The sequence below is a fragment of the Saccopteryx bilineata genome, chromosome 6 (genome assembly GCF_036850765.1).
Source record: "Saccopteryx bilineata isolate mSacBil1 chromosome 6, mSacBil1_pri_phased_curated, whole genome shotgun sequence".
Taxonomy (NCBI): Eukaryota; Metazoa; Chordata; class Mammalia; order Chiroptera; family Emballonuridae; genus Saccopteryx; species Saccopteryx bilineata.
The window spans coordinates 170,218,175-170,506,532 of NC_089495.1; the positions used below are offsets into that span (position 1 = coordinate 170,218,175).

General features: G+C 41.2%; 4 protein-coding genes and 1 non-coding gene across 8 annotated transcripts; 2 read left to right on the forward strand and 3 right to left on the reverse strand.

Annotated features, from left to right (window-relative positions):
• Window positions 1-608: 608 nt before the first annotated feature.
• On the reverse strand, window positions 609-57,173 carry SEC23B (SEC23 homolog B, COPII coat complex component). Of its 2 annotated transcripts, none has more exons than XM_066234666.1 (20): window positions 56,801-57,173; window positions 54,301-54,524; window positions 51,306-51,363; window positions 48,302-48,388; window positions 46,867-47,103; window positions 46,269-46,354; window positions 45,301-45,445; window positions 44,741-44,899; window positions 44,286-44,401; window positions 36,445-36,568; window positions 35,142-35,222; window positions 30,737-30,826; window positions 30,270-30,376; window positions 27,762-27,915; window positions 17,167-17,244; window positions 14,369-14,530; window positions 13,272-13,358; window positions 11,129-11,284; window positions 10,707-10,772; window positions 609-1,074 (listed from the first exon to the last, which is right to left on the reverse strand). In XM_066234666.1, the coding sequence occupies exons 2-20, from the start codon at window positions 54,519-54,521 to the stop codon at window positions 985-987; spliced, it is 2,304 nt and encodes a 767-aa protein (XP_066090763.1). In that variant the 5' UTR covers window positions 54,522-54,524; window positions 56,801-57,173; the 3' UTR covers window positions 609-984. The 2 variants fall into 2 exon arrangements, with proteins under 2 accessions (XP_066090763.1, XP_066090762.1); XM_066234665.1 differs by having other exon boundaries at window positions 867-1,074; window positions 54,301-54,535.
• LOC136309630 (U1 spliceosomal RNA) lies at window positions 56,002-56,166 on the reverse strand. The gene has a single exon (XR_010726323.1). It is a non-coding gene; the product is annotated as a U1 spliceosomal RNA (small nuclear RNA).
• A 3,932-nt stretch (window positions 57,174-61,105) lies between the features above and the next one.
• On the forward strand, window positions 61,106-69,434 carry RBBP9 (RB binding protein 9, serine hydrolase). The gene is made up of 5 exons (XM_066238058.1): window positions 61,106-61,281; window positions 62,455-62,497; window positions 63,435-63,540; window positions 67,164-67,249; window positions 67,976-69,434. The coding sequence occupies exons 1-5, from the start codon at window positions 61,183-61,185 to the stop codon at window positions 68,209-68,211; spliced, it is 570 nt and encodes a 189-aa protein (XP_066094155.1). The 5' UTR covers window positions 61,106-61,182; the 3' UTR covers window positions 68,212-69,434.
• A 2,159-nt stretch (window positions 69,435-71,593) lies between these two features.
• POLR3F (RNA polymerase III subunit F) lies at window positions 71,594-88,770 on the reverse strand. 2 transcript variants are annotated; one of them, XM_066238055.1, is made up of 10 exons: window positions 88,608-88,770; window positions 87,594-87,711; window positions 83,068-83,135; window positions 82,705-82,725; window positions 82,509-82,576; window positions 79,673-79,785; window positions 74,893-75,036; window positions 74,584-74,691; window positions 73,541-73,732; window positions 71,594-72,394 (listed from the first exon to the last, which is right to left on the reverse strand). In XM_066238055.1, the coding sequence occupies exons 1-10, from the start codon at window positions 88,667-88,669 to the stop codon at window positions 72,317-72,319; spliced, it is 972 nt and encodes a 323-aa protein (XP_066094152.1). In that variant the 5' UTR covers window positions 88,670-88,770; the 3' UTR covers window positions 71,594-72,316. The 2 variants fall into 2 exon arrangements, with proteins under 2 accessions (XP_066094152.1, XP_066094154.1); XM_066238057.1 differs by lacking the exon at window positions 82,705-82,725.
• A 272-nt stretch (window positions 88,771-89,042) lies between these two features.
• Window positions 89,043-168,688, forward strand: DZANK1 (double zinc ribbon and ankyrin repeat domains 1). 2 transcript variants are annotated; one of them, XM_066236088.1, is made up of 21 exons: window positions 89,043-89,187; window positions 90,805-90,925; window positions 97,502-97,655; window positions 108,261-108,375; window positions 110,246-110,342; window positions 112,947-113,065; window positions 118,140-118,225; window positions 128,308-128,425; window positions 131,125-131,238; window positions 131,642-131,734; window positions 137,517-137,639; window positions 138,846-139,010; window positions 140,058-140,265; window positions 148,061-148,164; window positions 150,721-150,795; window positions 152,833-152,929; window positions 153,337-153,437; window positions 156,072-156,152; window positions 157,059-157,186; window positions 167,419-167,493; window positions 167,941-168,688. In XM_066236088.1, the coding sequence occupies exons 2-21, from the start codon at window positions 90,817-90,819 to the stop codon at window positions 168,062-168,064; spliced, it is 2,286 nt and encodes a 761-aa protein (XP_066092185.1). In that variant the 5' UTR covers window positions 89,043-89,187; window positions 90,805-90,816; the 3' UTR covers window positions 168,065-168,688. The 2 variants fall into 2 exon arrangements, with proteins under 2 accessions (XP_066092185.1, XP_066092186.1); XM_066236089.1 differs by lacking the exon at window positions 137,517-137,639.
• The last annotated feature ends 119,670 nt before the right edge of the window (window positions 168,689-288,358 follow it).

Below are 288,358 nucleotides of genomic sequence, written 5' to 3' on the forward strand. Positions count from 1 at the left end.
AAAAAATTTAATCACGGGCTGCATAAACTCATTATGTGGGCCGCATCTGGCCCGCGAGCTGTATGTTGGCCATGCCTGACTTAGGGGGTGGAGGAAACTTATTTTTTATAAGCTCTTTAGGGTAAGTTGTTTTTTAATTAATTGATATAAAAGAGTGAAAGGGAGGGGGGGAATAGCGATTTGTTGTTCCACTTAATGGTTGATTCTTATATGTGCCCTGACTGGGAATCAAACCCACAATCTTAGCATATCTGGACAATGCTCTAACAGCCTAAGCTACTTGGCCAGGGCTTGTTTTTAATTATTAACGTGCATATAATACACTTTGATTAAAAAACAGTACCTGTTAAAAGTTCTTTCCTTGTGCACAAGATAAATGTGTAGTCTGTGTTAGAGCCACTCTTGGTGTCCACCCAGGCTGGACTGTTCACATGGAATGCTATACATGACTGAGAGTGCCACTCTAGACCACTGCACCTCAACGGAATTTGCGTATTTCAAACTTTTCTTTGACCTATTAACATTTTAGACAGTAAATGAACAATAAGTTCAGTAAATATCTCTTGGGAGAGTTGCTTAAAACACACACACACAGAAACACAGTGACCTCAGGAAATCAAATCTGTATTACCATTATTTTAGCCAGTGCTTTCTTCATTCAAATTTATTTTCTGACCATTACCATTTTCATCTAAACAGGGTGTAAAAATACATTAACTCTGATTTTATATAGACTGCAAAGTTAGGATACAAAAAGCATATAAACATTTATAAGTACCAAAACATTTATGACTTTGTAATTTTATGAGAAAAGGGGCACAGATAAGAAAAAGAAATAAATTATAAACAGTTATTACATACAACACTTCCTTTGATTATTTATTTAATCCATGAGAAAAGTGAATGGAATGTTAATTAAGCCTTTATAAATATTATGAACACAATTGACAGTGTTTTCTTTAATTTCCAGCACACATGCCCACTTTAAGAGGCACTGGAGACAGCCAGCTTCTTCAAATGATCCATGAAGACCTGCAAGCTAACGTCGTCAGTTAGGATGGGTGCTCCCGTTTCCTGAAATTTAATAATAAAGGTTTATTGGCAGGTATCATAAAAATAGTTTAGAATTTATGAGTTATTAAGGACTCAGAACATTCGCAAGTATTGTCCCTCTGCTATATGTTCTCTGCCAACCCCATCCCTTGCCTAGCTAACTAATTCTTTCAACTGAAGCATCAATTCCTCACAAAATCCCTCCTTGACCCATTGAGCTCAAGCCACCCCTGCCACTACAGTCCTGAACTGTCTGGTCCTGAACTCTTCTGTGCCTCCCCTCTCCACAGTTCTGACCCAGAGTCTGGCTCCCCACCTGGCGTAAGCTCCTGAGGCCCACACATCTCGAGGCCTCTCATCTTCCCCACCACTATGCCACAGCACCTAGCCCAATGCTCTTAAATGCTCTCCTTACTACAGAAGCTTGACAATGGTATGTTCACAAAGGACTGAATCAGTATTTCCACTGAACAGTTGGCTCAGTGGTAGAGCATCAGCCCAGCATGTGGATGTCCCAGGTTCGATTCCCAGGCAGGACAAACAGAAGAAGTGACCATCTGCTTCTCTATCCCCCTTCTCTATCTATCTATCTATCTATCTATCTATCTATCTATCTATCTATCATCTATCTTTCACTCCTGCAGCCATGGCTCGACTGGATTAAGTGCATCAGCCCCAAGCACTGAAGATGACTCTGTGGAGCCTCTGTCTCAGGTGCTAAAAATATCTCGGTTATGAGCATGGCCCCAGATGGGCAGAGCATGGACCCCAAATGGGGATTGCAGGGTGGATCCCAGTTGGGGCATATGTGGGAGTTTGTCTATCTTGCTTCCTCTCACTTGGAAAAGAAGAAAAAGAAATTTAAAAGAAAATACTTATGTTTATTTAATACTAAGGGAAAAAACTGAATAGAACTCTTGATTTTTAAAAAAGGAAGGAATGAAGGAGGGAGGGAGGGAGTGAGGGAAAGGAAAGGAAGGGAGGGAAGGTAGGGAAAGAAGGAAAGAGGGGAAAAAATAAAGAAAAGATATACAAGACACACACATTTTGTATCATCTAACAAGAAGCCAAAAACAGTTAACTCTAGAGAGTTACACTATAGGTAATTTTAATTTTCTCTTTTAATCTTTTTTTTTTTTTTTTTTACAGAGACAGAGAGAAAGTCAGAGAGAAGGATAGACAGGGACAGACAGACAGGAACAGAGAGATGAGAAGCATCAATCATTAGTTTTTCGTTGCACATTGTGACACTTTAGTTGTTCATTGATTGCCTTCTCATACGTGCCTTGACTGCGGGCCTTCAGCAGACCGAGTGACCCCTTGCTCGAGCTAGCAACCTCAAACCAGATGAGTCCTCGCTCAAGCTGGCGACCTCGGGGTCTCGAACCTGGGTCCTCTGCATCCCAGTCTGATGCTCTATCCACTGTGCCACCACCCGGTTAGGCTTAATCTTTTTTACATATGCAAATTTCATAATAAAATTTTACTGCTATTATAATTAGAAAAATATAAACATGATTAAAATTTTATAAAAGACTTCTAGTAGGAAGGAGAAGTAGATGTACTTTTCCCTATTCCTTCCACTGGGTGCAACTAAAAACCCATAATATTTTACATTAAATAAGCATAAGACTCTGAAAGAAAGAGAAGAGAGCAGACAAAATAGGGACCCTGGGATCCAAGGACAACACCGTGTTGAATGCCCTGGATTTTCTTTCTACCTCCTATGTCCCAGACTTGGGGCTGCAGAAGCTGGCAAGTGGTCACTAACCACAGATAAAAACAACAACAAAAGACCATTTCTCTAGCCAAAGGACTAGGGCAGCCTAGCAAGACAGAAAAATGTTAGATAACCAATGTACTAAAGCCAAAGATGCCAGATAAAACTGTGGCCCCAAACCATCCATACCAGCAAAGCCTGAGTAGGCAGCTTAGAATTACACTCACACATGACAGTAACAAGGTACCCTAACAACCCCACCGGGGCACTGGGAATTTTATCCCCAATAGACAGTCTTCTTGTCCCCATGGTTATCAGCAGAGATCATGGACTTCTACCCCCAAATGGCAATAATAAGTTGTCTGTTACCCACCCACTGGGGTAGTGTCAGAAAAGGTTTAGTGGAGAGTCAGCATTTTCACCTCGCCCAACAGTAATAAGGCCATCTCCAAAGCAGGAGTGGTGAAAATGAGGTGGGAGTTGGGGAGATGAAGTATCAATAGAGGCGAATGGAAAACCTGGACTTCTATCTCTACCTGGAAGTAAGGAAATTTCCCCCCTAGCCCTGCCCCTTCCCTGGCAGAGTGGTATGACAAAAAGCCAGCTAAACCATCAGGTTTAAACAGATCCAAAATCTTTTAACAAATATGAAAATGTCCATGTTTCAATCAAAAATACTTTGTCATATCAAGAGCCAAGATCTCAAAGTAAAAATGAAGAGAGTCAAGAAGAGTTATTAACACCACCCTGGCCAATTGGCTCATCAGCAGTAGATGGGCCGTAGGAAGTCCCGGGCTCAATTCCTAGCCAGGGCACACAGGAGAAGCACTCATCTGCTTCTCCACCCTTCCCCTTCTCCTTTCTCTCTATTTCTCTCTTTCCCTTCTGCAGCCAAGGCTCCACTGGAGCAAAGTTGGCCCAGGCGCTGAGGATGGCTCTGTGGCCTCTGCTAGAATGGCTCCAATTGCAGCAGAGAAATACCCCAGAGGGCTGAGCATTGCCCCTGGTGGGCATGCCAGGTGGATCCCAGTTGGGTACATAAGGGAGTCTGTCTGCCTTCCCACTGCTTCTCACTTTGGAAAAATACAAAAAAGTAATAATAAAATAAATAAATTTTAAAAAGAGTTAACACCATGTTGACAAAAATGTTATAATTAATCTGACAAAGACTTTAAAGCAGGGGTCAGGAACCTATGGCTCGTGAGCCAGATGTGGTTCTTTTGATGGCTGCATCTGGCTCACAGACAAATCCTTAATAAAAAAATAATAATAACGTTAAAAATATAAAACATTTTCATGTATTACAATCCATTCATTTCCTAATGCTCATGTTCATGGTTGCGGGTGGCTGGAACCAATCACAGCTGTCATCAGGGACAACACCAAATTTTTATTGGATAACGCGTAACATACACAGGTCGTTGTATGGCTCTCACGGAATTACATTTTAAAATATGTGGCGTTCATAGCTCTCTCAGTCAAAAACGTTCCCGACCCCTGCTTTAAAGCAACCATGAAAAAAATGCTTCAATGAGCAACAATGAACACAATTGAGAACAAATCAATAAACAAAGCCTCAACAAAGAAATGCAAAGTCTCAGGAAAGAAGCGAAAGACATAAAAAAGAACAAATGGAAATTTTAGAAAAAAAGACAGCAACAAATAAAAAGCTCAGTGCATAAACTCAACAGCAGAAAGGGAACAGAGAAAAAAAAATCAGTAAATTGGAGATTAAAAAAAAAACACCTAACATTTGAGTCCAAGAAAGAAAGGAAAAACTGGGCAGGCTGAAAAAGTATTCAAAGAAATCATGGCTGAAAACTATCCAATTTTTCCAGGAGACATAAAAGAAGAAACTAAGAAAATTCCAAGTAGGATAAATTCAAATACATCCACACCAAAACACAGAGTACTTTAACTTTTGAAAACTAAAACCAAAGAAAAATTATTAAAAGCAGCCAGAGCCTGACCTGTGGTGGTACAACGGGTAAAGCGTCGACCTGGAAAGCTGAGGTTGCCAGTTCAAAACCCCAGGCTTGCCTAGTCAAGGCACATATGGGAGTTGATGCTTTCTGCTCCTCCCCCTTTCTCTCTCTGTCTCTCTCTTTGTCTCCTCTCTCTAAGATGAATAAATAAAATCTAAAAAAAAAAAAAAAAATAGCCAGGGAAAAATGACATCTTATCTACAGGGGAAAAACAGTGAGAACAACAGTGAATTTCTCATCAGAAACCACAGAGGCCAGAGAGGGGCAAAATATTTTTTAACTACCTAACAAAAAGGAATATCACTAGAATCCTATATCCAAAGAAAACCATGAATGAAAGGGAAATCAAGACTCTCAAATGAAGGGAAACTAAGATTTTATCACCAGTAGACCTACTCTAAAAGAATGGCTAAAGAAACTCTCTGCATAGAAAGAAGATGATAAAGGAAGGAACCTTGGAGTATCAAGAAGGATAAAGAACACAGTAAGTGGCCCTGGCCAAATGGCTCTCGGGTGGTTGGAGCATTGTCCCGACACACTAGGGTTGTGGGTTTGGTTCCTGGTCAGGGCACATGCAAGAATGGATTAAGGAGTGCATAAATAAGAACAATGGGTCGATGTGTCTCTCTCTCCCTCGCCCCCTTCCTGTCTCTCTAAAATCAGTCAATAAATAAAATTAAAACTATCTAAGATGGTAAATTAAAAAAAAACAGTAAGCAAAAATATGGATATTTATATAATTGTGTTAAATATTTCATCCACATACATCAGTGACAGATTTTATTCAAACATCAAACATAAATCTAAAGAGAAGATGGAAATCCTATTATATATACATCAATTATAAGAGTTTAGCAGAATAGATTCCAAACAAAATTACCAGAGATAGAGGAAGACATTATATAATAAATGATATAAGGTCAACCCACCAAAAAGACATAGTAATCCTATGTGTGTGAAACAAACAACAAAACTACAAAATATGTGGACAAAAACTGAGAGAACTCAAAAGAGAAACAGACAAATTCACAATCAGAATTGGAAACTTCAACACTCTCAACAACTGACAGAACTAAACAAGAGCTCAACAACACTACCAACTAACAGAATCTAACATTTACAGAACAATATCCAACAACAGCAAGACACACATTCAAGGAACCATGGAACATATGTCAGGACAGTACATACCCTTGGCCATAAAACAAACCTCAATAAACTTACAGGAATTAAAACCATGTAAAGTATTCTCCAATTCACAATGGAAATAGAAATCAGTAACAGATGGCCCTAGATGGTTGGCACAGTGGATAAAACATCGGCCTGGCATATGGCTGTCCCAGGTTCAATTCCCGGTCAAGGCACACAAGAAAAGTGACCATCTGCTTCTCTCCTCCTGCCTCTTCCCCTTCTCTTCCACTTATCCTACTACAGCCAATGGCTTGACTGGTATGAGTGTCTTTCCAGGCTCTGAGGATAGCTCAGTAGGTCCCAGTAAATCAGCCTGAGGTGCTAAAAATAGCTCAGTTGATTTGAGCATTGGTCCCAGATGGGGGATGCTGGATTGATCCCAGTCACATGTGGTAGTCTGTCTCACTATCTCTCCCTCTTCTAACTTAAAAGAAAAAAAAAGGAAAAAGAAATCAGTAACAAAGAAAATCTCCAAATACTTGGAAACTAAACAACAATTCTAAATAATCCAATTCAAAGAACTCTGAAGAGAATTTTAAAAAAATTAAAATGAATAAAAATAAAAATATAACATATTAAAACTGGAACACAGCCAAAGCAGTACTGAAAAAGTATTAAGATAACACACACACCAAATGTATACACTGGAAAGAAAGTCTCAAATCAATAATCTAAGCTCTTACTTCAGGAACTTAGAAAATGAGTAAAATAAACCTAAAGCAAGCAGAAGGAAGAAAATAAAGATTAGAGCAGAAATCAATGACATTAAAAATAGACAATGAGGCGCTGGCCAGTTGGCTTAGCAGTAGAATATCGGCCCAGTGTGTGGAAATCCAGGGTTTGATTCCCAATCAGGGCACACAAGAGAAGCAAGCATCTGTTTCTCCACATATGCCCTTCCTCTCTCTCTTCCCCTCCCACAGCCCAAACAGTTTGAGCAAGTTGGCCCCAGGCACTGAGAATGGCTTCATGGCCTCGCCTCAGGTGTTAAAAATAGCTCAGTTGCTAAGCAACGGAGCAGTAGCCCCAGATGGGCAGAGCATCACCCAGTAGCGGGCTTGCTGGGTGGATCCTGGTTGGGGTGCATGTAGGAATCTGTCTCTACCTCTCACTTAATTATATATATATATATATATATATATATTTTTTTTTTAAAGACAATAAAACAAGAAAAGGAAATAAAAGATAATTCAAATTGGAAAGGAATAAACTCTCCCCACTTGTAGATGACATGACATAGAAAGTCCTAGAGAATCTACCAAAAAACTCAACAAATAAGTAATCAGTGACTCAGTTAAGGTCAGAGGATACAAAATAAACAAAATAAACATGCAAATATCAATTGTGTAACCAAGGATTGAACCAGCAACCTCTGTGCTTTGGGACAATGTTCTAAACCAGTGGTCCCCAACCCCCGGGCCGCGGACCAGTACCGGTCCTTGGGCCATTTGGTACTGGTCTGCAGAGAAAGAATAAATAATTTACATTATTTCCATTTTATTTATATTTAAGTCTGAACGATGTTTTATTTTTAAAAAATGACCAGATTCCCTCTGTTACATCAGTCTAAGACTCATTCTTGACACTTGTCTCAGTCACATGATACACTTATCCATCCCACCCTAAAGGCTGGGCTGTGAAAATATTTTCTTACATTAAACCAGTCCGTGGCCCTAAAAAGGTTGGGGACTACTGCTCTAAACCACGGAGCAATCAATCCAGTCTCGGCAAGATTTTTTAAATATATAGACAAGTATATTCTAAAATTCATATGTAAAAGCAATAAAACTAGAATAGCTAAGATAAATTTGAAAAAAAAACAGTGGGACTATTAGTCTACATGATTTTAAGACAGTTCCAGTCATCAAGACTGTGTGGTGTTAGTAGAGGGAGAGAAACAGATCAATAAAAGGAAGCAGAAAACCTAGAATAGACTCACACAAATATGTCCAACTAATCTTTTTTTTTTTTTAATGAGAAAGAGAGAGATGAGAAGCATCAACTTGTAGTTGTGGAACTTTAATTGTTCATTGATTGCTTTTTTTTTTTTTTCCAGTGAGAGGAGGGGAGGCAGAGAGAAAGATTCCTGAATGCGCCTCAACAGGGATCCACTTGGCCAGTCCATTAGGAGGCGATGCTCTGCCCATCTGGGGTGTTGCTCTGTTGCTCAGCAACTTAGCTCTTCTTAGCGCTTGAGGTAGAGGGCATGGAGCCATCCTGAGTGCCTGGACCAACGCACTCCAATTGAGCCATGGCCGCAGCAAGGAGAGAGAGAGGAAGGGAGAGGGAGAGAAAGGGAGAGGAAGGGAGGGGGGGGGAGAGAGAGAGAGAGAGAGAGAGAAGCGAGAGAGGGAGGGGTGAAGAAGCAGATGGCGCTTCTGAGTGCCCTGACTGAGAATCAAACCTGGAACATCCACATGCCAGGCCGACGCTCTACCACTGAGCCCACTGATTGCTTCTCATACGTGCCTTGACTAGCGAGTTCCAGCTGAGCCAGTGACCCCTTGCTAAAGCCAAAGACCTTGGGCTCAAGCCAGCGACCATATTATGTCAATGAAACCACACTCAAGCCAAGGACCTCAGGTTTCAAACCTGAGACCTCAGGGTCCTGGCTCAATGCTCTATCCACTGTTACACCACCAATCAGGCCCAACTAATCTTTGACAAAGATACAAAAGCAATGTAGTGGAAGGAAGGTAGCTTCTTTCAACAAATAGTACCGGAGGAATTAGACATTCATTTGCAAAAAATAGTTATACCTCATATTTTACATAAAAATTAGTTCATGGACAAAAATATAAACATAAAATCAGGAAAACAAACACAGGAGATCTTTAGGATCCAGGGTCGGGCAAAGACTGCTCAGATTTGACACCAAAAGCACAATCCATAACAGGAAAAACTGATAAAGTGACTTCATAAAAATTAAAAACTGTGCTCTGCAGCCTGACCAGGCGGTGGCGCAGTAAATAGTGTCGGACTGGGAGGTGGAGGACCCAGGTTCGAGGTGGCCAGCTTAAGCACGGGCTCATCGGGTTTGAGCAAAGCTCACCAGCTTGAGTCCAAGGTCGCTGGCTCAAGCAAGGGGTCACTCGGTATGCTGTAGCCCCAGGTCAAGGCACATATGAGAAATCAATCAATGAACAACTAAGGAACCGCAATGAAGAATTGATGTTTTTCATCTCTCTCCCTTCCTGTGTGTCTGTCCCTATCTGTCCCTCTCTCTGACTCTGTCTCTGCCACAAAAAAACAAACAAACAAACAAAAAAAAACTGTGCTCTGCAAAAGACCCCGTGAAGAGGATGTACAGACAAGCTACAAATGAGAGAAGATACACATGACCACATAACCAACAAAGGCTATTACCTTGAATTTATCAAGAACACAAAACTCAACCGTAAAGAAAGCCAATAATCCAATTAGAACATGGGCAAAAGACTGAGAATTCATCGAAGAAGATACACGGATGGAAAAGTAGAACATGAAAAGATATTCAACATCAGAAAGCTACTGGGAAAATGTAAATTAAAACCACAGTGTTATACCACTACACACCTATCAGAAAAGCTACAACAAGAACAACAACAAGACTAAATGCTGGCAAGGGTGGAGAGAAATGGATCACTCAAACACTGATAGAGGGGATGGAGGACAGTCATTCTGGAAAACAGTATGGCAGTTTCTTAGACTAATTATGTAACTACCAACCAAGCAAATGTATTCTTGGGCATTTATTTCAGAGAAATGAATACTTACATTTAAAAGAAACCTTTTTCATGCTTTAATTTACATACAGGAATAGTTAAAGCAGCTCTATCCTAATAGTCAGAAACTGAGCAACCCAGATGTCCTTCAGTGGGTGAATGATTAAACTATGGTACATCTATACTAAGGAATACCACTCAGCAAATAAAAAGAAGCAAATATTGACATACAAAGCCAGGACGACTGGCTAGATAATTATGCTGAGGAAAAAAAAGACAATCCCAAAGGTTATGTAACATGTGACTTCATACAGAGAACATTCTTAATGACAAAATTAAGGAAATGCAGAACAGATTAACAGTTGCCAGGCATTAAGAAAGGGGTGGCGGCAAGAGGAAAGCAAGTGTGACTAGCGAAGGGCAACATGAAAGATTCTCGTGCTGATGAAAATGTGCATCTGCACTGTATCAATGTCAGCGTCCCGACTATACTGCATTCCAGTTTTACAAGATCTTACCATTAGGGGAAACTGGGGAAAGGTAGAGGGCAATCTCTGTATTATTTCTTACAACGGCATATAAATTTACAATTACCTCAGAAAAGTTTAATTTTAAAAATGTTATAAGGAAACAGAATGAAAGAAAAGACGCATTTGGGAGAGACATAAAGGGTTAGAATAATTAGATAAAGAAGGAATTGGAGGCTGAAAAATAGAGGACACAGAACCAATGGTGAGCAGCTATAGAAGTCTTTGCCCTGCCCCCGCCGGAGAGAGAAAGGAGAGGAGGAGGAGGACTTGGGCGATGTTGTGTTCAGAGCCATACAGAGGCCACACTATGGAGTTCTGTCTTCCAGCCTGAACCTGTCAGATCATACTGTGTTACAGAAAGGGACCCACTCTGGGTAACCACCCTCAAACCCAAGCTACTTTCAAGGTATTTCCCAGGCAAATACCCAAGTTATTCTGTCTCTCTGCCCAAAAGAATACAATTTCTAACTAGTTTTTTAAAAAGTAGCCTGCCCTCCTCCCCAAATACCTGACAATTTCTTACCTGTCCCCAAGCATACAGATTATTGTGTGTCTGAGATGGGTTCACTTTGGACAAAAGAAATCGAGCCTTAAAAAAAATTCAAGATTAAAAGTGGCATTAATATTAATGTAGTAGAAAAAAAAGTTTAATATTTATTTTGTTAAATTAGAATTTTTTTACAGCACAGGAACCTATTTATTTAGTCTAAGACCAATAGCCCTCAATTTATTCGAATTCCAGAAGCATAAAATATATTTTATTTTGAGAATCATTTACTTCTACATTAACATATTCTGACCACTCATTTAAAAAGTCATATTTGAGTTGATCGGTATGTCAATTTATGTCACCACATAAAATATTAACCATACTGTTTGGATTTAGAGTCATAAAATATACCATCCAAACAACTAAATACTAACGCTAGACTGGACCTCACCCACCTGACTGCCTCCGTGCTCTGTGTTAATGTAGCGCGGCATCGGGAAGCGCGCTTGCAGAATTTCCTGAGCATCATCCAGCGGTGCCTGCAGAAGGTGCTTGAAGTTTTCATACTCGGGCATGTCCTGGTACCCAGCTTTACGCCACTGGGCTATGGTCTACAACAAAACAAAACAAAACTACTGTGGAAACACTGGAACAATGGCCTCTTTGACACTTCCCATTCTAACTCTACCCCTGCCCCAAACATACAAATGTGTTTCCAGTGAAGTCTTATGTCAAGAATGACAAGTTTCAGAGGGGATCCAGGTGGAGGGGCTAGAGAGTAAAGAGGTGCAGCCAGGACCCCAACTACACAGCTCTCCCAGAAGTCTCAGAGTCGTCAGTCCCAGCTCCTCTTCCCTTTCTGACTGTGAGCACCACCAGCCAAAGTGCCAGGGAGTCACTGTGCCAAGGAAGTATGGGCTCCTTCCTTTCTACCGCCATCACTCAGTCTAGCCTCTCATTTCCTAAACCAGAGAGGCAAAGGGGTTTGCAGACTGCCCCATAAAATCCATCCCCCCTCTTTTAAGTCAACACATGTGTACACCCTCTTCCAGCACAGAGTAACCACAGATCTGGTGGCACAGACCGCATCCCCATTTCCTGCTCCCCTGGGCTCTGAGTGGGGTATTCTTGGTGGGTATGACTTCTAATGTACAGGCACTATTCTTGGTGGGTACATTCTCTGAGTGTACACACACACACTTATATATAGTATATAAAAGCTATACAAATCAAAGCATGGGGCTTAGGCAATGAGTAGAAGGCAATATAGTAAGTGAGGAAAGTAAATACTGTCTCCCCAACTAGGCTAAACACTTTGTGTCTCATTCCTTCTTCCATTTCCATCTAGGAATTATTTTGAACTGATTAATGTATCTTTATAAATAAGCTGAAGTGCTTTCTGATGTGAACTGTTCATCGGACACCAGAAAAGCTGCTCTTCAGATGTTCCCTTCTGTAGGCTCCTCTCCCTTTACTTCCCAGCACCATTTTCTAGGTCTTAACTTTCTGACTGACTGGTAGCATGGAGGAAATTACCATACGCTCACTAGGGTCCCGGAGTTCATGAGAACACCAACTACCAGCAGACTTGGGGCTTCTGGAGGGTGAGAACGATGTCACTGTCTTTGTCAACAGAACCAATCACTTACACACAGAAGGCCCTCAATAAATGCATGAATGAATAGAACCAGAGGCTGTGGGCAGAGATGTATATAAGGAATGAGCTGAAGGCAAAGAAAGCTATGTTATGATTATCGTTCTTAAATGAGCAAGTGGGAACAGCAGCTGGTCACAAATAGCCATTGGGCTAGGCCATCTGTGGGCAAGTGGCTGGCTGACTGGGTGTTAATATGCTAACAAAAAAAAGTTTAAAGTTAAAAGATGCCCAATAGTATTAGAAAATGAATTATTTTAACAGAATTCTGAAACACAATTTTTATCTTTTCAGGACATCTGAAATCACTTTTTTCTTTTTTGAAATGACTTCTAATGTACAGGCACTATGAAGTCAAGTCAACCACCAAAGCGACTTACTGAAGGTAAAGAATGTGCAATAGAAGAAAAAGAATACTTCACTGTAATGCTCGGTTTAAAAATTCCCTTTCTCAAAAAAATTAAAAAAAAAAGAACTGCCTTTCTTAGGGAATGAAACTCTGAGGGAAGAATGCACTCTGCTGGGGAAGCCATCTACAGACAGCCAGAGATCCGTGGACCCAGTGTCAGTTCATCGTGCCACGTTATTTCAAAGAAAAACTTTAGTCCCGAATGTATAGATGTTGACTACTAACTCTAATGTAACTCTGAAAAATTTACTGAGGAAAAGGAACTGGTCTTGCTGACAACTCAGAAAGCAATAATAAATTAGGGTAAGGGTGAAGGACCATCTGATTGCTACTGACAGCAAATATTAAAATTACTAATGAACAAATACCCCAGGGATCTGAGTAAAGATTTTTTCACTAGAATAAAAGCTACTGCATTCATTATAATAAACTATGGGTTTTCTCAGCCCAAATTCTTGTTTAAAACACATAAAGACCTAAATTAAAAAGAAAGTAAAAACAATAGTAAGAAAAAAAATTAGTAATATCATCTTACCTCACCAAGATAAATGACAATTTGGAAGAAAGTATCCATCAGCAAAATTCTGTCAGCGAGGATGCTGCTGCTGTCCAACAGTACTGGCTGAAGAAAAAGGGAGAGAGATGAGGCAGGTCTTTCCCCGTTCCCCACACGGCCAGAACAGCAACAAGGCCCTCTCCAAGCGGGGCCAGGTGCGGTTGCTCCAACTCCCCATGCCATTGCCCTTTTCTTTCTGCTTCCTGACTCAGCAGTTTTAGGCTTCAACTTTGTAGAAGAAACTGGCTCAAATAATCCCTCACCAGTTGGGAAGGGAGATTAATGGTATCTTTTGCTCTAGGAACCAAACGCTATCCCACACATTCTCAGTCTTGTGCTAAAAATGTTATTTTATCTATCTAGACACATTCTATCAAATCTACTATCATTATAAATTACAAAAGGGAATGGCTATGTGAAAAAGCACAGCTTTTAATACAAGTTGGGAAAGTTGACTACAAAATATATTTATGATTTTTATTTCAATAATAAAAGTAATATACTCATTAAAGAAAATCTGAACCCAAGGACAACAAATATTAATAGTTTGGATTATTTCCATATAGTTTTTAATTCTTGCAGACTTTTTAGAAATCTTAGTTTAGAAAGGGTTCTATTTTAATTTTTTTCATGTAATATTTGCCAACATAAGGATAGATCTATTTTATTGATATATAAACTATTACTATTTCTTAGATTTCTTATTTTCCTACTATTGAGCATTTGGATTTTCTAATTTTCTATTTACTATTTCTTTGAACAAAGCCTTTTCTGTATATGGGAGTATTTTCTTCAGATATAGGACATGGACCTACTGGGTCAAAGTATCTGAACACACTGAAAAAAGTACAAACATATTTTTAAGTTTTTCATTTGTAATCCTGCCTTCCACAGATTTTAGGTTTGCATGACTGTAACCTTTTCCTATGCATATTTTAAAGACCCAGAAATAATGTTAAAATACTATAAAAACTCAGTTTTCTTTTCTTACAGTTTTGCACTTAAGAGTAAATTTCCTAGAAAAAACAATAGATTAGGTGATTCCAACTCCGAGAAGCATTTGCATGAACCCTCACCTCCGGTGGCCCGTGGAACGAGTAGGAGTAGAGAATGGGCTGGATCATGATGAGGGACTGGGTCAGATCCTGTCGGGCAAAGTGGTGTCTGTAATACGACGACTCATCAGGACTGTTGTTAAACACTTGCAGAAATGGAGATCTTCTAAGATGGAACATGAACTGCATTCACAAAGGAAAAAAGATACACACAGCTGTAACCTTCTTAGATACCCAGAAAGTAGACTTGCCTTAAGTCTCTGAAACTGAAGAAAACGGATTTTAAGAAAATGGCCTCTGGGTTCATAAAATAAAATGGTAGTACAGGAGCTGGAAGGTGGGGAATAGAAAGCTGTTGGTGAATGGGTAAGCATTTTAGTTTTGCAAGATAAAAAGTTCTGGAGATCTGTAACACTACTGAACAGTATACCTAAAAACAGTTAAAATGATAAATTTTGTGGGTTTTTTACAACTAGAAATTTTTAAAAATTATTTTTAAAGTGTAAGGGGAGCCTTTCTGGTATGTCAAAGATTTCCAATAAACACAAAGCCGCGTTAATTCCTGGAGTCACTGGACTGGTTTGCAGAGACAGAATGCTCCCTGTGGGCTCCCAGTCCAGTGGGGAAGGCACATTGGGCAGCACGGTCTGAGCGCCCACACAGGAAAGTACTGCTACTTGCAGTGGGGTAGGGGGCAGCAGGAGACTTCCCAAAGCCACTGGAGTCTGAAAGACATTCATGAGGCCAGAGGGCCGGGGAGAGGGACTCCAGGCACAGTAACAGCAGATGGGAGGTTAGAGCTCAGACACAGGCTGGAGTGAGGGGTATAAAGGACAGGGACAGGATGACACTGGAGAGAGACGCTCTTTACCCTGAGAATTAGAAGTTGCAGGGCTGACTTCTAACTCACTCTAAAGAGTTAGCAGAACATAGAACTGAGTTGCCTCAAGAAGTACAAAGCTTCCCGAGACTACACACATTGAAGCTTAGGTTCCTAAATAATAATCACAGCTGACATTTAAGGCATAAAGCACTTGACAAGAATTATTCAAGCCTTCCAGTAAGCCCATGAGGTAGGTTCCTACCATCCCTAGTTTACACATCAGGAAACCGAAGGTGGGCAACTTGCCCAAGGCCACTGCTACTGAATGGCCGAGCCAGACTCGAAACCAGGCTGTTGGCCCCAGTGACTGGGCTCTTGACTGCTACCCCAGATGCCCAAAAGAGGGAATCTTGAGCCAGCTCACTCAGTGGTTTCAAACTGTGCTCCTGAGTTTTAGTGAAACCCAGGGCCCTGAGAGAGATGTGGAGAGTACTGTGGTGGAACCTGTGGGGAGCGGGGGTGCCTGGGCATAACCAGAGAACACCCAATGTGTGCCTGCCTTTTGTTCTGGCTTCTAAGAGGGTCCTCTGGAAGAAAGGTTTCAATAGCTGTAAAGACTGCAAATCAATTCTCCAGACAAATCTTCCTTTTAAAGCAGAAACCACATTCACAGGGGTCTAGGATCTCATCCAAGATCAGCAGGGTGAAGCTAGCAATGGAACTTGGCCTTGATTCTGGCTCTTCCCACAATTCCACGCAGCCTCACTGCTCGGCACAGGCCGGAGAAGAGGCGCATACCAGCACCACAGAGCCGCCCTGGGCAGGGGTTGAGGGCAGCAACCTCCGAGGCCCCCTTTAACCTCAAGAGCGAGAGCTATAGAAGTTCATGACTGAAATCGGTGTCCACTGTCCAAAGCACGTATTTGAAAGGATAATATCCATCTGGATATCTAAGTCCTCACAAGTTTATTTAAAAATGAAAGTTTGCTTCTTTTTATTTATTCCTCAGAAAGGTGTGTCTCAGGAAGAGGAAATAAAGCTGAGTCTGTTTCCAGCACTGGAGATGGCCCGAGAGAGCCTGGCCTGCAGCCCTGTACCGCTGTGGAGCCATGACTCACATCCCTCGGTGCTAGACACTAGACCGGCCTCAGCTCATGGCAACTCACAGGCACTCGTTGAGCTAAGCTCTAGTTCCCCATTCACAGATGGGGACGCAGGTTCAGAAAAGGTACATACCCAGAGCCCTGCCCAAACCCAACAGCACTTCATGCTCCCTCCACTGGCTCTCCTTTCCCCTGCCCAACGGCTCCCCGGTGCTTAGTTCCTGCATCCAGCAGTGATTTACACAAGCTGCTCATTGCTGTGATTCCTGGTTACGATGCAGCATAGTGACCACAGACATATCACTCAACACCTGTCATATTAACGTGATATCTATTATATTCATCTTCCTACGAGCTTCAGTCTTGTTTATTTGCAACTGAGGTAGCTCACTGTACACCTAGAATTCCTACAAGGCAGAGACTTTGTTGGGGCCTTACAGCAGCGATCCTGTTTTGCCTTTTCATGAGAGCTTACACAGTTGTCGTCTCCTCTCTGCAGGTCACCTGTCTTCTGCAGGGCTCAGGCACAGTCTCGCACAAAGACACAGTATTTGTCTGGAAGTGAATAACCTGCATCACCTATAGCCTCAATCTCAAAACATACCAAGTTTCTCACCTGACCTGTGGTGGCTCAGTGGATAGGGTGTGGACCTGGAATGCTGAGGTTGCTGGTTCGAAGGCCAGGGCTTGCCCAGTCAAAGTACATACCAAGGCACATACGAGTCGATGCATCCTGTTCCCTAACCCCTCTCTCTCTCTCTCTGAAATCAATAATTAAATCTTAAAAAAAAAAAACAACTTTCTCCATTTTGCCCCAAGAGCAGCAAGGGATAAGCGGTACTTCCATCATAATTTATCCGTCTATCGGTATTTTAGAAACATGTATTACTTACCTGAGGATACAGAGAGAAGGAATCTGATAACCTGAAAGAAGTGGGATCTTCCTTATTATACTGTCCAAACTTCTGACACTGTTGAAAGAAAACAGCAAAATAGGGGTGTGGGGACCACTAAGTTATTGTCACCTGGAAATATCCCTGGAGTAAGAGAGCTACGTTTCAGTCTCAACTCTGCTAATGACCCTGAGTCCCAGACCAGCCGTTCTCAGCCATAGGCGGGTGGCTACACCACACAGCACTGCTGAAATGCAAATTCTGGTTTGGCAGACCAGGGGAGGCCTGGAGATCTTGCATTCTAAGCTGCACCAAGGCCATGCTGGCTGAAAACCACTGACTAGTGAGGGGCTAGATGAGTCCTCAGGTGCCTCTTCCATTTAAAAAATGCTCTAGGACCATGAAATACTACCAGTTATAAATCAGCCTTGCCGGTCCATCACTGTACAACTTAATTTTCTTCCTCCTTTTAAAGGCAAATTTCTGAACAAGGTTTTCTCTTCCTGTCTTTATCTCTTATTTATGTCAAACACTTCCTCTGGCCATTAGAGAATGAGACTGCCCACCATTTAAAGGAAACCCACCTCTCACATTCACCCTTGTGGTTCTGACCTTCCTGAACTCCCAAACACCTCAAGCCAAGCAATTCTCCAAACTTCTGGAAACTCTCCATCAGCATTTGAAATAGCACTTTCCTATTTTCCAACAACTCTACAACCAACCATTCTCTGCCTTCAACTGCCCCTCATTGTCCTACTCCTACTTGCGGGCTCCTTAGAGGTGAGTCCTAGGGCCTGGCTCCCATCCTCATTGCTTCGGGTACAAAGGAACACTAGAACCAGAATAATGTCATCCAAACCCTCCTCCATGTCCACTGCTGGCCTCCACTTAACTGCAGAATAGCTTTCCCTGGACATACTTTTGCAATTGCACATGCAGCCTATCAAAAATAAATTAACTTAAGAAAAAAAGATTCACCTTCCTCCCCAAAAGCTGCTCTCCTTTCCCATTTCTACCTCGTGGTCATTCTCTCCATCACCCACACTCAGAACTTGAACCAATGCTGATTTCTTTGGTGTTTTATTTCACATACAGTCTCACCAAGTTTTATCAGTTATTTTTTAGCATTCACCCTGATTCCAAACCTCCCACTTCACTTCCTCTGCTGCCCCCCGGGTCTCAGCGTCCTTCAGCCTGCAAACCCTTCCATCGGTCTCCCTAACAGCAGCCTTTTCTTTCTTTCCTTGGTGACAGAGACAGTGAGAGTCAGAGAGGGACAGACAGGGAGAGAGATGAGAAACATCAATTCTTTGTTGCGGTTCCTTAGTTGTTTAACAGCAGCCTTTTCAATTCCCAAAATTAGCTTACATGGCAACGGTGAGAATCATGCTGCTGTCACCCCTGCTTTGGACTCACATCTAAGGCACCTTTTCCTCTGACACTCAGGCAGTGACTTAAAGTTTACAATGAATACATTTCATAATTAAGCTAGCTGCACTTTCACTGCCTCCCTCCCCACTGCACAGACTGGCCTCTGTGACAAAGCCAATGTCCCCAGCATAAGCTGAAAAGCACAGCTGCCTCCCCGAGCCTTGGGCCCTCCATGTGGCAAGCCTTGCCTTCTCCTCTCCCACTAGCCTACTCATTTTTAAAAGACTTAATTCAACCCTGATTGTGTCGTGGCACAGTGGACAGAGTGTTGACCTAGGATGCTGAAGACCCAGGTTCAAAACCTGAGGTTGCTGCTTGAGCACAAGCTCACCCGCCTTGAGTGCGGGATCGTAGACATAACCCCATGGTCACTGGCTTGAGCACAAAGTCACTGGCTTGAACAAGGGGCCACTGGCAAGGCTGGAGCCCCCCAGTTAAGGCACATATAAGAAAGCAATCAGTGAACAACTAAGGTGCTGCAACAAAGAACTGATGCTTCCTACCTCTCTCTTTCTGTCTATCCCAGTCTGTCCTCTCTCTCTCACTAAAAAATAATTAAATTTAAAAAAACCAAAAGATTTAATTCAAGGTTCACATTCTACATGAAGCCAACCACTTGGACCCTCTGCTCAACTTTCATATTGCGTTTGAAATGTTGATATTCCGTGGAGGAAAATATGGTTCTATAAAACAAGGGCAGAGAGGGAAAATGGTGAAGGAGTAGGCGGAGATGTTACAACTCCCACCTCCCAGAACCAAAGTGGATGACAACTTAGGAACAATCATCTTGAAAAACCAACTGTGGAGTAAAGTAAGAGGAATCTATAACCAAGCATCGCTGAAGAAACCACACTGAGCTGGTAGGAAAAGCGGAGATGTCAGGAAAGGGATCCTGACTCCCAGGAGTAAGCAGAGGCCCAGAGAGTTTCTCATGGTGGAGGAAGGGGGAGTTCCCGGAAAGTTGTGGACCCCCAGCCCTAGAACCAGAGCCCCAGCCTGGAGCCCCAGAGACTAGAGAGGCATAAGGGCAGTATTTAGCTGAAGAAGAGCCAGGTTACTGTTTGCGAGAGAGACAGAACTCTCAGACCCAGCCTCCATCTTAAAGGGACAGCACAGAAAATCTCGTTCATAGCCACTTACCCGGGGCTCCAGGAGTGAGGAGCGTCGAGAGAACTGGAGTTACAAGAGGACAATGTAGTCTCAGGGGCACAGGAAGAGACTGTGGGGGATAGCCACCCTGACCCCTGTACTGGGTTACTCCCCAAACCTAAAGTGCCCATTCTTCCTGGGAGAACCAAGGCAGCAAAGGGAAGCAATTACTCCACCCACCAGAGGTTCTCCTGCTCCAGTAAGTGCAGAGAGACACTTAAAAGCAGGGGACAAATCAGGGACACCGATTTGAGTGCTGAGGTCTGGGCTACACGTCCCCCCCCCCCCAACCTGCTGAGTACCCTCTGAGGGGTGGGAGGGCCTGATTGCAGCCACTGTATTTTGCCCATACTGTGGTGGAGTGCAGAACCCAGCAAGGCAGCCTGCACAACAGCAGTAGTGTGTGTGGGGGGGTGAACCTGGAGGGGCCTGCAGTGTGCCTGAGAAGGCAGAACCCTGAGGGGTGAGGAGTGCCCTGCGTGGAGCCTGAGGGGGGGGCGGAAGCAGGAGGAGCCCAGAGAGCTGTCCAGTGTGCCTGCAGCGGGCAAGGCCTGGAGAGTCAACCCATTCACCCATGAAGGGCGGAGCCCAGCAGCCTGCACTGCAAAGAGGGGAGGTGTCTCACACAGCTGCGGGGTCGGAGCAAGAGAAGCTGCCTGTGCCCACCTGCAGGGGGCGGAGCCAAGTGAGGCAAGGAGTTCCCCGCCCCTGGAGCAGACCGAGCTGCAGCCTTCAAGCTCGTGCTGGTGCCCCAGTGCCTGAGGAGGCGTAGGTAGAAGAGAGCCAGCTGAGATCTCATTTCAGAAACAGGTCACACATACTAGCCAAGAGTAGAAAAAAGACAGCCTGGGAGTGCAGCTGATATTTACAATGGCTTCAGAACCCAGCACCAGGCAGCCACAAATTCTGGATCACCTGTAGTTCCAAGAAGGTTCCTAACTGACAGTCAAAAGCAGTGATCCCCACTGGTCTGCACCAGGTTCTGGCCAGGGAGGTCCAGCGCTGTTACATCCAGCAGCCAGATATAGAGAGCATAAGCTCAGGATCTAACAACCACAGTTAGAGTGGTATCTAGTCTATACAGAGACAAAACGGGAAGACAGAAAAGTGCAATTCAAATGAATCAACGAGAAATCACCACAAAAAGAATGGAATGAAATGGAAATAAACAAGATACCGAATGCAGAGTTTAGAATGATTCTTAGGAAACTCAAGGATCGTAGAGCAACAACAGATGGACAAAGTGAGCACCTAAACAAAGGACATTTAAGTTATAAAAAAGAATCAGAAATGACAAACACAATATCAGAAATGAAGACTACACTAGAAGGAATTAAAAGCAGGTTGGATGAAGCAGAGGATCGAATCAGAGATTTAGAGGACAAGATAAGCAAAAAGCACAAAAGCAGAACAGCAAAAAGAAAAGAGCATCAAAAAGTCTGAGGAAAGGCCTTGGCTGATTGGCTCAGTGGTAGAGTGTCGGCCTGGCGTGCAGAAGTCCCGGGTTCGATTCCTGGCCAGGGCATACAGGAGAAGCACCCATCTGCTTCTCCACCCCTCCCCCTCTCCTTCCTCTCTGTCTCTCTCTTCCCCTCCCGCAGCCAAGGCTCCATTGGAGCAAAGATGGCCCGGGTGCTGGGGATGGCTCCTTGGCCTCTGCCCCAGGTGCTAGAGTGCCTCTGGTCGTGGCAGAGCGACGCCCCGGAGGGACAGAGCATCGCCCCCTGGTGGGCAGATCATCGCCCCTGGTGGGCGTGCCGAGTGGATCCCGGTCGGGCACATGCGGGAGTCTGTCTGACTGTCTCTCCCCGTTTCCAGCTTCAGAAAAAATACAAAAAAAAAAAAAAAAAAGTCTGAGGAAACTCTAAGAGAGCTCTGTGACAACATAAAGAGAAATAACATCTGCATAATAGGGGTTCCTGAAGGAGAAGAGAAAGAACAAAGGATAGAGAATCTGATTGAAGAAATCATAGCTGAAAACTTCCCTAAATTGATGAAGGAAAAAGTCACACAAGTTCAAAAGCAGAGAGAATCCCATTAAAGTGGAACCCAAAGAGACCTACACCAAGACATATAATAATTAAAATGCCAAAGCTGAGAGATAAAGAATACTAAATGCTGCAAGAGAAAAGCAGTCAATCACCTACAAAGGGGCACCCATAAGGATAACATCTGATTTCTCAACAGAAATACTTGAGGTCAAAAGGGAATGGGAATGGCAAGAAATATTCAAAGTAATGCAGAACAAGAACCTACAACCAAGACTTTTTTATCCAGCAAGGCTATTGTTTAAAATTGAAGGAGAAATAAAAGGTTTCCCAAACAAAAATAACTCAAGGAATTCATTACAACCAAACCACTGCTGCAAGAAATGTTAAGAGGACTGCTGTAAACAGAACAAAGGGGGATAAATCTAGTAAAAGAGAAATGTAGATTTAAAGAATAAAATGGCAATAAACAACTACATATCAATAATAACTTTAAATGTAAATGGATTAAATGTTCCAATCAAAAGATTTAGGGTAGCTGTGTGGATAAGAAAACAGGACCTGTACATATGCTGTCTATAAGAGACCCACCTCAAAACAAAAGATACACATAGACTGAAAGTAATGGGATGAAAAAAAATATTTCATGCAAATGAAAATGAAAAAAGATCTGGGGTAGCAATACTTATAGTATCTGACAAAATACACTTTAAAACAAAGGCTATATAGTAACAGATAAAGAAGGTAACTACATAATGATTAAAGGAGCAATTCAACAGAAAGATATAACCACTATAAATACCTATGTGTCTAATATAGGAGCACCTAAATTTATAAAGCATATTTTTATGGACATAAAGCATGAGATCAACAGCAATACTATAATAGTAGGGGATTTTAATACCCCACTAACAGCACTGGATAGATCCTCAAGAAAGAAAATTAACAAAGAAACAGCAGACTTAAAGGACACACTAGATCAACTCGAGTTAATAGATACCTTCAGAACCTTTCACCCTAAAGCAGCAGAATATATACTCTTTTCAAGTGCTCATGGTACATTCTCTGGATAGACATGCTAGGACACAAAACAAGTCTCAATAAATTTAAGAAGACTGAAATCATATCCAGCATCTTCTCAAATCGCAAAGGCATTAAACTAGGAATCAATTACAATAGAAAAACTAAAAAACACTCCAACACTTGGAAACTAAGTAGCATGTTATTAAATAACAAATGGGGTAACAATGAGATCAAGGAAGAAATAAAGAATTTCCTTGAAACAAAGAAAAATGAACATAAAACAACTCGAAATTTATGGCACACAGCAAAAGCAGTCCTGAGAGGGAAATTCGTAGCATTATAGGCATACCTTAAGAAGCTAGAAAAAGCTCAAATAAACAAGTTAAGCCTGCATGTAAAAGAACTAGAAAAAGAACAGCAACTAAAGCCCAGAGGAAGTAGAAGGAAGGAAATAATAAAAATCAGAATGGAAATAAATGACAGAGGCTAAAAAAATACAGAGGATCAATAAAAGCAAGAGCTGGTTCTTTGAAAAGGTAAACAAGACTGATGAATCTTTAAGTAGACTCACCAAGAAAAAAAGAGAGGACTCTAATAAATAAAATTAGAGATGAGAGTGGAGAAGTAACAACTGACACAGCAGAAATACAAATGATTTTAAGAAAATACGCCCTGGCTAGTTGGCTCAGTGGTAGAGCGTCGGCCTGGCGTGCAGGAGTCCAGGATTCGATTCCCGGCCAGGGCACACAGGAGAAGTGCCCATCTACTTCTCCACCCCTCCCTCTCTCCTTCCTCTTTGTCTCTCTCTTCCCCTCCCGCAGCCGACGCTCCATTGGAGCAAAGTTGGCCCAGGTGCTGAGGATGGCGCTGTGGCCTCTGCCTCAGGCGCTAGAGTGGCTCTGGTAGCAACAGAACGATGCCCCGGATGGGCAGAGCATCGCCTCCTGGTGGGCGTGCCGGGTGGATCCTGGTCGGGCGCACGCTGGAGTCTGTCTGACTGCCTCCCCGCTTCTGGCTTCGGAAAAATACACACACACGCACACACATAAAAAAGAAAATACTATGAAGATCTTTACGCCAAAAAATTAGACAACCTAGGTGAAATGGCCAAATTCCCTGAAACATACAATCTTTCAAAAATCAATCTGGAAGAATCAGAAAACCTAAACAGACCGATTACAACAAATGAGATCAAAACAGTTATCAAAAAACTCCCAACAAACAAAAGCCCTGGGCCAGATGGCTTTACAGGCAAATTCTATCAAATATTCAAAGAAGAACTAACTCCTATCCTTCTCAAGCTATTTCAAAAAATTCAAGAAGAGGGAAAATTTCCAAGCTCCTTTTATGAGGCAAGCATAATTCTGATTCCAAAACCAGGCAAAGACAATACAAAGAAAGAAAACTACAGGCCAATACTCCTGATGAATTTAGATGCTAAAATTCTCAACAAAATATTAGCAAACCGTCCAGCAATACATGAAAAAAATCATACATCAAGATCAAGTGGAATTTATTCTGGGGAGGCAAGGCTGGTACAATATTCACAAATCAGTCAATGTGATTCATTACATAAACAAAAGGAGAAAAATCACATGATAATATCAATAGATGCAGAAAAAGCATTTGATAAAATCCAGTACCCATTTATGATCAAAACTCTCAGCAAAGTGGAAATACAAGGATTATACCTCAACACGATAAAGGCCATCTATGACAAACCCACAGCCAACATCATACTCAATGGGCAAAAATTAAAAGCAATCTCCTTAAGATCAGGAACAAGGCAGGGGTGCCCCCTTTCACCACTTTTATTCAACATCGTTCTGGAAGTCCTAGCCACAACAATCGTACAAGAAGAAGAAATAAAAGGCATCCAAACTGGAAAAGAAGAAGTAAAACTATCATTATATGCTGATGATATGATACTGTACATAGAAAACCCTAAAGTTGCAGTCAGAGAACAACTAAACCTGATAAATGAATTCAGCAAGGTGGCAGATTATAAAATTAATATTCAGAAATCAGAAGCAATTTTATATACCAACAATGGACTGTCTGAAAGAGAAATTAAGAAAAAAATCCCCTTCACTATTACAACAAAAATATAAAGTACCTAGGAGTAAATTTAACCAAGGAGTTTAAAGACTTGTACTTGGAAAATTATAAAACATTGATAAAAGAAATCAAGGAAGATACAAACAAGTGGAAGCATATACCCTGTTCATGGATAGAAAGAACAAACATCATTAAAATGTCTATATTAACCAAAGCAATTTATAAATTCAATGCAATTCCTATTAAAATACCAACGACATACTTCAAATATATAAAACAAATATTCCAAAAAATTATATGGAACCAAAAAAGAACATGAATAGCCTCAGCAATCTTGAATAAGAATAAAGTGGGTGGTATCACACTTCCTGATATCAAGTTATACTACAAGGCCATTCATTGTATTCAAAACAGCTTGGTACTGGCTTAAGAACAGGCATATAGATCAATGTAACAGAACAGAGAGCCCAGAAATAAGCCCACACCTTTATGAACAATTGATATTTGACAAAGGAGGTAAGAGGATATAATGGGGTAAAGAGAGTCTCTTTAACAAATGGTGTTGGAAAAATTGGACAGCTACCTGCAAAAAAATGAATCTAGACCACCAACTTACACCATTCACAAAAATAAACTAAAAAATGAATAAAAGACTTAAATGTAAGTCATGAAACCATAAGCATCTTAGAAGAAAACATAGGCAGTAAGCTCTCCGACATCTCTCGCAGCAATGTATTTGCTGATTTATCTCCATAAGGAAGTGAAATAAAGAACAGGATAAACAAATCAGACTATATCAAAGTAAAAAGCTTTTGCACAGCTAAAGAGAATATGAACAAAATAAAAAGACAAACCACACAATGGGAGAACATATTCAACAATATGTCTAATAAGGGGTTAATAACCAAAATTTATAAAGAACTTGTAAAACTCAACACCAGGAAGATAAACAATCCAATCAAAAAATGGGCAAAAGAAATGAATAGATACTTCTCCAAAGAGGACATACAGATGGCCAATAGGCAGATGAAAAAATGTTCAACATCACTAATCATTAGAGAAATGCAAATTAAAACCAAAATGAGATCACCTCACACCAGTCAGAATGGTGCTCATTACCAAAACAACACAGAATAAGTGTTGGAAAGAATGTGGAGAAAAGGGAACCCTCCTGTACTGCTGGTGGGAATGCAAACTGGTGCAGCCACTGTGGAAAACAGTATGGAGATTCCTCAAAAAATTAAAAACAAAACTGCCTTTACCCAGCCATCCCACTTTTAGGAATATATCCTAAGAACACCATATCACTGATTCAAAAGAAGAAATGCACCCCCATGTTTATGGCAGCATTGTTTACAATAGCCAAGATCTGGAAACAGCCCAAGTGTCCATCAGAGGACAAGTGCATTAAAAAGCAATGGTACATATTATATACACAATGGAATACTATGGGGCCATGAAAAAGAAGAAAATCTTACATTTTGCAACAACATGGATGGACTTGGAAACTATTATGTTAAGTGAAATAAGCCAGGCAGGCAGAGAAAGAAAAATATCATATGACCTCACTCATTTGAGGAATCCAGTGAACAACGTGAACTGAGGAACGGAATAGAGACAGAGGCGGGATCAAAGGGACCAGAGGGAAAGCGGGCAGAGAAAAAGGGGATGAGAGGATGGGATCAGAGAAGGGAAAGAGATTGGTGAAATTATATATACATAACACAGTGTAATAGAAAGCAGAAAAGCAAATCCTGGAGGGAAGGGGGAAGGGCATTGGAGGAGAGGGACAAGGCGGATGCTGAGGGAACATGAAGGTGGGGAGGGATGTATTTGATGGGACACTTGAATCTATATAAACACAATAATTTAAATCAATAAAAAAACTCTCCTACTGGGAAAACATGTAACCTACAATCTCAATAAAGCTTGTGGAGTTTAAATAAATAAATAAATAAAAATAAAAAAACAGCAAGGTCAAACAGATCCAAACAAATTTAAATATATTTCTTTACTGGGCTTTCGGTGCTTTTGATAATAAGTACCTGTAGTGAATTTCCAAGAAAATGAAACTATGAGGTATGACAATTATTGATTTATTATCGTGGGCTCCAAATTCACCCTTTTGCCTGTTGTGAAATGGATCTGGGCTCTTTAAAAACTGTTCCTTTGCTAGCTGGCATCAAGGTGACCTTTGTCAGTAGAGGGTCTCTGCTCAGCAGGAGTGGTATGGCTTCCTCAGCGCCTGGCTCTGCGGCCATGGCAACCAGCAGCTAATCCACACCACAGTGCCTCTGATGAGACCCTTTCCTGTGAAGTTTCCCTCAGCACTTCAGAGGGTGGATCTGCACCTAATTCGAGAGGGCGGATTTCTAGTAAGCTCCTCTTGGCACAACACCATGGCAACCTCTCTGCCATGAGATTCAGTGGACCGTGGTCATGTCATCCCACCTAGGTCTGGCCCACCCTCGGGAGAAAAGGGCTCTTCCTCGGGTTCTCTGTCTCAGCATAGGAGCAGTGGCTGCACCTTTTACCTGCTATCCCTACATTCCTTAGTATCCTCTTTACATCTTATTAGCTCATCCTCATTATTCTAATCCCCTGCTGTCACAGTAATTCTACACACCTTTCCCCATTGAAATTACTCTCCTGATTAGACCCAGAATGACACATGAGGCATCTCCCTACACTCACTGGGTCACAGACTCTATTTCAAAAAAAAATAGATCTGGAAAGAAAATACAGGACACAACATTCACAATGACTTATCTAAATCAACTCTCAAATATACAGATTTGCATCATTCTCTAAATATTCTGCATGTGTTGTTCCTTCCCAACTGCTACATAAGCCGAGGAAAAATGCCTATTTTACACTTTTTATCATGCTCCAAATGTCCTAGATCAGAGACCAAGACAGAACCCAGCACCACTATTTCAAACTCACCAGTCGAATGAGTTGTCGATCCAGCCACCTGAGCACATCGGGCCCCTCCTCTGACTCCGCTCGGAACACTGCCAGCCGTGCCATCAGGACTGCTGCGGCTTCCTGGTCAAATGCTGCTTCTATGTGCTTGAGCTGACTCTGCACATCTGCCCAACTGACAATTCCAGAATTAGCACCAGGCTTACATGCTGAAGACCAGAGAGCCAGCTCTTTACTGAGAAAAAGAAACGTAAGTCCTATTCCTTCACAGAGAGAAAACAACTTTGAACTGCACTGCCTTTAAGGAATCACAGGAGTTTCACACACATTTTCATTTACCCTCATGTGATTTCTGAAGGCTCTAAGTGCAAAAGAAAATGATAGAGAACTTTCCGATATTCCACAAGATATCATGAAAGTAGATACCCAAAAGGTACTTAAGTCTTCATTCAGCCAGTGCTCCTTCCAAGTCAATCTTAAAAAAATCTAAATGTTTACAAATTTACAAAACGTCTTCTCTGACATCATGGGAAAGAGAAGTAGCACACATACAAAAGTTTTCCTGCCTGATCTGTGGTGACACAGTGAAAAGCAACTACTACAAGTAGACGCTTTCCACTTTTCTCCACTCTTTCTCACTCTCTCTCTCTCCCCTATCTCCAAAAAAGAAAAAAGAAAGGAAGAAACATTACGGCCCTGGCACATTGGCTCAGCGGCAGAGCGTTTGCCTGGCATGTGGAAGTCCCACATTCAATTCCTGGTCAGGGCACACAGAGGAAGGGACCATCTGCTTCTCCATCCCTTCCCCCATCTCCTTTCTCACTCTCTCTCTCTCTCTCTCTCTTCCCGTCCTGCAGACATGCTCAAATGGTTTGAGCAAGTTGGGCCCGGGCACTGAGGATGGCTCCATGGCCTCATCTCAGGAGCTGAAATAGTTTGGTTGCCGAGTTATGCAGCAGCAGCCCCAGATGGGCAGAGCATCACCCTGTAGGGGGCTTGCTGGGTGGATCCCAGTCCAGGTGCATGTGGAAGTCTGCCTCTCTGCCTCCCCGCCTCTCACTTAACAAAAAAATAAATAAATAAAATTTAAAAATTCCACATGAATAAAAACACTATGAACAAAGCTAAAAGACAGAAGATAGACCAGGAACAGGTATGAGCAACAAATACATGAAGAGTCCTTGCCAATCAACAAATAAGGAAAAGAAACAGGTGGGCAAAGGCTATCACAAGAAGAAATACATATGACCAATTGGCATGGAAAGTGCTCAATCCATTGGTAAGTGGGAAAATATATATGAAAGTGACATATAGCTCTACATTTGCATGTTACAGATTAATATTATTAATAAGGAGATAGGGTACTCTCCTTACACTACTAAGAAAAATACAAACTAGCTTCTTAGAAAAGTTGTTTTGCACGATCCAAAAATTCTCCTTTGAAGTGAAGAAATACTCATGTACACAAAGATCTAAAGTGAATGCAGCACTGCTAGCAAGAAGGTAAGACCTGAGATGGCCTTTAGCAAAGGACAGGTACATCCCATCCAAACCACGTTAACAGCCACTAAAGTGAACGAGACAGAGGCTTATTCTGTAATTGGTATAAAAGATATCTTTGACACACTCCTGAGGAAAGCATAAGGAGACACACGTGCACAGAATGGACACACGGTATATAACTCTAGAGAAATGGGACTGTGACATTAAATGCCAGCACAGTAATAGCACTTTAGGTTCTGGGGAGGGTGGGAGAAGAGACCTCTTCTTCTTTTTTCTTTTTTTTTTTAAATAACTATGCTTGTAAATAAACCACGTTAAGCCTAAATTTACTTTGTTGCAGTTGTTTTAGGGTTTTCTTTTCTTTTTTTTACAGGGAGAGAGAGAGAGAGAGAGAGAGAGAGAGAGAGAGGGAGAGAGAGACAGGGACAGACAGACAGGAGAGAGATGAGAAGCATCAATCAGCAGTCCCTCGCTGCGACACCTTAGTTGTTCATTGATTGCTCTCCCACACGTGCCTTGACCGTGGGGCTACAGCAGACCAAGTAACCCCTTGCTCACCAGCAAGCTTGGTGAGCTTTGCTCAAACCAGTTGAGCCTGCGCTCAAGCTGGCGACCTCGGGGTCTCAAACCTGGGTCCTCTCATCCCAATCCAACGCTCTATCCATTGCGCCACCGCCTGATCAGGCAGAAGAGACCTATTCTTTATATACCTTTGTGCTGCTTGAATCTTTTATAAGGAGAATGTATTTAAGGTTACTTATATAATAAATAAAATAATAAAAATTAACTTTGAATGAACTGATTCCTACTGAAAGATGATTCCTTTAGGCAAGTGCTGTCAGCCTAACTGGGTTAGCCCACAATGCCCCTCCTCCTTCCCCTCCTCCTCCTCCAATTGAATGAGCCAGTGAAAACTGGTGAGAAACAGTTAATGAATTACAGAGATAAACTAATAATGTTAAACTGCCTCTTCATTGGGCAAAACATCAGTCGGCAGAGCAACAGAAAGGAAACCGGGCTGCTCACTTTCTGGCAATGGTGGTCACACGAATGCGCCTCTGCGTGCTGGAGTGTTGATACTGCGTGACAAACTGGACGGCACCTCGGCTTCCCTGGGGGATGGGGGCGTTGTGCTGCAGGGCGAGAGGCCAGACACAGTAGACACAGTGTTACTGCTACAGGCTTGGCTCAGACAGGCAGAGCCCACTGTGCTCTTCCTGAAATGACTGATATTAAGACCACACAATTCACTGTATATAAAACTTTTCCCTTGGGGGGAAAAAAAGAACCATATTGAAATAAATACTGATATCACGTTAATGATATGCAAGCTGAAGGGTCTGGAGATGAAACACACTGATGACTGCAATCTACACTGAAATGCATCAAAAATAAACAAAGCAAATACAGTAATTGCTAATTATGAAAAATAAGTTGTGATTGTGGAGAAAGAAACCAGAGGCCACCAGTCTTGTAAAAATCAGAGAACACACCTGATTGACTACTTCAAAGTAGATGCCAAGTGTAGATGTGGGATCCAGGCCACAGATTTTCCACTGACTCGTGCCAGCAACACCAAGCTCCTAGAGGTGAGAAGAGGAATAAAAACAAAAAGCTACTCCTGTTGTCAAATGCTGATGAAAAGCAGATGCTGAGATGTATAGGACACTTAGAATATCTCATTCCAAATGAAAATTTAACTGAAAAAAGTACAATTATGGATTAGAATATGGTTTACCACTTACATTTACAGTACTTTAAACTTTTTATACCAGCACTCTGATCAATTTCCATTTCACCACCAAGATATATCTGTCTATTTACATGTACAAACACTCATACATACACATGTGGTACATAACACTAAAGTCAAATGAAAGAATCCAATCAGAGTTGGGAAGAATCGTAGAAAAGAAAAATGAGTTGCTTAGCTTGCAAGTTTTATGTACATCACTACTAGATGAAAGAGTTACAGAATGCTAGCTATTAAATATCAATTTTTAGTCTAAATCCTTTGTGAAAAAGCAACATATAAATTCTTGGTAAGAGAACTGAGGCTACCCTGGCCGGCTGGCTCAGTGGTAGAGTGTCACGTTGGCCCAGCATATGGAAATCCCAAGTTCGATTCCTGGTCTGGGCACACAGGAAAAGCAACCACCTGCTTCTCTATCCCCTCCCCCCCTTTCTCTCTCTCTCTCACGTCCCCTCCAGCAGCCATGGCTTGAATGGTTCAAGCAAAGTTGGCCCCAGGCACTGAGGAAGGCTCCATGGTCTTGCTTCAGTCACTAAAATAGCTCCGTTGCTGAACAATGGAGCAACGGCCCTAGATGGGCAGAGCATTGCCCTGTATGGGGCTTGCCTGAGTGGATCCTGGTCGGTTGGGGCAAATGCAGGAATCTGTCTCTGCCTCCTCGCTTCTCATTTTATAAAAATAAAAAAAAAATAAAAAAAAGAAAGAGAGAACTGCAGCTTTTAGCCCTGGTCTGGTAGCTAAGTTGGTTATAGCGCTGTCCCCATATACCAAGGTTGAGAGTTTGATCACCGGTCAGGGCCCATATAAGAATCAACCAATGAATGCATATATAAGTGAAACAAATAAATTGATATTTCTCTCTCTCTTTCTAAAGTCAACAAATAAAAATTTTAAAATAAGTAAAATAAAACGAGGCCACTTTTTATGGACCAGCTGAATGGCTCCCAGTGATAAATATGAGGTTCACTAAAATGTAAAAGCAGGCCTGTTTTAAGCATGCCATTTAGAAGAAAAGGCTGCAGGGTTCAAAAACACCTAGAATCAACTACCGAGATCACTAGACTCTGAAACATACATTCTATCATTCTAGAGATAGTATTACATGTTTTAACATACCTCATCAAAACGAGAAATACCATTTTATAAAGTAATGTGATTATGCACTGAGATTCATAATATTACTTTCTTTCCTTGCAACAAAAATTTAATAGGCATTTCTCTCAGCTGTGTTTCTGAAAAGCCATCAAGCCAGGATACAGAAATTTCTGGGGTGCTGGTATTTGGAGTTGCTGGTTCAAGGGCAAATTCAGGAGATTTGGGAACAGTGGAGCAAGTGTGTAAGGGGTGATGGAAACTGAAGCACCTAGGGCGTCACATTCTGAGCCCCCAGAGAGAGGGCCATTTTCTGGGTACCTTCCTGTTGAGGAAGTTAAACTGAAAAGAGGTAATGTTCTGTCCACAGAGCTGAGGGTGGAGTTCACGGAGATTAGAACACAGCTAAAAGGTTGTCAGAGGGAATGTGTCAAGTGAGGTTAGGGGTCCTGGATGGGGGAGCCCCAGGGTGCTCAGCTTCATGCTGAGGTCCCCCCAGCTCAACTGGATTCTAATGCACTGTCCCTCTGAAACCCTCCCTGCACACCCCTCGGGGCCCTGCCCACCCTGCATAGGTACCTCTTCCTCCTGTGTGTTGGGCTATCATTTCCTCCACCCAACCCCATATCTCTTCCAGAGGTCTCATAGGATCCACCAGCACTGTTGAAGTTTTTCATCTCTTTCCTGTAATTCCTAGAGGTCTAGGATGCAGCTGAAGGCTGTGAATAGGATCATCCACCATCTTGATCCAATCTTGACACTGCTTGCTACTTTCTAAAAGTTCCTCAAGTACTCTGGTCCCTCGATGGCATGCTCTCTCAATTTCCAACCTGCTGCCCTGCAGGATACTTTAAACATATCTTTGCTGTTATTTCAGTAGAATCTTGAGTGTCCTCAAGTAGGAACTTGAGTTCATCACCTCTCCTGAAAGATTTCTAGAGTGAACCTGGGCTGCAGCAGAGGGCAGGTGGAGCGGACTAGTCATGTGAGCAGAGATTGAGGGTTGTGGCTCTGGGGAGAGAGCAGAGAAGCCACCAGGACCCCTGTGCTGAGTCCCTCTGGCACATACAGACACCATCTTTCTTGGGTGGAGCACTCCTCTCCGTGATATTATTTCCAGGTTATTCTGAATCCACCGAAACTGTCAACTGTGAGGTGCGCAGAGCTGATATCAGTCTGGTCTCTATAAAGCCCTGTCTGGAGCCTATGTACCTGGCCACAGAACCAGCAATCTCAGAGCGAAGGGTCCAGAGGGGAGAGGGAATAATCGTAAGTGAAATTACACAGCAGCTCTAAGAGAGCTAAGCAAGCCTATGACATGGATGAATTAATGGGTACTGACCTTCCCTTTTAGTGGCCTTTTATAAAAGAAGCAGGTAGCATCTGCTGAAAGAGCCAAGCCAGAAAAAACAGCCAAGAAGTAAAAGAAGCTCGCGTGCCCTCCTTTCCCTGCTGAACCCTTATCCTGAATCTGTCCACACCTACCAACTCAATTTTTAATAAAATTCTTAAAGTTTCAAATGAGGAGATCAAGGAGTTCAGAGTATGCCACCTCAAAATATGCCACTCTCACATAAGCAGTATTTTGAGCTGAAAGCAATTAAAAAAAAAAAGTAGACACAAGAAAAACTCTATGCCCTCCCCTCTCTACCAGGAAGAGCAGAATGATTTTTAATCACCAGAAGTGGCACTAGAGGAATCTACGGAACAACCTTGCTGAAATAACTTTACCTTCCATTCATTTTCCCCATACACTTACTTTTCCACAAGCTGACACCCTAGATGCTCAAAGTCCCTTTGCTCTGTCTTGTCCTTGTTCTATAAACTTATTGTTCTTTTGTTAAGATGCTATGTAGTCCAAGTTCTAACTAGTCCTTTGAGTTCCTCATCAGTGTGTTGTGTGTGATGTGTACACGTGGTGCACACATTAATGAACTGGTTTTCTCTTATTCATCAGTCGTGTCAATCTAATCTGCAGAGCCCCGCCGATGAACCTAAGATAGGTAGAAGAAAAAACATTTTTTCCTCTCCTACAATTCCAAGGCCCAGCATGGCCAAAAACCCTGCAGAACTCCAAACGTACATTTTCTCAATAATACACAAATTCCTTACGTAAGCATTTATCCAGTTTTTACCAGAGGAACTATAAAGACAGAATGGAAATAACCATTTTATAATCTCCAATGAAATACACTGATTCAAGTACAATCAATGGACACTGAAACCACAGGGTGAAACGCTATTGGAAAACAAGATATCCATACCGTGCTACAATCTCTTTCAACCAATTTCTTGCTAATGGCAAAGGGAAAAGGTGCTCCTATAAAGAGAAGACGTGGGACAGCGACTGCTTACCCTGTGCTGAACAGAATGCTTCGTGGCTCGTTGGCACAGCGATCCAAGCATGGGTCATGGGGTCACAGGGACCTAGACTCCAGCTTCTTTATATTAATTCTAACTCTGAGCAAGATATTTAACCTCTCTGAGCCTCAATTTCTTCCTCTTTGGTCAGATGGACAGACAGAGATGAAACCACCTCTCAGAGGTGGTCATCTTTAGCCCTTCTCCCTTACCACACACATACAAACCAGTAACAATGCAAGGTCATCAAGCCTGATTAGAAATTTTTGCCTTTTTTTTTTTTAAAGCAACAACAGAGAGACAGAGAGTGAAAGAGAGACAGACAGGAAGAGAGAGATGAGAAGCATCAACTTATAGTTGCGGCACCTTAGTTGTTCATTGATTGCTTCTCTTACATGCCTTGAGCGGGGGCTCTAGCCACGCCAGTGATCCCTTACTTAAGCCAGCAACCATGGGGTCATGTGTATGATCCCAAGCTCAAGCCGGCAACCCCACACTCAAGCTGGTGAGCCTACACTCAAGCCAGATGAACCTGTACTCAAGCCAGCAACCACAGGACTTTCAACCTGGTTCCTCAGTGTCCCAGGCTGACACTATTCACTGTGTGATCGCCTAGTCAGGCAATTTTAACATTTCTAATGGGTTGATCCCAGGGCACAGGAGGTGAGGGTGATGGAGGAAGTTTTCCTTACATTTTCTGACACACATGGTCCCTTCACATTCAGAGATACACAAGGACCAATGGCTCCTGCAATCTTCAGTTCCCGAGAGGTCTAAAACAGAGTTAAATATGAGTGTAAAGTTAGAAATCACTGAGAACCACACTGCTCTCACAAAGGCAACAATCAGAGCCTACAGGACAAATGCAGCATTATCATTCCACCAAGAGAAAACCCCACATGGATTGCAGTATGCAAATGCTCTTACAAGCTTTTCCAGGGCCACCGTGGTCTCATGAACTTCAGTAAAAGACCTCCCTTAGAAATTGCATTATCTTTGCTCCAAAGTTGATGCAGCATTTCCAACTTCCTCAACTTTGAAATTATTGTACACATAAAAGGTAGCAATTCTACTAACAATATTACATTCTTTCCTAATTCCATGTACACAGTCATAATTATTCACAATTTCTTAATCAGTAAATACACTGTTTTGTATTACTTTAAAAATAATTCATGGCTTCCAACATAATGACAAGGTTAACAAACAGACTCAAGACTTTTTAACTTGAATAACTTGAATTTACTTCATCTTAAAAAAAAAACCCTCACACATTTGAGAATGTTGTCTGAAGTTTAACCAAGATGATTTAACAATCATTTTCAACTCTCAAAGTACTAATTCCAAACGTATGTTCTGACAGCCCCTTTTATTGTTTTCTTAGTGTTTAGAATCAAGTATGCTGGGCTATCAGTTCCTACATGGAAAAACAAAACCCGAACGCAGGGTCGCACTGTTTTAGAGCACTCCGGCTGCACTTCAGGCCTGTGTGTGCAGCCACCCACTCCTACAGCTGGGAGAATGCTCCAGGCCACGTGGCTGCCTGTGCCCAACCCCCCACCCTTTCGAGGCTGCTGGCGCAGAGCAGAACCTACAGCACAGCAGATAATTCTTTGGTTAGAACATAAATAAATACTCAGACCATCTCAAGAATTAAAGGGACAGAATGAACACACTTTTTTGCAAACCTCTTAATTTCCCTGCATCTGGCAGGTCGAGGTTTCCACAAGTCTGAATACTAAATAAGTAAGAACACTATTCTTCCTTTAAAGTTTATACAATTTTGCCTGACCTGTGGTGGCGCAGTGGATAAAGCATCGACCTGGAAATGCTGAGGTCGCCGGTTTGAAACCCTGGGCTTGCCTGGTTAAGGCACATATGGGAGTTGATGCTTCCAGCTCCTCCTCCCTTCTCTCTCTCTCTGTCTCTCTCTCCTCTGTCTCTCTCCTCTCTAAAAATGAGTAAAAAAAAAAAAGTTTATACAATTTTATGTACCTTTACTTCTAAAGTAGCACCAAATGCCATTCGGAAATCTCCATTAAAATCTTTACTAAAAATTCTTTGGAATGTCTGCTTGAAGAGAGATGTATTGAAAGAATCTCCCATCACCATGTAGCCTCTAGAAAAGAAAAAAAGTGATTATTTAGGATGTCTGAAAGCCATTCTGATGCTCCCTCAGTAGTTACAAACAATAATTTAAAAAGAAGGAAAAAAAATAAACCACATCCATAAAAGTGCTAACTAATTTAAGTGGAAACAGCAAGTTCAATTTGTACTTAGGAAAAACACTAATTTTAAAACATTAAAAACAGAACACTTTAAAACAGTTATGTACCTCTGTCACTGCGATAGTTATGAAGATGACACACTCTCCTAGAAATACACCAACACACACACAAAAATAAGTGCATGTAAAAACTGCTGAAATCCAAGGTCTGTAACAGAGCTAACTGTATTGTGCCTGGGAGTAGATAGATGAACAGTATCAACAGATTCCTTTGTACTATTTTTACAATTTGAGAATTTCCAATTATTTAAAAAGAAAAAGTATAAAACAAAACCCCAAATATCCAATCAATAAACTTCCTGCATGACAGGTGGTGGCACAGTGGATAGAGTGTCATGCCAAGGTCCCAGGTTCAAAACCCTGAGTTGTCGGCTTGAGCACAAGGGCACAGGCTTGAGTGTGGAATAACCATGATCCCATGGTCACTAGCTTGAGAAAGGGGTCACTGCCTCAGCCTGAGTCCCCCTCCCCCATCAGATCATGTATGAGAAGCAATCAATGAACAACTAAAGTGATACAACTATGAGTTGATGCTTCTCATCTCTCTTTCTGTGTGTATATGTTTCTCTCTATCTCTGTATCTCTCGCAAAAAAAAAAAAAATCAGCATTTCATGCATTTGGGCAGACGAGCACAGCTTGATGCAACCTATGCATCCAGCCATCATTCATTAATAGGGTCTCAGAATTGGGAAGAACACAAGATTATCTGTCCACTAGTTCAGAATCTAACTCCCCCACTGTCAGTGATTGCCATTTGGCCCCTAATATCCACCCTCCCCACGTTCCTTAGTCACAGGATCCACAGCTCCCTGGATCAAAGACTATTTTCCAGCCTGCCTTGCATGTGGCTGTGGACTGAGCTTTGCCGACTAAAGTGGCCTTTGTGATTTGAAGAAAGGGGGTGTTCATACAGGAAAGGGCCTGTACTTCTTCAATCCTCCCTCCTTCCTGTGGTTGGACATGGCTAGAGCCCAGTAACTGTCCTGAACGGGCCAGCATGGAAGCCTCAGCTCCTGATAATAATGAAATCAATCTACCTGCCCTGCTGCCTACCTCCAGTGAGAGGGAAAACAAATCTGTCTGGGGTTTTCTTTCACACTCACACAAAGCTAATACTGACTCACATCTGCCCTCTACCAAAACACCCACCAGGATCTCATCCAGATTAGACACCTCCAGCCTCGGGCACATAAGCCCTTCAGAAGCAATCCATTCCATGCATAGACAGTGCTGACTGCAAGAAAGGTCTTCCTTTATGCTGAGCAAAATTCCGTTTCCCAACAGCGTCCACCACTGGTTCCAGTTCTACCCTTTGGACATATACAGATCTGATTCCTTCTCCACAGAACAGGCCTGCAAGTGTTGAATATATGCTGCTCGCAAAAAGTAGGGGATATTTCAAAATGCATATGAATAAAATATCCCCCAATTTTTGTGAGCAATGTAGTTCTCACACCCCGTCTGCCTCAGCATCTTTTCTAGCTCCTTCATTCATTCTCCATACAACACAGTCTCAGGTGGTCCCTATCACTCTCACTGCTCCCCTCTGAACTTCTCCAGTTCATCTCCACACCCCTTCTGAACTGCAATGCTCAGAACGGAAGATGATATATTGGAGATACGGTGTGACAAGCACCAAGGAAATCAAGACTATAATCTCTTCTCTGAAGACAATTAGCTCCTATTACACAATCTAGGATCACTTTATCTTTGCTGGAAGTCATCCTAAACTGTTGGGTCGTTTCAGGTGAGTTATCAACTAAAACCTCTAAATTTTAATTTAGGACATGCCACTGCTAACACACTTCCTTGATACTCTATTTGTGCAAAGGGTGATGTGACCTAAACACTAAGTCATTCAGGAATCAAAGACTTCACTCAAACTCTGATGGAAGTGATGGATCCTCTCCACAGAAGAAATACACATACACATAAACTCTGGTGTACAAACTCAGGAATGGTCACTAACACACTAAAGCTTTCAGGTGAAAAACCACCACAAAAACACTTGACTTAAAAAAGGTAGCAACAGAGGAAAGAAGTATGGAACACAAACAAAAACAAATGATAGAAAAACAAAAGAGAAGAATCAAACTAGATACAAAACTAACAGAAAGCAATTTATAAAATGGCAGTAGGGAACCCACAAGTGTCAATAATTACACTAAATGTAAATGGATTAAACTTACCAATAAAAAGACACAGAGTAGCAGAATGGATTAAAAAAGAAAATCCAACTATATGCTGCCTACAAGAAACACATCTAAGCAACAAGGATAAAAACAAATTCAAAGTGAAAGGCTGGAAAACAATACTCCAAGCAAACAACACCCAAAAAAAAGCAGGCGTAGCAATACTCATATCTAATAATGCTGACTACAAGACAGAAAAAGTACTCAGAGACAAAAATGGTCATTTCATAATGATTAAGGGGAAGTTGAATCAAGAAGACATAACAATCCTTAATATATATGCACCAAACCAAGGAGCACCAAAATATATAAGACAGATACTTATTGACCTTAAAACAAAAACTAACAAAAATACAATCATACTTGGAGACCTCAATACACCGCTGACGGCTCTAGATCGGTCATACAAACAGAGAATCAATAAAGATATAGTGGCCTTAAACGAAATACTAGAACACCTGGATATGATAGACATCTACAGGACACTTCATCCCAAAGCGACAGAGTATACATTTTTCTCTAGTGTACATGGAACATTCTCAAGAACTGACCATATGTTGGGCCACAAAGACAATATCAGCAAATTTAGAAAAATTGAAATTGTACCAAGCATATTTTCTGATCATAAAGCCTTGAAACTAGAATTCAACTGCAAAAAAGAGGGGGAAAAACCCACAAAAATGTGGAAACTAAACAACATACTTCTAAAAAATGAATGGGTCAAAGAAGAAATAAGCGCAGAAATCAAAAGATATATACAGACAAATGAAAATGAAAATACGACATATCAGAATCTCTGGGATGCAGCAAAAGCAGTAATAAGAGGAAAGTTCATATCACTTCAGGCCTATATGAACAAACAAGAGAGAGCCCAAGTAAACCACTTAACTTCACACCTTAAGGAACTAGAAAAAGAAGAACAAAGACAACCCAAAACCAGCCGAAGAAAGGAGATAATAAAAATCAGAGCAGAAATAAATGAAATAGAGAACAGAAAAACTATAGAAAAAATCAATAAAACAAGGAGCTGGTTCTTTGAAAAGATCAACAAAATTGACAAACCCTTGGCAAGACTCACCAAGGAAAAAAGACACAGGACTCAAATAAATAAAATCCAAAATGAAAGAGGAGAGATCACCACAGATATCATAGATATACAAAGAATTATTGTAGAATACTATGAAAAATTATATGCCACCAAATACAACAATCTAGAAGAAATGGATAAATTCCTAGAACAATACAACCTTCCTAGTCTGAGTCATGAAGAAGCAGAAAGCCTAAACAGACCAATCAGCAGGGAGGAAATAGAAAAAACTATTAAAAATCTCCCCAAAAATAAAAGTCCAGGCCCAGACGGTTATACTAGTGAATTCTATCAAACATTCAAAGAAGACTTGGTTCCTATTCTACTCAAAGTCTTCCAAAAAATTGAAGAAGAAGCAATACTTCCAAACACATTTTATGAGGCCAACATAACCCTCATACCAAAACCTGGCAAGGATGGCACAAAGAAGGAAAACTACAGACCAATATCTCTAATGAATACAGATGCTAAAATACTAAACAAAATACTGGCAAACCGAATACAACAACATATTAAAAAAATAATACATCATGATCAAGTGGGATTCATCCCAGAATCTCAAGGATGGTTCAACATACGCAAAACGGTTAACGTAATACACCATATCAACAAAACAAAGAACAAAAACCACATGATCTTATCAATAGATGCAGAAAAGGCTTTTGATAAAATACAACACAATTTTATGTTTAAGACTCTCAACAAAATGGGTATAGAAGGAAAATATCTCAACATGATAAAGGCCATATATGATAAACCATCAGCCAACATCCTATTAAACGGCATAAAACTGAGGACTTTCTACCTTAAATCAGGAACAAGACAGGGTTGTCCACTCTCTCCACTCTTATTCAACGTGGTGCTAGAAGTTCTGGCCAGAGCAATCAGACAAGACAAAGAAATAAAAGGCATCCATATCGGAAAAGAAGAAGTAAAGCTATCACTTTTTGCTGATGATATGATCCTATACATCGAAAACCCGAAGGACTCCACAAAAAGATTATTAGAAACAATAAACCAATACAGTAAGGTCGCAGGATACAAAATTAACATACAAAAGTCCATAGCCTTTCTATATGCCAACAATGAAATATTAGAAAACGAACTCAAAAAAATAATCCCCTTCATGATTGCAACAAAAAAAATAAAATACCTAGGAATAAACATAACAAAGAACGTAAAGGACCTATATAATGAAAATTACAAAGCATTGTTAAGGGAAATCGAAAAAGATACAATGAGATGGAAAAATATTCCTTGTTCTTGGATAGGAAGAATAAATATAATCAAAATGGCCATATTACCCAAAGCAATATACAAATTTAATGCAATTCCCATCAAAATCCCTATGAGATTTTTTAAAGAAATGGAACAAAAAATCATCAGATTTATATGGAACTATAAAAAACCCCGAATAGCCAAAACAATCCTAAGGAAAAAGAATGAAGCTGGGGGCATTACAATACCTGACTTTAAACTATATTATAGGGCCACGATAATCAAAACAGCATGGTATTGGCAGAAAAATAGACACTCAGACCAATGGAACAGAATAGAAAGCCCAGAAATAAAACCACATATATATGGTCAAATAATCTTTGATAAAGGGGCCAACAACACACAATGGAGAAAAGAAAGCCTCTTCAACAAATGGTGTTGGGAAAACTGGAAAGCCACATGCAAAAGAATGAAACTCGACTACAGCCTGTCCCCGTGTACTAAAATTAATTCAAAATGGATCAAAGACCTAAATATAAGACCTGAAACAATAAAGTACATAGAAGAAGACATAGGTACTAAACTCATGGACCTGGGTTTTAAAGAACATTTTATGAACTTGACTCCAATGGCAAGAGAAGTGAAGGCAAAGATAAATGAATGGGACTACATCAGAATTAAAAGTTTTTGCTCAGCAAGAGAAACTGATATCAAAATAAACAGACAGCCAACTATATGGGAACTGATATTTTCAAACGACAGCTCAGATAAGGGCCTAATATCCAAAATTTACAAAGAACTCATAAAACTCAACAACAAACAAACAAACAATCCAATAAAAAAATGGGAAGAGGACATGAACAGACACTTCTCCCAGGAAGAGATACAAATGGCCAACAAATATATGAAAAGATGCTCAGCTTCATTAGTTATTAGAGAAATGCAAATCAAAACTACAATGAGATACCACCTCACTCCTGTTAGATTAGCTATTATCAACAAGACGGGTAATAGCAAATGTTGGAGAGGCTGTGGAGAAAAAGGAACCCTCATTCACTGTTGGTGGGACTGTAAAGTAGTACAACCATTATGGAGGAAAGTATGGTGGTTCCTCAAAAAACTGCAAATAGAACTACCTTATGACCCAGCAATCCCTCTACTGGGTATATACCCCAAAACCTCAGAAACATTGATACGTAAAGACACATGTAGCCCCATGTTCATTGCAGCACTGTTCACAGTGGCCAAGACATGGAAACAACCAAAAAGCCCTTCAATAGAAGACTGGATAAAGAAGATGTGGCACATATACACTATGGAATACTACTCAGCCATAAGAAATGATGACATCAGATCATTTACAGCAAAATGGTGGGATCTTGATAACATTATAAGGAGTGAAATAAGTAAATCAGAAAAAAACAAGAACTACATGATTCCATACATTGGTGGAACATAAAAATGAGACTAAGAGACATGGACAAGAGTGTGGTGGTTACCAAGGGTGGGGGGGGGAGGGAGGACATGGGAGGGAGGGAGGGAGAGAGTTAGGGGGCGGGGGAGGGGCACAGAGAACTAGATAGAGGGTGACGGAGGACAATCTGACTTTGGGCGAGGGGTTTGCAACATAATTTGATGACAAAATAACCTAGACATGTTTTCTTTGAATATATGTACCCTGATTTATTAATGTCATCCCATTACCATTAATAAAAATTTATTTAAAAAAAAAAAAAAAAGAAAATAATAAAAAAAAAAAATAAATAAATAAAGCTTTCAGGTGGATGTGCCAAGTCAAGAGCTTCTAGAGGGCACTTCATTACATGTGACTGACACAGCTCATGTCACCTAACAATTCTGCTGCTCGCCAAGACACCTTCAGATGAGCTGGGTTCTATCTCCCTCCCTCCCCGCTTCACTCAGTGAGGACCAGCAGCATCACCTGGGAGCTTGCTGGAAATGCAGAATCACAGGCCCATACACAGCTCTACACCCGTGCCTCTCAAAACTGTTCTGTGCATACAAATCACCTGGGGTCTTATTCAAATGCAGGTTTTGAGTCAGGAGGTCTAGGGTAAGGCTCAAGATGCTGTTTCTAACAAGCTCTCAGGTGGGCTGATGTGGCCTATGCTCAGCCACACTTGAATACTAAGGGTCCATACCAGTGGCTCTCAAATTCTACTCCTCAGTAGAATCAACTGGGGGAACCTTAAAAAATTCTAATGCCATTTTCTTCTATAGCTTGCTTCCCCTACCTCTGTGACTTTCTAAATACACCTCTTATTTAAAAGAAAAAAAAAAGCTGATGCCCAGGAGGCTACCCCCCCCACACACACACACACCCCAAAGCGAGAGAAGATTTTCAAGTTCTCCAGGTGACTCTGACGTGCTAGCGTCAGACCAGTGCTGCACACTGGTGGCTCTCCCATCTTCACATGCACCAGAATTCCCTGGAGAGCTGGTTAAACCGGCTGCTGTGTTGCAGCTCCATAGTTCCTGATTCAGGCCTGGGATAAGGCCCGAGGATAAACACTTCTCATCAGTCTCCAGGAGCCCTGCAGGCTGCTGGGCAGACACCACTGCACTCCGAGAATCATGGCTCTATACTGTGATCTGGGTGTAGGATATGGACGTGGGCTCTAAGTCAGCACGCCTGCAGCACTCTCTGGGCTTAGCGTGGGCTAGGTATTTGTCATGAGGAAAGGCCACTAAGTCAGGAGAAGGTCTCCTACTTGCTCTGATATTCAGACCCAATTTTCCCCCTTCTCACAAGAAAGTGCCTTGCTGAAGGCCACATACTCCATGCCTCTTTCTTTCTGCTCTGGTATCTGCAACGACTCGGAGGAAGAAATAAAGTTATGCTCAAGACCTTCTATTCACCACGGCTCCCTCCACCGAGAGGCCTACACACCTTCCCAGCCCCAGAGGCACTGTGCACAGTTATCTGCACATTCACTCAAGCCAGCCTGCCCTCTCCTAGTGTTCCGTCACACATTTCCCTTCCCTGAAGCAAGCCCTCTCACATTTCCCAGGTGCTTGTTGTCAACATACCCAGTAAGATTTGCACAGCATTTCATCTCCAAGAGTCCGGTCTGATCAAGGGCACAGGCATAAATGTCAATGCAGTGACCGTTTGTCGCAGCGCGGTTTGCAAGCATTTCATAGTGCTGGGAAGACAAGCAACCACCTATATGAAGTAGTGATGTTATTCACCAGGTATACCCTACTAACACCAAAGGGATGTGATCAAATGTAGGAATATGGAGGTAGTTTTTAAACACATCCAAATAGTAAAACTAGAATTTTCAATCTTAAAACACTTTGGCAGCTTTCAGGCTGCCCACTCTAAGTTCTCAAGTCAGGGAGGGAATTTAACAGCAGCCAAGATCTGCTAGGCCACTTCAGCGAGAGCACACGCTGACCACCGGCAGAGGGCTGTCACTCAGAGCAGCCAGGCCCAGCACCACTTACCACATCCCACTGCAGCCTGGTGCCAGGGCACCTACCTTGGTTGCTTTCTTCATGAAACGTGCATTATCTTTCTCAATATCATGCCAGGAACGAATAGGAACTTTTAATTCATCTCCAACCACCATGCCAGGCCCTTGGGTGGGGGGACCTCCAGTAAACAACATCATCCTGGCTCCCGTGTTCGGAAAAGTGCCCTAAAACAGTAAATGGTAGCATTTTAGAAGCAGACAACCATACCCCAAGTTTGTTGCTATCTCCCTAAAACAACACTACAAAGACAAGTTCTCAGCTGCACTGAATGCTGACGCTGTAGAATAACCAGAGGACAATGCAGAGAAGCAGCCTTCTCTCTCCAACCTGCAGGTTCTGTACACTTTATTGTGAGCACTTCCCATTGCCCTGACTGCTCTCACGAACACTGGTCCTTTTAAAACATCAAGGGCTTCTTCAAAGTACATAATAATGTCTGAAGCACTTTCTGATAAATTAACACTCAGTTGACTTAGGTTGCAACTGATTTTCAAAGAAGGTCAATAAATACAACAGCTGAGAGCAAGCATGCGTGGTTGAGGGGTCCCGGGGAGTTCTCAGTTACCTCCAACAAGCCAACAGCAATGGACAAAGCAACACCAGTGGAGCGCAAAGGTCTCTTCCCTTGAGTCACAGGCCACGGGTCCCTCTGCAGCTCCCCAAGGAGGTCAGTGAGGTTCATGTCGATCTTGTGAACAGGCTGCAGAAACCTGAATGATTTTGAACAGACATGTCAATCCTGGTTTAAAAAAAATAACTCAACTTCAGTCCTAAAGTACTATATTTCTTCAAAATAATTATTCAGAGTAGAAAAATGTGCAATTTTTTCTTCCAAGTTATATCTACGTACAAACACAAAACAACTCAAAGCAATTTTATTCAAAGATACATTTTAAAGCCTAATATATAGCAATTTATATAAGTAGCATGGAAAAAATCCATTTAAATAAGAGTAAATCACAAGGTTCATTACGCAGACAGTCTTCATCATCTAAAGTCTGTTTGTATTTCTTTCTCTTGAGCCTCAGGAGTAAGAGAGAAACATGGTTCCTTAGCAGTACCAGGCTGTCTCTCTAGGCAGTGCCTTTTATCGCGTTTGCTGAGTGTTAACCGAGCCCGGCAGCTCCACACACACCAGGGGCCGAGGGAAGGAAGTTCCTGGTTTCTGTTGGAGGACACCCAACACACACCTTTCCAGTTGTCCCAGTTTCACTTACGAAGTAAAAGGACAACAGCCATGTTTAAGAGGAGGGCCATTACTGAACGCAATGGTATCAGAACCTTTGTGCTGACACAACACTAACAGGAAAAGCATTCTGAACAAAGCTGCCACACATGTAAGCAGATATAATTCAGTTATAGGTGATACACAGACACTGATGCATTAACTGCATTACCAAACATTAAATACTGGTTAGGCTTAGTCATTTATTTTTATTTTTCTCTAAAAATAAACATTTTTCTCCCCTCACTCAAGCGGACTGCTCTGTATGCCAAGCACTGCCTGTGCAGCACTTGGTGTGGGCGCCTCACCTGCTCAAAACAAAAGGGTGCTCCTGCGACTGAGCGGGCCGTGCTTGCTGCATGGGCATGGCGGGCTTGGTCAGGCCCAGCATGTCCTGAAAAAGAACCAAATGACTCATTTTCCGGCTCACTGACAGTGAAAGACTAATTAATTTTTAAGAAATACCTTTGCTCGGCCCTGGCCGGTTGGCTCAGCAGCAGAGCGTCGGCCTGGCGAACGGGGGGACCCGGGTTCGATTCCCGGCCAGGGCACATAGGAGAAGCGCCCATTTGCTTCTCCACCCCCCCACCCCCCCCCCCCCACCCCCGTCTCTCTCTTCCCCTCCCGCAGCCAAGGCTCCAATGGAGCAAAGATGGCCCGGGCACTGGGGATGGCTCCTTGGCCTCTGCCCCAGGCCCTAGAGTGGCTCTGGTCGCAACAGAGCAACGCCCCGGAGGAGCAGAGCGTCGCCCCATGGTGGGCGTGCCGGGTGGATCCCAGTCGGGCGCATGCGGGAGTCTGTCTGGCTGTCTCTCCCCGTTTCCAGCTTCAGAGAAATGCAAAAAAAAAAAAAAAAAAAAAAAGAAATACCTTTGCTCTAGCTTGTGTAGAAGTTAAGGCACACACCTGTATTTGCTTTGCAGTTAAATCCTTGGTCCCTCGGAAGACATAGCTTTTGGAGATTCCCTCACAGCTGAGTTCGTGAACCTGCACCATCCTCCCAAATGTGATCAAACCCACCAGAGCATCTGGAGGAAGGAGACTCAGGGACATCTGCAGAGATTCTTTAAGTGCTTGAAGGTCTTCTTCTTCTAGGCACGTGTCGACCACATAGAGGAAGATTAGAGGGGACTGTGGACCTCGCTTTATGTAGAGAAAAACAGCATAATCAATATACCAGTAGACATATCCAGCTCTTTTAAAGGCAAATAAGGTATGTAAATAACAGGTCTTCACTCACATTTACTGTTTGGGCTAAGAACATCTAAACAAACATCATTAAATGACAGGTTCTGTTAAAACAAACTAAAAGAAGCTATTTGAATCTAGCAATTTATCGCACATTTTTGAAAGTCTTCTAAGTGCCAGACCTGTTCCAGGTCAAGAGATACATCATTGAATCAAAGGAACAAAGATCCCAGCCAGCCTCAAGGAGCAAACTTCCTGGAATGGAGAAGGAAGGGGCATTGTACATGCCAGGAGTGGGGGAAGGGGCAGGTTCCAGTATTACGGTAAATGGTAGGTCAGGGAAGCCTCCTTAAAAAAGTAGTATCTGAGTAATTTCCAGGAGGAGAGGAAAAGAGCAACACAGATACAGGGACAGAGTGCCTGAGGAAAAGCGAGAATAAGGCCCCCAGGCGGGAGCATTGCTGGCACACTTGTTCCTGGCATGCGTGAGCCAAGTCAAGGAGGCCCATCTGGCTGAATGAGGACACTCGCAAAACTGAGGGCGGAGTGGTAACACAGAGCTGGCTCACAAAGGGCTTTGGAAACTGTGACTCTGGAAGAAAAAGGAGGCATTTTCACCAGTGGAGGTTTCTGAACACAGAATAATATGTTTTTAGAGTTCCTCTGCTGCTGGGTTAAGAATAAAACCTAAGTGGGCAAGGGTAAAGCTGGGAAAGAGAGTTAAGAGACTGCCCCAGCAATTCAAGTAGGAGGTGGTGGCTGGCCCAGGGTAGGAGCGGTGGGAAGAAAAAGTGCATGGATTTTGGATACATTCTGAATACAGAGCTAGTGGGATTTCCAAACGGATATGATATGGAATGAGAAAGAGAAGTCAAGGTCGAATCTAAGGTTCCTAAGCTGAACAACTAGAAGATGAAGTACCCCAGCTGAAATGGAGAAGGCTGTGAAGGTCAAGGTTTGAATTTATTGAGTGCTTCTTCTATAGCCTTCTCCCACGACCTGACAATGCCACAAAGCACACACGCATCACAACGTAATGTTTAAGATCTTGCTGCCCTCACAGCTTTAACTTCCCACAGAGAGACACAGAAGACAAAGCATTTCAAGAGAATCTAAATACTGAACACTGGTTAACTATGCGACAAATAATTACCTGTATCACATACTCAATGGTAGAAAACTGGGCCATCAATTCAGCAGGCTGATTGACCTCAGATATGCCTGCATATGCTGGAGGAAACTGAAGAGAAAAATACAGAGCCACTTTTTATTAGGGCTGAAAAATTTGTACATTATACCTTTCATTTTTTATTTATAAATACCATTAATTAAAATATATTAATTCTGAAAACACAAAATATGTGTCACTAAAATACAAATATCAGAGTTTAAAATTTATTAACTATGATTTATATTTACATCATGCTGTAACTTTTAATGCAGTTTTAGGTTACACTGTAACTTCTAAATAAAATGCACTATTAAAAACTAGTTCTAGCCCTGGCTGGTTGGCTTAGTGGTAGAGCGTCGGCCTGGTGTGCAGGAGTCCAGGGTTCGATTCCCAGCCAGGGCACACAGGAGAAGCGTCCATCTGCTTCTCCATCCCTCCCTCTCTCCTTCCTTTCTGTCACTCTCTTCCCATCCCGCAGCCAAGGCTCCATTGGAGCAAAGTTGGCCCGGGCGCTGAGGATGGCTCTATGGCCTCTGCCTTAGGCGCTAGAATGGCTCTGGTTGCAACAGAGCAAAGCCCCAGATGGGCAGAGCATCGCCCCCTGGTGGGCATGCCGGGTGGATCCCGGTCAGGGGCATGCGGGAGTATGTCTGACTGCCTCCCTGTTTCCAACTTCACTAGTTCTTAGGGGTAGGGGCACAAAGAAAACCAGATAGAAGGTGACGGAGGACAATCTGACTTTGGGTGATGAGTATGCAACATAATTGAATGACAAGATAACCTGGACATGTTTTCTTTGAATATATGTACCCTGATTTATTGATGTCACCCCATTAAAATTAATAAAAATTTATTTATAAAAAAATACTAGTTCTTAAGCACTATCCTATAAAATAGGGCAGAGAATTTAGCTATCTCACCAACAGTCTTTGTGGAAGACTACAGCTTTTATTTGGGTTTATTATTTCAGCTGTCCTGAAAGTAATACATGTTCACTGCAGAAAATACGCCAAGTACAGGAAAATATATAAGAAAACAGAAAGAAAAAACCCTCACAATCCTATCACTTTGAGGGAGTCACTGTCAACATCTTGGCATTTTTCCTTCCACTGTTTATACTTACACACAGCTGAGGTTGTCCTACGTATACAACTTCGCGACTCGCTTTTTGTGCTTAACATGTCATATGCATTTTGTTTTTAAAATTCCCTGCAAACATTGTAAATTCATAGCTTACAGGTTGAATTTTTCGCCAAATTTTTTACTGTAGTAAAATACATATAAATTTCACCATCGTAATCTTTTTCTCAGTTTATAGTTCAGTGGTCTTAAATACATTCATAATGTGCAACACTCTTCATCCTCCATCTCCAGAAGTCCTTTCATCTGGAAAGACTGAGACTTGGAATCTCTTTAAACAGTAACTCCCCATTCTCCCACCCCTCTGACCCTGGCAACCACAGTTCTACTTCTGACTCTATGAATCTGACTACTCCAAGTACCTCATCAAAGTGGGATCATACAGTATGTCTTCTTGTTGAAACTAGTTTATTTCATTTAGCATAATGTCCTCGTGGTTCATTCAAGTTGTAGCACATATTAGAATTTCCATTTTAAAGCTGAGTATTTCATTATATACATTATACCACATTTTTTTATCCATCCATTCATCTGTCAGTAGATACTTGGGTTGCTTCTACATTTTAGCTATTGTGAATAATGCTGCTATGAATATGGGTGTACAATATCTCTTCAAGACCTTGCGTTTGATTCTTTTGGAAATATATTCAGAAGTGGAAATGCTGGATCATTTGGTAAACACCACCAATAATTAGTGATATTGAGCATCTCTTCATGTGTTTATTGGCCATTTATATCTTCTTTGGAGAAATATCTATTCAAGTTCTTTACTCACTTTTGAATTGGGTTGGTGGTTTTTCATTATTGAGTGTTAGGAGTCCTCTCTATATTCTGTGTATTAATCCCTTAACAGATATTATGATTTGTAAGTATTTTCACCCATCCTGGGGGGGGTCTCCTTTTTACTCTGTGGTAACTGTCTTTTGATACACTAAAATTTTCACAATAAATTATATTAAACACAGACATCAATTTGTATGAGGCAGAAATGTTTTTTAAGATTTGTATATACTTCTGAATCTCTCATAGAGATAAATCATGAAGTTTTCAAGCCTATAATTAGTCATCAATTGTACATTCTTTACATCACTGAACTTGTTGATGTAACTGACAGTGAGACTTAATTATAATTATGATCAAATATATGAATAAGTAAATACACGTTATTAAAATCTTATGATATGCTAGAACACTGTACATTATGTTGGGCACAATTATTTTCTGAAAGTTTTTACTGAGGTACAGTTTATGGACCACAAAATCCACCCTCTTTAAATGTACAATTTAGTGACTTTTAATAAATATGCAGTTGTGCAATGATCAACACAATCCAGTTTTAGACCATTTCATCATGGTCACATTCACTTTCAAGAGAAGTCTCTTTTGTCATTTGTGAGCTCCTTCTAGTTTAGCAGTTTAAAACTTTCTAAGCCAAAAGAAGTTCAACACTGATACTTGGGCCCTAAAAGTTAGAAAGATCAGAAAATGGAAATTCAGTAATATACACTATCCAATTAAAAATAAACTGAAGTCAAATGAAACAGAAACAACATATCGTTTTTCTTAATGGTAATATATTCACTGCTAACACAGAACTTACAACAAAACGGAATTCTATGTCCCATCGACAGCAAATAACTGGGATCCATATAATAAAACTGAGTCACCATTCACTGGAAAAATCACAAACATTTAACATTTAATATCATGCTTAACTAGAGCTATATCACCTTGAGTTCAGCAGAAATTGCTGCCTGCCAAGGCACAAATTCAACCTCACTTAATTTTTTTTCAGAGTAGTGCACAACTAAAACATAAAAAATACTTTTAAAAATAGTTCACATACCTGATTTCTTTGGAAACAGAAATTACAGGCCCAAAGTTTTGCCCGATAATCAACCTGACTGTGAAAAAAATAAATATTACAACTTTAACACTTTCATTTTTAAGGTAGAAAGCATTCAAACATAAACTTCAAGTTTATTAAGACATAGAAGTGTATGGATAAAGGTCTGCAAAACGTTCACTGCAGTCAGAATTCTGGCTGCTAAGTACAATAAAAGCTTCCTTCAAACAGTGGTAATGAGGAATTAGTGAAATCCTTCTTTCTCTTTTCCAACTTCCTAGATAATATTAAAAAATAATTTTCCAGTCCTGGCCTGGTAGCTCAGTTGATTAGTGTCATCCTGATATGCCAAGGTTGTAACAGATGGGTAGAAAGACAAATTTATGTCTCTCTTCTCTCTCTCTCCCTTCCTCTCTAAAATCAATAAAGGGAGGGAAGGAGGGAGGGAGGTAGATAGATCTGTTTCCCAAATACAAGTTAAAGTTTATTTATAAAGTCATAAAGATCCCGACCTCTGGTGACACGGTAGATAAAGCCTCACCCGGGAATGCTGAGGTCACAGGTTCAAAACCCTGGCCTTGCCCCATCAAGGCACATAGGAATCAATTAGGAGTTGATGCTTCCCACTCCCTCCTACCTCTGCGTCTCTCTCCCTCTGCTCTCTTTAAAATTAATAAAATAGAATCTTATAAAAAACAAAACAAAAAGAAAGTCACAGAGATAGAAGAAGTGAGGCAACTGAGCTGCATAGTTTCAGGGAACAACTTACAGAGGCAAAAGAAGGGTCCTTGAGTTAGGAGAAAAAGAGAGGCAAGGAAAACACATCTTGAGGAATAAGGTGGGGAAATGGTGCGGGTGCTGGAGGGAGAGGGAAGAAGGGAGGGAGAGGAAAGGAGGGAGAGAGAGGGAGAGAGAGGGAGAGGGAGAGAGAAAGAGAGAGAGAAGGAGAGAGGGAGAGAGAGGGAAGAAAAGAAGAGTCACCTAGAATTACATGCTTTGTATAAATCAGGGGCCTAAAACTCGCGGCCCGCCAAACAATTTTGTGCGGCCCGCAGACTAATCCATGAAGTTCAAAATATTTTGGATAAAATTAAGTAAGCCTAGGGGCCTACTTGTATTTTTCATTTCTCTAGCATCCTAGCTAGATATTAGCTTAGTTAACAGCAGTTGTGATGCGAACTACAGTTTCTGGTCGTTTTGTGACACTGAGTAAACTGCATGTACGATTGTGCTTGTTGTACTGATTTTTTTTTGTTTTCAACTGCAGTGAGAAAAGTGTTGCGTAACAGTTGCCTTTTGTAGACCTAGTGCGGCCCGCCAAACGGCTGTGATCTTGCTCTGTGGCCCACATGCCGAGTTGAATTTGAGACCCCTGGGATAAATTATGCTATTTTCTATTGCCCTGTTATATCAACATAGTATTTGTAATACTTTTAACATCTTTATTATTCAGATATGTGAAACTACTGAATTTCAATACTAAAAAGTGTATTGCACACAGGAAAAATTTCCCAGACTTGAACCACACTGAACTCACTTGAAGAAAAGTTGAGCAGGCATACCTGAGTTGGTACACTTACTAGAATTGGTTCAAGGTACTTTAGTTGCTTTTCCCCCCTTTCTACATTTAGAAAATTAACAATCAGTGGCTATCATTTTTTTAAAAAAGGGAGCAACATCCTAAACATGGGCACATTAAGTTAAAGCATGGTAATGAAGTAAAAAATGTTCCCTCATGTAAAAATTTCATCTTTTAAAGAGTATCTATGACACTCTTCACCTATTTAAAAATTCTTTCAGTGTCTCTATTTAAGAGAAATATCATAGGTCACTATCTCAGGAGCAAAAAAATTACACTGAACAATAAAATCAGGCCCTAGCTGGTTGGCTCAGCGGCAGAACACCAGCCCAGCATTTTGATGTCCCAGGTTTAATTCCTAGTCAAGGCACATAGGAGAAGTAATCATCTGCTTCTCCACCCTCCCCCCCCCTCTCTCTCCCTCCCACAGCCATGGCTCAACTGGCTCCAGAGCATCTGCCCTAGTCACTGAGGATGGCTCTGTGGAGCTTCTACCTCAGGCGCTAAAAATAGCTCAGTTGTGAGTGTGGCCCCAGAAGGGCAGAGCATCAGCCTCAGACAGGGGTTGCCGGGTGGATCCTGGTTGGGGCACATGCAGGGAGTCTATCTCCCTTCCTCTCTCACTAGGAAAAGAAGAAAAAAAAATCACAATAAAATCATTCAGAGTTAAAACTTTCTTCTATTACAGCACCATTATACCAGGTATGTATGAAAAAACTGCCAAAAGCTTTTGGATTTCTTTTTTTTTTTTCCATTTGGTGAGAGGAGGGGAGGCAGAGACAGACTCCCGCATATGCCTCCACCGGGATCCACCCATCAAGCCTAATAGAGGGGGATGCTCTGCCCATCTGTGGCCTTTGCTCCACTGCAACTGGAGTAATTTTTTAGTGCCTAACGCGGAGGCCACGAAGCCATCCTCAGTGCCCAGGACCAACTCGCTCCAGAGCCATGGCTATAGGAGGGGAAGAGAAGAGAGAGATAGAAGGGAGGGGGGAGGGGTGGAGAAGCAGATGTTGCTTCTCCTGTGTGCCCTGGCTGGGAATTGAACCCAGGATATCCACACGCCAGGTGGATGCTCTACCACTGAGCCAACTGGCCAGGGCCTTGAATTTTTTTTTTTAAATGCTTAAAAGGCACCAATAAAATATACAGCTAACCCAAATACAAACTGAAAATGAGCCAAAAAGTAATTGAGTTTCAAATCCTTTTCCTCTATTTCTACCTAATTTCCATACATTCTAATTTTATCTGAAGTATTATGTCAGAGATTTCTAAAAGCTTTCATCAACTAAGAATCTCACCATCTAATAATCTCATATCTGACAACTTGTCCAAATTAAATTACTTATATGAGAACCACAGAAATGTCATAATTTATTGTATTCATCATTTACTAGGTTTTAAAAGAATTCATACCAAAGTGGATTGAGAATGGCTTTGCAAGTCGGCCTGCTGCAGAGCACAGGTTCATACTGTACAGGGGGCAGGTCTAGACGTTCTTTCAAAGGTGTAAGGAGACAAGCCAGAGGAACAACCATTCTTGTAGCCTCGAGACGGCTGGAAGGCCACACATTCCAACTAAAACGCACACCATCCCGTTCTTCATTCTGCTGAATGAACTCCAGATATGTTGCCATAGTCTAAAAAGAAACTGAAGTTAAAATTTTAATTGTATGTGAAATACAACTAAACTTCAAGATAAAAAAAGGGTCCCCTAACACTTAGTCTAGAATGATTCTTAATACTTATTCTGCAAGAACCTGTAACTGTAAAATGACATCTCCCTTCCCACTTACCCCCAGAGCTGATTATCTTTAGTTTTCTTTGACTGCTGTTCTTTTCTCAACCCTCCTCTGTAAAACTTAAAGAAATAAAAGGGACTTGCAAGACTTGGTCATCTCTAAGCTTCATTTCAACCTCCTATATCATTCCATCATCTCGGCCTAGCTGATTTCAGCTCCTTGCCCAAAGATTGGTCTCAAACCCTGTTTCAGCATCCAGCTACCCTCCTCCCTGATCCCTTTCCTCCACTAAAGTAAACACTCCTAAATTTCACACTCCAAGTGATATTGGTTTTGTTTTTTTTAATTTTTTTTTTTTTACTTTTATTAATTTTTAGAGAGGAGAGAGAATGAGAGAGGGGGGGGAGGGAGGAGCAGGAAGCATCAACTCCCATATGTGTCTTGACCAGGCAAGCCCAGGGTTTTGAACCAGCAACCTCAGCATTCCAGGTTGACGCTTTATTCACTGCGCCACCACAGGTCAGGCCCCAAGTGATATTGTTTTTGTGCCCTTTTCCCTCCTCCCTTTGTCACCTGTGGAGAACAGGACAGGATACTGATGTGTGAATCCAATTCATAATGGGAACAGTCACCAGTTCTGACTGAATTTCTACTTGGGATCCACAAAATTACACAGAAAAGTTTGCAATCATGCTACGTGAGTGCCTCACGATAGTTGCTATGCCTGTGCCTTGAAAGGCTTCATTTTAAGAAAAGTCAAGTCATTCAGACAAACCTTTACATGTCAACTCCATTGAATGTTTTATACATCCTGTTCACACTCTAAAATCTAGGCTAATGCATACCTCAGCTGTTTGGGCTCAAAAGAACAAGCACTTCAAGAAAAAGAGAGGAAAAAAGTGAATGAAAGAATCTATGACATTATTGGCCTCTAGTGCTCATTTCATACAGTGCGGACTGTGCGGACTAACTATTCTCCATTCTATGAAAAGAGCCATACTGTAAATAATTTGAATTAAGGTAATAATATCATATAGCTAGAAAAGCAAATGAATGAATTACTGCACTGGACACAACCCAGCCCACAAAAATTCCAAATGTTTGCTCCATCTGAATCCAAAGCACTGTGTACACAGTAGGCACTTGCACAGCTTCCTGGATGGCACGGGGATGAAAATTCTAACATCACAGTTCTCAGCAAGTACTTAGCAGGCTTCACCAAATGAGTGCTTCCCCTCTCAAGACAGAGCACTAACTGTTAAGGTACTGGCTCCATCCAATGTCCTCAAGCATCTGACATTAACACCTGCTCTCACTTTTCCCACTGTCCCTTCCCCTCTCGCCTCCTTTATTTATTTTTATTTAAAAAATTTCTTTGGGGAGAGCGTGAACGCAGTCCCCCACTACCACAAATTATGCAGTCGAGTTTCCCACATTTGGGGAAATCGCATGGGTCAGCATATCCGGAGTGCAATGGATAAGCCTCGCCCCGGGAAAAACCACCTTCGTGATCATGGTATCTCCCCTGCCAGGTAAGTATCTCTCGCCTTCTATAGCATGCACTCTTTGCCCTGCCTGGCACATAACCCAGCGGGACTTCAAAGGCTCAAATAATCCTCTGAAGCTTACGCGAAATTATGTGCATGAGCGAAACGTGCAGTTTTCTAGGGAGATGGGTCTACTGTTCACTCAAGTCTCAAAGGCGAAGGGTATCTAAAGAGACGAATAGCTAAATGAATGGATAAATGAAAGGACTGGAAAGATCCTATGGGAGTATCCGCTAAAAGTAAACGGAACCACTCTCATCCCACCAAGGCACAGCTTTTCAGGACACAGGAGCCAAGTTTAGCCAAAGGTTAAATACTTAGGGAAAGAATTCTAGCTTCAGCTCCATCACGAAGCATAAGTCATTTCACCTGAAACCCGAGTTCCTCAGTGGAATGAAAGGGTTTGGGTCCTTCCACATCCCGCCATTCTAAGGGGTCCCGAGTCAGAAGCCAGCCGGCCGCTAGGCCTAGCGGGGAAAGGGTCTCGCCCAGAAGACCCCTGGATCACCGACGGCTTCGGTTCCTTTGCCTGCTGGCAAAAGGCGCACGCAGGAGCAAACCATTCGTCGTCTACAGACTCATGCCCCTGCGCTCGGACCTCCAACCCCTCCTCTGTTTCCCACTCACCTGGACGGGGCCGTCCACCTGGCCGCAGCCGCTCACACCTACAGGAGCCCGGCGCAAGCTCCCAAAGGCAAGTCCAGCTCAGCGCTCAATCGATTGGCCAGCGTTCCTGTGCGTCACTCCCCGCGGCCGAGAGGAAGCAAGACGTCAGGGAAGCCTCGCCGCCATCTTGGAAAAAGGCATGAAAGCCGTGCCTAGCGCCGCAAAACCGCAGTTCCTCAGAACATACCTTTCTCTACTTTCACCTATAGACGTTTCCACTTTGCTAAATCCCGGCGCCTGCCAGATGTTTTTTAGGTACAGCTAGCACGCCTCAGGAGTGTCCTCACCTCAGTAGAGCGTTCCTCTCGTTGCCCTAGTTACCGGGAAGCGAGAATGATGACGTAGAACCCCGGAAGAAGGCGCGGCACGCGCGGAGGACATTGAAGCTGGCCGGAAACAGGCGTCAGCGCTAGGAAGGGGCGGGGCGGAGGGAGCGTGAGGCGGTGAGCGTGAACGCTGGCGCGCACGCGTCTTTCTGGGGCCGGTGGCCGCTTAGGAAGTTTTTCTCCCCTTACTTGCTCAGATGTCTTTCGCTTCCTGCAGAGACTCTCACTACTGCATATCTCCTGCTTGTCGCTCCCTGTCCTCGGTTGAGGAGGTGACTAATTGACAACTGTCAAGCACTTTAGAAGACTAAAACTACCTCACAACTTGTAGAGCACAATTTCTACAGCCACAACTATTTTACACCTTTTTTTAAGCGGCAAAAAATGAGGTTAGGTTTATTAACGTGACCCGGAGACATCGTCTGTCTGTAGCATGTAAAAATAAGCAAAACTATATAAACTTAAAATTATGTTTAGAATGTATCGAGGCACCCAATAATTATAATTTAGTTCAATTTATTGTTAGTACAGTTTTAAATTACAGATTATAGAAATTCATGTAAGTCGAAGCACTATGACACAATTACTGTTCATATAAAAAGCTTGTGAGAATAATTAAGGAAATTTATATTTTCCATGTTCCTAAAGCATGTAAGAGTCATCTGACCATTATATTTGTATAAATTTAGGAAATTATTTTTGTTTCCCCCCCCCAAAGTTATTGGGGTAACACTGATTAACAATAACACATCTCTGTACAGTGTACTGTGTGTTCAACACCCCCCCCGTCAAGTCTTTGTCCATCACCATTTATCCCCCTACCATCCCTCATCCCTACCACCAACCCCCACAGTTGTCAGCTTGCTCTCTATGAGTCTGTTTCTATTTTGCTTGTTAGTTTATTTTGTTCATTAGATTTCACATATGAGTGACATCTTATGATATTTGTCTTATTCTGACTGCCTTATTTCACTTAGCGTAATGATCCCAGGTCCATCCATGCTGTTGCAAAAGGTAAGATTTCTTTCTTTTTTATGGCAACTGTAGTATTGCATTGTGTAAATGTACCACAGCTGTTTTATCCACTCTTTCACTGATGGGCACATGGGCTGTTTCCAGATATTAGCTATTGTAAATAGCTCTGCAATGATCAAAGGTGTGCATATATTCTTTTGAATTAGTGTTTCAGGATTCTTAGGCTGTATTCTGAGAAGTGGAATTGCTGGGTCAAAAAGCAGTTCCATTTTTCATTTTTTTAGATAATGCCATACTTTACGGAGTGGCTGCACCAGTCTGCCTTCCCACCAATAGTGCATGAGGGTTATACCCTCACCAGCATTTGTTTGTTGATTTATTAATGATAACCATTCTGACAGGTGAGAAATGATATCTGCTTGTGGTTTTATTTATTTATTTACTTTGTTTGTTCTTTTAGAGAAAGGCAAGGAGAGAGAGACAGAGAGACAGAAACTTTGAGCTGTTCCTGTATGTGTCCTGACCCAGAATTGAACTGGCAGCCTCAGTGCTTCCAGACGATGCTCCAACCAACTGAGCTATCTGGCCAGAGCTTTTTAAATTATATTTTATTATTATTTTCAGAGATACAGAGACAGGAAGGGAGAGAGAGGGGAGGGGGAAGGGATGCATTCATTTGTTGTCCCACTTAGTTGTGCATTCATTGGTTTCTCGTATGTATACCGACAGGGATCAAATCCACAACCTTGTCATTTTGGGATGACGCTCTAACCAACTGAGCTAACCAGTCAAGGCCTCATTCTAGTTTAAATTTGCATTTTCCTGATGATTAGTGACATTGAGCATCTTTTCATATGTCTACTGGCTATCTGGATGTCCTCTTTAGAAAAGTGTCTATTCTGGTCCTTTACCCATTTTTCTTTTTCTTTTTTTTTTCTTTTTTTTTTTTTAGAGCACAGGGGCAAGAGAGGGACAAGGGTGGGGGGACAGAGAGAGGGACAGACAGGAAGGGAGAGATGAAAAACATCAACTCATAGTTGCGACACCTTAGTTGTTCATTAATTGCTTCCTCATATGTGCCTTAACCAGGGGGCTCTAGCTGAGCCAGTGACCCCTTGCTCAAACCAGCGACCTTGGGCTCAAGCCAGCGACCATGGGGTCATGTCTATGATTGCGTGCTCAAGCTAGCAACCTTGCGCTCAAGCTGGATGAGCCTGTGCTCACTTTGGCAACCTCAGAGTTTCAAACCTGGGTTCTCAGCATCCCAGGCTGACATTGTATCCACTGTACCACTGCCTACTCAGGCCTTTTGCCCATTTTTTAATTGGATTGTTTATTTTTTTATGGTGTTGAGTTTTATAAGTTCTTCATAAATTTTGGATATTAATCCCTTATCAGATGTATGAATGAATGTTTTTTCATTTTGTTGATGGTTTCCTTTGCTTTACAAGTTTTTAAAATATGACATAGTCCCACTTGCTTATTTTTTCTTCTGTTTCCCTTGCCTGAGGAGATATATCTGAATAAATATTGCTATGAGAAATGTTCAAGATATTGCTGCCTGTGTTTTCTTCCAAAATTTTTATGGTTTCATGTCTAATATTTAAGTCTTTAATTCATTTTCAGTTTATTCTTGTGTGTGGTGTAATGAGGTGGTTTATTTTCATTTTTTTTATTGCACATATCTGCTCAGTTTTCCCAAAACCAATTATTAAATAGACTATCTTTACTCCATTGTATGATTTTTCCTCCTTTGTAAAATATTAATTGACCATATAAGCATGGTTGACTTCTGGGCTCTCTATTCTGTTCTATTTATCTTTTTTTATGCCAGTACCTTGCTCTTTTGGTTACTGTGACCTTGTAGTATAGTTTGATATCAGGTAGTGTAATTTCTCCAATTTTGTTCTTTCTCAAGATTGCTGTGGCTACTTAGGGTGTTTTGTGGTTCTGTATACATTTTTGGAATATTTGTTCTAGTTTTGTAAAACACACCATTACTATCTTAAATTGAATCTATAGATATCTTTGGGTAATATGGATATTTTAATGATGTTAACTCTTCCTATCCATGAACATGGTATAGGATTTTCCATTTGTTTGTATCTTTTTCAATTTCTTCAGTGTCTTATAATTTAGTAAGTACAGGTCTTTGATATTCTTGGGAAAAGGATGTCTTGCTTTTCTTAAAGACTGTGGTGGTGGGGGTGCAGTGTATTGTTGATCACCTACTTGTACCTGTTAAAAAAATAAACTGCTGAAGAATGTTTCTCAATGTCAGATGCTAATATATATGATGTATCCAATAAGTCCATGGGAAAGAAAGGAATAAGAAGCACTTTACTGTTCATTTCCATTTATAACACAGACTGTGCCCACCTTAATTCAATAAGGTTTGAATATATAATTTACAACCAGTTCCTCTATTTTCTGGACTTCAGTATTATAATAGGTAAACCATTTTACTGGTATCTCAGCTTCCCCAGTCTCTAAATTAGTTTAAGTATAAATGCTATCCATGTATTTTACACAAATGGTGAAACCTTTTAAAGGATAGCATTTAAAGTAAAAAATAAAAATAAACAAACAGGGTTGATATTGACTATTATCCAAAGAACTATTTTGAAATCCAAAGGAAATCTGGTATGGATTCCAGGAGTCCTCAACTAATAAGTAGGCTGTGTTCTGCATGTTTGGAATAAAAGCACACTTTCCTAATGGAAATATCGATAATTCTAGTAAAGAGATGACACATTCTGCGCTTGTCACAGCCTGTCCTAATTGAGGGGGTAGGCAATGCAAGCGCTAGTAAGAAGCAAGGAAAAGGTGATTTACATTCGATTGAAACTCGTAAGGTTTGCTTTTGGTTGCCCTGTGCAGTAAGGCCACAGTGAATGAACGGCTCTCTTGGTGCCCTAGAACTACAATTCCCAGAATGCTGTCGTGCAGGATCCTTGGTCCGACTCGCTCCCTGGGCCGACTCACTCCCAGGCTCTAAGCACAGCATTTGGGCTGCTGGAGTAGTCTGGCATTTCTGCGTTCATGGCTTTTCCCAGCAAGGCAGTAATTGTTCCCGGGAACGGAGGCGGGGATGTGGCCACCCATGGCTGGTATGGCTGGGTGAAGAAGGGGCTAGAGCAGGTAAGAGACACGCCTAGCTGCGCTGGGAAATCGGACTGGAGCTGTAGGGGACGGAAGGGATGGAGGACTGAAGTGTGAACGTATGTCTTCCCACTTCTCACGCCAACCCCTATATTTACTCTCCTTTGCTGCCCAGTCTGAAACTCTAAAACTAGTGGTCGGAATTTTGATAAAACTGCAGACAGGGCCCCCATCCCCTCCCTGTACCTGCTGCTGGTTCAGATTTGGGACTTCCCATATAGTTTTATAGGTATTGTCTTTGTTTCCTGTCTCAGATTTTTAAAAAAAAATTCAACATGTAATCTTAATATATACAAAGGATATATGTAACGTATGTAAATTATGAATCATAATGTAATCAATACCTGCGAATCCATCACCAACCTGAAATCTAGAACATTAGAAATCTTACCAACAGAAGCCATCTGTGTGTTTCTCCACCCTAGTTCCCTGCCATCTTGAATTTTTTTCATTTGCTCCTATTTTAAAAATTAAAGTACTTTTGCAACCTAAGTATGTATCCTTTAAACAACATATTAATTTGGCTTCTTTGTAAGCTTTATAAAAACAGTATTCTGTAGGTTGTCTTGTGCATCTTGATTTTTTTTTTTTAACTTTCTTCCAAAACCAGACAAGATTGCTTCCCGGGTTGCTGTCCTCTAGACTCGCAGTGGTTTTCAACCGTGGGCCTGTGAAAGTGTTAACCACCCCGAAAATCTCACTGCTCTAGAACTCTAGAGGTTTCTAGAATATTTCTGGATTGTGGCAGAAAACCATGGCCAGAGCTACAAACCAAGAGGTCTGGGCTGGGGCTGCCCAAGGGGATAGGATCTCCCAACTTTCTGGACCACATTTTACCTACTCCCTGGTGCACAGTCTGTTTGGCTCCAGGTCAGTCTGTCCAGAACTCATTCACTCATGCCCTTTCTACAGATAAAGGTCTTTCTACATAGAGACCTACAGAGCGGGCTAGATGTAGACTATCGACAGATAAAGTTTATGAGAGGGATTGTATATTCATATGTAATTCTGTAATACTTAACCCACTTGATTTCTTAACATAAGCAAACACTTGTTGAATAAAGATCATATTAGGTGTCTCATTTCTTATTAGCAGAGTACTAGTTATAATTAAGCTGTTTATTATAGTTTTTTCCCCTCCTCATGTCATAGATACCTGGTTTCCAGTGTTTGGCTAAAAACATGCCTGACCCAAGTGAGTATTAAAAGTGTTTTTAAATAACCTCATCTTGTTGATTTTGATCTTGCATTTTTGTGGTAGAGAACAAGAATATCATAGTAGAGCAGCCAAACAGAATATGTACCTAAGAATGAATGATGGCAGTAGTCTGGCGAGGCGGGTATATACCAAAAAATACTATGGAAAAATCCTAGTTGGATCAAGTAAAGCACTTGGACTTGGTAAAATTTAATTTTCTATTTTGCAAGCAGTTTGATTTTCCCTTCTATAAATCAACAAATATTTCCGGGAAAAATTTATGGGCGTTTCACTTGAGACAGAGCTAGGGTAAAACTTTACAGCATCTAGGAGGTCCTAATATTTAAAAATATAACAGTGCTACTTTTATTCTGAGTTTGGTTATGACTTGTCTCAGGAATTTGTTTTGAAAAAGAATGTACAAATTTGAGAGAGAATATTGTCAAGTTGTTTTTTTTTAAGTTGGAAAGTTTAAAGTTTCCAAGTTCTATTTTATTTCCTCAGTATTTTCTTACAAGAAAATGGTGAAAAATAAAAACAGAACTATGGCCTGACCTGTGGTGGCGCAGTGGATAAAGCGTCGACCTGGAAATGCTGAGGTTGCCGGTTCGAAACCCTGGGCTTGCTTGGTCAAGGCACATATGGGAGTTGATGCTTCCAGCTCCTCCCCCCTTCTCTCTCTCTCTGTCGCTCCTCTCTGTCTCTCCCTCTCCTCTCTAAAATGAATAAAAAACAAAAACAGAACTATGAATTTGATTCTTTCAAATAGCAACACACAAATCTTTGGCTCTGTTAAAACAGCCCCAGCTCTCACAGTGTGCTGAAGTTTTAAAAGTTGTGAACTGCTGCGTAGTCATCTATTAGAACGGTGGGTAGCATTAGACTAAGGCTGTCCTTATAAAGTGACAGACTCTTTCTTTACTCTGAACCTTAGTTACAGCTCGAGAGAGTATCTGGCTGCCGTTCATGGAGACGGAGCTGCACTGTGATGAGAAGACCATCATCATAGGCCACAGTTCCGGGGCCATTGCGGCCATGAGGTGCGATCCTCGTTGAATTATCACCCTGTGTCGGCTGCAACGAAGCCTGCTCGGGAAATACCTTGTGTATATCTGGTTTCCACTGTAGAGGAAACAGTGCTGACCTCACAAGTGGTAACATAATCTGTCCTAATTTCTTCCCAGTTTGGTAAGTGGTGTGATAATTTTCTGGGATACAATGATGGTTTAAAACAGAATTGGCTCGCCTGACCTGTGGTGGCGCAGTGGATAAAGCGTCGACCTGGAAATGCTGAGGTCGCCGGTTCAAAACCCTGGGCTTGCCTGGTCAAGGCACATATGGGAGTTGATGCTTCCAGCTCCTCCCCCCTTCTCTCTCTCTGTCTGTCTCTCCTCTCTCTCCCTCTCTGTCTCTCTCCTCTCTAAAAATGAATAAATAAAATAAAATAAAACAGAATTGGCTCCAACCCCAGCAGCTGCCCATCCCTTCAGAAAAACTTGGCTTTCAAGACACCTAGCTCTGATGTCACTTTTACCTTCACTGCCCCCAGCCTGGTTCACAGACCTCATTGCAGTTTTTTAATGCCAAGTATGCACGGACCTTAAGCCCGTGCTTGCTCTTGTTCTACCTGGAACTCTCTGTCCCTAGGTACCCGTGTGCTTTCTCCTCTTTAGGCTTTGCTCAAGTGTCCCCTTTCAATAAGGCCTTCCTTTTTTTTGGCTAGAAACAGACAAATAGGGACAAGTAGGGAGAGTGATGAGAAACATCAACTCATAGTTGCGGCACCTTAGTTGTTCATTGATTGCTTTCTCATATGTGCCTTGACCAGGGAGCTCCAGCTGGGCCAGTAACCCCTTGTCCAGCCAACAAACTTGGGCTTCAAGCCAGAGACCTTTGGGCTCAAGCCAGCAACTATGGGATCATGTCTATGATCCCACACTCAAGCTGGCAACACTGTGCTCTAGCTGGTGAACCTGCGTTCAAGCTGGGGAGCTCAGGGTTTCACTCCGTGTGAAATAGCCTCATCCTTCTGGCTTCAATTCCCTTTATACCTTAATATACCCCTTATTATCTATACCACTTTTCACCACCTGATATCCTGTTTATTTCTTGTATTTCTCCTGCCAATAGAATGTAAGATCCACAAGAGTGGATTTTGTTCATTCTGACACAGAAACCCCAGTGCCTAGAAGAGTGTCTGGGATATGGTAGGTGTTCAGTAAATATTTATCGGTTAAAGGCTGTTACTTCTTCCATCCTTAAACCCTTAACTCTTAGGATTCATGGGCGTATCCCTGATGCTCTCTATAGAACATTACATCTCTCCCTTTAGGTGTATAAGGCCTAGGGGTTAGGGACTTAGCTGGCTGAATAAGCCTGTTAGGGTTGGGTTTCTTCCATATTTGCCAGGTTGGATGACAAAGGATTGTAGCTTTTATTTATTTAGCCTCATCCCAAGCAGTCCTTCAGGAAGTCACATGAATGCATGTCAGAGAATCTTGCCAAATTCTATAAACTTTCAGCCATATTAATCAAAGCTATGATGATAATGCTTTCCAACATGGAGCTACAGAATTATGGTACAGTCAGTGTTTATAAGCTGCCAACGGCTATCTGGAAAATGAAGAAACCCCTTTATGCTGAAATCTGTACCAACTCAAGGCCACCTGACTTATTCTCAGGCCACTGGCTAATAAAGATGTGCCTTTGTTTATTTTTTAATTTTTAACAATTTTCATTGATTTTAGAGAGAGGAAGAAGACACACACACACACACACACACACACACACACTGATGTGTTGTTTCACTTATTTATGCATTCATTAGTTGAGTCTTATATGTGCTCTGACCAGGGATCGAACCCACAACCTTGGCGTATTGGGACGATGCTATCAACTGAGCTACGCAGATAGAGCAAAGACGTGCCTTCTGTCAAAGATCCCTGTAACTTACTGCAGGATTGTCAGCAACCTTCTAGGAATTGACTTCTAAACTTAAGGTAGGCAAAGAGAAATAAATAGATACCAAACAGGGTATTGACAGTCACAGAGGACTCACATCACAGATTGTTAATCACAGGGGGAAACTGTGTCTTTTCACCTTAAGCAAGTAACCAAACAGTCTCAGCAATAACGGGACAGCTGGGCATCTGGTGCCTCTCATGGATGGACTGGGAGGTGCACACATGGCCTGTGTAGTAGTACCCTCGTTTAACTTCAGTCTGATCACGAGGAAACAGATAAATTCAGGTATGAGAATAATGTGCAGGACAGCTGGCCAGAATTCTTCTTTTTTTGGTTGAAAATAATTTTTTATTGCCCAGGATATTTTTTTCTTGTATCTTGTGTATGTTTGTTTGCTTTTTTTCTTGTTTTCTTTCTTAGTCCTAAATTCTTAAAAACTGTGTCATTTTAAACAAAAAATTTAAAAGGGACTATAGAGTCATGAAAACCAAATTCTATGCATTATCTTTGAATCTAGGATTGAAAAGCAGTTTAAAGAGCACTTTTGGTACAACTGGGCAAAAAGAAAACAGTTTAACATTACTGTCTCCATGTTAAATGTATTAGGTGCAATAGTGTAAGGGGTATCCTTGTTCTTAGGGATTCATGCTTAAGTATTTAGAGGTGAAATGTAGCAAAATTAATGAATCTAGGTGGTTGTTATGCTAACTTTTCTGTAGGTTTGAAAAATTTCAAAACAAAAGGTTAGAGGGGAAAGTTTAGGCCCAAGAACAAAATACCAACCCTAAATCTTTCCTGGCACAAAGGCTCCTTGAAACTGTTACCATTCTGTCTTATGTTAGCCTAGTTTTTGCTGAGGGAACTGTCTGCAAATAGTTAACTATTTGCCAGGCACTGTACTAGGTAGGCAACAAAGAGAAGATTCATATGTGCCCGTAAGGAGTTGATAGTTTACATTGGAGGAGACAGATATAAATATGCCACAAACGAGTAATACAGTAACAGGGAGTGTGTGGTGAAAGAGGTACATTTCTGCTCTTGTACAGTATTCCTTAAAATATGGTTGGGTTGGTCAGCCCTGGAAGGTAGCTCAGTTGGTTAGAGTGTCATCTTGATATGCCAAGGTTGTGGGTTCAATCCCCAGTCAGGGCACATATAAGAATCAACCAATGAATACATAAGTAAGTCGTACAACAAATTGTTTTTCTCTCTCTTTCTCTCCCTTCCTCTCTGAAATCCATCAATCAATTTAATAAGAATTTTTAAAAATATATGGTTGGTAGGGGGAGGCATCTTGCCTTAAAACAGATTCCTGGGCCTCAGTCCCAGCCTTCTGAATCATACTCTGGGACTGAGCCTGGAAATCTCCGTGTTAACCTCATAGTGCTGATGCATACTGAAAGTAGATTAATGCACTCATTGAAGAAAATGATTACTTTTTCTGTGTATCTGGAAAGGGCAGAAGAAGAGGTTTGGACTACCTTGAAAAATGAGTAGAAAGTCATCAAGTAGTGAAAATTAAGTGATTAACCACTGGATTTGTAGTTCTGCAGTTTCCTTACTATTTCTCATACTACTTTCAACAGCATTGAGCACATGCTTCCTGTAAGCTAAACCAAATGCATTCGTTGGTGGGTAACTGACATTTTGGTGATCAGATTTAACATTAAGTACTCGCTGACATCATTTCTCTCTGCAGGTATGCAGAAACACATCGAGTATATGCGATTGTATTAGTGTCTGCATACACATCGGACTTGGGGGATGAAAATGAGCGTGCAAGTGGTAAGTGTGAAGGCAGAAACTCTAGAAAAGCCCCTCCCCTAGCCACAAGGCTGCTTGTTTTTGTTTTTTGTTTTGTATTTTTCTGCAGTGAGAAGCAGGGAGGCAGAGAGAAATTCCTCCATACGCCCTATTGGGATCCGCCCAGCATTCCCACTAGGGGGCGTTGCTCTGTTGCAAACAGAGCCATTCTAGTGCCTGAGGCGGAGGCCATGGAGCCATCCTCAGCGCCCGGGCCAACTTTGCTCCAATGGAGCCTTGGCTGCAGGAGGGAAAGAGAGAGACAGAGAGGAAGGAGAGGGGGAAGGGTAGAGAAGCAGATGGATGCTTCTACTGTGTGCCCTGGCAGGGAATTGAACCCAGGACTTATACATGCTGGGCTAATGCTCTACCACTGAGCCAACCGGCCAGGGCCAGGACTGCCTTAGATTATAAAACAGTATTGTCTTTTGGATTAAAAAATAATCTAATAACACATGAAAACTATTTACCACCCATCTTTAATTATAAGTTCGGCACTTTGAGGTTGTAGACTATTTCTAATCTGTAGTCTAGACTTAAACCCTCAAGGCCTGACTTTATTTGTACCTATGGTATCAAGTCCTACAGATCTGAAAACCACTTGGTTCTGATTTTGTCTCTGCTATGGTCTTCACTGGAATTTTAGAATGGCTAGAATGGAAGTTATCCATGGCCACTGATAGGTTATATATATATTTTTCCCCATAGGATACTTCAGCCGCCCCTGGCAGTGGGAGAAGATCAAAGCCAACTGCCCCCACATTGTGCAGTTTGGCTCCACTGATGATCCTTTCCTCCCCTGGAAGGAACAACAAGAAGTGGCCAATAGGCTGGAAGCCAAATTGTACAAATTCACTGACCGTGGCCACTTTCAGAACACGTGTTTTCCCGAACTGATTAATGTGGTCAAGTCTATGCTGAAAGTACCAGCACAGACAGAATGATTTCTATTTAGCATATCAGTATATTAGAGCAGTGATCCGATTATAGGTAAATAATCATTAGAAAATGCCTAAAAAAACAAACACAAGTTTCAGTGCTCAAACTAAGTTAGAAACAGCATTTCCATTTTCCATAGCATCTGCATCTACCCAAATTGCTATGAACTAAAGTAGTATTTTCCCTGTATGATGAGACACAAGGATATCTTATCCACCCAAAGTGAGTAAGACAGAAATGGAAGCCAGGTTTCCTGATTTCGAGTCCAGATTAAAACTAGACTGCATATACGTTATAGGAGTTGTATTCCTCTTTGAAGTACAACTTTTCCATTTTATTGGACAAGGAAAATATGACTAAAGGTCCAGGGTTGGCTTAGAGATTGAAACACCAGCTGCTGTTTGAGCTGGCCCGGATATTGAACCCAGACTGAGGCTTTCACCTGTGACACCCTACCCCCCACCCCTAGTCCTTCAAACCGGTTGAGAGAATTAATCCTAGATGCTATGAGGCAGGGGTGTGCAAGGGTCCGGTAGGGAATATAAGCAGTCAGCCTTATTTGTGTAAGACCACAGTGGTGAGGATATGGGCAATGTGGAGAACCTATGTCTTGGGAGATGGCAAGGTGTTGCCATTTTTCTGTTTTTTGAGGAAAGAACTTTATACAGTGGTTTTTATGTTCAAGGGGTACATATGTTGATATATATCATCTACGTATATGGAATTATGTCCAGTCCATATACATACAAATTAGTTAGCAACCACAGTGTAAATTAAAAACTTAGAAACACTGCAACACACAAACTGCAAGCCATCCATTCATGGTCTCTGCCATAGTATTAACTTAGCCCAGTGCTTTAAATGATTCTCTATAAAGCCTGAGAAATGAGCCCAGTATCAAAGGATGAAATCATTGAAACAATGTGGATTTTGTTAGAAAGTCTTTTTTCTTTTTTTGGAGAGGAAGGGGGGGGGCACAAGCATCAACCTGTTATACCTAGTTGCACCATTGATTGTTTCTCTTATGTGCCCTGACCAGGGCTTGAACCCATGATCTTGGAGGTCCAGCTGGCACCCTCTCCCTCAGGGTCAATCCCAGAACCAGTGACCTGAGAGGAGCCAGCGACCACAGGATCAAACTGGTGACCCTGCCTGTGCTCCAGGACAGTGCTCTATCCATTGTGCCACCAGCCAGGGCCAAGTCTTAATCATTTTATAAAATGACCTTTCCATTACTCAAACTTTTTTCCTGTAGTTCTACCTTTTTACTTCTATGGTCCTTTAGATCTCTTTCAAGCATCATTCCTTGATTTTTCTTCGATCATAATCCCTCAGAAAAAACCTTTATCATTTCCTAGCAATTTTTGTCTATTACAATCCCTAAGAATGGCCTCAAACAATTTCCAGTCCATTGTTAAATAGCAGATTTCAACTGGTGTGCTGCAAGAATTTTTAAAACATGCAATAGCTGACTAGTCAGGGGCACTGACATCTTTTTCCCTCAGATTGTCAAAAAAAAAAAAAAATGCCTAACCAGGCGGCGTAGTGGATAGAGCATCGGACTAAGATGCAGAGGACCCAGATTCAAAACCCCAAGGTCGCTGGCTTGAGTGTGGGCTCACCTGCTTGAGCGTGGGGTTGCTGGCTTGAGTGTAGGATCATAGACATGACCCGTGGACGCTGGCTTGAGCAAGGGGTCAGTCACTCGCTCTGCTGTAGCCTGCCCCTCACCCATCAAGGCACATATGAGAAAGCTGTCAATGAACTAAGGTGCTGCAACAAAGATTTGATGCTTCTCGTCTCTCTCCCTGCCTGCCTGTCCCTGTCTGTCCCTCTGTCACACAAAAAAAACACCAAACCCACAAAATGACCAGTCAATACAATAGCCGTCCACTGTGAATGAATCAGAATCATACCTATTTTGTCAGATTGGCAAAAAATACATTTTTTTGGTGTGCCGCAGAACTTTAGTAATTAGTTTATGTGTGCCGTGAGGTGAAAAAGGTTGAAAATCACTGCTCTAGAAAGTTCTATTGGGCAGCACTGGAGTCTAGGGCATGTATTTTATATTCTTCCCCCACCCACCATCAAATAATGAATAATAGTATAAAGTAAGTGACTCAACTTGAAGTTACTTCTCTTTGACTAGTTTGCTTAGTTCATCACCATAAACCTCATGGCTCTATAAAATTTACTCATCTCCAAACTAAGATTGGAGTAGCTTCATGGAAGATCCCCATATAAACTATCCATTTAAACCATCAAATCATAGATTCTCATGATTCCATGTTTGACTGCATGGATCATTATTAACCATAGCCAAGGCCCTGACAGTCCTAAAGATTAGGACTTCACTCACCATTTTTTTTGGTATTGTCATGAGTCTAGAGCCCCACTGGCTTTTTTTGGTCCAAGTTTTCTGTACAAAAATACATATTTACTTATCATCAGAGGTGCTATATTTTAAAATTATTTTTGCTTTTCTCTTTCAGTTAAATTCAGAGTTTAAAAGCATGCTATGAGAAAAAATTTTGAAGAGATTATTCCAGTGAGGCAAGGGATGGCTATCTAGACATAATGCATGTCTGTATTTAAAAGTGGCCCCGCACTCTAATTCTGCTTCTGCAGATTCAGTTTGCTACTTAAATTTTAAGACTACAGTTCTGTGACAGGCCAGGTTCCGGGAAGGACAGACGTTGTAACTCTCACTAGGGGTAGAAGAGAATCCTGCACCTGCAGGCTTCCAGATTCTATCTTACAGATAATCTAACACTCAAAGTGATCTTTGTTTCCAAGAGCTAGTGTCATCAAATGCTAATTCTGTACAACTGGCCAGAGAATTTATCTCGTTCTTAAAAATTGGCTATTGAGCTGAATTTATTTTACTAATCCCATTTATCTCAAAATAATCCTTCTGGTAGTTGTCAATTTAAGAGTATCTCCAAACTGCTGTTTGAACTCAGGTCTCAGGAGTAGCTGAGCTTGAATTCCTTTTCTTTGGCACCATGCTTTTGGCCTAGACACAGAAACTTCTAAATGGAGTTAAAAGAGAAAATAACAGCTGAAATCTAAAAAGCCCTCCAGCTAACTTCTGTGCAACATTACCTCTGATAAGCCAGTATTTTCTATATGGCTGAGACTGGAATTGAACATGCTATTAGAATTGAGGACAATTATAATGGCTTTATGCTCAGCTTAGACGTGTTACATCATGATTTTTAGAACAGAACAAGGAAAGAACACCAATCTAAAACAGGACAAGAAAAGAATGGTACCCCTCTCCAAAATAAAGTATGAATGGAGGGCAATGGGTTGTTTTTAGTTTTAATTTTAGTTAATAAAAATCTAGGAAAAAATTCTAGTGAATAATACAATTGAGCCACCAAGTGAATTTGTTAAGACTTTAGTAAAAATGATCTAGTGAAATAAATTCTTTGGGGTGAGAATGATAATATTTTTGCACTGAAAACACCCTTGACAACAGTTGTCATTTAGGTTTGAGGTAAATACAGTGGCATAATCCTCTGAAAGAATATTTCTGATGTAAAAAGGAATTAACAGCGTGTGGGAAAGGGATGTTCCAACTCTCTCCTCCATTCAGGCCCCCAAGTTGTGCAGACTACTGTGCTACTCATGCCTTCCCTGTTTTAATTTCTTTTCAATGGAACCATTGAGAAAACAGAAATGGTGATAATGATACAGATATATACAATTTCCAATGGAGACCTTAATAAATAGGTTTAAACAAAACAAGCAGTTTTATGCTCCAGCCATTATTCATTGGTAAGTATGGATTTGTTGCCTTCTTTTTTCTTGACCAAAGGTCTTGCAAGTTGCAGTAGATACTGTCCTCCAGAACATCAGGGTACTTTATTGAAGAATGGATTTCACTGCTAACCCACCTGCTTCATATTCTGTTAGCTACTCTGCCAATATAAACTCAGTCTCAGTCTTCAGAGATTAAAAAATGTATATTTTCATAGCAGCAAGTCTTCATCCATTATTGTGAAGTCTGTTTTCAAAGGAATTGGATGTTCCACCATGAGTTAAATTATTTGCTCCCAAAATAACTTCATTTGCAAAATGTCAGTAAAGTTCATTAGCTGTCTGTTAAAATTCTAGCCACTCTGTCATGTAAATACAGTTAGATGGTGAAATCTCACCACCTTCATGGCAGTCGTCAAAAACCTTTAGAAAAGAAAAAAGTTCATATATAAACCGAAGTTTTTAAATTATTACACTACTAGGTAAAGTCAAATTAAGTATCAACTATAACTCGAATTTCTGTTAACAAAATATCTAAGACCCAAGTATTTATTTAAAGTGCTATTAAAACTAAGTTTCAAACGGAAAGGGAGTAGGACTATAAGAACACACTACAGCAGGACCTGCTCTGTGATAGTTTGCTGATGGGAAACCTTTTACTATAGCATTAAAATGAGCATGTTTGCCTGCCACTGGGGAGAAGGCTATCCACGGGTAACACGGGAATAAAAGAAGGGAGAGCTATACATAAGAATGACTTAATTTTGAGTAACCAAATGTTCCATGTTTAGCTACCTTCCTTCTTGTGAAGGGATGCTGAATAGAATTCCCAATATGCTAGCCTTTTCTCTAGTACTTGAAGCAATCACAAAGAGTGCTTAGATGTATAGAAAGGGGCCAGTATAATGAAATAAAACACCGACTAGCAGAATATAAATGCACTGAGGGCTTGGACAGTGCTTCTAGCACACAGCTGGCACTCATAAATTGGGAATGAATGAAAGAACAGGGCTGGGGCATGCTGCAGGGGGAAGAGCATTACCTCTGAGTTTTAATCCTGCTTATTATTTCCAAGCTAAATGCTCTTAGGTCTTCCTTTTGCCTAAGTTCCCTCCTACTTAAAGGGGAAAAACACCACTAGCTCAAAGGGACATAAGGAGGATTAAATAAAACCACATAAATCTTCAAAAACATATCTGCCCATGGTACGTTCTCAACAAATCTCATTTCCCACCCCACATAGGTTAAATAATTAATGCGTGTCAAAAATTGTCCATTTCAGGGCCAAGAGCAAGTAAACACAAATTTCTTATATAATGCAATGATCTGTTCACTGATGTCTGTCATCCAGGTTACATGGAGGTTTGAGGAGCTCTTGGTTGACCCTGAGTGAGAAAACTGGGGTGTGCTTACTGGTATGTTATGTGGCATTTGCACTGGGTGGCAGGCAAGTATAATGTGAAGTCACTTGAACTCACTGGACTTAAAACTGGGGTGTGCTTACTGGTATGTTATGTGGCATTTGCACTGGGTGGCAGGCAATTATAATGTGAAGTCACTTGAACTCACTGGGCAAAGTCCGCAGGGGGCCCGGACCAAACCTGTGGGCGGGATGATTGGATTGACTGCCCTGTATAGCTTCATGTGTCCGTCTACACTGCCCACTGTGCCTTCTTTTGCAGCGATGATAGTCATCTCCACTTTCCCATCATATATGAGTGTATTCAAGATGGTTTCAATGTCCTCCATGGACAACTCTACCTATAAAGGGGATATATTAAAAATGAAACAAAAAGGACAAGGAGACATGCTTTAGGAGGGCGTTAAAAACAGTAAAGGGTCACAATTCCTCAGCAAAATGGGGAAGTATGCTTGCAATTAGTCAAAAGCACAAGGAGGTTGAAGAATGGTCCAACTTAGCACAAACCACTCAAATGCTAGAAACGGAACTCGTACCTCAAACTGAGCTTGACACTTTGCGGTATTTTGACTTTTGTAAGCAAAATCTAGAAATCTTGTAAAGTAATATATGTTTGGCAAGAACTTGATGGAGATTTATAAAATGCTTGAGCAGAACGATACTTTAGACATCAAACAGTCTTTAGTCAATATTCTTAGAAATCTGGGAAATGAAAATGACTTGTTCACTTGTCTTCTCTGACTATGAAAAGCACCCTGCACAGTTTCCTTAGGTACAGGACCTTATGTGCAGGTCTACAAATAATATACTGATAACATCACTTCTATCTCTTGAGAGAAAATACCAATAGATGACAACTGATGCGATGACTAATATTGAGCACGTATGCTGAAATGTGCCCGAGAAAGTCCAGACCTTGTCAGTGCAGACTGAACTCGGTGATGTGTACTGCCAGGCCCCCACTCTGCTGCCTGCTGCTCCATCTCAAGTCTATACAGTTCAGACGGTGCCTATGCCAACAACCACCTTTGCCTAACTGGCTCAGGAGAGTACTTTTTCAGAGTGGGTTCTGCAGAATGTTCACAGGTTATCACCTGAAAACAGGGTTTGGGTCAAATATACACTGTAAATTATAACCCTACGATAAATAAACTTTTAAAAATAAGATTAAAATTAGAAATTGAGTCCCAACCTTACTGATCCCCAGTTCACAGATATACTTCCACACTTCATGTGATGAAGCAAAGGAACTATTTCTTTGTATCATTGGATTCTGTTTGCTGTCTCGAGCTGTTTCTGCCTAGAAGGGTAGAAACATAAATCTTAGCAGGAATACTAGTGTTTTCTGCACACAATGTATACAAAGTGAAATCAACAGCAGTACACTCTTTGTTTAGTAAAAAGTACAGATTTAATATTTAATTCCTATAAAATAAGACTTATAAAATTAAGCACTTTTTATGAAGAAACTTAAAAAAATGTTTACTCAATTTTGTCTCACCTTGGTTTGCAGAAACTTAAAACACTGTTGATTAAGCACTTCTACAAATTCAGATTCAAAATCCTGATCACTGTACCAGGCTCCACCAGTCACAGACCGGTCAGGCTGCAGATTATAGAGCATATACACCTTCTTTTTCGAGGCCTAGGAGAAACATGCACAGCAGATGTGCTTATAAGATAACAAATAGTCTCTCAAAACTAAAATTAAAAAAAGAAATTATATTTTAGAGTTTTAAATTTACAGAGTTGTGAAAATGGTAGAGAACTCCCATTTACTTGGTGATGTTTTCCCTATTATTAACATCTTATATTAATAGGGTACGTTTGTTACAATTACTGGTCCAGATTTCACATTTCTATCGTCTTTTGTTGCTTTCCTGTGACCGGTCAAAAGTGCACCATGAGTTTATGGACACACTGTATTATGAACTAAAATCTATACTTTATTCCTATTTCCTCAGTTTTTATGTAACGTTCCTTTTCTGGTCCAGGATTCTATCTAACCTATCACATTAGATTTAGTTGTCATGTCACCTGAGGCAAATTTTAGTTGTGATAATTTCTCAGTCTTATTATTGATGAACTTGCCAGTTTTGAGAATTACTGGTCAGATATTCTGCAGGATGCCCTTAATTGGGATTTGTCTGAAGTTTTTCTGATGATTATTAGACCACAGAGGTCAAATGACATTCTTATCACATCCTATCAAGGGTATGTGATGTCACCAAGTGATGAATGTCAATATGACTTATCAGTGTTGATGTTAACCTTAACCACTTGGCTAAAGGTAGTGATTCTCGGTTTTCTTCACTGCAGTAACTTATTTTCCTGCCTGTTCCTTGGAAGAAAGTCACCATGCACAGCCCACAGTTAAGGACTGGGAATTATGCTCTATTTCCTTTAGGGTAGAGTGTCTACAGATTATTTAGAATAATTCTGTACAGAAGATTTGTCTAATCTGCCCATTTATTTATTCAAACATTTATCTATCAGAATGGACTCATAAATATTTATACTCTATAGTTTGCAACCTTGAAAACATCACACTAAGTGAAAGAAGCCAAACACAAAAGACCACTAATGTATGATTCCATTTACAGGTATTGTCCAGAAGAGGCAGATCTACAGAGACAGAAAATACATTAATGATTATCAGGGCCTGGGGTCCAGGAGGCTGGAAAGTGACTGCTACTGGGGTCAGAATTTGGGGTGATAAAAATGTTCTAAAATTAGAAAAGTGTGATGGTTGCAAAATTTTGTGAATACACTAAAACCTAATGAATCATACACTTTGAGAATTAATTTTAAAATATGTAAATTATATCAATAAAGTTATTAAAAATAAAGATGTAGAATTGTCAAAACAAAGCTAGGTAATGGATATGTTGGGATTCATTATATTATTTCCTTTATTCTTGTATATATTGTAAATTATCCATGAAAAATGTGGAAGAGAGGCCCTGTGACAGCTGGCTCAGAGGATAGAGCATTGGCCCAGTATGCAGACGTCCCAGGCTCAATCCCCAGTCAAGGCACATGACAAGCAAGATCTGCTTCTCTTCCCCTCCCTATCCCTCTTCTCTCCCTCTCCCCCTCTCGCAGCCAGCAGCTAGGTTGATTTGAGCATCAGCCCCAGACAGGGGCTGCCAGGTGGGTCCCGATCAGGGCACATGCGAGAGTCTATCTCCCCTCCTCTCACTTAAAAAAAAAACATGGAAGGGAAATAATATTATAATTTAGGGAGTGGTATGATAAATATCATTGATAAAATGAAATTAATATCAAAAAAAATTTTGCAGTTCACCTTTTTTTTTTTTACTTTCAATTATAGTTGACGTTCAATAATATTTTATATTAGTTTCAGCCATATAGCATATTGGGTAGACAATCATATACCTTTCAAAGTGGTCCCCCTGATATTTCAAGTACCCACCTGGTACCATCCATAGGTAGAACATTATAAACTATATTCCCTGTTATACTTTACATTGCTGTGACTATTCTGTAGCTACCAATCAGTGTATCTGTATGTCTTAATCCCTTCACCGTTCACTCAGCCCAACGCTCCTCCCCTCTGGCAACTAGCAATTTTTTCTCTTTTATCTATGAGTATGGTTCTGTTTCTTTCTTCATGTATTTTCTTCTTTAGATTTTAGTAAACTTGTATTTCTCTTTGACTGACTTATTTGACTTAGCATAATACTCTCAAGGTCCATCCATGCTGTCACAAATTGTAATATATACAATATAGAATAAAGGAAATAAATTAATGAATCCCAACATATCCATTACTTAGCTTCATTTTGACAATTCTACATCTTTATTTTTAATAACTTTATTGATATAATTTACATATTTTAAAATTAATTCTCAAAGTGTATGATTCATTAGGTTTTAGTGTATTCACAAAATTTTGCAACCATCACACTTTTCTAATTTTAGAACATTTTTAACACCCCAATTTATGACCCCAGAAGCAGTCACTTACCAGCCTCCTGGACCCCAGGCCCTAATAATCATTAATGTATTCCATTTTTATAGCCAAGTAATATTCCTGTGTATATTATATACCACTGCCTTTTTATCCACTCATCTATTTTTTTAAGCAAAAAAGAGAGATGAGAAGCATCACCTCGAAATTGCATCACTTTAGTTGTTCATTGATTGCTTCTCAAATGTGCCTTGAACAGGATGCTCAGGCCAAGCCAATGATCCCTAGCTCAAATCAGTGACCTTAGGTCTCAAGCCAGTGACCATGGCATCATACGATGATCCCATGCTCAAGCTGGCAACCCCACATTCAAGCTGGTGAAGCCACGCTGAAGTTGACGACCTTGAGGTTCTGAACCTGGGACATTGGTGTCCTAGGTTGATGCTCTATCCATTGCACCATCACCAGTTAGGCTCTCCACTCGTCTATTGATGAGCACTTGGGTTGCTTCCAAATCTCTGTCATTGTAAATAATGCTATAATGAACATAGGGGTGCATATATTTTTTTGAATTAGTGATTTGGGTTTCTTCAAATATATTCCCAGAAATGGAATTGCTGGGTCATAAGGCAGTTCCATTTCTAATATTTTGAGGAACCTCCATACTGTTTTCCATAGTGACCATACCAATTTGCATTAATATAAATGTTTTTTTCTTTTTTATTAAGTGAGAGGAGGGGAGGCAGAGAAACAGATTCCTGCATGCTCTCCAAGTGGGATCTACCTGGCAAGCCCCCCCTCCCAGGGGCTGTTGCTCCGTTGCTCAGTAAATGAGCTATTTTTAGCACCTAACGAAGAGGCCACCAGCCATGCTCAGCACCCAGGGCCAACTCACTTGAATCAATAGAGCCATGTCTGCAGGAGGAGAAGAGGAAGAAAGAGAGAGAGAGAGAGAGAGAGCAAGAGAGAGAGAGAGAAAGAGGGAGAAGAGGAGGAGGGGTGGAGAAACAGATGGTCGTTTTTCCTGTGTGCCCTGACTAGGAATCAAATCCAGGACATCCACACACCAGGCTGACATTCTATCACAGCAATCTGGCCAGGGCCAATATTGAGTTCTTATATAATGAAATTTGTGCTTACATTAACTTTAGTCCAGGGCCCTGGTTGGTAAACCGCGGCTCGCGAGCCATATACAGCTCTTTGGCCCCTTGAGTGTGGCTCTTCCACAAAATACCACATGCAGGCACTACCTCAATAAGGAACGTATCTACCTATATAGTTTAAGTTAAAAAAATTTGGCTCTCAAAAGAAATTTCAATCGTTGTACTGTTGATATTTGGCTCTGTTGACTAATGAGTTTGCCAATCACTGGTCTAGGGGAACCTTGACTCCTCTGATGCCTAAATCAGTGAGGTCAGCAGCAGATGTTCCTGATGGACCAGCTCTGGAGTGTGGAGCCTCTGAGAGATGTGAGGGTTGGGGGATAGGGGTGAGGAGGAGGAGAAACACTATGTGCTGGAACAGATGCTCCACCAGGGAAGGGATCTTTCTCTGACTTGTTCACTAATGTATACCAAACACCCAGAATAGTACCTGGCACAAAGCCAATGCATAATAGGTATTTGTTCACCGAGTAACTTAATATGCCAGAATGAAGTAAATTCTCTTAAAAATCACAAAATCCAGGAAAAAATATTCATGATTCCAAAAATTCTTTCCTGAATAAAATATCGTTAGATTTTTTAAATTTTTTTGTGACAGAGACAGAGAGAAGGACAGATAAGGACAGACAGACAGGAACAGGAGAGATGAGAAGCATCAGTTGTTCACTGTGGCACCTTAGTTGTTCACTGATTGCTTTCTCATATGTGCCTTGACTGGGGAGCTACAGCAGTGAGTGACCCCTTGCTCAAGCCAGTACCCTTGGGCTTAAGCCAACAACCTTAGGCTTTAAGCCAGTGACCTTTGGGCTCAAGCCAGCGACCATGGGGTCATGTCTATGATCCCATGCTGAAGCCGGCGACCCTGCACTCAAGCCAGATGAGGCTGTGCTCAAGTCAGCGACCTTGGGATTTCAAACCTGGGTCCTCTGCATCCCAGTCTGATGCTCTCTTCACTGCACCACCGCTTGTTCAGGGACATTAGATTTTTGAATGGGTAGGACACTAAGTTAACTAGAGTGACATATTTAAGCAGCATCTCCAAACAAATATGAGCTCAATTTTTTAAAGTCCTTTTTGATCAGTTGTTTTAAATCACAACATACCTTAAAGAACAATGAAAACCTGAAATATACTTGGAGCAATATATGTATAGTCAACATTCAGGAAAAGAGTAAAATACTCACTGCCACTGACTTAACAGCTTTGATAAGCTTTTTACTTTCCAAATTCTTTAGAATTTTGTTAATTTCTGTTAATGGTAAATTACTTTTGTACCGGATATCTCTGCTCCATATTCCTATTAAGAAAGCAAAGTAAATTAAGTTGAAAACTATCACTCATATCTCATTTCCAAAGTAGCAAAACATGTGTATATTTTTTTCTACAGCATACACATATATATTTCTAGAGCATAACAATAAGCAAAATTAAGTGATGTAGAGGCAAGAATCTCAAAATAACAAAAATATGCAAAATAATACAAAAGTTATATGCTCTTATTTACTGATCAGAAATTTCTTGGAATACTTGTGTGGAACTTTTTTTTTTTTTTTTCATTTTTCCAAAGCTGGAAACGGGGAGGCAGACAGACTCCCGCATGCGCCTGACCGGGATCCACCCGGCATGCCCACCAGGGGGCGATGTTCTGCCCCTCTGGGGCGTCGCTCTGTTGCATCCAGAGCCATTCTAGCACCTGAGGCAGAGGCCACAGAGCCATCCCCAGCACCCGGGCCATCTTTGCTCCAATGGAGCCTCAGCTGCGGGAGGGGAAGAGAGAAACAGAGAGGAAGGAGAGGGGGAGGAGTGGAGAAGCAGATGGGCGCTTCTCCTGTGTGCCCTGGCCGGGAATCAAACCCAGGACTCCTGCATGCCAGGCTGACGCTCTACCGCTGAGCCAAGGAACTTCTTTAAAAACAAATGAAAAGGATATTTTTTATAATAGAAAAAATATCTTGACTACTCAATTTATACAGTCATGTACTACATAATGGCATCTCAGGCAATGATGGATTGCATGTATACTGGTGGTCCCCTAAGACTGTAATACAGCTGAAAATTCCAATCACCTGGTGTCATTATAGCTGTCCTAATGTTGTAGCCAACCCATTACTCATGTGTTTGTGGTGACGTTGGTATAAACAAAACTGAGAGTCATGTAAAAATACAGCATATATAATTATGTAAATAATACTTGATAAGTGACTATGTTACTGGTTTATGTATTTCCTATACTATACTTTTTACCATGAGTGTAGAGTGTACTTTCTACTTATAAAAAGGTTTGCTGTAAAATAGTACGCTGCAGTAGCCTCATATATCTCTCATATTTACTGTGTCTCTTGACTGTAGTTTTTTCTTGTGCTTGATTTAACCTCGTGTTGTTTTGTACAGTAACATGCTGTATAGGCTTGTAGCTTAGGAGCTATAGGCTATACTACACAGCCTAGGTGTGTGCAGGTTTATACCATCTTTGTATAAGTGAACACTATGATGTTTTCACAACAATGAAATCACCTAACAATGCATTTCTCAGAACTTAATACCTGTAGTTAAGTGGTGCCTGACTGTATTGTCTCTTCCATCCCCTCTTGCACCTCAACCTGTTTTCTAGACATTTCACTTCAGATTGTATATGTTACAGACAAACTTAAGTTTAGGCTAGGGTCAGCTGCCATCCTCAAGGGAGAGCAAAAATATCCTTTTATGTGAGTACCTATGCCCACTGTTTATACAACACTATATTTGGGAGATGAAAACTAGAAGATTATAGTTCTTACAGCCAAAAAATGTCCTGCACAGGAAGCTATAATTTTTTTTTTCAAAGGAAGTAGCATTATCTTTAAAAAGGGAATTTTATATAAAAATATTTTGCCGTTTTTCTTCCCAAAAAGAGGCATAATGAGATAGGAAGAATTTTCTTTTAAATAGAGAATGGCTTTTTCATTGGTGTATTTCTTAAATGTTCATTGAACTTTCTACCTAATAAAGAAAGAATTATATGGTTTAAATTATATCAGAATATTAAAGCTAATAGACCAGACAGATTCTAAATTGTAATAGCAGCAATTTAGATAGAGTTGCTCAATGAAGATAGAACTAAAGAGCTGTTCAGGGGCCTAGTCAGACACTGCCACACTACATTACACATGTCTTTTTATTTTTACAAAACCAGAGAGATTTATTATCCACAATTTGTAGATAAGATGAAGAAACTAAGGCTTCCAAAGTATAGAGAGTGAGGATTTAAAAAAAAAACTTTTATTTTGAATAGATAATACATTCACATGTTTCAATAGTCAAAAGTTCCTTTCCATCTCTGCCCACGGTCATCTAATTCCTGCCTCCTTTGAGACAACAATGACATCACTCTCATGTCCTTCAAGCCCATGTACAGTACAGGATGGGACAAAAGTAGGTTTACAGTTGTTCATATGAAAAATAATACAATAATAATAACAAGAATAAATTCTGGGCCTTGGTCCATTGGCTCAGTAGTAGAGCATCGGCCCAGTGTGTGGATGTCCCGGTTTTGATTCTGGTTAAGGCACACCGGAGAAGCACCCACCTGCTTCTCCACCCCTCCCCCTTTCGCTTCTCTTTGTCTCTCTGCTATCTCTCTCTTCCCCTCCTGTAGCCATGGTTCAAATGGAGCGAGTTGGCTGGGTGCTACGTACGGATGGCTCCATGGCCTCTGCTTCAGGCACTAAGAAAAGCTCAGTAGCAGAGCAATACCCCAAATGGGCAGAGCATTGCCCCCTAGTGGGCTTGCCAGGTGGCTTCCAGTCAGGGTGTGTGAGGGATTCCATCTCTGCCTCTGACCTTTCACTGTATAAAAAAAAAAAAGGAATAAACTCTGTTTTATTTATTCATAATTGTAAACCTCCTTTTGCCCACCCTGTATAGAAGTATATGTTCCTCTCCTTTTCACATAAATGGCAGTGTACACATGGATCCACACCCTGGACAGACAGGATCTCAGTCGCTATATCAGGCCCCAAAGACAATGTTTTTTCTGCTTACCTTTATTTCCTGCATCCTCTATGATCTGATAAACTAGTTTTTCTTGGTTATCTGATCCCTTCATTTTACTGCAGGGGAATAAAGTAGAATTAAAAAGGCAAAGAAGTACAGGATAATCGAATAATCTACATGGCTACTTAAATGAATGAGCAAACAAAGTCATCACATTGATTTATTTACCAAAAGAAGGGCTTACCTTAAAAAGAATGAGACAGGGCTGTGTGTACCAGAATGACAAAATGTCCAAGATAGAGTAAGTGAAAAAAACAAGTTGCAAAACAGTATGGAAAGCATGATCCCAATTTTGTTTAAAAAAAAAAAAGAAAAGAGATTATACATAAATAAATAATCATCTATATTTATATATTATATCAAGAAGAAAAGATAAATACCAAATTATTAAGAGCAGTTATTCTCTGGGAAAGGGAACTCACAATAAGAGGCAGGGATGATACGCAGGAGGTTTAGGTTATGCAATTCTGTATCGGCATTTTTCAAAAACATGTATTATTTTTGAAATAATTAAAGTTTTCTTAAAATGATATAATTAGGTGCTTACCCAGCATTCTGAGAATCCTTTATTCTATATAGAAGGCCTGTATTGCTCCTTAAAAGATCCAACTGACCCTACATTTTTGAATAGATAATAGCAATAAATTACTTTGCAGATATATCAAGTCCAATGACAAATGAGAATGCATTATCTAGTATTTTATACAGACAAAAATAGCCTACCTCCCACAGCTATTTGTCAGTTCCTCACTTAAAATTTAAGTATTTGCCTACTTATCACACACAGTGTGATTTTTTTTAAAACTTAGCTCTTCATTACACCATTTTCTAAAATTATACACTAACAATTATACACTAGATCCCAGCTTGGTCAATTCATAAAAAACTATAAAGAAACAGCTTTAGAATAATGGATAAGGCTCTAGCTGGTTGGCTCAGTGGTAGAGCATTGGCCCAGCGTGTGGATGTCCCAGGTTCAATTTCTGGTCAGGGCACTCAAGAGAGGTGACCATCTGCTTCTCCATCCCTCTCCCTTCTCTCTCCCTCTCTCTTCTCTTCCTGCAGCCATGGCTCGATTGGTTCGAGCGAGTTGGCCTGGGGCAGTGAGGATGGATTGGTGGCCTCTGCCTCAGGTACTAAAAAATGGCTCTGTTGCTGAGCAATAGAGCAACAGCCCCAGATGGGCACAGTATCGCCCCCTAGTGGGCTTGCCAGCTGGATTCTGGTCTGGATGCATGTGGGAATCTGTCTCTCTGCCTCCTCTCCTCTCACTAAAAATAAATAAATATATAAAAAATAGAATGGATAAAAATCTACATTCAAATTAAAATAAGTTCAATAAATATAAATATAAATAAAATAACCTATATAATAGAAAGTTCAAATAAAGGCTAACATGCATAAATATTCTATAACATAACAATTAAATAAAATTTGCAAAGTTAATATTTATGTGATTTCTATTGTGTTACATGAAAATTAGGCAGTTTATGTGCCATCTAAATACTGGTTTATGTGTCTGCCTCTCCATTTTCTTCAGTAACTATGAGTTCCTTGAGAGCAGGTATTTTTCCTTTTCTTTCTTTTCTCTTTTTTTCTTTCTCTTTGTTTCCCCTTCCTTCCTTCCTTTCTTCCTTCCTTCCTTCCTTCCTTCCTTCCTTCCTTCCTTCCTTCCTTCCTTCCTTCCTTCCTTCCTCTCTCTCTCTTTCCCTCCCTCCCTCCCTTCCTCCCTCCCTTCCTTTCTTCCAGTGAATAGATGATCTGCAGTTTTGTTTTTGTATAACAAGTCAAAAGTAAAATAAAGCATGTCTGATGTGCTCTGTATTTCCTCGAGTCTGAACTTAGGAGCACCAGGATGGATATCCCACTGGGCTCTAGCCGTACCGGGACGCTGTGGCTAAGAGTCCCCATTCCCATAAGTTAAGAGCAGATCCATGATTTGGAAATGGGTTTACACATGGCTGAATAGTAATACCCTCCCTTCCCTGACCCTACTAAGTGACAAAACTGAACCACAAAACTCAATTTAGAGACTCTTTTCAGACATTTAATTGGACCTATAAACATTTAATGAACATTAGTACTAGGACTGTTGTTTGGGGGTACAAACATGAATTCTAAAACAGAACCACATAGCTAACTGCAATACCATCTGTCTGGTGTTAAGATAGAGGTAAGTAATAGGTGGGATGAGCTCTCAGAGAAGAAGGTTTGGCCCAATCTTGGGATTCAGGGAAGTTTCCTGGAAATAACAGCAGAGCTGCATCTTGAAGGACAGTAATGAGTTAGTCTGTGGAGAAAGGCAAGAAGTGCCTTCTAGGCAGGGAAGACAGCATGAGCAAAGGACATGAGGCATGCAACAGCAGGACGTGACAGGGAACCAAAAGAATCTGTTCCCTTTGAAAACTTTTTTTTTTTTAAGTGAGAGGAGGGAGATAGATTCCTGCATGCTCTCCACCAGGATCCACCTGGCAACCCCCATCTGAGTCCAATGCTCAAATCAACCGAGCCACTGGCTGTGAAAGGGGAAGAGGGAGAGAAGGGGGAGAGGGAAAGGGAAAGAAGCAGATGGTTGCTTCTTCTATGTGCCCTGACTGGGGATTGAACCTAGGACATCCACATGCGGGGCCGACACTTTATCCACTGACCCAACTGGCCAGGGTCTGAAATCTAGCTTTTGAGGCACAATGATGGCAAAAGATGAGTCAGGTAAGGAAGGTCGGGGCTCGGTGTGGTCAACCCATGAGTTTGGACTTGACTCTATAGCGTTGAAAGACGCATTTCCAGTGGGGAAATGACTTGGTTATATCTGTATTTAAGGTAGACCAGGCTGTTTGCTCTGGGACAGATGGGAGTCAGGAAGACCAGTTAAGATAGTTCAGGTAAAAGCCAAGAGTCTGAACACATGCAGAGGTAGTAGAAATGGAAATAGGGGGACAAATTTGGGGCTTATTTAAGAGTTACAATCAGTAATACTTTGTGATTTATTAATAATTACTCTCTTGCTTAAGATTCTTCAATAGCTCCACCACTGTCTATAGCAGTGGTAGTCAACCTGGTCCCTACCGTCCACTAGTGGGCGTTCTAGCTTTCATGGTAGGCGGTAGCAGAGCAACCAAAGTATAAATAAAAAGATAGATTTAACTATAGTAAGTTGTTTTATAAAGATTTATTCTGCCAAACTTAGTGAAAACCTGACATAAAGTACTTGGTAAGAAATTATTATTATATGCTTTAACTTGCTGTAACTCTGCTCTATAAATTTTATAAAGTAAAGTTACTTCCCTACTTTATAAGTCACCATTACTGTGGAACCGGTGGGCGGTTAGAAAATTTTACTACTAACAGAGATATTGATACAAGAGTGGGCGGTAGGTATAAAAAGGTTGACTACCCCTTGTCTATATAGCCTATTGCCAACAGGACGGCAATAGGTGGGGTCAGTCACAGAGGTGGTGAAAGAGACAGGGATACTGAGTATGATTTTCAGACAGAAAGGGAAGGGCTGTTAGGGTAGTCACAGGACAAAAAAACTTTTCCATTACCACAACCTCCCAGCATCCCTTCTTCTACCCTTCCTGGAGCTGAAGCCCTTCATCATGATGAATGGACTAGAAATCATCAGCAGTCCTTTTTCCTGGTGCTACAAAAAAGGTCAGCAATCTGGGCCACTGCTTGTTTTTATCAATAATATTTATTAACACAAAGCCACACCCATTTGTTTGTGTGTGGACCATAGCTGTTTCTTGAAGAGTTGATCTATTGTGACAGAAACCATGAGTTGCGAAGCCTAAAACATGTACTATCTGACACTTCCTACAAAATGTTTAACAACCCCCAAGCTTGAATGTTGAAGGGAACAGTTTAACAGAAAATTCACCCATCCTCAAACCTCCATATACAGAGCCCTTGGAAATCCAACAAAGTGGCAATTTTTTTTTTTTTTTTTTTGCATTTTTCCGAAGCTGGAAACAGGGAGGCAGTCAGACAGACTCCCGCATGCGCCCGACCGGGATCAACCCGGCATGCCCACCAAGGGGCAATGCTCTGCCCATCTGGGGCGTTGCTCTGTTGTGACCAGAGCCATTCTAGAACCTGAGGCAGAGGCCACAGAGCCATCCCCAGCGCCCGCGCCATCTTTGCTCCAATGGAGCCTTGGCGGCAGGAGGGGAAGAGAGAGACAGAGAGGAAGGAGAGGGGGAGGGGTGGAGAAGCAGATGAGCGCTTCTCCTGTGTGCCCTGGCCGGGAATCGAACCCGGGACTCCTGCATGCCAGGCCGACACTCTACCACTGAGGCAACCGGCCAGGGCCCAAAGTGGTAGATTTAAAAAGCAGATTAGCCCTCAGATGAGTCCTTAGTATAGAAACCTTTTACCTAATTTCTACTAAAATAAACTGAAATGCTCTCAGGACATGGAAATTATGATCATAGGGGAAAGGAGAAATAGGTAGATTTAGAGCTTTGGTTACCAGTAGGTAGGATGTTTTTGGATAGTGGCGGAGAATGACTTAAGGCCCCAGGAGAACAGAAAAGGTAAGAGCAGGTAGAAGGGCTTCACTGAAAAAAAAACCCCCCAAAACCCCCACTGCTATCAAGTGGGGGCTGACTCCCTCCCAGAGGCCCAGCACTAGACATTTCAACCAGACTCATTCCTGCCTCTTGAAATGCTCAGGGTGAGATTGTGGAGAGTGACACCCCAATAGGTAGGCTCCGTAATGATTCACAGAATATGGGGGATATATTTCATAAGGAGTGGCCCAATACCAGGAGTAGGACGCAAACAGAAGGTGAGAAGAGACTATGCCCATGAGCCTTTATGCATCATAACGACAATTAGGTTAACAAACACAACAGTCTAAACAAAATATGTTTATTTCATTTGTCTTGTAATCTGATCAATAATTATTTCCTCTTTCCTCAGTGCAGACAGTCTGAGTTGTTTCCTGGTTTAGAATCTTATCAGTCACAATCTACACACACCTTTCAGTGTTTTATGGCTAATAAGAGGAAGTAATGACAATGGTAATAATAAAAAAAAGATAATTACACTTAATAACTGCATTCATCTTACCATAGACAGCAGTCTATTGATTGCCACTGCCCGCTGTTGAGCTTCTATATGAGGCATTTCATTTTGAATTACTTGGTCTGTGATTCCATGGGGGAACTGGTGACATAACTCTATAATCCTAGAAATAAATGTATTAATGTTATTATTCACGCTTTTACTTATTTCGAAAGGCAGTGAGAAAAAACACTAGCAGAACAATTTGAAATTCTGACTTTTTTCACATTTGGTAGATAGTCGGGATTTCTAGGATGGTTCTGACTCAAACCTTTTGAAATACATGCTTACATTATTATTGTTTAAGGGAAATTTTTTTCTCACTAATATAAACTTTAAATTAGAACAAAAGTCAAATGAAAAAATAGTAACACTGTAGTTTCAGTTTTCTAAGACACAAGTATGATAAAGTTAAGGTACAGTGAGTTGGACGGCCACAACTATGCAAGCAAGAGGCAAATTGGATACTTCCGATGGGAAGCCAAAATTTGACAATTCAGTACAAGTGGGGCTTGCTTTTGGAATTATCCCTACCAAGCAAAGCCCAAATCTTCACCTTGTTACGGGATCATCATATATATTCATAATAGTAGGCGAGAGCTGGGTTCTTTTAAAACTACGTGGCAACCTAAAATAGCAGTGCACTTACAGAAAATACAAAACTGGGAGAAGCTTTAGATACCCTACAATCTTGACTTAAATACTACATCGAAACCATTTTTGGCTTAATGTTGCTTCGTAATTACAAACCGACCCCTAATTTGGCCCAAACGTTCTGTGGTGGGAGTTCCCACAGCGACGAGGAAGATCCTCGATCAGAACACGCATCCTCAAGTTCTACGGTAAGACACCGTCTTCTCTCGGAGCCTCCACCGCCTTAACGCAGGATGGCAGTGCATCATCCACTTCCCGCATAACATCGGGACAGCTACACACAGCTGCAAACTGTCAGATGAGTTTTGCTCTCCGGGGGTTGCAAACCCTCTCACTGTGCTTGTTCTGCCTCCCCCACTGACTTACCTGTTTTCTATTTCTACCGGAACCGCGTCGGGCGGCTGCAGCTTCACCTTAACCTCAGCCATGAGGGCGCAGCTGCCACCCCTGCGGGGGAGAAAAGCGCGGAGCGGCCAGACAGCGAACCCTAACACCCGAGAAGCGGAAGAGACGGCGCCGGACTTGGGCGGTGGGCCTTCTTCCTCGTGTCGCGCCGGTCCTTCCTTGCCTGTCGGAGTGAGGTGGCCAAGTCACGCCTGCTCTGCCTCACTCCCCGGCGCCGCTATATTCTCTTATTTTTGTCTTCCAGAATGTTAGTGCCTGTCGGATGAATGGGTCTGGTTCCCTCATTTTGCGTTGACATGCCACTTGTTTTTTATCACTTTCCAACCACGGTGAAGGCTTATTCTCGGATGCCTACGGCGAAGCCTTAGGAAAGGAACATCAGGAGGGTACCACTCTCCCAGTCAAGTGTCAGGGGCGGAGCTGGTTGCTAGGAAGCCGGGTTCGGCCAATTACCTACCCGGCTCTCAGTAGGCGGGGCGCGGCTCGCAGCGTCTGTGGTAACCGAGACCTTGGCGAAGGACAAGGCCGGAGGTGGTGAGAGGTGGGTTACCTGGCTAGGGACAGCGGTGGTACTCGGGGGTCTCAGTCCGTTCCCAGTGGTCGCAGGTGGAGGAGGAGGACCTCGGTCATTCCTCCCCAAAGGAAGAGAGTCTCTGACTGCCCCTGAGTAGGGGCCGGGACCAAATGGGGTTCAGAACCGAGGTAGCGAAGGGTCATTGTGTGTGTGTGTGCGCGCGCGCGCCAGGACGGCGCTCTACCCACTGAACAACCTAGCCAGGGGCTGGATTGCTCTCCTGCATGATCCACTTTGCTCGATCCCGCCGTCCCTGCCTCCCAAAGGCAGCTCCTAGTTACCGCATGTGAATTACCCTCCCCCAACTAATTTCATTTTGAATTAAAATTTCAACTATTTTTTATTTTAACGACCTCTCACATAAATGGAAATGTGAGGATAGATTGGTAAGTCCCCCAGGTCTAGCCATCCTTTTGTAGGGGCTAGTGATCTATCAGTATTTGCAGTTCAAATTCTTGACCTCCAACCCCTGAAACTAACCAGGCATTTAGTTCACTCCTACCTTTATTTATCTCGCTTTTATGGATACAGTCTGTGACAAAACTCAAACGGCAAGATGTTCTGAGGAGCATTATTTAGAATTGCAACAACCAAAACGAAAAGAAATTAGTAATATTCTTAATACTCAACTACAAATTGATTTTTAAAAAAAGGTTATATAACTATGTGGGAAATTGTAGATAATAGAGTGAGGGTGCAATAACTAGACTATAAAAATTGAATTAATATATAGATTATAATTGAGTAAAACTTATGTATCATACACATTGGAATTTATATAGGCTACACAGTGATCTGAACAGTTGTTGTATTAAGGCAAGGGTTATTTTTTACTCCTGAGTCCTTTGCATATTAAAAATTATGACACTGCCCAGCAAAAAGATCAGTAAAACCTCCATACTTATACTTAATTATTTATAAATAAAGTAAATAGAGTGGGAGACATTTGTGTTTGTTGCTCATAGTTTATCTTGGTGCCAACTTTCTACTGGCTGAAGTGTGATACTCTGCCATCCTTCTAGAGTTTCTGTGCAGCTTTTAAATGCAAAAACTACTTGGTAACGACTGCAGGGCCTTGAACTTGAGCTTTCCCAAAGGAGCTGGCTCTAAATTCACATTTCATGCTGCATACAGAGTTACTTCTGTTTCTCTTGTGCAATGACTTGCCCTGAAGCCAACAAGGCGGCACATGGATAAAAGGCAGTAAAGGCTGATAATAATCCAGAGGGAGTTTGGACCCGATCATTAGTGATGGTCTCTGTTCTGATGCATTCATTTAATTTGCCCATTGAAATAATTTTATTCCCCCATCCCATTCATTCATGCTCCTTTCCCAGAAGTAAAGTAAGTACTTAGATCATCAAAACCCCATACAAGCCTTCAGCAGTAAAAATACAGCTGAAAGCAATAATTATTTCAATTAAATATTAAATAATATTTTTAGGTGATATATTAACATCATCCTCTTTAGTTTTTTACTAGTTTTACTGTGTTTAAGTGAGGTGCTTCTCTTTGGCTTTTGTGTTCAAATATAGGTGGCCATTGGAATTTATTTTCATCTGCTTTTTTTTTTTTTTTTTTAAGTAAGCAGAGAAAATGACTGCTGGTTCAGTGTGTGTCCCTCAGATCATACCACTGCGAGTTCCTCAGCTTGGAAAAGCCAACCATGAAATTGATAACAATACACTTTTGGAAATGAAATCAGGTAAGAATCAAACATACTTGAAATGGTTTAAAATAACATGGCCATACTCTATATGTTCATCAGGTTGTTAATTTTCTTCTTTGCATGTTTTCTATAATTAGAATGTTGGGAAGTTTATAAAACTTTCAAAATTTGCAACAGTGTTATACTTGGTGGTTTATAGAGTGGTGTATGTTTAGATTGAAACGGTTAGCTTTGATCACCCTTTCATTTGTGTTAGGTACATTATTGCAACAGTGCCTTGACTCACCTTAGCCAAGGTAAGATGTCAGGTGCTTCCCGAAACATTCCCAGGATGCTCATTATTTTGCTGGAATAATGAATTTGACCTACTAATACAGGCTCTCCACTCAGGCTGCATATTGAATCCTGGCTTTGACAACTTCTGCTGATTTTTGGTACATTACTTACTGTCAGTTTCCTCATTATAAAATAGTGATAATATCTACCATTTAGAGCCATTGTGAGGATTAAATGAGTTGATGAGAGTTACACAGGGTCTAGCATGTAGTATTGCCAAAATAAATCTTAGCTAGTATTACAAAAATAAAACAATGAATATATTTCTTACTAATGCCAGAAGTGTGTATATATAAATACACACACACACATATACACATACATATGTGTAATAAATAGAGGAGGAAAAGTTTTATAGATAAAATATATGAACAAATACTTATTTAAAACAGACTTTGAGATTCAAATATACTTTAATAACTGATATATATATATATATATAAATTATCTGTCTTTCTAATGACCCTGTGCTTCTGAGACAGAATTCCAACTAAAAATACAATATATTATACTATGTCACCTTTTATCATAAAAGCTAATACTATTTTTAAAATTCTCAAAGCAAAATACAAATTTTAATATATGTGCCCATGACACTTAGAAGTTAAATGGTTGTTAGAAGGGAATGGCAAGAAAACAGTACAGAAGATCAACGAAACCAAGAGTTGTTTATTTGAAAAGGTAAACAAGATTGATGAACCTTTAACCAGACTCACCAAGAAAAAAAGAGAGGACTCAAATAGATAAAATTAGAAATGAAAATGCAGAAGTAACAACTGACACAACAGAAATACAAAGGATTGTAAGAAAATTCTATGAAGAACTGTATGCCAAAATATTAGGTGACCTAGGTGATATGGACAAATTGCTTGAAACATATAATCTTTTAAAAATCAATCTGAAAGAATCAGAAAACCTAAATAGACTGATTACATCAAATGAGATTGAAACAGTTACCAAAAAACTCCCAGCAAACAAAAGTCCTGGGCCAGATGGCTTCATGGGTGAATTTTACCAAATATTCAAAGAAGAACTAATTCCTATCCTTCTCAAGCTATTTCAAAAAATTTAAGAGGAGGGAAGACTTCCAAGCTCCTTTTATGAGGTGAACATAATCCTCATTCCAAAACCAGGTAAAGACACTACAAAGAAAGAAAACTATAGACCAATATCCCTGATGAACTTAGATGCTAAAATTCTCAACAAAATATTAGTAAACTAGATCCAACAATACATTAAAAAGTCATACATCATGATCAAGTGGAATTTATTCTGGGGAGGCAAGGCTGGTACAATATTCACAAATCAATCAATGTGATTCATCACATAAACAAAAGGAAGGAGAAAAATCACATGATAATATCAATAGATGCAGAAAAAGCATTTGATAAAATCCAGCACCCATTTATGATCAAAACTCTCAGCAAAGTGGGACTACAGGGAACATACCTCAACATGATAAAGGCATCTATTACAAACCCATGGCCAACATCATACTCAATAGGCAAAAATTTAAAGCAATCCCCTTAAGATCAGGATCAAAGCAGGGGTACCCCCTTTCACCACTCTTACTCAACATATTCTGGAAGTTTAAGCCACAGCAGTCAGACAAGAAGAAGAAATAAAAGGCATCCAAATTGGAAAAGAAGTAAAACTATCATTATTTGCTGATGATATGATACTGTACATAGAAAACCCTAAAGTCTCAGTCAAAAAGCTACTGTACCTGATAAATGAATTCAGCAAGATGGCAGGATATGAAATTAATATTCAGAAATCAGAGGCATTTTTATACACCAATAATGAACTGTTTGAAAGAGAAACTAAGAAAAAAAATCCCCTTCACTTTTGCAACCAAAATAATAAAGTACCTAGGAGTAAATTTAACCAAGGAGGTTAAAGACTTGTACTCAGAAAATTATAAAACATTGATAAAAGAAATCAAGGAAGATTCAAACAAGTGGTTCATGGATAGGAAGAATAAACATCATTAAAATGTCTATATTACCCAAAGGAATTTACAAATTCAATGCAATTCCTATTAAAATACTAATGGCCTACTTCAAAGATATAGAACAAATATTCCAAAAATTTATATGGAACCAAAAAAGAACATGAATAGCCTCAGCAATCTTGAAAAGGAAGAATAGAGTGGGAGGTATCACACTTCCTGATATGAAGTTATACTACAAGGCCGTTGCACTCAAAACAGGCTGGTACTGGCATAAGAACAGGCATACAGATCAATGGAACAGAACAGAGTACTCAGAAATAAACCCACAGCTCTATGGACAACTGATATTTGACAAAGGAGGCAAAAGCATACAATGGAGTAAAGACAGCCTCTTTAACAAATGGTGTTGGGAAAATTGGACAGGGTCTTGCAAAAAAATGAAACTGGATCACCAACCTACACCATTCACAAAAATAAACTCATAATGGATAAAAGATTGAAATGTAAATCGTGAAACCATAATCATCTTGGAAGAAAACATAGGCAGTAAATTCTCTGACATCTCTCGCAGCAATACATTTGCTGATTTATCTCCATGGGCAAGGGAAATAAAGGACAGGATGAACAAATGGGACTATATGAAGCTAAAAAGCTTTTGCACAGCTAAAGACAACATGAAGAAAATAAAAAGAGAATCCACACATTGGGAGAACATATTCGACAATACGTCTGATAAGGGGTTAATAACCAAAATTTATAAAGAATTGTAAAACTCAACACCAGGAAGGTAAACAATCCAATCAAAAAATGGGCAAAAGAGCCCTGGCCAGTTGGCTCAGCGGTAGAGCGTCGGCCTAGCGTGCGGAGGACCCGGGTTCGATTCCCGGCCAGGGCACATAGGTGAAGCGTCTATTTGCTTCTCCACCCCTCCACCGCGCCTTCCTCTCTATCTCTCTCTTCCCCTCCCGCAGCCAAGGCTCCACTGGAGCAAAGATGGCCCGGGCGCTGGGGATGGCTCCTTGGCCTCTGCCCCAGGTGCTAGAGTGGCTCTGGTCGCAACATGGCGACACCCAGGATGGGCAGAGCATCGCCCCCTGGTGGGCAGAGCATCGCCCCATGGTGGGCGTGCCGGGTGGATCCCGGTCGGGCGCATGCGGGAGTCTGTCTGACTGTCTCTCCCTGTTTCCAGCTTCAGAAAAATGCAAAAAAAAAAAAAAAAAAAGGGCAAAAGAAATGAATAGACACTTTTCCAAAGAGGACATACAATAGGTATATGAAAAAATGCCAACATTACTATCATTAGAGAAATGCAAATTAAAATTGCAATGAGATACCACCTCACACCTGTCAAAATGGCGCTCATTAACAAATCAACACATTACAAGTGCTGGCGAGGGTGTGGAGAAAAGGGAACTCTCCTGCACTGCTGGTGGGAATGCAGACTGGTGCAGCCACTGTGAAAAACAGTATGGAGATTCCTCAAAATATTAAAAATGGAACTGCCTTTTAACCTAGCTATCCCACTTTTAGGAATATATCCTAAAAATACCAAATCACTGATTCAAAAGAAGAAATGCACCCCCATATTTATGGCAGCATTGTTCACAATAGTCAAGTTCTGGAAACAGCCCAAGTGTCTGTCAGCGGATGAGTGGATTAAAAAGCGGTGGTACATATATACAATGGAATACTACGTGTCTGTGAAAAAGAAGGAAATCTTACCTTTTGTGACAACATGGATGGACCTGGAGACTATTATGCTAAGTGAAATAAGCCAGGCAGAGAAAAAAAAATATTATATGACCTCACTCATTTGAGGAATTTAATGAACAGTGTGAACTGAGGAATGGAATAGAGGCCGAAGCGGGATCAAAGGAACCAGAGGGAAAGTGGTCAGAGGGAAAGGGGAGGAGAGAATTGGATCAGAGAAGGGAAAGAGATTAGTGAAATTATATATTCATAGCACAGGGTTATAGAGAGCAGGACAGCAAATCCTGAAGGGAAACAGGGAGGGTGTTTGGGGGAGGGGTCAAAGGGGGTATCAAAGGGAATACGTGGGTGGGGATGAGGGAGATATATTCAGTGAGACACTTGAATCTATGTAAGCACAATAAATTAAAATCAATAAAAAATTTTTAAAAAGTTAAATGGTTGTTGTTGTTTTTTTAAAGTATTTTTTTAAATTTTTTATTTTATTTATTCATTTTTAAAGAGGAGAGAGAGACAGAGAGGGAGAGAGAGAGAGAGAGAAGGGGGAGGAGCCGGAAGCATCAACTCCCATACATGCCTTGACCAGGCAAGCCCAGGGTTTCAAACCGGCGACCTCAGCATTTCCAGGTCGACACTTTATCCACTGCACCACCACAGGTCAGGCCAGATGGTTGTTGACAAATGATGGTATGAATAACAGAGTATTTAAATTCTCTGATATTTAAAATGTCTAATAAATAAATGGTTCTACAATTCAAAAACAAAAAGAATAATAACCTAATTAAAAAATGGACAAATGATTTGAAAGGACATTTTATAGGAAAGGAAATATAAATGTCTTTTAAACATGAGAATATGCTTCTACCTACCTGCTTGCTGAGTAGACCTTATCCCCTGCTTTGTTTACTCCATTGCATTTAATCACCGTTCAACAGATTGTATATTTTTTGTTTGTTTACTGTCTGTGTGTCTTTCCTAGAATGGAAGCTTATAAGAGCGGGGACTTTGGTCATTGGTTATCCCCTGTGCCTAGAACAGTGTCTGGCACATAATAGGTACTTGGTAACTATTTGTTGAAAGAATGAATGATTCTTACTCAAGATGTAAGAAATGTGAATTAAAACTAACAAGATAATTTTTTTTCTTACCTAAGGGATTGGCAAAAGTAAAAGAAAAATTGATAGCATATTATATGGGTAAGGTTGTGGGTAAAAAAGCATATTCATGAGTTACTGGGGACAGTGCAAATTGTTTCAGTGTCCATGAGGGGAGTTTGGCAATATTAACCAAAATTACAAATGCACATATCTTTTGACTCAACAATACTGGTTCTACATATTTTACAAATATAATTATAGAAAGAAGCTGTTTCAAGGTTATTTATTACAATGCTTGTAATGGCAAAAAAACAAAAACAAAACCCCCCAGAAGATTTAGATGTCCCTCTGTAGGGGGTTGGTTAAATTGTGGTTCATCTATAGAAAGAGAGACTATGAAGGAACCATAGCACAAAGAATGGGGACTCTCTTTATATACCAATATAGAACAATATCCAAGACTTATTGTTAAATTAAAAAAGAAATGAATGGAACAGAGTATGATACACCATCTTTGTATAAAAAGAGTGAGGAAAATAAGAATATGTATATACATGCTTGTGTGAATATAAAATATTTTTGAAAGAATATTCAGGCCCTGGCCAGTTTGCTCAGTGGATAGAGCATTGGCCCAACATGTAGGCGTGCCAGGTTCGATTCCCCAGTCAAGGCACACATGAGAAGCGACCATCTACTTCTCTTCTTGTCCCCCTTCCCCTTCTTTCTCTCTTCCTCTCTCGCAGACAGTGGCTCAGTTGGTCGAAGCATTGGCCTTAGGCACTGAGCATAGCTCGGTTGACTTGAGCATTGGCCCCAGATGGGGGTTGCCAGGTGGATTCTGATTGGGGTATATGCAGGAGACTGTCTCTCTATCTCCCTTCCTCTCCCTTAAAAAAGAAAGAAAGAAAAGAAAGAATATTCATGATACCATTGATTGCTTTTGGGCAGCTGATGTTGGGAGTTGGATGGAGAGCTTTAATTATATATCATTTTTTGATATTTTGGATCTTGATAAATATGAATTTATTATCTTTACAAATTTTCTAAGAAGTGTAGGAATGAATTATTTACCAAGTCCAAATAAATATAAAAGCATTTCTTAAACAATACTCAAAACAATGAAAAATTAGGTTCTGCTTTTTAATGGGTTTTCTAGTCTTAAAATAGACCCCTGCTCTACTTGTATCAATGCCCTGTTGGAGATGCAGAATTGCATAGTGGTTCAGGGGCATGGGCTATCGATTCAACTTCATAACTTCTTCGGGACTCTGTGCCCTCATCTATAAAGTAGGTATAAAATAGGACTTATCTAATCGGGTTGCACAGATAAAATGCGCTTATTTATCTAAGGCACAGTGCCTGGTGTAGAGAAAGAACTCAATGATTGTTATTGTTCTACAATAACATGTTTTCAACAATATGTTTAAAAAACCTTATTAAATAACTGCCCATTGGCATTATTCAGAGACTTGTTACTTTAGTGTTAATCCCATTATCCTGTTTTGGGTTTTTCAGATACCCCAGATGTCAGCATATATTATACCCTGGATGGCAGCAAACCTGAATTTCTAAAGAGAATTGGTTATGGTGAAAATAATACATTGAAGTATACAAAGCCTATTACTCTGCCTGATGGAAAAATACAAGTTAAAGCTATTGCAGTCTCTAAGTAAGTTAAGAGCCTGGTGATTATAATTTATAATATAATGATACTTTAATTTTCTTTCCTTCTTTCTGTGAGAATCTGTGCTGGATTAGAAGGCTACTAAAGAAAAAATTATTTAATTTCAGCATGTACCTGTAACTTGTTTTTTTCTTCTATTGAAGTATACTGTAAAGTGAAGAAATCATAAGAGTGCAGCTCAATGAAGTGCTATGTATATTAACACTGTTATTTTCTTTTTGTTGAATTTATTGAAGGTGACACTAGTTAACAAAATTGTAGGGTTTCAGGTATCCAATTTTGCACTGTACATGATATTGTGTGTTTTCTACCCCAAGTCAGGACTCCATTCATCATCATTCAGTCCCCTTATACCCTCTGCCATCTGCCTCCATCCTCTCTCCCGCAGCAATCACTACACTTGTCCGTTTTTTCTCTTTTTTTACCTTTTGCTCAATTCCTCCACCACCCCTGACCTAGCCCCCACCCCGGCCCTGACAGCTTTCTATCTATGAGCCTGTCTCTATTTTGCTTGATTATTTACTTTGTTCTTTGGATTCCACACATGAGTGAAATCATATGGTACTGGTGTTTCTCTGACTGGCTTATGTTACTTATAATGACTTCCAGGGCCATCCATGCTGTTGCAAAAGGTAAAATTTTCTTTTTCTTTTTTTTTTTTTTTTTTACAGCTGAGTGATATTCTATTGTGTACATGTCATTGTCTAAATGTACCAGAGCTTTTTTATCCACTCATCTACTGATGGGCACTTGGGCTGCTTCCAAATCTTGGATATTATAAATAATGCTGCAATTAATATAGAGGTGCATGTATTCTTTCAAATTAGTGTTCCTGGTTTCTTTGGATAAATTCCCAGGAGAGGAATTACTGGTTCATAAGACAGTTCTGTTTTTAATTTTTTGAGGTAACTCCATACTGTGTTCTACAGTGGCTGCACCAGTCTGTATTCCCACCAGCAGTGCACGAGAGTTCCCTTTTCTCCACATCATCACCAACACTTGTTGTATACTGATTTATTGATGATAGCTATTCTGACAGATATGAGGTGATAGCTCATTGTGGTTTAAATTTGCATTTGTCTGATGATTAGTGACATTGAGCATCTTTTCATATGTCTATTGTATGTCCTCTTCAGAGAAGTGTCTATTTAGATCCTTTGCTCATTTTTTAATCAGGTAGTTTGTTTTTTTTTGGTGTTGAATTTTATGAGTTCTTATACATTTTATTTATTTATTTTTTACAGGGACAAAGAGAGAGTCAGAGAGAAGGATAGATAGGGACAGACAGGAACAGAGAGAGATGAGAAGCATCAATCATCAGTTTTTCGTTGAGACACCTTAGTTGTTTATTGATTGCTTTCTCATATGTGCCTTGACCGTTGGCCTTCAGCAGACTGAGTGACTCCTTGCTCAGCGACCTTAGGTCCATGCTGGTGAGCTTTTTTTGCTCAACCCAGATGAGCTCGTGCTCAAGCTGGCGACCTCGGGGTCTTGAACCTGGGTCTTCCGCATTCCAGTCTGATGCTCTATCCACTGCGCCACCGCCTGGTCCGGCTCTTAAACATTTTAGATATTAACCCTTTATCAAGTATGTAATCTGTGAATATGTTCTCCTATTCAGTGTGTTATCTTTTTATTTTGTTGATGATTTACTTTGCTGTACAAAACTTTTTAGTTTGGTGTAGTCCCATTTGTTTACTTTTTCTTCTGTTTCCTTTGCCTAAGGAGACCTATCAGAAAAAATATTGCTACAAGAAATGTTCAAGATTTTGCTGCCTATGTTTTCCCCTAGGATTTTTATGAATTTGAGTCTTACATTTATGTGTTTAGTCCACTTTGAGTTTATTCTTGTGTATGGTGTAAGAACGTAGTCTAATTTCATGTTTTTACATGTATCTGTCCAGTTTTCCCAACACTATTTATTGAAGAGACTGTCTTTACTCCATTGTATGTTCTTGCAATCCTTTGTTAAAAATAGTTGGCCATAAAGTCATGGGTCTACTTCTGGATCTTTATTATGTTCCATTGCTCCATGTCTATTTTTATGGCAGTACCATGCTGTTTTGGTTATTGTAGTCTTACAGTTTACTTTAATATCGGATAGCATGATTCTTCCAACTATGTTCTTTCTCAAGGTTGCTGTGGCTATTCAGGATCTTTTGTGGTTCCATATAAATTTTTGGAATATTTGTTGTAGTTCTGTGAAATATGCTGTTAGTATCTTGAAGGAATTGTGTTGAATCTATAGATTGCTTTGGGTAGTATGGACATTTTAACGATGTTACTTCTTCCTGTCAATGAAGATGGCATATACTTCCACATATTTGTGCCTTCTTCAATTTTTTTTTAGTGTCTTATAATTTTCTGAGTACAAGTCTTTTACATCCTTGGTTAAATTTGTTCCTTGGTTAATATTTATTCTTTTTGAAACAATTGTGAATGGTATTATTATTATTTTTAGTTTCCCTTTTTTTTATAAATAAATTTCTATTAATGTTAATGGGGTGACATCAATAAATCAAGTTTCTCTTTTTGATAGTTCATTATTGGTGTATAAAAATGCAACTGATTTCTGGTTATTTATTTTGTATTCTGCTGCTTTACTGAATTTATTTATCAGTTCTAGTAGGTTTTTTTGGTGGAATCTTTAGGGTTCTCTACTATTATATCATCTGCAAATAATGACAATTTTACTTTCTCCTTTCCAGTTTGGATGCCTTGTATTTCTTCTTGTCCGATTGCCGTGGCTAGTAGTGCCAGTACTATATTGAATAAGAGTGGTGATAGCAGACATTCTTGTCTTTTTCCTGATCTGAAGGGAAATGCTTGTAGGTTTTGCCCATTGAGGATGATATTGATTGTAGTCCTGTCATATGTGGCCTTTGTTACATTGAATTATGTTCCCTCTATTCCCACTTTGCTTAGGGATTTTATCAATAATGGGTGCTGGATTTTATCAAATGTTTTTTCTGCATCTATTGATGTTATCATATGATTTTTATCCTTCATTTTGTTTATATGGTGTATCACGTTTATTGATTGTGCCAACCTTGCATCTTCAGAATAAATCATACTTGATTATGATGTGTAATCTTTTTAAAATAATGCTAGATTTGTTTTGCTAATATTTTGTTGAGGATTTTAGCATCTACATTCATCAGGGCTATTGACCTATAATTTTCTTCCTTTGTAGTATTATTGACTGGTTTTGAAAATAAGATAATGCTGGCCTTGTAAAATGAACTTGAGAGTCTTCCCTTCTCTTGAAGTTTTTGGAATAGTTTGAGAAGAATAGGTGTTAGTTTTTCTTTGAATGTTCAGTAAAATTCGCCCATGATACCATATGGTCACGAAGTTTTGTTTGATGGGATTTTTTTGATTACTGCTTCAGTTTCACTGGCCATAATCTATCCTGATTCTCTGATTCTTTCTGATTCAGTTTTGGAAGATTGTATATTTCTTGAAATTCATCCATTTCTTTCAGACTGTCCAATTTGTTGGCATGTAGTTGTTCATAATATTTTCTTACAATGCTTTTTGTATTTCTTTGGTGTCAGTTGTTACTTCTCTTTTATTTCTAATTTTGTTTATTTGGGTCCTCTTTCTTTTTTTATTGAAGAGTCTAGTTAAGGTTTATCAATCTTGTTTATCTTTTTATAGAACCAGCTCTTGGTTTCATTGGTCTTCTTCTGTTTTGTTTGTATTGTTTTTCAGACTCTATTTTATTTATTTCTGCCCTGATCTTTATGATTTCCTTTCTTCTACTCACTTTGGGCTTTGTTTGTTATTCTTTTCTTTACTTCCTTTTAGTTCCTTTCAGGGTAAAGTTATATTGTTGATTTGATTTTTTGTTTGTTTGTTTCTTGAGACGAGCCTGTAATACTATGAATTTTCTTCTTAGAACTAGTTTTGCTGTGTCCCATACATTTTGTGTTATTGTATCCTTATTTTCATTTTTAAAGCATTTATTTATTTCTTCCTGTTAACCCATTTATTATTTAATAACATGTTATTTAGCTTCCAGGTATTGTGTGTATTTCAGTTTTTTTCTTGTGAATGATTTGTAGTTTCATACCATTATGTTCAGAGAAGATGCTCGGTATGTTTTCAGTTTTCTTAAATTTATTGTGACTTGTTTTGTGTCCTTATATGTGGTCTATCTTATAAAACTGTTCCATGTGTACTTGAAAATAATCTATATTCTGCTGCTTTGGGGTGAAATGCTCTAAAGATTTCAATTAAATCCATCTGATGTAGTGTATCATTTTAGGCCGCCATTTCCATGTTGATTTTCTGCCTGGAAGATTTATCCATTGATGTCAGTGGGATATTAAAATGCCCTACTATTACTGTATTACTGTCCATCTCTCCCAATATGTCCATCAAGAATTGCTTTACATATTTAGGTGCTTCTACATTGGATGCTTAAATGTTCACAAGCGTTATGTCCTCTTGTGAGATTGCTCCTTTTATCATTATGTAGTGTCCTTCTTTGTCTCTTACTGTAGCCTTTGTTTTAAAGTTTATTTTAGCAGATATAATTATTGCTTCCCCAGCTGGGTTTTTTCTTATTTCTATTAGCCTCAAATATTTTTTTTATTCCTTTACTTTTAGTCTGTGTGTATCTTTCATTCTGAGATGGGTCTCTTATAGAGTATATGAGTCATGTTTTCTTATTCATTCAGCTTTCCTATGTCTTTTTATTGGGACATATAAGCCATTTACATTTAATATGAATATTGATAGGTATAGTTATTGCCATTTTATTCTTTTGACTAGGTTTCTCTGTTTTTCTCTTCCTCTTTCTTCTCTTCCTGTTCATCCTCCTCCTCCTTTCTTCCTTCTTCTTCTCCTTCTCCTCTTTCTTCTTTTCTTCTTTACCCTTTAACATTTTTTTGTAATACTGATTTGATGGTAATGAACTCCTTTACCTTTTCTTGTCTGGAAGCTCTATTTCTCCTTCAATTTTAAATGACAGCCTTGCTGGATAAAGTAATCTTGGTTGTAGGTCCTTGCTTGTCATCACCTTGAATATTTCATGCCTATCCCATCTGGCCTGAAATATTTCTGTTGCAAAATCAGCTGACAGTCATACAGGAGCTCCCTTATAGGTAATGAACTGTCTTTCACTTTGTCTTTAACCTTTGTCATTTTAGTTATGATGTATCTTTGACCAGCACACTATTTTGGAATATATTTTTATTTAAGTGTGATATTCTAGAATTAAAGAAAAAGAATGTGACCATTGTCATATTTGTGTTAGCATGTGCCCATGTTTATATCCATGAATTTCACATTGGAAAATAGTCAGTGAAAAACAAATAGTTCCAAGAACTCAGGAACATCTCAGTGGGGAGGGGGCTGGTCAGGTCTTGATGGCCCATATTGATGGTCTACTTCAAGGTCTGTAAAATTTCTGTTATCTTCCTTCCTTCTTTAAAAGCCACTTTTATGGTCAAGAGCTCACTAACTTTGATATCATCATTTTGTGGTGTTTTTGCAATGAACTTACATGGTTCTCCCTTTTTTTTTTTTTTTTTTTTGTATTTTTCTGAAGCTGGAAATGGGGAGAGACAGTCAGACAGACTCCCACATGCACCCGACCGGGATCCACCCGGCACGCCCACCAGGGGGCGACGCTCTGCCCACCAGAGGGTGATGCTCTGCCCCTCCGGGGCGTTGCTCTGTTGCGACCAGAGCCACTCTAGCGCTTGGGGCAGAGGCCAAGGAGCCATCCCCAGCGCCCGGGCCATCTTTGCTCCAATGGAGCCTCGCTGCAGGAGGGGAAGAGAGAGACAGAGAGGAAGGAGAGGGGGAGGGGTGGAGAAGCAGATGGGCGCTTCTCCTGTGTGCCCTGGCCGGGAATCAAACCCGGGACTTCTGCATGCCAGGCCGACGCTCTACCACTGAGCCAACCAGCCAGGGCGGTTCTCCCTTTTTTGTCAATGATTTTTATATCATGGTCAAGGTAAATCACGATTGGATGCAGTAAAAAATGCCTTGAACTGAAAGTAAGTAATTGGAAGGAGTCAGAGTACCCTGAGAACAGTTACTTTTCTTTAGCAGAACCATGAGGGACTCCCCAGTTTTGCAACAATTGTTAATAAAGTTAACTTATTGGCAGATTACCAGGGCATCTAGCTGCAGCTCCTTGGAATACATAATGTGCCCTAAAATACTGCATTTGTGTGGAGGAAAGCTCCAGATTTCATCTCCATAGGCAGTGACCAAGGCAAGAAGATAACTGCTTTGAGAGTGGTATTTTGGGGTGTGGGAAAGTGGATGGAGTTTGTTGACCTTCACATGTGGGTTTTAATCCCAGTTCCAGCTGAAACTATTTGTATGACATTGATTAAGTTATGTGGCCTTCTGAGTCTCAGCTTCATCTTTTGTTAAATGAGGTTAGTAGAACTTACTTGACAGCCATTGTGAAGATCAGAGGTAGGATATGTAGGAGCTGTTATTGTTTGTTATTACTAAATTTTTAAAAATATAAATTTTTTTTAGATTTTATTTATTCATTTTTAGAGAGAGAGAGAGAGAGAGAGAGAGAGAGGGAGAGAGAGAAGGGGGAGGAGCAGGAAGTATCAACTTCCCATATGTACCCTGACCAAGCGAGCCCAGGGTTTTGAACCAATGACCTCAGCATTTCAGGTCAATGCTTTATCCACTGCGCCACCACAAGTCAGGCTGTTATTACTAAAATTTTTAACAAAGCCCTAAAAGATTGCTGTTCTGTGCTTTGAAAAGTGTATGCCTAGTGAATAAGGGGTTTTCACTCAACCCCTTCGTGTTTCTATACCAGCAGTTCTCAACTGGGTATAATTTTGGCCTAATGGAGACATTTAGTAGGGTCTGGAAACTTTTGTGGAAACCACAACTAGAGGTAGGAATGTGTTAGTTGCATCTGGTGGGTGGAGGCTAGGGATGCTGCTAATCACTTTACAATGCACAGGGCAGCCCCCACAACAAAGGCTCATCTCGCCGAAACTCTCAGGAGTTTACAATAGGCTGAGAAAACCTGACCCAGACCAAATTGCAGAATTCTTACAGATCCAGCCTCATACTTCCTTTGCAATCATTAATATACAGTAATTCTGGTGATTTATTGAAGGGATAGTAATCTTAGTGGGAATAGAGCTACATGTAATTTTTTTATACTGAGTGTACATTATATTGGTATTCCTAAAGATATGTATTTAAGGTCTAAGATTCCAACCCTGGCAATAATTGATGTGTGTTCAAATGGGGCTCTGAGTAGGATTTCTAGCTCCAACCCCAAACCTGATCATTCTTAAGGATTACAGTCTCGAAGTCCTTTTACTTCGCAGGCTGTTTAAGCTAGTTTTGGGGCTCTACTTGTCGGGAACAAATTACTTGTGGGTACAAGCCCTAGCTGAGTTACCAAGAAAGGGGGCAGCTGTGGTGGGGACACAACTTGGACCTTGAGAGAGAGCAAGTGAATGCGAATCAGGCTTCTAGTCACTGTGACAGTGGGGCTGTGAGTGCACCATCAGGGAGCCCCACAATTGCCCAGCATTGATTGATCCCTGGGTGGAGGTGTTTGTGATGTACAGGATGTGTGCTAACAAAGACGACTGTATCTTGGATGACAGACCTTGAACCAAAGTACATTCAGATGAGAGGATGTCAAGGTTAATGAGTTAAAGTAAATAGTAGTTCATCTCTTTCTGCATCCAGATTTATGTATCTGCAAACCTGGTTTTGTTATTAAGAACAAAGCAAAACATACGTTTCTCCAAAGTTTAGCCATCTATAACATAAGTCACTCCAGCCAATGAACATGCATATATTCACTGATCACAGAGAGCAAGCATGCTATTTCTTAAATGTATTGTCACTCACAGATACGTAGTAGCTGTTTATATAAATTGTGTATTTCTGAAAAACTTTTTTCCTCTTCCAAAACTTTGACTTAAAATTTAGATACTATATAATGTTAAACATTTCTAAACTGTTTTGGAATTAGTATTTATATAGAGAATTTTAAGTTGGGGACCATTTACTAAAAGGCTCAAAAAAAATTTTTTTTTCGTGTTTTCTCAACTTTATTACAGGGAGGGATGGGGGAAAAGGGATAGACATTAAGGTTTGTTGTTTTTTTTAAGTAAGTGCCTTTTTTTTAGGTTTTATTTATTCATTATAGAGAGGAAAGAGAGAGAGCGAGAGAAGGGGAGAGGAGCAGGAAGCATCAACTCCCATATGTGCCTTGACTAGGCAAGCCCAGGGTTTTGAACCGGCAACCTCAGCGTTTCCAGGTTGATGCTTTATCTGCTGCACCACCACAGGTCAAACAACGTTAAGGTTTTTGTAGTCTCAACACAAAATAATTTTTTGTTGTTGTATTTTTCTGAAGTTGGAAATGGGAGGCAGTCACGCCCACCAAGGGGCGATGCTCTACCCATCTGGGGCGTTGCTCTGTTGCAACCAGAGCCATTCTAGTACCTGAGGCAGAGGCCACAGAGCCATCCTCAGCGCCCGGGCCAACTTTGCTCCAGTGGAGCCTTGGCTGCGGTAGGGGAAGAGAGAGATAGAGAGGAAGGAGAGGGGGAGGGGTGGAGAAGCAGATGGGCGCTTCTCCTGTGTGCCCTGGCCAGGAATCGAACCCGGAACTCCTGCACGCCAGGCTGACACTCTACCACTGAGCCAACCGGCCAGGGCCAAGGGGCTCAAAAATTTTAAGAAATGTAAAGAATAGCATGTAAGAAGTACAAGAAATTGCAAAAGAAATGCTAATGAAGCAGAAACATATGTTAAAGACCAGTGTGAAAGTTAATAAGAACAAAGCAACTGGAAGTGTAAAAAAGCATTAAGTATCTTGACAGATCAAACAGAATCACCTGTGTTCCATTTCGGAGCTTTCAACACAAATTAATGGGTGTGAGAATTAAACATCAGATAAATACACCAAGTGCAGCCATGAAGATGTGGCAATGATGACTGCTGGTTGTCCCCCACTATTGGTGTCTTCCTTCTTTTATAATATTAGAGCCCATGATTTTTAGCGAGACACACGGTTGCCCAAAAGAAGAATATTCTCAGTCTTCCTTGCAGCTAGTGAAACATACCCCCAGTGGGATGTATATGGAGCCACTGTGTGCGACTCTGGATTATACCCTTAAAGAGAAGGTGTGGGTACTGCCTCCTGCTGGTTGGAATGTAGAGGTGGAGGTCAGCTATGTTGAATCCTGAGGACGTGTACAAGGATCTAGGGATAGTGGGGGAAGGGGTGATGGAAGTTTTTTAAAACTGGATTGTGGTAATAATTTACAATTGTTTAAGTTTATTAAATATTGTCAAGCTGTGTACTTAAAATAGGTGAGTTTTATGGCCTGTAAATTATACCTCAATATTTAAAATTGTTTTAAAAAAAGTAAAAAGTGTAGGTGAGCTGCTGGTGCTCCAAACAGACCACCAGCAGTTTTTGTATGGGCACCTCTGTGTTGTTTCTCATGGAACTTCTTTTGCATCAGACAGGAACAAGGTTCCTTGTAAAATATTATGAATAAATTTAAAACATGGTGGTTTTTGAGGATTAACAGTTAAACTCTACCAGAGCAGCATATATTTTGCTACCTACAGCTAGGGTAAGGAAAATTCCCTTGAATCACATGAAATGATATACAGGTTTATTCTTCATTTCAGAATAGTTTGGGACTTAAAGTATTAAGTCTTTATGATGAATGTGGTAGATAATCTCCAAAAATGAACCATGTCTCCCAGTGTAGCCCCTCCACTTGAATCTGGGCTGGCCCTGTGACTTACTTTTGACCAATAGAATGCTTCAGAAATGATACTAAGGTGAGATCATACAAAGTGTAGCAGATTCTGTTCTGCTCTCTTGGAACAAAACACTGGGTGAAGCTAGCCACCAGATAGAAAGTCTGACTTCCCTGAGATTTCCATACTGTGAGGAAGCCCAAGCTAACCAACCAGAGTGAGAGATAGAGAGAAATGGAAATCCTAGCCTAGGCTGTGAATATGAGGGAAGAAACCATTTTGGACATCCAGCCAAGCTGATGTTTCAGTTGACTCCAGCCCCAGCCAATGTCTGACTGCAACCACATGACAGATTGCAGACAACAGCTGCCCAGCTGAGCCTGGTTAACTCACAGATTTGTTTTAGACAGTATGTTTTGGAGTGGTTTGTTGCAAAGCAATAGATAATCTAAATGAAAATAAGGTAAAGAAAGACCATAGAAGTTGTATATCTATTTATTCAATTTTTTAAAAAGATTTTATTTATCCATTTTTATTGGAGAGAGAGAGAGAGAGAGAGAGAGAGAGAGAGAGAGAGAGAGGAAAGAGATAGAGAGAATGGGGAGGAGCAGGAAGCATCAACTCCCATATGTACCTTGACCAGGCAAGCCCAGGGTTTTGAACCGGCGACCTCAGTGTTCCAGGTTGACGCTTTATCCACTGCACCACCACAGGTCAGGCAGTCCAATTTAAAATATAATAAATTCAGTAGCTAGACTAAGGGACTTTATGTGATCTTAATTTCTAGCCATCTTTTTTTTGGAATCTTTGTGTAATGCACAGATATTTTCTTTTTAAAATAATTTGCAGAGACTGCAGACAGAGTGGTGTTGTAACAAAGGTGTTTCAGGTGGAATATGAACCACCAAATACAATCTCTTCAGAAGACAGTGTTGAAAATGTTCTCGAAGATTCTTCAAAGCAGGCAAGTAATGAAATTATAATACATTCAAATAGTCACATCCTTTGTTCCTTCTTTCTCAGTGATCACATCTTCCCTTTCATTTCATCACCCCAGTCACTCTGCCCACAGTCAGGTTTTTATCATTGGGACCATTATCAACCATTGCAAAGTATCTTTGCTGATTTCCCCCCTTTAGTCAGTCTCTTTTCCACAGTGCACATTAGAATTCCTACCCATCGTTACTGCCCACACTGTGGTGTCTGCAATGACTCTCTTTTACCTATTTTGTGTGTGTGTGTGTGTGTGTGTGTGTGTGTGTGTGTGAGAGAGAGAGAGAGAGAGAGAGAGAGAGAGAGAGAGAGGAAAGGGAGATGAGACATATCAAGTCATACTTGTGGCACGTTATAGTTGTTCATTGATTGATTCTCATACGTGCCTTGCCTGGGGAGGCTCAAGCCAGCAACCTTGGGCTCAAGCCAGCGATCTTTAGGCTCAAGCCAGTGACCTTTGGGCTCAAGCCAGTGACCACGGGATCAGGTTGATGATCCCATGCCCAAGCCTGTGACCCCACACTCAAGCTGGTGAGCCTGTGCTGAAGCCAGCAACCTTGGAGTTAGAGCTAGGGACCTCAGCGTCCCTGGTTGACGTTATATCCACTGCACCACCACTGGTCAGGCTCCGCCTTACCTACTGAAGAAACAGAAACCTTCAGCCTGGCATCCCTCATGGTCAGTTCTGTCCTCAGGCACCCTTTCCTGCTTTGTGACTCCCCAGTATCCACTCCAGCTGAACTGAACTGGATTTTCTGTGTTCTGTCACTGCCACCTCCCACCCAGACCATCTCCTTTTATAAACTGCTTTCCATATGTGATTACTTTGCTCCTTGTTTCTCATCCCCTTGTACTACTGTAAGCACCAAGATGCCAGAGAGCATATTTGCTGCACTCAATGTCTTGCACAGGGGCAGGTAGGAGAAGGCAGTGAGTGTATATTTGTTGAATAGATGCACCAGAGTAGTTAGATACACTGGGCTAGTAGAGAAGCCCTCAGTGGGCACTGCATTCTGTTATGTTGAAATCTTCATTCTCAAATAGCTGCAAAGCCTCACTTTGGAGAGTGAACTTAGACCTTTCTACAAAGGGTGTCTGAAACTTCAGTCCCTGGTTGTGGGCATCAGTGAGATAGATCAAGGGCCAGAGGATGGGACAACTTATGGTAAGGCAACCAACTCAAAAGTCTGTCATGGAGGTCTTGTTGGGGTGACATCAAGTTTTGGGGGGAGTCCTTTCAGCCCACCAGTGGGCCAGAGCCCAGAGAAGCGGCTGTGAGATGAAAGCAGTGGCTGCAGGCAGAGTGTGAGGTTTCGGCATGACCAGGGGAAGGATCTACGCTTGGGCAGGGGCAGCCATCAGGGCCTGAGCCTACCTGTGTCAGCAGGTGCTTCGGCTTAGTCAGGCATAAGAGACTGAGTCCATGAAGAAGAAAGCCCGGAGAGGAGCATTATGGACTGTGTGTGGGCAGGTAGTGTACATAAGTCCTGTCTTGGTCTGACCCCACCCTATCTTTGCCCCCTGGATCTGGTGGTCCCTCCATTATTACTGAGACTCCCATGATGGCAACATCCTGCCTGCGTATGCTGCTACCTGCCTTTTGTCTTGGCCGCTTGACCTGGTGGGGCCTACCACCCAGACACACTGCTAACCACATGGCCCAGGCACAAAGCGGTGTGCTTCCAGAGTAAGGTGAGGCAGAGGTCACTTTGTAAAACCTTCTGTCAATCCTTCCAAGCAAGAGGTACGCGCTATGACACTGCCTCTACTGTGTAACTTTTAATGTTTACATTCTAGGAGGGCCTAATTAAGTGACTGACATGCAATCTTTTCATTCCTAGGAACTGAAAAATGGATTTGTTGGATCACAACTAAGGAAGAAGTCTAAGAATGCTGAAAATAAACTGGGTTGGAATGTTAACCTTCGAAAGTTTCTAGGTATGACATGAGAGAGTGAAGATAACATTTAGTATTCTAAACCCCACACAGGTCCATATTGTATTTTGTCTGTACAAGGGTTGGAATAAGAAACACTGAACTATATAAAGCGAACTCTAATTAGAGTTTTAGTGCTGTCTTAGCCAATGGCTTTCTACAAGAGCTAATCAAGCAATCCACAAAGCCAGGATTTGACTCATTGCAGGGAGTGAGGCCACACACCAGAGGACCTCTGACGTATATCAACAAACAAGGGAAAGAGTGGAGGTTTTGGGGGAACACTGGAGTTTGGCTTAAATGTTATTGAAAGCAGAGTGTTTGAAAGGTGCAGGGCACAGCAGCGCTGTGTGTCAAGTGGTCACCATCCAGTGTAGAAGCAGCGTTTTGTTACCTTGGAAGCAGCGTTCTGTTACCTTGGAAACAACAAAGATAAATGTGACTATTGCTCAGAACCCTCTGCAGCTCTGCAGTGGAGCTGGAAATTAAGGCTGTTTGTCCATGTTGGCATGACTTAGGCAAGAGTCAGACGTTTCATCCCCCCCCCAAAGTTAGAAATGGGGAGGCAGTCAGACAGACTCCTGCATGCACCCGACCGGGATCCACCCGGCATGTCCATCAGGGGGTGGTGCTCCATTGCAACCGCAGCCATTCTAGCACCTGAGACAGAGGCCATGGAGCCATCCTCAGAACCCAGGCCAACTTTGCTCCAATGGAGCCTTGGCTGCGGGAGGGGAAGAGAGAGACAGAGAGAACGGAGAGGGGGAGGGGTGGAGAAGCACATGGGCACTTCTCCTGTGTGCCCTGACTGGGAATTGAACCCGGGACTTCCACATGCCAGACCAACACTCTACCACTGAGCCAACCAGCCAGGGCCCAGATGTTTCATTCTTACTGATGAGATTTGAAACAGGAGTTTCTGAAAATCTGATTTTTAGAGAATAAGGTATCTTGGCAGGTAAGAAACAATGGTCAGTCAAAGCAGGTGGGGTGCTGTTAGAACATTTTATTGCTGCACTGTGTCCTGGGGAGAAATATTTCTTGGTAAACTTGCAGTTGAATTTTTTTTCTTTCTTTTTTTTTTTTTTTTTTTTTTTTTTTTAGCAAGAGACAGAGACAGAGAGAGGGACAGATAGGGACAGACAGGCAGGAATGGAGAGAGATGAAAAATATCAATTCTTCATTGCAACTCCTTAATTGTTCATTGATTGCTTTCTCATATGTGCCTTGATGGGGGGGGGCTACAGCAGAACGAGTGACCCCTTGTTCAAGCCAGCGATCTTGGGCTTAAGCCAGGGACTCTGCGCTCAAGCTGGTGAGCCCGCGCTCAAGCCTGCGATGTTGGGGCTTTCAACCCGGGTTTCTCTGCGTCCCAGTCTGATGCTCTATCCACTGTGCCACCGCCTGGTCAGCAACTTACAGTTGAATTTATCTATTTTCCAAGCCTGATGTGAACTGTTTTAGAATGTAGCAGGGCAGATTTTAATTTTCTCACTCTGGGCTAATTTTTTTCTTTCTCAGTGCTAATTCACCTAAGTGGGGGCATCTTTATATATTTGCTACTTATATATTTGCTACTGTGATGACAGTGATCCCTTATTAAAAGGTTTCTGACTATGTTAACCTTTGTAAATATACCTAATGTCACAATCTGATAGTATTTGACAATACAAATGTCTACAATGTTTTATAAGCATTTCAAATAAAATTTGTATTTAAAAATTTTTTTCCGGCCCTGGCCGGTTGGCTCAGTGGTAGAGCATCGGCCTGGCGTGCAGGGGTCCTGGGTTCGATTCCCGGCCAGGGCACACAGGAGAAGCGCCCATCTGCTTCTCCACCCTTCACCCTCTCCTTCCTCTCTGTCTCTCTCTTCCCCTCCCGCAGCCGAGGCTCCATTGGAGCAAAGATGGCCTGGTCGCTGGGGATCGCTCCTTGGCCTCTGCCCCAGGCACTAGAGTGGCTCTGGTTGCGACAGAGCGACGCCCCAGAGGGGCAGAGCATCGCCCCCTGGTGGGCAGAGCGTCGCCCCCTGGTGAACGTGCCGGGTGGATCCCAGTCGGGCGCATGCGGGAGTCTGACTGTCTCTCCCCGTTTCCAGCTTCAGAAAAATACAAAAAAAAAAATTTCCATTGACTGAGAGAGAGAGGACAGGAGAGAGAGAAGCATCAGCTTGTTATTCCACCTGATTGTTCCATTTAGCTGTGTATTCATTGGTTGCTTCTCATATGTGCCCTGACCAGGGCATTGAACTTGTGACCCTGGCTCACTGGGATGATGCTCTATTTACTAAGCCACTTGGCAAGGGCAAGATTTATATTTTTTTCTTAAGATTTTGTTTATTGATCTAGATAAGAGGGGGGGGGGAAAGGGGGGAGGAGTAGGAAGCATCAGCTCACAGTAGTTGCTTTCTTATGTGCCTTGACCAGGCAAGTCCAGGGTTTTGAACCAGCAACGTCAGCATTCCAGGTTGACGCTTTATCCATTGCACCACCGCAGGTCAGGCAAAATTTGTATTTTTAAATTTAGTATATGATAAAAAAATGTGTTTGCATGGTTACCTATATAATTACAGATGTTCACAGAACGATGTTTTGGATGTAATTGCAGACCTCCAGGGAGATGAAAGAACTGAGACACCGAAAAGCCTTCGCTTCTCATACGGTGTCCTGGAAGGCCCGGGGCGCCAAGGAGAGTCGGGCTCCAGGCCTGCCTCCCACCGGTCCCAGGTAACTGCTAAGGAAAATCTTTAGGGCACTGAATGCCTACTATTTTTTAATGTTTCCCATGAAATACTGTAAGGCAGTGTTTCACAGCCTTTGCACCATGTGCCAGGAACTTTCCAGAGCTGGGAACACTGGGTTGCACAAGCAATACTCTTGGAACTTACATTTTATTGGGGGTTCGGGTAGGCAGATAATAAATATGTATGCAAATAATAAAAAATGTTTAATTGAGACAAATATCATGAAATAGATAACACTGGGTAATGGGATAGAGCCATGGTTCTCTAAATGTGGACCTCACAGACAGTGGCATCAGGATCACATGGGAGCTCATTAGAAATGCAGTTTCCCAGGCCCAACAAGACCTACTGAATTAAGGGCTTTTGAGGTGGGCCCACTCATCTTTTTCATTAGCCCTTGTTCTCATGCACGCTCAAGTTTGTACACCCCTGGGACAGAGAATGACCATGAAGGAAGGACAGTGTTCTGAGGGTGAGAAGAGAGGGCTTCCTTGAAAAGGTGACGTTTGAATTGAGCCTCCCAGGTGAACAGAAGAGAAGCCAGCCCTGCAAAGACATGGCAGCAGCAACAGCAGGTTCAGCAAAGTGGGGATTGCAGAGAGGCTGGTGTGGAGAGTAGTGTAGGGGGGAAGGAGGAAGGGGATGGGGGCCAGAGCCTGGAGGGCTGTGCTTCTCAAACATGGCTGCACATTGGAATCACCCCAGGGCTTCAAACCAGTCCCAGAACCCAGCCTCAGAAACTCTGATTTCATTCGTCTGGTGTGAGGTTGGGGCATGGTTTTATGTTTTTAAATTCACCCACAAGTGATTCTTATGGGCAGGCAGGCTTGGGAATCACAGATGCTATGGGTGAGTCCCATTGTAAGGGGTTTGAATTTTCTAATAATTGTAAAGAGGATTCATTTGGACTATAGACATGATCTCACATTTATAAGTTACATTTCAAAGAGGAGGAGGAAAAAAAGTTTCCTCTTTGACCACAGTTTGGAGATTAGGCTGTAGAGGAGTAAGAGGGGAATATCATTAGGGAGGCTTTTGTTTCAAGTGAGAGATAATGGTGATTAGTACAAGCTGTACAAGTGGTGATCCCAGGAGCCAGTGGAATCCAGATGTATTTTGGAGGTAGAGCTGACAGGTTTGGCTGTGGGGTAGGATGGATGGAATGAAGGAAAAGAAAAAATTAAGGATGACTCTCTGGGTTCTGGACTAAGCATCTGGAGGTGGTGGTACCATTAATGGAGATGAGAAAGATGAGGGAGGAGCAGGTGTTCAAGGGCTCATTAGAAGTTTAAGTGGAGGTGTTAAATAGACTGTTGGCCATGCAAGTTCAAAACCAGAGGAGAGGTTGGGGCTGGAAATATATGTACACGGAAATATATAATACCCTGGGTGGGCAAAAGTAGTTTTATAGTTGTTTGTTTGGGAAATACAACAATAAATAAATAAATAAATAAATAAATAATCATACAAGAATAAACTCTTTCACATACTCATAACTGTAAACCTACTTTTGCCCACCCCTGTATAGACGGTATTTCATGCTTGGGTTTGTATGAGATTACTCACCAAGGATGTACAGACAAAGAAAATAGCAGAAGACAAAATCCTTGACTTAGAGGTTGAGTAGACGAGGAAGAGCCTGAGAAGTAGGAAGAAGAAAGAAAAAAAAGCCAAGAGAAGAAAGGGTTTCAGGAGAAGGCCGTGGTCACCTAAATCAGATATTATTGGGATTCAAATTAGACAAGGACAGGGACTTGCCTATTGGATTTGACAAGATGGAGATGATTTATGACCTAAATAAAGGCTATGTCAGTAGATTTTTTACTATAACACAGGAAGAATGCCCTTATACTACTGTACTTGCCTACTACTACTACTACTGTTATAGAAATTTGATTTTTCAATGTTTATATAGCCCAACTTAGAATTTTGGCATCAAAAGGCAACCCAAGAGCCCTTGCTCTCTTCCTCCAATCCAAGCCCTAGGTAGAGCATTTGTGGAGGCACATTTTTATTCAACCACAACTGCTTCTTGTGGGCCCATGACTCCAAGGCTGCTCACACTTATAATCACACTTATACAGGCTAAAAAGCATGGTTTCCAAACCTGGTTGAACATCACAATCACCGGAGGAAGGGCAGGGGGAACTTTGAAATAGATAGGTAGATAGGTAGGTAGGTACGTAGGTAGGTAGGTAGATAGATAGATAGATAGATAGATAGATAGATAGATAGATAGATAGATTTCCAGCTATGCTTTCTGAAATCCTCCTAGATAATCTGATTTCACAAACCCGGATGGCGTCCACAGGGCAGGGCACTCTGATGATCATCCCAGTCTGAGAATCACTGGCCTGGAAGCCTGCCTGTCCTCATCTCTAGGTCAGGCCTCTCCTTCACTTCAGTCTCTAATGCTGTGGGGCCACTCCATCTGACCCTCCTGGGCTTTCCTTGGCCCACCTGTTGTATTGTCTAGAGGATCACAAGGCCGAGGCCAGAGGACAACAGACATGTATGGCCTGCTTGCAAACCCCACTGAACAAATGGCCAACCTGCCTGCAACAGAATGTTGCCCTTCCCAGTCTTCTAGAAAGATTGATTACCTGGTTACCGAATAGAATAATGAGCACACACACTCTTGTGAGCAGTGCTTGCTGGTGTCATCCAAATGAGAATACTGCCTTTGAAATCTAAAAGGTATAATTTTGAAGAATGAATGCTAGATGACAAAACACAGTCGTAACTATTTTCAGAAAAGCAGTCTCACATGTCCTTAATGATCTAGAGTATGTCTAGAAAGAATTCTTTTCCCTGTGCAAGGATATTTGGATTACTTTGTTTACCTAGTTATTTAAGAATTGTTGTTTCAAAGGGAAAGATGGGGTAAAACTGTATGTAAAGAATCCAAGATTCAGAATCCTAAAAAGGGGGAACATGGGGACAAGTTTGGGGACTTTGACTAGAGTTCAGAGGGCCAAAGGAGCCTATAAATGACCATGAAGCATTTATCTTCCATTTTGTCCTTCATATTGATGAGACATTGTTCCCAATATTCCAGTTCAGTCCCACCTGAAATATACTTCAGCAAGCATCAGAATTCATGATGCTGGTGGGTGTTACAACATGCCAACAACCACCAGGGAGAAAGATATCTCTGAGCTCAGCGTCTGGTCTGGGGTCACTGCCAAGTGCCAGGCAGCAGAGTAAATGCGTGAGGCAGCCTGGATGGAGATAAAGGACAGCTGACATCTGGCTTTAGTATCAGGGCACGACATTGGGGTTCTCCGGCCAGGTGAAACATCCTCGCCAGGTGACAAGGTTATCTTTGCTCAGCTCCAGCCAACCATGGACAAGAAGGCCTGTAGGCTCAGTGTTGCCACATCTGAGGAATTTGCAAGAGAAGCCAGAAATCTGCTTCTTTATGTGTTATTACCTAATTTTGAATTTTAGCAATTACTTCAAAATTTGTACAAAAAAAAATGTATATGTGGGCTAATTAATACTCAATGGAAGGCCAAATTTGGCCAATAGACCAGCACTTGTGACTTCTGGTCTAAGCTATGTTGGATCTAACACAAAGCAACTAAAAACCTTTGACTGATCCCCTTTGCCTATAGTGTAAAGTCTGGAGTCCTAAGCTCAGCCTGCAGGCATGGTAGTAGGCAGCAGTCCACCGGGGTCAGATAGGCTTGAGTATATGAGATATTACAGGTACTGTTGACCTGACCTCAAGCAAGTGACTTGACTTTCTAAGTGTCAGCATCCTCATTTCAAAAATGAATATATGTGCCTCTTGGTATGATGCACTAAGATGGACACAATATCATTTCTCTGGTATTTGTACCAAAGTGCACAAGTGAATCCAATCACAAAGAAACACGAGACAAAACCAAATTGAAGGACATTCTACAAATTAACTGACCTGTTACTCTTCAAAAATGTTAACATCACAACGGATAAAGAGACTGAGGAGCTATTCCATATTAAAGGAGACAAAGAGACATGACAACTAAGTGAAAGTATGATGCTAGACTGAATCTTAGACTAGGAAAAATATAGCTGTGAAGAACATTGGCCCGATTAATAAATGTGAATAAAGATAATAGTATGATATCACTCTTAGTTTTCTGGTTTTGATAATTGCACAATTGTGTAAGAGGACATCCTTGCTCGTAGGAAATGCACGTGAAGTATTTAGGAACAGAAGGGATCGTGATTACAGCTTATTCTCCATGAGTAAGAGAGAGAGAACGAAAGCACTTGGGGGAAGATGTTAAGGTGAACAGTTGGTCAGGGTGGTTATACAAGAATTATCTTTATAATCCTTGTAACTTTTCTGTAAGTTTGAAATTATCAAAAAAAATGTTATAAGAATAAAATAAAATGGGGATAATAATACCTACCTCATAAAGTCATTGTGAAATGTCAAGGAGATAATGGCTACAAAAAAAGCCAGGCACATTTTACTACTGTCAGACCCTCCATAAGTATTAGCTTCTTCCTTTCGTGTTCCTTCTCCAAATTCCTTCCTGGCCCATTCTCCTACCACTTGGACATATAGACCACGTCAAACCACCCGAGTCCCAGGATAGCCATGTACTGTAGTGTTTACCCTTGTCCCTCTGTGCATCACACACAGTGCCTAGGACAAAGTGGATGCTCAAATAAGCATGTCACAGTGAGTTAAATGTGTGTGGATAATACAAGGCAGTTGCTGCATTTATTCATTCAGGCGAGTCCTTTTGAGTTTCCTAGGGATCTTTGAGAAAAATGGATGCAAATTTAGGTTTTTAAATGCTAAAATCTGGTCTTTCTGACGGTAAATTAAGATATCTTCTCTTGTAAACTTATGTTTTTAATGTAATATACACATCTGGTTATGAGTAGCACTTTAACTTTTTAATATTGGATACCAAGATAATGATTACTTGTGACTTCCCTAATCATGATTTGTAGAGGATGGATGCTGGATGTAAGACAAAGCATTAAAATTAATTTTTTATACAGTTTACTATACCACAGCTTTTACCAGGATTCTGATTTATTCTTAATTTTAGTTCCCTAGTTTTGCACACATAACTGGCCACAAGAATTTGACAAGCACTGAGATCATGAGAATTCAGAGGGAGACAGACTTTCTCAAGTAAGTAATCTCACTCTCTTCATTATTTCTTACATCCTTCTAAGACAGAATATGATCAAAAAGAATGTAAGGATAGGACACAGTGGTGTTTGCCCCCCCCCCCCGGCTGTTTCTTATTGAGTTCTTACAGATTTTAAAGGCATAATTGGCATACAGTAAATGGCAGTTATTTAACGAGTAGAATTGACTTATGTATACAACTTTGACACTGTCACCATAGTCAAGGAAATGAACAAATCTATCACTTGCAAAAGTGTTGTACCTTTGAAATTTCTCACTTGTGCCCCTCCCCGTCCCCAGGCGCCTGCTGCTCTGCTTCTTATCACTATAGCTCAGCTCGCACTTGAAAAGGAATGATTCAGTTTGTATTCCCTTTTTTTAATTTTTGGCCAGTTTCTTTAACTCTGCCTAATTATTTTTAGATTTGCCCATGGCCCATGTTGTTGCATGTGTCAAACACTTATTTCTTTTTATTGCTAAGTGGTATTCCATTGAATGGACACATCACAGTTTGTTTATCCAGTTCCCTGTTGATGGACAGCAGGGTTGTTTCCAGTTTGGGGCAGATACGGATAAAGCTCCTGTGAACATTTGTGCAGACACTTTCATGTCACTGAGGTAAATACCTAACAATGAATGCCAGGGTCATATGATAGGTGAGTTGTTTAACTTAAAAACAACTATCATACTGTTTCCCGGAGAGGCTGACCGGTTTACATTCCCGCCAGCAGTGTGAGAGCTCCAGTTGCTCTCCCTCCTCACCAGCACTAATGTTTGTCCGTGCTAGTGGGATGGTGGGCGTGGCTTAAATTTGCATTTTCCTAGTGACTGATGATTGTGAACATCTTTTAAAGTGCTTATTTGCTGTCTATACGTGTTCTTTGGGAAAATGTCTGCTCAATTTTTTTGTCTTCTTTTTAAAATTTCATTCTGTATTTTCCTGTTATCGAATTATGCGTGTTTTCTTGTGTTACATATGCTTTGCAAATATGTTCTTCCAGTCTTTGGTTTTTTTCATTTTCTTATTAAAGTTTTCTTTTTTCTAAAGAGCTAAAGTTTTTACTTTTGATGAAATCTAATGAGTTTATTTTTCCTTTATACATCCTGCTTATTTTGAGATATTTAAAAAATATTTTCCAAACCTAAGACATATCCTATCCTACACACTAAGTTTTTCTATTTTGTTTTCTTCTATAAGTCTATAATCCATATTTAGTTAATTTTGTGTGAGGTAACGGTTTATATTTTTGCATATGGATATCCAATTATTCCAGAAAAGATGATCCTTTCCCCATTGATAATTTTTGTAATCTGTTTTTGGACTCTGTGTTCTAGTCCTTCATGTTTGTCTATGGCTATTTATTACCACACTGTCTGATTATCACAGCTTTACAATAAATCTTGAAACCAAGCATTGAAAATTCTCCAACTTTGTGTTTTTTAAATTTTTTAATTAAATTTATTGGGGTGACATTGGCTAAAAAGGTTTTATAGATTTCAAGTGTACAATTCTATAAAACATCATCTGTATTTTTTTAATAAATTATTTTATTTTTTTAAAAGATATTATCTATTCATTTTAGATAGAGGAGAGAGAAAGAGAAAGGCTGGGGTGGGGGAGGGGAGGAATGGGAAGCATCAACTTGTAGTTGCTTCTTTTATGTGCCTTGACTGGGCAGGCCCTGGGTTTCAAACCAGCGACCTCGGTGTTCCAGGTTGACACTTTACCCGCTGCACCACCACAGGTCACAGACCATCATCTGTATATTGTATTGTGTGTTTACCACTCAAAGTCAAATCTCCTGTCACCATATATTTGAGCTCTTTTATACTCATCTATATCCTCCTAACTTTTTTCTTCATTTACAAAAATATTTTGACTATTCTAGGACCTTTGAATTTTCTTTTTCTTCTTTTTTTAAGTGAGAGAGAGAAAGAGAGGAAGAGAGAGAGAGACAGAGGAGAGACAGGGACAGACAGACAGGAAGGGAGAGAGATGAAAAGCATCAACTCGTAGTTGTGGCACTTTAGTTCTTTGTTTTCTCATATGTGCCTTGACTAGGAAGCTCCAGCCAAACCAGTGATTCCTTGCTCAAGCCAGCGACCTTAGGCTCAAGCCAGTGACCTTGGGCTTCAAGCCAGAGACCATGGGGTTATGTCTATGATCCCACATTCAAGCTGGAGACCCTGCGCTCAAGCTGGTGAGCATGCTCAAGCTGGCTACCGCGGGGTTACAAACCCGGGTCATCAGCATCTCAGGCCAATGCTCTATCCACTGCACCACTGCCTGGTCAGGCTGACTTTTGAATTTTCAAATAAATTTTAAAATCAGCTTGCTAACATCTGTAGAATGTATGCTAGAGTTTTTATTTGGATTGCATTAAATTTGTATATTATTTTAAGAAAATTTGACAACAAATTTGAGTTTTTAAAGTCTAGAAAAATGGTCTCATCATTTATTTAGGTCTTCCCTAATGTCTTTCAGCAATATTGTATACTTTTCAGTGCACAGGCATTGCATATCTATTCACAGATTTATCCCTAAATCCTTCTTATTTTCTAATACTGTCCTAAATGGTATTGATTTTTAAATATAAGTTTTTGATTAATTATTGTTAGAATATAAGATACAATTGATTTCTGTGTGGTGGTCACGTATTCTGGAACCTCACTAAACTCACTGTCATTTAACTTTTTTGGAAGATTCCACAGGATTATTTGTATAGGTGATCACATCACCTGCAAATGTTGCATTGCCAGAACCTCCAGTAAATTTGTAATGGACGTGGTGAGAGTGGACATCCTTACCTTATTCCTGAACTTAAGGAGAAAATATTCCATTTCTTCATATTAATCATGATATTAGCTGTGGGCTTTTTCTTGATTTTTCACATTGAGGAAATTTTCTCCTATTCCTAGTTTGCTGAGGCTTCTTATTTTAAGTGAGAGGCAGGGAGGTAGACAGACTCCTGCATGCACCCCAACTGGGATGCAGCTGGCATCCCGCATCTGGGGCTGATGCTCGAACCAACTGAGCCACTGGCTGCGAGAAGGCATGAGAGAGAGATGGGAAAGAGAGAGGGGAAGAGAAGCAGATGGTCGCTTCTCATGTGTGCCCTGATTGGGGATCGAACCCGGAATGTCTGCACACAGGGCCAATGCTCTATCCACTGAGTCAACTGGCCAGGGCCTTTTTTAAAAAAATCAGGATTAAATGTTGAACTTTGTTCAAATCATTTTTGTCCCTCTATTAAAATAATATTACAGTTTTTCTTTTTCTGTTCATGTGATGAGTTACAGTATTGATTTTCAAGTTTTAAATCAACCATACATTCATCAGATAAATCCCACTCTTGTAACATTTCATATAATGTTTAATTTGACCCACTAAATCATATTTTTTTTGCATATGTGTACAAAAGAGATATTGGTGTATAGATTTTTTTGTCTTGTAATGTATTTTGTCTGGGTTTAGTATCAGGATAATTCTGGCTTCATAAAATGACTTAGAAAGTATTCGCTCTTCAATATTCTGAAAGAGTTTGTGTATAATTAGTATTCTTTCTTTCTTATATGTTGGATAGACTTCACCAGGGAAGGCACTGGGCTCTGGAGTTTTAAGGATGATTTTAACTACACATTCAATTTCTTTAATAGTTATAAGTCTATTCAGGTTGCTGTATTTCTTTTTGAGTGAACCTTAAATTTTATTTGCTCTTCTTTTTCTAATTTCTTTACTGTGGGAGATAAAGCCATTCATTTGAAGCCTTTCTTTTTTTATAATATAGGCATTAGAACTTTAAAGTTGAAGCCCCCAAATTTCAATGTGTTGTTTTCTTTTTAATTCAGTTTAAACTGTTAGTATTCTTGTTATTTCTTTTTTTTTTAATTTTTTTTTATTTATTGATTTTTTAAATTCATTTTAGAGAAGAGAGGGAGAGACAGAGAGAGAGAGAGAGAGGAGAGACAGAGAGAGAGAGAAGGGGGGAGGAGCTGGAAGCATCAACTCCCATATGTGCCTTGACCAGGCAAGCCCAGGGTTTCGAACCGGCGACCTCAGCATTTCCAGGTCGACGCTTTATCCACTGCGCCACCACAGGTCAGGCATTCTTGTTATTTCTTTTTGACCCATGGGCTATTTAGAAGCACATGTATGATCTCACATGGTCAAACTACCTTAACTCTGTTAAGTTTCCTGATATTTGAGCATTTTCATTATATTTTGTGGTGTTTATATAAAATTTCATACCTTTTCTCTGGCCTGTTGGCTCAGTGGTAGAGCATCAGCCCGGTACTTGGATGTCCCAGGTTTGATTCCTGGTCAGGACACACAGGAGAAGAGACTCTCTGCTTCTCCATCCTCCCCCTGCTCTCTCTCTCTCTCTCTCTCCCTCCTGCAAACATGGTTCCATTGGTTCTAGCGAATCAGCCTGGGGCACTGAGGATAGTCCTGTAGAGCCTGTCTCAGGCGCTAAAAATAGCTCAGCTGTGAGCATAGCCTCAGATGGGCAGAGCATCGGCTCCAGATAGGGTTACTGGTTAGATCCCTGTTGGGGTGCATGTGAGAGTCTGTCTCTCTATCTTCCCTCCTTTCACTTGGAAAAGAAGAAAAATAAAATAAGATAAATAAAATTTCATACCTTCAGAGAATATATATATTGTAGTTTTGACTGGTAAATATTTCATGTGCACTTACAAAGAATGTGTTTTTTGCTAGGTGAGTGTTTCGAAATTGTCAAGTTAAGTTGGTTGAGAGTGTTAAGTTATTTCTATCTTTATTAATTTTATGTCTATTGTTTAATAAATATTGAGAAAGTTAGGCTGAAATCTATGATTATAATTATGAATTTTTCTACTTATGATTGCATTTCTATCAGTTTTTGCTTCATGTACTTTGAAGCTCTACTAAGTGTATTAACCTGTTGGATTTTTATGTCTTCTTGCTGAATTGACCCCTTTATCATTATGAAATAAACTTCTTTAATTCTGGTAATATTCTTGCTCAGAAATCTATTTTGTCTGATATTAATTCAGTTATTCCTCCTTTCTCAGGATTAGGGTTTGCATGACAAATCTCTTTTTTTTTTTTTGCTTTTAACCTATTTGTGTCTCTCTATATAAAGTTGGATTTTTAGAAAATAATTTGACAATTTCTGCATTTTAATTGAGATGTTGAGAGTATATTTATTCTGATTATTGATGTATTTAAATTTAAATCAAGAATCATGCTGTTTGTTTTCTGTTTATCTTATCTATTTGTTGCCTTTTCTTTTTATTTTCTGCCTTCTTTTGGATTAATTGGGTATGTTTTATTATTTCATTTTCTTTTATTTCCTTTGTTGGCTTATTAGCTATAATTTTTTTTAGTGGTACATTTTAGTGTACATTTTTAACTTAATAGTTTATCTTCTAGTAGTATAATACTACTATATATGTATAGCATAATACCTTATAGCAGTATATTTCCAATAACTGAATACCAATATATTTTATGATATTGTCATACATTGTACTTCTACCAATATTATGAACCTCATAATACATTATTCTATTTTTTATAATCAATTTTTTGAGGTCCTTTATACATTTTTAAGTGTAAAATTTCATGGCATTAAATACATATATAATGTTGTGCAGCCACCACCACTACCCATTTCCAGGACTATTTTATCTTTCTAAACAGAGCCCAGTTCCCATTAAACAGTAACTCTCCATTACTCCCTCCTTCTATCCTCTGGTAACCTCTATTCTACTTTCTGTTTCTATGACGTAGTCTATTCTAAATACCTCATGTAAGGAGAATCAGACAATATTTGTTCTTTTGTGTCTGGCTCATCTCTCTTAGCATAATGTTTTCAAGGTTCATGTAGCATGTATCAGAATTTCATTCATTATTAAAGATAAGTAATATTCCATTGTGTGTGTATACCACCTTTTAAAAAAATTTACTGAATTTTTTGGTTAATAAACTTATGCAGGTTTCAGGTGCACAATTCTCATTGTGTGCTTACCATTTTGTTTATCCTTTTGATTATTGTGAATAATGCTGTTATGAACATTGGAGTACAAGTATCTCTTTTGAACCCCGCTTTCAGTTCATTTGCATATTTGCCTCAAAGTGGAATTTCTGGGTTGTATGGTAACTCTGCGTTTACCTTTCTGAGGAGCTGCCGCTGTTCCTACTGCAGCTGCATCATTTCTGCTTCCAGCAGAAGTGCACCAGGTTTCAGTGTTTTCACACTCTCACCATCACTTATTTATTTATTTTTTTTTAAAGCTGGAAACGGGGAGAGACAGACAGACTCCCGCATGCGCCCGACCGGGATCCACCCGGCATGCCCACCAGGGGCAACGCTCTGCCCACCAGGGGGCGATGCTCTGCCCCTCCGGGGCGTCGCTCTGCCGAGACCAGAGCCACTCTAGCGCCTGGGGCAGAGGCCAAGGAGCCATCCCCAGCGCCCGGGCCATCTTTGCTCCAATGGAGCCTTGGCTGCGGGAGGGAAAGAGAGAGACAGAGAGGAAGGGGGGGGGAGTGGAGAAGCAAATGGGCGCCTCTCCTATGTGCCCTGGCCGGGAATCGAACCCGGGTCCCCCACACGCCAGGCCGACGCTCTACCACTGAGCCAATCGGCCAGGGCCACCATCACTTATTTTTAATTTTTAAATTTTCTATTCAAAAGGTTTATATGGCCATCCAAATGAGTATAAAGTGGTTCTCATTGTAGTTTTGATTTACATTCCCCATTTTTGTTTGCTTCCTGGATATTTGTGGCTCTTCTTTGGCAAAATGTTTATTCAAGTCTTTGCTCTTTTATTTATTTATTTATTTATTTATTTATTTATTTATTTTTACAGAGACAGAGAGAGTCAGGGAGAGAGATAGATGGGGACAGATAGACAAGAAAGGAGAGAGATGAGAAGCATCAATCATTAGTTTTTTGTTGTGATACCTTAGTTGTTCACTGATTGCTTTCTCATATGTGCCTTGACCGCGGGGCTATAGCAGACCGAGTAACCCCTTGCTCGAGCCAGTGACCTTGGGTCCAAGCTGGTGAGCTTTGCTCAAACCAGGTAAGCCCACACTCAAGCTGGCGACCTCGGAGTCTCAAACCTGGGTCCTCCGCATCCCAGTTCGATGCTCTATCCACTGCACCACCGGCTGGTCAGACGCCCCTTTTTTAATAGGTTGTTTGTTTTTCATTATGTTGTAGGAGTTCTTTATACATTCGGGACATTAGTCCCTTATCAGGTACATGATTTGGAAATTTTTCTTCCATTTTCACTTTATAGTATATTTTGCTGTACAAAAGCTTTTAATTTTGATCACATCTGGTGTGTGTGTGTGTATATATATTTGTTGATGTTGCCTATGCTTTTGGTAGCACATCCAAGAAATTATTGCCAAATCAAATGTCATGAAGTTTTGTCCTTTATGTGTTCTTCTGAAAGGTTTGTAGGTATATCTCTTACATTCAGGTCTTTGATCCATTTTGGGTTACTTTTTGTATTGGGTATGAGGTAAGGGTCCAATTTCATTCTTGTGTATGAGAATGTCCAGTTTTCCTAGCACCATTGTTAGACTGTCCTTTCCCCATTGAGTGGTGTTCACACCATTGCCAAAAATCATTTGATAATATGTGCAAAGTTTTATTTCTTGGCTCTCTATTCTATTGGTCCATATATCTGTCCTGTGTTAGAATAATACTGCTTTTATTAGTTTGTAGTAAATTTTGAAATCAGGAAGTGTGAGTCATCCAACTTTGTTCTTTTTTAAAGACTATTTTGACTATTCGGAGTTTCTTGAGATACTGCATGAATTTAGGATGAGTTTTTCTGCAAAAAAATGTCATTGAGAGCTTGATAGAGGTTGCATTGAATCTGTAGATTGCTTTGGGTAGTATTTTCATCTTAACAATATGAATTCTTCTGACTCACGAATACAGAATGTCTTTCCTTTTATTTATATCTTCTTTACTTTTTTTTCTAAGTTTTGTTTTGTGACAGAGACAGAGAAAAAGAGACAGACAGATAAGGACAGACAGGCAGGAAGGGAGTAAGATGAGAAGTATCAATTCTTCATTGCAGCACCTTAGTTGGTCAATGATTGCTTTCTCACATGTGCCTTGATGGGGTGGGGGCTACAGCAGAGTGAGTGACCCCTTGCTCAAGCTAGCGACCTTGGGCTCAAGCCAGCAACCTTGGGCTTCCAGCCAGCGACCTTGGGCTCAAGCCAGCAAACATGGGGTCATGTCTATGATCCCAGGCTCAAGCCAGTGACCCGGCACTCAAGCTGGTGAGCCCCCGCTCAAGCCGGATGAGCCCACTCTCAAGCTGGCAACCTTGGGGTTTCAAACCTGGGTCCTCCACATCCCAGTCCGATGCTCTATCCACTTTGCCACTGCCTGGTCAGGCTTTTTTTTTCTAAGTTTTGTAGTTTTCATTGTACAAGTCTTTTATCACCTTGATTAAATTGATTCCTAAATATTTTATTTTTTCCAATGCCATTATAAATGGAAGTGTTTTTTTTTTTTTATTTTCCATTGAAATTGTTTATAGGAAAACAACATATTTTTGTGTGTTGGTTATTTTATCCTACAACTTTTAAAAATGTACAGTGGTCTCTGGCTTATTTTAAGGGTTGGGTTCCAGACCCCCCATGATAGGCAAAAATCCACAAAGTAGTGACCTTTTATTTATTTTATTATTTATATATATTTTAAGACTATGGTCATTGAGCCAATCAGCACCTGGGATGCAGAACACAGTGCTTTGGTTGGTCGCCTCCCATCCATCAGTCAATATGTGCCATGTGTGATCTCATGTGGCCAAACTAGCTCAGGTGGAAGTGGCCATAGGTGCATTTTCCATACGTGCCAGTCTTTGTCTACTCATCTGCTGTAATGCTACATATTTTATTTTTATTTAATATTCTTTTAACGTCTTTTTATATATTTTATATTATTTTCAATTTTTAAGCTAGAAAATGCTTATTTTGCCACAAAAATAATTAAAATAATATATAAAAATACCTATTGTATATATTGCAAAATCCCATGATATAGCAAAAAATCTGCAATACAAAATTAGATATATACAATTTAAAAATCCATGATCCAGTGAGACTGTGAAAAGTGAACCATGATATGGCAAGGATGACTGTACTTATTAGCTTTAATCATTTACTTCTGTGTATGCTCTCTAGGGTTTTCTATGTGTAAAACCATATCATCTGTGAACAGAGATAATTCTTCTGTTCCACAGGAAGAACTACTTCCTGTCCTGTTTAAGCACCCTTTATTTTTTTTTCTTGCCTAATTGCTCTGGTTAGAACTTCCCATACTATGTTGAATAGAAACAGTGAACGTGGCTAATCTTGTCTTGTTATTAATCTTAGAGGAAAAGCTTTTAGTCTTCCACCATAGAGGATGATGTTAGTGTGGATTTTTTGTATGTGGTCTTTAGTATGCTGAGGATATTTCCTTTTGTCCCTAGTTTATTCAGTGTTTTTAATCATGAAGGGATGTTGAATTTTGTCAGTGCTTTCTCTTTGGCTGACATCCTGAACCCAAGGAGCTGGGTGAGGGTTAAATGATGGGATCCATTTTCCCTGGAGACTGGGACAGGCATTGCTGGGGCAGGGCCTCGGAACTCTAACCAGGTGCGTGAAGACAAAGGCAGAGCTTGACTGACAGTGACCCTCCAGAGTGTCACACAAACTGGGCTCAATGCTCAGGTAGAAGGTGGGAAAAGTGCAATGTAGACATTAATGGAATTCCCTAGGCTTATCCTCACAAATCCAATGCCAAACGCAACATGACAGGACAGGGCAGATCCCCCCTAAGAAGAGGGAGCAAGGCTGTTAACCTCAGCTGTAGTCAGGAAGTGAGATGGTCTACGGGTGAAGGGTCCCAGTGGTCCTAGCTCTGAGGACACTTCGTAATAAAATGACGAGAACTTGTTCCATAGCCTTTGAGAGTGTTTTTTGTTTTGTTTTTAAATTCTTGAATACTTTTAGATTTTTCCCTGACTTCTTCCTGTGAACCCGTCAGAACAGGGCCTATCAGGCAGCTCTTCTGTTGCAGGTGTGCCCAGTGCCTCGCCCCGCGCCCATCGGATCCCTTTGCTCGCTTCTGTCAAGAATGTGGCTCTCCTGTCCCACCCATATTTGGTTGTCGTCTCCCACCCCCAGAAGCAGCTCAGGTGAGCAGCACAGCTTCTTCCATTGCTTCATCTGATCTTTATTTGCAGCAGTAGCACAGTGCCTGGTGTGCACAAACTGCAAACATAAATACTTGCTGAAAATATTACTGGCAGAAAACTCTCTTACTATCCGACTCCTTAGGCATGAAAATTATTTGCAGCACCATTTTTGCATGTGCTCTTATAGAAACACAGGTTCAGAAATAGACTGAAATCCTATTGTTTTAATGGATAAATATTAATTTCCTACTTACATGATATTTCGGTATATAACCTGGATATAATAAGGAAACATGTTCTAGAAATAAAAGAAATGTACTAATTACAAGTCTGTATAGTTACAAGATACATCATTCTTTCCAAAGAAGCTGTTTATATAGGCTACAGATAGATCAGTTTATCTAAATTTTAACATTTTAGCCAAGTATAGACAATAATTGATACTATTCTACCACTAAATTTGTAGTTAGTTAGAAAGCATACTTGGCTTTCTAAAAATCAATAAGTTCATCCAAATGTATTCATATTTTTATGTATTTGATTCTTTGTGGAAGGACTGCATAAAAGGATTTGTGAAATGACCATGAATATGAAAAATGACCATTTAGCCTGACCAGATGGTGACACAGTGGGTAAAACATCCACTTGGGACGCTGAGGATCCAGGTTCGTAACCCTGAGGTCACTGGCTTGAATGTGGGCTTACCAGCTTGAGCATGGGATCATGGACATGACCCCATCGTGGCTGGTTTGAGCCCAAAGGTCACTGGCTGAGCGCAAGGACGCTGGCTTGAGCAAAGGGTCACTCATTCTGCTATAGACCCCTGGTTAAGGCACATATGAGAAAGCAGTCAGTGAACAACTAAGGTACTGCAATTACGAATTGATGCTTCTCATGTCTCTCCCTTCCAGTCTGTCTGCCTCTCTCTTTCTCTCTTGCTTATTGGCTCAGAGGGTCAGGAACAGAGTCAATTTCAGGGGCTCTCTAAATACGTACAGATTCTGCGATAATGTATTGAATGATGTTGAATTCAGAGAGGTGACAGAACTTATTAAAGTGGATAAAGTGAAAATTGTAGCCTGTGATGGTAAAAATACTGGCTTCAATAATACAGAATGAATAGAAAAATGGCTTTTTTATGCCATCTTCTGTTGTTATCATCACTTGTTAAATAGAAGCATAGAAGAGACTTTTTAAATTTATTCTAGCATTGCAGACGTGACTACACTGTGCCATACTGTCAGAACCCGGGAGGAAGAAGCTCATAACTTCGTAGCCTCATACATTACCTTTATTATACAGCATGAAGAAACAACTTTTTTTTAATGACAAATCAAACATCATTGCCTTCCTGATAACATTCTTTAATAAACTCATTTAAAAAAATGTTTTATACATATATATTTTAAAGATTTTATTTATTGATTTTAGAGAAAGGAGAGAGAGATGGGGGTAGAAGTGGGAAACATCAACTCATAATAGTTGCTTCTCGTATGTGCCTTGATCGGGCAAGCCCAGTGTTTCAAACTGGCAATCTCAGCGTTCCAGGTCGATGCTTTTACCCACTGCACCACCACAGCTCAGAGGCATTAAACCTTTTTTGTCTGTCTTCCCTGCAATTTCCGACCACTGATATGGGGTTATGTTATTAAGGTATTTCCATATTGCCTCTTGATTGGCATCCCCACTTGCAATTTTTTCACTTTTATCCGAGCATCATTGGCTGTGTGATTTACCCTTAACCATCTTTTCACTGTAGGAGTAGGATCCCATTCCTTCAGAATGTAAATTTGTGATTTCTACATTGGGAGGCTGCCCAGGTGCCCACCTTAGAGAGAACCCTGATTACAAGTGCCATTTTAACAACCAGTTTGCCAAATTCAACAAAAAACTAGATACCGGTTCTGCTGAAGCGCTGCGAACCTTCTGAATCCCACCACTGCTGGGGCCCACTCTGGTCTGTGCCGCACCTGCACATAGCCTCCAGTCAGCTATGGGTGGCAAGCTGACCACAGTGCCACTTCTACAGGCGGAGGGAAGCTTGAGGCTCCCAGAAGCTAGGAGAGAGGCGTGGAACATGACCTTCCCTAGAGCTTCAGAGAGAGCATGGCCCAGCCAACTCCTTGATTTGTCCCCTGTAGTTGACTTACTTCCTGGAACTCCCAGTTAAACTCCTGGCTACTTGCTGGTTCACTGCCCTGCACAGAACCACAGTCTCAGGATAGTGGAGACATTGGCCCTCTCTCTTGGCTTGCCGCTGAGATTTAACCTCAGAAGTGCCCCAAATCAGGTGAGCCTTGTCATCAGTGCTGACAGAACTTCCGGCTTTTTGCAGCCTGTCCACCAGGTGGCGCTCCAAGCTGACAGCGCAGGGACGGGAGAGAGGGTTCTTTTGTGAAGGAAGTCCAGTGCTTTTCACCTTGCTGTCTGTCTGGTTGATGTTCTGAGTTACAATTGCTTTTTTGGAAGGAGGATTTGTCAATTTCTTCACTCTGTCCTCCCGGAAGATATTTTTTTCTTTGTATTTTACACCTCTGTTTTCTAACAAACATGGTTTTTACTATTAATATATGAAAAGATAAGAATAAAGGTAATTACTTAGAAAGATTTCTTTACAAAAGCAAATTGAAACATATTCTGAGATCGCTTATACCTTCAGTTTTTGCACCCGAGACAAACCTGCCCCCGTCTTTGCGCAGATGGGCTGGTGTACGGAATGTGGCGGCATGGTGCCCATGAACACTCCCATCTGCGTGGTGTGTGAGGCGCCCCTTGCTGTGCAGCTGCGGCCGCAGGCCCGCCTCCGCTTGAAGGTAATAAAGTGCGACTTTGTAAAAACATGAATAAAATGTGTAGAAATTTTTTTTGGAAAGTCGTCTCTCTTCAGCTGATAGAATTGGCCAACAATCGATAAACCAATAGAAGTGAACAGAACCCACTCTAATTTTTGGAAAGGCATGCTGCCCACGAGTTTAACTTATCAGTGGGATCTATGTATAATGTTCAGAAGAATACCTCGACATCTGTTCCCTGAACATTGAGAAGACAAATTGCACTAAGCTAACCTAGACAGTTTTTTACCTCATATATTTAAACCTGAACATTGCAATTAATTTTGAATTTTAATCCTGTTCTTAAAGTGGCTTCTGCTTTTGTTTGCTTTATTTGCACAGTTCTTTGCTCAGAGTAACATGTATTTCCTGTTCCGTTTTCAAGGAGAAAGCAATCTGCCGCAACTGTGGCACAGAGAATCCTGCTCACCTAAAATACTGCGTCACCTGTGAGAGGGCCCTGCCTTCATCACAAAAGGTAGATGACTGCATGAGGACATCTTATATTTAGTGGCTGCTAAATGTTCAGTGTTAATGATAATGAATAAATAGAATCTGCAGGGCAGGGAGGAAGTGGGAAGAGGGAGAGAGACCAAAGAGCCTCTCAGGGTACACTGAAAGCAACTTTTCTAAACGTGGAGAGGATGTCATATGTTCACCAATACAAAATTGTTTTCAAAGGCTTCACTTCAAGGGTATTCAGTAAAATCCACGATTTCTTACAATTTTCTTTAGTAACTTTGCATGGAAGACTGGCAGCAGCCAGTGGGGGAGTGGGCCCATTCACATTTCATTTAAAGTCAGGTATGTTTTTATGAACTGTGCGTGCTATTTTTTGAAATTGAGAACACAGTGGGCACCCATCTCTGGGTTTCCTACCAGCCTGTTTTGAGTGTTTGAGTGAAGGAATAGGAGTATATGCAATTTAAGTAGAATGAATGGGTTCAGCTTAGATGATCTGTTTCATGTTTATAAAATGTTTCTGGTGAAGAGGAGGCTTTCAAATTTACTTCCAGGTGACTCTTGCCCTGGCCTAACAGTAACACCCAAAAGTTGGCATTTCCTAGCCAATGCAGAAGAAAAAGACTTGCTTTTTGGGAGTCATTACCTACATATAAGTAAAATGCTTGTCACAAACTGAGTGTCTTAACATGAGAGAAGTTTATAATCTCACAGTTTTGGAGGACAGAAGTCCAAAATCAAGATGTGGGCAGGGCCACCCCTCCTCTGAAGCTCTAGGGAAGGGACTGTCCCATGCCCCTCTCCCAGCTTCTGGTAGCCTCAAGCCTCCTTTGGCCAGTAGATATGTCACTCCAGTCACATGGCCACCTTCTCCCTGTGTGTCTTCACATCATCTTCCCTCTGTGTGTCTGTCTCTGTGTCCAGATTTCTTTTTCTCATAAAAATACTAGTCATGTAGGCCCTGGCCGGTTGGCTCAGCGGTAGAGCATCGGCCTAGCTTGTGGAGGACCCGGGTTCGATTCCCAGCCAGGGCACACAGGAGAAGCGCCCATTTGCTTCTCCACCCCTCCGCCGCTCCTTCCTCTCTGTCTCTCTCTTCCCCTCCCGCAGCCAAGGCTCCATTGGAGCAAAGATGGCCCGGGCGCTGGGGATGGCTCTGTGGCCTCTGCCTCAGGTGCTAGAGTGGCTCTGGTCGCAATATGGCAACGCCCAAGATGGGCAGAGCATCGCCCCCTGGTGGGCAGAGCGTTGCCCCATGGTGGGCGTGCCGGGTGGATCCCGGTCGGGCGCATGCGGGAGTCTGTCTGACTGTCTCTCCCTGTTTCCAGCTTCAGAAAAAAAAAAATGCAAAAAAAACCCCAAATACTAGTCATGTCTAACTAAGGCCTGCCCTCATGACCTCATTTTAACTTAATTGCTTCTATAAAGATCCTATTTCCAAACAAGGTCATGTTCTGAGGTCCTAGGGATTAGGACTTTAACATATCTCTTTGGTGGTGACACTATTAACCCCATACCAGGGGAGTTGAACCAGATATCTTTTAAGGTTATATCTAATTACTGACAATCTAAGACTATTTGATATGAAAGAACTCTTTTTGTTCCAGTCTTTTTTTTTTTTAAATGCACACGCATGCAAAAGGGGGGGGGGAGAAGAAGGAAAGAGAAAGAGAAACAGAGTGAGAGGAGAGAGAGAGTGAGAAGCATCAATTTGTACTCGCGGCACTTTTAGTTGTTCATTGATTGCTTCTCATACATGCCTTGATGGAGGGGGTCAAGCCGAGCAGTGACACCTTGCTCAAGCCAGCAACCTTGGGCTTCAAGCCAGTGACTTTGGGCTCAGGACAGCAACCATGGGATCATTTCAGTGACCCCTGCGCTCAAGCTGGTGATCTGTGCTCAAGCCGGCGACCTCAGGGTTTCAAACCTGGGTCCTCAGTTTCCCAGGCCAGTGCTCTATCCCCTGTGCCACCGCCAGTCAGGCTGTTCCAGTCTTTATTGAGGTGTAATTTATATGCAGGAAAACTCAGCTATTTTAATTATACAGGCTAATAAATGTTGGTAATTCTATGTATCATTTTAACTACCACCACAATGAAGATGCAGAACAGTTTCACTACCCTGCCGAGTTTTCTCGTGCTCCTTGGCAGTTGAGCTCCTGCCCCGATTACTAGCACCAGATATTACTGCTCTCTTTTGACACTATAGTTTTACCTTTTACAGAAATGTACAGTTATTTTCTGTTTGATTTCCTTCACAAAGGTCCAGTTTCTCTACATTCTCACCAGCAGTTGGTATTATCAGGCATTTATTCATGATATTCCCTTTTTACGATTTTAATGTCTGTGGGCTCTGTAGTCCTATCCCTACTCTTTTATTCCTGATAGTTGTAATCTGGGTTTTCTCTCTGCCTTACTCTCTTTCTCTCTCCAGCTAGAGAATTAAACATTTCATTTGACTAGCTTCCAGTTCATTGATTTTTCTCTATTTTTTTATTTTCCTTTTTTTTGAATCTTGCTCTTTATTATTTCTTATCTTCTCTTTGCTTTGGGGTCAGTTTAATAGGCTTTCTCTAATTTCTTAAGGTGCGTACTCAAATTGTTGATTTAAAGTTTGGTTTCAGTGGTGGTAGTTGTGGACAGCCATCTTCCCCGGAGTGGAGGAACTCTGTGAACACCAAGGTGCCAGCAGAAAGCAGTGTCACATGAACTTGCAGTCAAAAAGCTTATCAGCATAAGTAAGATTCTAGGTCTCCAAAAGTACAGGCTTTTTGTTCATTACCTTCTTTATTCAGAACAAGGAAAGGAACGATTCAAGATCCATGTTGAGAGGAATGAACTTCGCTGTTGAACAATAGTGAAATAAAGCAATGGTCTGAAATGTTAAAAAAATAAAAAGAAACTATAAATTTATCTATATGAATTTCTTTAACAACATTCCAGAAACTTATATAAGTTGTATTTTTATTATAATTCAGTTTAGTTTTTTATTATATTTTTATTATAACTTTTTTCTAATTAATCTGTGACTTCTTCATTACCAGAAGGAAGATCTGTAGTTTTTTTTTAAAGATGATTATTTGTGATTTTTTTTCCCCTCAGAACTCAGACTAAAAACATGCTAATGAGCTGACAAATTTAATAAGAAAACCCATCTATCTCCAAATCAAGTCAAATGCAATGTTAGGGTAGTTTTTTGTTAACTGCCATTTGTTTATCTCTCTAACTTAATTTGTCATCAGACTTTATGTCACACTCCCATCATGAAATTGCACTTTAAAATTTTCCAAGGCACCAGAGAGAAAAACTGTGAGATTGGGAAAGCATAAAAAAAGAAAACTGTGGTACCTTGGAAATTTTGGAGTGATCTTGCAGATAGATTTAAGTAAATTGCCAAGCAAAAAAAAAATCTACTTTCTGAGACATTTTGGACTTCTTATATAAATAGTTAAATAATTTAAATAGATTTGTCAGTGATGTAGTTGTTTCTGGGTCTCACCTATCAATAAAACTGTTTCAGAAACAATTACAAAATTAAATTTGTTTTCAAAATGTATTTCTCTCTGAATGGAATAGCAGAGCTTAGCCATCAGGACAGGAGTGTTTATCCCTGAAGGGCCTGCCATAGCAGCAGCGTGCGGCCACCTGACAGCTCTGTGTCTTCCCTTTGTTGTGCAGCACTAATCTGAATGGAGTAAGCTTACTTTTCTTTCCTTAAAGCAATGTTTTTTTATTTTTTATTTTATTTTTTTCATTTTTCCAAAGCTGGAAACGAGGAGGCAGTCAGACAGACTCCCGCATGCGCCCGACCGGGATCCACCCAGCATGCCCACCAGGGGGCGATGCTCTGCCCCTCTGGGGCGTCGCTCTGTTGCATCCAGAGTCACTCTAGCGCCTGAGGCAGAGGCCAAGGAGCCATCCCCAGCGCCTGGGCCATCTTTGCTCCAATGGAGCCTCGGCTACGGAAGGGGAAGAGAGAGACAGAGAGGAAGGAGAGGGGGAGGGGTGGAGAAGCAGATAGGCGCTTCTCCTGAGTGCCCTGGCCAGGAATCAAACCCGGGACTCCTGCACGCCAGGCCGACGCTCTACCGTTGAGCCAACTGGCCAGGGCTCCTTAAAGCAATGTTATAGTTGAAAAATTCACTTAAGCAGTAGATGCATTTAAACAAAGATCTGAAGGCTTTGTATTTAAAAACCCAAGTCAGCAAGTTATCAAAACTCTGTTTAAAAAGTAGGATAGGTTGAAATTTAAGTCTGATGCAGAAGTGTGCAAAGAGATTCTCTCTTGATTTCTCCCAAGGCATCTCCCCCTCCCTCACAGAAACGGGGTGAGGGGCGGGGTACACAGAGAGAGATCTTCTTGCTCAGTCTCTGGATGTTGGGAGTGATATGGCCTCGGTCTGCTTTAGGATAACAGAACAGTCCCAGAAATAAAACAGGATAGAGCTGGGCAAATAAAGTTAACTAAAATATTGATGTTTGAGAAATTGTCCTTAGGAAACATTTTCTTTAGTGTGCATATTCTTAGTATTATACATGGAATGTATAACCACATACATATCTAGTTATCAAATGAATCAATTATTCATTGATTTATTCCTTCATTCAGCAATGACTTGCATGACTCCCATGTGCCAAGCTACCAGGCACTGTGCTCGTAGGGAAACATGTGAAATGGTAGTCCTTTTCCTTAAAGAAGCCAGGATCAGGCCGGACCTGTGTAGCACAGTAGACAAGGCATTGACCTGGAACGCTGAGGTCGCCAGTTCAAAACCCCAGCCTTGCCTGGTCAAGGCACATATGAGAAGCAACTATGGGTTGATGCTTCTCATTTCTCCCTACCCACCTTTTCTTCTCTCTCTCCCTCTCCTCTTTCTAAAATCAATAAATAAAATCTTTTTAAAAAATCATGATTGAGTGGAAAGCAAGATGAGAAGGAAGAGAAGCCTACATATGGAGCTTGACCCTGTGCTAAGCATTTTTACATACTTAATTGCCATTATCATTGGAAGCCCCTCTACAGACCTGTGAGGAGGCTGTATTGAAAAGGATTCGTGGAGTCGTGGATAAAAGTCAGGGCCCAGGTTTAAATATTCAGTTTCTCTCTCTCTGTAAAACAGTGATGATTATGGGACCCAACTCACAGGTCTGTGTGTGAACTGGTATGAGGCTACAGGGGCAGTGTTCAGAACGGTGCCTGCACACAGTTGGTAATCACGCAGCAGTGGTGAATAAGATCATCCCTATTTGACGAGAAAATATTTTTCGAGGCCATACAAGTAAGTAATAGGAGCAAAGGTTCTAATACAGATCTACCTAACAAGGTCTCAGAAATTCTCCCGAAACATTTCTGTCTCTCTCCCCCAAATAAAGTAATTCTTTTCATGTGTCGGGAATGGAAAATAAATTCACATTTCCAGATGGAAACCTTAGAACTCCAACTGATAGAAGATAAACCTCAGTGGTGACGCTTCTTCCTCAGGGGCTCAGCTCTTCTTCCATTCTTCCTTTATGAACACTGGTATACAAGTCAACAGTAGGCTTGCTACCTTTGGTATTAACAGTACTGAAGAATATTAAGTTGTGTGAAGCACCAGTTTCATCAGCTTTCTGTGAAGGAATGCACTCTCTTTGTACAAAGTTATTCATCAATGAAGCTTCTGGTAGTTTTCCTCTTTTTTGGCAGAAATACCTTATTTCCAGGTCTTGTGTTGATTTGGGGCCTTTCTCTTTTCTGGACTGGGCGGGGATTGGAGACTAGAGCACTGATCTGCCTGTCAATGCTGTTGTGTCCCCCAGCCCCTGTGCAGCGGGGATAAAGGTCCTCCTGCGCCCACTCTGAAAGGGGAGGCTGCTTCCTGCTCCACATGTGGTCGCTGGAACCGCGGGGGCGCTTGCTTCTGTGACTGGTGTGGAGCCTCGGTGGGTATTCTTGTGGAGCACCTCGCCACAGCCCTGGAAAGAGCCACGCCCCCTCACCCACTGCCTTGTAGAAATCAGTTCTTGGGATCTGAGTCCTAGCACTTATTCCTTAGGAATCTGGAGACAGCTCTGGCCGGTTGGCTCAGTGGTAGAGCGTCAGCCTGGCATGTAGAAGTCCCGGGTTCGATTCCCGGCCAGGGCACACAGGAGAAGCGCCCATTTGCTTCTCCACCCCTCCCCCTCTCCTTCTTCTCTGTCTCTCTCTTCCCCTCCGGCAGCCGAGGCTCCATTGGAGCAAAGATGGCCCGGGCACTGGGGATGGCTCCTTGGCCTCTGCCCCAGGCGCTAGAGTGCCTCTGGTCGCGGCAGAGCGACGCCCCAGAGGGGCAGAGCATCGCCCCCTGGTGGGCGTGCCGGGTGGATCCCGGTCAGCGCATGCGGGAGTCTGTCTGACTGTCTCTCCCGGTTTCTAGCTTCATAAAAATACAAAAAAAAAAAAAAAAGAATCTGGAGACAGATGGTTAATTCTTTTAAAGTGAGAACAGTGTCTCGTTGCTGTTTTAATTTGCATTGCTTTGAGATTAATCTTTTTTATTCATTTATTCACTGTTGATTTTTTTCTCCTATGAATTGCTTACCTTTTAATAAAACACTCAAGATTATTTATTGAGTGTTTCATGTAAATAATACAAAAGCTTTAGTGTGAAGGTTTGTCTTTCCCCTCACCCCCCACCCCATCCCACAGCCCTTCCCCTGGAAGCAGTCGCTGTTAGCCAGTTTCTGAGGTGGTCCTTCAGCCACTCAGGGCATTAGTGAGAAAACTGGGAGTTACTGTGAGCATTGACCCAGTTCTCCTCACCTAGCAAGATGTCATGTTGGTAACCTCCTCATTCTTTTCCGTGCTTCATAACCTTCCACTGTCTTGATGTGCTGTGATATGTTTAGGCCATCCCCACTTGCTGGACATTTAGTTTGTTTCCAGTTATTGCCTCTAAAATCACAATTGTTCAGGGAATGGTCTTGAAAATACTTCTTTGTGTACCTGTCCATCCACAGAATGAAGTACACATTTGTTCTACAAGGTAGAATTGCAGGGTTGGAGGGTATGGGCATGTATTACTTTGATGACTTGTGTGGGAATAATTTATATTGGAAAATTATGAATCTAATAATTATGAGAATATAAAAATATTTTCTGTCCTCTAGCCTGGCGTTCCTGCCTGCTACTCTGCTTGCCCTAAATGTGGGGCCAGCAATCACCCATCTGCTCGATTCTGTGGCTCCTGTGGTATTTACCTGAAGTCCTTGGCCAAACTCAGTGTGGACACCAGCCTTGCTCTAGCTGCTGGAGAGCATGGCCCTTTTGCTCAGGTGAGGCCTTCCCCGGAGTAGGCACTTGTGCCTGGGAAGAGGTTGTCACTGTGTTTGTGTGCTCCATGAATCAGCCCGGGGAAGGAGAACCAGAGCATTCAGACTTCCACATGGGCTTTCATCCAGGTGTGGAAATAAAATTAATTAATTTGGGTTTGTTTGTTTGATTTATTTATTTATTTATTTATTTATTTATTTATTTATTTTAATAAGAGAAAGGGAGATAGACAGACTCCCACATGCGTTCTGACCAGGATCCACCCAGCAGCCCGTGTCTGGGGCCATTGCTTGGACCAGTTGAGCTGTCCTTAGTGCCCCGGGCTGATGTTGGAACCAGTTGAGCCACTGGCTGTGAGAGGGGAAGTGAGAGAGAAAAAGGAGAGGGTGGGGAGAGAAGCAGATGGTCACTTTTAGGAAATTCATTGTCCTCTTAACCCAGGTTGGGTCATACGACCTAGGACTGCCAGTAGTCTACATGCCACCTCTGTGAAATTGTGTTCTTTCCTCAACACACTTGAATGCCAACTGTGGGAAATTAACCCTAATATACTAATTTTGTTAGACATTTTCTTCTATTAGAAAAGTTGTCCTAATAAATATGCAAAAATATCATGCCAACTATGTGAATGGTACCCCTTTAGACGCAATGCTGTTGTGCAGTGCACAACCTACGTAACCTTCCGTGGTTGTTCTTTTACGGTCTCAGGATGCAGGGAGTGTTTCACAGGGAATGTTGGTGGGTGGGTAGTAAAGTCTATGCTTTACTGGATTGTAGGAGTGAGAAGATAGATATCTTCCGGGCCTCAGGCAGAGCAGGGAGCATCTGTTAATTTGCTGACTTTGCGGCAATGGCCAAGGGGATGGGGTTGGGAGTTGCTGGAAAGACAGAAGCACAGATGCTGAGGCAAGAGATGACAACCTCTTTTTAGTTCAAAAAACAGGATTTTTTTAGATACTTTTTACTTCTGATGAAAATTGTTTTCTGTGAGCCATATGAAAGATTAATTAAATTATGTTGTAATATTGTACATTTTGTCTCATTCATAGCCCCGATCTGCCTGGCAGTCCCTAAATGTTCCTTTACCCAAACCTGATGTCGGGACTAAGAAGAATGTAGGTACACAGACTGCTGGCCTCTTCTACCCATCTGGCAAGCTACTAGCAAAAAAGGAACTGGAAATGGCTTCTCATAAGCAGAGGCAGGAGAAGATGAGTGATCATAAACCTCTCCTCACAGCCGTCAGCCCCGGGAGAGGTGAAGAGAAAGATATGCTTCCTTCTTTAAATTTTATTTAGAAATTAAATTTAGTGAGATGACATTGATCAGTAAGAGTACAATCAGTTTCAGATAAACATCTCTATAGCATTTGAACTGCTGATTGTGTTGTGTGTCCATCACACAAAATCAAGTCATTTTCCATCACTGTGTATTTGTCCCTCTATACCTCCCTCCCCCGTAACCACTTTTATCTATGTACGTGAGTTTCAATTTTATATCCCACTCATGTATAAAATCATGTAGTTCTTAGCCTTTTCTGATTTAATTATTTCACTTAGTATCATGTTCTCAAGGTCCATCCATGTTGTCATAAATAGCAATATGTCTTGTTGTCATAAATGGCAATATGTCATCATTTCTTACAGCTGAGTAGTATTCCATTGTATATATATGGTGCATATATACAAGATATGCTTTCTTGTTAGGAGAAAACTCATTCTCTGTAAGAAAATTTCCAATTTTCTTCCTTTAGATTTATTGTTATATATAAGAAATAAATAAATTTATCTTACTTTTTTCAAGTAATTTTAATTTGTATAAATAATAGTTCTTCCTTTAACTTTTAGTACTCTAAAAGCCCCCTAGTCTAGTTTGTAGATTAAATATCACACATGGGTTTCTCCCTTCATGGCAGAAATGTTGCTAATCTGTGTTGTTATTGCTATTTGCTGTTATCTCTGTATTTTATTGTGGTAAGATTCACATAACAATTCACCATTTTGAAGTGTATAGTTCAGTAACCTTTGGTACAATAATAATATTGTACCACCATTACCACTCTATGTCCAGAACATTTTCATCACTCCAAACTAAACCCTATTCTCTTTAGGCTCTAACTCCCCACATCTCCTCTCCCAAGTGCTTGGCGACCAGGAATCTACTTTCGGTCTTTATGGATTTACCTATTCTGGACATTTTTATGGAAGTGGAGCTATATAATACATGGTCGTTTGTGACTGGCTTTTTTCACTTAGTGTTATGTTTTTAAGGTTCATCCATATTTTAGCATGTTTTAGGTCTTCGTTATTTTTATTTTATAGCTGAAGAATAGTCTATTGTAAGGATTTATGAAATTTTGTAAGTCCGTCCTTAGTTGATGGACATGTCAGTCTTGTTCATCTTTTGATTGTTAGGAATAATACTGCTGTGAACATTTATGTGTAAGTTTTTCTGTGGACATATGTTTTCATGTCCTTGTATATATACATAGGAGTACAATTGCTGGGTCAAATGGTAACATTATGTTTAACACTTTGAGAAACTTCCAGACTGTTTTCCAGAGTGCTGTGCTCTTTTACCTTCTTTCTGACCAGCAGAGTCTGAGGGTTCTGATTGCTTCACCTCTTTGCCAACACTTAGTACCTTCTCATGGTCGTCATCCTAGTAGGTGTGAAGTGGTATTTCACTGTGGTTTTAATTAGTGTTTTTCTGATGACTAATGATATTGAGTGTATTTTTATATGCTTGGTGGCCATTTATATATTTTCTCTGGAAAATTATTCAGATCCTTTATCCATTTTTAAATTTTGTTTGTCTATTGTTATTGAGTTGTAAGAGTTTTTTTATATATTCTGGATACTAGACTCTTATCAGATATATAATTTGCAAACATATCTACCATTCTTTTAGCTTTTTAATTTATTTTTTTTTGTATTTTTCCGAAGTGAGAAGTGCAGACAGACTTCCGCATGTGCCCAACTGGAATCCACCCGGCATGCCCACCAGGAGGCTATGCTTGGCCCCTATGGAATGTTGCTCCATTGCAATCAGAGCCATTCTAGTGCCTGAGGCAGAGGCCATGGAGCCATCCTCAGCACCCAGGCCAACTTTGCTCCAATGGAGCCTTGGCTGCAGGAGGGGAAGAGAGAGACAGAGAGGAAGGAGAGGAGAAAGGGTGGAGAAGCATAGTGTGTGTGCCCTGGCCGGGAATTGAACCCAGGACTTCCACACACCAGGCCAACTCTCTACCACTGAGCCAACTGGCCAGGGCCCTAGCTTTTTCATTTTTGATAGTGTCTTTTTTTTAAAAATATTTATTTATTTATTTATTTCAGAGACAGAGTGAGAATCAGAGAGAGGAATAGATAGGGACAGACAGGAACGGAGAGAGATGAGAAGCATCAATCATCAGTTTTTCGTTGCGACACCTTAGTTGTTCATTGATTGCTTTCTTATATGTGCCTTGACCGTGGGCCTTCAGCAGACTGAGTAACCCCTTGCTGGAGTCAGTGACCTTGGATCCAAGCTGGTGAGCTTTTTTTTTTTGCTCACATCAGATGAGCCCGCGCTCAAGCTGGTGACCTCGGAGTCTCGAACCTGGGTCCTTCCGCATCCCAGTCCGATGCTCCATCCACTGCACCACCGCCTGGTCAGGCTTGATAGTGTCTTATGAAGCACAAATTTTTAAATTTTAAATTAAATTCTTATCAATTTTTTTTGTTCCTTGTGTTTTTGATGTCATACCTAAGAATCCATGGCCAAGTCTCAGTCACAAATATTTTCTCATATCTTTTCTTCTAAGATTTTTATAGTTTTATTTCTTACATTTAGGTTTTGTGTCCATTTTGTGTTAATTTTTGTGTATGATGTACAACCACATTATTTTGTATGCAGCAATTCAGTTATCCCAGTAGCATTTGCTGAAGAGATTTTTATTTCCCATTGAATGGTCTTGGTACCCTTGTCATAAATCAGTTGACCATTGATACATGAGTTTATTTCAGGATTTTCTATTTTATTACACCTATCTATGTGTCTATCCTTATGCTAGAGCCATGCTGTGCTGTTTCCATTACTGTTGTTTTGTAGTAGGTTTTGAAATTGAGATGTGTGAGTCCTCCAAGACCTCTTTTTCCAGACTGATTTGGCTATTTGGGTCCTTGAGTTTTCATATGAATTTTAGGATCAGCTTACATCTGTAGGCTTGAACTTCTTCACACTCTGTTGCAAATAGAGTAAGTTCTTTTGTTGGAGATTTAGAGTTTCTTGTCTTATGGCCTGCCTTTTCCTCTGTGCAAAATATCTGAGCCAGTGCTCTAGATCGGGAGATGGGGAAAATGGCGTTTCTCTCTCAGAGTCAGACCCCTGCTTCAGAAGCTGGGAACTCAGGGGAGATGGTGCAGCTATTGCCTCTGGTCTTCTTCACTAACCTCTTATAGCACAGTACCTCTTTTTACAGATATGCCAGGGCAGGCAGATTGAGACCCCAATAATCTCAGTGTACTAGACCTATGGAATAGCCTCCATCCATGAATATTGGCAGGGCATAATAAGGAAGCCCCAATTCTCAACCACACTTGCCCAGAACTTGGTCTCTGCAGCAGGTAGTTGAGAGCAGAATGAGAAACACTGAAATCTTCTCCCTTCTGGGAAGATACCATAGCTCTCCGGGTGGGAGCTCGGAGTAAGGGGAGTGCTGATGTTTGGACTACACATATATGGAGTGGTTTCCATCATGACTAGCTGAGAGAGGGGAAGGAGGGAGTAGATCATGATTCAAATAGCACAGTCTCTCACTATAAGTTTTAGTACATTTTATTCATTAAATGTTTATTTGCTATATGTCCTTAGAACTATTTCCAGAGACTTTAAGTGTTTATTTATTTTATAGTTTGTCTGGTGAGAGGGTCTGCTGAGCTCCTCAGGCTGCCGTGCTGCTGGCTGATCATTGCCATTCTTCTTCTCTTGCTCTCTCTATTTCCCAGCTGGGAGTCAGAGCTCAGTCTGTGATCTGATCGAGCTCCTCTGGGATTGTGCGTCATCAGTCCTATGGAAGATTGTCTAAAGAGATGACCAGAATGATTTCTCCTATCCCTATATACACATGCCACTCTTCTCTACAAGAGGAAGAGGCTGTGTCCTATTTTTGGTATCTGGACTGGTCTTGTGACTTGCTCTACCAATAGGATGTGGTAGAAGGGACAGCATGACAGTTCTGGGCATAGGCCTTAAAAGGACTTGAAGCTTCTTATTTTGTAGGAAAAGAGCACTACATAAAGAAGTTCAGGATAGGCCCTGGCCGGTTGGCTCTGCGGTAGAGCGTCGGCCTGGCGTGTGGGGGACCCGGGTTCGATTCCCGGCCAGGGCACATAGGAGAAGCGCCCATTTGCTTCTCCACCCCCCCTCCTTCCTCTCTGTCTCTCTCTTCCCCTCCCACAGCCAAGGCCATATTGGAGCAAAGATGGCCCAGGTGCTGGGGGTGGCCACTTGGCCTCTGCCCCAGGCGCTAGAGTGGCTCTGGTCACGGCAGAGCGATGCCCCGGAGGGGCAGAGCATCGCCCCCTGGTGGGCAGAGCGTCGCCCCTGGTGGGCGTGCCAGGTGGATCCCGGTCGGGCGCATGCGGGAGTCTGTTTGACTATCTCCCCATTTCCAGCTTCAGAAAAATACACAAAAAAAAAGAAAAGAAAAGAAAAAGAAGTTCAGGATAGATTGCTGAACTAGAACAGGTACCACGTGGAGGAAAATAGAGATGACCCAGCTAACAGTCAGTGCAAAGACACCAGAGATTTGAGTGTGTGCCAGCAGCAATTATGAGCTTGCCTCCAGCAGTTTGTGCTGTGTTAGCTGAGGCTCAGCCATACGAGTGAGATCATCTTGGACCCCAATCCCCAGCTTAGATGGCTCAGCTGACACCACGTGGGACAAAGATGAGCCTGACCTGCTGAACACGGACCACATTCTTGACCCATAGAAGTGTGAACAACTCATCATTCTTCTGCTTGGGATGTTTTATAGCTTTCTACTATTTGGGGGGATAAACTCCATACTCCCCAGCATGGAAACCTAAAAAAAGAAAGAAAGAAAGAAGTATGAGCAATAAAGTGGTCAGTATTGTAAACCACTAGGTTCCGGGGTATTTTGCTTGGCAGCAATAGATGACAGAACCACGTCTTCAGTTTTCTATGGCAGAAGGCAGTCCCTTAGGACCCCCTTTATCAGTCTGAGCCGGAAGAAAGCAGACCGCCAACCCCACCTAAAAGAGGGCTCACAGTCTTGCAATGGCCCCTTCTCAAGGACTCCCTCTCTCAACCCAGCCTTTTCCCGAAGTCCTTCTTGGTGCTTTTTTGAGAGGTGAGGCTAGATCTTGGAATTGTACATTTGTTGTATTGTAGATTCTCTGTCAGAACTTTGTGTTTAACATACTCCTGCATTTATATTTATTTTCGTGTTCTCTGTGTCCACTGGACTGTAAGCTACTCAAAGGCAAGAATTTTATTCACTCCCATATTCCCAACCCTAGAATAATAGTACATGCTCAATAAATACTTGAGAAATGAATGCCTACTTTGGGCCAAACACTCTGCTAGCCCAGGGTTATCTCGGTGTTATCCCAGGTGTTCATAGCGGACTCGTGTGATGTACCGCACCAGATCCCCCAGCCTGCCTGAGTTCAGTGCAGCCGTGGTGGTCATGCTTCACTGCATCGTTGCTAGCCTCATGCTCACATGTGCCACTGCAGCTATTTCCTTTGCTGCCCTAGACTTTCTCCAGAGCAGTAGCAGACTTCTTGTCCATGGGCAGATATACCTTAGAACTGTTAGGGAATTCACACTACTCCATCACTTGTGCTTCCTGGGGTCATCTTTGTAAGAAACTACTTGTCCTAAATCTTTGCTTCAGGCTCTGCTGCCAGGGGAACCCAAATTAAGGCCCTTAGGTTTCCTTTCCTTTCCTTTCTTTTCTTTCTTTTTTATTAAGTGAGAGCAGGGGAGGCAGAGAAACAGACACCCACATGCACCCTAACTGGGATCTACCCCGCAAGCCCCCTACCTGCTACACTCTGCCCATCTGGGGCCTGTTGCTCTGTTGTTATTGCCCATTGCTTGGCAGCTGAGCTATTTTTTGTGCCTGAGGTGGAGGCCATGGAGCCATCCTCAGCACCCAGGACCAACTTGCTCAAATCAATCAAGCCATGGCTGCGGGAGGGGAAGAGAGAGAGAGAGAAGGGAGATGGGGAGGGGTGGAGAAGCAGATGGGTGCTTCTCATGTGTGCCCTGACCAGGAATTGAACCTGGACATCCACATGCTGGGCAAATGAATGCTCTACCACTGAGCCAACTGTCCATGGCCTAGGTTTTCTTATTTAACATCACAATAATGTCTAAGGTAAGAGATCTTAGTCCCATTATAGGTAAGGAAAATAAGGTTTAACGAGATTTAAGTGTCTGGCTTTACTAAGCTAATAAATGATAAATTTAAATTGTAAGTACAGGGTTTTCTGAACTCCAAATCATGCACCCTTTTCTTTTTTTTTCTTTTTTTTTTTTGTATTTTTCTGAAGTTGGAAACGGGGAGGCAGTCAGACAGACTCCCGCATGTGCCAAACCGGGATCTACCCAGCATGCCCACCAAGGGGCGATGCTCTGCCCATCTGGGGCATCACTCTGTCGCGACCAGAGCCATTCTAGCGCCTGAGGCAGAGGCCAAGGAGCCATCCTCAGCACCCGGGCCAACTTTGCTCCAATGGAGCCTTGGCTGCGGGAGGGGAAGAGAGAGACAGAAAGAAAGGAGAGGGGGTGGGGTGAAGAAGCAGATGGGCGCTTCTCCTATGTGCCTGGCCGGGAATCAAACCCGAGACTCCTGCACACCAGGCCGACGCTCTACCACTGAGCCAACCGGCCAGGGCCTCATGTGCCCTTTTCAAAAAAGCACTTTGCCTTGCACAGGCCACTTGATTGCTCTCGACTTCAGTGTCCTTGTCATAAAACAATGAGGCAGGACCTGATGCATGCTTACAGATCTAGGTGTTAACAAAGTAGACCCAGGAAGTAAAGGCAGATCTTTGAGTCTATGGGGAAAGTGGCCAGCTGGAGGCTCGGGCCCTGTGCCGAGAGGGCAGCTGCTCCTTGGCCCTGGCAGCTGTGCCCGTGCTGGAGGCAGGCCCAGTGCTGCTGCATCTCCCGCCTGTGCGTGAGAAACTGGGAAGCTAGACCCCTTTCACATCTCCCAGGATTTTAATGGTGGCTGCTAATTCAAATGTGTTTTAAACCCTGTGCAGCCTGGATAGGAGCACAAGGGAACTTCCAGGAGTGCTGGAAATGTTCTACATATCAATAGGGAGGTGTACACTAGCCAAAACTCAAAATTGTACACTTTAAATAGGTGCATTTTACTAATGGTATATCTCAATGTGGTTATGTAAAAAGAATTTTTAAAGAATACAAGAAAAGACTCCATGTGCAACAATCAAAATATATTCTTTTGAGATTCTAGAATATTCTGTAATTAAAATAGTGTAATAATAAAAAGAAGCTGGGAACAAAAATGGAGCTTATTCTGGTACATAGCTGAGGCTCAGATAAGTACTGTATTTTTCTCATGTATAAGACATCCCCATGTATAAGACGCACCTTTATTTTGAGGTTCGAAATTTGAAAAAATATGTATTACATAAAGTTATTGAACTCAAGTTTTATTCATCATAAATTTCATACAACTCCTCATTACTGTCAAAACTCCCATCCATTAGCTTGTCCTCATCTGTGTTTGATGACAAATCACTGTCTTCAACAATCAGCGCAAAAACAAGTGCAAAAAAGCGGGAAATGCAAGTAAAAAAATCTATCACTGCTGTATGAGATGCACCCAGTTTTTAGACCCCAAGTTTTTAAAAAGAAAAAAAAAAGGTGTGTCTCAAACATGGGGAAATACGGTAAAAACCATCAGGAAGTTTGGCAAAGCAAGTCAGCCCTCTTCGATGCTCAATCCACATCAGCCTTTTCTTTCTCGGTCTCAGAAACTTACCCATGTGGACGGGTTTCTCTTCTTTAGGATACTGGAGAAAGCAGTTGGACCACATCTCTGCCCACCTCAGGTCTTATGCTCAGAACAACCCTGAATTCCGGGCCTTGATTGCTGAACCCAGGATGGGAAAGGTGAGTGGACTCCAAGGGGAACTGCCTCTTCACGGTGTCCCATGGGAGCGGGGTCTGCTCCTGGCCCCCTGACCGGAGACAGGAGATTGTGAACAGTTCATGCTTTTGGATGCCACATGCTGTGGGAATCCTGATGGTCAGAGCTAAATGACCCAGCGTAGTTTAATCCAGCCAAATTGCAACCTTAACTGCTACACTATAGTAACAATAGTAATTATAAGATTTAACCACTTAATATGCATTTACTATCTGTCATGTTTATCATCTCCAGTTCTCAAAACAAACCTACATGGTAGGTTTTTACAGCATGACCACAGATTCTTCAGCAGTCTTCCCTTCAAAGAATGGAGTCTATCTCCGTCACCTTGAATCGGGGTGGGCTAGTGACTGTTGGAGAAGAGGATGTTGGGAAGGATGCTAGGGGACTCCAGGGTGTGGTCACATAGGCCACGTGGCTTCTGCTCAGTTGGCCTGCTCACCCCCAAAACTCCTGGAGCTCAGCCATCCAGCCACATGGAGTGGCCATGTGGAACCCTCAGGTCATCCCAGCTGAGGAGCCAGGCAGATGAGAGACTCTAAGTCATTCCAGTTCCCAAACGTGAAGCCGCATCTAGCCTTTTGAGCCTTTGCAGCTGAGGCCTCAGACGAGTGGCAGAGAGACAAGCCATCGCTGTGAGGCCCCATTGGAATTCGTGAACGTGATAAAAATGGGGCTTTAACCTGACTGAGTTTGGGATTTTTCATACTGCAGTACAGAATCAGGACATATATACCTGACAGCCAGGAAAACAGCTCAGAGAGGTTTGCTGACTTCTTTAGGACTGCACTGCTAGGTCTCAGGGAAGTCAGGATTTGAAGCAGGTCTGTCAGCTCCCAAACACTGTTTCCTCTCTCTGCCACTGTGAAAGAGATACCTGTGAGAAGACCTGTTCCTCTGTCATGAGACCAGAAGGGACCTTTAAAAATTAGCCTGTCTGCCCTGACCAAGTGACGGTGATAAACTGTTGATCTGGGATGCTGAGGACCCAAGATTGAAACCCCAAGCTCACCAGCATGAGCATGGCATGGGATCAAAGACATGAGCCTTGGTTGCTTGCTTGGGCCTAAAGGTCGCTGGCTTGAGTAAGGGGTCACTGGCTTGAGTAAGGGGTCACTGGCTCAGCTGGAGCTCCCTAGTCAAGGCACATATGAGAAAGCAATCATTGAACAACAAAGGAGCTGCAACTATGAGTTGGTGCTTCTCATCTCTTTCCCTTCCTGTCTGTCTATCCCTGTCTGTTCTCTGTCTCTCTCTCGCCAAAGAAAAAAAAAAATCAGCCTGTGTGCTCCTCTGCCACTAAATAGGCCAACATTGAAATTACTTCAGTGCCAAGTATTGCTCAGTTTCCTTTGATAATCTATTTTGTGGTTTATTAAGTGTTTGGCCTCATCCAGGAGTCTGCAAACTGTGGCCTGTGGGGCAGTTCCTGCCTGCGGTTTTATAAAGTTTTACTGGATCACAGCGATCCTCATTCATTCACTTCTTATCTGTGGCTGCTTTTGTGTTAACAGTGGTGATGGTGAGTATTCATGACAGAGACTCTATGGCCCACAAAACCTAAAACGTGTACTATGTGATCCTTAAAGCCTTTGCTGATCCCTGGTTTGCTCTAAATTCCTCTACTGCTTACAGAGAAAGCTGCTCAACTGTGTGTCCTTGGTCCAAATTGTCAATGCCTGGCCCCAGGACACCTTCTCCAAGGTGATGGCACCCCACCACATGGCTTGATTAAACTTAAAGTACTTCTCTTTCAGAGTGTATATATTTGGGTCTTGCTTTCTTGTCTGTTATGGGGCTCCCTGCTCTTTGTTTGTTTGTTTGTTTGTTTGTATGGGGGTTTTTCTGGTATTTTTCTGAAGTTAGAAGTGGGGAGGCAGTCAGACAGACTCCTGCATGCACCTGACCGGGATCCATCTGGCATGCCCACCAGGGGGCAATGATCTGCCAATCTGGGGTTTGCTCCGCTGCAGCTGGAGCCATTCTAGTGCCTGAGGTGGAGGCCATGGAGCCATCCTCAGTGCCCAGGCCAACTTTGCTCCAGTGGAGCCTTGGCTGTGGGAGGGGAAGAGAGAGATAGAGAGAAAGGAGAGGGGGAAGAGAGAAAGGAGAGGGGGAAGAGAGAAAGGAGAGGGGGAAGGGTGGAGAAGCAGATGAGTGCTTCTCCTGTGTTCCCTGACTGGCAATCAAACCCGGGACTTCCACATACCAGGCCGATGCTCTACCACTGAGCAAACCGGCCAGGGCCAGCTCGCTGCTCTTTGATGGGAGTATTTATTTAGTTCATGTATAATTAACAGAAATATAAATATGGTTAGATTTGTGTCTGCCATTTTGCTATTTGTGTGGTGTTTTATATCTAGTTCTTGTTCCTCTGTTTCTCTATTTTGCCTTCTCTTGTGTTAATTAAATATTTGATTAAATTTACTGTTTAACATATCAGAATATCTTTGTTGTTGCTCAGGGCACTGAGTCCCAAACCCACAGTTGTGAATCCTCTCTCATACTTTTTTTAAAAGCTTCTCTCTGCTACGGTCCATGAAGATGGCTATGAAGTTAGCATCAGGCTGAATTATATTCAAGTCTCAAACAAGGTGAGTGAAACCTTCAGAAGGTATTCATTGGAGAATTGACTGAACTAGTAAATTGTGGCTTATGATTTATGAAAATATTTCTGTATAATCCATTGAAAGGAAAAGTTTCAAATATTATGAAACTTGACTGTAGGCTAACAATTTCATAGAATCAGATAAGTAACTGAGCTAAGCCTGAGAGAAGCCAGCTCTCAGCCACACAGTGATGTAATAAGAACAAGAATTGTCACCTGCCGATTGGTCCTGTAGTTCTCAAGCTTATTTATACTCACTGACAGCTGATGGCAGGTCTGTGATACAACTGGTTTGGAGAAAGACTGACAACAATGTTGGCTGATACCTACTGTGACCTATTTGCCTATAAAAAGAAACCAAATGCTGTGGCCACATCTCCCTTGCTCTGCTCTCTTATATGGTGACTGAGTGTTGCCACAGAGCCTGTAAGTGTGCAACAAACACTGATTGATATTGGCTGCTTTGGTGGCATTGGACAAGAGGTCAAAACATATAAAAGAATACTCAGTGGATTGAGCAGATGGGTACAGAAGACAAGGAAAAGGAGAAGAACTACTCCTTACTGGGTCCTGGCCATGTGCCCAGCAGAGCGCTAACAGTCTTTTTAAAATTAAGAAAGCTTCATGGGCCCTGCCTAGCGCAAAAGGGGGCTGGGCATATCCATGCAGAGCACCAATGCCATGTGTCTGGTTGCGTTTAGAGCAGCACTTGGATCAGGGCGGTACTTCAGGAGCAGATGAGCGTGGGACGTGGGACAAGGCAGGGGAGGGGCTGAATGAGCAAGTGGTCGCACATAATGTCTAGCTTTAGCCTGATCCATGAGGGTCTGGATTGTGAATGACACTGCACAGTGTCTCCGGTTGAGGCAAAGAGGGGAGATGCATAACCTCCAGGGAAAGGTAGCACCCTAGTCCTGAGGGCAGCTGGCTGGAGGAGAGGTCAGTGGTGAGCTGTTAGCAGCTGACAGCAGCTGGGACGGGTATCCTGACCAGGTAAGGGGAACTAGGTGGGCGCCAATAGCGTCTACAACACGCTGTGCCTCAAGTGGAAGGGGAGTAGTTATCCCCCAGGAAGTAGCAGGTGGTTCCCTATGGCAGGAGCTGGCAGCTGAAAGGTTAGGGCAGGATGCGGTGCTGTGGCATTAGTCCCGGTGGATACAAGACTTCAGGTCGGGGCTGTGTATTATCTGTCCTTATTGTAGAAACATCTGTTTCACCTCGTCTTACTTTTACAACATCCCTTTGAGGTAGGTTATAATATTTCCACTTTATAGGTGAGGCAACTGAGGCTCAGAGAAGTTAAGCAACTTGCTTCTTCCAAGGTCCCTAATCTAGTAAATGACAGCCTGAACCTCCCATCATGCCATCCTAATTCCAAGACACAGAAGGGGCAGGAAACAGTTACTTATAAAGTGTATGGAAGTGATGGGGGGGGCACATGCAAGGCGGCTGGTGGGAACCTGCTGAGGCTGCTGTAATGATCCCAGTGGGAGGCCAAGGGGCTGAAGCCATGGCAACAGAGGCCGGGGGCGGGGGGGGGAGCAAGCCTGCGGCAACCGAGACTGGGGGGCTGAGGCCGCAGTGACAGAGAGGGGCAGGCAGAGGAGCTGGTTAAGAGGCAAAATAGCAAAATGAACAGAAGGCCCTGGTGGTGAGGTGCTGTTGGGAGGGTGCCAGGCTTCAGCCTTGACCGTGGGGAAGAGTGGTGGTCACTGACCAGAGGAGGAGCTGGTGGGAGGGTGCCAGGCTTCAGCCTTGACCGTGGGGGAAGAGTGGTGGTCACTGACCGGAGGAGGAGCTGGTGGGAGGGGGGCTGTTGGGAGGGTGCCAGGCTTCAGCCTTGACCGTGGGGGAAGAGTGGTGGTCACTGACCGGAGGAGGAGCTGGTGGGAGGGTGCCAGGCTTCAGCCTTGACCGTGGGGAAGAGTGGTGGTCACTGACCGGAGGAGGAGCTGGTGGGAGGGGGGCTGCTGGGACACAGCAGCCTCATCATTCATGGTGCTTGCATTGTCTTATTGGCCAGGACCTTGACCTCAGTAAGGCGGTGAACTTCAGCGACCACTTTCTGAGCAGTGTCACCGAGGGTGGTAATGGGCTGTTCAGCAGCAGGTCCAGCTTGGGTGAGTTGTGCCCGTCCACTGGTTTTAAAGCCTTTGAGCAGGAGCACACTGACCTGGCAAGGATGGCAGAACTGCATGAAAGTTTCCAGCCTGACCACGTGGCTTACTTTTGTGTTCCAGCCATTTTATTCTGCTGGCCTCCCTGAAGGCGGGTGAGACTTCTGGGTCTTATATAGTCATGAGGAGGTAAATTGCAGTGGCGGGTGTGCTCTGTGGCCTGAAAACCGTAGTCACTTTTCTACCCCTCACACCCAGTCCTGGACTGAGAGGAGTGGCTCAGAGTCCTTACTGCCAGGTTCAATCAAATAGAAATTCCTATAAAACTCATTTTACCATTTGACGTCTCGAGGGGCCTGTGAGGAGAGGTTGGGGGCATCACTTTTGTCCTCAACTCTCTGTCATTGCAGTGAGTGACTGCAGCCAAAGCACCACAGATGCCACGGACAAAGCCAAGGTGACCAAGGCTTTCAAGACCACAGCATTTCAAGAAGAGAAGGAGCAGCTTACAGTATGTGCCTCCCTGGTCCTCACAGCTGTCTTCTTTGGCCTGTCTACTGAATGTTTTATTTTGAGGTGTTTTTTTAATTGAAGAATGCTTTTTTCATTTTCTGTTCCATTTTTTATGACAGTATATTTTTTATTTTTTGGAACCCTTTGAAATGTCTCAAGATTATTTATTAGAATTATTTTAAAGTTCTCATCAGCGTCCTAAATCACCTCTGTTTCCTCTGGGTCAGTTCTGCATGCCCATCCTTCTCTTTCTTGTTTTTGCTTTTTCTCAAATGTGAAGCTCCTTGGTTGTCAGGTCACGTTAACAAATGAAGGGCTAGTTTGATTATCACAAGCACCTGGCACGGGTGCCCACACGGGTAATTGGGCCTGAGGTCTCCATGTGAGTGAATGGCATGCTGGGGACAGACTTTCCTGGAGGGTGTGTCGGCGGGGACAGGAGAAAGCCTTGGGTCCAGGAAGGTGCCAGTCAAGAAGGCCCCTCCTCTGGTGGCGAGGGTGGTGCTGTGGAGGGTTCTGGGTAAGCTCTTTTCAGATCTTCCCTCAGTCTGTCATAGTGTTCAGGACCCATGCATAGTGTTATTCGTGGGCCCCATGCTCCCAGTAGAAGCCTTTGATAGGCAAATCATGAACTGTCTGGATAACAGTTGTCAGGGTTCAAGCAGAAAGAAAAAGCCTCCTGTCCTCCATGGAAGAGGGGAGGACACCAGCATCTCAGCCACTCACAGGAAAGCCCTCTAACAATACACATGAACACAGCCTGCGCCTGGCTCCTGCCTCCTTGCTGATTAGCTTCGGGTGTCTGCAGGGCTCCCTGGAGGAAACACGCACATATCTCTGGGGTCCTCACCTAGGGCTTTTCTTTGCTTTGATTGCCCTGTCAGTCAGATTTCATCTACTTCTAGTCTCTGGGATTCCTCCCAATTTCTGATCCACTGAGAGTATTTTTTCGGAGCTTTCCACAGCTGTTAGAGTTGGCTTTTCAAAAACATAGACCATGAATAATTTGGCAGCTTTGCAGGAAGAGACAGTGGGTGTCCTGCTCTGCACACCACCTTACCTTGTAGCGGTCCCCTGGCTTCAGCACAGAACGGGTGTACTCCGCAACAAGCCAGAGCAGGGTTTCCCAGCTGGTGATGGAGGTGGACGCAGTGTCGGCCATTCCCTTCAGCCTGTCAGCCAGGCCCTCAGGGCTTCCTCAGGGCACCCGGCAGGCATGGTGACTTCTCCAGAGGCAGGGACTCTGATCCTCCTCTTGTCACAAACATCAGTAAACTGGGGAAGAGAATTGTCTTAAATGTAACTGCTTGTGAGTCTTTGTACTCTCAACATTCTCCCAGTTTGGACTATTGACAATAACATTGTATAGAAGGAAGTACACTGCTCACAAAAATTAGGGGATATTTCAAAATAAATACGAAGCTATAAAATATCCCCTAATTTTTGTGAGAAGTATATAAGACAGGTATAGAGCTCCATAAACTTGGTAACAATTTTACCATTTTGGAGACTTACCCACTTATTCTGTATGTGACCTGAACCCCCCATTATCATGCGCCTTTATTTTATCATATTTAGGGGACATGTAACAGAAAGTATATCATCTATTCAATCATTCAGTATATATTTTTGAGCACATATGTACCAGGTGCAGTTCTAGATGTTGAAAATAAAACAAAAGACACAAAGGTCTCAGACCTCATGAAGTTGACATTCTAGTGCATTTTTTCCCCCATAAAGAATGCAATTCAGAGTAAACAATCCCGTGTGTGTGGGGGGGGAGGGTTAATTGATTAGAGCATCTTGTTCCAAGCTACCCACCGGGAGGACGCAGGGTCTTCTTCTGCAAGGCTCAGGGGACTTGCCAGTGTCCTCATCCTCATGGCTTCCCAGGGAGCCAGGTAGGGGTGAGATTGCTCCCACTATATACACAGAGAAATGGTAATCCCAGGACTACCCCCCAGTCACCTCTGGGTGGGAGCCTGTGGCAGAAGCATACTGGAAGTCACATCTGCTTTCTAGACTGCTTCCTTCAGTTTTCCAGTAAGCAGCACTTGAAATCTTTTGTATAGAAGGAAAGATTATATAAAGAGAAATTTCATTGCATTTTGAAAATATAAAAGATAATAAAATCTTCCGATGATAGATGAGAGAGCCCCCCCCTCCCCCAAGCAAGAGGTTGACCTTATTGGTTCCCTCACACCAATGGACCACGTGTTCTGAACCGTCATATTAGGCTGAGTCTAAACACTTTGTACAGCTTGCAAAGTAAATTCTAGGATTCACCTGGTTGCTTTTCCTAGAAATATTGGTAATAAAATTAGTGTGGGGTTACTGGGTTTTGGCGAGATTTCTCATTGCTTCCTATCCTTAATAACATGAAACAGTGAGAGTGTGTTGTCCTCCATCCAGGTTTCAAAGGCCAGCAAGATTTACGTAGGTGTGCGGGCTGTTAAAGACCACACACACACACACACACACACACACACACTTTCTTGCTCACCTGTTCCTGGTGCTCAGAATGTAACCTTGGAGAGGAAACATTTACCTTGAGGGTTGAGCCTGGGCAAGTGGGACCCGACAGTAAAAGTACATTGTGGGGTGGAAATGACCACGTTCTGTTACCCTGCAGCCCGAAAGCAGACTCCTGCTGAAGGAAGTCGGACCGACAGGGGAAGGCAGGGAGTCTGTGATTGAGCAGTTGCTTGATGAAGTAAGTGCAACCAAAGAGCGAGGCTCTCTGGGGTTTCATTGTCTCTTTGGATGGAAGTTTTGTTCAATATTATTGTGATTATTACACGACCATTTAATTTTTAAAAATACTGGGAATGGAGTAGATGGTGCGTGTAAAGCTTTACATGAATTGTTACCTGTTGCTAGTTTTTTTGTGCGTTTATTTTTATTTTTATTTTTTTTGTATTTTTCTGAAATTGGAAACGGGGAGACAGTCAGACAGACTCCTGCATGAGCCCCACCGTGATCCACCCAGCACACCCACCAGGGGGCGATGCTGTGCCCATCTGGGGCGTTGCTCTGTTGCGACCAGAGCCATTCTAGTGCCTGAGGCAGAGGCCATGGAGCCATCCTCAGCACCCAGGCCAACTTTGCTCCAATGGAGCCTTGGCTGCGGGAGGGGAAGAGAGAGACAGAGAGGAAGGAGAGGGAGAGGGGTGGAGAAGCAGATGGGCAGTTCTCCTGTGTGCCCTGGCCGGGAATCGAACCTGGGACTCCTGCATGCCAGACTGACACTCTACCACTGAACCAACCGGCCAGGGCCCTGTTGCTAGTTTTTATGGCAAAGAAAATAGGCAGAAAAGTGTACATAAGCCCAAATAACATTCATGGAGTTAGGCAGAGTCCCTGACCTTAAGAGACCCCATGTGACTTCATGTTTTCTTAAAGAAGCAAGGTTTTCTGGTGCCTCCCCCTCCTGTAAGGGAATGGAAGTTTTTGGCAGTTCTGTCTGTTCTATGTTGGGTCTTGAGGCTCCTGATTTTCTTGTCTTTGGATTTAAAGCAGTTTAGTTCCATCAGGAATGTTTGTTATTGAATAAGATGGCAACTCAGTGCTGCTGAGTGCAGGCTGTGGTGGCACGTTTGTCCTTTTCCACCCGCTACAGGGAGCGGATCCCAACTGCAGCGATCGCGAGGGCCGCCCCGCCATTGCTGTGGCCGTGATCAATGAGCACCACGGAGCGATCCCTGTTCTCGCGCAGAGAGGAGCAGACATTGACCAGCAGTGGGGACCGTAAGTGAAACACCGTGCAGGGAGAGTTCTGGTGCCAGGTCGCAGCCGGCGATACCTCAGGGGCTCTGCTGCAGCAGGACCCGTCCACGTGCATGCCCTGTTCAATTAGATCCACTTAGAACCATTCAGAGCCACTGTGAACTTAGTAAAAGACTCACCTGCTCACAGTTTCTAAATCTGGGGGAAATAAAACTTTAAAGTGGACTGTGGATTGCCTAAATTTTAGTAACTCTTATAACTGAAGATACATACAGTTTGTTAATTCATGAATTTATACTATTGTGGGGTTGGCAGGTTCTTAGCACTTGGGGTGTGAAGCAGTGTTTTTGTTATGATCTGATTTGTTAAGGCCTATAAGAGAAGAAACCCCACAGAAATGTACCCATGAGGTGAATGCAGAAAGAAGATACAGTTGTCTCCAGATGTCTCTCACATCCCTGGGGAGGAGACTGGTCCATCTGGTTCACCACATCATCTCCTGGTGCCTTGGTTTCCCCAGCCGTGAAACAGGAGAGAGAGATACCAAGTCCTGTGGGATGGCTTTGTATATACTGTCCTAGTCTTGGTGCTGTTCTGCCGCTTGACCTCTCCCAGCCTTATGGTTCTGTTGTTCTCTTACAAATAGTGGAAAACCTGGAGTTGAAATTGCCTTGAGTGTGAGTCCTTCCAGTTAGTTGCTATTGAACTAGAAATCTCCCGGGGCAACACAGGTGTCTAACACTGCTGCCCCCTATGTCGCAGCCCAGGTCAGTGAATCATGCTGCTGAGTATCTCAAGGGAGCATAAGGACATAAGTTTAATAGTTTTGCTTCTGTTTTTCTCTGTTTCAAAATTTCCTCTAGTGTTTTTCTTCAAAATATATAATCTTTCAATGTGCATTTTATAAGTTTTTGCCCAATAAGACAGCGATACCAGGAGACACAACCCCTTTTATAGTTTTATTTCATAGCAGGATGTTTTGCATGTTGGTGTAAATATTTTCTCAAGTTTTCTTAGGGTTCACATTCATCATAGTCTCTCAACTTCTTTATCCCACACCTGTATTATCATTATAAAAATAATGCTACCTTGTTTTGTGTTAAGGTATACTTTATATTTGTACAATTCAGACAAGCTTTTCTTACAGTATTTTCTTATAGTATATTTTCTTATAGTATGTTGTGGTTGATACAAAAATATCTTAAGCACATATTGAATTGATGCTTAAGTATTATGAGTCCTAGCTTTATGAAAAGCCCCGCTAAGAGGATGAAACTGCTCTGAATGTGGAGTAAATGAGAGGAGAGGAGACAGTGAGACCGATTCCCACATGCTCCTTAACTGAGATCCACCCAGCAACCCTGTCTGGGGCCTATGCTCAAGTACCGAGTTATTTTTAGCACCTGAGGCTGAAGCACTTGGACCAACAGAGCTATTCTCAGAGCCCAGGGTGCTCAAACCACTAAAGCCACTGGCCACTGGAGGGGAAGAAGCAGAGAAAGGGAAGAGAAGCAGTTGGGCACTTCTCCTGCGTGCCCTGACCAGGGTTTGAACCCGGGAGGTTTGCACGCTGAGCCGACACTCTATCCACTGAGCCACCAGCCAGGACCTGATTAATTGCTTTTCTTTGGTGTTCCTCAGTTTCCATTGCTACTTCATCACCATTCTATAAATTGACATTTACTCATGTGATCTCATTACATTTCTACTAAGTCTAACACTGTGGGTATGCCATCTATCTAAATGGCATGTAATTGTGCTCGCTTCGGCAGCACGTATACTAAATGGTGTAGAACAGCCCTTTGTCGTTCTCACTGCAGTGTCATGGTTACTGTTAGCTCACATGTGCAGGGGGGGTGGGGGACGGCAGCGGGGCGGGGAGCTAGATTGGAGGCCTTCCCCCTAAATAGAGCACAGACGTCTCTTCTTCCCTTTCAGTTTATGCCACATTCTGGAGGAGAGCAGATTTTTTTCCAATAGAGCCAAATTCTGCGAAATCTGGTTTATATTTGTTAGTTCAAAGTATTTAGGCCTAGGTCAGCGTGCCCTCTGTCCCACAGCTGGACTCTGTTGATCCAGGAGCACAACCTGGAGGCCTCATCCGTTTCCTGCTCTCAGACGTAAGCCATCCAGAGAGCTGGCTTCCCTAGAAAAGAGGCTCAGCGACCGTCCCTCAGCACGCCCGGATAACTGCTTTCCCCCAGGCACGAGTGCCTGGTGCAGAGAAGTGACCTCGTTGGTCTCCGTAGGAACTAATGTCCATTAAGCAGCTCAGCCGGTTTCTGTTTACCATGTTTATATCATTTCTATCTGAATAAACTCATGTTCAACAGGAAGGGAATGGCTAAGTACACGTCCTCCACCAAAGCTGAGATTCACTGTCAGACTTGTGAAACACAGATTTAAGAACTCACAAGGAGAAGGAAATGCAGAAGTGATGTTTGCTTCTGGAGAGTAAAAGCCCCTCTTCACTGGAGTTTCAAACATTTAATTTCCTAGTTCTGTCCCAGGTGAAGGAAATGGCACCATCAGTCTACTTTTTAGAGGATCAGTTGTGGAGATTTATTCTATTAGGTAATTCAAGATTTATGATGAGAATATACTGTAATCCACCATGATGCTTAGATTTGAGTGGATAAGTTTTTGTTTGTTTGTTTGTTTTGTATTTTTCTGAAGTTGGAAACCGGGAGGCAGTCAGACAGACTCCCACATGCACCCGACCAGGATCCACCGGGCACGACCACCAGGGTGCGATGCTCTGCCCATCTGGGGCATTGCTGTGCCGCAATCAGAGCCATTCTAGTGCCTGAGGCAGAGGCCACAGAGCCATCCTCAGCGCCCGGGCCATCTTTGCTCCAATGGAGCCTCGGCTGTGGGAGGGGAAGAGAGAGACAGAGAGGAAGGAGAGGGGGAGGGGTGGAGAAGCAGATGGGCGCTTCTCCTGTGTGCCCTGGTCGGGAATCAAACCCGGGACTCCTGCACGCCAGGCCGACGCTCTACCACTGAGTCAACTGGCCAGGGCTGCTTAGATTTGAATTAACAGTTTGATTTGTTTGTGCATTAATAGCAAAATTTTATTTATTTATTTATTTTTGTATTTTTCTGAAGTGAGAAGCAGGGAGGGAGAGAGATAGACTCCCACATGCGCCTGACAAGAATCCACCTGGAAAACCCACTAGGGGGCGATGCTCTGCTCATCTCGGCTGTTGCTCCATTGCAACCGGAACCATTCTAGCGCCTGAAGCGGAGGCTATGGAGCCATCCTCAGCACTGGAGCCAAAACAATGGAGCCTTGGCTGTGGGAGGGGAAGAGAGAGATAGAAAGGGGAGCGGGAAGGGTGGAGAAGCAGATGGGCACTCATCCTGTGTGTACTGGCCTTCCAGGACTTCCACACACCAGGCCAACGCTCCACCACTGAGCCAACTGGCAAGGGCTATTTCATTTTTTTAAATAAGAGGAGGGGAGATAGAATCCCACATGCACCCCAACTTGGACCCACCCGGTAACCCCCATCTGGGGCCGGTGCTCGAATCTACTGAGCTCTCCTCAGTGTCCCGGGCCAACGCTTGAACCAGTTGAGCTACTGGCTGCAAGAGGAGAAGTAGGAGAGAAGGGGGAGAGGAGAGAAGCAGATGCTCACTTCTCATGTGTGCTCTGACTGGGGATCAAACCGGTGACATTCACCATGTCGGGCTGACACTATCCACTGAGCAAACCAGGCAGGGCCACAAAATTTCTTTAAAATACAAATTTCAGGAACACCAAGATATAACTGCTGAACTGAATGTTCTAGAAGGTCTGATGCAATGACACCGGCTTTTTAGAGGGACAAACTCACGAGCTCTGCTCTGAAGCGTGGATTTCTGATAAGGAGGGGTATTCCATCCAGCACACTTCCCATTATTGGGTTAAGTTGTTTGGTGGACAGTATATAAAATTAGAGTTGGCAGAGTCACAATCCATCATTTTTCAACACTAAACTGTAAATAGACTACACACTCTGCTTTCAATGTGGGGAGAGTTTTGAAGAAAGAAGATCATTGTCTATTTAGGAGATGGCGACCCCATGGGTATATCTAAGTTCAAATGTAAATGCCTTATAAAGACCCAATGAACTTGAGGAATGAAGTGACCAACAGTTAAGCCATATGCCACTAGGGAGGAAGGAAACATGAAAGATATGGAGGAGGTTGGGGTCATGGGTGTGACCAAGACATCCTTTGTCAACACTCCCAGAGCATGCTGTGTACCCCCCTGTCCTGCATTTTCAGCTGAGTCCTCTGAGCTCCCGGACAGAAGACAAACACTGTGCCACGTGTGATATGGTGACCCTGGCCCTGGCACAGTGGGGGCATCAGGCTGACACTCCACATGTGCTGAATAGATGAACAAACAGTGAGGGTGACTGAGAGCCAGGTGGCGGTGATCCAAGAGACCCCAGGAGAGAGGTAGGCTGAGAAGGCAAGCACTGGAAAATCTGCTGATGGAGGGAGAGAACGTAGACTCTTCTGTGGGGACAGAAGACAGTTTAGGGGCAGGAGAGAGCAAAATGTAAAGAAAATGAACATATTTTTTCTAGGTTGTTTCATCTGTAAAATGGAGATAATATGTCATAGAATGGTTGGAGGAAAAAATGAGATAATGTATTTGTAGTTCCTATGAAAAGCTTAATAATTGGACACTAATAAATGGTAGCAGTCAAGGCCCTGGCTGGTTTGCTCAGTGGTAGAGCATTGGCCTGGTGTGTGGAAGTTCCGAGTTCGATTCCTAGCCAGAGCACACAGGAGAAGCGCCCATCTGCTTCTCCACCCCTCCCCCTCTCCTTTCTCTCTGTCTCTCTCTTCCCTTCCCGCAGCCAAGGCTCCATTGGAGCAAAGTTGGCCCGGGTGCTGAGGATGGCTCCAAGGCCTCCACCTCAGGTGCTAGAATGGCTCTGGTTGCAATGGAGCAATGCCCCAGATAGGCAGAGCATTGCCCCTAGTGGGCATGCCGGGTGGACCCTGGTTGGATGCATGTGGGAGTCTGTCTCTGTCTCCCTGCTTCTCACTTCAGAAAAATACAAAAAAAAAAAAAAAAAGAAAGAAAGAAAGAAAGAAAGAAAGAAAGAAAGAAAGAAAGAAAGAAAGAAAAAGAGCAGTCAAGGTACTTATTATGAAAAAGATGACCAGGCTTTGAATGGAAAATATCAACTTCATGATGACTGACATTGGACATGGGAATGAGCAGAGCTGGGTCTGGGAGAATAGCCATGTATGGGGCTTTTAATAATAGAAACTCAGGGAGAAAGGTCTCAGGGCTGCTTAATAGAATTTAAGTTAATTTAATATTCCATTATTGTTAATAGATGGCACCAAGTTGTCCTAAGCCTGATTTTTAATAATAAAGAAAGGGCTATTAATATATCAAATTCTAAGAAGATATATGTGATAACTATTTATAGTTAAATGTGCATATGAATTGCCCAAGGATCTTGTTAAAATGAGTATGCAGTAGGCCCTGGCTGGTGGCTCAGCAATAGAACATCAGCCAGGTGTGTGGAGGTCCAGGGTTTGATTCCTGGCCAGGGCACACAGGAGAAGTGCCCATCTTCTTCTCTACCCTTCCCCCTCTCCTTTCTCTCTATCTCTCTCTTCCCCTCCCATAGCCAAGACTCCATTGGAGCAAAGTTGGCCGGGGCACTGAGGATGGCCCCATGGCCTCCGCCTCAGGTGCTCGAATGGCTCCAGTCACATCAGAGCAATGGCCCAGATGGGCAGAGCATCGCCCACTGGTGGGCATGCCGGTGGATCTTGGTCAGGAGTATGTGGGAGTCTGTTTGCCTCCCGCTTCTCACTTCAGGAAAAAAAAAAAAAGTATGCAGTAGATCCCAGGGGGAGGAAGCTGAGGTTCTGCATTTATAACTTGCTCTCAGAAGATGCCAGTGGTCCAGGTACCACAGTCTGAGTAACAAGGATCTAGAGACTTCTTAATATTCATTGAGCTTTTAAGAGACAGTCCAACATGGCCCTTGGCAAGAGAATGGCCTCATGGTATTGGACAGGGAATTTCCCCTTGTACCTGATAAGTCCGTTATGTTGATCTGATAAAATAATAATAATAATAATAATAATGATATCATCACCAACAACAGCATGAAGACTGACCCCAATCTTATGTGCTTAAAAGAAACTATATAGAACCATTGGGCAATCCTTTGGAAATTCATGGAAATTCTGTCATAAAGTATATTACTTTGACATTTCCATCTATTGCCTCGGAGAAAATACGAAGAAAAACACCATTCAGATTTGCTTGACACTAGGAGCCTTGGCCAGATAAGTTATTTAAGTAACAGAAATTATATGAGTGATAAAATGTAAAACTAGATATATCTAAAACCATTAGAGATTTTTTTTGTTTTGTTTTGTTTTGTTTTTTTAATTTTTTCTGAAGCTGGAAATGGGGAGAGACAGACTCCCGCATGCGCCCGACCGGGATCCACCCGGCACGCTCACCAGGGGCTACGCTCTGCCCACCAGGGGGCGATGCTCTGCCCATCCGGGGCATCGCTCTGCCACGACCAAAGCCACTCTAGCGCCTGGGGCAGAGGCCAAGGAGCCATCCCCAGCACCCGGGCCATCTTTGCTCCAATGGAGCCTTGGCTGCGGGAGGGGAAGAGAGAGACAGAGAGGAAGGAGGGGAGGGGTGGGAGAAGCAAATGGGTGCTTCTCCTATGTGCCCTGGCCGGGAATCGAACCCGGGTCCCCCGCACGCCAGGCCGACGCTCTACCGCTGAGCCAACCGGCCAGGGCCCCATTAGAGGTTTTGATGCTTTTAGAGTGCAGTTGCAGTGAAAATCAGGGAAAGTGCTAAGTTTCTCATTTACTTTGGAAAATAGAGCCATCTATTCAAGTAGACAGTTCAGATTCTGGTACCCAAATCGGGCAGAGGATTATCCTTCCATAATGGGAGGGAGAGGGTCGTTGTCCTAAATACCTGAAATTTTTGCAACTCATATGGGATTCAGTCTTGGAGGCAACACTCTTCCCTTAATTTGTTTGTTTATTCTTTTCATTGATGCATTCATCTTCCTAGTGGTCACTGAGCACCTACTATGTGCCAGTCCACATTCTAGGTGATGCAGATACAGCAGTGATGAAGACAGAATTTCTTCCCTCATGCAGTTTACAGTTTAGTGGAGGAGACAGACAATAAACAAGTAAGCAAATGAATAAGTAATATCAGAGAGATAAGTGCTACAAAGAGAATAAAGCCAGGTAGAAGAATAGAGGGCGTGGTGAGGCCCCACACCTCCCCTTAGGACCAGAGACACAGGAAGAGTCTGGAACAGACAACACTTCTTGTAGGTGCAGAGGAGTGTTGGAGAGCTTTCACAAACTTTAACTTTTGGTCCAAAGTGAAATTGCCCTATTTATAATTAATCTGGCAGAATATAAAATTTTGTTTGTGTTTGTTTATTGAAAACAATGCTTACACACCAAATATGTTGTTAATTTTATCAAAATGACATGCACATGACTGAAAAATCAAATCCTATAGAAGGGGTTCACAGCCATACTGTGCCCTCACTTCCTAATCCCCATTCCCAACTACATTTAAATATTTTTAAACTCTCCTGGATATCAACTACTCTCTCACTAAGTAATATCTCTGTCTGTCTATCTCTGTCACTAAATAATACACTTAAACTAATCATTCCTGATGTAGCATGCTTAAGCATTGTCTTTGATTCTTGCCATGATAGATGATTTGGCTCATGACCCCACCTGATCATTTCTATCCCCATATTCATGTTTTAATCATTCTATTACTATTTTTGGTTCCTTTACTAACTGCTTCTATAATATGCTTAAACTCATATTTTGACCATTACCTTTCAAACGTATCTCCTGACCACCTCGTATATAAGTGAATATAGTTGAATATTAGTGTTCCTTACCGTTACCTCTACCTCTCTTTCCCCTTCTGCCTCAGAACTTCTGTTACCCTATATTTACTTTTTATGAGGCTGATCACAATGATATTTTCTTGTATTAACATAATGAAGACTGCCATTCTTTATGATTATGTCATAATTATAATTGATGCCATTTATTGATTTCAGTAATTGAAAAGCACCAAAAGCAATTGCATTATATAGCTATGTGAACACTATTCATTGCAGAATTAAGTTGTATGCTGTGATTCCATTTTCTTCATGTAATGTAAGAAAATTCATTCATTCATAATGACCTTTAGGCCACTCAAAGTAGAATTTTCTTACCAGAGATGTCAAATGGATTCTTTTACACCATGAATTATTTAAAACCCCCATCACATTTTACATTTTTTCATAAACTATAAATAATTTTTATGTCTTTGATTTTCCTGGAATTCCTGATTGCTTTTGTTTTATTCTGTTTGAAAAAGAACCTAGCTTCACCAAATCCATCATCCTTTCTGGTTTCTTACTTTTTCAATGCCGTTCTTCTTAGAGACTTTATTCTTGGAGTATACATACCTCCTATTTGGATTTTACCTGATATCTTTCCGGCCCTGCTGTACATTAGTCGTTATGGGATTTCTTTTTAATTGGAATCCACCTGTAGTTATTGTTTACATTTCTTTCCTTTCTCTTGGTTTTAACCCTTGTCAGGATAAAGTGTGGCCTCGGGTTAGGTCTTCAGAAAAGTTGTGTCTAAAAATTTTCTGAGTCTTTAAACAGCCTAAAAATGGCTTTCTTTTGCCTCCACTCTTTTTTTTTTTTTTTCTTAATTTTTACTTACTGATTTTAGTGAGAGAAGACTGGAGAGAGAGAGGCAGGAATGTTGATCCTTGACACTCAGAAATTTCACAAGGATATTTTTTTTGGTTGTTGATGTGCTGTTTTTCATTCATACAATTGGCCCTAAATTTTATTCTGCAAAGTCATGTCTTTATTCAGTTCAAGGGAAGGTATTTTCTCCTCTCCCTTTTTTTCTGTTCTCTACTAGAGCTCCTGCTTGTTTGATCATGGACCACTTGAATTGATCCCCTGTATATTTTTTTCCATATTTTTTTTATCTCCCTTTCTCTGTTTTAAGAGATTTTCTTAATCCTCCTATTTAAATCTTTTTATTTCAACAACCATATTTTTACTCAATAAGAGCTACTTTTTGTCCGGATTCTTTCTTCTTCATGGAGTCATGTTTTTGTATGCTCTCATCTTCAGTCATCCTGAAGATGCCATTAGGTTTTCATATTTTTTAAAATTTCTATGTTTGCGTGTCTTGGTTTTTGTCAGATGTCTGTGATCCTTTGTTGTCTCTCCATGTTTATGGGGAATGTGCTAGTGAGTGGGAATTCTGTGTCCATGAGGTGAGTTTGTCATCTGGGGAGGGCTAGGGGTGGATGAAGCTGTTCTCCGGCTGGGACAAGTGGGAGACTTCCCCCTGGGCACGGCTGTTGCTCACCCGATTCTTACCAGAGGCTCCATTTATCGTTTCCAGAGAAGAGACCACCAGATTGATCTCTCCACTGGGATACGTTTATGGCTGCAGGGGCTGGAGTGTTGGTATCGGGGAAAGAGCAGGTCTGGGAGAATGCAGAGCTGCAGTTGCTCACACCATTTCTCCTCCAGTCGTGCCTCCTGCGTGCCATTGCTCCCGCCATCTCTGATCAGGAGCCTTTCATGAGTTTCAGAATGCAGGTTCCACCTCATCCACCCTTTCAGTCCCTCTCTGTTCCCTCCGGCCAGCCTGCCCAGGCGAGGTTGAGAGACAGTCTGGCATGCAGTAAAATATGCTCACTGACCTCTCGGGCTTGCTCTTTGCTTTCTAAGTTTGGTGTTTTCTTTCATATCATACAAACACAACTCACTGAAGCCAAAGCCATTTTCCCTACAGGAATAGGAACCTTAGCCCAAAAGGTTATTATCATATAGACAATGGCCCCAGAGGTCCAAGCCAGTACTGAGACCATGTCTAATAAGTTCTGTAAGCTCTGGCAGGAAATTTACTAAAATAATATTTGTTAGCATTTGTTAAATCAACAACAAAGCAGATCCTTGTCAGGTTTCCCACTTTAAAAAATGACTGTGTTCATCGATGTTCACTTTCTCTCTGACACCAGAGCTTACCTACCAGCACAGTATTCCTCCAAGGGAAGCTGCAGTGAGGGGGGACCCAAGAGATTATCCCAACTCGTGAAGTAAGTCAGTGGGGGAAACCAAGGCACCTGTGCGCGCGTGCTCCCTCTCCAGTTTCGTTAGCCAGGATGACTTTTCCCCAAACAGGCTCCAAAATACGGCTCTTCATGAAGCAGTTCTGCTTGGCCTGGCGGGAAGGGAGTGCGTTGCTGCTTTACTGGGGTAAGTTCCTGGCCCTCAGAGAGAACTCCAAGGGCCCCAGTGATCGCCCTCCTGCACTGGGTGATTTGGGAGGGCCCTGGTGCCTGGATGTATAGTTAATCCTGTGAATGGATGCCACCATCTCAGCATGGCTTCTGGGCACTAGGGGCTTTTAAACACACAGTGAAAATGTCCCCTTAAACACGCTGGGTTGCAGGACTTTGATGCAATGGGGACCAATGGCCAAGATTGTAACTGAAGGTTTGAAGTCAGTCCTTCAAAAGGCTTCACCGTTTGGAGAGCCACCCTTCGAAATGAGGGTCATTGTGGCCTCTTGGGGACAGGTTTGGGAAGGTGGGGCCAGGAGGCTCTCAGACTGGCCTCTGTGTCAGGGAAGAACCAGGCCCTCAGGTCTCAGTGCCCCCCCCCCCCCCCCCCGTCCTTCAGTTTACACCATTCTCTTCGCAGATGCAATGCAAACATCCAAAAGAAGAACGCTAGAGGCCAGACAGCCCGTGACCTGGCTCTCACACTCGGGGACGACCTCATCACCCCGCTCTTTGCTGCTAAGCTCAGCCTGGCTGACTGTTAGACCCAGGGCCTCCGCAGGGCCTCCCTTGAGAAACCATCTAGCTCTGGCTGTTCTTTGCTTGTTTATTTCTGAAGTATACATTTGAGGTTTGGGAATTGAAGTTAAGAGGAACTCATAAGTTGTTTTTTAAAAATTATATGACAGTGTAATTCCACATGGGCATTTCTTCGTGTGCCCTGGATGGTAATGAACCTAATGTTTGTTTTATTGCTGCTTATTTTAGGATTTTCTTTTAAATTTATTTTTCAATAGCTAATAATTGCACAGAAGTCAAAGCTAAAAAGTGTAAAGTAATGTATGGTGAAAATTTGGCCCCTTGCCCCGTCCCGTGGCCACCACTTCCCACCCCAGATGTGGCTGGTCATGCCAGTGCCATCTGTACCTTCCCAGACACTGTTGGACTGTGAACACATGTGATCTGATATGTGTACATGCATGTTTGTGGAGTATACCTAAGTGGAGATAGCACACATATGTATTCTTTCCCCTCTTTTAAGACAAATAGTAGCAAACTACATACTGTTCCATTTTGTTCTTTTGCTTAATGTATGTTAGAAGTGGTTCGAAATTAGTACATAAAGATTGAATTTATTTAAAGTTTTTTTCCTGTGTTGAACTAATCGATATTCCTATTATTATGATTTGTTATTTGGTGACAAATAACAATGGTGAAAAAACCATTTGCAGGAATGTGTAATTTTGACATTTCTTTTTTAAGAATGTTATTTCAGTTTTTGGGTGATGAAATCATGGAGTTCCTAAATTGTTTTTTGTTAACTTAAATAACTAGAATATTCATTCATTTAAAGTGATCAATGTAGCACAGTGAGTAACAGACTTTAAGGGATTATAGTCATCACTACGTGCTCTTCATCCCCATGCGTGGGTGACTGTGTCTGTGGGTATTGTAGTCATCACTACGTGCTCTTCATCCCCATGCGTGGGTGACTGTGTCTGTGGGTATTGTAGTCATCACTACGTGCTCTTCATCCCCATGCGTGGGTGACTGTGTCTGTGGGTATTGTAGTCATCACTACGTGCTCTTCATCCCCGTGCGTGGGTGACTGTGTCTGTGGGTATTGTAATCATCACTACGTGCTCTTCATCCCCATGCGTGGGTGACTGTGTCTGTGGGTATTGTAGTCATCACTACGTGCTCTTCATCCCCATGTGTGGGTGACTGTGTCTGTGGGTATTGTAATCATCACTACGTGCTCTTCATCCCCATGCATGGGTGACTGTGTCTGTGGGTATTGTAGTCATCACTACGTGCTCTTCATCCCCATGCGTGGGTGACTGTGTCTGTGGGTATTGTAGTCATCACTACGTGCTCTTCATCCCCATGCGTGGGTGACTGTGTCTGTGGGAGAGGTGCATTCCTGGGATCCAAGTTCCCAGTGGAGTTGGGCGGTGCTGGCACTGGCCTCCCCTGCTCACACCCTTGTCATCTTTGTTGGGACGCTGCAAAGGTGACCAGTCTGTGGAGAAACCTGTGGAGTGTGATCCTATGGTTTGGTGTCCAGGGGAAGAGGAAGTTACACTGTGTCACCTTTGCTTAGCTGAGACGACTTTTCCCAGAGTTCTCTTCCTTTATGACTTGGTTCAGGGTTGGCTGCAAGAGACGGCACGGAGTATGAGATTTAGAATGTGGGTGTGAAAAAATGGCCGTTACATTTGGAAGGTGTGTTAGGGCACCAGATGCTGCTGTGGCTCACACCCACAGGCTCTGGGATTGGCCCCGGGGAGCAGGGGGTGGAGTTCAGGACCATTTTCTCCAAATCTCAGGGAACACCGAGGGCCTCAAGGACCCATGGGTTCCAGAAACAATAGTCTCAGAACTTTTGGGGGTAACTTTCATGCCCTGAGTGTAGGAACCACGTCTTTACTGTTCCTTGGGTTTTCCACACTTCCTGGTGGAGGGTCCTGGCCCCCACCTCTGGAGGCCAAGCACACACCTGACATCTCACACCAGGTCATTCCTTTATCTAAAGCCATGGTCAGCACAAATCGCCCTTGAATTTCACTCCATCACAACCAAAACACTTACAATATGAACATGTAGCTTAATATTTAAGATATAAGAACACAGGTTCAAATCCAGGAACATTCTGATAAAATCCAACAGGATTACATCAAACGTTATGTAGTTCTAAGATGGTGACTGTGGAACTGGAAACCACCCCTACTCCAAATCCCGTGCCTACAGAAGAAAGCAGAATCTAACCAGGAGGTTGCTAACCCAGAACACTATATTAAACATCCTTTACAGAACAGTTGAGCACTCTGGGTTTTTTTACATGAAAAAACAAAACTTGGCAAGCAAACCTTCAGCTGATCTCTGAGTTTGACACTGTTGAAGATTTTGGGCTCTGTACAACCATATCTGATTGTTTAGGAATTTAATGCCTGGCTGTGACCACTCACTTTTTAAGGATGATAATAAGCCTATGGGGGTAGATGAGAAAAACAAACGAGGAGGAGGATGGCTAATTACATTAAACAAACAGCAGAGAGCCCTGGCCAGTTGGCTCAGTGGTAGAGCATCAGCCTGGCGTGCAGGAGTCCTGGGTTCAATTCCCGGCCAGGGCACATAGGAGAAGCGCCCATCTGTTTCTCCACCCTGCCCCTCTCCTTCCTGTCTGTCTTTCTCTTCCCCTCCGGCAGCCAAGGCTCCATTGGAGCAAAGTTGGCCTGGGCGCTGAGGATGGCTCTATGGCCTCTGCCTCAGGTGCTAGAATGGCTCTGGTTGCAACAGAGCAATGCCCCAGATGGGCAGAGCATCGTCCCCTGGTGGGCATGCCTGGTGGATCCTGGTCAGGTGCATGCAGGAGTCTGTCTGACTGCCTCCCCGTTTCGAACTTCAGAAAAATACAAAAACAACAACAACAACAACAACAACAAATAAAAACAAACAGCAGAGATGAAGTGACCTTGATAGCTTTTGGCTAGAGACACTGCTGTGCCTTACTGGAGAATCTTTTGATGACTACAGTGATGATGATGTATGTGGATCTGTTGTTACGTTAAAGCTAAAGGTGATAAGGTAGCAATATGGACTACTGAATGTGAAAACAGAGAAGCTGTTGAACATATAAAGAGGGTATACAAGGAAAGGTTAGGACTTCCTCCAAAGACAGTGATTGGTTATCAGTCCCACACAGTCCCCATCAGCTTCAGAACATACCTTGCTCACTTCATAGTAGGCACCTGAGGCAGAAAATTATTGTGTAGATAAAGAGAGTAATATAAAAAGAATATGATAATAAAGTATAAAGAGTTAAATATTGATAGTTACTAGCTATTTTTAAGTAAGAAGCATTTATAAAAGAAAATCTATGTGGATTTGACTCTCCACATTAAGAAAATGAAACTAAATGTAGTTTACCTGACTTCCCTCTTCTGCCCTGTGCATCTTTCCACGGTTGGTGTGCTCAGACTCCTGAGCTCATCAGTGTGGGTTGGTATAAGTGGCTGCATTTACAGTGTGTGTCACTGGCCGCTCCAGCCTTCCCTCTTGAGCCTCCAGCTGCACGTGGGGCTGGGACTCCTACTCTGCACCCAACAAGGATGCCGGCTCTTGGTCCCGCTGCCTTGTCTTCACACCCCCTGGCCTGGCACTTGCTCAGGACCCCATCTTCCCACTCTGGGTCCCGCACAGCCTTCTTCCATCTGTCCTGTGCTGTTTCTCCCTTTTCCACAACTGTCCTCATGAGAAATCCAAACACCCTTCCTCAGTTGGCCGGTGGCTCCTGGTTTAGCGGCTGCGACCATCACTCCAGCCTCCACTCTTGCTGCTCCTCGTTGAGATCGGACCTGGGCCTGGAAAAGGGCCCAGGGCATGCTCTCTCAGCTCCAGGACCCTGCCAGTGTGGCTGCCCCTCCTGGCCCCACCACCTGCCCCAACTGAACTCTGCTTCTCCCTTCCACAGAAATAACCAGGTCATTTTGTACTCACTTGTTATATTCCCACCTCCCTGGGAGGCTCAATATATATGTGTGGGCACTGAGTCTTGTGCCTAATTCCAGTTTCTAGTACACGGTACTCAGCAAATAGCTGCTGAGAAAACTCACCGTATGGCTTTGGGTTTCGGCAAAAGAAGGTCCTAAACCGACTGTAGGCTTTGCAGCAAGGGGTGTCTTGGCTGTGAAGTTTGAAAAACATGTTTCTTTTTGTTTTTGATAGTTCTGATGTAAGGGCATAGATTAAGGTAAAAGTATGTGTGTCACTAGACTAGAAAAGATTTAAGTATTAACTCTTTTATAACCTAAAATTTTCAAAACAAATATGTTCAATTTCAAATAAGATCCTGATCAAGTGGGTTTATATGTTGTAAAATGTAACATCACTGTATATTTTGCTTCTGGCACACATTAATAGTTGAAGTAATATACATATATAGATATTTAGACTTTATCCAATGTTGATTGATTAAATGATTTAGTATTTCCTTTATTGTTTCTGTAAATCATTACAGGTTTATTGTAAGAAAACAATGCAGAAAATTCAAATAAACAAAATTTAGTGATATACCGCCATTCAGAGATAATTTTCAAAACATTTCTTTATGCATAGATGACTTAACATAAATATTTTTGTTTAATAAGATGTTGAAATCAACTTATTTATATAGAAAAGAATATCCTCAGTTTACTTCGTATATCAAGAAATACGTCACCTGGTGTGAAAGAAGAAATGGTCCCCTACTCTCTTCTTGCCTTAAATTCCTTACCATCAGGACCAGCTTTTACAAGTAAATTGAAATTGTCCAATCAAAAGGTATTTCATAGGACCTGAAGATGGCAGCGGAGTAGGCAGACACACAGACTCCCAGCTCACACCACCGAACTGGATTATAAACTAATTTATGAACAATCAGTGTGAAAAACCAAATCTGGACTACAAGAACAGCTTTCAAAAGTCAAGGAGCAAAGATGCAGCCACAAAAAACCTAGTAGGGAGCGCTGAATCTCCCCTGCTTACAGGAACAGGGGTGTGTGTGTGAGGCTGGGCTCTCACTCCAAGGAAAAGAGCAGTAAATACTGCTCACAGCCACTTGCCTGGCGACCAGGGAGTGAGGTGTGTTGAAAGGGCCCACTTGTCTTCCAAAAAGAAAGGAGAAACAGAGAGATGGATGGTGAGGGGGAGAGGAATATAGGTGATGACATAAAAGGCTGACTCATTCAGTGCTGGAGGTGGCCATAACTGGGGGAGGGGCTGATCCTTCAACAAAGCAAAATACAAAAGTACTTCCAGATCACAGAGATACAGACATCTCTCCAGCTCCAATCAGCGCAACAAGACACAGCTGAAAACAAGAAGTGGTGAAGAGGGGCAGTAACTCAGGTCTCCATGGAGATCTGAGATACACCTCCCCCTACTGAAACTGATAAAGCAACCCGCCCCCAGAGAGATTAACTGGCAGAAGAGGACTTCAGAGCCTCAGGTCACACCCACCGCATTCCTGGATACCATTTCAAATAAGCCCCCTGCTGAGATCAGCAAACAAGACAATCACCTGTTAAGAAAACAAACAAATCAAGACTTCAAAGCGGCCCGAATTCTAAAGTGAATTACAAATAATAGCTGATGCCAACCCAAGAAGACTTAGAAACAACACAAGCAAAAGCTAGAGGCAGACAACACCAAGCCTAGACTAAACCAGCTCTACAAACAAAACACCCAAACACCCAGGCACAATGAGAAGACAAAGAAGTGCAATCCAAATGAAACTACAAGAGAGACCTTCAGGAGATGAACTGAGTGATATGGAAATAATCAAACTTCCAGATGCGGAGTTTAAAATAATGATTGTAAGGATGCTTAGGGATCTTAGAGAAACAATGGATGGTCATCACGAACACCTAAATAAAGAAATAGCAAGTATAAAAAAGGATATTGAAATATTAAAAAAGAATCAGTCAGAGATGACAAATACAATATCAGAAATGAAGACCACAATGGAAGGAATTAAAAACAGGATGGATGGAGCTGAGGATCAAATCAGCGAGTTGAAAGACAACTGGAATGAAGGCATGAAAGCAGAGAAGAAAAAAGAAAAGAGACTCAAAAAGTCTGAGGAAACTCTTAGAGAGCTCTGTGACAACATAAAGAGAAATAACATCCGCATCATAGAGGTTCCTGAAGAAGAAGAGAAAGAACAAGGGATACAGGCTTTATTCAATAATATTATAGCTGAAAACTTCCCTAAATTAATGCAGGAGAAACTCTCACAAATTCAAGAAGCACAGAGGACTCCACTAAAAAGAAACCCAAAGAAACCTACACCAAGACACATCATAATTAAAATACCAAAGCTATGTGATAAAAAGAAAATATTAAAAGCTGTAAGAGAAAAAAAAGGCTACCACCTACAAAGGAGCCCCCATAAGGATGACATCAGACTTCTCAACAGAAACACTTGAATCCAGAAGGGAATGGCAAGAAATATTCAAAGTAATGCAGAACAAGAACCTACAACCAAGACTACTTTATCCAGCAAGGCTATCATTTAAAATTGAAGGAGAAATAAAAAGTTTCCCAGACAAAAAAAAACCCTCAAGGAATTCATTACAACCAAACCAATGCTGCAGAAAATGTTAAGGGGCATGGTGTAAACAGATCAAAGTGAGAAAAGAATATAGCAAAAGAGGAATACAGCTTTAAAAAATAAAATGGTCATGGACAACAGTGTTGGGGTTACAGGGTGGGGGGAGGAGAGGAAGGGGGTTGGGGGAGGGGAGAGGCACAAAGATCATGGCTTTTCAGCATTAGCCATATTCCCCTTTAATCTATAGACAGACTGCAAATATTTACTTATGGTGTTGCCACTATAAAGACTGCTGTCTTAGGGACAAATGCTGAAAAAGAAAAAAAAAAGAATAAAATGACAATAAACAACTACATGTCAATAATAACCTTAAATGTAAATGGATTAAATGATCCAATCAAAAGACATAGGGTAGCTGCATGGATAAGAAAACAGGACCCATACATATGCTGTCTACAAGAGACACACCTTAAAACAAAAGATGCACATAGGTTGAAGGTAAAAGGATGGAAAAAAACATTTCATGCAAATGGAAATGAAAAAAAAGCTGGGGTAGCAATACTTAAAATATCAGACAAAATGGACTTTAAAACAATATAGTAAGAGATAAAAAAGGCCACTACATAATGATAAAGGGAGCAATCCAACAGGAAGATATAACTATTATAAATATCTACGCACCTAATATAGGAGCACCTAAATATGTAAAGCAGACTTTGATGGATATAAAGAGCGAGATCAACAGCAACACTATAATAGTAGGGGATTTTAATACCCCACTAACATCACTAGATAGATCCTCAAGAAAGAAAATAACAAAGAAACAGCAGACTTAAAGGACACACTAGAACAACTCGATTTAATAGATATCTACAGAACCTTTCACCCTGAAGCAGCAGAATATACATTCTTTTCAAGCGCTCATGGTACATTCTCTAGGAAAGACCACATGTTAGGGCACAAAAGTGGCCTCAACAAATTTAAGAAGATTGAAATCATATCAAACACTTTCTCTGATCATAATGGCATGAAAGTAGAAATCAACCACAACAGAAAAGCTCAAAAATTTTCAAACACTTGGAAACTAAATAGCAGGCTGTTAAATAACGAATGGATCAAGAATAAGATCAAAGAAGAAATAAAAAAATTCCTAGAAACGAATGATAGCGAGCATACAACAACTCAAAATTTATGGGACACAGCAAAAGCAATACTGAGAGGGAAGTTCATAGCACTACAGGTACAATTTAAGAAGCTAGAAAAAGCTCAAATAAACAACTTAACCTTGCATCTAAAAGAACTAGAAAAAGAATAGCAAGTAAAGCCTAAATGTAGTAGAAGGAAGGAAATAATAAAGATCAGAGCAGAAATAAATGACATAGAGACTAAAGAAACAATACAGAGAATCAATAAAACTAGGAGCTGGGTTTTTGGAAAGGTAAACAAGATTGATGAACCTTTAAGTAGACTCACCAAGAAAAAGAGAGAGAGGACTCAAATAAATAAAATTAGAAGTGATAGGGGAGAAATAACAACTGACACAACAGAAATACAAAGGATTGTAAGAAAATACTCTGAAGAACTGTATGCCAAAAAACTAGACAACCTAGATGAAATAGACAAATTCCTTGAAACATACAATCTCTCAAAAATCAGTCTGGAAGAATCAGAAGACCTAAACAAACCGATTACACCAAATGAGATCAAAACAGCTATCAAAAAACTCCCAACAAAGAAAAGTCCTGGGCCAGATGGCTTCACAAGTGAATTCTACCAACTATTCAAAGAAGAACTAACTCCTATCCTTCTCAAGCTATTTCAAAAAATTCAAGAGGAAGGAAGACTTCCAAGCTCCTTTTATGAGGCGAGCATAATTCTGATTCCAAAACCAGGCAAAGACAACACAAAAAAAGAAAATTATAGGCCAATATCCCTGATGAATATAGATGCTAAAATCCTCAACAAAATATTAACAAACCGGGTCCAACAATATATGGAAAAAATCATACACCATGATCAAGTGGGATTTATTCTTGGGAGGCAAGGCTGGTACAATATTCGCAAATCAATCAATGTGATTCATCACATAAATGAAAGGAAGGAGAAAAACCACATGATAATTTCAATAGATGCAGAAAAAGCATTTGATAAAATCCAGCACCCATTCGTGATCAAAACTCTCAGCAAAGTGGGAATACAGGGAACATACCTCAACATGATAAAAAGCCATCTATGACAAACCCACAGCCAACATCATACTCAATGGGCAAAAATTAAAAGCAATCCCCTTAAGATCAGGAACAAGGCAGGGGTGCCCCCTTTCACCACTCTTATTCAACATAGTTCTGGAAGTCCTAGCCACAGCAATCAGACAAGAAGAAGAAATAAAGGCTCCGAATTGGAAAAGAAGAAGTAAAGCTATCATTATTTGCAGATGATATGGTATTGTATATAGAAAATCCTAAAGTCTCAGTCAAAAAACTACTGGACCTGATAAATAAGTTCAGCAAAGTGGCAGGATATAAAATCAATACTCAGAAATCAGAGGCATTTTTATACACCAACAATGAACAGTCAGAAAGAGAAATTAAGGAAACAATCCCCTTCACTATTACAACCAAAAAAATAAAGTACCTAGGAGTACATTTAACCAAGGAGACTAAAGAATTGTACTCGGAAAATTATAAAACATTGATAAAAGAAATCAAGGAAGATACAAACAAGTGGAAGCATATACCATGCTCATGGTTAGAAAGAATAAACATCATTAAAATGTCTATATTACCCAAAGTAATTTATGAATTCAATGCAATACCAATTAAAATACCAATGACATACTTTAAAAATATAGATCACATATTCCAAAAATTTATATGGAACCAAAAGAGAACACGAATAGCCTCAGCAATCTTAAAAAAGAAGAATAAAGGGGGAGGTATCACACTTCCTGATATCAAGCTATACTACAAGGCCATTGTACTCAAAACCGCCTGATACTGGCATAACAACAGGCACATAGATCAATGGAACAGAATGGAGAACCCAGAAATAAACCCACAGCTCTATGGACAACTGATATTTGACAAAGGAGGTAAGGAAATACAATGGAGTAAAGACAGCCTCTTTAACAAATGGTGTTGGGAAAATTGGACAGCAACCTGCAAAAAAAATGAAACTAGACCACTAACTTACACCACTCACAAAAATAAACTCAAAATGGATAAAAGACTAAAATGTAAGGCGTGAAACCATAAGCATCTTAGAAGAAAACATAGGCAGTAAGCTCTCCGACATCTCTCGCAGTGATATATTTGCTGATTTATCTCCAAGGGCAAGGGAAATAAAAGACAGGATAAACAAATGGGACTATATCAAACTAAAAAGCTTTTGCATGGCCAAAGACAATAAGAACAGAATAAAAAGACAAACTACACAATGGGAGAACATATTTGACATTGTGAATGATAAGGGGTTAATAACCAAAATTTATAAAGAAGTTGTATATCTCAACACCAGAAAGACAAACAACCCAATCCAAAAATGGGCAAAAGAAATGAATGGCCACTTCTCAAAAGAGGATATACAGATGGCCAATAGGCATATGAAAAAATGCTCAACATCATTAATCATTAGAGAAATGCAAATTAAAACCACAATGAGATATCACCTCACACCGGTTAGAATGGCGCTCATCAATAAAACAAGAGAGAATAAGTGCTGGCAAGGATGTGGAGAAAAGGGAACCCTCCTCACACCGGTTAGAATGGCGCTCATCAATAAAACAACAGAGAATAAGTGCTGGCGAGGATGTGGAGAAAAGGGAACCCTCCTGCATTGCTGGTGGGAATGCAGACTGGTGCATCCTCTGTGGAAAACAGTATGGAGATTACTCAAAAAATTGAAAATCGAACTGCCCTTTGACCCAGCCATCCCACTTTTAGGAATATACCCCAAGGACACCATAGAACGGTTCCAGAAGGAGAAAAGCACCCCATGTTTATAGCAGCATTGTTCACAATAGCGAAAATCTAGAAACAGCCCAAATGTCCATCAGAGGACAAGTGGATTAAAAAGCTTTGGTACATATATACTATGGAATACTACTCAGCCATAAGAAATGATGACATCGGATCATTTACAATAACATGGATGGACCTTGATAACATTAAACGGAGTGAAATAAGTAAATTAGAAAAAAACTAAGAACTATATGAACCCATGCATAGATGGGACATAAAAATGAGACTCAGAGACATGGACAAGAATGTGATGGTAACAGGGAGTAGGGTGGAGGGTTGGGGAGGGAGCGAGGAAAGAGAGGGAGGGAGTGGGGGGAGGGGAGAGGCACAAAGAAAACCAGATAGAAGGTGACGGAGGACGATTTGACTTTGAGTGAGGGGGATGCAGCATAATAAAAGGTCAAAATGATCTGGAGATGTTTCCTCAGAACATATGTACCCTTATTTATCAATGTCACTGTATTAAAATTAAAAAAATAAGATAAAAAAAAAGATATTTCATGAGCATTTAGTGGGGATAGAAAGAGGAAAGGAAAGCATGCCGTCCATGCAAGTGTGAGGATTTGCTGTTAAATTTGGAAAGACGGGCACCCACAGAGAGTTGGTGAACACGTGTATGTATCAGACTGTGTTCGTCCTGTGCCCAGTGGGTCAGGAGGCTCCCCTCCGAGAAGGAGAACTGGAACCACAGCCAGGTTCAGGCAGCTTTGTCCTGTCCGCCCCTTAGGGTTGCATGTGGCTTTGACCATCTCTCCCTTTATTCGAATCCCTACAATATCTTCTCTTTGGATACGACCTGGTCAAAGTGCACCAAAATGCAAGACAACTAGCAGGACCAGTATTATTTAAACTGAAATAATAAGATATGTTAATACTTACAAGAAAATTCTTGATAGCCATTATAGCCATTTTCTAATGCATGAAAATAGTTCACGAATTCTAGAGTGGGAATTTTACATGTTTCTGACAAACCAGTATTTTAAAATAAGGTATACATAACCTAACAAAAGTAAACATTTCTTACTTAAGCATTTCCTGTGTTTCTCTGTGTTACATTTCTTATACTTGGCATTCAGAAACAAGAACGCACCATGACTTCACATTAATTGAAGTGTGCACACTGTGCACAGGGCTTTCCACGTTTGTGCCATTTTGTTTGGAGACCTGGTCAGATGATAGCACATTCAACCTCACATTCCCACATCTCTCTATTCCCTAGGGCAGTGGACCCTAAGCCCCGTGCCACGGACCAGTACCAGTCCTGGGTCCATTTGGTACCGGTCCACAGAGAGAGAATAAATGACTTACATAACTTCCGTTTTATTTATTCTTAAGTCTGAACGATGTTTTACTTTTAAATAATGACTAGATTCTTTCTGTTACATCCGTCTAAGACTCACTCTTGACGCTTCTCTCGGTCACGTGATCCATTTATTGGTCCCACACTAAAGGCCGGTCCATGAAAATATTTTATGACACTAAACCGGTCCCTGGGGACCACTGCCCTAGGGGACACAGCAACAGCAGCACAGAGTTATGTAGTTTTGTCATTAGTGTTCTGTTTCATTTTATCCTCCCCAGATCATAGCAACTTTGTACAAGCAAGTGTGTGACTTTTTAAGCCAGGAGGTCGCTTATAGATCGCGAGGTGAGCATAAATCCTGCCTGATCCCACCGTCTTTTTGGGTCAACTGCTTGTACTGAATCTAAGTCAGTGGGGTGCGTTTATTATGGGGAAAATCCTAAAACTTCCGTAGCAGGGGTTTGCAGTTTAAAAAGTTAAATCAAAACTTCAGAGCCCTTGGTAAATTCTGGAGAGAGAACTCATGTACAGTGAGGCTCACCCTGCTGAGCTGTGTCCCTGGTGTGAGCTCCAGTGCTGAGGCACTGTTACTTACTCTCTGTCTCAGCGGGTGGCACCTACCTTGCCCAGGGATCCTCTCTGATGTCAGCCTTGGTTCGCTCCGTCTCCCATTCAAATCCAATCACCTGTGACTGCGTCTCCTAAAGTCTTTCTGGCTCATTTTCCTTTTCCTTCTTCCTGCAACCACTGGCTCAGCTAAATTGTACTTGCTGTGGTTGGTTTCCCGGTGACCCATGAGTCTCCCGTGCTCAGTGTTCCAAAGGCTTCTGTCCTATGGAACAATATAGCTAGAGGTCACTGCATTCTGAGTTCTATGCAGCTAGGATACTAGGATGCAAACACTCATCTGAATCTAGCTTCCTCAGTGGATGGTGTGACTCTCTCTGGCTCGACCTAGTAACGGGGACTTCCTTAACTGGAACTAGGATATCCATTTCCTACAGTTGGGGGCAAGAAGGTAAATCTTTCTCTTGCTGGAGCGGATCCCAAGCCTCATTTAAAAATTTTTCTTCAATGTACTTCTATAGGGAGTGCGAAGAACTCACCCCGTAGTTTTTCTCCTGTGTCTAATTTGAATATCTCAGTCCCAGTTGTCTGCTCACCCCTGGCCAGCCCCAAAATTGAAAATTGCCTCTTAGGTTCTCCCCGAAATCCAGTCCCACAAATATATTCATAAAAGCTTTAGAAGTTTTTCTTTACAAAAAAGACAGGGGTTCTTATGCATCAATGTCACTCCATTAAATTTGATGTCTAAAAAAAAAAAGAAAAAGCAGCAGCAGAAGAAGGACATGGGAAAGAGGGCTGAGGACTGCAGCTTATTTCCTGCAGGGCAAAGCTGACTCCTTACTATCATCCCCCCCATGTGCTTTGAGGGGCCCAGAGTGCCACCAGGTCCATCCCTATGCGTCACAGAGCCTGACGTCCATATCAGACTTTTTTCCTATTATTTTATCTCTTGTTATAGATCTATTCAGATTTTCTATTTTTTCTTAACTCAATTTCTTTAGATCATCTTTCTCTTTGCAGAATTTGTCCATTTCATCTAGGTTATCTAATTTGTTGCATAGCATTCAACTGTTCATGATATTCTCTTATATTCCTTTTTGTTTCTGTAAGGTCAATAATAATGTCCTCACTTTCATTTCTTTCTTTTTCTTTTTAAAGATTTTATGTATTGATTTTATAGAGAGAGGAGGTAGGTGGAGCAAGAGGTATTAACTCATACTTGCTTCACTTTAGTTGTTCATTGATTGCTTGTCTACGTGCATTTACTGGGCAAGCCCCGGGTTTCGAACCAGCGACATAGCATTCCAAGTCAATGCGTGATCCACTGCACCACCACAGGCTAGGCCCCACTTTCATTTCTGATATTATTTGTATCTCTCTATTTTTCTTAATCTTGCTAATGGTTTGTTAATGTTCATTTTTTTCAAAGAACCAGCTTTCAGGTTCACTGATTCTTCCTACTGTTTTTATTTTTATTTATTTATTTTTGAGAGAGAGAGAGGCAAGGAGACAGAGACAGGAACATGGAGCTGCTCTTGTATGCGCCCTGAACAGGGATTTGACCAGGCAACCTCCACGCTCCAGGACAAGGCTCCAACGGAGCTATCTGGCCAAGACTTCATTTCTTTTTATTTTCAGAGATACAGAGAGAGGTAGTGAAAAGAGAGGTGTGGGAGAAGGGAGGCATTCATTTATTGTTCCACTCGGTTGTGTACTCATTGCCTGCATCCCGTGTGTGCCTTGACCATGGATCGAACCTGCAAACTTGTTGTTTCAGGGTGACGCTCTTTCTATTCTTTTCAACTTTATTTAAGAATAATTGATAAATACATATAATTGTTTATATTTAAAGTGCACAATGTGATGTTGATATACATGGGATGGTTACCAAGAACAAGATAACTGAGTTAATGATTTAAAATGAGCTGCCTAATTACTGGAGAGGGAACTTGGAACTGAGATGCAAAGTTTGATTTTAGAATTCCAATTACAGGACCTGGCCGGTTGGCTCAGTGGTAGAGCGTCGGCCTGGCATGCAGGAGTCCCGGGTTCGATTTCCGGCCAGGGCACACAGGAAAAGTGCCCATCTGCTTCTCCACCCCTCCCCCTCTCCTTCCTGTTTGTCTGTCTCTTCCCCTCCCGCAGCCAAGGCTCCATTGGAGCAATGTTGGCCCGGGCGCTGAGCATGGCTCCATGGCCTCTGCCTCAGGCACTAGAATGGCTCTGGTGGCAACAGAGCAACACCCCAGATGGGCAGAGCATCTCCCTCTGGTGGGCATGCCTGAGGGATCCCAGTCGGGCGCATGCGGGAGTTAGTCTGACTGCCTCCCCGTTTCCAACTTCAGAAAAATACAAAAAAAAACCCCACAAAAATTCAACAACAAATAAAAACAAACAGCAGAGATGAAGTGACCTTGATAGCTTCTGGCTTGAGACACTGCTGTGCCTTACTGGAGAGTCTTTTGATGACTACAGTGATGATGATGTGTGTGGAGCTGTTGTTAATGTTAAAGCTAAAGGTGATAAGATAGCAATATGGACTACTGACTGTGAAAACAGAGAAGCTGTTGAACATATAGGGAGGGTACACAAGGAAAGGTTAGGACTTCCTCCAGAGACAGTGATTGGTTATCAGTCCCACACAGTGTCCATCAGCTTCAGAACACACCTTGCTCACTTCATAGTAGCCACCTGAGGCAGAAAATTATTGTGTAGATAAATTGAGTAATATGAAAAGAATATGATAATAAAGTATAAAGAGTTACATATTGATACTTACTAGCTATTTTTAAGTAATAAGCATGTATAAAAGAAAATCTATGTGGATTTGACTCTCCACATTAAGAAAATCAAACTAAATGTAGTTTACCTGACTTCCCTCTGCTCCCCTGTCCATCTTTCCACGGTTGGTGTGCTCAGACTCCTGAGCTCATCAGTGTGGGTTGCTACAAGTGGCTGCATTTACAGTGTGTGTCACTGGCCGCTCCAGCCCTCCCTCTTGAGCCTCCAGCTGCACGTGGGGCTGGGACTCCCACTCTGCACCCAACAAGGATGCCGGCTCTCGGTCCCGCTGCCTTGTCTTCACACCCCCTGGCCTTGACCTTGCTCAGGACCCCATCTTCCCGCTCTGGGTCCCGCACAGCCTTCTTCCATCTGTCCTGCGCTGTTTCTCCCTTTTCCACAACTGTCCTCATGAGAAATGCAAACACCCTTCCGCAGTTGGTTGGTGGCTCCTGGTTTAGCGGCTGCGGCCATCACTCCAGCCTCCACTCTTGCTGCTCCTCGCTGAGACCGGACCTGGGCCTGAAAAAGGGCCCAGGGCACACTCTCTCAGCTCCAGGACCCTGCCAGTGTGGCTGCCACTCCTGGTGCCACCACCTGCCTCAACTGAACTCTGCTTCTCCCTCCCGCAGAAATAACCAGGTCATTTTGTACTCGCCTGTTATATTCCCACCTCCCTGGGAAGCTCAATATATATGTATGGGCACTGAGTCTTGTGCCTAATTCCAGTTTCTAGTACACGGTACTCAGCATATAGCTGCTGAGAAAACTCATTGTGTGGCTTTGGGTATGGGCAAAAGAAAGTCCTAGACCGAGTGTAGGTTTTCCAGCAAGGGGTGTCTTGGCTGTGAAGTTTGAAAAACATGTTTCTTTTTGTTTTTGATCGTTCTGATTTAAGTTTATAGATTAAGGTAAAAGTATGTGTGTCACTAGACTAGAAAAGATTTGAGTATCAACTCTTTTATAACCTAAAATTTTCAAAACAAATATCTTCAATTTCAAATAAGATCCTGATTAAGTGGGTTTATATGTTGTAAAATGTAACATCACAGTATATTTTGCTTCTGGCACACATTAATAGTTGAAGTAATATACATATATAGATATTTAGGCTTTATCCAATGTTAATTGATTAAATGACTTACTGTTTCCTTTATTGTTTCTTTCAATCACTACAGGTTTTTTGGTAAGAAAACAATGCAGAAAATTCAAATAAACAAAATTTAGTGATATACCGCCATTCAGAGATAATTTTCAAAACATCTCTCTATGCAAAGATGACTTTACATAAATATTTTTGTTTAATAAGATATTGACATTGACTTAATTATATAGGAAATAATACCCTCAGTTTACTCTATATATTGAGAAATACGTCACCTGGTGTGAAAGGAGAAATGGTCTTCTACTCTCTTCTTCCCTTACATTCCTTACCGTCAGGACCAGCTTTTACAAGCAAATTGAAATTGTCCAATCAAAAGGTACTTCATGAGCATTTAGTGGGGATAGAAAGAGGGAAGGAAAGCATGCCTTCCATGCAAGTGTGAGGATTTGCTGTTAAATTTGGAAAGACGGGCACCCACAGAGAGTTGGTGAACACGTGTATGTATCAGACTGTGTTCGTCCTGTGCCCAGTGGGTCAGGAGGCTCCCCTCGGAGAAGGAGAACTGGAACCACAGCCAGGTTCAGGCAGCTTTGTCCTGTCCGCCCCTTAGGGTTGCATGTGGCTTTGACCATCTCTCCCTTTATTCGAATCCCTACAATATCTTCTCTTTGGATACGACCTGGTCAAAGTGCACCAAAATGCAAGACAACTAGCAGGACCAGTATTATTTAAACTGAAATAATAAGATATGTTAATACTTACAAGAAAATTCTTGATAGCCATTTTCTAATGCATGAAAATAGTTCACGAATTCTAGAGTGGGAATTTTACATGTTTCTGACAAACCAGTATTTTAAAATAAGGTATACATAACCTAACAAAAGTAAACATTTCTTACTTAAGCATTTCCTGTGTTTCTCTGTGTTACATTTCTTATACTTGGCATTCAGAAACAAGAACGCACCATGACTTCACATTAATTGAAGTGTGCACACTGTGCACAGGGCTTTCCACGTTTGTGCCATTTTGTTTGGAGACCTGGTCAGATGATAGCACATTCAACCTCACATTCCCACATCTCTCTATTCCCTAGGGCAGTGGACCCTAAGCCCCGTGCCACGGACCAGTACCAGTCCTGGGTCCATTTGGTACCGGTCCACAGAGAGAGAATAAATGACTTACATAACTTCCGTTTTATTTATTCTTAAGTCTGAACGATGTTTTACTTTTAAATAATGACTAGATTCTTTCTGTTACATCCGTCTAAGACTCACTCTTGACGCTTCTCTCGGTCACGTGATCCATTTATTGGTCCCACACTAAAGGCCGGTCCATGAAAATATTTTATGACACTAAACCGGTCCCTGGGGACCACTGCCCTAGGGGACACAGCAACAGCAGCACAGAGTTATGTAGTTTTGTCATTAGTGTTCTGTTTCATTTTATCCTCCCCAGATCATAGCAACTTTGTACAAGCAAGTGTGTGACTTTTTAAGCCAGGAGGTCGCTTATAGATCGCGAGGTGAGCATAAATCCTGCCTGATCCCACCGTCTTTTTGGGTCAACTGCTTGTACTGAATCTAAGTCAGTGGGGTGCGTTTATTATGGGGAAAATCCTAAAACTTCCGTAGCAGGGGTTTGCAGTTTAAAAAGTTAAATCAAAACTTCAGAGCCCTTGGTAAATTCTGGAGAGAGAACTCATGTACAGTGAGGCTCACCCTGCTGAGCTGTGTCCCTGGTGTGAGCTCCAGTGCTGAGGCACTGTTACTTACTCTCTGTCTCAGCGGGTGGCACCTACCTTGCCCAGGGATCCTCTCTGATGTCAGCCTTGGTTCGCTCCGTCTCCCATTCAAATCCAATCACCTGTGACTGCGTCTCCTAAAGTCTTTCTGGCTCATTTTCCTTTTCCTTCTTCCTGCAACCACTGGCTCAGCTAAATTGTACTTGCTGTGGTTGGTTTCCCGGTGACCCATGAGTCTCCCGTGCTCAGTGTTCCAAAGGCTTCTGTCCTATGGAACAATATAGCTAGAGGTCACTGCATTCTGAGTTCTATGCAGCTAGGATACTAGGATGCAAACACTCATCTGAATCTAGCTTCCTCAGTGGATGGTGTGACTCTCTCTGGCTCGACCTAGTAACGGGGACTTCCTTAACTGGAACTAGGATATCCATTTCCTACAGTTGGGGGCAAGAAGGTAAATCTTTCTCTTGCTGGAGCGGATCCCAAGCCTCATTTAAAAATTTTTCTTCAATGTACTTCTATAGGGAGTGCGAAGAACTCACCCCGTAGTTTTTCTCCTGTGTCTAATTTGAATATCTCAGTCCCAGTTGTCTGCTCACCCCTGGCCAGCCCCAAAATTGAAAATTGCCTCTTAGGTTCTCCCCGAAATCCAGTCCCACAAATATATTCATAAAAGCTTTAGAAGTTTTTCTTTACAAAAAAGACAGGGGTTCTTATGCATCAATGTCACTCCATTAAATTTGATGTCTAAAAAAAAAAGAAAAAGCAGCAGCAGAAGAAGGACATGGGAAAGAGGGCTGAGGACTGCAGCTTATTTCCTGCAGGGCAAAGCTGACTCCTTACTATCATCCCCCCCATGTGCTTTGAGGGGCCCAGAGTGCCACCAGGTCCATCCCTATGCGTCACAGAGCCTGACGTCCATATCAGACTTTTTTCCTATTATTTTATCTCTTGTTATAGATCTATTCAGATTTTCTATTTTTTCTTAACTCAATTTCTTTAGATCATCTTTCTCTTTGCAGAATTTGTCCATTTCATCTAGGTTATCTAATTTGTTGCATAGCATTCAACTGTTCATGATATTCTCTTATATTCCTTTTTGTTTCTGTAAGGTCAATAATAATGTCCTCACTTTCATTTCTTTTCTTTTTCTTTTTAAAGATTTTATGTATTGATTTTATAGAGAGAGGAGGTAGGTGGAGCAAGAGGTATTAACTCATACTTGCTTCACTTTAGTTGTTCATTGATTGCTTGTCTACGTGCATTTACTGGGCAAGCCCCGGGTTTCGAACCAGCGACATAGCATTCCAAGTCAATGCGTGATCCACTGCACCACCACAGGCTAGGCCCCACTTTCATTTCTGATATTATTTGTATCTCTCTATTTTTCTTAATCTTGCTAATGGTTTGTTAATGTTCATTTTTTTCAAAGAACCAGCTTTCAGGTTCACTGATTCTTCCTACTGTTTTTATTTTTATTTATTTATTTTTGAGAGAGAGAGAGGCAAGGAGACAGAGACAGGAACATGGAGCTGCTCTTGTATGCGCCCTGAACAGGGATTTGACCAGGCAACCTCCACGCTCCAGGACAAGGCTCCAACGGAGCTATCTGGCCAAGACTTCATTTCTTTTTATTTTCAGAGATACAGAGAGAGGTAGTGAAAAGAGAGGTGTGGGAGAAGGGAGGCATTCATTTATTGTTCCACTCGGTTGTGTACTCATTGCCTGCATCCCGTGTGTGCCTTGACCATGGATCGAACCTGCAAACTTGTTGTTTCAGGGTGACGCTCTTTCTATTCTTTTCAACTTTATTTAAGAATAATTGATAAATACATATAATTGTTTATATTTAAAGTGCACAATGTGATGTTGATATACATGGGATGGTTACCAAGAACAAGATAACTGAGTTAATGATTTAAAATGAGCTGCCTAATTACTGGAGAGGGAACTTGGAACTGAGATGCAAAATTTCATTTTAGCATTCCAATTACAGGACCTGGCCGGTTGGCTCAGTGGTAGAGTGTCGGCCTGGCATGCAGGTGTTCCGGGTTTGATTCCCGGCCAGGGCACACAGGAGAAGCTCCCATCTGCTTCTCCATCCTTCCCCTTCTCCTTCTTGTCTGTCTGTCTCTTCCCCTCCCGCAGCCAAGGCTCCATTGGAGCAATGTTGGCCCGGGCGCTGAGCATGGCTCCATGGCCTCTGCCTCAGGCACTAGAATGGCTCTGGTGGCAACAGAGCAACACCCCAGATGGGCAGAGCATCTCCCTCTGGTGGGCATGCCTGAGGGATCCCAGTCGGGCGCATGCGGGAGTTAGTCTGACTGCCTTTCCGTTTCCAACTTCAGAAAAATACAAAAAAAAACCCCACAAAAATTCAACAACAAATAAAAACAAACAGCAGAGATGAAGTGACCTTGATAGCTTTTGGCTTGAGACACTGCTGTGCCTTACTGGAGAGTCTTTTGATGACTACAGTGATGATGATGTGTGTGGAGCTGTTGTTAATGTTAAAGCTAAAGGTGATAAGATAGCAATATGGACTACTGACTGTGAAAACAGAGAAGCTGTTGAACATATAGGGAGGGTATACAAGGAAAGGTTAGGACTTCCTCCAGAGACAGTGATTGGTTATCAGTCCCACACAGTGTCCATCAGCTTCAGAACACACCTTGCTCACTTCATAGTAGCCACCTGAGGCAGAAAATTATTGTGTAGATAAATTGAGTAATATGAAAAGAATATGATAATAAAGTATAAAGAGTTACATATTGATACTTACTAGCTATTTTTAAGTAATAAGCATGTATAAAAGAAAATCTATGTGGATTTGACTCTCCACATTAAGAAAATCAAACTAAATGTAGTTTACCTGACTTCCCTCTGCTCCCCTGTCCATCTTTCCACGGTCGGTGTGCTCAGACTCCTGAGCTCATCAGTGTGGGTTGCTACAAGTGGCTGCATTTACAGTGTGTGTCACTGGCCGCTCCAGCCCTCCCTCTTGAGCCTCCAGCTGCACGTGGGGCTGGGACTCCCACTCTGCACCCAACAAGGATGCCGGCTCTCGGTCCCGCTGCCTTGTCTTTACACCCCCTGGCCTTGACCTTGCTCAGGACCCCATCTTCCCGCTCTGGGTCCCGCACAGCCTTCTTCCATCTGTCCTGCGCTGTTTCTCCCTTTTCCACAACTGTCCTCATGAGAAATGCAAACACCCTTCCGCAGTTGGTTGGTGGCTCCTGGTTTAGCGGCTGCGGCCATCACTCCAGCCTCCACTCTTGCTGCTCCTCGCTGAGACCGGACCTGGGCCTGAAAAAGGGCCCAGGGCACACTCTCTCAGCTCCAGGACCCTGCCAGTGTGGCTGCCACTCCTGGTGCCACCACCTGCCCCAACTGAACTCTGCTTCTCCCTCCCACAGAAATAACCAGGTTATTTTGTACTCGCCTGTTATATTCCCATCTCCCTGGAAGCTCAATATATATGTGTGGGCACTGAGCCTTGTGCCTCATTCCAGTTTCTAGTACACGGTACTCAGCATATAGCTGCTGAGAAAACTCATTGTGTGGCTTTGGGTATGGGCAAAAGAAAGTCCTAGACCGAGTGTAGGTTTTCCAGCAAGGGGTGTCTTGGCTGTGAAGTTTGAAAAACATGTTTCTTTTTGTTTTTGATCGTTCTGATTTAAGTTTATAGATTAAGGTAAAAGTATGTGTGTCACTAGACTAGAAAAGGTTTGAGTATCAACTCTTTTATAACCTAAAATTTTCAAAACAAATATCTTCAATTTCAAATAAGATCCTGATTAAGTGGGTTTATATGTTGTAAAATGTAACATCACAGTATATTTTGCTTCTGGCACACATTAATTATTGAAGTAATATACATATATAGATATTTAGGCTTTATCAAATTTTGATTGATTAAATGACTTACTGTTTTTTTTATTGTTTCTGTAAATCACTACAGGTTTTTTGTAAGAAAACAATGCAGAAAATTCAAATAAACAAAACTTAGTGATATACCACCATTCAGAGATAATTTTCAAAACATCTCTCTATGCATAGACCACTTTACATAAATATTTTTGTGGAGAGAGACAAGATGGCGCTGGAGTAGGCGGACTTACCAACGTCTACCTCTCAGAACCAAAGTGGATTACAAACTAATTATATGAACTATCATCTGGAAAAACCAACTTTGGACTAAACTTAGAGGACTCTTCAACCAAAGAATGCTGAAGAAGCCACACAGAGACTGGTAGTAAAAGCGGAAACGGGGAAACGCCGAGAGGGCTGCCCAGCTCCCCGGAGCGAATGGCAGCTGGGAGAGACTTGCGTGGCGGAAAGTGAGTTTAGCAGAGGGGGAAGGGTCCTGAGCCCCAGGAACAAAGCCCCAGCCTGCAGGCCCAGAGCCCAGAAGAGGCCTAAGGACAGTATTTAGCTGGAAACAAGTCAGGATACTGTTTTTGAGAAAGAGTCTGATTTCTCAGACCCAGGATCCTTCTTAAAGGGACCACACAGAACATCTCTCTTATACCCGCCCACCCGGGGCTCCTGGGGATGGGGGGGGGGGAGAAAGGAGAGGACCAGAGTAACAGGAATAGAGTGTAATCTAGGAGGCACAGGGAGAAGCATTTTGGGAGATAGCCACCCTAACCCCTGGGACGAGTCACTCCCCAAAGCTGAAGTGAATATTTCCCCCAGAAACAGCAATACCAGCAAAGGAAGCAGGAGAGCAGCCAAACAAGCTCCCCTGCAGCATTCAGAGCAGAGTTGCATAGAAGGAGGGAGCCTTTGGTTCTACAGTAGTGAGTCTTAGGGTCTGAGCTGCAATGCCCCCACCCACGTGGCTGAGGGCGCACTGGAGGGTGGGCGGCAGCGGGAGACAAAAGCGCGGTTCTGCCAACAGGGGCGGAATCCAGGTGGCCACCACTGGGCTCAGGTGTGAGCTCAATCTTTCCCGGCTGGGGAGAAGGGGGCATGCAGAAGCGGTCAAGCTCAGCTGCTGGCAGCCTCTAATCCAACCTGCAGGAGAAGGGCGGGAACCCCGGAAAGGGTGGAGACCAGCCCCTGAGCAAGGGCAGAGGAGCACAGCTTTGCCCCGCCCGTGCAACCCAGGCTTGTGGTCTGACTTGGCAGCTGGCTCCTCCCATGGTGGTGGAGCCAAAAGCCCAGAAGAGGCGGAGTTCCGCTACTGAGCTGAGCTTGGGAACGCAGTCCTGCCCGGCGGTAGAGCCAAGGCTAGCAGCCATTCCTCGAGCGGGCTCCTCCTGCAAGGGCAGGCCTAAAGCCTGGAAACAGGCGGAGACCCGCAGCTGAGCAAAGGTGCTTGCCAGTGCCCTCAGGACCGAGCATAACGTCACACACGGGGGTGCGGCAAAGGCCAAGGCCACCAACGCTTGTGCACCAGAGCACGTGATCACAGCCACTCCCGTGAAGAGAAAATGCGGAGGCAGAGAAATACAACACAAATAAACCAAGAGAAATCCCCAGAAAAGGACCTAAGTGAATCAGATATAACCAAACTACCCGATGCAGAGTTTAAAATAACGATTGTTAGGATGCTCAAAGATATCAGAACAACCATAGATGGCCATTACGAAAACCTAATTAAAGAGATAACAAATATAAAAAAGGACATTGAAATAATAAAAAAGAATCAGTCAGAAATGACAAATATAATATCTGAAATAAAGAATACAATGGAAGGAATTAAAAGCAGGATGGATGAAGCAGAGAATCAAATCAGTGAGTTAGAGGACACAATAAATAAAGGCACAGAAGCAGAGCAGAAAAAAGAAAAGAGACTCAAAAAGTCTGAGGAAACTCTAAGAGAGCTCTGTGACAACATGAAGAGAAATAACATCCGCATCATAGGGGTTCCTGAAGAAGAAGAGAAAGAACAAGGGATAGAGACTTTGTTCAAACATATTATAGCGGAAAACTTCCCCCAATCAAGGCAGGAAAACATTACACATGTTCAGGAAGCACAGAGAACTCCATTAAGGAGAAACCCAAAGAAACCAACACCAAGACACATCATAATTAAAATACCAACGCTAAATGATAAAGAGAAAATATTAAAAGCTGCTAGAGAAAAAACGACTATCACCTACAAAGGAGCCCCCATAAGAATGACTTCTGACTTCTCAACAGAAACAATTGAGGCCAGAAGGGAATGGCAAGAAATATTCAAAGTAATGTAGAACAAGAACCTACAACCAAGACTACTTTATCCAGCAAGGCTATAATGTAAAATTGAAGGAGAAATAAAAAGCTTTACAGACAAAAAAAAAACTCAAGGAATTCACTGCAACCAAACCAAGGCTGCAAGAAATGCTAAGGGACCTGTTGTAAACAGATCAAAGGAAAAAAAATATATAGCAAAAGAGGAATACAGTTTCAAAAAAAAATGGCAATAAACAATTACATATCAGTAATAACCTTAAATGTTAATGGATTAAATGATCCGATCAAGAGACATAGGGTAGCTGCGTGGATAAGAAAACAAAATCCATACATATTCTGTCTACAAGAGACACACCTTAAATCAAAAGATGCACACAGGCCCTGGCCCGTTGGCTCAGTGGTAGAGCGTCAGCCTGGCGTGTGGAAGTCCCAGATTCGATGCCCGGCCAGGGCACACAGGAGAAGCACCCATCTGCTTCTCCATCCTTCCCCTTCTCCTTCTTGTCTGTCTCTCTCTTCCCTTCCCGCAGCCGAGGCTCCATTGGAGCAAAGATGGCCTGGGCGCTGGGGATGGCTCCTTGGCCTCTGCCCCAGGTGCTAGAGTGGCTCTGGTCGTGACAGAGTGATGCCCCCGAGGGGCAGAACATCACCCCCTGGTGGGCAGAGCGGACCCCCTGGTGGGCGTGCTGGGTGGATCCCGGTTGGGTGCATGCGGGAGTCTGTCTGACTGTCTCTCCTGGTTTCCAGCTTCAGAAAAATACAAAAAAAAAAAAAAAAAAAAAAAAAAAAAAGATGCACACAGACTGAAGATAAAAGGATGGAAAAAAAATATTTCACGCAAATGGAAATGAAAAAAAAGCTGGGGTAGCAATACTTATATCAGACAAAATGGACTTTAAAACAAAGACCATATTTAGAGACAAAGAAGGTCACTACATAATGATAAAGGGAGCAATCCAAAAGGAAGATATAACCATTATAAATATCTGCACACCTAATATAGGAGCACCTAAATATATAAAGCAGACTTTGATGGACTTAACGGGCGAGATCAACAGCAATACTATAATAGTAGGGGATTTCAATACCCCATTAACATAATTAGATAGATCCTCAAGAAAGAAAATCAACAAAGAAACAGCAGACTTAAAGGACATATTAGATCAACTCGATTTAATAGATATCTTGAGAACCTTTCACCCTAAAACAGCAGAATATACATTCTTTTCAAGCGCTCATGTTACATTCTCTAGAATAGACCACATGTTAGGGCACAAAAGCGGTCTCAATAAATTTAAGAAGATTGAAATCATATCGAGCACTTTCTCTGATCACAATGGCATTAAACTAGAAATCAACCACAATAGAAAAGCTGAAAAACATTCAAACACTTGGAAACTAAATAGCACATTATTAAATAATGAATGGGTTAACATTGAGATCAAAGAAGAAATTAAAAAATTCCTAGAAACAAACGATAATGAGCATACATCAACTCAAAATTTATGGGACACAGCAAAAGCAGTCCTGAGAGGGAAGTTTATAGCATTACAGGCATACCTCAAGAAGCTAGAAAAAGCTCAAATAAACAACTTAACCCTGCATCTAAAAGAACTAGAAAAAGAACAGCAAGTAAAGCCCAGAGCTAGTAGAAGGAAGAAAATAATAAAGATCAGAGCAGAAATAAATGACATAGAGGCTAAAGAAACAATACAGAGGATCAATGAAACCAGGAGCTGGTTCTTTGAAAAGGTAAACAAGATCGATGAACCTTTAACGAGACTCACCAAGAAAAAAAGAGAGAGGACTCAAATACATAAAATTAGAAATGAGAGGGGAGAAATAACAATTGACACAACAGAAATACAAAATATTGTAAGAAAATACTATGAAGAACTGTACGCCAAAAAACTAGACAACCTAGATGAAATGGACAAATTCCTTGAATTATATAATCTTCCAAAAATCAATCTGGAAGAATCAGACAACCTAAACAGACCAATTACAACAAATAAGATTCAAACAGCTATCAAAAAACTCCCAAAATAGAAAAGTCCTGGGCCTGATGGCTTCACAAGTGAATTCTACCAAATATTCAAAGAAGAACTAACTCCTATACTTCTCAAACTATTTCAAAAAATTCAAGAGGAAGGAAGACTTCCAAACTCCTTTTATGAGGCAAGCATAATCCTGATTCCAAAACCAGGCAAAGACAACACAAAAAAAGAAAATTATAGGTCAATATCCCTAATGAACTTAGATGCTAAAATCCTCAACAAAATATTAGCAAACCGGATCCAGCAATATATGGAAAAAATCATACACCATGATCAAGTGGGATTTATTCTGGGGAGGCAAGGCTGGTACAATATTCGCAAATCAATCAATGTGATTCATCACATAAACAAAAGAAAGGAGAAAAACCACATGATAATTTCAATAGATGCAGAAAAAGCATTTGATAAAATCCAGCACCCATTCGTGATCAAAACTCTCAGCAAAGTGGGAATACAGGGAACATACCTCAACATGATAAAGGCCATCTATGACAAACCCACAGCTAACATCATACTCAATGGGCAAAAATTAAAAGCAATCCCCTTAAGATCAGGAACAAGGCAGGGGTGCCCCCTTTCACCACTCTTATTCAACATAGTTCTGGAAGTCCTAGCCACAGCAATCAGACAAGAAAAAGAAATAAAAGGCATCCGAATTGGAAAAGAAGAAGTAAAACTATAATTATTTGCAGATGATATGATATTGTATATAGAAAACCCTAAAGTCTCAGTCAAAAAACTACTAGACCTGATAAATGAATTCGGCAAGGTGGCAGGATATAAAATCAATACTCAGAAATCAGAGGCATTTTTCTACACTAATAATGAACTGTCAGAAAGAGAAATCAAGGAATCAATCCCCTTTACCATTGCAACCAAAAAAATAAAGTACCTAGGAATAAATTTAACCAAGGAGATTAAACACTTGTACTCAGAAAATTATAAAACATTGATAAAAGAAATCAGGGAAGATACGAATAAGTGGAGGCATATACCGTGCTCATGGTTAGGAAGAATAAACATCATTAAAATGTCTATATTACCCAAAGCAATTTATAAATTTAATGCAATACCGATTAAAATACCGATGACTTACTTCAAAGATTTAGAACAGATACTCCAGAAATTTAAATGGAACCAAAAGAGAACACGAATAGCCTCAGCAATCTTAAAAAAGAAGAATAAAGCGGGAGGTATCACACTTCCTGATATCAAGTTATATTATAAGGCCATTGTACTCAAAACAGCATGGTACTGGCATAAGAACAGGCACATAGATCAATGGAACAGAACAGAGAACCCAGAAATAAACCCACAGTTCTATGGACAACTGATATTTGACAAAGGAGGTAAGGAAATACAATGGAGTAAAAATAGCCTCTTCAACAAATGGTGTTGGGAAAATTGGACAGCTACCTGCAAAAAAATGAAACTAGACCACCAACTTATACCACTCACAAAAATAAACTCAAAATGGATCAAAGACTGAAATGTAAGCCATGAAACCATAAGCATCTTAGAAGAAAACATAGGCAGTAAGCTCTCTGACATCTGTTGCAGCAATATATTTGCTGATTTGTCCCCACAGGCAAGTGAAATAAAAGACAGGATAAACAAATGGGACTTTATCAAACTAAAAAGCTTCTGCACAGCTAAAGACAACAAGAACAGAATAAAAAGACAAACTACACAATGGGAGAATATATTTGACATTGCGTCTGATAAGGGGTTAATAACCAAAATTTATAAAGAACTTGTAAAACTTAATACCAGGAAGACAAACAATCCAATCAAAAAATGGGCAAAAGAAATGAATAGACACTTCTCCAAAGAGGACATACAGATGGCCAATAGGCATATGAAAAAATGTTCAACATCACTAATGATTAGAGAAATGCAAATTAAAACCCCAATGAGATATCACCTCACAGCAGTCAGAATGGCGCTTATCAATAAAACAACACAGAATAAGTGCTGGCGAGGATGTGGAGAAAAGGGAACCCTCCTGCACTGCTGGTGGGAATGCAGACTGGTGCAGCCACTGTGGAAAACAGTATGGAGATTCCTCAAGAAATTAAAAATCGAACTGCCTTTTGACCCAGCTATACCTCTGTTAGGAATATACCCCAAGAACACCATAGCAATGTTTGAAAAGAAGAAATGCACCCCCATGTTTATGGCAGCATTGTTCACAATAGCAAAGATCTGGAAACAGCCCAAGTGTCCATCAGAGGACGAGTGGGTTAAAAAGCTTTGGTATATATATACTATGGAATACTACTCAGCCATAAGAAATGATGACATAGAATCTTTTACGACAACATGGATGGACCTTGATAACATTATATTGAGCGAAAGAAGTAAATCAGAAAAAACTAAGAACTATAGGATTCCATACATAGGTGGGACATAAAGTTGAGACTCAGAGACATGGACAACAGTGCTGGGGGTACAGGGTCGGGGGAGCAGAGGGAGGGGGTTGGGGGAGGGGAGGGGCACAAAGATCATGGCTTTTCAGCATTTGCCATATTCCCCCTTTAGTCTATAGACAGACAGCAAATATTTATTTATGGTGTTTCCACTATAAAGACTGCTGTCGTAGGGACAAATGCTGATGAACTATTTCAGCAGTTCCTCCTTCTTCAAAGACTTATATGTCAACATAGAGCTCCATGTTTCATAGGACATACTCAAGCTCACTCCATGCTCCCTGGAGCTTTAACACAAGGGAATGCCCTTTTTTTTTTCTTTTTTCCTATTTCCTTTTTTGTTGTTGTTGTTGTATTTTTTCTTTTATTTATTTATTTTTTGTATTTTTCTGAGGATGGAAATGGGGAGGCAGTCAGGCAGACTCCTGCATGCGCCTGACCGGGATCCACCTGGCATGCCTACCAGGGGGGGATGCTATGCCCACCTGGGGTGTAGCTCTGTTATAACCAGAGCCATTCTAGCGACTGGGGCAGAGGCCATGGGGCCATCCTTAGTGTCTGGGCTGGCTTTGCTCCGGTGGAGCCTTGGCTGCGGGAGGGGAAGTGAGAGACGAAGAGGAGGGAGGGGAGGGAGAGGGGGAGGGGTGGAGAGGTAGATGGGCGCTTCTCCTGTGTGCTCTGGTCAGGAATTGAACCCAGGAATCCTGCACACCAGGCCAATGACTCCTACAGGTCTACCATATCATAATTTTTACTTAAAAAAATAAATTTACATTTCTTTTGAAGGCTGATGAACAGGAGACACCAAATCTTTTTTGCCTGCAAACTACTACCTTCTTTATTAGATCCAGCTAATAACACTGTTTTGTCTTTTTCCAAATAGCTCCAGATATATGGAAAAGATTTATATAGGCGAATGGGGATCCTCAAACCCCTCAGCGAGATCTTCTGAGCATGGCTTTTAAGATACCTAGAGGCAGAAAAAGCCCAATAGAGATCAGGGGGACTACCAGCTTTTAGGATACAACCTTAAAGGCTCCAATGCCCCAAAGGGGTCTCATAGGATGCCATCTGGGTCCTGCTTCAATAGTGGAAAGGAAGGTCATTGAGCTAAAGCCTGCCAGGCTTACATGCCTCTACTGTGAGGAAACAGGGACACTGGAAGGTAGGCTTCCCCCTCGCTCCTCTAAGGGAGGGTTCAGTCTCTTCAAGCCCTGCTCCAGCCACCTATGACCTAACCTTGCCCAGAAAGCTGGGGTTTGCCACTGAGGCTGAAGGTGCCCAGGGCCGTCGGCCCCCCCTATGACACTGTGGATGAGCCTAGGGTATTTCTTCCAAGAAGATGGTAAACTGATCTTATTTGCACAAGAGCCACTTAACTATGTTTTGCCTGAATAGTCAGGTTTTTTATTCTTCCCTCAAAGATCTCTGTTATGGGTGTTGATAGTCCTATTTTCTGCTGCTTTGCTTAGTATATAGTGTTTCCTTTATCCCTCCTACCTCAATGCCCCACTCATATTTCAGGCTGGGACCTACTCCTAATGTAGAGCTCTCCTTCCCCCTTTTGCCAACTTGTATTATGAATTTACCTTTGCCACCCAGCTTAGTGTATCCCAAGGTTCTCTATACCATGCCACAGTTGCAGAGCTCCAGGGAAAAGCAACCTGGTCTCAACTCTCCAGGCAGAGGAGAACAGAAGCTCCATATCCACGCATGCTGCAAATGGCTTTTCCAGTCTACCTGAATCATTACCAGCTAGAAACAGCTGTCATTGGGACTTGGACATGAGCTGCAAAGTATAGAATGGTGACAACAATTCCAGCGCCATGCGGATTTTTCCTGTGGGGACTTTTCCTGGACTCCTACTCCCTGTGACAGCTCCTAACAGACTGAACTGTGGTTGGGTTGCATATCTCAGGGATTTGGCATGGTGATGGGGCCAACTTGGACTTGGTGAACATGTTAAGGACACTACTCTTTTATGGATTCTTGCTGTATTGGCCAAGAGTTTGCTTAAACGCTTTTAATCACTGTAAAAAAAATAATAAAAGACTGGATAAAGAAGATGGGGCACATATACACCATGGTATACTATTCAGCTAGAAGAAATGATGACATCAGATCACTTAAAGCAGAATGGTGGAATCTTGATAACATTATGCGGAGTGAAATAAGAGAATCAGAAAAAAACAAGAACTGCAGGATTCCATACATTGGTGGGACATAAAAACGAGACTAAGAGACATGGACAGGAGTGTGGTGGTTACGGGGGTGGGGGGGGGGGAAGGAGAGGAGGAAGGGGAGGGGAAGGGGTACAAAGAAAACTGGATAGAGGGTGACGGAGGACGATCTCTCTTTGGGGGATGGGTATGCAACAGAACTAAATGACTAGATAACCTGGAAATGTTTTCTTTGAATATATGTACCCTGATTTATTGATGTCACCCCATTAAAATAAAAATTTTTTTATAAAAAAATAAAAAATTATTTTTGTTTAATAAGATATTGACATCGACTTATTTATATAGAAAAAAATACCCTCAGTTTACTCTATATATTAAGAAATACATCACCTGGTGTGAAAGGAAAAATGGTCTCCTACTCTCTTCTTCCCTTACATTCCTTACCATCAGGACCAGCATTTACAAGTAAATTGAAATTGTCCAATCAAAAGGTACTTCTTGAGCATTTAGTGGGGATAGAAAGAGGGAAGGAAAGCATGCCTTCCACGCGAGTGCGAGTATTTGCTGTTAAATTTGGAAAGACGGGCACCCACAGAGAATTGGTGAACACGTGTATGTATCAGACTGTGTTCGTCCTGTGCCCAGTGGGTCAGGAGGCTCCCCTCGGAGAAGGAGAACTGGAACCACGGCCAGGTTCAGGCAGCTTTGTCCTGTCCGCCCCTTAGGGTTGCATGTGGCTTTGACCATCTCTCCCTTTATTCGAATCCCTAAATATTTTCTCTTTCAATACGACCTGGTCAAAGTGCACCAAAATGCAAGACAACTAGCAGGACCAGTATTATTTAAACTGAAATAATAAGATATGTTAATACTTACAAGGAATTTCTTGATAGCCATTTTCTAATGCATGAAAATAGTTTACAAATTGTAGAGTGCAAATTTTACATATTTCCAATAAACCAGTATTTTAAAATAAGGTATACATAACCTAACAAAAGTAAAAATTTCTTACTCAAGCATGTCCTGTGTTTCTCTGTGTTACACTGCTTATACTTGGCATTCAGAAACAAGAACGCACCATGACTTCATATTAATTGAAGTGTGCACACTATGCACAAGGCTTTCCAAATTTGTGCCATTTTGTTTGGAGGACCTGGTCAGATGGAAGCACATTCAACCTCACATTCCCACATCTCTCTATTCCCTAGGGCAGTGGTCCCCAACCACCGGGCCGCGGACCAGTACCGGTCCATGGGCCATTTGGTACCGGTCTGCAGAGAAAGAATAACTTACATTATTTCCATTTTATTTATATTTAAGTCTGAACGATGTTTTATTTTTTTTTAATTGACCAGACTCCCTGTGTTACATCCGTCCAAGACTCACTCTTGACGCTGGTCTCAGCGGCGTAATATACTTATCCGTCTCACGCTAAACGCTGGTCTGTGAAAATATTTTCTGACATTAAAACTGTCCGTGGTCCAAAAAAGGCTGGGGACCACTGCCCTAGGGGACAGAGCAACAGCACCACAGAGTTATGTTGTTTTGTCATTACTGTTCTGTTTCATTTTATCCTCCCCAGATCATAGAAACTTTGTACAAGCAAGTGTGTGACTATTTAAGCCAGGAGGTCACTTCAAGGTTGGCAGGTGAGCATAATTCCTGCCTGATCCCACCATCTTTGGGTCAAGTTCATGTACTGAATCTAAGTCAGTGGGGTGCGTTTATTATGGGGAAAACCCTAAAGCTTCAGTTGCAGGGGTTTGCAGTTTAAAAAGTTAAACCAAACCTTTGAGAGCCCTTGGTAAATTCTGGCGAGAGAACTCATGTACAGTGAGGCTCACCCTGCTGAGCTGTGTCCCTGGTGTGAGCTGCACTGCTGAGGCACTGTTACTTACTCTCTGTCTCAGCGGGTGGCACCTACCTTGCCCAGGGATCCTCTCTGATGTCAGCTTTGGTTCCCTCTCTCTCCCATTCAAATCCAATCACCTGTGACTGCATCTCCTAAATTCTTTCTGGTTCATTTTCCTTTTCCTTCTTCCTGTAACCACTGGCTCAGCTAAATTGTACTTGTTGTGGTTGGTTTCCCGGTGACCCATGAGTCTCCCATGCTCAGTGTTCCAAAGGCTTCTGTCCTATGGAACAATATAGCTAGAGGTCACTGCATTCTGAGTTCTATGCAGCTACGATACTAGGATGCAAACACTCATCTGAAACTGGCTTCTTCAGTGGATGGTGTGACTCTCTCTGGCTCGACCTAGTAACAGGGACTTCCTTAACTGGAACCAGGATCTCCGCTTCTTACACTTGGGGGCATGAAGGTAAGTCTTTCTCTTCCTGGAGTGGATCCCACGCCTCATTTCAAAATTTTTCTTCAATGTACTTCTATAGAAAGTGCCAAGAACTTACCCTGTTGTTTTTTCTCCTGTGTCTAATTTGAATATCTCAGTCCCAGGTGTCTGCTCATCCCTGGCCAGACCCCAATTTGAAAAGAGCCTCTTAGTTTCTCTCCAAAATCCAGTCCCACAAGTATATTCATAAAAAACTTTAGAAGTTTCTCTTTACATAAAAGACAGGGGGGTTCTTATGCATCAATGTCAGTCCATTGAATTTAATTTCAAAAAAAAAAAAAGAGCAGCAGCAGAAGAAGGACATGGGAAAAAGGGCTGAGGACTGCAGCTTATTTCCTGCAGGGCAAAGCTGACTCCTTACTATCATCCCACCCATGTGCTTTGAGGGGGCCCAGAGTGCCACTGGGTCCATCCCTATGCGTCAGAGAGCCTGACGTCCATATCACACTTTTTTCCTATTATTTTATCTCTTGTCATAGATCTATTCAGATTTTGTATTCTTTCTTAAATCAATTTCTTTAGATCATCTTTCTCTATGTAGAACTTGTCCATTTTATCTAGGTTATCTAAGTTGTTGAATAGCATGCAACTGTTCATGATATTCCCTTATATTCCTTTTTGTTTCTGTAAGGTCAATAATAATGTTCTCACTTTCATTTCTTTTTCTTTTTTTAATTTTATTTTTTTTAATGGGGTGACATCAATAAATCAGGATACATATATTCAAAGATAACAAGTCTAGGTTATCTTGTCATTCAATTATGTTGCATACCCATCACCCAAAGTCAGATTGTCCTCTGTCACCTTCTATCTAGTTTTTTTTGTGCCCCTCCCCCTCCCCCTTTCCCTGTCCCTTTCCCCCCTCCCCCCATAACCACCACACTCTTATCAATGTCTCTTAGTTTCACTTTTATGTCCCACCTACGTATGGAATAATGCAGTTCCTACTTTTTTCTGATTTACTTATTTTGCTTCGTATCATGTTATCAAGATCCCACCATTTTGCTGTAAATGATCCAATGTCATCATTTCTTATGGCTGAGTAGTATTCCATAGTGTATATGTGCCACATCTTCTTTATCCAGTCATCTATTGACGGGCTTTTTGGTTGTTTCCATGTCCTGGCCACTGTGAAAAATGCTGCAATAAACATGGGGCTGCATGTGTCTTTACGTATCAATGTTTCTGAGTTTTGGGGGTATATACCCAGTAGAGGGATTGCTGGGTCATAAGGTAGTTCTATTTTCAGTTTTTTGAGGAACCACCGTACTTTCTTCCATAATTTTTGCACTAGTTTACATTCCCAGCAACAGTGAATGAGGGTTCCTTTTTCTCCACAGCCTCTCCAACATTTGCTATTACCTGTCTTGCTAATAATAGCTAATCGAACAGGTGTGAGGTGGTATCTCATTGCAGTTTTGATTTGCATTTCTCTAATAGCTAAAGAAGATGAGCATCTTTTCATATATCTGTTGGCCATTTGTATTTCTTCCTGGGAGAAGTGTCTGTTCATATCCTCTTCCCATTTTTTTATTGGATTGTTTGTTTGTTTGTTGTTGAGTTTTATGAGTTCTTTGTATATTTTGGATATTAGGCCCTTATCTGAGCTGTTGTTTGAAAATATCATCTCCCGTTTAGTTGGCTGTCTGTTTATTTTGTTATCAGTTTCTCTTGCTGAGCAAAAACTTCTTAGTCTGATGTAGTCCCATTCATTAATTTTTGCCTTCCCTTCTCTTGCCTGTGGAGTCAAATTCATAAAATGCTCTTTAAAACCCAGGTCCAGTTCCTCAAGAAACTGCAAATAGAACTACCTTATGACCCAGCAATCCCTCTACTGGGTATATACCCCAAAACCTCAGAAACATTGATATGTGAAGACACATGTAGCCCCATGTTCATTGCAGCACTGTTCACAGTGGCCAAGACATGGAAATAACCAAAAAGCCCTTCAATAGAAGACTGGATAAAGAAGATGTGGCACATATACACTATGGAATGCTACTCAGCCATAAGAAATGATGACATCAGATCATTTACAGCAAAATGGTGGGATCTTGATAACATTATAAGGAGTGAAATAAGTAAATCAGAAAAAAACAAGAACTACATGATTCCATATATTGGTGGAACATAAAAATGAGACTAAGAGACATGGACAAGAGTGTGGTGGTTACCAGGGGTGGGGGGAGGGAGGACATGAGAGGGAGGGAGGGAGAGAGTTAGGGGGAGGGGGAGGGGCACAGAGAACTAGATAGAGGGTGGCGGAGGACAATCTGAATTTGGGCGAGGGGTATGCAACATAATTTAATGACAAAATAACCTAGACATGTTTTCTTTGAATATATGTACCCTGATTTATTAATGTCATCCCATTACCATTAATAAAAATTTATTAAAAAAAAATAAAATAAAATAAAACCCAGGTCCATGAGTTGAGTACCTATGTCTTCTTCTATGTACTTAATTGTTTCAGGTCTTATGTTTAGATCTTTGATCCATTTTGAGTTAATTTTTGTACAGAGGGACAAACTGTAGTCCAGTTTCATTCTTTTGCATGTGGCTTTCCAGTTTTCCCAGCACCATTTATTGAAGAGGCTTTCTTTTCTCCATTGTGTGTTGTTGGCCCCTTTATCAAAAATTATTTGACTATATATATGTGGTTTTATTTCTGGACTTTCTATTCTGTTCCATTGGTCTGAGTGTCTATTTTTCTGCCAATACCATGCTGTTTTGATTGTCGTGGCCGTATTATATAGTTTGAAATCAGGTATTGTAATGCCCCCAGCTTTATTCTTTTCCTTTAGGATTGCTTTGGCTATTTGGGGTTTTTTATTGTTCCATATAAATCTGATGATTTTTTGCTCTATTTCTTTAAAAAATGTCATTGGGATTTTGATGGGAATTGCATTAAATTTCTATATTGCTTTGGGTAATATAGCCATCTTGATTATATTTATTCTTCCTAACCAAGAACAAGGTATATTCTTCCACCTCATTATATCTTTTTTGATTTCCCTTAACAATGGTTTATAGTTTTCATTATATAAGTCCTTTACATTCTTTGTTATGTTTATTCCTAAGTATTTTATTTTTTTTGTTGCAATCATGAAGGGGATTATTCTTTTGAGTTCGTTCTCAATTGTTTCATTGTTGACATATAGAAAGGCTATTGACTTCTGTATGTTAATATTGTATCCTGCGACCGTAGTGTATTGGCTTATTGTTTCTAGTAGTCTTTTTGTGGATTCTTTGGGGTTTTCGATGTATAGGATCATATCATCTGCAAAAAGTGATACCTTTACTTCTTCTTTTCTGATATGGATGCCTTTTATTTCTTTGTCTTGTCTGATTGCTCTGGCTAGAACCTCTAGTACCACATTAAATAAGAGTGGAGAGAGTGAACAACCCTGTCTTGTTCCTGATTTAAGAGGGAAAGCCTTCAGTTTAGTGCCATTTAATATGATGTTAGCTGATGGTTTATCATATATGGCCTTTATCATGTTGAGATATTTTCCTCCTATACCCATTTTGTTGAGAGTCTTAAACATAAAATTGTGTTGTATTTTATCAAAAGCCTTTTCTGCGTCTATTGATAAGATCATGTGGTTTTTGTTCTTTGTTTTGTTGATATGGTGTATTACGTTAACCGTTTTACGTATGTTGGACCATCCTTGAGATTTTGGGATGAATCCCACTTGATCATGATGTATTATTTTTTTAATATGTTGTTGTATTCGATTTGCTAGTATTTTGTTTAGTATTTTAGCATCTGTATTCATTAGAGATACTGGTCTGTAGTTTTCTTTTTTTGTGGCATCCTTGCCTGGTTTTGGTATGAGGGTTATGTTGGCCTCATAAAATGTGTTTGGAAGTATTGCTTCTTCTTTAATTTTTTGGAAGACTTTTAGTAGAATAGGAACCAAGTCTTCTTGGAGTGTTTGATAAAATTTGCTGGTATAGCCGTCTGGGACTGGAATTTTATTTGGGGGGAGGTTTTTAATGTTTTTTTCTATTTCTTCTCTACTAATAGGTTAGGCTTTCTGCTTCTTCTTGACTCAGTCTAGGAAGGTTGTATTGTTCTAGGAATTTATCCATTTCTTCTAGGTTGTTGAATTTAGTGGCATAAAGTTTTTCATAGTATTCTACAATAATTCTTTGTATATCTATGGTGTCCGTGGTGATTTCTCCTCTTTCCTTTTGGAATTTGTTTATATGAGTTCTTTCTCTTTTTTCTTTGGTAAGTCTTGCCAGGGTTTGTCAATTTTGTTGATCTTTTCAAAGAACCAGCTTCTTGTTCTATTAATTTTTTCTATAGTTTTTCTGTTCTCTATTTCATTTATTTCTGCTCTGATTTTTATTATATTTTTTCTTCGGCTGGTTTTGGGTTATCTTTGTTTTTCTTTTTCTAATTCCTTAAGGTGTGAAGTTAAGTGGTTCACTTGGGCTCTCTCTTGTTGTTCATATATGCCTGAAGTGATATGAACTTCCCTCTTATCACTGCTTTTGCTGCATCCCATAGATTCTGATATGTCGTATTGTCATTTTCATTAGTCTGTATATATCTTTTGATCTCTGTGCTTATTTTTTCTTTGACCCATTCATTTTTTAAACGTATGTTGTTTAGTTTCCACATTTTTTTGTGGTTTTTCCCTCTTTTTTGCAGTTGAATTGTAGTTTCAAGGCTTTATGATCAGAAAATATGCTTGGTACAACTTTGATTTTTCTGAATTTGCTGATGTTGTCTTTGTGGCCCAACATATGGTCAATTCTTGAGAATGATCCATGTACACTGGAGAAAAATGTATACTCAGTCACTTTGGGATGAAATGTCCTGTACATGTCCATCATATCCAGGTGCTCTATTGTTTTGTGGCCACTATGTCTTTGTTGATTCTCTGTTTGGATGACCGATCTAGAGCCGTCAGCGGTGTATTGAGGTCTCCAAGTATGATTGTATTTTTGTCAGTTTTTGTTTTAAGGTCAATAAGTAGCTGTCTTATATATTTTGGTGCTCCTTGGTTTGGTGCATATATATTAAGAATTGTTATGTCTTCTTAATTCAGTGTCCCCTTAGCCATTATGAAATGGCCATTTTTGTCTCTGAGTACTTTTGCTGTCTTGTAGTCAGCATTATCAGATATGAGTATTGCTACGCCTGCTTTTTTTTTGGATGTTATTTGCTTGGAGTATTGTTTTCCAGCCTTTCACTTTGAATTTGTTTTTATCCTTGTTACTTAGATGAGTTTCCTGTAGGCAGCATACAGTTGGATTTTCTTTTTTAATCCATTCTGCTACTCTGTGCCTTTTTATTGGTGAGTTTAATCCGTTTACATTTAGTGTAATTATTGACACTTGTTAGTTCCCTATTGCCATTTTATATATTGCTTTCTGTTAGTTTTGTGTCTTGTTTGATCCTTCTTTTTCATTTTTCTATCTTTTGTTTTTATTTGGTTGTATTCCATACATCTTTCCTCTGTTGCTATCTTTTTTATCTCATGTGCATCTGTGGTGGTTTTTTCAATGGTGGTTACCTTTAAGTAATGAAAAGGGGTCCTACCCTGTTCATTGTAGTGAACTATTTTGTGAGTACTTTTGCACTCCATCGTCCTTTGCTACTGTTCATCTCCATCTTCTCCCCCCCCCCTTTTTTTTGTTGTCGTCACAGTTTAAATTTGTGTTCTTCTTGGAGCTTTTACTTGTGGCTTTGTTTTTTTTTTTTGGTTCTTTGTATCTGATTTGAGAACCCCCTTTAGTAATTCCTGGAGTGGGGGTTTTCTGCTGATAAATTTCCTCATCTTTTCTGTATCTGTGAATGTTTTTATTTCTCCTTCATATTTGAAGGATAGCTTTGATGGGTATAGTATTTGTGGCTGAAAGTTCCTCTCTTTCAGGACTTTTAATATTGGGGTCCACTTTCTTCTAGCTTGTAGAGTTTGTGCTGAGAAATCTGATGATACTCTTATGGGCCTTCCTTTATATGTTGTATTCTTCTTTTCCCTGGCTGCCTTGAGAATTTTTTCTTTGCTGTTGGTTTGTGCCAATTTCACTATGATATGCCTTGGAGTAGGTTTATTGGGGTTAAGAAAACTCGGAGTTCTGTTTGCTTCTTGAACTTGAGGCTTTAGTTCTTTCCACAGGCTTGGGAAGTTCTTATCTATTATTTGTTTGAGTATGTTCTCCATTCCATTTTCTCTCTCTTCTCCCTCTGATATACCTATTATTCTTATGTTATTCTTTTTGATGGAGTCAGATAATTTTTGTAGGGCTATCTCATTTTTTAAAATTTTTGAGTCTCTTTCTTCTTTTCTCTGTTGTGCCTCAAGTTGCTTGTCTTCTATTTCACTAATCCCCTCTTCTATCTGACCTGTTCTATTAGCTAAGCTTGTTACTTCATTTTTCAACTCGTGTATTGAGTTTTTCATCCCTGTTTGATTTGTTTTTATAGTTTCAATTTCCTTGGAAATATATTTTTTGTGTTCATTGAGTTGTTTTCTGAGCTCCCTATATTGCCTTTCTGTGTTTTCTTGTATATCTCGGAGGATTTTTTGGATTTCTATCTTGAATTCTCTGTCATTTAGCTCCAAGGTTTCCAATATATTAAATTTTTTCTCCATAGATTTTTCCTCATCTAGCTGTGTTACCTCTCTTTCTTTTGTATCCATGATATTCAATTATCTCTTCCTTAATGGCAACTGAGGGTTGCTTTGTTGATAGTATTAATGAAATTTAATAAAGAATAAAAAGTTAAAAAAACAAAAAATCAAAAAGAATTGTTTTTTTTTTAAAAAAAAATTAATAATGAAATAAAGAAAAATAAAATAAAATAAAAATTTTTTAAAAAGGAAATTATTTTCCCCTCTCCTTTTTTCCTCTCCTCTCCTCTCCCCTCTTTCTTGAGAAAATCTTGTGGTGAACTGTGAATTATAACAAACAATGCCTGTAATGGAGGGCCTGAATTGGGGAAAACTAATAAAGGGGCAAAAAAAAAAAGAAAAAAAAAGAAAGAAAAAAGAAGAGTGTATGGACCCACAAAAAGCAAATAAAAAAAAATTTGGGTCAAGAATAAAATGATTTGCTTTTAGGTGTTGGTTGACTAAGATTTATGATGAGAGGAATAAGAGGGAAACCAAAAAATGGGGGGGCAAATTAAAAAATTACTATTGTATTTAGTGGAACAAGAACTAGATAAAATGGCGAACCAGGGATGGGAGCACTGCTAGTGAGTAAAAAGGTGAAGTAAAAAACCCCCAAAGTGCCACAAACATAAGTTTGAGTCCCAGGTAAGATAATTTGTTTGTTATTGAGGTTTGAATGAAAGGAGATGTAAAGGAGAAAGGAAGAAACTAATATAGAGGGAGAAAAGAAAGAGAGAGAGAGAAAAAAAGAGGAAACCACTAAAAGAAGAGAAAAAAGAGGAGAGAGAGAGAGAGTTAAGGGTTTTGGAGTGCAACCTTCATAGAGAGAAAGGAAGAGGAAAGAAAAGATAATGGGAGATGTAAAACTTATGGGTAGTGTAGTTCAAGGAGAGGAGAGAGTAAGACCGGCAGAGACTTAATCGGCCAAATTGGAGGAGGAAAAAAAAATCAAGAATGAAGATAAGAGAAACAAACGAACAAATATAATAAAATGAGATAGGTTATAAAGTCTGCAAATTATTCTTGATTTTGAGAGGTTATCTTCTTGCTTTTTCTTTTCTCTCCCTTTTCCTGGTCGGTGACTCTGTACTCCAGGTTCTCCCCTTTGGCATGCTCAGGTAGAGGTTTGCAGTTGATAAGTCTCTATGGCGATGTCACATATTGTGCTTTAGTTTCGTTGGCAGTCGAGGCTCATTAGCATTTATAGGGTCCGACAGTGAGAGAGTCCGTGTTCCTGGAGCCTTTCTCCTAGTCTTTCCTTCCTCAATTAGTAGCCTGATAATCCAGCTATGGTGTTGCTGCTGCCTCTGCCTCTGCCTGGATAGTAAGAGGCTCAAAGAGCTGGCAACTCCCCACTCTATTTCCACTCAGCACAGGGCTCTGGGTAAGGCTCAGTCAGAGCTGCTAGCATAATCAGGCGGGGCTTCTGCCCACTCAAAGACCTCTGGCTCTGCCACTCTGTCCGGTAACACAGGTGGGCACCCACTCCTGGGGCTCTTGGAGGAGACTCCCGCTCACTATCTGCACGTGCTGACCAGGATATCAGACCGGCAGTTTCACGCTCTGAGTGCAACCCCCATCGCATGGAAAAGTTCCAGCGTTGGAATTGGCTACTGCTCCGTCCCCGTGCGCGGCTTCTGCAAGGTGCTGGGGCAGCCCGAGAATCCGCTTTGGCCCACAGAAAGGCCCCTGACTCTGCCCCTCTGTGTGATAACACGGGTGCTCACTGCCGAGGTACTCGGAGGAATTTCTCGCTCACTATTTGCGCGCGCAGACCAGGATATCAGGCCGGCCGCATTTCCCTCTGAGTGAAAACCCCACCAGCACGGAAAAGTTCCACCGTTGGAATTAGTTCTCGCTCCCTCCTGTGCGCGGCTTTCCCAGGGAGCTGGGGCTGCCCAGAGATTCCACTTTCGGCCCACACAAAGGCCTCTGACTCTGCCTCTCTGTGGGACAACATGGGCGCCCACTCCCGGGGCTTTAAAGGAATCTCTCGCCCACTATCTGCTCGCGCCGACCAGGGGATCGGGGAAAATGGCTGCCCTGCTTGTCTTTCTTTGTCTGGGTTTGGCGTGAGTATTAGCTTGTATTGCCCAGGTTGCTACAGGAACAGTTTTTCCTCAGTTTGAATCTCCGTGCCACAGCCTGGTTCGGCCGTTTGTGCCGCGGCCTGGATCTATTCACCCCCTTTGCCCGCCTCAGTTTCTATATTCACAGATCCCAGAGAAAGCCGCCCCGTTTAGGTTAGTGAGGAAGGCGGAGCATTTCTTATTCCCTATTTCCTTCAGGGTTTGGTTATATATTTAGCCAATTTTTCGCTCGACCATACCTTCGGGTGTATTGCGAAACATCTGGAGGCTCCAAGGATAGGTTTTTCTGTTTCTGGTTGAAGATCTTGTTGAGTTTTGGGGCAGATTTATCGGTATCGCTTCATACCCCACCATTACTCTGACGTCATCTCCCTTCTTTTTCTTTTTTAAGATTTTATGTATTGATTTTATATGGAGATGAGGAAGGTGGAGCAAGAGGTATTAACTCATAGTTGCTACACTTTAGTTGTTTATTGATTGCTTGTCTACGTGCATTTACTGGGCAAGCCCCGGGTTTTGAACCAGTGACCTTAGCATTCCATGTCAATGCGTGATCCACTACACCATCACAGGCTAGGCCCCACTTTCATTTCTGATATTAATTGTATCTCTCTTTTTTTCTTAATCTTGCTAAAGGTTTGTCAATGTTCATTTTTTCAAAGAACCAGCTTTCAGGTTCACTGATTCTTCCTACTGTTTTTATTTTTATTTATTTATTTTTGAGAGAGAGAGAGAGGCAAGGAGACAGAGACAGGAACATGGAGCTGCTCTTGTATGTGCTCTGACCAGGGAATTGACCAGGCAACCTCCACGCTCCGGGACTAGGCTCCAACCGAGCCATCTGGCCAAGACTTCATTTCTTTTTATTTTCAGAGATACATAGAGGTAGTGAAGAGAGAGGGGAGGGAGAAGGGAGGCATTCATTTATTGTTCCACTCGGTAGTGTACTCATTGCCTGCTTCCCATGTGTGCCCTGACCGTGGATCGAACCTGCCAACTTATTGTTTTGGGGTGATGCTCTTTCTATTCTTTTCAACTTTATTGAAGAATTATTAATAAATACATATAATTGTTTATATTTAAAGTGCACAATGTGATGTTGATATACATGGGATGATTATCAAGAACAAGATAACTAAGTTACTGATTTAAAATGAGCTGCCTAATTACTGGAGAGGGAACTTGGAACTGAGATGCAAAGTTTGATTTTAGAATTCCAATTACAGGACCTGGCTGGTTGGCTCAGTGGTAGAGCTTCAGCCTGGCATGCAGGAGTCCCGGGTTTGATTGCCACCCAGGGCACACAGGAGAAGCGCCCATCTGCTTCTCCACCCTTCCCCCTCTTCTTCCTCTCTGTCTCTTCCCCTCCAGCAGGCAAGGCTCCATTGGAGCAATGTGGGCCCGGACGCTGAGGATGGCTCTATGGCCTCTGCCTCAGGCGCTAGAATGGCTCTGGTGGCAACAGAGCAACACCCCAGATGGGCAGAGCATCGCCCCCTGGTGGGCATGCCTGGCAGATCCCAGGTGGGCACATGTGGGAGTCTGTCTGACTGCCTCCCCGTCTCCAACTTCAGAAAAATACAAAAAAAAAAACCCCACAAAAACCCAACAACAAATAATAACAAACAGCAGAGATGAAGTAACCTCGATAGCTTTTGGCTTGAGACACTGCTGTGCCTTACTGGAGAGTCCTTTGATGACTACAGTGATGATGATGTGTGTGGAGCTGTTGTTAATGTTAAAGCGAAAGGTGATAAGATAGCAATATGGACTACGGAATGTGAAAACAGAGAAGCTGTTGAACATATAGGGACGGTATACAAGGAAAGGTTAGGACTTCCTCCAAAGACAGTGATTGGTTATCAGTCCCACACAGTCACCATCAGCTTCAGAACACACCTTGCCCACTTCATAGTAGCCACCTGAGGCAGAAAATTATTGTGTAGATAAATTGAGTAATATGAAAAGAATATGATAATAAAGTATAAAGAGTTACATATTGATACTTACTAGCTATTTTTAAGTAATAAGCATTTATAAAAGAAAATCTATGTGTATTGGACTCTTCACATTAAGAAAATGAAACTAAATGTAGTTTACCTGACTTCCCTCTGCTCCCCTGTGCATCTTCCCACAGTTGGTGTGCTCAGACTCCTGAGCTCATCAGTGTGGGTTGCTATAAGTGTCTGCATTTACAATGTGTGTCACTAGCCGCACCAGCCCTCCCTCTTGAGCCTCCAGCTGCATGTGGGACTGGGACTCCCACTCTGCACTCAACAAGGATGCCGGCTCTCGGTCCCGCCGCCTTGTCTTCACACCCCCTGGCCTGGCACTTGCTCAGGACCCCATCTTCCCGCTCTGGGTCCCGCACAGCCTTCTTCCATCTGTCCTGTGCTGTTTCTCCCTTTTCCACAACTGTCCTCATGAGAAATGCAAACACCCTTCCGCAGTTGGTTGGTGGCTCCTGGTTTAGCGGCTGCGGCCATCACTCCAGCCTCCACTCTTGCTGCTCCCTGCTGAGATCGGACCTGGGACTGGAGAAGGGCCCAGGGCATGCTCTCTCAGCTCCAGCACCCTGCCAGTGTGGCTGCCCCTCCTGGCGCCACCACCTGCCCCAACTGAACTCTGCTTCTCCCTCCCACAGACATAACCAGGTCATTGTGTACTCGCCTATTATATTCCCACCTCCCTGGGAAGCTCAATATATGTGTGTGGGCACTGAGTCTTGTGCCTAATTCCAGTTTCTAGTACACGGTACTCAGCAAATAGCTGCTGAGAAAACTCACCGTGTGGCTTTGGGTATGGGCAAAAGAAGGTCCTAGACCGACTGCAGGCTTTGCAGCAAGGGGTGTCTTGGGTGTGAAGTTTGAAAAACATGTTTCTTTTTGTTTGTGATAGTTCTGATTTAAGTTTATAGATTAAGGTGAAAGTATGTTTGTCACTAGACTAGAAAAGATTTTAGTATCAGCTCTTTTATAACCTAAAATTTTCAAAAGAAATATCTTCAAATTTAAATAAGATCCTGATTAAGTGGGTTTATATGTTGTAAAATGTAACATCACAGTATATTTTGCTTCTGGCACACATTAATAATTGAAGTAATATACATATATAGATATTTAGGCTTTATCAAATGTGGACTGATCAAATGATTTACTGTTTAATTTATTGTTTCTGTAAATTATTACAGGTTTATTGTAAGGAAACAATGCAGAAAATTCAAATAAACAAAACTTAGTGATATACCACCACTCAGAGATAATTTTCAAGACATCTCTCTATGCATAGACGACTTTACATAAATATTTTTGTTTAATAAGATGTTGAAATCGACTTATTTATATATAAAAATACCTTCAATTTACTCTGTATATTAAGAAATACGTGGCCCTGGCCCGTTGGCTCAGTGGTAAAGCGTCGGCCTTGCGTGCAGACATCCCGGGTTCGATTCCTGGCCAGGTAACATAGGAGAAACGCCCATGTGCTTCTCCACCCCTCCCCCTCTCCTTCCTCTCTGTCTCTCTCTTACCCTCTCGAAGCTGAGGTTTGTTGGAGCGAAGATGGCCCGGACGCTGGGGATGGCTCCTTGGCCTCTGCCCCAGGCGCTAGAGTGGCTCTGGTTGCAACAGAGCGACGCCGGGATGGGCAGAGCAGCGCTCCCTGGTGGGCAGAGCGTCGCCCCCTTGTGGGCGTGCTGGGTGGATCCTGGTCTGGCGCATGCAGGAGTCTGTCTGACTGTCTCTCCTTGTTTCCAGCTTCAGAAAAAAAAATTAAAAAATAAAATAAAATAAAATAAAATAAAGAAATACGTCACCTGGTGTGAAAGAAGAAATGGTCTCCTACTCTCTTCTGCCCTTAAATTCCTTACCGTCAGGACCGGCTTTTACCAGTAAATTGAAATTGTACAATCAAACGATATTTCATGAGCATTTAGTGGGGATAGAAAGAGGGAAGTAAAGCATGCCCTCCACGCGAGTGCGAGGATTTGCTGTGACATTTGGAAAGACGGGCACCCACAGAGAATTGGTGAACACGTGTATGTATCAGACTGTGTTCGTCCTGTGCCCAGTGGGTCAGGAGGCTCCCCTCGGAGAAGGAGAACAGGAACCACGGCCAGGTTCAGGCAGCTTTGTCCTGTCCGCCCCGTAGGGTTGCATGTGGCTTTGACCATCTCTCCCTTTATTCGAATCCCTACAATATCTTCTCTTTTGATAGGACCTGGTCAAAGTGCACCAGAAATCAAGACAACTAGCAGGACCAGTATTATTTGAACTGAAATAATAAGATATGTTAATACTTACAAAGAATTTCTTGATAGCCATTTTCTAATGCATGAAAATAGTTTACGAATTGTAGAGTGGGAATTTTACGTATTTTAAAATTAGGTATACATAACCTAACTAAAGTTAAAATTTCTTACTCAAGCATTTCCTGTGTTTCTCTGTGTTACATTTCTTATACTTGGCATTCAGAAACAAGAACGCACCATGACTTCACATTAATTGAAGTGTGCACACTGTGCACAGGGCTTTCCACGTTTGTGCCATTTTGTTTGGAGGACCTGGTCAGATGGTAGCACATTCAACCTCACATTCCCACATCTCTCTATTACCTAGGGCAGTGGTCCCCAAACACCGGGTCCCGACCTGTACCGGTCCGTGGGCCATTTGGTACCGGTCTGCAGAGAAAGAATAACTTACATTATTTCCATTTTATGTATATTTAAGTCTGAATGATGTTTTAATTTTTTTTAAATGACCAGATTCCCTCTGTTACATCTGCCTAAGACTCACTCTTTTTTTTTTTTTTTTGCATTTCTCTCAAGCTGGAAACAGGGAGAGACAGTCAGACAGACTCCCGCATGCGCCCAACCGGGATCCATCCGGCACGCCCACCATGGGGTGCCGCTCTGCCCACGAGGGGGCGATGCTCTGCCCATCCTGGGCGTCGCCATGTTGCGACCAGAGCCACTCTAGCGCCTGGGGCAGAGGCCACAGAGCCATCCCCAGCGCCCGGGCCATCTTTGCTCCGATGGAGCCTTGGCTGCGGGAGGGGAAGAGAAAGACAGAGAGGAAGGCGCGGCGGAGGGGTGAAGCAAATGGGCGCTTCTCCTGTGTGCCCTGGCCGGGAATTGAACCCGGGTCCTCCGCACGCTAGGCCGACGCTCTACCGCTGAGCCAACGGGCCAGGGCAAGACTCACTCTTGATGCTTGTCTCAGTCACGTAATATATTTATCCGTCCCACCCTAAACGCCTGTCTGTGAATTATTTTCTGACATTAAAACTGTTTGTGGTCCAAAAAAGGCTGGGGACCACTGCCCTAGGGGACAGAGCAACATACTACAGAGTTATGTTGTTTTGTCATTAGTGTTCTGTTTCATTTTATCCTCCCCAGTTATAGCAACATTGTACAAGCAAGTTTGTGACTATTTAAGCCAGGAGGTCAGTCACTTCAAGGTTGCCAGGTGAGCATAATTCCTGCCTGATCCCACCGTCTTTGGGTCAAGTACTGAATCTAAGTTAGTGGGGTGCGTTTATTATGGGGGAAATCCTAAAGCTTGAGTTGCAGGGGTTTGCATTTTAAAAAGTTAAACCAAACCTTTGAGAGCCCTTGGTAAATTCTGGAGAGAGAACTCATTCATGTACAGTGAGGCTCACCCTGCTGAGCTGTGTCCCTGGTGTGAGCTCCAGTGCTGAGGCACTGTTACTTACTCTCTGTCTCAGCAGTTGGCACCTACCGTGCCCAGGGATCCTCTCTGATGTCAGCCTTGGTTCCCTCTCTCTCCCATTCCAATCCAATCACCTGTGACTGCATCTCCTATATTCTTCCTGGCTCATTTTCCCTTTCCTTCTTCCTGCAACCACTGGCTCAGCTAAATTGTACTTGCTGTGGTTGGTTTCCCGGTGACCCATGAGTCTCCCGTGCTCAGTGTTCCAAAGGCTTCTGTCCTATGGAACAATATAGCTAGAGGTCACTGCATTCTGAGTTCTATGCAGCTAGGATACTAGGATGCAAACACTCATCTGAAACTGGCTTCTTCAGTGGATGTTGGGACTCTCTCTGGCTCGACCTAGTAACAGGGACTTCCTTAACTGGTACCAGGATCCCCGCTTCCTACACTTGGGGGCATGAAGGTAAGTCTTGCTCTTGCTGGAATGGATCTCAAGCCTCATTTTAAATTTTTTCTTTAAAGTACTTCTATAGGGAGTACCAAGAATTTATCCTGTTGTTTCTCTCCTGTGTCTAATTTGAATATCTCAGACCTAGGTGTCTGCTCATTCCTGGCCAGCCTGAAAATTGAAATGAGCCCCTTAGTTTGTCCTTCAAATCCAGTCCCACAAGTATATTCATAAAAATTTAGAAGTTTTTCTTTACATAAAAGACAGGGGTTCTTATGCATCAATGTCACTCCATTACATTTCATTCCTAAAAAAAAAAAAAAAAAAAGCAGTAGCAGAAGAAGGACATGGGAGAAAGGGCTGAGGACTGCAGCTTATTTCCTGCAGGGCAAAGCTGACTCCTTACTATCATCCCCCCCATGTGCTTTGAGGGGCCCAGAGTGCCACTGGTCCATCCCTATGCATCACAGAGCCTGACATTCATATCAGACTTATTTCCTATTATTTTATCTCTTGTTATAGATCTATTCAGATTTTGTATTCTTTCTTAAGTCTATTTCTTTAGATCATCTTTCTCTATGTAGAATTTGTCCATTTTATCTAGGTTACCTAAGTTGTTGAATAGCATGCAACTGTTCATGATATTCCCTTATATTCCTTTTTGTTCCTGTAAGGTCAATAATAATGTTCTCACTTTCATTTCTTCCTATTTCTTTTTTAAGATTTTTTTAAATTTTATTTTATTATTATTTTTTTAATGGGGTTACATCCATAAATCGGAGTACATATATTCAAGGAAAACATGTTCAGGTTATCTTGTCATTCAATTATGTTGCATACCCATCACCCAAAGTCATATTTTCCTCTGTCATCTTCTATCTAGTTTCTTTGTGCCCCCCCCTCCCCCTTTTCGTCTCCCTTTTCCCCCACCCCCCTTAACCACCACACTCTTATCAATGTCTCTTAGTCTCACTTTTATATCCCACCTACGAATGGACTAATACGGTTCCTGGTTTTTTCTGATTTACTTATTTCACTTTGTATAATGTTATCAAGATCCCACCATTTTGCTGTAAATGATCTGATGTCATTATTTCTTATGACTGAATAGTATTCCATAGTGTTTATATGCCACATCTTCTTTATCCAGTCATCTATTGACAGGCTTTTTGGTTGTTTCCATGTCCTGGCCACTGTGAACAATGCTGCAATGAACATGGGTGTGCATGTCTCTTTACGTATCAATGTTTCTGAGTTTTTGGGGTATATAACCAGTAGAGGGATTGCTGGGTCATAAGGTAGTTCTATTTTCAGTTTTTTGAGGAACCACCGTACTTTCTTCCATAATTTTTGCACTAGTTTACATTCCCAGCAACAGTGTATGAGGGTTCCTTTTTCTCCACAGCCTCTCCAACATTTGCTATTACCTGTCTTGTTAATAATAGCTAATCGAACAGGTGTGAGGTGGTATCTCATTGCGGTTTTGATTTGCATTTCTCTAATAGCTAAAGAAGATGAGCATCTTTTCATATATCTGTTGGCCATTTGTATTTCTTCCTGGGAGAAGTGTCTGTTCATGTCCTCTTCCCATTTTTTTTATTGGATTGTTTGTTTGTTTGTTGTTGAGTTTTATGAATTCTTTGTATATTTTGGATGTTAGGCCCTTATCTGAGCAGTTGTTTGAGAATATCATCTCCCGTTTAGTTGGCTGTCTGTTTATTTTGTTATCAGTTTCTCTTGCTGAGCAAAAACTCCATAGTCTGATGTAGTCCCATTCATTAATTTTTGCCTTCACTTCTCTTGCCTTTGGAGTTAAATTCATAAAATGCTCTTTAGAACCCCGGTCCATGAGTTGAGTACCTATGTCTTCTTCTATGTACTTTATTGTTTCAGGTCTTATGTTTAGATCTTTGATCCATTTTGAGTTAATTTTAGTACAAGGGGACATACTTTAGGCCAGTTTTATTCTTTTGCATGTGGCTTTCCAGTTTTCCCAGTATCATTTGTTGAAGAGGCTTTCTTTTCTCCATTGTGTGTTGTTGGCCCCTTTATCAAAAATTATTTGACTATATATATGTGGTTTTATTTCTGGTCTTTCTATACTGTTCCATTGATCTGAGTGTCTATTTTTCTGCCAGTACCATGCTGTTTTGATTTTCTTGGCCCTATAATATAGTTTGAAGTCAGGTATTGAAATGCCCCCAGCTTCATTCTTTTTCTTTAGGATTGCTTTGCCCTATTCAGGGTCTTTTATAGTTCCATATAAATCTGACAATTTTTTGCTCCATTTCTTTAAAAATGTCATTGGAATTTTGATGGGAATTGCATTAAATTTGTATATTGTTGGGTAATATGGCCATCTTGATTATATTTATTCTTCCTAACCAAGAACAAGGACTATTCTTCCATCTTATTATATCTTTTTCGGTTTTCCTTAACAATGGTTTGTAGTTTTCATTATATAATTCCTTTACGTTCTTTGTTGTGTTTATTCCTAGGTATTTTATTTTTTTTGTTGCAATCGTGAAGGGGATTATTCTTTTGAGTTCGTTCTCAAATGTTTAATTGTTGGCATATAGAAAGGCTATGGACTTCTGTATGTTAATTTTGTATCCTGCGACCTTACTGTATTGGCTTATTGTTTCTAGTAGTCTTTTTGTGGATTCCTTGCGGTTTTCGATGTATAGGATGATATCATCTGCAAAAAGTGATACCTTTTCTTCTTCTTTTCTGATATGGATGCCTTTTATTTCTTTGTCTTGTCTGATTGCTCTGGCTAGAACCTCTAGTACCACATTAAATAAGTGTGGAGAGAGTGGACAACCTTGTCTTGTTCTTGATTTGAGGGGGAAAGCCTTCAGTTTTGTGTCATTTAATATGATGTTAGCTGATGGTTTATCATATATGGCCTTTATCATGTTGAGATATTTTCCTTCTATACCCATTTTGTTGAAACTCTTAAACATAAAATTGCATTGTATTTTTTCGAAAACTTTTCTGCGTCTATTGATAAGATTATGTGGTTTTTGTTCTTTGTTTTGTTGATATGCTGTATTACATTAACCGTTTTACATATGTTGAACCATTCTTGAGATTTTGGGATGAATCCCACTTGAACATGATGTATTATTTTTTTAATATGTTGTTGTATTCGATTTGCTAGTATTTTGTTTAGTATTTTAGCTTCTGTATTCATTAGAAATATTGGTCTGTAGTTTTCTTTTTTTGTGGCATCCTTGCCTGGTTTTGGTATGAGGGTTATGTTGGCCTCATAAAATGTGTTTGGAAGTATTGCTTCTTCTTCAATTTTTTGGAAGACTTTTAGTAGAATAGGAACCAAGTCTTCTTGGAATGTTTGATAAAATTTGCTGGTATAGCCGTCTGGGACTGGACTTTTATTTTGGGGGAGGTTTTTAATGGTTTTTTCTATTTCTTCTCTACTAATAGGTCTGTTTAGGCTTTCTGCTTCTTGACTCAGTCTAGGAAGGTTGTATTGTTCTAGGAATTTATCCATTTCTTCTAGGTTGTTGAATTTAGTGGCGTAATGTTTTTCATAGTATTCTACAATAATTCTTTGTATATCTACTGTGTTTGTGGTGATTTCTCCTCTTTTATTTGGATTTTGTTTATATGAGTTCTTTCTCATTTTTCTTTCGTAAGTCTTGCCAGGGTTTGTCAATTTTGTTGATCTTTTCAAAGAACCAGCTTCTTGTTCTATTAATTTTTTCTATAGTTTTTCTGTTCTCTATTTCATTTATTTCTGCTCTGATTTTTATTATATTTTTTCTTCGGCTGGTTTTGGGTTGTCTTTGTTCTTCTTTTTCTAGTTCCTTAAGGTGTGAAGTTATGTGGTTCACTTGGGCTCTCTCTTGGTTGTTCATATATGCCTGAAGTGATATGAACTTCCCTCTTATCACTGCTTTTGCTGCATCCCATAGATTCTGATATGTCGTATTGTCATTTTCATTTGTCTGTATATATCTTTTGATCTCTGCACTTATTACTTCTTTGACCCATTCATTTTTTAAAAGTATGTTGTTTAGTATCCACATTTTTGTGGGATTTTTCCCCTCTTTTTTGCAGTTGAATTGTAGTTTCAAGGCTTTATGATCAGAAAATATGCTTGGTACAACTTTGATTTTTCTGAATTTGCTGATGTTGTTTTTGTGGCCCAATATATGGTCAATTCTTGAGAATGATCCATGTACACTGGAGAAAAATGTATACTCTGTCACTTTGGGATGAAATGTCCTGTAGATGTCTATCATATCCAGGTGCTCTAGTGTTTTATTTAAGGCCAATATATCTTTGTTGATTCTCTGTTTGAATGAGAGCCGTCAGCAGTGTATTGAGGTTTTTAAGTATGATTTTATTTTTGTCAGTTTTTGTTTTAAGGTCAATAAGTAGCTGTCTTATACATTTTGGTGCTCCTTGGTTTGGTGCATATATATTAAGAATTGTTATGTCTTCTTGATTCAGTGTCCCCTTAGCCATTATGAAGTGGCCATTTTTGTCTCTGAGTACTTTTGCTGTCTTGTAGTCAGCATTATCAGATATGAGTATTGCTGCGCCTGCTTTTTTTTGAATGTTATTTGCTTGGAGTATTGTTTTCCAGCCTTTCACTTTGAATTTGTTTTTATCCTTGTTGCTTAGATGAGTTTCTTGTAGGCAGCATACAGTTGGATTTTTTTAATCCATTCTGCTACTCTGTGCCTTTTTATTGGTGAGTTTAATCTGTTTACATTTAGTGTAATTATTGACACTTGTGAGTTCCCTATTGCCATTTTATAGGTTGTTTTCTGTTAGTTTTGTGTCTTGTTTGAACCTTGTCTTTCGTTTTTTTATTTTTTGTTTTATTTGGTTGTATTCCATACATCTTTCCTCTGTTGCTATCTTTTTTAAATCATGTGCTTCTGTGGTGGTTTTTTCAATGGTGGTTACCTTTAAGTAATGAAAAGGGTCCTACCCTATTCATTGTAGTGCACTATCTTGTGAGTACTTTTGCCCTCCATCGTCCTTTGCTACTGTTAATCTCCATCCTTTCCCTCCTCCTTTTTTTTTTGTTGTTGTTGTTGTCACAGTTTAAATTTGGTTGTGTTGTGTTCTTCTTGGAGCTTTTACTCGTGGCTTTGTTTTTTTTGTTTGTTTGTTCTTTGTATCTGATTGGAGAACCCCCTTTAGTAATTCTTGAAGTGGGGGTTTTTTGATGATAAATTCCCTCATCTTTTCTGTATCTGTGAATGTTTTTATATGTCCTTTGTATTTGAAGGATAGCTTTGATGGGTATAGTATTCATGGCTGAAAGTTCCTCTCTTTCAGGACTTTAAATATTGGTGTCCACTCTCTTCTAGCTTGTAGAGTTTCTGTTGAGAAATCTGATGATAATCTAATGGGCCTTCCTTTATATGTTGTATTCTTCTTTTCCCTGGCTGCCTTGAGAATTTTTTCCTTGCCATTGGTTTGTGCCAATTTCATTATAATGTGCTTGGAGTAGGTTTGTTGGGGTTATGAAAACTCAGAGTTCTGTTTGCTTCTTGAATTTGAGGCTTAGTTCTTTCCACAGACTTTGGAAGTTCTCATCTATTATTTGTTTGAGTATGTTCTCCATTCCATTTTCTCTCTCTTCTCCCTCTGATATACCTATTATTCTTATGTTATTCTTTTTTATAAAGTCAGATAATTCCTGTAGGGCTATCTCATTTTTTAAAATTTTTGAGTCTCTTTCTTCTTCTCTCTCTTGTGCCTCAGGTTGCTTGTCCTCTATATCACTAATCCTACCTTCTATCTGGCCTGTTCTATTAGCTAAACTTGTTACCTCGTTTTTCAGCTCATGAGTTGAGTTTTTCATCTCTATTTGATTTGTTTTTATAGTTTCAATTTCCTTGGAAATATATTCTTTGTGTTCATTGAGTTGTTTCTGAGCTCTCTAAATTGTCTTTCTGTGTTTTCTTGTATATCTCTGAGTATTTTTAGGATTTCTATTTTAAATTATCTGTAATTTAAATCCAAGGTTTCCAAAATATTAAGTTTTTTCTCCATAGGTTTTTTCTCATCTATCTATGTTACCTATATTTCTTTTGTATCCATGATATTCGATTTTCTCTTCCTTAATGGCATCTGAGGGTGATTTTGTTGATAGTATTAATGAGGTTTAAAAAAGAATAAAAAGTTAAAAAATAAAAAGTAGAAAAGAGTTTAAAAAAATTTTTTTAATTAAAATAAATAAATAAAAAAAAGAAAAAAATTATTTCCCCCCTCCTTTATTCCTCTTTTTTGTTCTCTCCTCTCTCTTGAGAAAATCTTGTGGTGAACTGTGAATTATATTTTACTAAATAGAACAAAAAATGCCTCTAATGGAGGGCCTAAGTTGGGGAGAAATAATAAAGGGGCACAAGAGGGGGGTATGGACCCACAAAATGCAAATAAGGAAAAAATTTGGGTCAAGAATAAAATGATTTGCTTTTATGTGTTGGTTGGCTAAGAGTTATGATGAGAGGAATAAGAAGGAAATAGGAAAATGGGGGGAAAATTAAAAAATTACTATTGTACTTAGGTGAACAAGAACTAGATAAAATGGAGAGCCAGAGTTGGGAGCACTGCTAGTGAGGTAAAAAAGTGAAGTAAACCCCCCCCCAAAATGCCACAAACATAAGTTTGAGTCCCAGATAATTTGTTTGTTATTGAGGATTGAATGAGAGGAGACGTAAAGGAGAAAGGTAGAAACTAATATAGAGGGAGAAAAGAAAGAGAGAGGGGAAAAAAAAGAGGGAACCACTAAAAGAAGAAAAAAGAAAAAAAAAGGAGAGAGAGAGTTAAGGGTTTTGGAGTGCAACCCTCATAGAGAGAAAGGAAGAGGAAAGAAAAGATAATGGGAGGTGTAACACTTATGGGTAGTGTAGTTCAAGGAGAGATGAGAGTAAGGCCAGCATAGAATTAAACAACCAAATTGGAAGAGGAAAAAAAAAATCAGGACATGAAGATAAGAGAAACAAATGAACAAATATAATAAAATGGATAGGTTATAAAGTCTGTGGATTATTCTTGATTTTGAGAGGTTATCTTCGTGCTTTTTCTTTTCTCTCCCTCTTCTTGGTTGGTGACTCTGTACCCCGGGTTCTGCCCCTGTGGCACGCTCAGGTAGAGGTTTGAAGTTGATAAGTATCTATTGCGATGTCATGTATTGGGCTTCAGTCTTGTTGGCAGTCAAGGCTCATTAGTATTTGTAGGCTCCGACAGTGAGAGAGACCATGTTCCCAGAGCCTCTCTCCTAGTCTTCCCTTCCTCAATTAGTAGCCTGATAATCCAGCTATGGGGTTGCTGCTGCCTCTGCCTGGATAGTAAGAGGCTCAAAGAGCTGGCAACTCCTCACTCTATTCCCACTCAGCACAGGGCTCTGGGTAAGACTCAGTCAGTCAGAACTGCTAGCATAATCAGGGGGGGCTTCCGCCCACACAAAGACCTCTGACTCTGCCACTCTGTCCGGTAACACGGGCGGGTGTCCACTCCTGGGGCGCTCGGAGGAATCACTAGCCAACTATCTGCGCGCACAGACCAGGATATCACGCCAGTCGTCTCACACTCTGAGTGAAACCCCCGCCCGCACGGAAATGTTCCAGCGTTGGAATTGGCTCTCACTCCTTCCCCGTGTGCAGCTTTTTCAGGGCGCTGGGGCAGTCAAGATTCTGCTTTTGGCCCACACAAAGGCTCCTGACTCTGCCTCTCTGTGGGGTAACACAAGCGCCCACTCCTGAGGCGCTCGGAGGAATCTCCTGCCCACTCTCTGTGTGCGCCGACCAGGATATCAGGCCGGCAGTCTCACACTTTGAGTGAAACCCACGCGCACAAGGAAAAGATCCAGCGTTGGAATTAGCTTTCGCTCCCTCCCAGTGGGTGGCTTTTTCAGGGTGCTTGGGGCATCCCGAGATTATGATTTCAGTGCACACAAAGGCCTCTGACTCTGCCTCTCTGTGGGATAACATGGGCACCCACTCCCAAGGCGATTGGAGGGATCTCTCACCCACTATCTGCGTGCGCCTACCAGGATATCAGGCCGGCCGTCTCTCACTCCGAGAAAGCCCTCCGGCTGCACGGAGAAGTTCCAGCATTGGAATTAACTCTCGCTCCCTCCCCATGTGCAGCTTTTCCAGGGCCCTGGGGCAGTCCTGAGATTCCACTTTCAGCCCACACAAAGGCCTCTGACTCTGCCTCTCTGTGGAATAACACGGGTGCCCACTCCTGGGGCCTTCAGAGGAATCTCTCGCCCACTATCTGTGCACGCTGCCCAGGAGATTGGGGCGAATGGCTGCCCCGCTTATCTTTCTTTTTTTTTATGTCCTAATTTTTTTTTATTAAATTTAATGCAGTGACATTGATAAATCAGGGTACATATGTTGAGAGAAAATATCTCTAGATTATTTTGACATTTGATTGTGCTGTATACCCCTCCCCCAAAGTTAAATTGTCTTCTGTCACCTTCTATCTGGTTTTCTTTGTGCCCCTCCCCTCCCCTAACCCCTCTCTCCTTCTTCACCCCCTCCCCCCTCCCCTCACCCCCTAACCCTGTTGCCATCACATTCTTGTTCATGTCTCTGAGTCTCATTTTTATGTCCCTTCTATGTATGGATTCATCTTAGTTTTTTTTCTGATTTACTTATTTCACTTCGTATAATGTTGTCAAGGTCCATCCATGTTATTGTAAATGATCCGATGTCATCATTTCTTACGGCTGAGTAGTACTCCATAGTATATATGTACCAAAGCTTTTTAATCCACTCGTCCTCTGACGGACACTTGGGTTGTTTCCAGATGTTCGCTATTGTGAACAATGCTGCCACAAACATGCGGGTGCATTTCTCCTTTTCAAGCCGTTCTATGGTGTCCTTGGGGTATATTCCTAAAAGTGGGATAGCTGGGTCAAAAGGCAGTTCGATTTTCAGTTTTTTGAGGAATCTCCATACTGTTTTCCACAGTGGCTGCACCAGTCTGCATTCCCACCAGCAGTGCAGGAGGGTTCCCTTTTCTCCACATCCTCGCCAGCACTTATTCTGTGTTGTTTTGTTGATAAGCGCCATTCTGACTGGTGTGAGGTGATATCTCATTGTGGTTTTAATTTGCATTTCTCTAATGATTAGTGATGTTGAGCATTTTTTTCATATGCCTATTGGCCATCTGTATGTCCTCTTTGGAGAAGTGTCTATTCATCTCTTTTGCCCATTTTTGGATTGGGTTGTTTGTCTTCCTGGTGTTGAGTTTTACGAGTTCTTTATAGATTTTGGTTATTAACCCCTTATCAGACGTATTGTCAAATATGTTCTCCCATTGTGTAGTTTGTCTTTTTATTCTGTTCTTGTTGTCTTTAGCTGTGCAAAAGCTTTTTAGTTTGATATAGTCCCATTTGTTTATCCTGTCTTTTATTTCACTTCCCCGTGGAGATAAATCAGCAAATATATTGCTCCGAGAGATGTCCCAGAGCTTACTGCCCATGTTTTCTTCTAAGATGCTTATGGTTTCACGGCCTACATTTAAGTCTTTTATCCATTTTGAATTTATTTTTGTGAGTGGTGTAAGCTGGTGATCTAGTTTCATTTTTTTGCAGGTAGCTGTCCAATTTTCCCAACACCATTTGTTAAAGAGGCTGTCTTTACTCCATTGTATTTCCTTACCTCCTTTGTCAAATATCAGTTGTCCATAGAACTGTGGGTTTATTTCTGGGTTCTCTGTTCTGTTCCATTGATCTATATGCCTGTTCTTATGCCAGTACCAGGCTGTTTTGAGTACAACGGCCTTGTAGTATAACTTGATATCAGGAAGTGTGATACCTCCCACTTTATTCTTCTTTTTTAAGATTGCTGAGGCTATTCGTGTCCTCTTTTGGTTCCATATAAATTTTTGGAATATGTGTTCTATATCTTTGAAGTATGTCATTGGTATTTTAATTGGTATTGCATTGAATTTATAGATTGCTTTGGGTAATATAGACATTTTAATGATGTTTATTCTTCCTAACCATGAGCACGGTATATGCTTCCACTTGTTTGTATCTTCCTTGATTTCTTTTATCAATGTTTTGTAATTTTCCGAGTACAAGTCTTTAGTCTCCTTGGTTAAGTTTACTCCTAGGTACTTTATTTTTTTGGTTGTAATTGTGAAGGGGATTGTTTCCTTAATTTCTCTTTCTGACTGTTCATTGTTGGTGTATAAAAATGCTTCTGATTTCTGAGTATTGATTTTATATCCTGCCACTTTGCTGAACTTATTTATCAGGTCCAGTAGTTTTTTGACTGAGACTTTAGGGTTTTCTATATACAATTTCATATCATCTGCAAATAATGATAGTTTCACTTCTTCTTTTCCAACTTGAATGCCTTTTATTTCTTCTTCTTGTCTAATTGCTGTGGATAGGACTTCCAGGACTATGTTGAATAAGAGTGGTGAAAGGGGGCACCCCTGCCTTGTTCCTGATCTTAAGGGGTTTGCTTTTAATTTTTTCCCATTGAGTATGATGTTGGCTGTGGGTTTCTCATAGATGGCTTTTATCATGTTGAGGTATGTTCCCTGTATTCCCACTTTGCTGAGAGTTTTGATCATGAATGGGTGCTGGATTTTATCAAATGCTTTTTCTGCATCTATTGAAATTATCATGTGGTTTTTCTCCTTCTTTTTGTTTATGTGATGAATCACATTGATTGATTTACGAATATTGTACCAGCCTTGCCTCCCCAGAATAAATCCCACTTGATCATGGTGTATGATTTTTTCCATATATTGTTGGATCCGGTTTGCTAATATTTTGTTGAGGATTTTAGCATCTATATTCATCAGAGATATGGACCTATAATTTTCTTTCTTTGTGTTGTCTTTGCCTGGTTTTGGAATCAGAATTATGCTCGCCTCATAAAAGGAGCTTGGAAGTCTTCCTTCCTCTTGAATTTTTTGAAATAGTTTGAGAAGGATAGGAGTTAGTTCTTATTTGAATATTTGGTAGAATTCACTTGTGAAGCCATCGGGCCCCGGACTTTTTTTTGTTGGGAGTTTTTTGATAACTGTTTCGATCTCATTTGGTGTAATCGGTTTGTTTAGGTTTTCTGATTTTTCCAGATTGATTTTTGGAAAATTGTATGTTTCAAGGAATTTGTCCATTTCATCTAGGTTGTCTAGTTTTTTGGCATACAGTTCTTCGTAGGATTTTCTTACAATCCTTTGTATTTCTGTTGTGTCAGTTGTTATTTCTCCCTTATCACTTCTAATTTTATTTATTTGAGTCCTCTCTCTCTTTTTCTTGGTGAGTCTACTTAAAGGTTTATCAATCTTGTTTACCTTTTCAAAAAACCGGCTCCTAGTTTCATTGATCCTCTGTATTGTTTCTTTAGCCTCTATGTCATTGATTTCTGCTCTGATCTTTATTATTTCCTTCCTTCTACTACATTTGGGCTTTACTTGCAGTTCTTTTTCTAATTCTTCTAGATGCAGGGTTAAGTTGTTTATTTGAGCTTTTTCTAGCTTCTGAAAGTGTGCCTGTAGTGCTATGAACTTTCCTCTCAGCATTGCTTTCGCTGTGTCCCATAAATTTTGAGTTGTTGTATGCTCATTGTCATTCGTTTCTAGGAATTTTTTTATTTCTTCTTTGATCTCATTCTTAATTCATTCATTATTTAACACCCTGCTATTTAGTTTCCATGTGTTTGAGAATTTTTGAGCTTTTCTGCTGTGATTCATTTCTAGTTTCATGCCGTTGTGATTGGAGAAAGTGCTTGATATTATTTCAGTCTTCTTAAATTTGTTGAGAGCTCTTTTGTGCCCTAACATGTGGTCTATCCTAGAGAATGTACCATGAGCACTTGAAAAGAATGTATATTCTGTTGCTTTAGGGTGAAAGGTTCTGAAGATATCTATTAAATCGAGTTGATCTAGTGTTTCCAATAAGTCTGCTGTTTCTTTGTTAATTTTCTTTTTTGAGGATCTATCTAGTGATGTTAGTGGGGTATTGAAATCCCCTACTATTATAGTATTGCTGTTGATCTCGCCCTTTAAATCCATCAAAATCTGTTTTATATATTTGGGTGCTCCTATATTAGGTGCATAGATATTTATAATAGTTTTATCTTCCTGTTGGATTACTCCCTTTATCATTATGTAGTGGCCTTCTTTATCTCTTACTATATCCTTTGTTTTAAAGTCCAATTTGTCTGATATAAGTATTGCTACCCCTGCTTTTTTTTCATTTCCGTTTGCATGAAATGTTTTTTTCCATCCTTTTACCTTCAATCTATGTGTGTCTTTTGTTCTAAGGTGTGTCTCTTGTAGACAACATATGTATGGGTCCTGTTTTCTTATCCACGCAGCTACCCTATGTCTTTTGATTGGATCATTTAATCCATTTACATTTAAGGTTATTATTGATATGTAGTTGTTTATTGCCATTTTCTTCTTTAAAGGTGTATTCCTTTTTTTGCTATATTCTTTTCCCACTTTGATCTGTTTACAACAGGCCCCTTAACATTTCTTGCAGCATTGGTTTGGTTGTAATGAATTCCTTGAGTTGTTTTTTGTCTGGGAAGCTTTTTATTTCTCCTTCGATTTTAAACGATAGCCTTGCTAGATAAAGTAGTCTTGGTTGTAGGTTCTTGTTCTGCATTACTTTGAATATTTCTTGCCATTCCCTTCTGGCCTCAAGTGTTTCTGTTGAGAAGTCGGATGTCATCCTTATGGGGGCTCCTTTGTAGGTGATAACTTTTTTTTCTCTTGCAGCTTTTAATATTTTCTCTTTATCGCTTAGCTTTGGTATTTTAATTATGATGTGTCTTGGTGTAGGTTTCTTTGGCTATCTCTTTAATGGAGTCCTCTGTGCTTCTTGGACTTGTGAGAGTTTTCTTGAATTAATTTAGGGAAATTTTCAGCTATGATATGATTAAACAACATCTCTATTCCTTGTTCCTTTTCTACTTCTTCAGGAACCCCTATGATGCGGATGTTATTTCTCTTCATGTTGTCACAGAGCTCTCTAACAGTTTCCTCTGACTTTTTGAGTCTCTTTTCTCTTTTCTTCTCTGCTTTCATGCCTTCATTCCAGTTGTCCTCTAACTCGCTGATTCGATCCTCTGCTCTATCTATCCTGTTTTTAATTCCTTCCATTGTGGTCTTTATTGCTGATATTGTATTTGTCATCTCCGACTGGTTCTTTTTTATACTTGCTATTTCTTTATTTAGGTTTTCAAACTGCCCCTCCATTGTTGTTCTAAGATCCCTAAGCATCCTTACAATCATTATTTTGAACTCCGCATCTGGAAGTTTGATTATTTCCATATCACTCAGCTCATCTCTCAAAGGTGTCTCTTGTGGTTTCATTTGGGTTGCACTCCTTTGTCTTCTCATCATGGTGTTTTAGTCTGCCTCCAGTTTTCAGTTGTGTTATTTCTAGGTCTTCTTGGGTTGGTATCAGCTATTATTTGTAATCCGCTTTCGGATTTGGGCAGCTTTGAAGTCTTGATTTGTTTTTTTTCTTAACAGGTGTTAGTCTTGTTAACTGATCTCAGCAGGGGGCTTCCTTGAAACTCTAACCAGGAATGCTGTGGGTGTAACCTGAGACGCTGAAGGTCTCTTCCACCAACTAATCTCACTGGGGGCAGGGTTTTTTCTCAGCTTCAGTAGGGGGAGGTGTATCTCAGATCTCCATGGAGACCTGAGTTACTGCCCCTCCTCCCCACTTCTTGTTTTCAGCTGTGTCTTGTTGCGCTGATTGGAGCTGGAGAGATGTCCGGAGATCTCTGATCTGGAAGCACTTCAGCTCTGTTTTGTGAAGGGTTCAGTCCTTCCCCCAGCTATGGCTGCCTCCAGCATGAATGAGTCAGCTTTTTAATTTTGTTTCTTGCATACCTTAGCCCCTCACAGTCTGTCCCTCTCCCTGTCCTTGCCACTTGGGAGATAAGCTGGTCTTTTAAACCCACCTTGCTCCCTGGACACCAGGTAAGTGGCTGAGAGCAGTAGTTTCTGCTCTTTTTCCTCTGTGAAATCCTCTCCGGGCTCTCAGCCTCACCCCCCCCCCTTCCGTTCCTGTAAGGAGAGGAGATTCGGGCACTCCTTACCAGGATTATTGTGTCTTCCTCTTTGCTCCTTGGTTTTTGTGAGCTGTTCTTGTAGTTCAGTGTTGGTTTTTCATGCTGAATTTTCCTAAATTGATTTGTATTCCAGTTTGGTGTTGAGAGCTGGGTGTCTGTGTGTCCGCCTACTCCGCTGCCATCTTTTGTATCCCCGCTTATCTTTCTTTATCTGGGTTTGGCTGGAGTCTTAGCTTGTATTGCCTGGGTTGCCCCAAGCACAGTTTTTCCTTGGCTTGGATCTCCGTGCCACAGCCTGGTTTGGCCGTTTGTGCTGCAGCCTGGATCTATTTGCCCCCTTTGCCTGCCTTAGTTTCTATACTCACAGTTCCCAGTGAAAGCAGCCCTATTTAGGTTAGTGAAGAAGGTGGAGTATTTCTTACTCCCTATATTCTTTGGGGTTTGATTATATATTTAACAAATTTTTGGCTTGACCATAGCTTCGGGTATATTGCGGAACATCTGGCGGCTCCAAGGAGAGATTTTTCTGTTTCTGGTTGAAGATCATGTTGAGTATTGGGGGAAATTTATCATTATCGCTTCCTACGGTGCTAGTACTCTGACGTCATCTCTTTTATTAAGATTTTATGTATTGATTTTATATAGAGAGGAGGAAGGTGAAGCAAGAAGTATTAACCCATAGTTGCTTCACTTTAGTTGTTCATTGATTGCTTGTCTATGTGCCTTTACTGGGCAAGCCCCGGGTTTCAAACCAGCGACCTTAGCATTCCAGGTCAATGCATTATCCATTAAACCACCACAGGCTTGGCCCCACTTTCACTTCTGATATAACTTGTATCTGTCTTTTTTTCTTAATCTTGCTAAAGGTTTGTCAATGCTCATTTTTTCAAAGAACCAGCTTTCAGGTTCACTGATTCTTCCTATTGTTTCAAATTTTTTTATTTTTGAGAGAGAGAGAGGCAAGGAGACAGAGACAGGAACATGGAGCTGCTCTTGTATGCGCCCTGACCAGTGAACTGACCAGGCAAACTCCTTGCTCCAGGACAAGGCTCCAACAGAGCTATCTGGCCAAGACTTCATTTCTTTTCATTTTCAGAGATACAGAGAGAGGTACTGAAGAGAGAGGGGAGGGAAAAGGGAGGCATTCAATTATTGTTCCACTCGGTCGAGTACTGATCGCCTGCTTCCCATGTGTGCCCTGACCGTGGATCGAACCTACAACCTTGTTGTTTCGGGGTGATGCTCTTTCTATGTTTTTCAACTTTATTGAAGAATAATTGATAAATACATATAATTGTTTATATTTAAAGTGCACAATGTGATGTTGATATACATGGAATGACTACCAAGAACAAGATAACTAAGTTACTGATTTAAAATGAGCTGCCTAATTACTTGAGAGGGAACTTGGAACTTAGAGGCAAAGTTTGATTTTAGAATTCCAATTACAGGACCTGGCCAGTTGGCTCAGTGGTAGAGCATTGGCCTGGCATGCAGGAGTCCCGGATTCGATTCCCATCTAGGGCACACAGGAGAAGTGCCCATCGGCTTCTCCACCCCTCCCCCTCTCCTTCCTGTCTGTCTGTCTCTTCCCCTCCCGCAGCCAAGGCTCCATTAGAGTAATGTTGGCCCGGACGCTGAGGATGGCTCTCTGGCCTCTGCCTCGGGTGCTAGAATGGCTCTGGTTGCAACACAGCAATGCCCCAGATGGGCAGAGCATCGCCCCCTGGTGGGCAAGCCTGGTGGATCCCAGTCGGGCGCATGCAGGAGTCTGTCTGACTGCCTCCCCTTTTCCAACTTCAGAAAAATACAAAAAAAACCCACACAGAAACCCAACAACAGATAAAAACAAACAGCAGAGATGCAGTGACTTCGATAGCTTTTGGCTAGAGACACTGCTGTGCCTTACTGGAGACCCTTTAGATGACTGCAGTGATGATGATGTATGTGGAGCTGTTGTTAATGTTAAAGCTAAAGGTGATAAGATAGCAATATGGACTACTGACTGTAAAAACATGAAAGCTATTGAACATATAGGGAGGGTATACAAGGAAAGGTTAGGACTTCCTCCTGAGACAGTGATTGGTTATCAGTCCCACACAGTCCCCATCAGCTTCAGAACACACCTTGCTCACTTCATAGTAGCCATCTGTGGCAGAAAATTATTCTGTAGATAAATAGAGTAATATAAAAAGAATATGATAATAAAGTATAAAGAGTTACATATTGATACCTACTAGCTATTTTTAAGTAATAAGCATTTATAAAAGAAAATCTATGTGGATTTGACTCTCCACATTAAGAAAATGAAACTAAATGTAGTTTACCTGACTTCCCTCTACTCCCCTGTCCATCTTCCCACAGTTGGTGGGCTCAGACTCTTGAGCTCATCAGTGTGGGTTGCTATAAGTGGCTGCATTTACAGTGTGTGTCATTGGCCGCTCCAGCCCTCCCTCTTGAGCCTCCAGGTGCACGTGAGGCTGGGACTCCCACTCTGCACCCAACAAGATGCCGGCTCTCGGTCCCGCCGCCTTGTCTTCACACCCCCTGGCCTGGCACTAGCTCAGGACCCCATCTTCTCGCTCTGGGTCCCGCACAGCCTTCTTCCATCTGTCCTGCGCTGTTTCTCCCTTTTCCACAACTGTCCTCATGAGAAATCGAAATACCCTTCCGCAGTTGGCCGGTGGCTCCTGGTTTAGCGGCTGCGGCCATCACTCCAGCCTCCACTCTTGCTGCTCCCTGCTGAGATCGGATCTGGGACTGGAAAAGGGCCCAGCGCATGCTCTCTCAGCTCCAGGACCCTGCCAGTGTGGCTGCCCCACCTGACGCCACCACCTTCCCCAACTGAACTCTGCTTCTCCCTCCCACAGAAATAACCAGGTCATTGTATACTAGCCTGTTATATTTCCACCTCCCTGGGAAGCTCAATATATATGTGTGGGCACTGAGCCTTGTGCCTAATTCCAGTTTCTGGTACACGATACTCAGCAAATAGCTGCTGAGAAAACTCACCGTGTGGCTTTCGGTATGGGCAAAAGTAGGTCCTAGACCAGGGGTCCCCAAACTTTTTACACAGGGGGCCAGTTCACTGTCCCTCAAGACTGTTGGAGGGCCAGACTATAAAAAAAACTATGAACAAATCCCTATGCACACTGCATAACTTATTTTAAAGTAAAAAAACAAAACGGGGACAAATACAACATTTAAAATAAATAACAAGTAAATTTAAATCAACAAACTGACCAGTATTTCAATGGAAACTATGGGCTTGCTTTTGGCTAATGAGATGGTCAATGTCCGGTTTTATATTTGTCACTGCTAGTGGTAACAAGTGATATGACGTGCTTCCGGACCCGTGACGCGTGCATCCCCCGTCACCGGAAGTAGTACTGTACGTGAGCAACGCTGCTACATACAGTACTCCAGGAGCACAGGATATGGATGCTGACCACCAATGAAAGAGGTGCCCCTTCCAGAAGTGTGGCGGGAGCCGGATAAATGACCTCAGGGGGCCGCATGTGGCCCGCGGGCCGTAGTTTGGGGACCCCTGTCCTAGACCGACTGCAGGCTTTGCAGCAAGGGGTGTCTTGGCTGTGAAGTTTGAAAAACATGTTTCTTTTTGTTTTTGATAGTTCTGATGTAAGTTTATAGATTAAGGTAAAAGTATGTATGTCACTGGACTAGAAAAGATTTGAGTATTAACTCTTTTATGACCTAAAATTTTCAAAACAAGTATCTTCAATTTCAAATAAGATCCTGATCAAGTGGGTTTATCTGTTGTAAAATGTAACATCACAGTATATTTTGCTTCTGGCACACATTAATAGTTGAAGTAATACACACATATAGATATTTAGGCTTTATCTAATGTTGATTGATTAAATGATTTACTGTTTCCTTTATTGTTTCTGTAAATCATTACAGGTTTATTGTAAGAAAACAATACAGAAAATTCAAATAAAAGTTATTGATATACCACCATTCAGAGATAATTTTCAAAACATCTCTCTATGCATAGACAACTTTACATAAATATTTTTGTTTAATAAGATGTTGAAATAGACTTATTTATATAGAAAAACATACCCTCAGTTTACTGTATATATGAAGAAATACGTCACCTGGTATGAAAGAAGAAATGGTCTCCTACTCTCTTCTTCCCTTAAATTCCTTACTATCAGGATCACCTTTTACAAGTAAATTGAAATTGTCCAATCAAAAGGTATTTCATGAGCATTTAGTGGGGGTAGAAAGAGGGAAGTAAAGCATGCCCTCCCGCGAGTGCGAGGATTTGCTGTGACATTTGGAAAGACCGGCACCCACAGAGAACTGTTGAACACGTGTATGTACCAGACTGTGTTCGTCCTGTGCCCAGTGGGTCAGGAGGCTCCCCTCGGAGAAGGAGAACTGGAACAATGGCCAGGTTCAGGCAGCTTTGTCCTGTCCGCCCCTTAGGGTTGCATGTGGCTTTGACCATCTCTCCCTTTATTCGAATCCCTACAATATCTTCTCTTTCGATAGGACCTGGTCAAAGTGCACCAAAATGCAAGACAACTAGCAGGACCAGTATTGTTTAAACTGAAATAATAAGATATGTTAATACTTACAAGGAATTTCTTGATAGCCATTTTCTAATACACAAAAATAGTTCACGAATTGTAGAGTGGGAATTTTACATGTTTCCGATAACCAGTATTTTAAAATAGGGTATACATAACCCAACAAAAGTAAAAATTTCTTACTCAAGCATTTCCTGTGTTTCTCTGTGTTACATCTTTATTATATGCGGCTTAAGTGTCTGTTTGTCGCCGATAGCTTATTGTTTGCTTGCGTAACTGTACTAGCCAATGGGGTGAAGTTGCCACGGCTGAACGCAAATAGAGCTGGTTAAGGGGGAAGGTGAACATTTGTTTGCATTGGCAATCATCTGTTTTACATAAAAACTACGTCTTAATGTAATTTCTTTTAAGAATGCCTCTTAGAAAATACAGCACTGAAGAGGAGAGAAAAGGAGTTAAGCAAGTAGAAGGGGGAAACCCTGTGGGGCACTAAGCAAAGGGGAGTCCTTGCCGCCTGCCCTGGTTAATTCAGTTTGAATTAGCAGACACCTTTGCACAAATCATTTTAATTAAAATTTATAATATCTAGAACAGCGGTCATTTCGTATGACCGCTGGGCTTTCTAGTTTCTTATACTTGGCATTCAGAAACAAGAACGCACCATGACTTCACATTAATTGAAGTGTGCACACTGTGCACAGGGTTTTCCATGTTTGTGCCATTTTGTTTGGAGGACCTGGTCAGATGGTAGCACATTCAACCTCACATTCTCACATCTCTCTATTCCCTAGGGCAGTGGACCCTAAGCTCTGTGCCGTGGACTGGTACCAGTCCTTGGGCCATTTGGTACCGGTCCACAGAGGGAGAATGAATAACTTACATTATTTCCGTTTTATTTATACCTAAGTCTGAACGATGTTTTATTTTTAAAAAGTGACCAAATTCCCTTTGTTACATCCAAGACGCAGTCTTTTTTTTAATTTATTTATTAAATTTAATGCAGTGACATTGATAAATCAGGGTACATATGTTGAGAGAAAACATCTCTAGATTATTTTGACATTTGATTGTGCTGTATACCCCTCCCCCAAAGTTAAATTGTCTTCTGTAACCTTCTATCAGATTTTCTTTGTACCCCTACCCTCCCCCAACCCCTCTGTCCTTCTTCACCCCATCCCCCCTCCCCCCACCCCCTAACCCTGTTGCCATCACATTCTTGTTCATGTCTCTGAGTCTCCTTTTTATGTCCCTTCTATGTATGGATTCATATAGTTCTTAGTTTTTTTTTCTGATTTACTTATTTCACTCCGTATAATGTTATCAAGGTCCATCCATGTTATTGTAAATGATCCGATGTCATTATTTCTTATGGCTGAATAGTATTCGATAGTATCTATGTACCAAAGCTTTTTAATCCACTCGTAAGACTCACTGTTGACGCTTGTCTCAGTCACGTGATCCATTTATCCATCCCACCATAAAGGCCGGTCCATGAAAATATTGTCTGACATTAAACGGGTCCGTGGGGACCACTGCCCTAGGGGACAGAGCAACAGCACTACAGAGTTATGTTGTTTTGTCATTAGTGTTCTGTTTCATTTTATCCTCCCAGATCATAGCAACTTTCTACAAGCAAGCGTGTGACTATTTAAGCCAGGAGGTCAATTCAAGGTTGCCAGGTGAGCATAATTCCTGCCTGATCGCACCGTCTTTGGGTCAAGTGCTTGTACTGAATCTATCTCAGTTGGGTGCGTTTATTATGGGGAAAATACTAAAGCTTCCGTTGCAGGGGTTTGCAGTTTAAAAAGTTAAACCAAACCTTTGAGAGCCCTTGGTAAATTCTGGAGAGAGGACTCATGTACAGTGAGGCTCACCCTGCTGAGCTGTGTCCCTGGTGTGAGCTCCAGTGCTGAGGCACTGTTCCTTACTCTCTGTCTCAGCAGTTGGCACCTACCGTGCCCAGGGATCCTCTCTGATGTCAGCCTTGGTTCCCTCTCTCTCCCATTCAAATCCAATCACCTGTGACTGCGTCTCCTAAATTCTTCCTGGCTCATTATCCTTTTCCTTCTTCCTGCAACCACTGGCTCCGCTAAATTATTCTTGCTGTGTGGTTGGTTTCCCGGTGACCCATGATTCTCCCGAGGACAGTGTTCCAAAGGCTTCTGTCCTATGGAACAATATAGCGAGAGGTCACTGCATTCTGAGTTCTATGCAGCTAGGATACTAGGATGCAAACACTCATCTGAATCTGACTTCTTCAGTGAATGATGGGACTCTCTCTGGCTCGACCTAGTAACAGGGACTTCCTTAACTGGTACCAGGATCCCCGCTTCCTACACTTGGGGGCATGAAGGTAAGTCTTTCTCTTGCTGGAATGGATCTCAAGCCTCATTTTAAAATTTTTCTTCAATGTACTTCTATAGGGAGTGCCAAGAACTTACCTTGTTGTTTCTCTCCTGTGTCTAATTTGAATATCTCAGACCCAGGTGTCTGCTCATCCCTGGCAAGCCCCCAATTTGAAAAGAGCCTCTTAGTTTCTCCCCAAAATCCAGTCACAGAAGTATATTCATAAAAATTTAGAAGTTTTTCTTTACATAAAAGACTGGGGTTCTTATGCATCAATGTCACTCCATTACATTTCATTCCTAAAAAAAAAAAAAAAAAAAAAGCAGCAGCAGAAGAAGGACATGGGAAAAAAGCTGAGGACTGCAGCTTATTTCCTGCAGGGCAAAGCTGACTCCTTACTATCATCCCCCCCATGTGCTTTGAGGGGCCCAGAGTGCCACCGGGTACATCCCTATGCGTCAGAGAGCCTGATGTCCATATCAAACTTTTTTCCTATTATTTTATCTCTTGCTATAGAAATATTCAGATTTTCTATTCTTTCTTAAATCAATTTATTTAAATCATTTTTCTCTATGTAGAATTTGTCCATTTTATCTCGGTTATCTAAGTTGTTGAATAGCATGCAACTGTTCATGATATTCCCTTATATTCCTTTTTGTTTCTGTAAGGTCAATAATAATGTTCTCACTTTCATTTCTTTTCTTTTTCTTTTTTAAGATTTTATGTATTGATTTTATATAGAGAGGAGGAAGGTGGAGCTAGAGGTATTAACTCATAGTTGCTTCACTTTAGTTGTTCATTGATTGCTTGTCTACGTGCATTTACTGGGCAAGCCCCGGGTTTCGAAACAGCGACCTTAGCATTCCAAGTCAATGCGTGATCTACTGCACCACCACAGGCTAGGCCCCACTTTTATTTCTGATATTATTTGTATCTCTCTTTTTTTGTTAATATTGCTAAAGGTTTCTCAATGCTCATTTTTTGAAAGAACCAGCTTTCAGGTTCACTGATTCTTCCTACTGTTTTTATTTTTATTTATTTATTTTTGAGAGAGAGAGAGGCAAGGAGACAGAGACAGGAACATGGAGCTGTTCTTGTATGTGCCCTGACCAGGGAATTGACCAGGCAACCTCCACGCTCCAGGACAAGGCTCCAACCGAGCTATCTGGCCAAGACTTCATTTCTTTTTATTTTCAGAGATAGAGAGAGAGGTAGTGAAGAGAGAGGGGAGGGAGAAGGGAGGCATTCATTTATTGTTCCACTCGGTCGTGTACTCATTGCCTGCTTCCCGTGTGTGCCCTGATCGTGGATCGAACCTGCAACCTTGTTGTTTCAGGGTGATGCTCTTTCTATGTTTTTCAACTTTATTGAAGAATAATTGATAAATACATATAATTGTTTATATTTAAAGTGCACAATGTGATGTTGATATACATGGGATGATTACCAAGAACAAGATAACTAAGTTACTGGTTTAAAATGAGCTGCCTAATTACTGGAGAGGGAATTTGGAAATGAGATGCAAAGTTTCATTTTAGAATTCCAATTACAGAACATGGCCGGTTGGCTCAGTGGTAGAGCATTGGTCTGGCACGCAGGAGTCCTGGGTTCGATTCCTAGCTAGGACACACAGGAGAAGCTCCCATCTGCTTCTCCACCCCTCACCCCCCTCTTTCCTGTCTGTCTGTCTCTTCCCCTCCCGCAGCCAGGCTCCATGGAAGCAATGTTGGCCCAGGCACTGAGGATGGCTCTGTGGCCTCTGCCTCAGGCGCTAGAATGGCTCTGGTTGCAACAGTGCAACACCCCAGATGGGCAGAGCATAGCCCCCAGGTGGGCATGCCGGGTGGATCCCAGTCGGGCGCATGCAGGAGTCTGTCTGACTGCCTCCCCGTTTCCAACTTCAGAAATATACAAAAAAAACCCACAAAATCCCAACAACAAATAATAACAAACAGCAGAGATGAAGCGACCTAAATAGCTTTTGGCTAGAGACACTGCTGTGCTTTACTGGATAGTCTTTTGATGACTATGTTGATGATGATGTACGTGGAGCTGTTGTTAATGTTAAAGCTAAAGGTGATAAGATAGCAATATGGACTACTGACTGTGAAAACAGAGAAGCTGTTGAACATATAGGGAGGGTATACAAGGAAAGGTTAGGACTTCCTCCAAAGACAGTGATTGGTTATCAGTCCCACACAGTCCCCATCAGCTTCAGAACACACCTTGCTCACTTCATAGTAGCCACCTGAGGCAGAAAATTATTGTGTAGATAAAGAGAGTAATATCAAAAAATATGATAATAAAGTATAAAGAGTTACATATTGATACTTACTATCTATTTTTAAGTAATAAGCATTTATAAAAGAAAGTCTATGTGGATTTGACTCTCCACATTAAGAAAATCAAACTAAATGGAGTTTACCTGATTTCCCTCTGCTCCCCTGTCCATCTTTCCACGGTCGGTGTGCTCAGACTCCTGAGCTCATCAGTGTGGGTTGCTATAAGTGGCTGCATTTACAGTGTGTGTCACTGGCCGCTCCAGCCCTCCCTCTTGAGCCTCCAGCTGAACCTGTGGCTGGGACTCCCACTCTGCACCCAACAAGGATGCCGGCTCTCGGTCCCACTTTCTTGTCTTCACACTACCTGGAGTGGCACTTGCTCAGGACCCCATCTTCCCGCTCTGGGTCCCGCACAGCCTTCTTCCATCTGTCCTGCGCTGTTTCTCCCTTTTCCACAACTGTCCTCATGAGAAATGCAAACACCCTTCCGCAGTTGGTTGGTGGCTCCTGGTTTAGCGGCTGCAGCCATCACTCCAGCCTCCACTCTTGCTGCTCCCTGCTGAGATCGGACCTGGGCCTGGAAAGGGCCCAGGGCATGCTCTCTCAGCTCTAGGACCCTGCCAGTGAGGCTGCACCTCTTGGCCCCACCACCTGTCCCAACTGAACTCTGCTTCTCCCTCCCGCAGAAAAAACCAGGTCATTGTGTACTCACCTGTTATATTCCCACCTCCCTGGGAAGCTCAATTTATATGTGTGGGTACTGAGTCTTGTGCCTAATTCCAGTTTCTGTTACATGGTACTCAGCAAATAGCTGTTGAGAAAACTCACCGTGTGGCTTTGGGTATGGGCAAAGGAAGGTCCTAGACCGACTGCAGGCTTTGCAGCAAGGGGTGTCTTGGCAGTGAAGTTTGAAAAACATGTTTCTTTTTGTTTTTGATAGTTCTGATGTATGTTTATAGATTAAGGTAAAAGTATGTGTGTCACTAGACTAGAAAAGATTTGAGTATCAACTCTTTTATAACCTAAAATTTTCAAAACAAATATCTTCAATTTCAAATAAGATCCTGATTAAGTGGGTTTATATGTTGTAAAATGTAACATCACAGTATGTTTTGCTTCTGGCACACATTAATAGTTGAAGTAATATACATATATAGATATTTAGGCTTTATCCAATGTTGATTGATTAAATGATTTACTGTTTCCTTTATTGTTTCTATAAATCATTACAGGTTTATTGTAAGAAAACAATGCAGAAAATTCAAATAAACAAAACTTAGTGATATACCGCCATTCAGAGATAATTTTGAAAACATCTCTATATGCATAGACGACTTTACATAAATATTTTTGTTTAATAAGATATTGAAATCGTCTCATTTATATAGAAGAAAATACCCTCAGTTTACTCTGTATATTAAGAAATACGTGGCCCTGGCCGGTTGGCTCAGTGGTAGAGTATCGGCCTTTCGTGCAGAAGTCCGGGGTTCGATTCCTGGCCAGGTAACACGGGAGAAACGCCCATCTGCTTCTCCACCTCTTCCCCTCTCCTTCCTCTCTGTCTCTCTCTTCCCCTCTCGCAGCTGAGGCTCCATTGGAGCAAAGATGGCCCGGGCGCTGGATATGACTTCTTGGCCTCTGCCCCAGGCGCTAGAGTGGCTGTGGTCTCAACAGAGCGACACCCCGGATGGGCAGAGCAGCACCTCCTGGTGGGCAGAGCGTTTCCCCCTGGTGGGCATACCGGGTGGATCCGGGTCGGGCGCATGCGGGAGTCTGTCTGACTGTCTCTCCCTGTTTCCAGCTTCAGAAAAAAAAGAAAGTTTTTAAAAAATTAAAAAAAAAAAAAAGAAATACATCACCTGGTGTAAAAGAAGAAATGGTCTCCTACTCTCTCTGCCCTTAAATTCCTTACAGTCAGGACCGGCTTTTAAGAGTAAATTGAAATTGTCCAATCAAAAGGTATTTCATGAGCATTTAGTGGGGATAGAAAGAGGGAAGTAAAGCATGCCCTCCTCGTGAGTGCGAGGATTTGCTGTGACATTTGGAAGGACGGGCACCCACAGAGAATTGGTGAACACGTGTATGTATCAGACTGTGTTCGTCCTGTGCCCAGTGGGTCAGGAGGCTCCCCTCGGAGAAGGAGAACTGGAACCACGGCCAGGTTCAGGTAGCTTTGTCCTGTCCGCTCCTTAGGGTTGCATGTGGCTTTGACCATCTCTCCCTTTATTCGAATCCCTACAATATCTTCTCTTTGGATACGACCTGGTCAAAGTGCACCAAAATGCAAGACAACTAGCAGGACCAGTATTATATAAACTGAAATAATAAGATATGTTAATACTTACAAGGAATTTCTTGATAGCCATTTTCTAATGCACGAAAATAGTTCACGAATTGTAGAGTGGGAATTTTACATATTTCCAATAAACCAGTATTTTAAAATAAGGTATACATAACCTAACAAAAGTTAAAATTTCTTACTCAAGCATTTCCTGTGTTTCTCTGTGTTACATTTCTTATACTTGGCATTCAGAAACAAGAACGCACCATGACTTCACATCAATTGAAGTGTGCACACTGTGCACAAGGCTTTCCACGTTTGTGCCATTTTGTTTGGAGGACCTGGTCAGATGGTAGCACATTCAACCTCACATTCCCACATCTCTCTATTCCCTAGGGCAGTGGTCCCCAACCACTGGGCCGCGGACCTGTACAGGTTCGTGGGCCATTTGGTACCGTTCTGCAGAGAAAGAATAACTTACATTATTTCCATTTTATTTATATTTAAGTCTGAACGATGTTTTATCTTTTTTTTAAATGACCACATTTCCTCTGTTATATCCGCCTAAGACTCACTCTTTACGCTGGTCTCAGTCACGTAATATATTCATCCGTCCCACCATAACGGCCTGTCTGTGAAAATATTTTCTGACATTAAAACTCTCCATGGTCCAAAAAAGGCTGAGGACCACTGCCCTAGGGGACAGAGCAACATACTACAGAGTTATGTTGTTTTGTCATTAGTGTTCTTGTTTCATTTTATCCTCCCCAGACATAGCAACATTGTACAGCAAGTGTGTGACTATTTAAGCCAGGAGGTCACTTCAAGGTTGCCAGGTAAGCATAATTCCTGCCTGATTTCACCGTCTTTGGGTCAAGTGCATGTACTAAATCTAAGTCAGTGGGGTGCATTTATTATGGGGAAAATCCTAAAGCTTCAGTTGCAGGGGTTTGCAGTTTAAAAAGTTAAACCAAACCTTTTAGAGTTCTTTGTAATTCTGGAGAGAGAACTCATGTGCAATGAGGCTCACCCTGCTGAGCTGTATCCCTGGTGTGAGCTCCAGTGCTGAGGCACTGTTACTTACTCTCTGTCTCAGCGGGTGGCACCTACCGTGCCCAGGGATCCTCTCTGATGTCAGCCTTGGTTCCCTCTCTCTCCCATTCAAATCCAATCACCTGTGACTGCGTCTCCTAAATTCTTCCTGGCTCATTTTCCTTTTCCTTCTTCCTGCAACCACTGGGTCCGCTAAACTGTACTTGCTGTGGTTGGTTTCCCGGTGACCCATGAGTCTCCCGAGCTCAGTGTTCCAAAGGCTTCTGTCCTATGGAACAATATAGCGAGAGGTCACTGCATTCTGAGTTCTATGCAGCTAGGATACTAGGATGCAAACACATCTGAAACTGGCTTCAGTGGATGGTGTGACTCTCTCTGGCTTGACCTAGTAACAGGGACTTCCTTAACTGGTACCAGGATCCCTGCTTCCTACACTTGGGGGAATGAAGGTAAATTTTTCTCTTGCTGAAATGGAACCCAAGCCTCATTTTAAAATTTTTCTTCAATGTACTTCTATAGGAAGTGCCAAGAACTTACCCCGTTGTTTTTCTCCTGTGTCTAATTTGAATATCTCAGACCCAGGTGTCTGCTCATCCCTGGCCAGCCCCAAAATTGAAAAGAGCCTCTTAGTTTCTACCCAAAATCCAGTCCCACAACTATATTCATAAAAATTTAGAAGTTTTTCTTTACATAAAAGACAGGATTTCTTATGCATCAATGTCACTCCATTACATTTCATTCCTAAAAAAAAAAAAAAAAAAAGCAGCAGCAGAAGAAGGACATGGGGAAAGGGCTGAGGACTGCAGCTTATTTCCTGCAGGGCAAAGCTGACTCCTTACTATCATCCCCCCCATGTGCTTTGAGGGGCCCAGAGTGCCACCAGGTCCATCCCTATGCGTCAGTGAGCCTGACGTCCATATCAGACTTTTTTCCTATTATTTTATCTCTTGCTATAGATTTATTCAGGTTTTCTATTCTTTCTTAAGTCAATTTCTTTAGATCATCTTTCTCTATGTAGAATTTGTCCGTTTGTTCTAGGTTACCTAAGTTGTTGAATAGCATGCAACTGTTCATGATATTCCCTTATATTCCTTTTTGTTTCTGTAAGGTCAATAATAATGTTCTCAGTTTCATTTCTTTTCATTTTCTTTTTTAAGATTTTTTTTAAATTTTATTTTATTATTATTTTTTTATAATTTTATTTTTTTAATGGGGTTACATCCATAAATCGGAGTACATATATTCAAAGAAAACATATTCAGGTTATCTTGTCATTCAATTATGTTGCATACCCATCACCCAAAGTCAGATTGTCCTCTGTCACCTTCTATCTAGTTTCTTTGTGCTCCCTTTTCGTCTCCCTCTTTCCCCACCCCCCTTAACCACCACACTCTTATCAATGTCTCTTAGTCTCACTTTTATATCCCACTCACATATGGAATAATTTGCTTCCTGTTTTTTTCTGATTTACTTATTTCACTTCGTATAATGTTATCAAGATCCCACCATTTTGCTGTAAATGATCTGATGTCATTATTTCTTATGACTGAATAGTATTCCATAGTGTATATGTGCCACACCTTTTTTATCCAGTCATGTATTGACGGGCTTTTTGGTTGTTTCCATGTCCTGGCCACTGTGAACAATGCTGCAATGAACATGGGGCTGCATGTGTCTTTATGTATCTATGTTTCTGAGTTTTTTGGGTATATACCTAGTAGAGGGATTGCTGGGTCATAAGGTAGTTCTATTTTCAGTTTTTTGAGGAACCACTATACTTTCTTCCATAATGTTTACACTAGTTTACATTCCCAGCAACAGTGAATGAGGTTTCCTTTTTCTCCACAGCCTCTCCAACATTTGCTATTACCTGTCTTGTTAATAATAGCTAATCTAACAGGTGTGAGGTGGTATCTCATTGCAGTTTTGATTTGCATTTCTCTAATAACTAAAGAAGATGAGCATCTTTTCATATATCTGTTGGCCATTTGTATTTCTTTCTGGGAGAAGTGTCTGTTCATGTCCTCTTCCCATTTTTTTATTGGATTGTTTGTTTGTTTGTTATTGAGTTTTATGAATTCTTTGTATATTTTGGATATTAGGCCCTTATCTGAGCAGTTGTTTGAGAATATCATCTCCCGTTTAGTTGGCTGTCTGCTTATTTTGTTATCAGTTTCTCTTGCTGAGCAAAAACTTCGTAGTCTGATGTAGTCCCATTCATTAATTTTTGCCTTCACTTCTCTTGTCTTTGGAGTCAAATTCATAAAATGCTCTTTAGAACCCCATTCCATGAGTTTAGTACCTATGTCTTCTTCTATGTACTTTATTGTTTCAGGTCTTATGTTTAGATCTCTGATCCATTTTGAGTTAATTTTAGTACAAGGGGACAAACTGAAGTCCAGTTTCATTCTTTTGCATGTGGCTTTCCAGTTTTCCCAGCATCATTTGTTGAAGAGGCTTTTTCTCCATTGTGTGTTGTTGGCCCCTTTATCAAAAATTATTTGACTATATATATGTGGTTTTATTTCTGGGCTTTCTATTCTGTTCCATTGGTCTGAGTGTCTATTTTTCTGCCAATACCATGTTGTTTTGATTTTTTTGGCCCTATAATATAGTTTAAAGTCAGGTATTGTAATGCCCCCAGCTTCATTCTTTTTCTTTAGGATTGCTTTGCCTATTCGGGGTTTTTTATAGTTCCATATAAATCTGGTGATTTTTTGTTCCATTTCTTTAAAAAATGTCATTGGAATTTTGATGGGGATTGCATTAAATTTGTATATTGCTTTGGGTAATATGGCCATCTTGATTATATTTATTCTTCCTAACCAAGAACAAGGACTATTCTTCCATCTTATTATATCTTTTTCGGTTTTCCTTAACAATGGTTTGTAGTTTTTATTATATAATTCCTTTACATTCTTTGTTATGTTTATTCCAAGGTATTTTATTTTTTTCGTTGCAATCGTGAAGGGGATTATTCTTTTGAGTTCCTTCTCAGTTGTTTCATTGTTGGCATATAGAAAGGCTATTGACTTCTGTATGTTAATTTTGTATCCTGCGACCTTACTGTATTGGCTTATTGTTTCTAGTAGTCTTTTTGTGGATTCTTTGGGGTTTTCGATGTAAAGGATCATATCATCTGCAAAAAGTGATACCTTTACTTCTTCTTTTCCGATATGGATGCCTTTTATTTCTTTGTCTTGTCTGATTGCTCTGGCTAGAACCTCTAGTACCACGTTAAATAAGAGTGGAGAGAGTGGACAACCTTGTCTTATTCTTGATTTAAGGTGGAAAGACCTCAGTTTTATGCCATTTAATATGATGTTAGCTGATGGTTTATCATATATGGCCTTTATCATGTTGAGATATTTTCCTTCTATACCCATTTTGTTGAGAGTCTTAAACATTAAATTGCGCTGTGTTTTTTCGAAAGGCTTTTGTGCGTCTATTGATAAGATTATGTGGTTTTTGTTCTTTGTTTTGTTGATATGGTGTATTACATTAACCGTTTTATGTATGTTGAACCATCCTTGATATTCTGGGATGAATCCCACTTGATCATGATGTATTATTTTTTTAATATGTTGTTGTATTCGATTTGCTAGTATTTTGTTTAGTATTTTAGCTTCTGTATTCATTAGAAATATTGGTCTGTAGTTTTCTTTTTTTGTGGCATCCTTGCCTGGTTTTGGTATGAGGGTTATGTTGGCCTCATAAAATGTGTTTGGAAGTATTGCTTCTTCTTCAATTTTTTGGAAGACTTTTAGTAGAATAGGAACCAAGTCTTCTTGGAGTGTTTGATAAAATTTGCTGGTATAGCCGTCTGGGACTGGAATTTTATTTCGGGGGAGGTTTTTAATGTTTTTTTCTATTTCTTCTCTACTAATAGGTCTCTTTAGGCTTTCTGCTTCTTCTTGACTCAGTCTAGGAAGGTTGTATTGTTCTAAGGAATTTATCCATTTCTTCTAGGTTGTTGAATTTAGTGGCATAAAGTTTTTCATAGTATTCTACAATAATTCTTTGTATATCTATGGTGTCCGTGGTGATTTCTCCTCTTTCATTTTGGATTTTGTTTATATGAGTTCTTTCTCTTTTTTCTTTGGTAAGTCTTGCCAGGGTTTGTCAATTTTGTTGATCTTTTCAAAGAACCAGCTTCTTGTTCTATTAATTTTTTCTATAGTTTTTCTGTTCTCTATTTCATTTATTTCTGCTCTGATTTTTATTATATTTTTTCTTCGGCTGGTTTTGGGTTGTCTTTGTTCTTCTTTTTCTAGTTACTTAAGGTATGAAGTTATGTGGTTCACTTGGGCTCTCTCTTGGTTGTTCATATATGCCTGAAGTGATATGAACTTCCCTCTTATCACTGCTTTTGCTGCATCCCATAGATTCTGCTATGTCGTATTGTCATTTTCATTAGTCTGTATATATCTTTTGATCTCTGTGCTTATTTCTTCTTTGACCCATTCATTTTTTAAAAGTATGTTGTTTAGTATCCACATTTTTGTGGGATTTTTTTTCTCTTTTTTGCAGTTGAATTGTAGTTTCAAGGCTTTATGATCAGAAAATATGCTTGGTACAACTTTGATTTTTCTGAATTTGCTGATGTTGTTTTTGTGGCCCAACATATGGTCAATTCTTGAGAATGATCCATGTACACTGGAGAAAAATGTATACTCTGTCACTTTGGGATGAAATGTCCTGTAGTTGTCTATCATATCCAGGTGCTCTAGTGTTTTGTTTCAGGCCACTATGTCTTTGTTGATTCTCTGTTTGGATAACCGATCTAGAGCCGTCAGCTGTGTATTGAGGTCTTTAAGTATGATTGTATTTTTGTCAGTTTTTGTTTTAAGGTCAATAAGTAGCTGTCTTATATATTTTGGTGCTCCTTGGTTTGATGCATATATATTAAGACTTGTTATGTCTTCTTGATTCAGTGTCCCCTTAGCCATTATGAAATGACCATTTTTGTCTCTGAGTACTTTTGCTGTCTTGTAGTCAGCATTATCAGATATGAGTATTGCTATGCCTGCTTTTTTTTTTTGAATGTTATTTGCTTGGAGTATTGTTTTCTAGCCTTTCACTTTGAATTTGTTTTTATCCTTGTTACTTAGATGAGTTTCTTTTAGGCAGCATACAGTTGGATTTTTTTTTAATCCATTCTGCTACTCTGTGCCTTTTTATTGGTGAGTTTAATCCATTTACATTTAGTGTAATTATTGACACTTGTGAGTTCCCTATTCCCATTTTATAGGTTGTTTTCTGTTAGTTTTGTGTCTTGTTTGAACCTTCTCTTTCATTTTTCTATCTTTTGTTTTTATTTGGTTATATTCCATACATCTTTCCTCTGTTGCTAACTTTTTTAAATCATGTGCTTCTGTGGTGGATTTTTCAATGGTGGTTACCTTTAAGTAATGAAAAGGGTTCCTACCCTATTCATTGTAGTGCACTATCTTGTGAATGCTTTTGCACTCCATCATCCTTTGCTACTGTTAATCTCCATCTTTTCCCCCTCTTTTTTTTTTTTTTTGTTGTCACAGTTTAAATTTGGTTGTATTGTGTTCTTCGTGGAGCTTTTACTTGTGGCTTTGTTATTATTATTTTTTTTGTTCTTTGTATCTGATTGGAGAACCCCCTTTAATAATTCTTGGAATGGGGGATTTTTGATGATAAATTCCCTCATCTTTTCTGTATCTGTGAATGTTTTTATTTGTCCTTTGTATTTGAAGGATAGCTTTGATGGGTATAGTATTCGTGGCTGAAAGTTCCTCTCTTTCAGGACTTTAAATATTGGGGTCCACTCTCTTCTAGCTTGTAGAGTTTCTGTTGAGAAATCTGATGATAATCTAATGGGCCTTCCTTTATATGTTGTACTCTTCTTTTCCCTGGCTGCCTTGAGAATTTTTTCCTTGCCATTGGTTTGTGCCAATTTCATTATGATGTGCCTTGGAGTAGGTTTGTTGGGGTTATGAAAACTCAGAGTTCTGTTTGCTTCTTGAATTTGAGGCTTTAGTTCTTTCCACAGGCTTGGGAAGTTCTCATCTATTATTTGTTTGAGTATGTTCTCCATTCCATTTTCTCTCTCTTCTCCCTCTTATATACCTATTATTGTTATGTTATTCTTTTTGATGGAGTCAGATAATTCCTGTAGGGCTATCTCATTTTTTATTATTTTTGAGTCTATTTCTTCTTCTCTCTGTTTTGCCTCAAGTTGCTTGTTTTCTATTTCACTAATCCTACCTTCTATCTGGCCTGTTTTATTAGCTAAGCTTATTACCTCATTTTTCAGCTCGTGAATTGAGATTTTCATCTCTATTTGATTTGTTTTTATAGTTTCAATTTCCTTGGAAATATATTCTTTGTGTTCATTGAGTTGTTTTCTGAGCTCTCTAAATTGCCTTTCTGTGTTTTCTTGTATATCTCTGAGTACTTTTAGGATTTCTATTTTAAATTCTTTGTCATTTAAATCCAAGATTTCCAAAATATTAAGTTTTTTCTCCATAGATTTTTTCTCATCTATCTGTTTTACCTCTATTTGTTTTGTATCCATGATATTCCATTTTCTCTTCCGTAATGGCATCTGAGAGTGGTTTTGTTGATAGTATTAATGAGGTTTAATAAAGAATAAAAAGTTTAAAAAATAAAAATAAAAAGTAGAAAAGAGTTTTTAAAAAATTTTTTTAATTAAAAAAAAGAAATAAAAAAAGAAAAAAAATTATTTCCCCCCCTTTTTTTCCCTCTCCTTTCCTCTCCCCTCTTTCTTGAGAAAATCTTGTGTTGAACTATGAATTATATTGTACTAAATAGAACAAACAATGCCTCTAATGGAGGGCCTGAGTTGGGAGAAGTAATAAAGGGGCACAAGAGGGGGGTATGGACCCACAAAATGCAAATAAGGAAAAAATTTGGGTCAAGAATAAAATGATTTGCTTTTAGGTGTTGGTTAGCTAAGAGATATGATGAGAGGAATAAGAGGGAAATAGGAAAATGGCGGAAAATTAAAAAATTACTATTGTATTTAGTGGAACAAGAACTAGATAAAATGGAGAGCCCGGGTTGGGAGCACTGCTAGTGAGAAAAAAAAGTGAAGTAAAAACCCCCCAAAATGCCACAAACATAAGTTTGTGTCCCAGATAAAATAATTTGTTCGTTATTGAGGATTGAATGAGAGGAGACGTAAAGCAGAAAGGAAGAAACTAATATAGAGGGAGAAAATAAAGGGGGGAAAAAAAAGAGGGAACCACTAAAAGAAGAAAAAAGAAAAAAAAAGGAGAGAGAGAGAGAGTTAAGAGTTTTGGAGTGCAACCCTCATAGAGAGAAAGGAAGGGGAAAGAAAAGATAATGGGAGATGTAACACTTATGGGTAGTGTAGTTCAAGGAGAGATGAGAGTAAGGCCGGCATAGAATTAAACGACCAAATTGGAAGAGGAAAAAAAAATCAGGACATGAAGATAAGAGAAACAAACAAATATAATAAAATGGGATAGGTTATAAAGTATGTGGATTATTCTTGATTTTGAGAGGTTATCTTCGTGCTTTTTCTTTTCTTTCCCTCTTCCTGGTCAGTGACTCTGTACCCCGGGTTCTGCCCCTGTGGCACGCTCAGGTAGAGGTTTGAAGTTGATAAGTATCTATGGTGATGTCATGTATTGTGCTTCAGTCTTGTTGGCAGTCAAGGCTCATTAGTATTTGTAGGCTCCGACAGTGAGAGAGACCATGTTCCCAGAGCCTCTCTCCTCGTCTTTCCTTCCTCAATTAGTAGCCTGATAATCCAGCTATGGGGTTGCTGCTGCCTCTGCCTGGATAGTAAGAGGCTCAAAGAGCTGGCAACTCCTCACTCTATTCCCACTAAGCACAGGGCTCTGGGTAAGGCTCAGTCAGTCAGAGCTGCTAGCATAATCAGGCAGGGCTTTCACCCACACAAAGACCTCTGACTCTGCCACTCTGTCCGGTAACACGGGCGGGCATCTACTCCCGGGGCACTCGGAGGAATCACTCGCTCACTATCTGCGTGCGGAGACCAGGATATCAGGCCAGCAATCTCACACTCTGAGTGAAACCCCCGCCCACACGGAAAAGTTTCAGTGTTGGAATTGGCTCTCACTCTTTCCACGTGCACGGCTTTTTCAGGGCGCTGGGGCAGCCCGAGATTCCACTTTTGGCCCACACAAAGGCCCCTGACTCTGCCTCTCTGTGGGGTAACACAAGTGCCCACTCCTGAGGCACTCAGAGGAAACTCCTGCCCACTCTCCATGTGCGCCGACCAGGATATCAGGCCGGCAGTTTCACACTCCAAGTGAAACCCAAGTGCGCATGGAAAAGATCCAGCGTTGGAATTAGCTTTCGCTCCCTCCCAGTGCGTGGCTTTTTCAGGGTGCTTGGGGCGGTCCCGAGATTCTGCTTTCAGCCCACACAAAGGCCTCTGACTCTGCCTCTCTGTGGGATAACATGGGCACCCACTCCCAAGGCGATCAGAAGAATCTCTCACTAGCTGCACGTGCCTACCAGGATATCAGGCCGGCCGTCTCTCACTCCGAGAAAGCCCTCCGCCCTCACAAAGAAGTTCCAGCGTTGGAATTAGCTCTCGCTCCCTCCCCATGCGCCGCTTTTCCAGGGCGCTGGGGCAGTCCTTAGATTTCGCTTTCGGCCCACACAAAGGCCTCTGACTCTGACTCTCTGTAGGATAACACGGGTGCCCACTCCCGGGGCCTTTGGAGAAATCTCTCACCCACTATCTGCGCGCGCCGCCCAAAAGATCGGGGCGAATGGCTGCCCCGCTTATCTTTCTTTATCTGGGTTTGGCGCGAGTCTTAGCTTGTATTGCCTGGGTTGCCCCAAGCACAGTTTTTCCTTGGCTTGGATCTCTGCGCCACAGCCTGGTTTGGCCGTTTGTGCTGCAGCCTGGATCTATTCGCCCCCTTTGCCTGCCTTAGTTTCTATACTCTCCATTCCAAGTGAAAGCAGCCCTATTTAGGTTAGTGAAGAAGGTGGAGTATTTCTTACTCCCTATATTCTTCGGGGTTTGATTATATATTTAGCAAATTTTTCGCTTGACCATACCTTCGGGTATATTGCGGAACATCTAGCGGCTCCAAGGATAGATTTTTCTGTTTTTGGTTGAAGATCATGTTGAGCATTGGGGGAGATTTATCGGTATTGCTTACAACTGTGGCAGTACTCTGACGTCATCTCTTTTTTTAAGATTTTATGTATTGATTTTATAGAGAGAGGAGGAAGGTGGAGCAAGAAGTATTAACTCATAGTTGCTTCACTTTAGTTGTTCATTGATTGCTTGTCTACGTGCCTTTACTGGGCAAGCCCTGGGTTTCGAACCAGTGACCTTAGCATTCCAAGTCAATGCGTTATCCACTGCACCACCACAGGCTACGCCCCACTTTCATTTCTGATATTATTTGTATCTCTCTTTTTTACTTAATCTTCCTAAAGGTTTTTTAATGTTCATTTTTTCAAAGAATCAACTTTCAGGTTCATTGATTCTTCCTATTTTTTTTAATTTTTATTTATTTATTTTTGAGAGTGAAAGAGGCAAGGAGACAAAGACAGGAACATGGAGCTGCTCTTGTATGCGCCCTGACCAGGGAATTGACCAGGCAACCTCCACGCTCCAGGACAAGGCTCCAACCGAGCTATCTGGCCAAGACTTCATTTATTTTCATTTTCAGAGATACAGAGAGAGGTAGTGAAGAGAGAGGGGAGGGAGAAGGGAAGCATTCATTTATTGTTTCACTCGGTCGTGTACTCATCACCTGCTTCCCGTGTATGCCCTGACCGTGGATCGAACCTGCGACTTTGTTGTTTCGGGGCGATGCTCTTTCTATTTTCTTCAACTTTATTGAAGAATAATTGATAAATACATATAATTGCTTATATTTAAAGTGCACAATGTGATGTTGATATACATGGAATGACTACCAAGAACAAGATAACTAAGTTACTGATTTAAAATGAGCTGCCTAATTACTGGAGACGAAACTTGGAATTTACAGGCAAAGTTTGATTTTAGAATTCCAGTTACAGGACCTGGCCGGTTGGCTGAGTGGTAGAGTGTTGGCCTGGCATGCAGGAGTCCTGGGTTTGATTCCCGGCCGGGGAACACAGGAGAAGCGCCCATCTGCTTCTCCACCCCTCCCCCTCTCCTTCCTGTCTGTCTGTCTCTTCTCCTCTCTCAGCCAAGGCTCCATTGGAGCAATGTTGACCCAGACGCTGAGGATGGCTCTATGGCCTCTGCCTCAGGTGCTGGAATGGCTCTGGTTGCAACAGAGCAACACCCCCGATGGGCAGAGCATCGCCCCCTGGTGGCCATGCCTGGTGGATCCCAGTCAGGTGCATGCAGGAGTCTGTCTGACTGCCTCCCCATTTCCAACTTCAGAAAAATACAAAAACAAAAACAAAAACATACACACACAGAAACCCAACAGCAAATAAAAACAAACAGGAGAGATGCAGTGACTTTGATAGCTTTTGGCTAGAGACACTGCTGTGCCTTACTGGAGAATCTTTTGATGACTACAGTGATGATGATGTATGTGGAGCTGTTGTTAATGTTAAAGCTAAAGGTGATAAGATAGCAATATGGACTACTGACTGTGAAAACAGAGAAGCTATTGAACATATAGGGAGGGTATACAAGGAAAGGTTAGGACTTCCTCCACATACAGTGATTGGTTATCAGTCCCACACAGTGTCCATCAGCTTCAGAACACACCTTGCTCACTTCATAGTAGCCACCTGAGGCAGAAAATTATTGTGTAGATAAAATAGAGTAATATCAAAAGAATATGATAATAAAGTGTAAAGAGTTACATATTGATACCAACTAGCTATTTTTAAGTAATAAGCATTTATAAAAGAAAATCTATGTGGATTTGACTCTCCACATTAAGAAAATGAAACTAAATGTAGTTTACCTGACTTCCCTCTGCTCCCCTGTCCATCTTTCCACGGTCGGTGTGCTCAGACTCCTGAGCTCATCAGTGTGGGTTGCTATAAGTGGCTGCATTTACAGTGTGTGTCACTGGCCGCCCCAGCCCTCCCTCTTGAGCCTCCAGCTGCACGTGTGGCTGGGACTCCCACTCTGCACCCAACAAGGATGCCGGCTCTTGGTCCCACCACCTTGTCTTCACACCCCCTGGCCTGGCACTTGCTCAGGACCCCATCTTCCCGCTCTGGGTTCCGCACAGCCTTCTTCCATCTGTCCTGCGCTGTTTCTCCCTTTACCACAACTGTCCTCATGAGAAATCCAAACACCTTTCCGCATTTGGCCTGTGGCTCCTGGTTTAGCGGCTCCGGCCATCACTCCAGCCTCCACTCTTGCTGCTCCTCGCTGAGATCGGACCTGGGCCTGGAAAAGGGCCCAGCGCATGCTCTCTCAGCTCCAGGACCCTGCCAGTGTGGCTGCACCTCCTGGCGCCACCACCTGCCCCAACTGAACTCTGCTTCTCCCTCCCGCAGAAATAACCAGGTTATTGTGTACTCGCCTATTATATTCCCACCTCCCTGGGAAGCTCAATATATATGTGTGGGCACTGAGCCTTGTGCCTAATTCCAGTTTCTGGTACACGGTACTCAGCAAATAGCTCCTGAGAAAACTAACCGTGTGGCTTTGGGTATCCAGTGTTTCCCAACCTTTTTTGTGCCATGCCCCACCTTAACTTTTCTAAACTTTTTATGTCCCCCCCTATGTAACATACATAATTTTTAACATTAAAAAATTGATTTGTTCACTTAATAAACATAAATGATAGGTTCTAGGAAGAAATCACTATGAAATTGTTAACAAAACACAGTAAGTAAGATTTCAAAACATATAATGAAAAACAGAAATTTAAATTCCAAATAATTTTAATACAGATTTTTCTATATTAATTTATTATTTTAATTTAGTGGGATCCTTGAGCTTGATGCTTGCTGCACAGAGATTTTATATTAGGTTCCAATTTGGTTAGCTTTAGTCTCAAGTCTCCATGTTGTGTTATATCCAGCCGATTTCTTTTTTTTTTTAACCAGTAAATCATTTACAGCACTAAATCCACATTCAGCTAAAAATGAAGATGGAAATGGTAGCAATAATTTTCTTGCACATTTGGTTGAATTTGGGTATTTGATTTCTGTTTCCTCACAAAGCCATGCCATTGCTCCTTTGATATTAAATAAAGCTTTAACTGACTCATCATTTTGCAGTTCTGCGAGTTCTTCTTGATACTGCATATTTGATATATCAGACAAATCCACTAACATTGGCTGCATCATCCATGTTGGGAAATCAATTTGTTTTAAATCAGAAAATCTTTCTTTTAAATCAGCCGATAGAATATTCAAATGATTGACAATAACAAGTAAAGCAGTATCAGTTACTTCACATTTTTGGAGCCAATGAAACTGTTTAAAGTTTTTGTTGTTAATATGTTTCTGACATAACTCAATATTGGTAATGAAACCAAATATCTGTGCTTTTGCATCGACAAGAGTTTTATTTGTTCCTTGAAGTTGCTTATTTAATATATTTAGTTTTTCAAAGATATCAGCTAATAACTCACAAATGCTTTACCATCTATTGTTAACAGATACTTCATTTCAGGTTTGTCGCTTAAAAAATCACTAAGAGTATCAAACAGTTCCATAAATCTTTTCAAACAGTTTCCTTTAGATAGCCATCTTACTTCAGTATGAAGTAAAAGTCTCACATGGTCTTCATTTTGTTCTTCACAAAATATCAAGAGCTTGAAAAGACGCTCACATTTGGCACTAGCTTTAATAGCATTAACACACTTTATTACTGTATGTAATACTTCATTCAGAACAGGCGAGACGTTTTTTGCTACCAAGTTTTCCCTATGAATAACACAATGCACAAGAATCATTTCTGGATTCGCATCTTTCATCAATTTTAAGCAGCCATTTTTCTTGCCCATCATATTGGGAGCACCATCTGCAGCACAAGATGTTATATTTTTCATTACTATATCATTGACATCTAAGTAGTTTTTCAGCTTATTATATATATGTTTGGAGGTAGTGGTGCTTTCTAATCTTTTACAGAACAACATTTCTTCAGCAAAATGTCCTTTATCAATATATCTTATGTAAGTTATCAATACTGCCTCACTGTCTCTCAAAGTTGATTCATCCATTTGCAAGGAGAATTTTTTTGTTTTCAGCTTTTCAATAAGTTGTTTTTCAATATCCTCACTCATTTCGTCTATTCTTCTGCTAACAGAATTGTTACTGAGTGGCATAGCTTTTACATCTTTGTCATCTTTTTCAAGAACCGTTTTAAGAAATGCTGATATTGACGGTTTTATTAAATTCTCTCCTATAGTGTGATTTTCTCCAGTTTTAGCGATGAATAAAGAAATTTGATAACTAGCCTCAAGAACACGATTATTAGTTGAAGTATGAGCAGTAAATAGAGACTTTAATGTTCTTTTTTCAAAATTTTTCTTTAAAGTTTTAAAGTAACTCAAATCTGAATTAATATGAGCACTATGTTTCACCTTCAAATGTGCCTCAAGACGAACTCGTTTCATTGATTCGTTGGTCAACATTGCTGGCATAAAAGACAAAATGGAATCCGCTCATCGTGAACAGCGGGTATGAATCCAAATTTTAAATATTCCTCTGAATATTGATGAATTTTTTTCTTGCTTCCACCACTCATTTTACTATGGACTATAAGAAATAAAAATAAGATCAATTAAAAATTAATATTAAAGCCCTGGCCGGATGGCTCAGTGGTAGAGTGTCGGCCTAGCGTGCGGAGGACCTGGGTTCGATTCCCGGCCAGGGCACACAGGAGAAGCACCCATTTGCTTCTCCACCCCTCCGCCACGCCTTCCTCTCTGTCTCTCTCTTCCCCTCTCGCAGCCAAGGCTCCATTGGAGCAAAGATGGCCCGGGCGCTGGGGATGGCTCTGTGGCATCTGCCTCAGGCGCTAGAGTGGCTCTGGTCGCAACATGGCGACGCCCAGGATGGGCAGAGCATCGCCCCCTGGTGGGCATAGCGTCGCCCCATGGTGGGCGTGCCAGGTGGATCCCGGTCGGGTGCATGCTGGAGTCTGTCTGACTGTCTCTCGCTGTTTCCAGCTTCAGAAAAATGCAAAAACAAAACAAAAAACTAATATTAAAATATGTGTTAAAATATATTCAATGTGAGATAGAGTAAACGTATACTAAAAATTCATATTTATTTAAATGTATATAACATATTTACTACACTACCACTGCAAATCAAAAGGTATCTATATTTTTTCCACTTGACAAAATTTTCTGGAAAGTTATGCTTCTAAAATTAAAATTGTCGTGCATACACTATTATAGCCCCAATAATATTTATAAAATATTAGTGCTTTCTAGCCCCGATGCAAGAAGTACTTAATAAAGAGTTTAATATTGATAAAAATAAAATCAAATACTTACCAATTATATCTATACAATATATATATGTATATTTATTAAACCAATGAGCTTTTACAACAGTTTTGACTGACACTTATTCTAAATTAACACCAACTGAATGATGTGAAACACTACAGAAGTTGCGATGGGCCAATTAGGTGAGAATAACTGCGTTGTTTAGCGAGTTTTTAAAACGTCAAGGGTTCCCCGCGGCAGACGGCATGCTCCGCGGTGAACCCAGGACGAAGTTTACTTGACGACGCCAATCACCCAGTTGCTATTTTGGTCTCGTCAAACAAAATAATACTTAATAATTATTTACCGCAATTATTTAAGAATTGCATTTTTTGTTTAATTTGGCACCTATATCTATCATTGCATTTAAATGGCCCGGGCAAAAGAGTTAAAGTCGTGTCGAGTCCATTTTCAAATTGCCCCCCTTGACTATCAAATTGTCCCCCTGTGGGGCGTGGGCCCCACGTTGGGAAACACCATCCTAGACCGTCTGCAGACTTTGCAGCAAAGGGTGTCTTTGCTGTGAAGTTTGAAAAACATGTTTCTTTTTGTTTGTGATAGTTCTGATGTAAGGGTATAGATTAAAGTATGTGTGTCACTAGACTGGAAAAGATTTGAGTATCAACTCTTTTATAACCTAAAATTTTCAAAACAAATATCTTCAATTTCAAATAAGATCCTGATTAAGTGGGTTTATATGTTGTAAAATGTAACATTACAGTATATTTTGCTTCTGGCACACATTAATAGTTGAAGTAATATACATATATAGATATTTAGACTTTATCCAATGTTGATTGATTAAATGATTTACTGTTTCCTTTATTGTTTCTGTAAATCATTACAGGTTTATTGTAAGAAAACAATGCAGAAAATTCAAATAAACAAAACTTAGTGATATACCGCCATTCAGAGATAATTTTCAAAACATCTCTATATGCATAGACGACTTTACATAAATATTTTTGTATAATAAGATATTGAAATCGACTTATTTATATAGAAAAACATACTCTCAGTTTAATCTATATATTAAGAAATACATCACCTGGTGTGAAAGAAGAAATGGTCTCCTACTCTCTTCTTCCCTTACATTCCTTACCGTCAGGACCAGCTTTTACAAGTAAATTAAAATTGTCCAATCAAAAGGTATTTCATGAGCATTTAGTGGGGATGGAAAGAGGGAAGTAAAGCATGCCCTCCTCGCAAGTGCGAGGATTTGCTGTGACATTTGGAAAGACGGACACCCACAGAGAGTTGGTGAACACGTGTATGTATCAGACTGTGTTCGTCCTGTGCCCAGTGGGTCAGGAGGCTCCCCTCGGAGAAGGAGAACTGGAACCACGGCCAGGTTCAGGCAGCTTTGTCCTGTCCGCCCCTTAGGGTTGCGAGTGGCTTTGACCATCTCTCCCTTTATTCGAATCCCTACAATATCTTCTCTTGGGATACAACCTGGTCAAAGTGCACCAAAATGCAAGACAACTAGCAGGACCAGTATTATTTGAACTGAAATAATAAGATATGTTAATATTTACAAGGAATTTCTTGATAGCCATTTTCTAATTCACGAAAATAGTTCACAAATTGTACACTAGGAATTTTACATATTTCTGATAACCAGTATTTCAAAAATAAGGTATACATAACTTAACAAAAGTTACAATTTCTTACTCAAGCCTTTCCTGAGTTTCTCTGTGTTACATGTCTTATACTTGGCATTCAGAAACAAAAACGCACCGTGACTTCACATTAATTGAAGTGTGCACACTATGCACAGGGCTTTCCACGTTTGTGCCATTTTGTTTGGAGGACCTGGTCAGATGGTAGCACATTCAACCTCACATTCCCACATCTCTCTATTCCCTAGGGCAGTGGTCCCCAACCCCGGGCCGTGGACTGGTACCAGTCCTTGGGCCATTTGGTACCGGTCCGCAGAGAGGGAATAAATAACTTACATTATTTCCGTTTTATTTATACCTAAGTCTGAACGATGTTTTATTTTTAAAAAATGACCAGATTCCCTTTGTTACATCCGTCTAAGACTCACTCTTTTTTTTTTAATTTATTAAATTTAATGCCATGACATTGATAAATCAGGGTACATATGTTGAGAGAAAATATCTCTAGATTATTTTGACATTTGATTGTGCTGTATACCCCTCCCCCAAAGTTAAATTGTCTTCTGTCACCTTCTATCTGGTTTTCTTTGTGCCCCTTACCTCCCCCATCCCCTCTCTCCTTCTTCACGCCATCCCCCCTCCCCCCATCCCCCACCCCTGTTGCCATCACATTCTTGTTCATGTCTCTGAGTCTCATTTTTATGTCCCTTCTATGTATGGAATCATATAGTTCTTAGTTTTTTTTCTGATTTACTTATTTCACTCCATATAATGTTATCAAGGTCCATTCATGTTATTGTAAAAGATCCGATGTCATCATTTTTTATGGCTGAGTAGTATTAAATAGTATATATGTACCAAAGCTTTTTTAATCCACTCATAAGACTCACTGTTGACGCTTGTCTCGGTCACGTGACCCATTTATCCGTCCCACCCTAAAGGCCGGTCCATGAAAATATTGTCTGACATTAAACGGGTCCGACAATAAATGGGGACCACTGCCCTAGGGGATAGAGTAACAGCACCACAGAGTTATGTTGTTTTGTCATTAGTGTTCTGTTTCATTTTATACTCCCCAGATCATAGCAACTTTCTACAAGCAAGTGTGTGACTATTTAAGCCAGGAGGTCACTTCAAGGTTGCCAGGTGAGCGTAATTCCTGCCTGATCCCACCGTCTTTGGGTCAAGTTCATATACTGAATCTAAGTCAGTGGGGTGCGTTTATTATGGGGAAAATCCTAAAGCTTTAGTTGCAGGGGTTTGCATTTTAAAAAGTTAAACCAAACCTTTGAGAGCCCTTGGTAAATTCTGGAGAGAGAACTCATGTACAGTGAGGCTCACCCTGCTGAGCTGTGTCGCTGGTATGAGCTCCAGTGCTGAGGCACTGTTACTTACTCTCTGTCTCAGCGGGTGGCACCTACCATGCCCAGGAATCCTCTCTGATGTCAGCCTTGTTTCCCTCTCTCTCCCATTCAAATCCAATCACCTGTGACTGTGTCTCCTAAATTCTTCCTGGCTCATTTTCCTTTTCCTTCTTCCTGCAACCACTGGGTCCGCTAAACTGTACTTGCTGTGGTTGGTTTCCCGGTGACCCATGAGTCTCCCGTGCTCAGTGTTCCAAAGGCTTCTGTCCTATGGAACAATATAGCTAGAGGTCACTGCACTCTGAGTTCTATGCAGCTAGAATACTAGGATGCAAACACTCATCTGAAACTGGCTTCTTCAGTAGATGGTGGGACTCTACCTGGCTCGAACTAGTAACAGGGACTTCCTTAACTGGTACCAGGATCCCTCTTCCTACACTTGGGGGCATGAAAGTAAGTCTTTCTCTTGCTGAAATGGATCCCAAGTCTCATTTTAAAATTTTTCTTCAATGTACTTCTATAGGAAGGGCCAAGAACTTACCCTGTTGTTTTTCTCCTGTGTCTAATTTTAATATCTCAGACCCAGGTGTCTGCTCATCCCTGGCCAGCCCCAAAATTGAAAAGGGCCTCTTAGTTTCTTCCCAAAATCTAGTCCCACAAGAATATTCATAAAAATTTAGAAGTTTTTCTTTACATAACAGACAGGGTTTCTTATGCATCAATGTCACTCCATTACATTTCATTCCTAAAAAAAAAAAAAAAAAAAAAGCAGCAGCAGAAGAAGGACATGGGGAAAAGGGCTGAGGACTGCAGCTTATTTCCTGCAGGGCAAAGCTGACTTCCTTACTATCATCCCCCTCATGTGCTTTGAGGGGGTCCAGAGTGCCACTGGGTCCATTACTATGTGTCAGAGAGCCTGACGTTCATATCAGACTTTTTTCCTATTATTTTATCTCTTGTCATAGATCTATTCAGATTTTCTATTCTTTCTTAAGCCAATTTCTTTAGATCATCTTTCTGTATGTAGAATTTCTCCATTTTATCTAGGTTATCTAAGTTGTTGAATAGCATGCAACTGTTCATGATATTCCCTTATATTCCTTTTTGTTTCTGTAAGGTCAATAATAATGTTCTCACTTTCATTTCTTTTCTTTTGCTTTCTTAAGATTTTATGTATTGATTTTATAAAGAGAGGAGGAAGGTGGAGCAGGAAGTATTAACTCATAGTTGCTTCAGTTTAGTTGTTCATTGATTGCTTGTCTACGTACCTTTACTGGGCAAGCCCGGGTTCCGAACCAGCGACCTTAGCATTCCAAGTCAATGCGTTATCCACTGCACCACCACAGGCTAGGCCCCATTTTCATTTCTGATATTATTTGTATATCTGTTTCTTTCTTCATCTTGCTAAAGGTTTGTTAATGTTCATTTTTTCAAAGACCCAGCTTTCAGGTACACTGATTCTTCCTATTGTTTTTAATTTTTTTTTTATTTTTGAAAGAGAGAGAGGCAAGGAGACAGAGACAGGAACATGGAGCTGATCTTGTATGCGCCCTGACCAGGGAATTGACCAGGAAACCTCCACGCTCCAGGACAAGGTTCCAACCGAGCTATCTGGCCAAGACTTCATTACTTTTTCTTTTCAGAGATACAGAGAGAGGTAGTGAAGAGAGAGGGGAGGGAGAAGGGAGGCATTCATTTATTGTTCCAATTGGTCCTGTACTCATTGCTTGCTTCCCATGTGTGCCCAGACCGTGGATCGAACCTGCCACCTTGTCGTTTCGGGGTGATGCTCTTTCTATTTTGTTCACCTTTATTGAAGAATAATTGATAAATGCATATAATTGTTTATATTTAAAGTGCACAATATGATGTTGATATACATGGGTTGATTACCAAGAACAAGATAACTAAGTTACTGATTTAAAATGAGCTGCCTAATTACTGGAGAGGGAACTTGGAACTGAGAAGCAAAGTTTGATTTTAGAATTCCAATTACAGGACCTGGCCGGTTGGCTCAGTGGTAGGGAGTCGGCCTGGCATGCAGGCATCCCGGGTTCGATTCCCAGCTAGGGCACACAGAAGAAGCGTCCATTTGCTTCTCCATCTCTTTCCCTTTCCTTCCTGTCTGTCTGTCTCTTCCCCTCCCGCAGCCAAGGCTCCATTGGAGCTAAATATGGCCCGGGTGCTGAGGATGGCTCTATGGTCTCTGCCTCAGGTGCTAAAATGGCTCTGGTTGCAACAGAGCAACGCCCCAGATGGGCAGAGCATCACCCCCTGATGGGTGTGCTGGGTGGATCTCGGTTGGGCGCATGCGGGAGTCTGTCTGACTGCCTCCCCGTTTCCAACTTCAGAAAAATACAAAAAACCCCACAAAAAACCAACAACAAATAAAAACAAACAGCAGAGATGAAGTGACCTCGATAGCTTTTGGCTAGAGACACTTCTCTGCCTTACTGGAGAATCTTTTGATGACTACAGTGATGATGACGTATGTGGAGCTGTTGTTAATGTTAAAACTAAAGGTGTTAAGATAGCAATATGGACTACTGACTGTGAAAACAGAGAAGCTGTTGAACATATAGGGAGGGTATACAAGGAAAGGTTAGGACTTCCTCCAAAGACAGTGATTGGTTATCTGTCCCACACAGTCCCCATCTGCTTCAGAACACACCTTGCTCACTTCATAGTAGCCACCTGAGGCTGAAAATTATTGTGTAGATAAATCGAGTATTATGAAAAGAATATGATAATAAAGTATAAGAGTTAAATATTGATACTAGCTATTTTTAAGTAGTAAGCATTTATAAAAGAAAATCTATGTGGATTTGATATTCTACATTAAGAAAATGAAACTAAATGTAGTTTACCTGACTTCCCTCTGCTCCCCTGCCCATCTTTCCACGGTCGGTGTGCTCAGACTCCTGAGCTTATCAGTGTGGGTTGCTATAAGTTGCTGCATTTACAGTGTGTGTCACTGGCCACGCCAGCCCTCCCTCTTGAACCTCCAGCTGCACGTGAGACTGGGACTCCCACTCTGCACCCAACAAGGATGCCGGCTCTTGGTCCCACCACCTTGTCTTCACACCCCCTGGCCTGGCACTTGCTCAGGACTCCATCTTCCCGCTCTGGGTCCCGCACAGCCTTCTCCCATCTGACCTGCGCTGTTTCTCCCTTTTCCTAAACTGTCCTCATGAGAAATCCAAACACCCTTCCACAGTTGGCCAATGGCTCCTTGTTTAGTGGCTGTGGCCATCACTCCAGCCTCCACTCTTGCTGCTCCCTGCTGAGATCGGACCTGGGCCTGGAAAAGGGCCCAGGGCATGCTCTCTCAGCTCCAGGACCCTGCCAGTGTGGCTGCCCCTCCTGGCGCCACCACCTGCCCCAACTGAACTCTGCTTCTCCCTCCCCCAGAACTAACCAGGTCATTGTGTACTTGCCTGTTATATTCCCACCTCCCTGGGAAGCTCAATATATGTGTGTGGGCACTGAGTCTTGTGCCTAATTCCAGTTTCTTGTACACAGTACTCAGCAAATAGCTGCTGAGAAAACTCACCGTGTGCCTTTGGGTATGGGCAAAGGAAGGTCCTACACAGTCTGCAAGCTTTGCAGCAATGGGTGTCTTTGCTGTGAAGTTTGAAAAACATGTTTCTTTTTGTTTTTGATAGTTCTGATGTAAGGGTATAGATTAAGGTAAAAGTATGTATGTCACTAGACTAGAAAAGATTTGAGTATCAACTCTTTTACAACCTAAAATTTTCAAAACAAATATCTTCAATTTCAAATAAGATCCTGATTAAGTGGATTTATATGTTGTAAAATGTAACATCACAGTATATTTTGCTTCTGGCACACATTAATAGTTGAAGTAATATACATATATAGATATTTAGGCTTTATCCAATGTTGATTGATTAAATGATTTACTGTTTCCTTTATTGTTTCTGTAAATGATTACAGGTTCATTGTAAGAAAACCATGCAGAAAATTCAAATAAACAAAACTTAGTGATATACCGCCATTCAGAGATAATTTTCACAACATCTCTCTATGCATAGACGACTTTACATAAATATTTTTGTATAATAAGATGTTGAAATCGTCTTATTTATATAGAAAAAAATATCCTCAGTTTACTCTATATATTAAAAACTACCATTTAATATGATGTTGGCTGATGGTTTATCATATATGGCCTTTATCATGTTGAGATATTTTCCTTCTATACCCATTTTGTTGAGAGTCTTAAACATAAAATTATGTTGTATTTTATCGAAAGCCTTTTCTGCATCTATTGATAAGATCATGTGGTTTTTGTTCTTTGTTTTGTTGATATGGTGTATTACGTAAATCGTTTTACGTATGTTGAACCATCCTTGAGATTCTGGGATGAATACCACTTGATCATGATGTATTATTTTTTTAATATGTTGTTGTATTCGATTTGCCAGTATTTTGTTTAGTATTTTAGCATCTGTATTTATTAGAGATACTGGTCTGTAGTTTTCTTTTTTTGTGCCATCCTTGCCTGGTTTTGGTATGAGGGTTATGTTGGCCTCATAAAATGTGTTTGGAAGTATTGCTTCTTCTTCAATTTTTTGGAAGACTTTGAGTAGAATAGGAACCAAGTCTTCTTTGTTTGATAGAATTCACTAGTATAACCTACTAAACCTGGACTTTTATTTTTGGAAAGGTTTTTAATAGTTTTTTTTATTTCCTCCCTGCTGATTGTTCTGTTTAGGCTTTCTGCTTTTTCATGACTCAGTCTAGGAAGGTTGTATTGTTCTAGGAATTTATACTTTCCACCCTAAATCAGGAACAAGACAGGGTTGTCCACTCTCTCCACTCTTATTTAACATGGTGCTAGAAGTTCTGGCTAGAGCAATCAGACCAGACAAAGAAATAAAAAGCATCCATATCGGAAAAGAAGAAGTAAAGGTATCACTTTTTGCTGATGATATGATCCTATACATTGAAAACCCGAAGGACTCCACAAAAAGATTGCTAAAAACAATAAACCAATACAGTAAGGTTGCAGGATACAAAATTAACATACAAAAGTCGATAGCCTCTCTATATGCCAACAATGAAATATTAGAAAACGAACTCAAAAAAATAATCCCCTTCACGATTGCAACAAAAAAAGTAAAATACCTAGGAATAAACATAACAAAGAATGTAAAGGACCTATATAACGAAAACTACAAAGCATTGTTAAGAGAAATAGAAAAAGACACAATGAGATGGAAAAATATTCCTTGTTCTTGGATAGGAAGAATAAATATTATTAAACTGGCCATAATACCCAAGGCAATATATAAATTTAATGCAATTCCCATCAAAATTCCTATGACATTTTTAAAGAAATGGAACAAAAAATCATCAGATTTTTATGGAACTATAAAAAACCCCAAATAGCCAAAGCAATCCTAAGGAAAAAGAATGAAGCTGGGGGCATTACAATACCTGATTTCAAACTATATTATAGGGCCACGATAATCAAAACAGCATGGTATTGGCAGAAAAATAGACATTCAGACCAATGGAACAGAATAGAAAGCCCAGAAATAAAACCACATATATATGGTCAAATAATCTTTGATAAAGGGACCAACAACACACAATGGAGAAAAGAAAGCCTCTTCAACAAATGGTGTTGGGAAAACTGGAAAGCCACATGCAAAAGAATGAAACTCGACTACAGCTTGTCCCTGTGTACTAAAATTAATTCAAAATGGATCAAAGACCTAAATATAAGACCTGAAACAGTAAAGTACATAGAAGAAGACATAGGTACTAAACTCATGGAACTGGGTTTTAAAGAACATTTTATGAACTTGACTCCAATGGCAAGAGAAGTGAAGGCAAAGATAAATGAATGGAACTACATCAGAATAAAAAGTTTTTGCTCAGTAAGAGAAACTGATATCAAAATGAACAGACAGCCAACTAAATGGGAAATGTTATTTTCAAACAACTGCTCAGATAAGACCCTAATATCCAAAATTTACAAAGAACTCATAAAACTCAACAACAAACAAACAAACAATCCAATAAAAATATGGGAAGAGGACATGAACAGACACTTCTCCCAGGAAGAAATACAAATGGCCAACAGATATATGAAAAGATGCTCAGCTTCATTAGTTATTAGAGAAATGCAAATCAAAACTACAATGAGATACCACCTCACACCTGTTAGATTAGCTATTATCAATAAGACAGGTAATAACAAATGTTGGAGAGGCTGTGGAGAAAAGGGAACTCTCATCCACTGTGGTTGAGACTGTAAAGTAGTACAACCATTATGGAGGAAAGTATGGTGGTTCCTCAAAAAACTGAAAATAGAACTACCTTATGACCCAGCAATCCTTCTACTGGGTATATACCCCAAAACCTCAGAAACATTGATACGTAAAGACACATGTAGCCCCATGTTCATTGCAGCACTGTTCACAGTGGCCAAGACATGGAAACAACCAAAAAGCCCTTCAATAGAAGACTGGATAAAGAAGATGTGGCACATATACACTATGAAATACTACTCAGCCATAAGAAATGATGACATCAGATCATTTACAGCAAAATGGTGGGATCTTGATAACATTATACGAAGTGAAATAAGTAAATCAGAAAAAAACAAGAACTACATGATTCCATACATTGGTGTATATAAAAACAAGACTAAGAGACATGGACAAGAGTGTGGTGGTTACCAGGGGTTTGGGGAGGGAGGGCGCAGGAGGGAAGGAGGGAGAGGGTTAGGGGAGGGGGAGGGGCACAAAGAAACAGATAGAGGGTGACAGCGGACAATCTGACTCTGGGCGAGGGGTATGCAATATAATTTAATGACAAGATAACCTAGACATGTTTTCTTTGAATATCTGTACCCTGATTTATTAATGTCACCCCATTAACATTAATATAAATTTATTAAAAAAAAAAAAGAAAGAAAGAAATACGTCACCTGGTGTGAAAGAAGAAATGGTCTCCTACTCTTTTCTTCCCTTAAATTCCTTACCGTCAGGACCAGCTTTTACAAGTAAATTGAAATTGTCCAATCAAAAGGTATTTCATGAGCATTTAGTGGGGATAGAAAGAGGGAAGTAACGCATGCCCTCCACGCGAGTGCGAGGATTTGCTGTGACATTTGGAAAGACGGGCACCCACAGAGAATTGGTGAACACGTGTATGTATCAGACTGTGTTCGTCCTGTGCCCAGTGGGTCAGGAGGCTCCCCTCGGAGAAGGAGAACTGGAACCACGGCCAGGTTCAGGCAGCTTTGTCCTGTCCGCACCTTAGGGTTGCATGTGGCTTTGACCATCTCTCCCTTTATTCGAATCCCTACAATATCTTCTCTTGGGATACGACCTGGTCAAAGTGCACCAAAATGCAAGACAACTAGCAGGACCAGTATTATTTGAACTGAAATAATAAGATATGTTAATACTTACAAGGAATTTCTTTTTCTTTTTCTTTTTTTTAATAAATTTTTATTAATGGTAATGGGATGACATTAATAAATCAGGGTACATGTATTCAAAGAAACATGTCTAGGTTATTTTGTCATTAAATTATGTTGCATACCCCTCGCCCAAAGTAAGATTGTCCTCCGCCACCCTCTATCTAGTTCTCTGTGCCCCTCCCCCTCCCCCTAACTCTCTCCCTCCCTCCCTCCCATGTCCTCCCTCCCCCCACCCCTGGTAACCACCACACTCTTGTCCATGTCTCTTATTCTCATTTTTATGTTCCACCAATGTATGGAATCATGTAGTTCTTGTTTTTTTCTGATTTACTTATTTCACTCCTTAATAATGTTTTCAAGATCCCACCATTTTGCTGTAAATGATCTGATGTCATCATTTCTTATGGCTGAGTAGTATTCCATAGTGTATATGTGCCACATCTTCTTTATCCAGTCTTCTATTGAAGGGCTTTTTGGTTGTTTCCATGTCTTGGCCACTGTGAACAGTGCTGCAATGAACATGGGGCTACATGTGTCTTTACGTATCAATGTTTCTGAGGTTTTGCGGTATATACCCAGTAGAGGGATTGCTGGGTCATAAGGTAGTTCTATTTTCAGTTTTTTGAGGAACCACCATACTTTCCTCTATAATGGTTGTACTACTTTACAGTCCCACCAACAGTGAATGAGGGTTCCTTTTTCTCCACAGCCTCTCCAACATTTGCTATTACCCGTCTTGTTGATAATAGCTAATCTAACAGGAGTGAGGTGGTATCTCATTGTAGTTTTGATTTGCATTTCTCTAATAACTAATGAAGCTGAGCATCTTTTCATATATCTGTTGGCCATTTGTATCTCTTCCTGGGAGAAGTGTCTGTTCATGTCCTCTTCCCATTTTTTTATTGGATTGTTTGTTTGTTTGTTGTTGAGTTTTATGAGTTCTACTTACAAGGAATTTCTTGATAGCCATTTTCTAATTCACGAAAATAGTTCATGAATTGTACAGTGGAAATTTTACATATTTCTGATACACCAGTATTTCAAAATAAGGTATACATAACTTAACAAAAGTTACAATTTCTTACTCAAGTCTTTCCTGAGTTTCTCTGTATTACATGTCTTATACTTGGCATTCAGAAACAAGAACGCACTGTGACTTCACATTAATTGAAGTGTGCACACTGTGCACAGGGCTTTCCACGTTTGTGCCATTTTGTTTGGAGGACCTGGTCAGATGGTAGCACATTCAACCTCACATTCTCATATCTCTCTATTCCCTAGGGCAGTGGTCCCCAACCCCCGGGCCGCGGACTGGTACCAGTCCTTGGGCCATTTGGTACCGGTCCGCAGAGAGAGAATAAATAACTTACATTATTTCCATTTTATTTATATTTAAGTCTGAACGATGTTTTATTTTTAAAAAATGACCAGATTCCCTTTGTTACATTCGTCTAAGACTCACTCTTTTTTTTTAAATTTATTTATTAAATTTAATGCAGTGACATTGATAAATCAGGGTACATATGTTGAGAGAAAACATCTCTAGATTATTTTGACATTTGCTTGTGCTGTATACCCCTCCCCCAAAATTAAATTGTCTTCTTTCACCTTCTATCTGGTTTTCTTTGTGCCTCTCCCCTCCCCCTACCCCTCTCTCCTTCTTCACGCCATCCCCCCTCCCCCCATCCCCCACCCCTGTTGCCATCACATTCTTGTTCATGTCTCTGAGTCTCATTTTTATGTCCCTTCTATGTATGGATTCATATAGTTCTTAGTTTTTTTTCTGATTTACTTATTTCACTCCATATAATGTTATCAAGGTCCATCCATGTTATTGTAAATGATCCGATGACATCATTTCTTATGGCTGAGTAGTATTCCATAGTATATATGTACCAAAGCTTTTTAATCCATTCGTAAGACTCACTGTTGACGCTTGTCTCGGTCACATGATCCATTTATCCGTCCCACCCTAAAAGCCAGTCCCTGAAAATATTTTTGACATTAAACGGGTCCGTGGAAACCATTGCCCTAGGGGACAGAGCAATAGCACCACAGAGTTATGTTGTTTTGTCATTAGTGTTCTGTTTCATTTTATCCTCCCCAGATCATAGCAACTTTCTACAAGCAAGTGTGTGACTATTTAAGCCAGGAGGTCACTTCAAGGTTGCCAGGTGAGCATAATTCCTGCTGATTTCACCGTCTTTGGGTCAAGTGCATGTACTGAATCTACGTCAGTGGGGTGCGTTTATTATGGGGAAAATCCTAAAGCTTCCGTTGCAGGGGTTTGCAGTTTAAAAAGTTAAACCAAATCTTTGAGAGCCCTTGGTAAATTCTGGAGAGAGAACTCATGTACAGTGAGGCTCACCCTGCTGAGCTGTGTCCCTGGTGTGAGCTCCAGTGCTGAGGCACTGTTACTTACTCTCTGTCTCCACAGGTGGCACCTACCTTGCCCAGGAATCCTTTCTGATGTCAGCCTTGGTTCCCTCTCTCTCCCATTCAAATCCAATCACCTGTGACTGTGTCTCCTAAATTCTTTCTGGCTCATTTTCCTTTTCCTTCTTCCTGCAACCACTGGCTCCGCTAAATTGTACTTGCTGTCGTTGGTTTCCCGATGACCCATGAGTCTCCCGTGCTCAGTGTTCCAAAGGCTTCTGTCCTATGGAACAATATACCTAGAGGTCACTGCACTCTGAGTTCTATGCAGCTAGGATACTAGGATACAAACAGTCATCTGAATCTGGCTTCTTCAGTGGATGGTGTGACTCTCTCTGGCTCGACCTAGTAACAGGGACTTCCCTAACTGGTACCAGGATCCCCGCTTCCTGCACTTGGGGGCATGAAGGTAAGTCTTTCTCTTGCTGAAATGGATCCCAAGCCTCATTTTAAAATTTTTCTTCAATGTACTTCTATAGGGAGTGCCAAGAACTTACCCTGTTGTTTTTCTCCTGTGTCTAATTTGAATATCTCAGTCCCAGATGTCTGCTCATCCCTGGCCAGCCCCAAAATTGAAAAGAGCCTCTTAGTTTCTCCCCAAAATCCAGTCCTACAAGAATATTCATAAAAACTTTAGAAGTTTTTCTTTACATAACAGACAGGGTTTCTTATGCATCAATGTAACTCCTTTAAATTTCATTCCTAAAAAAAAGAAACAACAACAACAAAAAAGCAGCAGCAGAAGAAGGACATGGGGAAAGGGCTGAGGACTGCAGCTTATTTCCTGCAGGGCAAAGCTGACTCCTTACTATCATCCCCCCCATGTGCTTTGGGGGGCCCAGAGTGCCACCGGGTCCATCCCTATGCGTCAGAGCGCCTGATGACCATATCAGACTTTTTTCCTATTATTTTATCTCTTGTCATAGATCTATTCAGATTTTCTATTCTTTCTTAAGTCAATTTCTTTAGTTCATCTTTCTCTATGTAGAATTTCTCCATTTTATCTAGGTTATCTAAGTTGTTGAATAGCATGCAACTGTTCATGATATTCCCTTATATTCCTTTTTGTTTCTGTAAGGTCAATAATAATGTCCTCACTTTCATTTCTTTTCTTTTGCTTTTTTAAGATTTTATGTATTGATTTTATAGATAGAGGAGGAAGGTGGAGCAAGAAGTATTAACTCATAGTTGCTTCAGTTTAGTTGTTCATTGATTGCTGGTCTACGTGCCTTTACTGGGCAAGCCCTGGGTTTCCAACCAGCGACCTTAGCATTCCAAGTCAATGCGTGATCCACTGCACCACCACAGGCTAGGCCCCACTTTTATTTCTGATATTATTTGTATCTCTCTTTTTTTCTTAATCTTGCTAAAGTTTTGTCAATGTTCACTTTTTCGAAGAACCAGATTTCAGGTTCACTGATTCTTCCTACTGTTTTTATTTTTATTTATTTATTTTTGAGAGAGAGAGAGGCAAGGAGACAGAGACAGGAACATGGGGCTGCTCTTGTATGTGCCCTCACCAGGAAATTGTCCAGGCAACCTCCACGCTCCGGGACAAGGCTCCAACCGAGCTATCTGGCCAAGACGTCATTTCTTTTTATTTTCAGAGATACAGAGAGAGGTAGTGAAAAAAGAGGGGAGGGAGAAGGGAGGCATTCAGTTATTGTTCCATTCCGTCGTGTACTCATTGCCTGCTTACCGTGTGTGCCCTGACCATCGATTGAACCTGCGACCTTGTTGTTTCCGGGTGACGCTCTTTTCATTTTTTTCAACTTTATTGAAGAATAACTGATAAATACATATAATTGTTTATATTTAAAGTGCACAATGTGATGTTGATATGCATGGAATGATTACCAAGAACAAGATAACTAAGTTACTGATTTAAAATGAGCTGCCTAATTACTGGAGAGGGAACTTGAAACTGAGATTCAAAGTTTGATTTTAGAATTCCAGTTACAGGATCGGGCCGGTTGGCTAAGTGGTAGAGCGTCGGCCTGGCATGCAGGAGTCCTGGGTTCGATTCCCGGCCAGGGAACAAGGAGAAGCGCCCATCTGCTTCTCCACCCCCCTCTCCTTTCTGTCTCTTCCCCTACCACAGCCAAGGCTCCATTGGAGCAGTGTTGGCCTGGGTGCTGAGGATGGCTCTATGGCCTCTGCCTCAGGCGCTAGAATGGCTTTGGTTGCAACAGAGCAACACCCCAGATGGGCAGAGCATCGCCCCCTGGTGGGCATGCCTGGTGGATCCCAGTCAGGCGCATGCGGGAGTCTGTCTGACTGCCTCCCCGTTTCCAACTTCATAAAAATACAAAAAAAAAAAAAAAAACAACAAATAAAAACAAACAGCAGAGATGAAGTGACCTCGATTGCTTTTGGCTAGAGACACTGCTGGGCCTTACTGGAGAATCTTTTGATGACTACAGTGATGATGATGTATGTGGAGCTGTTGTTAATGTTAAAGCTAAAGGTGATAAGATAGCAATATGGACTACTGAATGTGAAAACAGAGAAGCTGTTAAACATATAGGGAGGGTATACTAGGAAACGTTAGGACTTCCTCCAAAGACAGTGATTGGTTATCAGTCCCACACAGTGTCCATCAGCTTCAGAACACACCTTGCTCACTTCATAGTAGTCACCTGAGGCAGTAATTATTGTGTAGATAAATAGAGTAATATCAAAAGAATAAGATAATAAAGTATAAAGAGTTAAATATTGATACTTACTAGCTATTTTTAAGTAATAAGCATTTATAAAAGAAAATCTATGTGGATTGGACTCTCCATATTAAGAAAATCAAACTAGGCAGAGTGATGTCACGGAAATGGCGACGTGAGCAGCGCGTCCGACAGATCTCCCCAAAATCTCAACAAATTTATCAACTAGAAACAGAAAAATTTATCCTCGGAGCATTCCGGAGTTCCACACAAACTGAAAGTGACAGGACTGTTATCACTTGAATCTGAGAGACGAGGGTGTGGAGGAAGCTAACTACCGCAGGGACGTTCATTCAAGCCGCGGAGGGAGTGCGCCTGTGATGAATCGGCCCACACTCAGAGAGCGGCAGCCTAAGTGCTGCGAGCAGCCGCCGGCGTGCGCCTGGTGCCGCGGTCCGGTCGCAGAGTGAGCACCGCTAGCGTCCCCAGCGGCCCGCGCACTGCGAGTGAGAGTCCCCAGCCACCGGTGCCTGGAGCACCCCATTCGCGCGTGTGCCCAGAGCGCCCTACTGTCCCGCACACCCAGGGTGCCCCATTATCCTGTGCCCTGTGCGCCCCAGCCGCCAGCGGCGGGGCGAGTGGGAGAGGTGTCAGGGCGGTCTTCCCTACTTGGGAGATTCTCTCCGTGGGCGGGGCACCTCACCCAGCCATTTAAGCTAACAATCAAGCGTTGGGGGAGGGGCGTGTGGGCAGCCTGAAATACCTTCAGGAGCACAGCTGCGGACCCAATCACTGAAATTAGGTTAACCCACGAAATCTGCGCACCCACGGGGCTCTAATTGATAAGATCTCTCTCAGTTCAGCGATCCAAGACAAGAGGCGTGATACTTTTTAGTGCCTTTCGCTAAAGGGGCGGGGGCAATTTCTGATTGATAGAGCCTTCATATTCAGGGATAAATGCTAACAAGAGGGATTTGGCAGATAATAAGATCTATACTACACTAGTCGCAAGCAGAGACTAGTGCCTCTTCTTCCCAGGCAAAACAGGCTACAAAGTGTGGAAAGCCTGGGTTGAGTGGTCCAACTGAATGCTAGGCACTAAACAGTCACCTTGACAACAATTGACTCCCACCCCCGCCTGATTACGCTGGAGGCTCTGACTGCCAGAGCCTTTCCCAAAGGCTTGAGCTGAGTGGGGATAGAGTGGGGATTTCCTAGCTCTTTGAGCCTCTTACTCCCCAGGCAGAAGCAGTAGCAGCCTTATAGCTGGATCACCAGGCTGCTAATTCAGGAAGGGGGGACTAGGAGAGAGACTCCAGGAAAGCAAACTCTCTCATTGTTGGACCCTGCAAACGCCAACAAGCCTTGACTACCAGCAAGACTAAAACCAATTATGTGACATTGCCATAGAATCCCATCAACTGCAAATCCCTACCTAAGTGTGACACAGGGGCAGAGCCTGGGGTACAGAGTCACCAGCCAGGAAGAGGGAGAGAAAAGAGAAAGGAAGAAGTTAAACTCGTAAAATCAAGAAAAATCCACAGACTTTACAACTTGTTCCACTAATTTTTCGTTGTTGTTGTTTGTTTCTTCTATCTTATTGCCTTTATTATTATTATTTCTATTTCCTCCACCTCGGTCCTTTTATTCTCTGCCCATCTTATGCTTCCCTTTTCTTGAGCTACACTACCCATGAGTGTTACATTTTATTTCTTTTCTTCATCCTCACTATCCTTTAAGGTAACACTCCAAAACACTTAACTCACACTCTCTCCTCTTTTGTTTTTTTTGTTTTGCTTTATTTTGTTTTTTTTTTCTTCCTTTTTTTCTTCCTTCGTTTTTCTCTTTTTCTTATTTTTTCCTTTCTATTCGTTTCTTCTTTTCTCATTTTACTTTTCCTCCCATTTAATCCTCAATCACGAACAAATTATTTAATTTGGGACTCAAGTATTTTTTTGTTTTTTTTTCTTTTTCGCTTTTGTTTTTGTTTTTTGTTTGTTTGTTTATTTTTGTGGCATTTTGGGTACTTTTTACATTGCTTCTTAACTCACTAGCATTCCTCCCAACCCAAGGTCTCCATTGTATTTAGTCTTCGCTCCACTTAATACAACAGATTTTTACTTATTATTTTTATTTTTTTTCTTCTTTATTATTCTTTTTTTTCCTCCTTTTTTCTGGTTCCCTCTTATCCCTCTCATTATATCTCTTATTAGACCATCACTTACAAGCAAATCATCTTATGCTTGTCTAAGATTTTCTTCTTTTTTTTTTTTTTGCATTTAGTAGGTCCCTAGTCCTTTTTTTTTGCCCCTTGAACTCTTCACCCCAAATCAGTCCCTCCATTATAGGCAGTTTTTGTTCCATTTAGCATAATATAATTCACAGGTCATCACGATATTTCCCTGAGGAGGGGAAAGGAGGGAAAGAGAAGAAAGAAAAAAGGGGGAAATAATAAATTATTACTGTTTTTTTTTTGTGGGGTGTTTTACCTTTTCTTTTTAATTTTTACTCTTTATTAATTCTAATTAGTGCTATCAACAAGACCACCCTCAGGTGCCAATAAGAAAGAGGAAATCGAATATTATGGATACAAAAGATAGAGAGGTAACACAAATAGGTGTGGAAAAATCTATGGAGAAAAGACTTAACATATTGGAAGCCTTGGAGCTAAATGACAGAGAATTTAAAATAGAAATCTTAAAAATACTCAGAGATATACAAGAAAACACAGAAAGACAATTTAGGGAGATCAGAAAACAACTCAATGAACACAAAGAATATATTACCAAAGAAATTGAAACTATAAAAACAAATCAAACAGAAATGAAAAACTCAATTCACGAGCTGAAAAACGAGGTAACAAGCTTAGCTAACAGAACAGCCCAGATAGAAGATAGGATTAGTGAAATAGAAGACAAGCAACTTGAGGCACAAGAAAAAGAAGAAAGAGACTCAAAAATAATAAAAAACGAGAAAGCCCTACAGGAATTGTCTGACTCCATCAGAAAGAATAACATAAGAATAATAGGTATATCAGAGGGAGAAAAGAAAGAAAATGGAATGGAGAATATACTCAAACAAATAATAGATGAGAACTTCCCAAGCCTGTGGAAAGAACTAAAGCCTCAAATTCAAGAAGCAAACAGAACACCGAGTTTTCTTAACTCCAACAAACCCACTCCAAGGCACATCATAATAAAGATGACACAAACCAATGACAAAGAAAAAATTCTCAAGGCAGCCAGGGAAAAGAAGAGTACAACATATAAAGGAAGGTCTATTAGATTATCATCAGATTTCTCAGCAGAAACTCTACAAGCTAGAAGTGAGTGGACCCCAATATTTAAAGCCCTGAAAGAGAGGAACTTACAGCCAAGAATACTATACCCATCAAAGCTATCCTTCAAGTACGAAGAAGATATAAAAACATTCACAAATAAAGAAAAGATGAGAGAATTTATCATCAGAAAGCCCCCACTCCATGAAATACTAAAGGGAGTTTTCCAACAAGATTCAAAGAACAAAAGAAAACAAAACCACAAGTAACAGCTCCACCAAGAACACAATAAAACCAAACTTAAACTGTGACAACAAAAGAAAAAAAAGGGGGAAGAGGATGGAGATTAACAGTAGCAAAGGACGATGAAGTGCAGAAATACTCATAAGATAGGGTACTACAATGAATATGGTAGGTACCCTTTTCATTACTTAATGGTAACCACCCTTGAAAAAACAACCACAAAAACACTTGACTTAAAAAAGGTAGCAACAGAGGAAAGAAGTATGGAACACAAACAAACAAAAACAAATGATAGAAAAACAAAAGAGAAGAATCAAACAAGATACAAAACTAACAGAAAGCAATTTATAAAATGGCAGTAGGGAACCCACAAGTGTCATTAATTACACTAAATGTAAATGGATTAAAGTTACCAATAAAAAGACACAGAGTAGCAGAATGGATTAAAAAAGAAAATCCAACTATATGCTCCCTAAAAGAAACACATCTAAGCAACAAGGATAAAAACAAATTCAAAGTGAAAGGCTGGAAAACAATACTCCAAGCAAACAACACCCAAAAAAAAGCAGGTGTAGCAATACTCATATCTAATAATGCTGACTACAAGACAGAAAAAGTACTCAGAGACAAAAATGGTCATTTCATAATGATTAAGGGGAAGTTGAATCAAGAAGACATAACAATCCTTAATATATATGCACCAAACCAAGGAGCACCAAAATATATAAGACAGCTACTTATTGACCTTAAAACAAAAACTAACAAAAATACAATCATACTTGCAGACCTCAATACACTGCTGACGGCTCTAGATTGGTCATCCAAACAGAGAATCAATAAAGATATAGTGGCCTTAAACGAAATACTAGAACACATGGATATGATAGACATCTACAGGACACTTCATCCCAAAGCGACAGAGTATACATTTTTCTCTAGTGTACATGGAACATTCTCAAGAATTGACCATATGTTGGGCCACAAAGACAATATCAGCAAATTTAGAAAAATTGAAATTGTACCAAGTATATTCTTTGATCATAAAGCCTTGAAACTAGAATTCAACTGCAAAAAAGAGGGGGAAAAACCCACAAAAATGTGGAAATTAAACAACATACTTCTAAAAACTGAATGGGTCAAAGAAGAAATAAGCGCAGAGATCAAAAGATATATACAGACAAATGAAAATGAAAATACGACATATCAGAATCTCTGGGATGCAGCAAAAGCAGTAATAAGAGGAAAGTTTATATCACTTCAGGCCTATATAAACAAACAAGAGAGAGCCCAAGTAAACCACTTAACTTCACACCTTAAGGAACTAGAAAAAGAAGAACAAAGACAACCCAAAACCAGCCGAAGAAAGGAGATAATAAAAATCAGAGCAGAAATAAACAAAATAGAGAACAAAAAAACTATAGAAAAAGTCAATAAAACAAGGAGCTGGTTCTTTGAAAAGATCAACAAAATTGACAAACCCTTGGCAAGACTCACCAAGGAAAAAAGGCACAGAACTCAAATAAATAAAATCCAAAATGAAAGAGGAGAGATCACCACAGACATCATAGATATACAAAGAATTATTGTAGAATACTATGAAAAACTATATGCCACCAAATACAACAATCTAGAAGAAATGGATAAATTCCTAGAACAATACAACCTTCCTAGACTGAGTCATGAAGAAGCAGAAAGCCTAAACAGACCAATCAGCAGGGAGGAAATAGAAAAAACTATTAAAAACCTCCCCAAAAATAAAAGCCCAGGCCCAGACGGTTATACTAATGAATTCTATCAAACATTCAAAGAAGACTTGGTTCCTATTCTACTCAAAGTCTTCCAAAAAATTGAAGAAGAAGCAATACTTCCAAACACATTTTATGAGGCCAACATAACCCTCATACCAAAACCTGGCAAGGATGGCACAAACAAAGAAAACTACAGACCAATATCTCTAATGAATACAGATGCTAAAATACTAAACAAAATACTGGCAAACCGAATACAACAACATATTAAAAAAATAATACATCATGATCAAGTGGGATTCATCCCAGAATCTCAAGGATGGTTCAACATATGTAAAACGGTTAACGTAATACACCATATCAACAAAACAAAGAACAAAAACCACATGATCTTATCAATAGATGCAGAAAAGGCTTTTGATAAAATACAACACAATTTTATGTTTAAGACTCTCAACAGAATGGGTATAGAAGGAAAATATCTCAACATGATAAAGGCCATATATGATAAACCATCAGCCAACATCATATTAAATGACATAAAACTGAGGACTTTCCACCTTAAATCAGGAACAAGACAGGGTTGTCCACTCTCTCCACTCTTATTTAACGTGGAGCTAGAAATTCTTGCCAGAGCAATCAGACAAGACAAAGAAATAAAAGGCATCCATATCGGAAAAGAAGAAGTAAAGGTAACCGGAAGGACTCCACAAAAAGATTATTAGAAACAATAAACCAATACAGTAAGGTCGCAGGATACAAAATTAACATACAACAGTCCATAGCCTCTCTATATGCCAACAATGAAATATTAGAAAACGAACTCAAAAAAATAATGCCCTTCACGATTGCAACAAAAAAAATAAAATACCTAGGAATAAACATAACAAAGAATGTAAAGGACCTATATAACGAAAACTACAAGGCATTATTAAGAGAAATAGAAAAAGACACAATGAGATGGAAAAATATTCCTTGTTCTTGGATAGGAAGAATAAATATAATCAAAATGGCCATATTACCCAAAGCAATATATAAATTTAATGCAATTCCCATCAAAATTCCTATGAGATTTTTTAAAGAAATGGAACAAAAAATCATCAGATTTATATGGAATTATAAAAAACCCCGAATAGCCAAAACAATCCTAAGGAAAAAGAATGAAGCTGGGGGAATTACAATACCTAACTTTAAACTATATTATAGGGCCACGATAATCAAAACAGCATGGTATTGGCAGAAAAATAGACACTCAGACCAATGGAACAGAATAGAAAGCCCAGAAATAAAACCACATATATATGGTCAAATAATCTTTGATAAAGGGACCAACAACACACAATGGAGAAAAGAAAGCCTCTTCAACAAATGGTGTTGGGAAAACTGGAAAGCCACATGCAAAAGAATGAAACTGGACTTCAGTTTGTCCCCTTGTACTAAAATTAATTCAAAATGGATCAAAGACCTAAATATAAGACCTGAAACAATAAATGACATAGAAGAAGACATAGGTACTAAACTCATGGACCTGGGTTTTAAAGAACATTTTATGAACTTGACTCCAATGGCAAGAGAAGTGAAGGCAAAGATAAATGAATGGGACTACATCAGAATAAAAAGTTTTTGCTCAGCAAGAGAAACTGATATCAAAATAAACAGACAGCCAACTAAATGGGAAATGTTATTTTCAAACAACAGCTCAGATAAGGGCCTAATATCCAAAATTTACAAAAAACTCATAAAACTCAACAACAAACAAACAAACAATCCAATAAAAAAATGGGAAGAGGACATGAACAGACACTTCTCCCAGGAAGAAATACAAATGGCCAACAGATATATGAAAAGATGCTCAGCTTCATCAGTTATTAGAGAAATGCAAATCAAAACTACAATGAGATACCACCTCACCCCTGTTAGATTAGCTATTATCAACAAGACGGGTAATAGCAAATGTTGGAGAGGCTGCGGAGAATAGGGAACTCTCATCCACTGTTGGTGGGACTGTAAAGTAGTACAACCATTATGGAGGAAAGTATGGTGGTTCCTCAAAAAACTGAAAATAGAACTACCTTATGACCCAGCAATCCCTCTACTGGGTATATACCCCAAAACCTCAAAAACATTGATACGTAAAGACACATGTAGCCCCATGTTCATTGCAGCAGTGTTCACAGTGGCCAAGACATGGAAACAACCAAAAAGCCCTTCAATAGAAGACTGGATAAAGAAGATGTGGCACATATACACTATGGAATACTACTAAGCCATAAGAAATGATGACATCAGATCACTTACAGCAAAATTGTGGGATCTTGATAACATTATAAGGAGTGAAATAAGTAAATCAGAAAAAAACAAGAACTACATGATTCCATACATTGGTGGAACATAAAAATGAGAATAAGAGACATGGACAAGAGTGTGGTGGTTACCAGGGGTGGGGGGAGGGAGGACATAGGAGGGATGGAGGGAGAGAGTTAGGGGGAGGGAAAGGGGCATAGAGAACTAGATAGAGGGTCACGGAGGACAATCTGACTATGGGCGAGGGGTATGCAACATAATTTAATGACAAGATAACCTAGACATGTTTTCTTTGAATATATGTACCCTGATTTATTAATGTCATCCCATTAACATTAATAAAAATTTATTTTAAAAAAATTTTTGCATACAGAAAAAAAAAAGAAAATCAAACTAAATGGAGTTTACCTGACTTCCCTCTGCTCCCCTGTCCATCTTTCCACGGTCGGTGTGCTCAGACTCCTGAGCTCATCAGTGTGGGTTGCTATAATTGGTTGCATTTACAGTGTGTGTCACTGGCCGCTCCAGCCCTCCCTCTTGAGCCTCCAGCTGCACGTGTGGCTGGGACTCCCACTCTGCACCCAACAAGGATGCCGGCTCTTGGTCCCACCGCCTTGTCTTCACACCCCTTGGCCTTGACCTTGCTCAGGACCCCATATTCCCACCCTGGTTCCCGCACAGCCTTCTTCCATCTGCCCTGTGCTGTTTCTCCCTTTTCCACAACTGTCCTCATGAGAAATCCAAACACCCTTCCGCAGTTGGCAGGTGGCTCCTGGTTTAGTGGCTGCGACCATCACTCCAGCCTCCACTCTTGCTGCTCCCTGCTGAGATGGACCTGGGACTGGAAAAGGGCCCAGCGCATGCTCTCTCAGCTCCAGGACCCTGCCAGTGTGGCTGCCCCACCCGGCCCCACCACCTGCCCCACCTGAACTCTGCTTCTCCCTCCCACAGAAATAACCAGGTCATTGTATACTCGCCTGTTATATTCCCACCTCCTTGGGAAGCTCAATATATATGTGTGGGCACTGAGTCCTGTAGCTAATTCCAGTTTCTGGTACAGGGTAGTCAGCAAATAGCTGCTGAGAAAACTCACCATGTGGCTTTGGGTATGGGCAAAAGACGGTCTTAGACCGACTGCAGGCTTTGCAGCAAGGTGTGTCTTGGCTGTGAAGTGTTGAAAAGCATGTTTCTTTTTGTTTTTGGTAGTTCTGATGTAAGTGTATAGAGTAAGGTAAAAGTATGTATGTCACTAGACTAGAAAAGATTTGAGTATCAACTCTTTTATAACCTAAAATTTTCAAAACAAATATCTTCAATTTCAAGTAAGATCCTAATTAGGTGGGTTTATATGTTGTAAAATGTAACATCACAGTATGTTTTGCTTCTGGCACACATTAATAGTTGAAGTAATATACATATATAAATATTTAGGCTTTATCCGATGTTGATTGATTAAATGATTTACTGTTTCCTTTATTGTTTCTGTAAATCATTACAGGTTTATTGTAAGAAAACAATGCAGAAAATTCAAATAAACGAAACTTAGTGATATACTGCCATTCAGAGATAAATTTCAAAACATCTCTCTACGCATAGACGATTTTACATAAATACTTTTGTTTAATAAAATGTTGAAATCGACTTATTTATATAGAAAAACATACCCTCAGTTTACTCTGTATATCAAGAAATACGTCACCTGGTGGGAAAGAAGAAATGGTCTCCTACTCTCTCCTTTCCTAAATTCCTTATCGTCAGGACCAGCTTTTACCAATAATTTGAAATTGTCTAATCAAAAGGTATTTCATGAGCATTTAGTGGGGATAGAAACAGTGAAGTAAAGCATGCCCTCCATGTGCATGCGAGGCGTTGCTGTGACCTTTGGAAGGACGGGCACCCACAGAGAATTGGTGAACACGTGTATGTATCAGACTGTGTTCGTCCTCTGCCCAGTGGGTCAGGAGGCTCCCCTTGGAGAAGGAGAACTGGAACCACGGCCGGGTTCAGGCAGCTTTGTCCTGTCCGCCCCTTAGGGTTGCAAGTGGCTTTGAGCATCTCTCCCTTTATTCGAATTTCTACAATATCTTTTTTTTCGATATGACCTGGTCAGTGCACCAAAATGCAAGACAACTAGCAAGACAAGTATTATTTGAACAGAAATAATAAGATATGTTAATACTTACAAGGAATTTCTTGATAGCCATTTTCTAATGCACGAAAATAGTTAATGAATTGTAGAGTGGGAATTTTACATATTTCTGATACACCAGTATTTCAAAATAAGGTATACATAACCTAGCGAAAGTTCCAATTTCTTACTCCAGCATTTCCTGTGTTTCTCTGTGTTACATTTCTTATACTTGGCATTCAGAAACAAGAACACACTATGACTTCACATTAATTGAAGTGTGCACACTGTGCACAGGGATTGCCCCGTTTGTGCCATTTTGTTTGGAGGACCTGGTCAGATGGTAGCACATTCAACCTCACATTCCCACATCTCTCTATTCCCTAGGGCAGAGGTCCCCAACCCCCAGGCCGCGAACTGGTACCAGTCCTTGGGCCATTTGTTACCGGTCCGCAGAGAGAGAATAAATAACTTACATTATTTCCATTTTATTTATACCTAAGTCTGAACGATGTCGTATTCTTAAAAAATGACCAGATTCCCTCTGTTACATCCATCTAAGACTCACTCTTGACGCTTGTCTCAGTCACGTGATCCATTTATCCATCCCACCCTAAAGGTCGGTCCATGAAAATATTGTCTGACATTAAACTGGTCTGTGGTGACCACTGCCCTAGGGGACAGAGCAACAGCACCACAGAGCTATGTTGTTTTGTCATTAGTGTTCTGTTTCATTTTATCCTCCCCAGATCATAGCAACATTGTACAAGCAAGTGTGTGACTATTTAAGCCAGGAGGTCACTTCAAGGTTGCCAGTTGAGCTTAATTCCTGCCTGATCCCACCGTCTTTGGGTCAAGTGCATGTACTGAATCTAAGTCAGTGGGGTCTGTTTATTATGGGGAAAATCCTAAAGCTTCAGTTGCAGGGGTTTGCCGTTTAAAAAGTTAAACCAAACCTTTGAGAGCCCTTGGTAAATTCTGGAGAGAGAACTCATGTACAGTGAGGCTCACCCTGCTGAGCTGTGTCCCTGGTGTGAGCTGCAGTGCTGAGGCACTGTTCCTTACTCTCTGTCTCAGTGGGTGGCACCTACCGTGCCCAGGGATCCTCTCTGATGTCAGCCTTGGTTCCCTCTCTCTCCCATTCAAATCCAATCACCTGTGACTGCGTCTCCTAACTTCTTTCTTGCTCATTTTCTTTTTCTTTCTTCCTGCAACCACTGGCTCCGCTAAATTGTACTTGCTGTGGTTAGTTTCCCGGTGACCCATGAGTCTCCCGTGCACAGTGTTCCAAAGGCTTCTGTCCTATGGAACAATATACCTAGAGGTCACTGCATTCTGAGTTCTATGCAGCTAGGATACTAGGATGCAAACACTCATCTGAATCTGGCTTCTTCAGTGGATGTTGTGACTCTCTCAGGCTCGACCTAGTAACAGGGACTTCCTTAACTGGAACCAGGATCCCCGCTTCCTACACTTGGGGGCATGAAGGTAAGTCTTTCTCTTGCTGGAGTGGATCCCAAGCCTCATTTAAAAATTTTTCTTCAATGTACTTCTATAGGAAGTGGCAAGAACTCACCCCGTTGTTTTTCTCCTGTGTCTAATTTGAATATCTCAGTCCCAGGTGTCTGCTCATCTCTGGCCAGCCCCAAAATTGAAAAGAGCCCCTTAGTTTCTCCCCAAAATCCAGTCCCACAAGTATATTCATAAAAACTTTAGAAGTTTTTCTTTACATTATAGACAGGGGTTCTTATGCATCAATGTCACTTCATTAAATTTTAGTCCTAAAAAAAAAGGAGGAGATACTTGAGGGTGCGGGGAGGTCATCGAATGAGTCGTTGATGATTTTAAATAGTGGGTGGGATTTACGGATGTTGGTCATTATTCTTATAGTTGAAATACAACCGTGATTTTTCATGTCATAAATCTTGGGTAGAGGCCATGTAGGAATTATGATGACATATATTGCGTTTATCTTAAGTATCATTTTTGTAGTTGGGTTTGTAGAAGGTTTCTTCTAAACCTTCACCAATTTACGGAGAATTGGACTGATTGTGATTGGAGGGGTGGGTTGTGGTATTGTGATTAGTTTTGATGGGCCATTTTTAGGTCTCATGGTGTTTTTGATTTATTTAGGGGGAATGTTGGTGGTTTTTGGTTATACTATGGCTATAGCAACTGAGCAGTATCCGGAGGTATTGGTATCTAATAAAACGGTCTTAGGTTCTCTTATTGTAGGTTTACTTATAGAGGCGGGGTTAGTTGTTAGTGTAATTGAGAATGAGGGTGTTGAGTTGGAGGTAATTTTAAAGTTTAATGACATAGGGGATTGGGTGATTTATGATACAGGCGATGCTGGGTTTTTTAGTAAAGAGATTATAGGTGTTGCGGGGTTGTATAGCTATGGGACTTGGTTAGTAGTAGTTACAGGATGATCCTTGCTTATTGGGGTTGTAGTAATTATGGAGATTACTCGTGGAAATTAAATATGAGTATAGTAAGGGCTAGGGTGATGAGGAAAGAGAGGAAATATAGTTTGACTAGGCCTTTTTGGTTAGATACCGTAGTAGAAGATTTTATATGTATATTTGAGATTGATTTTGGTAGGAGTATTTCTAGTCAGATTTGGTCTAATAGAAGGGAGGCGGATTTCTGGCTTGTTGTAAGGCTTATTAGTGGTTGGAGGCAGTGTATGATGGTGGGAAAATAGCCTAAGAGGTTTGAGAATTTAATCATGCTTGAGGGCTTTTTGAACTTTAGGTTGTAGGTGATTTGGTTTAGTTCTAGGGCTATTATAAATCCTGTTAGGGTTACTCCTAGAGCTATAAGTTTTAGGTAGAGAGGTATTGTTATTTGTGGGGTAGTGGTTGGGGGGATGCTGTTCGATAGTAGGAATCCTGCGAAAATGCTTCCAATTAACAGGCGCTTGATAGAATTAATTAGGAGTGGTTTGTTCTCGTTAATTAGGATAAGGGTAGGAAATTGTGGTTGTCCTAGAAGTGCAAAGAAAATAATTCGTGGCCCTGGCCGGTTGGCTCAGCGGTAGAGCGTCGGCCTGGCGTGCGGGGGACCTGGGTTTGATTCCCAGCCAGGGCACATAGGAGAAGCGCCCATTTGCTTCTCCGCCCCCGCCCCTCCTTCCTCTCTGTCTCTCTCTTCCCCTCCCGCAGCCAAGGCTCCATTGGAGCAAAGATGGCCCGGGCACTGGGGATGGCTCCTTGGCCTCTGCCCCAGGCGCTAGAGTGGCTCTGGTCTCGGCAGAGTGACCCCCCGGAGGGGCAGAGCATCCCCCCTGGTGGGCAGAGCTTCGCCCCTGGTGGGCGTGCCGGGTGGATCCCGGTCGGGCGCATGCGGGAGTCTGTCTGACTGTCTCTCCCCGTTTCCAGCTTCAGAAAAAAAATAAAATAAAATAAAATAAAATAATTTACGTGCTGTAAACAGCTGTGAGGAAAGTGGCTAGGAGGGTTAGTAGTAGGGCTCAGGCGTTGGTGGCTGCTTCAATAATAAGGTCTTTAGAATAAAAGCCCGTTAGGAAGGGGGTGCCTGTTAGGGCAAGGCTTCCGATGACTAAGGCGGTGGTGGTGAAGGGTAGGGTCTTGAATAGGCCCCCCATTTTTCAGATGTCTTGTTCGTCATCTAAGCTATGGATGATTGATCCGGAGCATATAAATAGCATGGCTTTGAAAAATGCGTGGGTGCAGATGTGGAGGAATGCTAAGTGGGGCTGATTAATTCCAATAGTTACTATTATTAAGCCTAGCTGACTGGAGGTGGAAAAGGCAACGATTTTTCTAATGTCATTTTGGGTAAGGGCGCAGATTGCTGTAAATAAGGTTGTAATAGCTCCTAGGCATAGGACTATAGTTTGTACTAGTTTGTTGTTTTCTATTAGGGGGTAAAATCGAATCAATAGGAATACTCCTGCAACAACTATAGTACTTGAGTGCAGTAGGGCAGAAACAGGTGTGGGGCCTTCCATGGCAGAGGGGAGTCATGGGTGGAGTCCAAATTGGGCGGATTTTTCAGTGGCAGCTAGGAGCAGAGCTATTAGTGGGACGTTTGTATTTTCTAGGTTTAGTGCAAAGATCTGTTGAAGTTCTCATGTATTGAAGTTGATTATAAATCATGCTATAGAAGCGATAAAGCCAATGTCCCCAATTCGGTTATATAGGATTGCTTGGAGGGCGGCGGTGTTGGCATCTGCGTGGCCATATCATCATCCAATGAGTAGAAAAGATATAATTCCTACCCCTTCCCAGCTGACGAAAAGCTAAAACAGGTTGTTGGCTGTCACTAGAATTATTATTGTAATTAGAAATATTAGTAGATACTTAAAGAAGCGGTTGATATTTGGGTCTGAGTGTATATATCATATTGAGAATTCTATAATAGACCAGGTGACGAATAGTCCTACTGGTATAAATAATATAGAGAAGTAGTCAAATTTGAAGCTGAGGGTCAGTTTGATTGTTTGAATTGTAATTCAGTGTCAGTTCGAGATTACTATTTCTTGGTAGGAGCTGATAAATAATAGGGTCGGGATTAGGCTGGCCGCAAAGGAATATGAGACTATAGTCTTGATATAGTTTGGGTAATTTGGCTTTTTATCTAGGTTGAGGGCTGTTGCTATAATAGGTATAGTTAATAGAAGTAGTTCTAGTATAATAGATATATTAAATAGGTTTATTACTTTTATTTGGAGTTGCACCAATTTTTTGGCTCCTAAGACCAATGGATAAAACTACTATCCTTTAAAAGTTTGAAAAAGCCGTAGTTTTAGGCACGGTAGTATGAGTTAGCAGTTCTTGCATAATTCTTCGGTAAATAAGGGGGTTTAGACCCTATTACTAGATTCACAATCTAGGGTTTTTATTAAACTATATTTACAGTATAATGTACCCAGAATGATTTTTGGATTAATTGATAGGAGGAGTAGGGGTATTAGGTGTATTGCTATTAGTGTATTTTCTCTTGTGTAGTTGGGCTTGATATTATTAATGTGATGAGTATGTTTACCTCGTTGAGTTATGATTAGCATATACAAGGAGTAAAGAGCGGTGATAATAATGTTTAGTCCTATAAGGATAATAAACATATTTGATCAGGAGGATGTTGCTATGACTACAAATAGTTCTCCAATTAAATTAATAGTAGGGGGGAGGGCTAGGTTGGTGAGGCTTGCTAAAAGTCATCAGGAGGCTATAAGGGGTAAAATAGTTTGTAGGCCGCGTGCTAGGATTATAGTTTGACTATGGATTCTCTCGTAATTGGAATTGGCCAGGTAGAATAGTATAGAGGAGGTTAGTCCGTGGGCAATTATTAAAGCAGTAGCTCCTATATAGCTTCATGGGGACTGGATGAGAATGACTACAATCACCAGGGCCATATGACTTACCGATGAGTAGGCAGTTAGTGATTTTAGGTCTGTTTGACGTAAGCAGATTGAGCTTGTTATGATTATGCCCCATAGTGAAAGCATTATAAACGGGTATGCCATATTGCTTGTGAGTGGGTTGAGAAGGGTTGTAATTCGTAGCATTCCATAGCTCCCTAGTTTCAGTAGTACTGCGGCAAGAACTATAGATCCTGCAATAGGGGCTTCTATGTGTGCTTTGGGGAGTCAGAGGTGGAGTCCATAGAGGGGTATTTTTACTATAAATGCCAGCATGCAGGCCAGTCATAAAAGGGAGTTGCCTCAGGAGTTTTGTAGGGGGTTGGCCCAATATTGTAGTAATAAGAAATTTAATGATCCTGTGGTGTTTTGGATGTATGTGAGTGCTACTAACAGGGGGAGGGAGCCTACTAGAGTATAAAACAAAAAATAGAGTCCAGCATTGAGACGCTCTGCCTGTCCGCCTCAGTGGGTGATAATGATGAGGGTTGGTACTAGGGTAGCCTCAAATAGAATATAAAATAGAATTAGTTCTGTGGCAGTGAAAGTTATGA

What these genes read in the sequence shown, in the direction of transcription:
- SEC23B (XM_066234666.1), bottom strand. Translation starts at nt 54,521, where the DNA reads ATGGCAACATATCTGGAGTTCATTCAGCAGAATGAAGAACGGGATGGT. An exon ending in CCATTGAGTATGTGATACAG is followed by an intron (nt 47,104 to 48,301) that starts GTAATTATTTGT and finishes CTCTACATAAAG; the next exon opens with CGAGGTCCACAGTCCCCTCT. An exon ending in CAGAGCACGGAGGCAGTCAG is followed by an intron (nt 10,773 to 11,128) that starts GTGGGTGAGGTC and finishes ATTTTTTTTAAG; the next exon opens with GCTCGATTTCTTTTGTCCAA.
- RBBP9 (XM_066238058.1), top strand. Translation starts at nt 61,183, where the DNA reads ATGGCTTTTCCCAGCAAGGCAGTAATTGTTCCCGGGAACGGAGGCGGG. An exon ending in TGAAGAAGGGGCTAGAGCAG is followed by an intron (nt 61,282 to 62,454) that starts GTAAGAGACACG and finishes CTCATGTCATAG; the next exon opens with ATACCTGGTTTCCAGTGTTT. An exon ending in TGAAAATGAGCGTGCAAGTG is followed by an intron (nt 67,250 to 67,975) that starts GTAAGTGTGAAG and finishes TTTTCCCCATAG; the next exon opens with GATACTTCAGCCGCCCCTGG.
- POLR3F (XM_066238055.1), bottom strand. Translation starts at nt 88,669, where the DNA reads ATGGCTGAGGTTAAGGTGAAGCTGCAGCCGCCCGACGCGGTTCCGGTA. An exon ending in CCGGTAGAAATAGAAAACAG is followed by an intron (nt 87,712 to 88,607) that starts GTAAGTCAGTGG and finishes ATTTATTTCTAG; the next exon opens with GATTATAGAGTTATGTCACC. An exon ending in CCCCCTGCGGACTTTGCCCA is followed by an intron (nt 72,395 to 73,540) that starts GTGAGTTCAAGT and finishes TCTTTTCTAAAG; the next exon opens with GTTTTTGACGACTGCCATGA.
- DZANK1 (XM_066236088.1), top strand. Translation starts at nt 90,817, where the DNA reads ATGACTGCTGGTTCAGTGTGTGTCCCTCAGATCATACCACTGCGAGTT. An exon ending in CCCTGCCTTCATCACAAAAG is followed by an intron (nt 131,735 to 137,516) that starts GTAGATGACTGC and finishes TGTGTCCCCCAG; the next exon opens with CCCCTGTGCAGCGGGGATAA. An exon ending in CAGCAGCAGGTCCAGCTTGG is followed by an intron (nt 152,930 to 153,336) that starts GTGAGTTGTGCC and finishes CTGTCATTGCAG; the next exon opens with TGAGTGACTGCAGCCAAAGC.